General features: G+C 46.8%; 14 protein-coding genes and 1 long non-coding RNA gene across 38 annotated transcripts in view; 8 read left to right on the forward strand and 7 right to left on the reverse strand.

The window, feature by feature from the left end:
• Positions 1–676: 676 nt before the first annotated feature.
• On the reverse strand, positions 677–6,639 carry TUFM (Tu translation elongation factor, mitochondrial). Its single transcript, XM_081169071.1, has 11 exons — positions 6,535–6,639; positions 5,338–5,384; positions 5,024–5,186; positions 4,269–4,435; positions 3,937–4,041; positions 3,610–3,774; positions 3,372–3,504; positions 3,139–3,243; positions 1,980–2,131; positions 1,306–1,425; positions 677–1,134 (listed from the first exon to the last, which is right to left on the reverse strand). Exons 1-11 carry the CDS (start codon positions 6,635–6,637, stop codon positions 961–963), a joined length of 1,434 nt encoding a protein of 477 aa, XP_081025197.1. The 5' UTR covers positions 6,638–6,639; the 3' UTR covers positions 677–960.
• Positions 6,640–9,742: 3,103 nt separating this feature from the next.
• On the reverse strand, positions 9,743–22,626 carry RABEP2 (rabaptin, RAB GTPase binding effector protein 2). Of its 3 annotated transcripts, none has more exons than XM_081169069.1 (14): positions 22,372–22,626; positions 19,740–19,938; positions 19,029–19,296; positions 18,509–18,739; positions 17,343–17,464; positions 17,143–17,262; positions 16,311–16,634; positions 15,538–15,633; positions 13,233–13,331; positions 11,971–12,114; positions 11,665–11,842; positions 11,475–11,486; positions 11,278–11,354; positions 9,743–10,053 (listed from the first exon to the last, which is right to left on the reverse strand). In XM_081169069.1, exons 3-14 carry the CDS (start codon positions 19,033–19,035, stop codon positions 9,988–9,990), a joined length of 1,476 nt encoding a protein of 491 aa, XP_081025195.1. In that variant the 5' UTR covers positions 19,036–19,296; positions 19,740–19,938; positions 22,372–22,626; the 3' UTR covers positions 9,743–9,987. The 3 variants fall into 3 exon arrangements, with proteins under 3 accessions (XP_081025195.1, XP_081025194.1, XP_081025196.1); XM_081169068.1 differs by having other exon boundaries at positions 19,740–19,941; XM_081169070.1 differs by lacking the exon at positions 11,475–11,486 and having other exon boundaries at positions 19,740–19,941.
• Positions 22,627–25,637: 3,011 nt separating this feature from the next.
• On the reverse strand, positions 25,638–33,299 carry LOC308572735 (integrin alpha-M-like). The gene is made up of 7 exons (XM_081169100.1): positions 33,157–33,299; positions 31,749–31,826; positions 31,000–31,127; positions 30,058–30,203; positions 29,684–29,837; positions 27,468–27,618; positions 25,638–25,974 (listed from the first exon to the last, which is right to left on the reverse strand). Exons 1-7 carry the CDS (start codon positions 33,212–33,214, stop codon positions 25,820–25,822), a joined length of 870 nt encoding a protein of 289 aa, XP_081025226.1. The 5' UTR covers positions 33,215–33,299; the 3' UTR covers positions 25,638–25,819.
• Positions 33,300–36,769: 3,470 nt separating this feature from the next.
• On the reverse strand, positions 36,770–52,739 carry LOC308572744 (uncharacterized protein). 5 transcript variants are annotated; one of them, XM_081169118.1, is made up of 5 exons: positions 51,476–52,739; positions 49,783–49,854; positions 38,799–38,862; positions 38,546–38,579; positions 36,770–36,902 (listed from the first exon to the last, which is right to left on the reverse strand). In XM_081169118.1, exons 1-5 carry the CDS (start codon positions 51,524–51,526, stop codon positions 36,890–36,892), a joined length of 234 nt encoding a protein of 77 aa, XP_081025244.1. In that variant the 5' UTR covers positions 51,527–52,739; the 3' UTR covers positions 36,770–36,889. The 5 variants fall into 5 exon arrangements, 1 of the variants encoding a protein (XP_081025244.1); XR_014001852.1 differs by lacking the exons at positions 36,770–36,902; positions 38,546–38,579; positions 38,799–38,862 and adding exons at positions 48,510–49,352; positions 50,728–50,804 and having other exon boundaries at positions 51,476–52,241; XR_014001853.1 differs by lacking the exons at positions 36,770–36,902; positions 38,546–38,579; positions 38,799–38,862 and adding exons at positions 48,510–49,309; positions 50,728–50,804 and having other exon boundaries at positions 51,476–52,238.
• On the forward strand, positions 36,891–48,316 carry ACP4 (acid phosphatase 4). Of its 5 annotated transcripts, none has more exons than XM_081169082.1 (11): positions 36,891–36,993; positions 39,591–39,686; positions 40,057–40,143; positions 40,908–41,045; positions 41,740–41,838; positions 44,987–45,082; positions 45,166–45,298; positions 45,719–45,801; positions 46,194–46,300; positions 47,252–47,421; positions 47,503–48,315. In XM_081169082.1, exons 1-11 carry the CDS (start codon positions 36,928–36,930, stop codon positions 47,586–47,588), a joined length of 1,161 nt encoding a protein of 386 aa, XP_081025208.1. In that variant the 5' UTR covers positions 36,891–36,927; the 3' UTR covers positions 47,589–48,315. The 5 variants fall into 5 exon arrangements, with proteins under 5 accessions (XP_081025208.1, XP_081025207.1, XP_081025206.1 ...); XM_081169081.1 differs by lacking the exon at positions 36,891–36,993 and adding an exon at positions 37,135–37,317; XM_081169083.1 differs by lacking the exon at positions 36,891–36,993 and adding an exon at positions 37,534–37,760.
• A 5,069-nt stretch (positions 52,740–57,808) lies between the features above and the next one.
• LOC308572726 (protein kinase C and casein kinase II substrate protein 3-like) lies at positions 57,809–84,710 on the forward strand. Of its 2 annotated transcripts, none has more exons than XM_081169078.1 (10): positions 57,809–58,135; positions 69,464–69,531; positions 70,294–70,450; positions 70,794–71,029; positions 71,399–71,560; positions 72,973–73,148; positions 73,877–73,997; positions 74,881–74,987; positions 81,952–82,046; positions 83,412–84,710. In XM_081169078.1, exons 1-10 carry the CDS (start codon positions 58,096–58,098, stop codon positions 83,525–83,527), a joined length of 1,278 nt encoding a protein of 425 aa, XP_081025204.1. In that variant the 5' UTR covers positions 57,809–58,095; the 3' UTR covers positions 83,528–84,710. The 2 variants fall into 2 exon arrangements, with proteins under 2 accessions (XP_081025204.1, XP_081025205.1); XM_081169079.1 differs by lacking the exon at positions 57,809–58,135 and adding an exon at positions 59,286–59,443.
• A 2,643-nt stretch (positions 84,711–87,353) lies between these two features.
• LOC308572724 (cathepsin D-like) lies at positions 87,354–111,862 on the forward strand. Its single transcript, XM_081169072.1, has 9 exons — positions 87,354–87,510; positions 95,218–95,368; positions 95,773–95,896; positions 99,446–99,564; positions 102,079–102,278; positions 104,292–104,420; positions 108,259–108,454; positions 109,335–109,433; positions 110,309–111,862. Exons 1-9 carry the CDS (start codon positions 87,449–87,451, stop codon positions 110,561–110,563), a joined length of 1,335 nt encoding a protein of 444 aa, XP_081025198.1. The 5' UTR covers positions 87,354–87,448; the 3' UTR covers positions 110,564–111,862.
• Positions 111,863–115,975: 4,113 nt separating this feature from the next.
• Positions 115,976–166,552, forward strand: LOC308572717 (voltage-gated potassium channel KCNC1-like). 7 transcript variants are annotated; one of them, XR_014001846.1, is made up of 7 exons: positions 115,976–116,340; positions 122,861–123,728; positions 137,864–138,797; positions 147,990–148,184; positions 160,919–160,961; positions 162,523–162,581; positions 166,447–166,492. XR_014001846.1 is itself a non-coding variant. In XM_081169049.1 (6 exons), the coding sequence occupies exons 2-5, from the start codon at positions 123,129–123,131 to the stop codon at positions 162,537–162,539; spliced, it is 1,746 nt and encodes a 581-aa protein (XP_081025175.1). In that variant the 5' UTR covers positions 115,976–116,340; positions 122,861–123,128; the 3' UTR covers positions 162,540–162,581; positions 166,447–166,552. The 7 variants fall into 7 exon arrangements, 4 of the variants coding, with proteins under 4 accessions (XP_081025175.1, XP_081025174.1, XP_081025176.1 ...); XR_014001847.1 differs by lacking the exon at positions 166,447–166,492 and adding an exon at positions 163,741–163,758; XR_014001848.1 differs by lacking the exon at positions 166,447–166,492 and adding an exon at positions 157,252–157,372 and having other exon boundaries at positions 162,523–162,565.
• Positions 166,553–166,579: 27 nt separating this feature from the next.
• LOC308572748 lies at positions 166,580–183,513 on the forward strand. The gene is made up of 2 exons (XR_014001856.1): positions 166,580–177,387; positions 177,419–183,513. It is a non-coding gene; the product is annotated as an uncharacterized lncRNA (long non-coding RNA).
• A 16,011-nt stretch (positions 183,514–199,524) lies between these two features.
• Positions 199,525–216,686, reverse strand: TBC1D17 (TBC1 domain family member 17). Of its 4 annotated transcripts, XM_081169039.1 has the most exons (18): positions 216,590–216,686; positions 216,128–216,372; positions 215,577–215,675; positions 214,940–215,014; positions 213,620–213,731; positions 213,207–213,423; positions 212,580–212,691; positions 210,890–211,054; positions 209,616–209,747; positions 209,302–209,405; positions 209,073–209,167; positions 207,393–207,509; positions 206,414–206,514; positions 206,211–206,310; positions 205,631–205,728; positions 203,111–203,227; positions 202,183–202,269; positions 199,525–200,811 (listed from the first exon to the last, which is right to left on the reverse strand). In XM_081169039.1, exons 1-18 carry the CDS (start codon positions 216,669–216,671, stop codon positions 200,599–200,601), a joined length of 2,271 nt encoding a protein of 756 aa, XP_081025165.1. In that variant the 5' UTR covers positions 216,672–216,686; the 3' UTR covers positions 199,525–200,598. The 4 variants fall into 4 exon arrangements, with proteins under 4 accessions (XP_081025165.1, XP_081025167.1, XP_081025168.1 ...); XM_081169041.1 differs by lacking the exon at positions 216,590–216,686 and having other exon boundaries at positions 216,181–216,299; XM_081169042.1 differs by lacking the exon at positions 216,590–216,686 and having other exon boundaries at positions 213,207–213,420; positions 216,128–216,178.
• Positions 216,687–216,837: 151 nt separating this feature from the next.
• On the forward strand, positions 216,838–226,775 carry AKT1S1 (AKT1 substrate 1). Of its 2 annotated transcripts, none has more exons than XM_081169093.1 (5): positions 216,838–217,426; positions 218,131–218,597; positions 222,288–222,365; positions 224,261–224,409; positions 225,631–226,775. In XM_081169093.1, the coding sequence occupies exons 1-5, from the start codon at positions 217,140–217,142 to the stop codon at positions 225,772–225,774; spliced, it is 1,125 nt and encodes a 374-aa protein (XP_081025219.1). In that variant the 5' UTR covers positions 216,838–217,139; the 3' UTR covers positions 225,775–226,775. The 2 variants fall into 2 exon arrangements, with proteins under 2 accessions (XP_081025219.1, XP_081025220.1); XM_081169094.1 differs by having other exon boundaries at positions 218,131–218,567.
• Positions 226,776–227,124: 349 nt separating this feature from the next.
• LOC308572731 (tetraspanin-4-like) lies at positions 227,125–237,065 on the reverse strand. Of its 2 annotated transcripts, none has more exons than XM_081169095.1 (8): positions 236,906–237,065; positions 234,122–234,201; positions 232,714–232,905; positions 231,941–232,015; positions 230,814–230,915; positions 230,324–230,452; positions 228,401–228,484; positions 227,125–227,628 (listed from the first exon to the last, which is right to left on the reverse strand). In XM_081169095.1, exons 2-8 carry the CDS (start codon positions 234,188–234,190, stop codon positions 227,560–227,562), a joined length of 720 nt encoding a protein of 239 aa, XP_081025221.1. In that variant the 5' UTR covers positions 234,191–234,201; positions 236,906–237,065; the 3' UTR covers positions 227,125–227,559. The 2 variants fall into 2 exon arrangements, with proteins under 2 accessions (XP_081025221.1, XP_081025222.1); XM_081169096.1 differs by lacking the exon at positions 236,906–237,065 and adding an exon at positions 236,272–236,302.
• Positions 237,066–238,634: 1,569 nt separating this feature from the next.
• LOC308572745 (DNA-directed RNA polymerases I, II, and III subunit RPABC5-like) lies at positions 238,635–241,760 on the forward strand. The gene is made up of 3 exons (XM_081169119.1): positions 238,635–238,765; positions 239,558–239,663; positions 241,334–241,760. The coding sequence occupies exons 2-3, from the start codon at positions 239,569–239,571 to the stop codon at positions 241,440–241,442; spliced, it is 204 nt and encodes a 67-aa protein (XP_081025245.1). The 5' UTR covers positions 238,635–238,765; positions 239,558–239,568; the 3' UTR covers positions 241,443–241,760.
• Positions 241,761–245,351: 3,591 nt separating this feature from the next.
• Positions 245,352–263,854, reverse strand: PRMT1 (protein arginine methyltransferase 1). Of its 2 annotated transcripts, XM_081169091.1 has the most exons (11): positions 263,700–263,784; positions 260,203–260,256; positions 255,079–255,180; positions 254,790–254,945; positions 254,147–254,210; positions 253,540–253,682; positions 252,400–252,487; positions 251,631–251,746; positions 249,955–250,105; positions 249,299–249,420; positions 245,352–246,310 (listed from the first exon to the last, which is right to left on the reverse strand). In XM_081169091.1, the coding sequence occupies exons 1-11, from the start codon at positions 263,727–263,729 to the stop codon at positions 246,227–246,229; spliced, it is 1,110 nt and encodes a 369-aa protein (XP_081025217.1). In that variant the 5' UTR covers positions 263,730–263,784; the 3' UTR covers positions 245,352–246,226. The 2 variants fall into 2 exon arrangements, with proteins under 2 accessions (XP_081025217.1, XP_081025218.1); XM_081169092.1 differs by lacking the exon at positions 260,203–260,256 and having other exon boundaries at positions 263,700–263,854.
• A 2,680-nt stretch (positions 263,855–266,534) lies between these two features.
• Positions 266,535–279,933, forward strand: part of GYS1 (glycogen synthase 1) — a 30,019-nt gene continuing 16,620 nt past the window's right edge. Inside the window, exons 1-5 of the mRNA XM_081169043.1 lie at positions 266,535–266,685; positions 267,838–268,012; positions 273,502–273,683; positions 278,366–278,557; positions 278,783–278,968. Of these exons, the coding sequence (XP_081025169.1) occupies positions 267,895–268,012; positions 273,502–273,683; positions 278,366–278,557; positions 278,783–278,968 (678 nt within the window). The 5' untranslated portion in view covers positions 266,535–266,685; positions 267,838–267,894. The remainder of the gene's footprint in view (positions 266,686–267,837; positions 268,013–273,501; positions 273,684–278,365; positions 278,558–278,782; positions 278,969–279,933) is intronic.

Here is a 279,933-nt window from a genome sequence, read left to right on the forward strand (position 1 = left end):
TGGAGTGCAAGATGTACAGAGCCACTTCTGCTTTAGGCTCCATGTGATATTTAAAGGAGTTCACACAAGTAAGGCATCCTATGCCTGACTATTCAGGCTTTGAGGGCACAAGAAACAGGAAGCCTGACTGGATTCAAGCTGTGCAGCCACCTGTGGGTTGCTCAATAGACATTTCTGGGTTTGATACTGTATCCAGGCTCCAAATTCTTAACTATATGAGATCAACTAACAAGTACCGGTGCCCCTGCAAGCAGACACCTGTACCCATCAACTACACATAAGATTTTTTTGTTGTTTAGTTGTGTCCGACTCTTAGTGACCCCATGGACCAGAGCATGCCAGGCACTCCTGTCGAGCACACTGTCCAACCATCTCGTCCTCTTCTTACTGTGCCCTCAAACTTTCCCAACATCAGGGTCCCTTCCAGGGAGTCTTCTCATGAGGTGGCCAAAGTATTGGAGCCTCAGCTTCAGGATCTGTCCTTCCAGTTTGCACTCAGGACTGATTTCCTTAAGAATGGATAGGTTTGATCATCTTGCAGTCCATGGGACTCTCAAAAGTATCCTCCAGCACAATATGATTAGTTTTACCTAATATTAAATTTGTTTTAGTAGTACAACAGTGTCTCTCTCAAAGGATATCATGAAAAAAATTACACTACTTAACAGAATAGCACTCAAGATTAGCTTTCAAGTCTTTTATTTAACCAACTTGCCCTCCCCACCCACCCTTGAAATGAGCAGAACACATTAGGCTTTTCTCGCCTCAGCCAAGGTGATAAGGCTAACCGCTTACTTTAGTTAGGGTATAATTTCAGCAGCAAGGGGCTTTATTCCAAGAAACCGCTTATAGCTTGTGAAGCTTTCAACATATATCCTTCCTCTTTCTGCAATGCGCTTAACTCCTGGTTTCATGTGTTCTACATGTTCAGTGGCCTGAAATGCCTCACAAGGGATATACTTAAGTTTCCCACTTCGCCTTATCTTCTGCAGTTACTGACAGTGTTTTTGTGACAACTCCAGTGCCAATGGTTTTGTGTCCATCCCGTAGTGTGAATCTCTGCCCCTCTTCCAAAACCATGGGCTGCCGCAATGTCAAAATAATGGAGGTGTCTTCACCTGGCATTACCATTTCCTAAGGAAGAGGAAATAAGACCTGTAAGATACACAGTAGTTGTACCTGTTTTCAGTTATAAGCATCAGAAGCAAAGCTGATCAAGAGCTATTCTCTAATGTGGATTCTGTGCTTATAGGAAGCAAAAGGCTGCTGGAAAGAGGGGAGGGGGGCAGGAAGAGTCAGACAAACCTTTGATGCAGGCAGTTCAATACGACAGGCCATGTCCCAGGTCAGAGAAAACATAACAGGTGTGTAGTTAGAAACAAAGGGCTTGTGACGACCACCTTCTTCTTTGCTCAGGATGTAAACCTGGGAAGGAGAAGTGACTTGTTTGCCTTTGTGAGCTCCAAATTAAACCTCCATTATTTTACAGAATATGAAAGTGTCCCATCATAATTACACAAATTTATAGACTGCTTCATAGCTTGAAGCCACTGAAGCAGTGATCATGATAAAAACAGAATCAAACAAGATCTTTAAAAGCAATAACATAAACTCACTAAAAACAAAAACATCCATGCAAACAAAAGAAACCCATTTCCATTAGACAACACTGATCTTCCATAAATGACTGGATTACATCCTAAGGGAAAGCCTTCCTGAACAAAAAATGACTTTCATTAAGCGCCTAAACACCCTGCTAGGTGCCTGCCTGATTTTGGTGGCTAATTGATTCCCAAGTCATGTAGCTGCAAAACTAAAAGCCTAGTTCCTAGAGCAGGTTAAGTGCACCTCTGAGGCATGCAGTACTCTCAGCAGGGCCCCGTATGAGGAGCGCGGTTACCAGGCAGGGATATAGTGGGTGAGGAGGTTCCTTAGAGTAGGTCTTATAAATTATTTGCAAATCTGTCCTGCCTGCTTACCTGAGCCTCGACCTTCTGGTGCGGCTTGATGGAGCCGGGCTTGCACATAACCATCCCCCGCCGTATATCCTCTCTCTTCAGCCCCCGCACCAAAGCGCCCAAATTATCACCAGCCTCTGCCCGTTCCAATTGTTTGTGGAACATCTCAATACCTGAAGTCAAAAGGAGTGCCATTACCATTTGCAAACTTTCGGGGGTGTTCCCTCCACCCAACCATAACTGTCCTTTGACTGCCATTTTCACATAGGGTGCTAACACCCCAGAGGACAGGATCACACTTCAAAACGACGACAGAGAACTGGGCCAAAACAAACAAGATGAACTTTAACAGGGAGAAATGTAAAGTATTGCACTTGGGCAAAAAAAATGAGAGGCACAAATACAAGATGGGTGACACCTGGCTTGAGAGCAGTACATGTGAAAAGGATCTAGGAGTCTTGGTTGACCACAAACTTGACATGAGCCAACAGTGTGACGCGGCAGCTAAAAAAGCCAATGCAATTCTGGGCCTCATCAATAGGAGTATAGCATCTAGATCAAGGGAAGTAATAGTGCCACTGTATTCTGCTCTGGTCAGACCTCACCTGGAGTACTGTGTCCAGTTCTGGGCACCACAGTTCAAGAAGGACACTGCCAAACTGGAATGTGTCCAGAGGAGGGCAACCAAAATGGTCAAAGGCCTGGAAACGATGCCTTATGAGGAACGGCTAAGGGAGCTGGGCATGTTTAGCCTGGAGAAGAGGAGGTTAAGGGGTGATATGATAGCCATGTTCAAATATATAAAAGGATGTCATATAGAGGAGGGAGAAAGGTTGTTTTCTGCTGCTCCAGAGAAAAGGACACGGAGCAATGGATCCAAACTACAAGAAAGAAGATTCCACCTAAACATTAGGAAGAACTTCCTGACAGTAAGAGCTGTTCGACTGGAATTTGCTGCCAAGGAGTGTGGTGGAGTCTCCTTCTTTGGAAGTCATTAAGCTTGACAACCATGTCAGGAGTGCTCTGATGGTGTTTCCTCCTTGGCAGGGGGTTAGACTCGATGGCCCTTGTGGTCTATTCCAACTGTATGATTCTATGTTTTATCCCTGTTCTACCAAACTTGGAAGGCAGGGGGAGACCAAGAAGTTGACGAGTTTTGCAGAAAATCTAAAGGACTTACCGGTTACCACTGAGCGCAAGTCCCGGTTGTGCCCTACAAATTCGCAATCATCTCCTTTCTTGATAATGCCACGCTCAAGGGTACCAGTTACCACAGTGCCTCGGCCTGGAATAAAGCAGTCAAATGAAGCTAGCATAGGCAATGGGGGTACAGGACAGCCAGACAGCCCTACAGGATCCTCCCTAGCTGCAACTCCCTTAAAGCAAATGGGGGCAACCTAGGAAGCTTAGTACCTGGTATGGAGTGAACGTGCTCTATGGGAAGCAGGAAGGGCTTATCAAGCTCCCGCTGTGGCACAGGAATGTGTGTATCCACTGCATCCAGCAGTTTCATGATGGAGTTCAAGCCCAGCTCTGGATTTCGGTGCTGCAAGGAACAGGAATGGAAGGTGGTGATATAAATGATTAAGCAATGGAAGCATTCCTGCTAAGGAATGACACTCAAAATGAAATGTGTGTGTGCACCACTGACCTCCAAGGCGCACAGAGCGGAGCCTGAGATAACAGGCGTTTCTTCCCCATTGTAGCCAAATTCTGTGAGCAGCTCACGTATCTCCAGCTCTACCAGCTCCAACATCTCTGCATCATCGACTGCATCAGCTTTGTTGATGTACACTACAACATGCTTCACTCCTATCTGAGGTGGTAGGGAAGAAAACAAAGGTGACCCACATGTACATTGCTCCCTTCTCAAGACTTCCAGCCCTGCTTGACAGAAGCATCCATCATATTCTCAGAAGTATGTACAAGGTCACCCAAACCATCTCTACCCTATTCCATTCCAAGACCACAAACTCACCTGTTTGGCAAGCAAAAGATGCTCCCTTGTCTGTGGCATCTGTCCATCTGTTGCAGCTACGACAAGGATGCAGCCATCTAGTGGTGCTGTTCCTGTGATCATGTTCTACAGAGAAGACATGGGAAACATGTCCAGGCTGTGGTATCTCTAGGACGTGAACTACTTTGAAAAACCAGGCTTCTATGTTTGATATGGCTTGGAAGTTTTCTAGATCTTGGCAATCCTCCAAGAATTCTTTTTTTTTTTAATGGCATGTGCCATCAACAGGAATTCTGGATGAGGATCATGAGTGTGTTCAGGGCTTTCATGGATTCCCAGTTCCTCACACATACCTTAACATAATCGGCATGCCCAGGGCAGTCTGTGTGGGCATAATGGCGGTTAGCTGTTGAATATTCAACATGGGAGGCATTGATGGTGATCCCACGAGCCTTCTCTTCGGGTGCATTATCAATTTCTTCATATTTCTTGAACTTGGCGCTTCCAGTATCTGCCAAAACTGGAAATAACAGCAGAAGGGGTGAACAAGGTTACTGATTTTCTCCAAAAAAAAGATTGGTCTAGTGTCTTACTCAGTAGCATTTTTTGAAGAAGAAGGGGGGGGGGGGGAGCAATGTTTTCAACTGATCAAATCTGAAAGGCCAGCAAGGACTATCTGTGTCTTAGCTGGTATGGGAACAGGTCAGCAGGCAGAGCTAAAGGGCTCTTGAACTCCCTTCTGTAGTCTGAACAGCAACTGAGGCTTTGGCCCCTTCCTTTGGACACCAAAGGTGCCCATTTTCTCACACCCTGACATGTGCAAGGAGTGAGCATCTGGAATGAGCAACTAAGGCACAGGTCTCGCTGTTCACATTGCCTTTGCCTGCATCTCAGTTCAAGAGAAAGCAGGTGAGGTGTATCACAGTGATGTGCAGTTTGGGGATGGAGTCTATTTTGGAGGCTGGGTGCTCAGCCCTTGCTGGCTTGATTTGGCTCCCTGGCTGTCAGCTGACTTTCCTTCAACTAGCTGTTTTGATTAGGTCTAGGCCTGTTCTCACCCTATCTCATCTTCCATAATAATAACCATTCCCCCACCCCTAACACTCACTTTTGGTGATGGCTGCCGTTAATGTAGTTTTGCCATGGTCCACATGCCCAATTGTTCCAACATTGACATGCGGTTTGTCTCGTACAAATACTTTCTTCGCTTCAACTGCAAAACTTCGAACAAGGAACGGATGCCCATGGAAGGCTGGGCAGGTCAAGGACGGCTGCAGAAGAAGAGTGTCAGAATTTTAGCCCTCTCTGCCTATATCACAGCAATCATCATCATCAACATCCATCTGACTGGCTTGCCCCAGCCACTCTGGGTGGCTTGCAACAAATCAAAACAATTTGCCCACCGCTGCCCAGAATTCTTACCGTAGCTATAAAACCTTGCAGATAATGAGGCAGGCAGCCACGGAGGCCTGCAAAACACAAGCAAAATGGGTGATCACTTTCATAAGACAGCACTTTATAACAAATACATTATCTTTGCACATCCTGATGTCCCTGTCTCCCCCAATTTTCCTCCTTCTGACTATGCCCATAACCTTCAAGAGACAACAGCTGCAAAAAAGTAATTTTATGTGAACTTAAGCACTTTTAAAATAAACATTATGAATAATAGCATCTGATATGCTGACTTGTACGGCAGGGGGCAGGATCTCTATATTCCGTGAAACAACCTTGTTAATTGAATACAAGAATGTGTGTATATGTGAAATTCAGGTTTGTTTGTTTATTGCCCTATTGTGCATCACTTTACACTTACCATATATATTAATTTGCTGCACTGATATACCACCTTCTCTTCTAAGGAGCTAAAAGTGGTGTACCTAGTCCCAATTTTTTCCTCGCAATGATCCTGTAAGGTAGGTTAGGCTGAGAGACAGTGACAGGCCCAAAGTCACCCAGTGAGCTAAGTGGTCCAGTAGGGATTCAAACCCTGGTCTCTCATCAGGCCACAGAACAAATCTCTAACCATTGCACCACACTATTTCTTTTATTGCCCTTTTCCGCTCAGATTGGAGAGGCTCGCCTTCTCTTTTGTTTCAACCACCTTGAACGGTTTGCTACCCGCACGCTTTGCTACATCCCCGCTCATCCCTGACGCTAAACCATTGATTGGCACGTGCTGAGAACCAGAGCTCCCCGCGGGCGAGCAAAGGGGCGGAACCACCTCGCCGGGGGCAGGAGAAACCGCCTCTCTCTTTGCCGCAGGGGAGGAGGAGCAGCAGCATCCGCGGAAAGAAGCCTGAAGGAATGCACCGAGGGGCCGGCCTCACACACTCAGGGGAAAGGAAGGGCCGGGCTCTCCTCCTGCCACACGCCGCCTCCCCCCGCTTCGACGTGATGGACTGCTCCGCCGCTGCCTCAGACCCCAAGACCGGCATTAAGGCAGAGGCCGTAATGAACCGAGTAGCAGCCCGCCAAGCACAAAAGGTCACGGGTCTCTCCTGCACGAGTTCTTTAAGGAGAGGCTTCTTGCCCCTTCGCTCTCCCTCCCCGCCTCCTTTTCCGCCAGCCGACACCCCCCTCCCTTCCCTCGCCCCCCCCTCCGGCCCTTTAACCAACCGATAACACGGCCGCCGAGCCCTCCTCGCGCCACCACCAGCGCGCGGCTCGCCATCTTAGCTCCTCCCGGAAGCAATATCACACCCGGCCGCCCCCCTCCCATCTGCCTAGAGATAGGAAAGGGTAGAGAAGAAGCATGGAGAGGGAGAACTTCCGGTAACTGTGGAGAAACGTCGGCCGCGGGCGACGAATGCTCTATAGAGTTAGTGCAGACTTAACAATTGTATTCTCTCAGTATGGAAGGTTAACTTCCGGGATACTTTTGATTATTATTTTTTAATTTTGTGGGGTGTTTTTTGCCCTCCTTCGCCTGCAAAGCTGAAGAGGCAGCTGCCTAGAGGAAACAACAGAGAAAACCAGGACTTTGCGGAATTCTGCTTCTCCTGAGCCCTCACCCCCCGAAAGACACTAATAACTAACTAACTAACTAACTAACTAACTAACTAACTAAGATATCGATTCCTGTTCTTTTTAACTAAGATCTTATGTCTTGTAAAATGTAAAAGTAATACAGTATGTGAAAACTTAATGATATCCGCAGCCTGGAAATCAGGCAAAAAGACGTTGGGAGATATGGGAGCCTTCCATGTCCATAAACAAACAAAGAGTCTTGTGGCACCTTAAAAACGAATCAATTTATTGTGGCATAAACTTCTTGCCTTTCTTTTGCCCGGAAAAAACCATAACAAAACCACAGTGTTGATCCTGCAAGCCTGATCTATCCTCCCATTGACTAAATCCCTCTTCCATCAGAAACCTGAGGCGTAACCATCAACTGCAGGACAAATGCAGATGTGAGTGGCCGAGTGGGAATTGTGCCCAGCGAGGGCAGGAGGAAATGAAAGGCAAGAAATGCAAACCATTCAGATAGCACTAGAATGTCTGCAAATAAGCAAAGTGGCATTTATGACCAGACTGCGTGTTTTATCACCTGTTGGCTTGATAACTCTCAGTATCCCTGTGCATGGCTCTTTTCACTGAACAGAATGCAAGAGGATAAACAGGTTCTTCCTTGGAAGAACTTGCAGCCTAAAACAAAACTTGGAAGAGCACAGGAGGAGGAGGAAAGGCGCCCAGGAATAAACAGGGTGGAAATTGTGTCAGTTACGTGTACTTGGGCTTAGTTACTAGCCAGGTTGCTACTACTTTGGGTGGTATTCAGCTAAGTTCTACTCAGAGCAAAGCCACTGAAAGCAAAGAACTTAACTTTGCCATGCAGTATTCATTAATGTCAATGGGACTACTCTTGAGTACTACCTTCTTCATCTTTCTTTGGCGATCACTCGTAGCCCAGTAAGATTGTCTTCCATAGACACGGTTTTAACAATGAGTCCCTAAGTGACTGTGGAGGCCAATTCTGGACCCACATTTCCTTCCACAGTGGGGACATTGGTTTATGGGTGGGAGTTGATCATGGTGTGGATTTGCCAAGCGTGCCTTCCTCTTAGCACGTTTCTTCCTTGCATCCTGAGTTCAGGTGTCTTCAAAGCCCATGACACCTCTGGTGTTTCCCAGTTGTCAGTGTTTATACTACATTTTTAAATATTTGCCTTGACACAGTCTTTAAACCTCTTTTGTTGACCACCAGCATTACGCTTTCCATTTTACCTTCAGTCTAATGTTCTCCCAACTGAGCCATTTCGGCCAGTGCTCTTGAGTACAGTGGTGCCCCGCAAGACGAATGCCTCGCAAGATGGAAAACTCGCTAGACGAAAGAGTTTTCCGTTTTGGAGGTGCTTCGCAAAACGAATTTCCTATGGGCTTGCTTTGCAAGACGACAATGTCTTGCGAGTTCCTGCTGGTTTTTTTTCCTCCCCCCCCCTTTTTCTAAGCCGCTAAGCCGCTTACCAGCTGATCCGATCAGCAGATAAGCCACTAAAAGCCGCTAATAGCCGCTATTAGCGCTAATCCTTCAATGGGCTTGCTTTGCAAGACGAAAAACCGCCAGACGAAGAGAATCACAGAACGGATTCTTTTCGTCTTGCGAGGCACCACTGTACTCCCTATAGGAACTCTGGGCTAAGCCTATGGGCTCTGGACTAGTCATGGATTCTCAGTGGTCACAAGACTGGCACCACTCTATATCTTCACCTCTCCATAGTGACAAAGAGCTTATTTTTTGTGGAACTGGTACCCCCCACCCCATTCTGAAAGGGCAAAGCAGGTTCTTTGACTATAGGCCCAGGAGAGCAGAGTGTGTATGACCTTAATTCACCCCAAGGTCAAAATCCCCAAAAGGTAGAGAGATTGTGGTCACAACACCCTCACAGTGACACTTGTGATCTAAAACTAATCCCAATCACCCATGCATTAAATGGTTCTCTCTCTCTCTCTTTCAGTCCTGGCCCAAGAAGCACACAATATGTGTTTTTTTTAAAAAAAGTATTAAAAATGGCACCAGGAAGTCTCTCCTCGCCCACAGGAAAACAACAGAAGTTTCATTCCAAGACTTGGTGGGTGTTTTTTAAGAATTTCCACCTCTTACTTGCAAAGTATATAAGGGGTTTTACCTTAGATATGGGGAAACAGGCACTAGCTCAGTGGCAAGGTTGGGAATGTGTCCCAGTCAGCCAGTGTATTTTATTTATTTAGGGCATTTTTAGCCCACTCTTTATTAAAGATCATTAAATAATAACTCTCACTAGACAGAGGCAAATGTTTGACTCAGTATAAAGGCGGCTTCCTAGGTTCCTAAGAAATGAACTGGCACCCAGAAAGTGTTGTAGAATCACAGAATTGTAGCATTGGAAGGTACACTGAGGGTCATCTAGTCCAACCCCCTGCAATGCAGGGATCTGAACTAGATATAGCACACGGACACCCAACCTCTTCTCAGCCAAGCAATTTTCTTTTTCATATAGAAAACACTACAATGACACAAGGCCTGAACTTATGGCAAAAAGAAAGAAACCTCCCCTACTATACATCATTTCATATCTGCAATACTTATGTTACACAACAGTTTAAAGATGAAAATGAATACAAACTATGTTACACTGGCTAATGGCTCTATACATATTTTTACTACTGCATCGCTCTGGCCCACTTTTAGTCTGTGTCTCTATGCTCAAAGGTGGAAAGCAGAAAATCGATTCCTGCGATCCCTTTTGGAGGCTTCCTCTCAAGCAAAATGAAGATTTGTGCTACTGCTACCACCCACCATTACAGTCCGCTCAGCTACCCAAGGAAAGGAGACACACAGATGGAGGAAGGTACAAAAATTTCCTTTATTGTGTTCTGGAAGCTCCAGTGTCATTCAGTGGGAAGGGGAGTAAGAATGGGAGGTTCCAGCCATCCTCCCTCCAGAGTTCTTGCTCTCCTGCCCATGTAGAGGAGACCTGGAAGAGCTCCGGAGGACAGAGATGACCCCTTTGGTGCCTGGCAGGTTTCCCTGAGGTTCCCATTGTGCCAAGAAGAGGAGGAAGGGCAGAGGTGACCTCCCCTATCCTCCTTCTAAGGCTCTGACCTCCTATCCTGAAGGCCGCTGGCTTCTCCCACAGAGGGAGCATCAGATTGCACCTGCAGAAGAAAAAGAAAAAGAAAAAGAGGATAAGCCCACAGAGGTTTCCTCTCTCTCTCCCAGCCTCCGCCAGTGTCTGTCATCACCAGAAACAGCCTCTCACACATCTGGAAAGAAAAGCAGGTGCCAGCCTCACAACCACAGCATAAGATCCCACCCACTCAAAGCTCACCCCACCTCTTCTCTGAATTAAAAGCATTGCACCTCAGTATTGACCAAAGTGACTATCACAAACATTCATATGCTTCTACCACAACCCAAATATGCGTGCTTAATTGACACTTATTACAGTTGTACCTTGGAAGTTGAATGGAATCCGTTCCGGAAGTTCGTTCGACTTCCAAAGCGCGGTAGTTGCGGAAGCTCCGTCGGATTCCAAAGAACATTGGCAAACCAGAACACTCACTTCCGGGTTTGCGGCGTTCAGGAGCCAAAGCACCCGAGTACAAAGGCGTTTGGGATGCAAGGTACGACTGTACTGTAATTAGAAACATGCGCATCTCCCAGTTGCATGAGGCACACAGGACTTTTGGACTCCTCCTTTGGACTGAGGCAATGCAAGGAAGGACAAAGCGCCATAGAAGATTGGCGCTCAGGGCTCAGTCCTCCTTCCTTGGACTCCAAAGATCTCACCAGACACTGCACAGGTCCTTTCTAGCGTTTCTTTCTTATGCTTAAGGCCTAAACAGGGTTTTTTCTTCCAAAACTGAAAGATGAGATTCTCAGGAGTGCTGAATTCTGCCTGCTCAGTGCCCATGGTAGATTAAACTCAACCCTGACAACAGCTGATAATTGCAGCATACGAAAATGTCACTACGGAAAGGTCAGGAGAGACAAGAGTGTCATGTTAGCAGAGAAAGGAAGCGATAAAGGGAACAGGTGTGGCTGCTCACCAAAAAGAGTTTGCACACTGCATCTCTCCTGTGTAGACAAGTAGACCAAGGGACCTTATCACCCATGGTCACTTACAGGACGGCCTTTGGAGGTACAGAAGAGATCTCATGGATCTCCAAGGAGGATCCTACTCACCTCTTCCTTAACTTAAGTAGGACTTTGCCATTTCCATTCTACCATGATCCTTCCTCCCACCCCCTCAAATCTATATCCTCCATCCAGAGGGTGGGTGGGGGGGATTCGAGGTAACGCGTATGATTTGGGGAAGTGAAATGGTTATTAGCAATTATCTCTGGGCGGCAAGAGAGAAAAGAAGCACAAAAACTCACACATCCCTGGGCTCTTCTAATCTCTTCCTGCCCTTGCTGCATCCTCTCCATCTCAGTCCGGATACTGTTTAGGGAGGCTGAGGATTAAAAAGGAGAAGTCAGTTGGTGACCACCGTGTCGAAGCCTTCAGCTGTGGAAATGTGCACACACAAACACACACTCACATATAATACACACACACACCCCTAAGAACTCACCCTGCAAAAGCTCTGCCAGCCAGAAGCCACAAGGGAAGAGAGGACAAAAATAAAGAGAGAATCATTAATCACATCCATAACACTACAAAGTGATTTCAGATTCCTTGAAAGCCAACAGATGCTAATCCCAGGAGACCCCAATCCCTCACCTAGTTCTTGGCCCACCTTCCTCTGCCCCCCCCCCGCTCACCTCGTTCTTCTTGCTCTCTCTCCAGCGCCCCCTGCAGTCCTGACCGAGATGCCGTCTCCTGGTCCAGCCGCTCCCTCAGGGACACAATCTCAATTCGTAGGCGCTCCGCCTGGTGCTCAGCAGCCCGGAGCTGAGAGGCAGACTCTTGCCTCAGCTGGCGCACCAAGGCCTGCAGCTCCTAGGGAGGCAGGAGGAGGAGGGAGGATGGGGAAACCCGCCATATATAATATATACAATGCTGCCGTTTCTAGCCATCCCACGCCAGTATCCTCAGCCCAATACAAGGAAGAGGCGGGTCAGAATTACCGGGACAGTGCTAGGCAAGCTCCTGCTCTCATCAGATTCCGGTGGGCAGGAATCCTGGGAACTGGCCCCCCGCAGCCCTTCGTTCTCAGCACTGAGGCGCTGCACTTCGTAGCTCAGGCGCTTGTGGGAAGCAGCCAAGTCAGCCTAGCGGAAGGAAGGGGGCAGGAGGAAAAGGAACAACTTCAACTTGGACCTGGGTTTCCAGAGGAACGATTTAAAAGGTGCACACCTCCCCACCGCACATGAGAGGAATGACTCAGAAAAGCCCTTGTAGTACCAGGTACAGTGTGGCTTTATTTCTTCTTGTTGTTGTTTATTTACTTATTTTTCCAAACCACTTAATACTGAAAAATATCTTAGAAATATACAAGCAGACAGCAAAGGACCAATAAAGCAGTATCATATCATCAAATTTTAATTTATATATACATCACAGGCTCAATATGCGGCAGCTTTCTACGTTCTCAGCCAAAACACAGGACGTAAATATTAAAAAAGTGAAGAAATCACAAGCCCTTCATCCTGTGCGTCAGTCCAGCTGCATTTGGACGGCCTTCCTGCCAGCACTGCACACTGCTGGCATGCGGATACTGCAAAGCCAGCGGTCAGCGGCGTTCCAAACCCCACACATTGCCTATAAAAGCCGCGCAATGTGCAGTTTCTTCCCCCCACACCCAAGGCCCGCAGTCACCCATCGTGTGCTGCAGTGCTGGCACAGAGAAGCTGGCTGCATTTGGGGCAGTGTGCTGCATTAAGAGGGTTTTTTCACAATAGCGCTTGCGCTCTGAGACCCCACAGCTAATTCTCCCCTGGCCTCCTCGCTGGCCCAAGTAGGACTAATTCAGCCAGCTAGCCCTGGTGACTAATGCTTATTAGATGGATTTCCCCCAAATTGATTTCTGAACTTTGAATTTTATTGTTATTCATGTTTTTATACTGTATTTTATGCTGCTTCTACAATTAAGTGTTTTAAATTTGTTGTTAGCCTCCCTGAGCCCAGTTTTCTAAACCGGGAAGGGTGGGGTACAAATAAAAAATTATTATTATTATTATTATTCCCTCCCCCCCCCAGTGGCCACAGAGGGGCTGCAACGTTAAGAACCAGCCTTCGGCCAACACTCAGGGCCTTCCTAAACCACCGTCCCATGCATACCCCAAGCTTGCCATTTGAAATCAGAGCCTGCCCTGGCCAGCCTTGCCCCCCCCGCCCCTGCCAGACAGGGGCTCCCCACCAATGCTGTCCCCCAGAAGCCCCCCCTTACCATTTGCTCCTGAGTTTGGCGCTGGGTTTCGCTCACTGTAGCTTGGAGGCCTTGGAGGAGGCGCTCTGAAGTCTGCACCTGAGTCAGGAGAACCTGGACCTGATCAGAAAGAGAGAGAGGAAGGAAGGGGGAATCAATTCGTGGAAGGGGAAGTTGCAGTTTTCTTCTAGAGCTGACGCAGTGTTGTGATTAAGGTGTGAGGCTAGGACTAGGGAGACCCAAGTTCCAACTCCCTACTCAGCCATGAATCACGGGTCAATCCCTATCTCTTCATCTAGCCTACCTCACAGGGTTGTAGGGAGGAATAAATGGGGGGGGGGAGATAATCTTGCACATCGCCCAGAGCTCCTGGTGGAAGCTAAGGGTTCCCAATTGGTGGTTGGCAGACCCCAGTGGGTAAATGGCATCTGGTGGCACCAGTTTGGGGAAAAACTGGTGGGGGGCACAGGCTCAGCCCTTGCCAGGACATGTGGAGGGAGGCCAGAAGCAAGTGAGTGCAGTCCAGGGTGAAGCCCCCTGGCCTGGTGGAGGCCCCGTCACCGTCCTCCTTCACCCGGTGCTTCTGAGTCCCTGGCAGCCGGGCTCTGGGTATTGGAGGTGGTGCTACATGGGTGGCTGAGCTAGGAGCTCCCTGGGGGACGATGGCAGGCCCACCCCACCCGCTGCCGCCTCCTCTCTCCACCCTGACTCCAGCAGGCAGTGGCCAAGTCCCTTCTGTGGTGGAGGGCTCGCAAGACACTGGAGGGGAGAAGGGGAGAGGAAGGAAGGTACCTCAGGAAAGGTGGGTGGGCGATTAAGCACCTTACCTGTGCCCTTACCTGTGCAGAGAAGGAGGCTGAGGTGGTTCCATATGGTCCAATTGGGGTGTGTGTGTCCAAAGGGTCTAGACGCCTTAGAGTTGGTGACTATGGCAGCACCATTCACATAACAAAAACTACCATAGAGATATTGCCATTTTCAGGGGGCCACTAGGGGGCGCATTGGAAGATGGCCGACAATACCATCTCTCCGACCCACACGGGGTAATTAAGAGGCTGTTATGGGGTAAGGCAGCCTCCCTTGTTGCCCCAAGGAAATGGGGAACACTGCCCTTGCCTGCTGTGCCCATAAATCACCCCCTAATTTGAAAGAAGGGGGTGAGGGCCCTAGGCAGAATGCCCCCGTGTGGACCTCGGCTCTCCTGGATGCTGTCTCTGATCGTGCACTAGCTGCAGCAATTTGGAATAATTATTTACAAAAGAAGCAAATGCACATATTTCAAGTGAAGAAGGGGAGTGAAGTCTGCTAATTTAAGTGACCTCTGCGAAAGACGACGATGGGCTGGAGAAACAGGAATATTTTACGATGAAGATACACCAAAGGCTGGGTATGCTGACAACGGGACTGAATGGGGGGGGGGGGCTTTTTTACTTTCCTTCTATGTGATTTACAAGAACCCCTCCTCATTAGAACCGTCGGTTGAACTAACCCAAGCAGGATGATTAAGGTCTGTGTGGAGATAAACTTTAACCAAAAGTATGCTTTATGGAGACCGAGAAGCAATAAGAGCTTTTGGAATGGCGCAGCAATTAATTCAGAGTCGCCATCTTGCCAAAGGATTTATAGCCGGGAGGAAGAACGGACTTGTTTTCAGACTGCATTCCTGGTGAATCTCCTCAGAGGTTTTGAGAAAGGAGGCAGATTGGTGAAGATTAATGACACTAAGACTGCTTTGATGTATGGAAGTGATGTTATATGGAAAACGTCTGGATATGGCTACTGGATAAAAAAAAAAAAAATCCACGCAGGATTACAAAATGTTCTAACCAGCTTGTGGAGACTATCAGAGGTCACAAAGAGAAAGGAAAAATATATGAAAATAACAACAAGAGATGTGGAAAAACAATAAGAAAGGACTGGATAGTACTGTGAACATCATAAGGTTAGATTTGTGGACATTAAAACAGCAGTAAGAAGCAAGAAGTTGATTGGATCCCCTTCGGAACTTGAAATATGGGTACCCCCAACAAAAATTTAAAATTCGGCTGTGTAATTTGGAATTATGTAATTTGGTTTGATTTGATGTGATTGGTCAGTTAATAAAAAATTATTCTCAAAAAAAAGAGATTGCCATTTTCAAAAGTAGGGGGTCTATGGCTTGGCTTTTGAAAAAAAAAGGGGGGTCCCCAGCACTTAGCTAATTGGAAACCTTCTAGGAAGAGCATGACTGAAATCTAACACCAAAGTAGCAGCAGAAAGAAGGGGGGCTCCCAGAGGTGGGTTTGGCTTCAGGCCCCGAGGGCAGGGCTCCCCCCTCCCCACACACCTGCTTACTGCATTCCTCATTGCTGCGCCTCAGCGCCTCCTGCAGGCCGGCCTTTTCCCGTGCCCCCTCTTCCAGGGCTTCGCACTGTTGCCGCACCTGAACGGAAGAAGTCGGGGACAAAATGAGGGCAGGGAGAACTCCGGCACACCTCTTCCTCCTGTCTCCACCATCCCCACATCTCCCTCTAGGATCACAAAACAACAGAGGAGCCCTCTATTTAGTAGAGGCTTGCCATGGGATTCATAAGCCCGATGACAAAAAATTAACTTCCTTTCTGCCTTCGGAAGGCCCACCAAGGCAGCTAAAAATCAACTTTAAAACAAAACCAAAACAAGGAAAGCAGAGCAAAGTCCTCAAAGCCATTAGCGAGGATGGAATCCAGTCACAGGCCCGATGCAGTGGACCTCGCTCTTACTACAGTGGTACCTCGGGTTACATACGCTTCAGGTTACAGATTCCGCTAACCCAGAAATATTACCTTGGGTTAAGAACTTTGCTTCAGGATGAGAACAGAAATCGTGTGGTGGTGGCGCAGCGGCAGTGGGAGGCCCCATTAGCTAAAGTGGTGCTTCAGGTTAAGAACAGTGTCAGGTTAAGAACAGACCTCCGGAACGAATTAAGTACTTAACCCAAGGTACCACTGTACTTGGCAGAAAGACAGCAGGAACAGAGCCAGGAGGGGAATCAGAGAGGGGAATCACAGAAGGCCTTGTTGCACGTCCAAAACTGCTGACCCCTCTGGGGCTGACCACCACTCTGCCCTGCCTACGCACCTGTGTGTGGAGCTGTGTCCACTCTGAGTCTGGCACCAGCTGGTACCCGGCCGGCGGTAAGTAGATGGTCTCGGGCACCAGGGTCCCCGTGGAGGACGCAATGGAGGCCGTCTCCGGGCTAGGGGGACGCCTGCGCCGGACGGCAGGCCCCGGACTCGGTGCCAATGACGAGAAAGAGGCGATGGAAACGCTGTCCAGGCTGTGGGCAAATTTCTCCGCCACTCCTCCTCCTTCCGCCAAAGTGCCAGGGTCGTCTCCAGGGGCATCGGAGGGCACGGCCTCAGAGTCAGCAAGGAGGGATTCAGAGGAGCTGCATAAAGAACGCTGAAGGAAAAGGGAAAGGAATGAGCAAGGAGGCCTTTCCCAGAGACAGGCTGCCCAGTGTGGGTTCTGAAAAGACCATATTCTCACAGCCAGGAAACCTGGAAGCTTAAGGAGGGAACCAATGTTGCCTTAATTGAAGCAGAGGATTTCTAGTTGGCATTTCTAGTTTCCATTCATGACTCACACCTTGACTTTCCCAGACTTGTAGCCAGCCAGGAAGAGCAAGTTTGTCCTGCCATCGCTCAGCTCGTGTGCTAATTTGCACTGGCAGAGGGAAACACCTGCAGATACAGATTACTAGTAATGTAGACTGCCAGGGCCATGTTCATAAAGGTTGTCCGTCAACTTATTCTGGAGCAAGGAATCACCCTCAGGCGAGCACTGCCCTTTCCCCTCTTTACTCAGCTGCTACCCGAACGGCATCCTCACCCTATTCTGAGCTGCTTTGAAGCCCCCTCCCGTTCTGGCTCCTTCCTGGTCCCCTTGCCACTCCCCTCATCCAACTCACCTGCTCACCCTGCAGCTCTTGAACCAGGCCCTCAGCATGCGCCAGCTTCGCTTTCAGCTCGGCAATTTCCTGCTCCATGGGGAGAACGATTGCCCGGAGCCGCAGAGTGTCCTCTTGCGCCTGTGCGGGGAGAGAGAAAGGAAACATTCGGAGCCTTCTTCCTCTACCCTCAGGTTAAGCCCTGTCTGGCCACCACGCACCTTTTCCATCTGCTTCTCCAGCGAGTCCAGGGGGTTGGGCCTTGGCAGCAAGCGGCTCCAGGTATTCTCCCGGCCTTCGCGCTCCAAAGCCGAGAGACGAGCCTCATAGCTGGAGATGGTGTCTGTAGAAAGCGAGCAGGCATCTCAGCTTGCAAGCCAGGAATCCCGGACACTGCCTCCCTCTCCTATATTATACTAGAACTGCCTCCCTCTCGTATATTATACTAGAACTGCTTTGTTTCACTTATCTACTTGATTTTAATCCTGTATTTTATTCTGTTGAACCGCCCTGGGATTTTAGAATGACGGGTGGTATATAGAAAACTAATAAATATTAAAAATAAATAATAATAGAAAGTACTTCTCCACATGGCGCAGAGTTAACCTATGGGCTATACCCGATGCTCATACTCAAAGCAGACCCATCAAAGTTAATGGGCCCAACTAACTTAGATTCATTAGTTTCCATAGGTCTACTCTGAGTAGGGCTAACATTGGCTCCAGCCCTACGGAATTGATTCCCACAAAAGGCAGCGAGGATTCAGCAAATTTGTGGCAATTCATGGCCACTCGCCTCCACTGCTCAAGGCCTTTGAATGCCAGTTGCTGGAGAGCCTAAGTGAGGAGAATGGCTGCAGTACCAGTGTCCTGCTTCTGGTTTTCCCACAGGCAACTGGTTAGCCGCCGTGAGAACAGGGTGCTGGGATACATGGACCACTGACTTGATCCAGTAGGACATTTCATATGTTTGGTTCCTAGGAGGGAGGTTTGAAAACCTGCTGCCTTTTTATTATACAGTGGTACCTCGGGTTACAGATGCTTCAGGTTACAGACGCTTCAGTTTACAGACTCCGCTAACCCAGAAATAGTACCTCAGGTTAAGAACTCTGCTTCAGGATGAGAACAGAAATCGCATGGCGGCAGCGGGAGGCCCCATTAGCTAAAGTGGTGCTTCAGATTAAGAACAGTTTCAGGTTAAGAACGGACCTCCAGAATGAATTAAGTTCTTAACCTGAGGTACCACTGTATACGCATAATATTTCTCATCATTGTACCCTGTCCTGAAATCTGCTGAGATTGAGGGCAGGTTAGAAAAAAACAAATAAGAACAAATGAAGGTCCCTGCTGTTCCTTCCCTGCTGCGCCCAGGCCTTGAGGCCCTTCACCTTTCAAGATGGCCTGCAGGGAAGCCACTTCCTCCTGGCACCGACGCCGGACAGCGTCCACGGCCTCATGTTTCGTGCCTTCGCTCACGGCAGCCACAGCTCGGACGGTCTCCACTTCGGCCAATGCAGCCGACAGCTGGGCTTGTAGTATCTGGATGGTCTTCTGGGGGTCTGGATCTCGGGGGAGGTTCAGGCCTGGAGGGGGACCCACATCCTTCACCTGCTGAGGTTCTTGGGAAGAGCGGAAAAATATATATACGGATACAGAACTGAAGTTAACTTAAACCCAGGACTTGTAAAGTCCCCACTGCCCTGTGAACTCTGACCTGACGCTGCTAACCTTCTAACCCTTGACTCTTAACCCAAGCACCCTAACTCTAACTGTGACCTATGACTCCCCCTCCCCATGTTACGCAACCCAGAGCTCCATTCTAGGGTGAAGCCATGAGGGGCGTGGCTTCCCATCTTCCCACCCTCTCTCCCTGCCTGCCATTCAGAGGGGAGGCGCATTTGTGTGTACCTTCCATCCTGGCTGCTGCTGTTGCTGCTTCGGGTTCGCTGAAGGCTGAGCGGAGCCCAGAAACAGCCGAGTAAAAACACGGGAGTGCTCAAAATCTATTGTATGCTGCTGGACATGGGCGAAAATATCCCAGCGGAGCCAACGGAGATAAATATCTTCACTCTCTGCTGGACATTTCCTGAGGGATTCTGAAGAGACTTGAAGTGAAGAGGGCACAGCGGCTGCCGAAATGGTGCTTTCACTGCTCCTGGCAAGGCCTTAGGTGTGCCTGCAAAACAAAAGGTGGGTGGTCGTGAGCCGGCCTCCAAGCTCCTTGGTTTGATTCAGGAAAGACCTATTTGCGGATTGAGCGCTCGGGTTTCAACACGCACACTTTGCCCATACTCAGAAGTTGTCTTGTCTTTATTATTTACTGCCAGGTAGCCTCTGACTGGAATCTTGCTACAAATCCTAGCTTCAAATGAAGCCTATGAACTGCATTGTGCAGAACTGGGTACAGTAGTGGACAAGCTTGGACTGTGCCTTCCTGCCTCCTGCCCCGAAATACAGTGCTGCTAGTTACTGCTGCAGGAGGACTAGAGAGGCTCTTCTCCATTCAGCTTGCTACCCCCCAACAGAACCCCCCTTCCCCTCCTTTTGTCATTTGTTTCTTGCTGATGATAGTCAAGCTGGGTGGCTTGGAGTTTAGAGGTATGGAAATTCTTCACTTACCGTGAATTCCTCTTCTTCTTGAGTGGTGGAGGCCAGTGGGCTGGCGATTTGCCCAGCTGCAGGCGCCAGCTAGGCAGGGATCAGAGGCTCTTCCATGGAAGGCAGAGCCTCCCCCCCTTGGATCCCTTGTCAGCTCGCCAAAGTGGGAAGACCCACGTTCCGGGAATCCGCAACGTCTGTTCTGTCGTTGGCTGTTTGCCTACTGTGGACAAAATGAGGGGGGAAAGAGAGGTAATGGCCTCCTCCAGGAGAGAAAAACAGAAATTCATGGTAAATCAAGAATCTCAATTTCTCTGATCAAGGAGGAGGAGGCCTGACAACGACAACAATAACAACAACAACGACAACACTATTTATATGCCACCCATCTGACTGTCTTGCTCTACCCACTCTTCCAGCGGCTTCCAGCAAAATATTTAAAACACAGTTAGATATCAAACATTAAGACATCCCTGTATGGGGCTGCCTTCGGATGTCTTCTAAAAGTCGTACTGTGGTTCTCAAAGAGAATCCGTTCTGGAAGTCCGTTTGACTTCTGAAAACGTTCGAAGCCCAAGGCACGGCTTCTGACTGGCTGCAGGAACTTCGGCTTCCAAATAACGTTTGCAAACCAGAACACTTACTTCCAAGTTTGCGGTGTTTGGGAGCCAAAACGTACGTGTACCAAGGCGTTTGAGAACCAAGGTACGACTGTAGTTGTTTATTTCCTTGACATCTGATGGGAGGGCTTTCCACAGGGTGGGTGCCACTACCCCTGCCTGGTTCCCTGAAACTTCACTTCTCTCAATGGAAGAACCGCCAGGAGACTCTCAGCACTGAACCTCAGCGTCTGGGCTGAACGATGGGTGTGGAGACGCTCCTTCAGGTATACTGGGCCGAGGCTGTTTAGGGCTTTAAAGGTCAGCATCAACACTTTGAATTGTGCTCGGAAATGTACTGGGAGCCAATGTCGGCCTGGGATGCTGAAAATCAGTGCATCTCTGGGTGTGTCCCTGTTCTCCAACAACCTGCACTGTGTCTCCCTAGGAGTGCTGAATGCTCTTGCAGGACACATTACCCAAAGGTGCCTTCTGATGCAAAGGTGTTGATCTGGTAGTGATGGACAGAGGAGAAAGCTACCCTACAGATCTCCTCTAGAGGTGCCATCTCCCAGGAAGCTCTGGAGGCTGTGGCCCCCTGCCTCACGGAGTGTGCAACTGAGGCCTCTGGGAAATGGAGATTGGCTGACGTGTAAGCTAGGGAAATGCATCTTCTTAGCCACAGAGCCCTTGGAGAACTTCTTGACAAGTCAGGAGGGTTTGAAGGACCAGAAGAGTGTGGTGCACTGTGAGCCCTGGTCCTGACTGCCCTGAGAGCATCTTATGTGTGCTACCAAAAGGAAGAGCCTGGAACTGGACCTAGTCCTTGCCATAGGAACCTGCAATGGTCCTGCCTGATGGAAGTGTAGAGGTATGGTTCTGTCAGGTTGATAGAGGTGAGGAAGTCAACCTTCCTGAGGCTCGCCAGGATGCTGCGCAAAATCTCCACGTGGAACTTGGGAGATTCAGGATGGACCATGTGTCTCCAGTCTGCTTTGGGACCCTGAAGAAGGCTGGGAAGACCCCGCCCTCTCAGGGACTGGGATGTGTTTGATGGCCTGGATTGTGAGGTGCTGGAGGGCTCCTTGGGAGACTGGAACTGGGAAGAAGCCGCCCCTGGGTGCCTTGTGGAACTCGCTTATCTGCTTTGAACTGTGTCCAGAATCCAGTGGCCTGAGATAAGAGGACGTCCAGGCCCTTGAGAAGCTCGCAAGCCGCCCCCACCCACCCAAGAATGTTGGTAGCCTGAGAGTCCTGTTGGGTGCAGACTTCATGGAAGGCCAACAACTGCTGTTGCCGGGCAGAAGAGTTTTTTCTCTAGAAGGCCCTGCTATTCTGTCATGCTGGTCCATCAGCCAGTCCTTGCCCTCCCAAGAAAGATTAACCTCTGAGGTAAAGCCTGCTTCCCACAGGTGAGTCCAGCTTGGGGGGGGGGTGGCCAAGCCCCTGCTGAAATCACCTTGTGGGTGATACATCCATTCTCAGCAGCAGAGACCTGGGCTTTACAGCTGTCTCCCCTTCTTTTCTGATGAGATCCTTGAGGTAGAGTGGAACTTTGCAGGGGGAGCCCCACTAAATCCTCCCCCTTAGCCGTGTCTGGGACCCCCTGTGCCTCAGAGCACCTTCTAATCTGCACCTTTCCTAGCAGCTTTTTTGGGGGGTGCCGTGGGGTGGCTCTCTCTCTCCCCCCCCCCTAGGCTCCCTGACCCAAGAGATCCTAGCAGGTGCGTCGTATTAGGGAAGCACATCGGGTCTGTGCCTCTCTCTCCTGGCTCTGCTGCTGCGGGTGGTGGAGGGTGAGCGAGCCCTTCTCCCTCCCCTCGGGGTGCTGGGACCTCGGGAATGCAGCGTCGGGGGTGTCGAGATCTGCCCGGGCTGAAGCTTCTGCTGCGCCCCGTTGGCAAGGCGGCCTGGGCACCAAGCGTCCAGGAGGGTGGTGCAGCGGGGTGCTCCCGCCGTCGGACTCCTGCACGGGTGGCTGGGGGTGCCGGAGGGAGGGTGGGACGGAGAGTTGGGGGGATCCTGACCCCTGCGCCCTCTCTTTTTCTACTTACCTTTTGGGGTTCCCTGCTTTTTGGGGGGAAGCTGGACGCGGATCCGGCTTGGCTCCGGAGGATCCCCCTGCCTGAGCGCAGCAGGAGCGTCTGGGTCTCTTGGCGCTTCCTTCTTTCGGAGAAGTCTCCTTTCTCCCAGCGCAGGCAGCAGCCGAGAGACGCTGCCTGCCGAGCGGGGCAGGAAGCAGGAAGGCGGCCGGGCTCCGCCTCCCCCGGAAGAGTCTCGCATCCCTCCCTGCCTATCCGGCCCAGGAGCCGGGCAGAGTCCCAAGCTAGCGCGCTCTCTGGCTGGCCGGCCGGCCGCTCCTGCTCCTCCTCCTTCCCCGCCTGGATCAGACGCTGAGAAGAGGCTCGCTGCGGGAACAACAGGAAAGGGAGAAGCCGGCGCTGGGGGAAAGTGGGTGTAGCTTCCCGCCAAGTCCGCCTGCCCTCTCGGCTTTTGCTTGCTGCCTCCTCCACGCCCCCCCCCCCCGCAGTCATCATTAGGAGGGCGTTTAAAGAAAAGGAAGTTTTAAGGGGCGGGGAAGGAGGAGCAGGAGCGCGCCGGCTTGGGACTCTGCCCGGCTCCTGGGCCGGATAGGCAGGGAGGCTGCCTTCCAACTCTTTATTTTTATTTCTTTTAACTTTAATTGATAAATGCAATACTTACAAACACAAACCAGAACACTAAACAAACATATTATACATAGATACATACACCTCTCAACTTAGATTACAAAAAAAGAAAACATACTGTATAAACTAAACATACATACATAAACATACAAACTAAACACAGAGACATAAATTTTGACTTCCAACTCTTTAACAGTCTATGATACTACGTCTGGCAAAACCAAGCATTATGCATTGTAACTTTCGTGCAGGCAGCAGGGAGAATGGGTGTGCATTGTTTGTTGCATTTATATGACAGCTCTCCAAGAACCTTAAGGTGCGGGTCTCCCCATTTCATCCCCATCTCCCCATTTCATCCTCACGACAACCCAGTGAGCTTCATGGCTGGTGGGGATTCGAACCCTGGTCTCCCAAAGTTCTAGTCCAACCACTGCACCATGCTGGTTTAGGAGTTGTATTTGGGTTCTAAGCCCAGCAGCTTATTCAGAATGCAGCATCAGTGGCATAGGGATCTGTCTTGTCCCAAACCAGACCTCTGGGTCCATCTAGCATGCTGCTGTGGAAGCCGATTGGCAGCTGCTCTTCAGGGTTTAAGAGATGCATCTTTTGCATGTGAAGCATGTGCTGTGGGCTACAGCCTTTCCCTATCTGGATCAAACAGGGATCTAAGTGTATAAAGAAAAAACTGGTGGGAAACCATTCAGCCTCGTTGCGTAAAATGTGGGGTTTCGACCCTGCTTGCAGATTTGGATAGAAAGTGAGGTTGCCTGTCACTGCGAACACATTACTAGCTGAAAACAAAGCTGGATTGCTCTTTTTCTCCATTTGACTCAAAGGTGGTTTGCTGGGGAATGCGTCAAAACAGTATTTCACAAGAAACTACAGGATAGATATGGACTGTGGATAACATGGTGTGTATGCTACTTCCCAAACCAGCAGTGCAAGTGTAGCGGGTGTGTGTGTGCACAGCCTGTGCTTCCTCAATGGGAAAGTGTCACTCTGTCCATGCTCAAAAGCTGTATCGTTATTATTTAGGATTGAATGTACTTGGATTGGAATCTTGCCACTGCCACTTAAAAGAAAAGCTTGGTTGGATCAGACCACAGACCATCTGAGCATCCTGCTCAAGCAGGACATGAAGCCAAGGGCACTCTCCTTCTCATCTTCCACAGTAATCATGGGCATGCTCCTTCTGATACCATTCATCCCATACAAGTTACGTATATACCGCTTGACTGTAAAAAAATAATAATTATCTCAAAGCAGTTGTGGGGAAACCTCAACGTAAACATTGGAGGTAGTATGTAGCCCTCATGAATAGCGACAAGTGACTAATAAATTTAACCACAAACAATTTAATGTCTACTTTTGCCCTGAGTGCCAATAGACATATGGGGCGAAAGATATACCCCAGCTATATAACCTTTCCTCCTATATACACCAACCCAGAAGCAGAGGCATATCTAGGGTTTGAAGTTGAATCCTGACAAGACAGAAGTACTGTTCTTGGGGGACAGGGGGCGGGCTGGTGTGGACTCCCTGGTCCTGAATGGGGTAACTGTGCCCCTGAAGGACCAGGTGCGTAGCCTGGGAGTCATTTTGGACTCACAGCTGTCCATGGAGGCACAGGTTAATTCTGTATCCAGGGCAGCTGTCTACCAACTCCACCTGGTACGCAGGCTGAGACCCTACCTGCCCGTGGACTGTCTCGCCAGAGTGGTGCATGCTCTAGTTATCTCCCGCTTGGACTACTGCAATGCGCTCTACGTGGGGCTACCTTTGAAGGTGACTCGGAAACTACAGCTAATCCAGAATGCGGCAGCTAGACTGGTGACTGGGGGCAACCGCCGAGACCACATAACACCGGTCTTGAAAGACCTACATTGGCTCCCAGTACGTTTCCGAGCACAATTCAAAGTGCTGGTGTTGACCTTTAAAGCCCTAAACGGCCTCGGCCCAGTATACCTGAAGGAGCGTCTCCACCCCCATCGTTCTGCCCGGACGCTGAGGTCCAGCGCCGAGGGCCTTCTGGCGGTTCCCTCATTGCGAGAAGCAAAGCTACAGGGAACCAGGCAGAGGGCCTTTTCAGTAGTGGCACCCGCCCTGTGGAACGCCCTCCCATCAGATGTCAAAACGATAAACAACTACCTGACATTCAGAAGACATCTTAAGGCAGCCCTGTTCAGGGAAGTTTTTAATGTATGATATTTTAGTGTTTTTTTCGTTTCTATGGAAGCCGCCCAGAGTGGCTGGGGAAACCCAGCCAGATGGGCGGGGTACAAATAATAAATTATTATTATTATTATTATTATAGGGTTCTGTACACCCTTGGCAAGGAGATGCATTGGCACTCGCTCCTAGGGGGAAAAAATCACTTTAGTGCAGTAGCCACATCAGGAATCACACTTTACGCAACACAAGTACAGTACTCAAAGTGTCCAGAGGGAGGGAGAAGTGAGGAGGAAGGGCGAAAAGATTCACACACCTTTGTGCCGCGATGTGAGAAAGATATTCTCCCATGTTTGATCTTGCAGGGACAGCAGTGTCACAACATTAGAAACAGGTGATTTTTGTGCACCCCCAAAGAGCTCTAGCAGCCTATTGGGCACTGATGTGGAGTCAATTTAAGTAAGAAACAGCAGGGACCCAGCTGGTGAGCAGGCAGCTTTATTGACTTCTGCACCCTATAAGAAACCAGATTAAAAAGCTATGCGCCTGAGGAAGGACCTCCATGTTCCAGGATCTGACGTTCTGCCCCTTCAATCTTCTTTGTCCTTCTCTCCCCTTCCTTCCTGAACCCTCCATCCACTGCCCATCTCAGGCGTTGAGAACCCTAGCCACATTTTCCCTGCTTGGCAGCCAGCGCATTCAGTTTGGTGTTCACCTGATCGAGGCCACTGAGCACTCGCTCCAATTTCTGCAGCACCTGGGGATCTGAGCAGGTGTTCAAGGGCTGGGGCACCACCGTAGGCCGTGGAGCAGCTGCACCTACAGAGAAACACAGCACCATTTCCCATTACGTAGTTGTTGCCGCATCCTTGGTCGACTGCCATCTTCTAGTGCTTAATACATAAATTCAGAAGCGTTGGCGTTGAAGCCTCTTCTGCCCCACCTCCACTGAATCCAGAAGCCCTGCCTCACAATCCCAGATTCACCCCGTCTTCAGAAGTCAGGGCCGCTGTGTCTTTTAGCAGCGGAGCAATAGCAAAAAATAACCAGCTTTCAAAATCCCAATCCCTGCTTGGGGCAGGAGATGCAATATGGCTGAATTTCTGCCTTTCTCACATGGGAATGCCCTCCCATCAGATGCCAAGGAGATAAATAACCATACAACTTTGACATCTGAAGGCAGTGCTGTATCAGAAAGTTTTTAAAGTTTGATGTTTTAGTATGTTTTTATATGTGCTGGAACCCGCCCAGAGTGGCTGGGGCAACACAGCCAGATGGGCAGGGTATAATTCTAATTATAATTAGCAGCTATGAAAGGCTGCTTAAAAACAAAAAACGACCACTCATAAGTTTGTGCTGTTTGATATATCCCCTTCTCTCCTTTGTATGTGGTTTCATTGCATGGTTAGCATGGTTAGAAATCTTGTGATGATCAGATTATAACACACATATTACAGATTAGGCCAAAGGTCCATTTAGTCCAGCACCTTCTTCCTCTCAGTGGCCAAGCACATGCCTCCAGCAAACTTCCAAGCAGGATGTGAAAGCGATCTCTCTTCTAACAACCCCACACCTCCTCCTGGTGGTGTTTTGCCCATACAACATGGCGATGGATGGTGAGTGGTACCCACTGGAACTGGCAGGATGGAAGGCAGAGAGGCCAATAGTAAGTGGAGTCAGAGCCACTAAGAGGCAGAGCCTGCCTCCTCTTCCTCCTGCCTACTTACAAGGTCCAACACTGAGACTAAGGAGGAGGCAGTGGACTGGGTGGAAGTAAGCAGGCAGGCAACTGGAGGCTGGCTGACGGCAGGCAGAGGTTTGTGGGGCAGTGCCCCATTTGCCCTAATGGACCAGGATCAGCCTCCGCTGATGGAGACTCCGTTTAGCTATCATAATAATTTATTATAATAATAATTCTATTGTTTATATGCCACCCATCTGATTGGGTTGCTCCAGCCACTCTGAGCGGCTGCTGGCAAAATATAAAAACACCATAAAATATCAAAAAATCAACATTTCCCACAGTTGATTGGCACCGATTCATCCTCAATCCTCTTTGCATTTACTCAGTTCCATTTTGAAGGTGTTTAAGTGTGGCCCTCACCCCCATCTTGTGGCAGCAAGTTCCACAGATTTGTTATGTAATGTAGAAACACAAAATTATTTACATGACGTGTACATTTAAAAAATAAATATCAATATCCACAGTTATGCAGAATATACAAGGTCTTTTCCAGACCCCCCCCCCCAAATTCACAGGTTGCTGCTTCCCCCCACCCTTCCCCTTCCCCATAGTCCCCTAATCCCAGTACCGTGGCTGGTGCAAATCTTTTCTTTCAGCTCCGCCTGGGAGTCCTGGAGGCCTGAAAAGTGTCTTACGACAATGACATGCTCTGTGGGCGGGTGGGAGGCCATGGTATGGAGCTCACGTTGGGCAGTTGTACTTGTGAATCCCAGGCCAACCTTCCAGGAGAAACAAAAGTCACCAAGAGGCAGTTTGTGCTGCACTTTGGATGTGGTGTGAGGCAGACACGAAAGAGGAACGGCGGGTTTCACCAAAGCTCAGGCCTTTCCCCCAGTGACACGGCAAAGAGTGGACAGCATGGCCCAGAACGCATCGCCTCCAAGCTTCCACAGATGGAAAGAGGCGGGTGGTTGTAATGCGCCATGTGCATCACTTCCTGTGTCCCTCTCCCTCCTTGGGCCCCTGCAGAAGGCTCTGTCATGCCTGCTGGATGCTGTAGTCATTTAATCCGCCACATTCATTTACTCTGCTGACTTAAAAGCTAAGACGGTGTTTGTGGTTTTGTTTAAAGATGCACTAGAAAACCATAATTGTCTATCCGTATGCTGTCATGTTCAAAATATGACCCTGCACTTCCAAAAGGGTGGGGTGCTCACTGCACGGTGCCCTTTAGGGTTCAGGGATGGCTGCTTACAAGTAAGGCCCCAGAGAATTTGTGTTTCCTGTGGCCTTCTGCCTGGGGAGCTCGTGGGCTCTTTTATACCAAAGAGAGGTCTTAGAAAATGGGGACAGTCTCAAGTAAACAGGGAGAGGAGAGCTGAGGGGAACCGCCACACAGAGGACTCAGGTAATAGGTGTGCTGCCGACCACAAAGCCACCTGGAAAACAACTGTGGTGGCCATTGGGACCTGCCCAGTTTGCAAAAACTACTAGTTGCGTATCAGTCTCTCCCAGACAGAGGCTCTGTGGGTTCGGGGTGAGTTAATGGTGAATCTACACCTGCAACCTGGGCACACCTTGAGAGGTCTGTGCTGGAGGAAGGGAAAGCCCCAACTCCCTCCAAAGGACATGTATGAGCCTTTTCTCATATACAACACAGGGGTGGATAGGTTAGCTTGATCACTCTGAAATCTGGCAAAAATGCTTTATAGTTTTGGGGTATGTTTTCCTCCATTCCTGCTGGCATCTATCTGCCTCGAGAAACAATGGAGTCAAACTGCAGCAATAGCAGCACCAAAGTGACCTCCCTGGGGCGCAAGCCTGCGCAGTGTGTCCGGAGGTCCTGGGCTGCCCAGACAACAAGGCCTCCCTCTCAGCCTCACTGGCGTGGCCAAGGAAAGCAGAACCGTATGTTTGGCACCAGCTTGGCTGCAAGAGTTGATGAAAGGAGGCGTACAAGGCGCAATCCAACCGTCTTGGGGATTCCACTCCGAATTTGTGTAGGGTTAACTCCTTAGCTTTTTCTTCTCCCAAAGATATCTGGCCAGTCAAAGCCTTTTCCCGGGGTGTGGCTGCTGCCTCATGCTGACAGCTTCTAGGAGCCACAGGTGAGTTGAGCGCAGGTCCACAGTTATTCCCATTTTACAGATGAGGTAAAGCAAGAGGTGGGCAACATGCAGCTTTTAGTATTTATGGTTGCTGATCTGCTCTAGTTGCCCATTTAGTCTGCTGCTGGTTTTAGTTTTGTACACCAGCCTGAGGTTTTGTTGCTTTTGTACTGTCACTGTAAGCTGCCTCCCCCCTGAGTTCCAGTTTAGCTGAAGGGTTGGCCCTTGAAACATGCAACTTAAATAAGTAACATAGGCAGCTACCGTATTTTTCGCCCTATAGGACGCACCGGCCCATAGGACGCACCTAGTTTTTTTGGGGGGGGGGGAATAAAGGGGGGGAAATATCCCCCCCCCGCCGTGGATATCTGCCCGAAGCGCGGGGCGCTCTGCTTCCTAAGCCTTAGTGCAGGGATTTCCCGCAGGGCTCCCTAGGCTGCGGATGTCTGCCCAAAGCGCGGGGCGCTCTGCTTCGGCATGCCCCGCGCTCCGGGGAGCAGGCTGCTATCCGCAGCCTAGGGAGCCCTGCGGGAACTCCCACGGGCTCCCCAGGCTTGCTGATAGCTTCCTGAAGCGTGGAGAGCGAGAGGGGTCAGTGCACACCGACCCCTCTTGCTCTCCACGCTTCAGCAAAAGCCTGCATTCACCCCATAGGACGCACACAGTTTTCCCCTTCATTTTTGGAGGGGAAAAAGTGCGTCCTATAGAGCGAAAAATACAGTAAGTTTGTTCTCACCCCAACCGCAATGCGTGTGATTCCAGCTCTGTTGGCCTCTTCAACAATGTCTGCATACTCCAGAGGGTCGCCCGTTTTCTCCCCGTCTGTCACTATCACAAGGAACTTCTTGGCTGTGGGGCGAGCTCCTTTTTGTGTGGTGAATAGTTCTTTCCTAAAAGCGGGAGGTGAGAGAAAGGCTGGCGGTGAGTGTGGCAAGTAACAGCTACGAAGGCCCAAGTTCCCACTTTCCCAGGCTCAACAGGCATTCTGCGTTTCACTATTGCTGCATCTCCATGGTAGGAAAAGCACTGTTTGAATTTCTGCACCAACACGGGGGGGGGGGGAGAGGAGGCAGGGAAGGAGGGGGAGAGAACGGGAGCAAAGATACCCACACCACTTTTCTGATCCCGGAGGCCGTATGGGAGCCGCCTCCCAGCTGTTTGATTCCACTGATCAAGAGGTCAGCATTCCGGTCTCGGCTGAAGCGTCTGAAGTCAAAATGCTCTTCGAAGCGGTTAGAGAACTGCAGGAGGGCAAACTGAGAAAAGAGAGAGATTAATGAGGACACGGCTACTAGCCACAATGGCTATGCTCTACTGTCCACTGTCGGAGGCAGTATGCCTCCTCTGAATGCGAGAAACTCGACGGGCCACTAGCCTGACCAGGCAGGGCTCTTCTTAACCTCTATGATATTTGTATTTAAGCAGGTGAGCCAGACAGGAGGAGCAGCCTGATTCTTAAATCAGCTAACAGCTGCCAGGATCAGTTTGTTTGGGGGCCAGTGGCTACCCAGCTGCCTTCTTCCCATTTTGGATTACATTCATCATTTCTCCCAGTTCAGGTCTGGTTACTGTTCTTGTTAAATAGAGAACAGGCGCTTTGCTGCCTCAGGCTGAAAACCCAAATAGGAACCCCTTATGGTGATACGTGTATAATAATTAACTAAATATTTGACAATTTGCTGCCCTTGAACAGTAACCCCAAAGTATCCAGGAATGCAGCCACGACATCCTTTGTTATTAACTCCTACACCCCCCCGGTGGAGTGAAGTGTGCAAGGTCAGAGCAATGGCTTCCCAAGGGACTTGGAGGCAGTGAGCCCTTGTGCTTCTCAGCCAAACCCCACTCAATTTATCAGGAACAAGGGGTCATGCTGAGGTTCAGTGCAGCCTGCTCTTTCCCCCACAAAATCCTACTCTTTTACCCCAGCGGCATGTGCCCGGCAGCAAGGCACATGAAAATTGCAAGAATCCTAGCGTTTGTCTTGAATCTTCCAACATTTAAACCAACTCTGGGAGCTGACACCATGCCCTCTTGCCCATTTCCCCTACTGACCTGCGCATTATGGGGAATGCTTTTCATTACGAGCTTAATGAACACCTTCAGTTGCATGAATTCTGATGCCCGCATGCTGGATGAACCATCCATCAGGAAGACAATGTCCCGGGCCTCATTCTGACACTCTGGGTAGGGTGAAAGCAAGCCAGAAAGACTCATCCCAAGTCAAAACCATTCCTTTTCATTCCGAATACTCCTCAACTCAGTGACAGTTTAATTTTCTGCATAAAGTTGCCACCTTTCTTTCCCACCCCCACCTCTTACAGATCCCATGCATTTAATCACGGCTACATGATAGTTACACTCCATGTTAGAAGAACCTTGACCTCTTCAATTTCTGCTAGTTCCATAGGGTATAGTATTTATTTATTTTATCTGTTTATTGCAAATTTATAAAAAGTGGGGCGGGGGGAATAGAAATGGGGGGGGGAGGCAAAAATAAAACACCACTGTCAGTTCACACTAACTGTACAATAAGCACCACTACATCCATCTTAATTTACACATACAAATTGATAGATGCTATCCAAATGTTCCCAGTAGGTATCCAATTGAAACTGATGTTTATCAAAAGTAATTTAAAGTGGCCAGGGTGTTAATATCTTGAGTCTATTGAGTAGAAGATGGGGAACTACAGTTTCCAGGTTTATTTGTTGGGGAAGCCCACGGCTGTTAAAGCAGCAAAATCTTCTCTTTCGAGGAAACAACAACAACAACTGACATTCTTCTGCACAGTCTCTACTCACGTCCTAATTGCTGGTTGCTCTGGGGGGTTTCTGGGTCAGCCAAGGCATCTGTGAGATCAAAACTATCACCAGCAGACCCTGTGAGAAAGGGAGAAAGGAGCTGAGCCAATACCAAGACAATCAAGAGAAAATGGAGACCATGTGTGTGAGATAGAGACATGGTGGGGCAGAGAGGTGTGTATGTTGCTGCTGCTGCACATCTGTGAAAATGAAATAATCCCCTTTGATCGAGTTATTGCTGTATTCCCTGTCTGCAAAAGACATGTTTTTTTACTTATTTGACCCTTTGACTATACAATTCACTAGGTGCTGCCAGCCCTGCTCGCTTTGCTTGCCAGCCCTGCTTATCTCTCTGCCAGCTGCCCTTGCCCCACACCTCACTGAACCTCCTCCTTTTACAAAACAATATCAACTTGACAAAATACACTTCCGGAGCTGCAGCATCTGAAATGGCAGGCTGCACTGGGCCTCTAGTGTTTGTGCATGTGAAAATGTGCTAGAGACAAGATGCATCCACCCGTTACTTGGAAATGACTAGAGATCTTGGAAAGAGAGCTGAAGTCTTAAGTCTAGTTAGACTAGTCTAACTGTTAGTTAGACTAGTCTAACTGTTAGACTACTGCAATGTGCTATGTGTAAGGCTACCTTGAAGACCGTTCAGAAACTATAGCTAGTGCAGTAGACATGACAGCTAGTTTCTTAACCATTCAGCCCAGACACTGAGATCCAGCTCCGAGGGCCTTCTAGCAGTTCCCTCACTGCGAGAAGTGAGGTTACAGGGCCTTCTCAGTAGTGACACCCACCCTGTGGAACACCCTCCCATCAGATGTCAAGCAAATAAACAACTATGTGACCTTTAGAAGACATGTGAAGTTTTTAATGTACAGGGAAGTTTTTAATGTTTGATGTTTTACTGTGGTTTCAAATTTGTCGGAAGTCAGCCAGTGTAGCTGGGGCATCGCAGTCAGATGGGCAGGGTACATATAAAACCAAACAACAATAACAACTTTTAGGGTGTCCTGGTTTTTACTTTTTGAAATATGGCAATCCTAAGGAACAGGGATTTATCAGAAACAGCCAACCAAAAAAGAGATTATTGTCAGTAAGGAGTGACCAAGGCCTGAACAAGACTTTTTCTGCCTGGGGCAAAGGACAAGATTTCCCACAACAAAAATACAGCCAAAATGGCGGTTGAGCATTACTTCTGTGCTGGCCATAGGACACTGTCCTCCACCACACCTCATTAACTGAGGACAACCTAGAGCAGGTCGTAGGATGTGGCACGCACAGCTCTGCCCTTCCACACATTGCTGCCATTCCCGGCCCCCAACATTCTGTTGCCTGAGGCGGTCGCCTGGCTCTACCTAATGGTAGAGACAGCCCTAAGTCCTGGATAGCTGGAACTGACCTGCTGCTCCCAGGAAAAGGAGGGTGATGATGATGATGGAGAACCCCAAAGCTCCCATGTCTTGTCTCTGATCTCTGCCCGTCAGTTTTTAGCCTTTTCACTCTCGGAGAGCCGCAACTGGTGCAACAGGGCAAAGGCTTCTCCTGAACGTAGGCTGGAAGTCGGAAGGGCACTGACCAGGAAAGGCCATCTATCGGGGTAGGAGAGGAGAAAGCAGCAACCTCACTTTGCAGGCAGCTGCAGCCTCTTTTTGATGTGCAAATATTTGCAGCCCTTTTGAACTCCTGAGTGGTAGCCAGCTTAGTCGGTTGTAGTGAAAATAACAAGTGTCCCTGTAGCACCATAACGAAAATATATGTTTGATGACTCAAAGGGGAAAGTTATGCTGAAAGACTTGGTAATCTTACAGCCAACCACTACGAAAGCAGCAAAAGGCTGAATTCATTGGAAGTTTGGTATCCAGAAACGTGGTCAGTGGGGAAAAAAATAACACACAAGATGAAGGCATTAAGGAAAACAAAGGGGCCTGACAAATTTAGAGAAATGTGGAATTGCTGTATTTAATAAATAAAAAGAGAAAACAATGTTATCCCAGCTCAAACTCATGGTAACTGATCTTGGATAATGGTATTCTTTCCATGGGGCTGCATTTCTCCTTTGTTCAGTTGCTCTGTTTCCAATGGTGGTTTTGTATTTGGTTTTTGGCCTTGCACCAACTCTGTTGTTAATTGACCTATATTTTGCTATTGCTCCATTATGTATGTTTGTTTATAAAATTAAATGAACACAGATTGAAATATTTTCTGGCATCATCATCATACACTCCAACTGATTTGCCAGGAAGTTTCTTTCTTTCTTTCTTTCTTTCTTTCTTTCTTTCTTTCTTTCTTTCTTTCTTTCTTTTTCTTTCTTTCTTTCTTTCTTGACCTTTCCCTGGTAAATAACTGACCCTATTGCTGTGGGGTTTGTTAGGGTTTGCAGCATTGAGATTTTTCAGGGTTTAGCTTTCTCCTCCTGGCCTACCAAGTTTTTAAAGTGCTGGTGATGCAGGAGGGGTTGGAGCCTAATTACAGTGGTACCTTGGTTTACGAACTTAATCCGTTCCGGAAGTCCGTTCTTAAACCAAAGCATTCTTAAACCAAGGCATGCTTTCCCATAGCAGCGAGGGACTCTATTTACAAATGGAACACACTCAACAGGAAGCAAAACATGTTCTTATTCCAAGGCAAAGTTCACAAACCAAAACACCTACTTCCAGGTTTGCAACGTTCTTAATCCAAGTTGGTCATAAACTAAGCTGTTCTTAAACCAAGGTATCACTGTACTGGAAGCTCTGGAATGCCTCTTCCCCACACCCTTATACAGTATGGCTAGTAGCAGCCTCTCATATACATATGTGTGGAACAGCTACTGAACATGCTTGTGGACTAGTAGCTTTGGTAGTCATTTCCAACATTTGCTTTCAGCACTTGGCATTGAAGCAGCAGCTATGGACACAGAACAACTTATGACTCAGTTTTCCCCAACCAGGATTCCAAACTAGCAATTAAAAAGTCAGAACGCACTTTCCCCCTCCTGCTCTGTTTCACATTCAGCCCCTTCTCTTTCAATTTGTAGCAGCAGCCACCATGCAGGAAGGCTGCCCCATCATTCCCATGGCGAGAGCTTTCGCCATCTGGACTGCAGCTTTTAGAAGCTGTGGGGGAACAATATTTTGATGCGGCCCAGAGCTCCTTCCTTGATGTTCCTTTATAAGATGAAATAAGGAAGCAGAAAGGTCCAGTATTTCAAAGGCTCTTCTGTTAACGACAGTGAATGGCTAGCATCATATGTACCTTACAAAAACAAAGCAACCTTCACCCACCTAATTCCACATTCTGCATTTACAAAAGGCAAATCCTGGGTCCGGTACAAATTATACAAATAATTCATGCCTGGTCCTGCCATTATTGAACTGAAGAACAAGGGGAAATGGCACCTCCTTTGCCACCAAAGGCTTCAAAACATTCTCTCTATTCTGATGTTCAGTGCTGACGCCCACACAGCACTGTCCACAGCCAAGAATGATAGAGGGAGCTATAAGCAGGTTTGGAGGAACACTGAAGTTTGCAGAAGTACAAAAAGGGTTTAGAAAAAGACACTGCATTCAATGACCGCACAGGGTCAAACTCTAGAGTTCACAAGTCAAACCTGCAACAAAATCTTGTAGCACGGGTGCTCCTGTTCACTGCTCCAGTCAGTGTGCAACACCCTCCACAACGACACTCCATTCCATTCCCCTCCAGTCAGCCCACATTCTGGGCTGCGGCCAAGTACAGTGGTGCCCCGCAAGACGAATGCCTCGCAAGACGAAAAACTCGCTAGACGAAAGGGTTTTTCGGTTTTGCGTTGCTTCGCTAGACGAATTTCCCTATGGGCTTGCGCTTTTTTTTTAAAGCCGCTTGAAGAGGCGCAGTTGCGACGGACCGTGCTTCGCAAGACGAAAAACATCGCAAGATGAAAAGACTCGCGGAACGAATTATTTTCGTCTTGCGAGGCACCACTGTAACTTCTAATCAGAGTATACCCATTGAAATTGAGGGACATGACAAATTTAGATCTATAAATGTCCATGATTGTACTCTAATTTGGTTGGATGTAGCCCAGAATGCTGACACACTGTGGTGATGTTGTGATGACTGACTGGAACAGGAGCACTCCCCACTAGAACGTTTTGTCACTGGAGGTTTTACTTGTTTTACTTACAGATTTCTGTCACATAAACCTCCACCTCTGCTGAGGCCATCTCCTGTGAAACGTCAAATTCTGGTGACCAGGTGTAAATCAAGAAGACGCTTCGGCTAGTTGTCTGGCGAGATGGCGTCAAGGTGCAAGCGTATCAAGAGCCTGAACTTGTTTGTTGATCTACCAAGAGGGAGGCCGGCATCAGCCACGCAAAACTGGACCCATTAATGTCTGGGGGTGACTATATGGTCCCACATCCTTCAGGTGGTTGGAGGAGTCTGCAAACTGAATTCTTGTTGTCAGGTAACGACGACCTGACATGATTTGACTCCCGACCCCCTGAGCAAAGCTCCTCAACTTATAATGCTTGCTAACCCAAGAATTACCAACGATAGAAGAATGGCAGATGAAGATGATGGATTTTTCGGAGCTAGCCGACCTAACCGGAAGAGTCCGCGCCCAGAAGGAGGAGGAGTATGAGGAAGATTGGATTAAATTTAATGATTACTTAGTTAAATATGTTAAGTTAAATTAACTGAAAACAGCTTGCAGATACTTAATTGGCTTAGGATTTTATTTAAGTTAAGTGATGAATTAATATGTTTAATTTCATAATGTGAAGATCTAAGGATGTTAATGTTTAAGTTAAATTTTTTAAGAACTGTGATTCGGAAAACCGTTAAAAAGATATGCAATGAAATTCAACCAAGGGGAAGTGAGGAAGTCACTTAACAATGTTAATAAGTGTAATTTTTAACAAGGCTATGATTTATGTTTGTTTGTCTTATGTGTTTGTTTGTTTATAATGTTGTGAAAACCAAAAAAAAAAATTTGGGGGGGAAAACTTACAATGCTTACGGGACAGGCAGAAATCCATCAGGAGAAGCTCCTCTTCAGCACATCTTTGTGTGAGCAAAAGGGTTTACCTGCTGAATTTTTGCCAGACACCCAGCGGCTAAACACACAGGACCCCCGCCAGAAACAAACCCGGCAACTGGTTATCACAGGCTCAGATGTTTTCTCTGCAGGTGGAGAAGGCAAGACGTAATGTCTTGGTTGGGAGTTGTAATCATCAGGGCAAGTGAATTCCCCCCCCCCCCATTTAACAAACAGGTAGTTTTAAGGGGACTGGCAGGTGTAAAATGGGGGGAGGGGGAACCGACACTCTTTTCACACACTAACACACACACATGAGCTCTGTGGTGCCGCCTGTTAGATCTGACCTGTCAGCAAAGGAAAACGAGAGATAATTACAGGGTCTGAGGATGGGGCCTATATAACGGAAGAGTTTGCCCTCCCTCCCTCCCACAGTTCTTTTTCCAGGTGGCAGAGACCATGAGGCTCTCTGTAACTCTGGCACCTTGGATTCTCCTCCTCATCCAGGATATTCTGCCTCTCACGCCGGCCCAAGAGAGGACGCTGCGCTTCGTCACGCTGGTACACAGGAGGGTGGGTGGCAGGAACTAGGGCGCCTGGGTTCTCCAGGAAGGAGCATGGATCTAGCGCTGCACGGCAAGAGGGAAAGGAGCCAGAATACTTTGGGGGCGGTGTGAGGTCTGTGGGGTCAGAGATGGGAAGCAGAGCTTCTGGATTCCTTGAGTCAGGAATGAAGGCGTAGGGTGCATTCTGCTCCAAGCAGAGAGTTGCCTCTCTTTAATTTCATATATTGCTATATTCTATCTTTCAGGATATAAATCCTACTGAGGTGTCTTAGAACTGACATTTAATTACTTACAAACACACACACACTGGTACCTCTGGTTATGAACTTAATTTGTTCCGGAGGTCCATTCTTAACCTAAACCCGTACTTAACCTAAGGTACCACTTTAGCTAATGGGCCTCCTGCCGCCGCCGCGTGATCTCTGTTCTCATCCTGAGGTAAAGTTCTTAACCTGAGGTACCGTAACCCAAAGTGTTTGTAACCCAAGGTACCACTCTCTCTCTCTCTCTCTGTGTGTATGAATGACTTTTATATTTAATTAATTATAAAAGTATGTCAGTATCCTGTATCATAAAATATCAAGGTGGTGTACATTGTTAAAACAGGGGGGAAACCAGTGTTTTTAAACAATAAAAACACAGAAAAACATTAAGGAGACTGGCTATTGAAAAATGCCAAAACTTTGTGTTGTTTCCAGTGTTGGTCAAACGCCACTGAAATTAATGGACCCTAAGTTAGTCGTGCCCATTCATGTCAATGGATCCAGTCCAAGTCTGTCTAACCGTGGTTACAACCCCATCATGGTGGGTGGGACAGTTCTGTACTGGAAGGGCACCAGAGATCTGTGTCTGCGCTGGGCACAGAGACACATCACACACCCAGAGACTTGTAGCACCTTAGAAACTAACACTTACTGTGGCATAAGTCTCCATGCACTTAAGACCACTTTGTCAAATACCTGATGCTGGCACACACACCCTTTTTTTAAACTGATCGGTCTAATAGCTTGTTTAGTCTCAAGAAGGGTAATAACATACTAATTACTTTACCATGACTCACCCAATCCCTGGCCACTTTGAATGAAAATGTATTCCACAGAAGTGCCCGAAAGACTGCAGGCTTGGTATTAGGAATACACCCTTAAGGGGTGGGAGGGGAGCGTTTTAAAGGGATAGTGTGAAAAACAAGTATTAGGCCTATTATGAAATATATATATACTCACACGCATAGGATGGTTCTCTTGTAATGCATCAGATCTGAAGAGGAGTAAATAGAAATTTGAATTTTTAATTTCTTTAAAGGGGTAGTTTTTATAGCACTAGATGCTATAAAACAGAGTTGTTGTTTTATATATGGGATGCATAATTTATAATAATACCCGTATAAGCACATTTTGCAATACACTTGGTGCATGTCACGTAAACTCAAAAGTAAAAATTATAAAGTGGCTGTGGTTGCTTTTCTTTGCCCCTCACCTGTAAATGAATTGGTGCAGGCATCTTGTTTCTGGTTTACAGACTGACCCTCCAGCAGCGCCATCTATTACAGAAGGGGAAAACGCGTGTCTGTTTCTATGCATGTGTGTGAGAGAACTAGATAGCAAAGGGTGTGTGTAGGTGTGTGTAGGTGGAATAATATGGAAGGTAAATCACAGTAGGTCCCATTTTGCAGGCCAGGATCACAGAATCATAGAATCTTAAGAGTTGGAAGGGACCCAAGGGTCATCTAGTCCAACCCCCTGCAATGCAGGGATCTCAGCGAAAGCATCCATGGCCAGTGGCGTAGCGTGGGGGGTGCCGGCCGCACCGGGCGCAACATCTGGGGGTTAGGGGGCACAAATCCACGGGTTAGGGGGCGCAAATCCACGGGTTAGGGGGCGCAAATTACTTGCCTTGCCCCGGGTGCTGACAACCCACGCTACGCCACTGTCCATGGCAGACGCCCATCCAACCTCTGCTTAGAAAGCCTCCCTGGAAGGAGAGTCCACCACTTCTCGTGGGAGTCTGTTCCACTGCCGAACAGCTCTTACTGTCAGAAATTTCCCAAATGTTTACTTGGAATCTCCTTTCCTGTAACTTGAAGCCATTGGTTCGAGTCCTACCCTCAAGAGCAGGAGAGAGAAAAAGCATGCTCCCTCTTCCATGTGACAGCCCTGAAGATATTTTAAAAGTCCAAAGATTCCTGGTCCTGTAGGTTAGAAATTTGTGGGCAAAACTATCACTCGGTTTGCTGCATGTCGCTGTTCTGACCCCCTTCTTCTTTCTTAGGTGTATCGCCATGGTGACCGATCCCCTCTGGGCACCTACCCCACGGATCCCCACAAAGCGGCACCCTGGCCACAAGGCTTCCAGCAACTCACTGAGGTGGGGGCTTGGGGTGTGTGTGTGTAGAGGGGTGGGATGAGCACTGGAGGCAAATGGGGCACTGTCCCTGTCTGGCTGCCTTTTTGCTGTACAACCAATCAGGGGCTGGCTCTCCCTGCCATTGGCTCAAGCTCCACCTGTTTTCTGCCCTGCCGATCCCCATGGTCACCTCCAGCCACAACCTGGGGAAGGGGGAGAAAGGCACTTGCCAGAATTTCCATGACTGGAGTTCTTGTGTGAGTGAAGGCGACTGATCTCAGCCTTCGCTTTGCACTGGAGCAATGGGACAGCCCTGTTTTGGAGGACGCCTCAGATCTTTCTCTCCCCCCCTCCCCCCCCGAACTTGCTTTTTTCCTTTTGTCTGCTGCAGGTAGGTATTTTGCAACAGAAGGCACTGGGACGATTCCTCAGAGAGAGATATGCTGGCTTCCTGAGTGCATCCTACAAACCACAGGAGGTAAATATTTGTTTGCTTATTTAATAAAGGCAATAGATATATTCCACACCAGCATCCAAGAATTCACAAGGCAGCAAATATGAATACAGTAATAAATATATATAAAGCATGCAACAATTTAAGTGTTAGCTGACATGCAAAAATAAGCAGCAGCAGCACCCCTAAAATGTATCCAAACCCATAACACCAGCTCCACCCACCTTTTAAAAAGCTAAAGGGTGGTGGGTGAAGCCAGAGGGAAAAACTGGGTGGCTCTAGAGGCCCAAGTGGACAATGGAGGTTTTTGATTTTTACATCCCACCTTTCCTCCAAGGAACTCAATGAGGCATACACAGCTCTTCCCTTCTCCATGTTATTCTCATAACAACCCTGTAAAGTAGTTTAGACTGAGAGATGGTGACTGGCCCAGGGTCACCCAGTAAGTTTCATGGCTGAGTGGGAATTTGAACCCTGGTCTCCCATTTCCTACTCCAATACACAACACTGGCTTCCCAGGCTATGTTCCGGCCACACAAAAGCCCAAAGCTTCTACGCTCCCACCAACACAACTCTATTGTCCCTTTAGGCAGGCAAGCGACATTAGCATCACAGGTCAAAGACACATTCCAGCCAGGCCAGAGCAGCTTGAGAGGGTGTAGTGGAGGCCAGTGAGATGTCTGGGCTTGGAGAGTCTCAAGGACAGGATAAATAGCCCCACCGGCACTCGGGGACAGCCAGGGCTTTCACCCGCCTTGAGGATGACCAACCATTATGCCCCTTTCTAGATCTATATCCGCAGCACAGATTACGACCGCACCTTAATGAGCGCCCAAGCCAACCTGATGGGGCTCTATCCAAGCTCAGATCCAGAGATCAGCTGGAGACCTGTTCCCATCCACACTGTGCCTACTAAGTATGATAAGGTAATCCTTCGCAACTTGCCCAGATTTTACTGGTTCTCATCAGCTGCTTCTCTGCTTTGTATTGAGTTTACGTGGCATTTTCTTATATTGCTTTTATTGAACACCATCCTACGAGTCTTCCATTGCAAGGTGGTCTATGCATGAAACAAATGTATTTTTGACAGAGAAGCTAAGGGAAGTGTTTCCTGAAAAGGGGAATGCCACTTCACGAAATCCAAATTTATCAAGAATGAATTTCTTTCTGGCTCTTTTATTTTGATGTTTTGCCACATTTCTGTATGAGTCCCATCTAGGCCCTGCATTTTCTTTCTGGTCAAGCTTAAAAATTGGGACAGAGACTCAGTAAGTATATTTACCATTTAGACTGGTGTCGTGAAGTCTAGCATTCAATCCACTACACCAGCCTGGTAATCTGGCGAATATTTTGACCTATAATTCCCATCAACCACCTGTGCTGTCAGAGGCTGATGGGAATGGTCGGCCAAAATATCTGCCTGACTCCAGGTTGCTGAAGACAGCTCTACACGGCAGCCTTTTTTGGGCAAAGCAGGAGTATATGGATGTGAAAGTGAGAATCAATCAGTGTTCCTGCTTCTGAAGTGTAGCCCCATAGTTTACATATGGGAAAGGCAAGAGGGGTCAGCTTTCCCCAAGAATCAGCTTTCTCTGTCTTTTCCTACCCCACACCTCACAGCTGCTGAAGCCGCCAACCCGGAACTGCCTACGATACCAACAGCTGATGGGAGAGACAATTAATTTGCCAAGCTATCAGGCTAAAATGGAGACCTGGAAGGTATCAGGGAAAGGTGGGGTTGGCTAGGAGGGAGGGAGGGAGGAATGGATTCCAAAGTCAGGATTTCTTCTTCATCCAATTTATCAGTCCAACTCTTTGCACCCATTGTAAGTTGAATGCACCATCTGGAGGAGGAGTCTTGTTCTCTGCCTTGATCACTCAGAGGATATATATGTACTACAAACTTAAAGCAGGTTTTATACCACTTTAATTGCCCTGGCTTTTACCCAACATAATCTTGGGAAATGTAGCTCAGAATGGATACTTTAGGGATCCAAAGCATGCACACGCCACCACACCCCAAAAATCATGGTTCCCAGGATTCCCTGCAGAGTGAATTACCATATTTTTTGCTCTATAAGACTCACTTTTTACCTCCTAAAAAGTAAGGGGAAATGTGTGTGCGTCTTATGGAGTGAATACAGGCTGCGCAGCTATCCCAGAAGCCAGAACAGCAAGAGGGATTGCTGCTTTCGTTCCGCAGCGATCCCTCTTGCTGTTCTGGCTTCTGAGATTCAGATATTTTTTTCTTCTTGTTTTCCTCCTCCAAAAACTAGGTGCGTCTTGTGGTCTGGTGCGTCTTATAGAGCGAAAAATATGGTACATTATACCAGTTCACTTGTCTTGTCTTGCATTGCCATCGACAAGAAAACTGATTGCCTTCTTTTGCTTAAGGCAGCCCTTTGTTTACTTTTGGAAATCTCTAATGGCCAGTCTAGCACCCAATCTGAGTGTTTTTATTATTCATTTAAAATATTCATATACCACTTTGTGGGGCAAGAATCCGGGGTGGTTTCCAAAAAATTAAAGCTAAAGCTTTTGATTGTAATAAAAAACATTAGTAACAACAACAGATACAAGATAAAAAAGCAATACTTTTAAAAAGTGCCCAAAAGTGTAATGCAAGCATGTTTATTCAAATATACCGTATTTTTTGCTCTATAAGACTCACTTTTTCCCTCCTAAAAAATAAGGGGAAATGTGTGTGCGTCTTATGGAGCGAATGCAGGCTGCGCAGCTATCCCAGAAGCCAGAACAGCAAGAGGGATTGCTGCTTTCGCTGCGCAGCGATCCCTCTTGTTGTTCCGGCTTCTGAGATTTAGAATAGTTTTTTTCTTGTTTTCCTCCTCCAAAAACTAGGTGCGTCTTATAGAGCGAAAAATACGGTAAATTACTCCTAGGTAAGCACTTGTAGCAGCCTTTGCCAACCCTAGTGCCCTTCAGCTGGTTTGGACTACAACTCCCATCAGCCCCGGATAGCACCTTGTTGGGCCTGAGGGCACATTCAAGCAATCTAAGAAACTATCACGGGAATCACCCATTGCACAGAAGAAAAAACTGATGTTCGGGACCAAAAAACTCTACACAACCCAAAATAAACAAAAAAGAGGCTCACATACATATAGTTTTAAAATATATACAAATTTGAGAAAGGCAGGGGCCCTTAGGCCTAACTTAGTCATGTTTATTAACTCTAATGGGTCTAGTCTTGAGTGAAACAAACACTGAATCCCATCCATAATGGTCTAATTGTGGTGCCAACCCTACATGGAAGTGGGTTTTCGGAAGCCACACCACTTCACTTACAACATTCAGGCCTATGTCAGTTTACGTGAACATATACTGGTGTTAGTAAGACCATGTAGGATAGTGGAACTAGCTTTCTCCAGGCAAAGCACATTGAAGTTCCAGTCCGTTAGCTCAGTGTTTCCCAACCGGTGTTCCGCAGCACACTAGTGTGCCGCAGAACGTTGCCTTGTGTTCCGTGGGAGGGAGGCGGGCGAGTCGGGCGGCGAGAGGCGGGGCGGCAAGCGAGCTCCCTCCCACATCCCATTGCCGCTCGCTTCGGCCGGCCTACTGGAGGAAGGCGCGAAAACCTCGCGCATGCGCAGGCCTTCCGCCTGCGACAGCCCAGTAGGCGGGCCGAAGCGAGCGGCGATGGGATGTGGGAGGGAGCTCGCTCGCCGCCCCGCGTGTGCTCGCCGCCCGACTCGCCCGCCTCCCTCCCACGGCACACCAGCCTACCTCCGTGGGAGGGAGGCGGGTGAGTCGGGCGGCGAGAGGCGGGGCGGCGGCGGCGAGGAGAGGCCGCCCAGCACGGGGCTCTCGCCGTCTGCCTGCCTGGCTGCCTGCGAGCTCGGCGGGCAGCGCTTCCGTCCACAGCGCCCGCCTCGCGGCTCTCATTCCCTGCCCCTGCCAAAGCTCACCCAGCCAAGCCGCGCTCTCCTTCCTGCCTCGCTTTGCTGCTTCCTCCCCCCCCCACCCCCAAAGCTTGGAGGTTCCCCGGCAGGAAGGAGGGAACTTAATCCTCTCCAAGGGCTGCGGAAAACAGACATGCAAATGGGGGCTTGCCAGCTCTTCAAGCGCCGCCGGCTTTCTTCGGGAATTACCGCCCACCGAGCCCGGTAACGCTGACAGGCCGAGCCGCGGGGCTTGGCAGCGCAGCCGGCAGAGTGTGGGAAAGGGCGGCCGCCACGCGCCGGGCAAGGCGAGACTCGACAGGGAGGACACCGGCAGCAGCGCCCCCCCCCCGAAACCCGCTCCGGGCAGGTAATTCACAGAGAGTGGACAGAAGGAAGCCTTAAAGGGCTTCAGCCTCCCAGAGTGGCAGAGTGGCGGGGAATAATAATAATAATAATAATAATAATAATAATTAAAAATAAAATTGACAGGTGGTGTTTTTCTAGGTGAGGGGGTGGGGACTGTAATAACAAAAAAATCAGCTGTATATCAACCGCTGTTTTGCAATGAGGAATTGCAAATAAGGAAGATCAAAAGGAGAATTTTTTTGGGGGGGGACTCTCTTCCTCTTCCTCCTCCTCCTCTCGTTCTTGCTCCTCTTCCTGGCAAAAGGGCTGCTGAGACCCCTTCTCTCTTGGGTGCCGGTGGGTGCTGTGACGTTGACGCTGCTGTGGCAAGTGCCTTTACTTAGCAGAGTGCATTCCCCTTTACACAGGAGGGGAGGGGAAAAAATTGAAACTTGCACTTTCGTGCGTCCCTCCCGGCGCGACGCTGCGCGCTGACGTCACGGGGCTGTAATGGTGGTGTGCCTCGAGATTTTTTTCATCAAACAAGTGTGCCTTTGCCCAAAAAAGGTTGGGAAACACTGCGTTAGCTAATTCTTCTTCCCTCTTCCCTCCCTTCCCAGGGCTTTATGAGAGAGATGGCAAACCACACAGGGCTTAAAGAGGAACAGCTGACCCTGAGGGGCCTTTGGAGGGTCCACGACTCCCTCTTCTGCCAGGTAGGCATACTGCACCGCATAACAGCCTTCCCACAGTTTGCCTCCAACCATACCTTTCTCCAGTGTTTTTTCTTTCCTTGCAGAAAACACACAACCTGACCTTGCCCAGCTGGGCCACGCCACAGGTCCTGGCCACCCTTTCAGAGATGGAAGCATTCAATGTCGAAGCCCATGTGGGAATGCATGCAAGCCAGGAGAAGGCCCGATTCACTGGAGGTAAATTTTAATCAAATTTAGAGAATAAACATTCTAATGCTGCTTTGACAAAACACGGCACTGGAAAAAAAATTGAGGAGGGCCCGTTCACACGGCACCTGAAAATTCACTATTTTCCAGTTCAATGTGTTCCCCATTGTCCTCGCCAGATCCATACATGACCAATTTGTGTGTGGGTTATGACATTTCTGTTTCTTTGTTACTATGGTTTTTCTTCCACTCAACCCTTCAACTGCTGATGGCGCATCCGCCAGTGCTCAGCACATGTGCTTGCATGACTCCCATTTTTGTATGCAACACAGCACCCCCTTGACCCCCAATTATTTGCAGAGCTGCTAGTTTTGTGCCTGTTGGTCAGTTAGTCTTTGACATAGGACCACAGGACACCCCTCAGTCAACAGTCTCTCTCCTTCCTTGCAGGGATATTACTTGGCGCTATCCTGAGCAACTTCTCCAAAGTAGTGTGCCGAGATCTGCCCCTGAAGATGATCATGTATTCTGCTGTAAGTCTTTCCCCACCTTAAGACTTCAGAGGGACCATGTGGGAAGATGGGGTGTGTGGTTTAAGTGTGTATAGCAGTCTGCCTGTTTAGAAGGATCTCGGGGCTCTTTAGTGGCTTCACTGCAAGCAGTCCTTTTTGAAAGTGCTAAAAATAGTCTCACTAAAACTAGAACTATAAAACTAAGCCTGCAAAATATGGAACAAACTTATCACATGAAAGGGAAACAGGAAGTTCTTGAATAGCACCCTCCATGATGATGAGGGGGAAGCAAAGTAATATCTAGTCTGCACACGAAAAAGTGGCATGTTTTAGGGAGGGGGGGCATAGCAATATATTGTAAAATGCAAAACAAAACATGTTGGCTACATTTTTCCTGTTCACCTACTTTTTAGCATGACAGCACCTTAATCGCTCTTCAAGGAGCCCTGGGCGTTTATAATGGTCCCCCTCCACCCTATGCTGCCTGTCATGGGTTCGAGTTCTACCAGGAAAGCAATAAGTAAGTCTGGTTCCATCTGTGGGGCAGGAAGAGTTTCTCTTGTTTTGCTGGGTGTTGAATTTGCTCTCCATCACAGAGAAAGGTTTGGTGTGCATGTAAAAACCGCACAGGTGCTGATGAACTACTGATAATTTATCATCCTGGTGAAATAAAATGCTGGCAGTATTTTAAGAAGCAAAAAAATGTCCAGCCTTCAAGGCTTGTGAGGGTGAGCTTAAAAGGCTTATAGCTTGCAGCAATATCCCAGGGAACAGAATGTGCTCAGGCTTTCAGCTTCCTCTAACTCTGTGCCCAATAGAACAAATTATGTACAATTGCTTTTCCATGAAGAACTGAAATTTTTACTAGTTGAAAAAGCAGCTTATACATGCCCCCCCCCCCCGTTCCTTTTGTGGCTCCGCTATCCTCCCACAACTCAATGGTAGACACATTACTTCACATGCAAAGGATCACGCAGGTTCAATCCTCAGTATTCTCCAGGTAGGGCTGGGGAAAGGCTCCCTGTTTGAAACCATGGCATGTTTTCCCTTGTTTTCTTAAATTAAAAGCCACCTTTTGGAGTACGGTAAGTCTTCTCTGTCCAGTTTTTTTATTTTATTTTTAGTTCTGACTTTGATATAAGGAAACATTATTATTACTACCCTTTCTTAAAAGTTGTCCTCTCCAAACCAAGGAGTACACCATTCGGAGGGACTCTCTCTCTGCCAGCTCCTAGTATCCCTTGCAGTATTAACAGCTGCCTCCCAGCGACTTGTCAGCACATTTGCAGTTGCTGACGCATTGACACAAAGCACAGCATAGTTAAGAGGCTGAGACAGAACCAGAACATTTTGAGAGACACTGCAGGAAGGAAAGCACCAAATATCAGAGCCAACGTTTGGCAGTGCGGGGTTATGGAAGGAGGTTAAGAGTGCAATCTTTACTAAGCTCCTGTGTTTTCCATCTTCCCAGCTCCTTCAGTGTATCCATGTTTTATCGGAACAAAAGCAGCCACCAGCCCCACACATTGGCCCTGCCTGACTGCCCCACACCTTGCCCACTGCCTCTCTTCATTCATCTTACAAAGGCAGTCATCCCGCTGGACTGGGATGCCGAATGCCAAAACCCTCAGGCAGGCACAGGTAAAGCAAGGTCTTTTCCCTCCCCCTGGGCAGAGGGTCGCACTGACTCTCCCACTCACACCTGCTCAATTCCTTTTGCAGGGCGCACCGTAACAGCGCTGGCTGTGGCAGTAGGCCTGCTGAGCACGGCATTAATAGGAGCAGGCATCATGTACTGGAGGAGGTGATGGGAAGATGGGCTCATGGCAACCACCAATCGCCCTCATGGGAAGAGAGAACAGCCTCTAAATGTTGTGAAGTGTGGTCCAGTGGAGCCAAACTCAGACTCCATCCACAGAAGCTGATGGTCCAAGCAGCACAGGCAAGAGGCACATTTACTGTAGGGAATTATTAGGAGACTTAAAAATAAAGCAAGTAGTGCAATGCTTGTGAGTACTACACTGTGTGTACCTTTCTGTCAGACATGGCAAGGGAATTCTTATGCCTCCACATTGTTTAGAGGGCCCCATGCTTTTCATTTTAGTATGTAATTTGCTCTGACAGACATACACCACTAATTTTTAAAATCGGGAGTTGGAAGGGACCTTGAGGATCATCTAGTCCAAACCCTCTGCAATGCAGGAATATGCAGCTGTCCCATAGGGGGTCAAACCTGCGACCTTGGTGTTATCAGCACCACGCTCTAACCACCTAAGCTGTGCTTAATGCCTTGGGTTCCCCACAAAAGACATCTGTGGTAGGATCAACATCTGGATGGCCAGATTTTCTGTACCTTGCCAAAAAGATGCCTGCATGTGAAAAACATTAAGTACAACTATGCAAATAATAAAAGATCAAACCTATCCATTCTGAAGGAAATCAGCCCTGAGTGCTCACTGGAAGGACAGATCCTGAAGCTGAGGCTCCAATCCTTTGGCCACCTCATGAGAAGAGAAGACTCCCTGGAAAAGACCCTGATGTTGGGAAAGATGGAGGGTACAAGGAGAAGGGGGTGACAGAGGACGAGATGGTTGGACAGTGTTCTCGAAGCTACCAGCACAAGTTTGACCAAACTGCGGGAGGCAGTGGAAGACAGGAGTGCCAGGCATGCTCTGGTCCAGGGGGTCACGAAGAGTGGACACAACTACATGACAACAATGCAAAACTACTTATCATTTCTACATTTTATTGAAAAAAGTAAATGCTGCACAGAATAACACTGCCCCTGCCTGGAGGCATACAATTCAAGTATGAAAGGAGTACATGGCAAGGTTGTGCAAAATGCAGCATTCTTGGCAAATATCCCCAAAGATATTCATGCTGCTTCAGAATCCAAGGTGAAACAAACAGCCTTGCTTTGGAGGGTGTGTATGGCTTATGATCAACAATTTATTTAGAGCATTTGTACCCTGCTCTTCAACCAAGGAGGTTACCAGCATGACTTATATGCAATCAATAAAAGCAAGGCAGTTCCTGCCTGCAGGCTTACAATCTTAAAAACACAACACACAAAGGGAGGGAAGAGAAAAGAAATCAAAATCAGGTACCAATCCTTAGTTTTTCTTTTAATGACCAACTGGAAGTTCAGGGGTAGGAGGTGCCTGATACTGCCAATCTTTTGGCAAAGCTGATGGAATAATCCCTGCTTCTGATGGAAGCTCAACTCAACTGCTCTTAATAGAAAGCTGCAGCGAAGAGCCAAGCTACTTGGTTCTGAAATCAAGAAACTTGCTTGAAAGAGTAGGAGGCTGGTGATCAAGCAGAGTTGGGGGAAAGGTGTATGTGCAAAGGCTGTTTAAGATGGAAGGCAGTGGAAAAAAAATCAGTGGATCCAATAATAATAATAATAATAATAATAATAATAATAAATGTTATCAGTGACTTGCTGATAGTCCAGGAGATTCTTTCAAGATTGTGGGAGAAACCCATCCATTTCATTTTTTGCTGCGGGCATCCAGCTTGGCTGAGGCTGGGTGGGAAGAAATATGCCACATGAATTAGCAACGCAGTGCCTAGGGAAAGCCCACAGGATATGACGGTGCTTTTAAAAGGCTGCTGACTGAATCTTGAAGGGCCCTGTATCTCGGTCAGAAATAGTGTAATGTTCTTCTGGAATAATGGGACTATCCCTGTACAAGTTTGTTCAGGAACTTTAGTTATTCCCTCAGCCCAGCCCCAGCAGACTAAGCCTTTTGGCTCCATGGAATACAAATCCAGTAAGAGAGCATTTACTTCCCAATTTAAAGGCTGTTAATTTTTAAAAAGACGCTCCCTGATACATGCCTCAGCGCTACAAAGCACACACAGTGAAGTACCTGCCTCTTAAAATAAATGGGAGGACTGACCCCTGTCAACACAACCTTGGCATAACCCTTAAGGATCAACTACTGTGTTTCTCAATGCCCAGATAATCTTTCCTCTGCCTTTCCTGCCCAGTTCTACCTGTGAGCCGTTAGGGCATGGAACCAGTTGCATCTTCCTGCCTGCAAGAGCAGAGCTCAGGTGTTCCCATATCTGGAGGAAGAAAGCAAACAAACCATGTTGGCAAGACTTTTTTGCACACTATCCACAAGGTGTAGCCTAGTTTCAGTTTCACAGATCATTCACTACACATATTGGATTTCATGCCTGCAAGCACATTTTCCCTTCCTGCCACTCAGTTCTTTTTTTAAAAAGAGAGAATATGTAAAGAAATTAGGTGCATCACAATTTCAGGAGTAGCGAACATGATACTCCACACTATTGCTGGGACTGCAGTTTCCACCCTCCCTGGCCATTTGCTATGCTGGTGAGGGCTAACAGGAGCCCAACATTTGGAGGACACCATGCTGGTGACCCCCAACACAAACTTCAATATCTAAAAAGTTGTGGCAAATCATGGGTATTGCTTCCCCACTCCAAATTCCCAACTCTCTAAGCAGCTTTAAAACGGGGTGGTGGTGGGGCAATCTGGACAGCATGATACACTGGCCCCTTACCATTAAAAATGTTAATTACTCCAGCTTAACAGAAATGCAGTCTCGTACTTCCATAAGCTATAACACATACAAACTTCAGCACTAAACAATAGGAAAAGCTCAACTGCTGCATTGTGTCATTCCTAAGCCATTCATGCTTTACAGGCTGATGGAGCGAGAGCATTAATGCTAGGAGACCATAGTTGTCCCTCTTCAGACACACGAAATGCACAGCCAAGTAGGGACTCTCAGATTCAGAACCCCTCAGTCTTCTGAAGTGTCAAGTCCCCAGAAGGCACCCAAATCATCACAGTGATCAGAGCCCAGTGCTGACATCATTGGGGTATCTCATGTTCCCGACCCACTTCTAGCACTGCACTAACTCTGTTCCAATACCCCTCTTCCAACTTGCCATTAAGTGAATGCTCACCAGCCTTGGCTGCCACTGAAGCAACTAGATTCAACTTGCGAGGCAGATATTCATCTTGGGTACATCATCAGGATCACCTAACAATAAAAGTATCGTAGTTAGGAGCTGGGAATGCATGGGACTATTTCCCTATATTAGATCAATCCATCACCACCCCTACCCAAAGCTTTGCTGTACACCTGGATGAGAAGAGAGCAGAGAAAGATAGCATCCCAAAAGATTTTCACAAAATTCAACTAGTACTGCCGGGAGAGGCTTTCATTCTCCAGTGTTTTGCCATTGTATCCTCTGCAGGAAGCCCCAGCCGCACACACGTGTCTCAAAGTTCAACACACAGACCTAATCCCACCAGAGCCTTCTCCCCACAACCTCAACCTTCTGGGATCAACAGGGATTCTGCTCCTCAGTCCCCCATGATGTCAAAGGCATGGGGGCACTGTCATCGTCATTGCAATCTGCGCCCAGTGCTAACATCATTGGAGGAACCCTGTGGCCACGGCACTCCCACCTACACACAGCAATGCTCTCCTGGCTTACCATGCACCCCAATCTCCAATGGCAGGAAATTTGGCTCATATAAATACAGGACTTGCCAGACCTTGCATGGAACACCCAACAAAGGCACCGGCACTCTATAGAGGGGGAGATAGTGTTTCACTCTTTACTAACTGAAGTGCCCAGAAAACCTTCTACAGTAGCTCAGGATTTCCCAGGGCAACAGTATGAAATTTGGCAGGGCAACACTTACCCAGTACCACAAGTTCATCAGGTCACTAGAGGCCCAAGATGGATGCTCCATTTTAAGCAGGAGATAGACAAAAAGTATCGCTGTAGGAAGGGAAAGCTGGTTAGTAAAATATGCCACTAGAGGCACTCTTCCAGAATCCTGCCTGACAGCACGCTACAGTACATTCCTTATACCAGTCCCTATATACACCCTTGTCTGCCAGTTTCAGTCAAAATCCCTTTTCTACCCCCCACAAATTCCCCCGTTAACTACCATGGGCGTAGCCAGGATTTTTGTTAGGCGGGGGCAGGCCTTTTGTTGGGGAGCAGAACCTCAGCCATGTATTTTTATTGATTTAGGGGAGATAGCTGCCCCTCCCTGCCCCCCTCAGCTACGGCCCTTAATTAAACCTTTTTACAAAGCTATTCTCTCTTATGCTGCTGAGCCTCATCAATCCTCCTTTGACTTTACACACTCAGCACCTTTATACAAGTCTTTAGCCCTCCCGTCTACATTCCAGTTTATTCCCCACGCAAGCCCTACATGCCCTTTCCACTATGGGTCCCTCTCTACCTATCTGCACCCTAACGCCGCCTCTGCAACTCCACCACCCAGCTCTTATTCTAAACCTCTTCCTCTCTCCCCAACAGAGAGCCTAGCAGCAGAAGCGGGCGGGAGTATGGAGAAACCAATAAGGAATAAGCAACCCAGTTATTCGGCCCGTTGCCCGCCCGCTCGCCTTTGTATCGCGCAGCAACTCGGAACTCCTGCACGCCGCCATTTGAAACAGGAAGAAGCTTGGCCGCACGTGGCCCTTTTATACTCCTGCCTCGCCCCGCCCACACCTTCGGAGTCCGAACTCGTCAACTTTCGCGCGCGGCCGCCGTCCTGCGCGTGCGCATAGCTGATGAAATGGAACGCGGGCCTCGCCTCTCCCCTCTCGTAACGGGGCGCGCGTGCGCAAGGGAGGGGAGGCAGAGCAAGGCGGCGTGATGTTCTGCTGGTGGTTTTTGCGAGATAGTTTAGTGGCGGGAGATTCTGCATAGAGAAGCAACTTTGGCTGGTAGGCAAAGGAGTCGAGGGTTCAAATGCCTGTTTGGCCCTGAAGCTCACCGAGCTCCCTTCGGCTATTCAAAGTGTCTCACCTTCCTCACAGGGTTGTTGTGACTATAAAATGGGGAGGAGATCCGCTTTGAGGTTTTATTTTCTTTAATACAACTAAGCGGTCATGGGCGTGGGGCAACTGCCCCACCCACCCCAGATCATGTAAAACAATAGAAATACTTAACTACCGGTAACTGATAAGTCACGTCGATTCTGCTCCCCCCCCTAAAAAAAACACCTGGCTACGCCCATCAAGCGGTATATATACGTTTTAGTAAATGAAAACAGTGCACTCCACCTTGAGCTCCAAAGAATAGGTGGGATAAAAATGCAAAAATAAATAAGTGCTGCTGCTGATGATGATGAAAGAGCAGTGGGTAATCTCAGTAGTTTTAAACCCTGGATTTGATGGTATTAATGTGAACACCCCCACCCTTTTACATGGCCATATGCATTGCGAAGCATGCAATTTTGGGATAGTTCAGTCAGTAGAGTGTGAGACTCTTAATCTCAGGATCCTGGGTTTGAGTCACACCTTGGACAAAAGATTCCTGCATTGCAGGGGGTTGGACTAGATGACCCTTGTGATCCCTCCCAACTCTGATTCTAAGATCTCTTTCGCCACCATTCCATGTTTTGCAAGACTTTTGCATTGCTATGTTACAGCAAAAGACAAAGAGTTTCAAAAAGTGATACTCTGAACATGTGCAATTTCAGACTGTAACTTTTCTTAAAGCATAGAGCTGTCCTGACTACCATAGCCACTTCTGTTGCTACTCTGAATACCAGTTCCTGGAAAGGTAGGAGGGAAGAGCGCTCTTGGGCTCAGGTCTTGCTGGTGGGCTTTCCATACGCATCTCACTGGCCACTCTGAGAACAGGATGCGGGGCTAGATGGACCACTAACCTGACCCAGCAGGCTCTCCGTATGTTCCGATTTATTGAGCCCTGGTGACACGAGGAGCCTGTGGAAGAGTTGAGACTCAAATCAAGACGCAAGTTGAAATCTCCATCCGCAGTACAGTGGTGCCTCGCAAGACGAAATTAATTCATCTTGCGTTTTTTTTCGTCTTGCGAAGCACGGTTTCGGAAAAGTTTTAGAAAAGCTTCAAAAATCACCAAAGTCTTCAAAAACCTCAAAAAAGGCTACCACACTGCGTGCTATGAGTTGCTCCTCGAAGTCAAGTCGCAACTGTATTAACGGTTTTAAGAAAAAGGAAACAAACTTGCAAGACGTTTCCGTCTTGTGAAGCAAGCCCATAGGGAAAATCGTCTTGCGAAGCAACTCAAAAAACCAAAAACCCTTTCGTCTTGCGAGTTTTCCGTCTTGCGAGGCATTCGTCTTGCGAGGTACCACTGTACCAGAATTGGGTCTTCCCTTGCCCTTTTGTCTCAGGTTTTGCTCCCTCTCCTTCCTCCTGAATATAACATTATTTCCTGTAAATTTATGCCATATTCTCTCTCACCATGACTGCATCTTTGATGTCTTCTTAATCTTCTACAATGGAAGTGAAGATGGTTCCTGGTTTCTTACGGTTCCATATTTGCAATTTTGGAAGATGCAGGCAACATTATTGTAAATGGGTGGGAACTGAACATCTATGCACCCCAAAATAAGTCGTTTGGGGCACAACCTGGATCATACATCCATGCTAAGGGGAGAGGGATGTATGATTTGGATCAGCTGTATGACAAGACAAGCAACAACAGAAAGAACTTTTATTTACACCATTCAATTTGCAAATAGAAATTCTCTTCATTATCTATGGAACCACCCTGGGGTGAGATGGGAATTACAGTACTGGAAAGATGATACATAACTGTATTAGTTAAAACTATAGTAACAACAGTGATATATGGAATTTGATGGCACAATATATGGAGATGACTATTCACTTAGTTGGCTTGACGCTGAAAACTAAGCCAGTGCAATATGAACATAGTGTCCAGATCACAAGAAGGAATCCCTCCACTGTGTGGGAAGCAGGAGGCCCTAGGCTTCAGCCTACTTAGACTATACATAAATCCAGCACTGCCTAAGTTCCACTCAGAGTAGATGTAATGAGGTGAGTAAACTTAACTCAAAAAGTTAAAGGACCCCTGACAGTTAAGTCCAGTCGCGAACGACTCCGGGGTTGCGGCACTCATCTCGCTTTACTGGCTGAGGGAACCGATGTTTGTCCGCAGACAGTTTTTCCAGGTCATGTGGCGAGCATGACTAAGTTGCTTCTGGCGAAACCAGAGCAGCGCACAGAAGCGCCGTTTACCTTCCCACCAGATCAGTACCTATTTATCTACTTGCACTTTGACGTGCTTTCGAACTGCTAGCTTGGCAGGAGCTGGGACCAAACAACGGGAGCTCACCCTGTCGCGGGGATTCCAGTCGGCAAGTGGTTTAGACCCAGCACCACCCGCATCCCTAAACTTAACTAAACCATCTTAATTAGCGCCACTGGGTCTACTCTGAGTAGGACTAGTGTTGATTACAACCTAGGGTTGCCATTTTTCAAAAAGTTAAATATATTTTTGAGCCATTTCTGAGGACACGGGCTGCCATACGTCTGGATTTTCCAGGACATTTTTTTGCCAATTTCCCAGATATGTCTGGACATGTGCCAACTCTACTATAACCAAATATTACTAGCATTTAGCACTTCTTGTAGGAATTACTGAGGTGTAATGGTGCTGGTTTCTCTTTCGTTCCAGGGAGGAATGTATGAATTTGCACATCTTTAGCAATGTGTTGGAGGAGGCTTCCCATTGCGGCTGCAAACATTTGGCAGCTGGCTTGAGAGAAACTCTTAGTTTCCATCTTGAATGCCAACCACAGTACCAAGTAGAACGTGCCCAGCCGCAGACTGCCAGCTCATCATAGAGCCATGTACGGGAAAATGATACTGCTTTCCTTTTTTTTTTTAAATGATACTGCTTTCTATAAATCTTGGAGGATAACAACCACAACGTGACCCTTTCACCAGATACATCCAGGTTCCAGAACGTCTAGTGCCATGAGGTCTGTATGACCCCATTTTATCTTAGCTGGAAGCAAAACAAATGTGTTTTACCTGTCACTACCCTCTGACTCCCTTCTCTCTGCTATATCTGGGTCACTGGGAAACTCATGGCCCTTTTAATGTTGCCCACTTCCTGAGAATTCCTGGTATAGCATCCAAAAAAAGAAAGTTCCAGTCATTTTCTTCATAGTCTTTGAACAAGCCCATCCTCTGGGTGGTTCATGCCCTCAAAATCGCAGCTGAAACTAGATATGGCCCCGAAATAGACAGTTTGTTAATTCCTGCCCTCAGAGGCTGAGCCAAGAGATGGGTGTGGGAGTCGGATGGGGGGCGATATTTATAGGATGCATCTAAGAGAAGAAGCAGAACGAAGGCAAAGTGGCATCCTACTCTTCCCCAGTTTTTCTCCGTAAGGACAGTGGGGCTACCCTGTTGCTTCTGTTTGTTTCATTGTAGTGACCTCCAACAGCCAGAGTGGGTTCTTGTGATAGTCACACTGTTTTATCTACAGCGGCCAGGTGACAACAATGCACAGGGAGGCTAGACGTCTGTGAGGCTGTCTTGCCAACACACAGAAAACAACACCTTATACAGCATTTGGAATCTCGGGAAGCTAAGCTTTCATTTGTACAAAAACAGTACAGTGGTGCCCCGCAAGACGAATGCCTCGCAAGACGAAAAACCCGCTAGACGAAAGGGTTTTCCGTTTTTCGATGCGCTTCGCAAGACGAATTTCCCTATGGGCTTGCTTCGCAAGACAAAAATGTCTTGCATGTCTTGCGATTTTTTTCGCTCCCCCCCCTTTTTCTAAGCCGCTAATAGCCTTTTAGCCGCTAAGCCTCTAAGCCTTTAATAGCCGCTAAACCGCTAATAGCCGCTAAACCGCTAATAGCGCTAATCCGCTAATAGGGTTGCTTCGCAAGACGAAAAAACCGCTAGATGAAGAGACTCGCGGAACGGATTAATTTTGTCTTGCGAGGCACCACTGTAAGCGCCTAGTCCTTATGACTGTGGAGAAAAAAAAGGGTAAGTTTTTTATATTAATGACAGCCTGTGGTAAGTTAATGAAACACCCAAAGACATTGGAACTGGCTGCTCCTGTTCCCCCGTTTTTTAATACACCTCTTGCCCTCTGGTCCTAATGTTCCAGATGTCCCCATTTTCCTCCTTCAGTTGCAGTTAGGTAATTTTAGATTCCAGACTTGGCATGGTGTTATGCCGTCCCCCTGCCCTTCCCCCCACTTAAGTTGGTGATGGGTATTACTTCAAAATGAGGTAAGCCAGGTCTGCTAATCGTTCTGCTGGGTGGGGCACTGGACTTCTACCCAAAAGCCCTGAGTGTACCCCCCCCCACACACACAGAGCAAACATTCTGAAGTCCAACACGCACATGCACACACACACACACTCCAGATACTACAACCGGAATTATGTTTGCAAAGAAAATATTTGTTGCTAATTTTGCTTACTGCCTTAATTTATTCCCGTTGCACCAATCAGTGACTTGGATTGTAGGCAGGGATGGGTGAACATGCCCATTTTGGTTTCTCTCAGTTTCTCATTCTTCCAATCTTAAATTCAGTTCTCTACATTTCCACAACTCTCTGTGATTCTTTTCTGGGTGAAAAGTCATATGGAAAGTTCATCAGTATGTTAGTACAAGTTTATCTTAATATACACATGCTTGTATGCAATTTTCCTCTAATATACACACTTTTAAACAGCAGTTTCCCTTCGAATAATGTCCTTTTGCACATTATTTTCACTAATGTGTGTGTTTATATGCATGCTTTACCCAGGTATTTACATTTTTGTGCAAATGACTGGAGAACTACATTGCAAAATTTGGAGAAGTACAGATTTTGAAGGATGGTTTGCATTTTGCGAATTCAGCAAAGCTAAACAAATCCCCCTGCCATTCCTAGTTGTAGAATTTGTAGGTTTATCCTGCCTTACAGTATTTGGGGCCATAGAACTTTTGATTCATTTGCTACCTGAAAATGTAGCAGGTACGAAGATCTTCTGAGATCCTTTGGCAAAGGTCTGTTGATGAGAAACATCCCACCACAACCACCACCTTAGTAAAACATTTAGAATCTGCTGCCCATATGTATGCTATGTCGTCCTCCTGGATTAGAAAAGCCACTCTCCCCTTAGGTTTTGGAAAAGACCCAGGGGTGCAGCTGTGGCAGCTGTCGGGGCGTGGAGTGGCCAGGAATGTGCTGGGACAGCACGTAGGAAACAACTTTCTGCCTGCCCGGGACACTACTGTGCAGGGAAGACTGCTCTATGAGCTTACCTACGGCAGTACCCCCAGCGCTGTGGGACTGTGAGATACGTTTGAGTTAGAAGCGATGGCTTAGCAGCAAAGGGTTAACCTGAACATGTGCCTCAGAAGTTCTCCCCCTCTTCCCCTCTGAAGTTTGACATTCCCCAGCCAGGAATTTTTCCAGGCCTAAATCCATCTTCCACCAGCAACGACCCCCTTTCCAGATCTGGGTTCTTGCGGACTGGAGGCGGCGGCATGAAAGAAAAAGCAGGAGAGAAGGAGAAAGGGGGAAAGGGTGAGTTAATCAAACTGGTGTGTGCGAATGGCAAGGGAGCAGCCTCCGAGGTGGGATGGGTGCAAGAGAAAGAAAGAACTGAGTGTGAAATGGGAAAACGGGGAATTCACTTGATGGAGAGAAGAAAGTGGGAGAAAGGCTGAGGGGAATCTGGAAGGAGTGAATGAGAGTAAAATGATATGTGTGCTATGTGGAGAGAATCGATGCAGGCTGCTAAATAGTGCACTGGGTTCAAATCTTTCCTTGTTACCAAGGCACTAGTTCTCAGTGTCCGTTTTTGTCATTGGGAAAAAGAGGAATAGTCACAAATCAGCCTCATGGCATTTTTTTGTTACGATTAATGAGGTAAAGAAGGCAAGCTTGCTTGGACCTCAAATTCACCATGAGCACAACCATTTGTCCGTGCAGCCATAATATACTATAGGAAAAAGAATAAATTTGGTTTTGAAAAGTACAGCAGCTGTAACTGATACTTAGGAAGATCCCCTGAGTGTTTGAAAGAAATGAATGGCAAACCTTATGCAGGATTAGGATGAAGAATTAATAGGCATTATACAATTGTTTATGATTTAAATCATATTTTCACAAGCTGGGAGAACGTGGCACACGCTAGTTTATCTGGAGCAATTGTGGACGTGTGTCTTTGCTGGATCATGCATACTTTTTTGAGACAAATCCCAGAGCGGTAGCTATGTGAGCACTGCTGCAGCTGAAACAAAAAAGAGCCTCGTGGCACTTTGAAGACTTGACAGATTTATTATTGCGGCATAAGACGCAATTAAATTGGTTAGTCTGTAAGGCACCACAAGGGTATTTTGTTTGTACTTATTTGGTGGTACATTCCCACTGAACTCGGCTGCACTTACTTCTGAGTAAGCGCACACAGAACTGAGGCACGGGGATGATAATGAAATAAGAAAATATGTCTTTGGGCATGGGAGGATGGATAGATCAAAAGGAAGGAAGAAGAATGGAGATTAGGTTAGATATTAGTAGGGAATAAGAGTGGAGATGGATGAATAAACAGTAAGATGAGGTGGCTGAGATGGAGAGTGTTAGCTAGAGGGAGGTGCTATGAATTAGTGAGTGTGGCAGGCACGGATGGAGAACTAGTAAGCAAGGGAATGTGAGAGAGACAGCAACAGAGGGGAGAGTGGCACAGCTAAGTCCTCCCCTGGCACACTCCCCAATTTACTCTCCTCTCCCCTCCACCATCCCACTCCCTGCCGAGCTGCCTGGACACCATCTGTTGCTTTGGGACAGAGAGAGTGGACAGGGAGAGAGGCAGGATGGGGGCCCCTCCCCAGGGTAAGTTCCCTTTATTCCCAATAGGAAGCAGGATTGCTCCGTGGGTGTTTGGGGAGGAAAAATAAAGAGGGGAGGGGACATAAAAATTAAGTTGGCGGGTGCCATAGGGTGAGCAAAACTGCAAGGAAAGGCAGCGGGTGTTCTAGAGAGAAATGGCGTTATGGGAATGCTGTAGGTGAGGGTCCCATGAGAATTCATATACATCCCTAAGATATGTATGCAATGCAATCAGCTCCCTAGGAATTGTTCCCAGTCTGTCAAAAACAGGCCTGTTTTGCAGGAGAGAACCAACTGGGATTTTTTTGGGGGGGGGACGGGGACGGGGACAGTAGACCTCATTTAAAGAGGATATAAAGACTGAGTATCTGCAGCTGCAGACCCAATGGGCAGCTGTAGGATTGTAGCATTTATTACATTGTATTTATTGAACGTTTTATCTCCAGCCCTTTCTTCCAGGGAGCTCAGGTACATGGTTCTCTCCCCTGCCCTTTTCATCCTCACAGCACCCCGTGAGGTAGGTTACGCCGAGAGATAGCCCAGCATAGAAGCTTGTGGCGGATATTGTGCGGGTTGGGTTTGGCGCTTGTGATACTATGAGCTATAGTTCTGGTAGCAGGGTGAGGCTTGTGGATTTCATTAACACACACATAAACCTCAGTCCACTTGCGAAAGTTGACATTTGGGGATATAAGTAGGCCTAGATAATGTGTTGGCTCCATTTGTGGAGGGAGGTCCTGGTGGGGCCAAGAGTGAGGGCGCAATGAGAGATAATCTCTGGGTTTCTCAAGGACCATGTAAGGTACCAAAAAGAAAGAAAGAAAGAAAGAAAGAAAGAAAGAAAGAAAGAAAGAAAGAAAGAACTAAAAAGGTGTCTGGGACTTCTTTGCACAAAATGTGTAGTTTTCAAGAGGACAGCTAAAAAATGTTCGTGGTGGTTTGGAGAAACTCAAATCTGTGGAGTGTTGGTCACTGTTTAATAGTTCTATGCAGTTTGGTTTAGTGGGGGCTTATTTATTTATTTATTTACTTACTTACTTACTATCTATTTATTAAATCTGTATACTGCCCTTTATCCAAAGATCACAGGGCAGTTCACAACACAGAGATTATAACATTGGAGGAGCTGGATGCTTGTTTTTTGGGGGGTGGGGGCGGGGACAGTGGCTGTGGAGAACTTTTGAGATGTAGCAGGTGCCTGGAAGGCAGCTATTTGGAAAGCTGTTAATTTTTTTGGCAGGGGGTTTGCAAGGGGAACAACTGAACATTAGTTATGTGACTCGGGCCCATCAAAACCAATGGAACGAGTTAGCCGTGACTAACTTGAGCTGGACTGGATCAGGCACATGAAAAGCATCCTGGACTGTTCGGTCGTCCCTGTTGGGATGCCAGCTATCCCCCAATTTGATCATTCAGGCGTTCGGAACAATCTGGGGGGAAATGGGTGGGTGGACACTGATTTAGGAAACCTGGCCTGGACTGATATGGCGGCCCCTGCAGACTGCCCGCCCACCCCTACCCTCCTGTGGGGAAGGAGCGAGACAGCCACAATCTGGCAGTTTTGCCCATTTTTCGTCTTTCTTTCCCATTCTTCTCTTTCTTGGATGGAAACACAAGCCGGTGAAGCCAGCGGAGGAGGGCCTGTTTCCTTACAACATACCCCAAGCCGTCCTCCTCAGGCCTGCTCCCGCCAACTCCAGCTGGGCCTTCCTCCTATCCTCCTCTATATTTTTCCTGGGCTTTCTTTCGGCATGTGGAAAAACCAGCTGGAGCCAAGATGAAATGAAATCGCAGAGCTGGATCCCAGTGCTGGGAGGGGAAGAAAAGTTTAGTGTATTAGAGGCCATGGGGAAGGGAGGACGGAGGAAGTGTATCCCCCCCCCACTTGCCCTCCCACCAGCTTGATAAGGGGGCCTGAGGTAGGAATAGGTTCAGCAAGACAAAACTCTGAAGATAAAGGATTCTTCAGAGCTGTTGTGCTTAAAATTGAGAATATCCAGTAGTGTCTAGTACTTACAAATATGCCAATTCCACCCTGCACCTTGAACAGCTGCATTGCAGCATGGTAGCAGTTCAACAGATGCAGACTTTCTTGGCATGGAAATGCATTGATGGAGGAAGACTGCACCTGCTGACAACACTCAATCATTTAGGGTGGTAAAAACAGAAAGGATGTCTCTAAAATGGATGAATGGGAAATTCAGTGGCATGTGCAGTTCAGTAAGTGTAAAGTCATGTGCACTGGGCTGCGGGCTGGGAATCCACATATACACTGCTGGGATCAGAGTTGGAAGTCATGGATCAGGACAAGTTTCTTGGGGTCGTAGAGAATAATTCAATGAAAAAATGTTGGGTGCTTCCAGATTGTTACTGTTTTTTTCCAGTAGGAGTTAGTCCCAAACTGACAAATTCAGGTTGTGTAACAACAACAACAACAACAACTTAGTTGGGGGCCTCGTGCAACAAACCTGCTTCCCAAGAACAACAGACTTTTTGCAATATGGAAAGTGATGAGAAAATTTATTGAGAATGGGGGGGGCACAGTTGCTTGACACCAGCTCCCTCCAAACCAATCAGAACGAATGTTCAATAAATAGCCAAAGTTAGGATGAATGTCCAGTAAACAGATAATCTGGAAACAGCTTGTACCAAGGTGCAGCAGGCAGCTGTGAAAAAGGTATCTTCCATGCTGGGGAATAATTAAAAAGGGATTGAATACTGCCTATATTGTAATGCCTCTATACAAGTCTATAGAACAGCCACACTTTAAATACTGGGTGCTTCCACAACAACCTGTTTGTTGAGAATTCACTCAGATTTGTTTGCAGGGAGGCTAAGACAACGTTGTGTTGAAGCAAGCGTCATCCCACCCTTTGTGTGGGGCCAGGGAAGCAGGTTTCTTGCACAAGGTTTCCCACCAGTCAACTATAATTACGCAATCTGAATTTGCCAGTATGTGATTGAAATCCCACTTGAAAATTGCAGCTGTCCGTAAGTGCCCACTGCATACAGTTCTGATTGCTGCCCATTGAAAAGAATATTGAGCAATTTAGAAAGCGTCACAAAGAGGCCAGCAAAACTCCCCTGTGAGGAGGGGTGACAACGTTTGCTCTTCTTTAGTTTACAAAATAGGCAAGTAAAGAGGAGCATGGTAGATGTTACTGAGTTATAAAATTGCGTATAAGTTTCTCTTTTGTAATACTATAATGCAGGATCATCCCATGGCTGAATGGTGGGAGATTCAGGAGAGACAAAATGAAGGATTTCTTCACACCCAATGCAAAGCTGGATGGAGGGATTTGTTATTACAAGATTTGGCGATGACCACCTTTGGCTTTAAAGCAATTAGAGAAGCTCGTGGAGGATAAGACTATTAATGGCTACTAGACATAATGGCCATAAGAACATTAGAGCCTGTGGGATCAGGCAACTGGCCCATCTAGTCCAGCATCCACAGTGGCCACCCAGATGCCTGTGGGAAAACATCAAACAGGACCCGACCACAAGAGCCCTCTCCCCTCCTCCTGTGGTTTCCAGCAACTGAGATTCAGAAGCATTACTGCCTATGAGCGTGGAGCAGTGGCGTAGCGTGGGGGGTGCAGGGGGTGCCGGCCGCACCGGGCGCAACACCTGGGGGTTAGGGTTAGGGGGCGCAAATCCACGGGTTAGGGGGCGCAAATTACTTTCCTTGCCCCGGGTGCTGACAACCCACGCTACGCCACTGCTGTGGAGGCAGAGCATGTGCCTCTGAATGAATATACAGTGCATCTCTGAATCTCTGAATGCATGCCAGTTGCTGGAGAACAACAACAGGAGAGTGCTGCTGCGCTCCTGGCCTGCTTGTGGGAGTGAGATCTGCCCGTGGTCCAATCCAGCAGGGCTCTTACGCCCTTAGGCACAGTGGAGGGGACTGGGAAGCAGGAGACAAGAGGTTCAGCTGCACTTGGACTGAGAGGGAAGGGGGCAGCCTATGATAGCCTCTCTCCACTTTTGCATACCTCTTTTTTAAAGTCACATTGGGGGCAAAAGAGCCTTCTGGCTGAAACCAATGCCGGAGTTGCCACAGAGCAGTTCTTTAAACCACTCAGCTACAGCAGCACAGGAATCAGACACTTCAACCTCATGATCATAGATACTAGGAGGGCTGCAAGAGGAGCTTTAGCTGGGTGGAGCAACTCACACTTTACAAGCACTGGGTCCCCAGTTTGAACCCAAGGTACAACTGAACAAGTCAAGAAGAGCATAGCACAGACCTATGGCTTGGTTCTTGAATAGGCCTACCAGCTCTTTTGGCCCACCCCTTCTCCCAACAACTCATGTGAACAAACCACCCGCCAACCCACCCTGCTACTGTTAGCCCAACCCTGCTGGGCAGCATCTGAGTTGGACTCCTCATCCTTCCCTCATCACTGGGCCTCCCTTGCTGTCGACTGATGGCCTCATAACCTATCCCACTTGTGCACCCTCAGAGGCCTGCCCCACCACGGCCAAGGAACCCAAGTGAGCCAAGAGTGGAGGGCCAGAAGTCCAGCAAGTTCCCTGTCCAGCTCCTCAGAGCCCCACAGAGAGGTCAGCTGATGTCCCATGTGACAGGTACCTGCTTGGTTTCTAGGCAGGGTGATGCTTGCCATGAGCTTAAGTTCCCATGTGTGTTTTAGAGGGCTGTTTCAGCAAAGTACTCGTTTTCCTCTTCTTCAAAGCAGCTAAAGACAGCAGTGGAGGGCACAAAAAAATTAGCAGAACATTGCTTCAGATCTGCCCTCTGGTATTGTGTGACACACCTAGTTGTGTCTAGTGTCAAAAAATGAGATAGCACCTTGGGTCAGAGAGCAGGTTTCAGTACTCCCATCTGTCTCCTAGAAAATCTCAGCAGCTCCTAAGTTTTGCCAGGTCTTGCACCCCTGATTAGTATTTGTGATAAGCCTCAATATTAAAAGCCAATGTTTGTGATTGGAGGGCAGGCAAGATCACTTTCAAACTTTTGGGGGGAGGGTGCAGTTCCCTAAACATAGCACCTCATGGATTTGCTCCTCTGAGGCCGCCTCTCCCTTACAAATCTATGCCTCAAACAATGTGGCGCCCGGGCTGCCTTCCTCTGCAATCTGCCATTTATTCTCCTGCCTGCGGTCCCAGCTAACTGCAAACACATGTCTGTCCGTTCCCCCCTCAACCATCTGCAGCCTCTCCATCCTACACCCCCCTCCTTTGAAATTGCTTTTCCATTCGCAGTTAAAGACAAAAGTGCCGTCAGCGAATCAGTCCTTCCCCCCCTTCTTCTTCAAGGGATGCATTCCAAAATCCCTTGGCAGGCTATTTGGGAACTGTGTGTGTGTGTGTGTGTGTGTGTGTGTGTGTGTGTGTGTGTGTGTAGAGGGAGGGACACACAACAGGCAGCCAAGCAAAGCCACACACACAAAACCCAACAGTGTCCTTTGGGAACAATAGGGAAATGGGAATTGTAGCAGCAAGGTTAGCTGCTACTCCTCAGCTAGCATTTTGCCTCTCATTTTACAGAGAGAAAATGAAGGCCCTTGGTTTTCCCTTTAAATTGTCCAAAAGGGTGCAGTTAGGGGCTCTTTGTGCTGAGCTCCCCTCGCACTCAATCCGTAGATCTGCTGCCCCTTCCCACTTTGTTGCTTACCAGGCAGCTGTACACGCAGCAAAGCACAAGGCCGTTGGCCACCCACCAGCGAATCTGCCCTTTTACATTAGCATGTGCAAATGTGATGCAAATTTGAGTCAGGCGCCTGTGCACACTGCCACTGTGTTCAAACAGATCAAGAGAGCCCAAAGGAGCTTTCTGTGCAAACAGCTTCCTCCCCTCTACCAATAAGTCAAGAAGGTCTGTTTCCTCCTCCCCGCCCCACCCCGGAATAGATGGCACTTAAAAGACTTGGCACAGGCTAATTACACAAATTTGCATCAGATTTGAACATGCTCTATATGTATAAGTGCATATTTATGTATGTATAAGTGCAGATTTGCCCATTAAGGCTGCATACACAGTAACCCATCTGAAGCAAGAAAACGTCTTAAAAAAAACCCATAAAACTATCTTGAATCATGCATGCTCATCCTCAACATGCTGCTTTCGGTTTAGATTGATTCTAGAACTTGTTGTCTACAAGGGTGAGTCTGCTTGCTTGACCCACATTTGAAATTCCTTTTCTTGATTAGGTTACCCATGCCTTTTCCTCCCTGCACTTCCCCCGGGCGAATGGCAAAGGATGTGGTGGATGCAATCTCTGTATAATTCCACCCACAACATCATTGGGTTTCATTGCCAGGACCACTTACATCTGTTTTCATATGGACACACTGCAGGGCAATGCAGAATCAAGCTGCAGTGAGCGTTTGTTTTTAGAATGAAGCCGGTTCCTCAAGAAGTGCTACTTTTCAGGACCGAAACAAAAAAACCCCACAATAGATCTTGACTGTGCATTTACTGTGTAGAAAAGAACAGGTACTTGTTTCCCACTGATTCTAGAATAAAATATTGTGATTCTTGAATAACATATTGTGTGTGCACAACCTAAAGATGGAGGTCAGCCGACAGTCCTGTGCTTTGCTGTAGGCTCATCTACCCTGTGAGCAACAAAGTGGGAAGAGGGCAGTGCTGGCCATGACTTAAGCTCACTGCATTGTTAATTTCCTATTTGATACATGCTAATTCAGCAACTCAATACTGCTCAGAAAGGCAGAAACTGGAGGTGCTCTGCTATGCCTATACACAAATACTGGGATTAGGATGCTAATATATTTAACGGGCAAAGTATTGCAGAGGGATGATGCTGAAAAGGGGTTACAGAACACTGAGGAGTTGTTGTTTTTTGTTGTGGCCATGTATGCGATTTTCATTGCTTGGATTAGAACTAGTTTAGTTTTGGAAGAAACCAAATCAGCCGTGCTTATTTAAGCCAAGGCTTTAGCCACCCTTCCCCGCTAGGTGGGGCTGCCACATTTCTTGGAAGGGGCCTCAAAGACATGAATGGAAAATCAATCAGTAATTCCTTCCTAAGCAACTTCTACAATCCCTGTGCCAAGCTGTAGAATCTGCCTGCTTCTTAACATTGTCAAATTCTTAGCATCAGCTAAGCTGCAAAAAAAGAAGGGGGAGGGTAATGTTTACGTCCCAAAGCCTTCATGATGAACGCTGTGCTTTCCTTAATAGTAATTTCCTTAAGGGATCCCATATCCCCTGCCATGAGCACAGTCATAATAGCTAAAGGGAATCTCCACCCCCCCAATGGCAAAAGCTTGGAAATGATGGTTGTGATCTTCTGGAATAACACATCCTGAGTCAGGACAGGGAATCATAGGTGGGCAGGTCATGTGGGTGGAATTTGGACTATTACCACTGGCAGGGTGGAGGTGGCGGCACCATCTGCTGCTGACTTAATTGTGTTTTTTAACACATCACATGAAGCTGCCTTATACTGAGTCAGGCCACTGGCTGCCCAGGATCACAGATAGTGGCCTTTTCCTGCCACCTGTTCTTTTTACCTGGAGATTGAACCTGGGACCTGCTGCACGCGGCGCTTATGCTATGCTCTTCTATTACAGATACTAATACTGCACAGCTTGAAGCAATAGGGTGAATAAAAACTGACTTCTCTTGGAATAAAAATTGTCCAGACCCATAAATATGATTCACAGAACCCTCTTCAAGTGAGGTACTGCACCCCACTGGCCACACCCTGGCTACAAGTCCTAAGGTGTATCATTGCCCGAGGTAAAGAGTGGGGAACCTGTGGCCCCAGCAGATGTTTCTGGGACTACAACTCCCATCATCCCTGATCATTGGCCACGTGGGCTGGAGTTGATGGAAGTTGGGAGTCCAAAACCATTGTGGGGTCACAGGTTAACCACGCCTGCCCTTGGCAAAAATGGGTGTAGCTGTCCTCAGGGAAAGGATTATGTTCCATTCGCAATAGTTTTCCTTATTGCTGGTCCTTCCACCTTGCTTTATACCTGAATGAAGTGAAGGAAGCAGGGTGCAGTTCATAAATTCCCAACCTAGCCTCAGGGCAGCAGATGCAAACTCCATTTTATTCCTGTAGTTATGATGCTGCTGTGATTTAAAATGTGAAACTGCACATGCACAGAGTAAAAAAAACCAAGGTGGGCAAACTGCTTCTTGCCCCAGCATATCAGTACAGTGGTGCCTCGCAAGACGAAATTAATTCGTTCCGCAAGTCTCTTCGTCTTGCGGTTTTTTCGTCTTGCGATGCACGGTTTCCCATAGGAATGCATTGAAAATCAATTAATGCGTTCCTAGGGAAACCGCCTTCAGACCAGGTCCGGGGACAGTCTGTCCCCGGACCTCTTCTGAAGGCTGGGGGGGGGGACAAGGGCTTTTCTTCCCACCCCCAGCATTTTAAAAAACCCTGGGACAGCGGAGGACTTCTCCGCTGTCCTGGGCGATCTTAAAATGCTGGCGGGCGGCATTTTTAAATCGCCCCGGCCAGCGGAGGACTTCTCCGCTGTCCGGGGCGATTTAAAAGCCCCTGGGAAGGCAGGCAGGGGGGACAAAGACTTTCGCCCCCTGCCCGCCTTCAGAAGGTGTTCCCGCCCCCCGCCCCACTTCGGAACAGCTTTCCGAAGTGGGGCGGCTGGGGCAGGTGTCCCCGCCCCCCCGCCCCACTTCGGAACAGCTTTCCGAAGTGGGGCGGATGGGGCAGCTGTTCCCGCCCCCCCGCCCCCCTTCGGAACAGCGTTCCGAAGTGGGGCGGGTGGGGCAGCTGTTCCCGCCCCCCCCTCCCCACTTCGGAACAGCGTTCCGAAGTGGGGCGGGTGGGGCAGCTGTTCCCGCCCCCCCTCCCCCCTTCGGAACAGCGTTCCGAAGTGGGGCGGATGGGGCAGCTGTTCCCGCCCCCCTTCGGAACAGCGTTCCGAAGTGGGGCGGATGGGGCAGCTGTTCCCGCCCCCCCTTCCCCCTTCGGAACAGCGTTTTAAAATGCTGGGGGTCGGCAGCGAACGCTCCCGACCCCCAGCATTTTAAAATCTCCCCGGGACAGGGGGAGATTTTAAAATGCTGGGGGTCGGCAGCTAACGCTTCGCTCCCGACCCCCAGCATTTTAAAATCTCCCCGGGACAGAGACTTCTCTGCTGTCCCTTGGAGATTTCAAAATGCTGGGGGTCGGCAGCGAACGCTTCGCTCCCGCCCGCCAGCATTTTAAGATCGCCCGGGGCAGGCGGGGGGGAAGGCAGGCGGGGGGGAGCAAAGACTTTTGCCCCCCGCCAGCCTTCAGAAGAGGTCCTCTTCTGAAGGCCGGCTGTGGGCGAAAGTCTTTGCTCCCGACCGCCAGCATTTCCCTATGGGCTTTCGTCTTGCGATGCAAGCCCATAGGGAAATTCGTCTTGCGAAGCGCCTCCAAAACAGAAAACCCTTTCGTCTTGCGGGTTTTCCGTCTTGCGAGGCATTCGTCTTGTGGGGTACCACTGTAATACATAAACAGTTATAAAGCATGGGATGGTGGTGTTAACTGAGTGCTTTGCAAATGAAGTAATGCAGATGGCTGTCTAAAGCAGGGTATTAAGTCCAGGGTCTAATATTTCCCAGCTGCCTCAGTGCTTCAGTCCTCAGAATCGCCAGTGGAAAGGATCATATTTCAGTCAGTGGGATCCACGGTCTAAGGATGTCCCCCAACTATGGCTGCATATGCACCATACATTTAAAACACACCCACCCCAAGAATCCTGGGAACTGTAGTTTACCCCTCACAGTGCTACAGTTCTCAGCACCCTTAACCAATTACAGTTCCCAGGATTCTTGGGGGAATGTGCTTTAAATGTATGGTATGTACAGTATGTACACAGCCTATGTCTTACCTGCAGCCTGTTCCATAAAATTCCCTGACGGATACTGAGAACTGAGCATGTCCCACCCTGATTGCTGTTCTTGGTCACACGGAAATGTGACAAAGAGACAGAAGCCAGGAAGTGGGGTTTCATCCATATGATGTTATTTATTTGATGCTTTTGGCTGTGCACCTTGACCTATGACACCTTTTTCCTCTACAGGTGACACCATGTCTGTGATATACAGTGAGGTGGCTGCAGATGAGCCTACAACTAGCAGCTTCTGGATGGTGAGTGGATGAAAACAGGGGCAGGGTCAAATAGTTGGGAGAGGAAGGAGATCTCATGGGCATGATGGAGGCAGATTTCTCAAAGACGTTCATTTGGACTAAGTCAACGGAGTCAAGATTGTATGGGTGTTCAGTCATTGGTTTCATTTATATATATTTGCCTGGCCCAAGGATTTTCTGTTACCTGAAACCAGCTCTACCTTAGACTGGGTTGGCCACTGTCTCTCTATTCCTAGTCTAGTGGTCTAGAGCAGAATTAAGGCTCACTTTTTTTAAGGAAAAGAGATAAGGTTTGGTTAGCTAAATTAGGAAAGTGAGAAGCTGCCTTATACAGTGCCAAGCCTTTGGTCCATCTGGGGATTATTGGGTTGTCTCTGTTTTTATGTTAGTATGTATTTTTTGTTTTTTAGATTGTAATTTTATGTTGCGAACTGCCCTGAGATCTACAGTTATAGGGCAGTATACAAATTTAATAAACAACAGCAATTCAGTGTTGTCTACACTGATACATTGACTGACAGCAGTTCTTTAGGAGTTCAGGCAAGAGCTTTTCCCAGTCCTACACGCTGCTGGGATTGAACATGGGATTTTTGGCATGGAAAGTGGATGCTCTTGACACTGAATCATGGCCCTTCCCCAAGTCCTTAGGTACAGAAGTCCTTGTGACTCTGATAAATGTGTAGGTTTGAGGATGCACCATACCCTGTTCATGCTGTGATTGCTCCCTCCCTATCAGTCTCTCTCCCTTCTGCTCTCCTGCAGCCCAATCACTATCACAGCACAGTCAAGCGCTTGGATGATGGCTATCGCGTCTGCGACCAGATTGTGGCCTGTTTCCAGGATCGGGCAAAGATTGAGCGCAGCTATGCCTTGCAGATGGAGGAGTGGACTCGCAAGTGGCGCCCCCTTGTGGATGCAAGTGAGTTGTTAGGCATCACACATTATTTAAGAGGAGAACCGTGTTGCAAAATTCAAAGCAGTGCAACTTTCAAAGGACAGCTGTGTTTTTCTTTGTGTATTGTTTTGGGAAACAAGAATTAATGCAAACCATACCAAATTTTTAGTTGAGGTTCCTGCACCATATGACCCTCAGAATCCCTTCCAATTCTACAGTTCTATGGTTCTACTTGCACTCCCAAAAGAAACAGGACAGTTGCATGATTTTTAGATGCTCAGGATTGAGGGGGATCTGCTGGTTTTGTGGGCTAGCTATCCTCAGGGGCAAACTATGAAATCTGGGCATCACCTCTCCCTCCCTGCAGGTCCAGTGTACGGCTCCTTGCTCCGGGCCTGGCAAGCCTTCCTGGGGGCTTCGGAGCGACTGAGCCGCTTGCACATGGATATGCAAAGGGCTCTGGTCTCCGAGGATGCCGGGCGCATCCGGGGTTGGCAACACGACTCCTATCACCGCAAGCTTTTTGGGGGCTTCAAGGAGGCCTGTGAGCTGGAAAGCGGCTTCCAGCGGGCACAGAAACCCTGGACCAAGAAGCTCAAGAAGGTAGGGGAGACTTGGCCCCCTGGATGTCATGGACTGGTTGGGCGCAGAGGAACGGTGGGAGGAACCAGTTGGGGAACCACCGAGAGAAGAAGGCTCAGAGCCCAGGGAGTGGTGGTGAGATGATGATGAGTGCTCTGAGGGGGAAGAGGAGGTGTTGGAAGCTGAAGAGGCAACAGGACTTAGTGAGCTGGGAGAGTCTGTGGCAGGAGAAGTCCAGAATCAGAGGTGGAAGCTGAAGTTGGCGAGTAGGAGGAGGGTGACCAAAAGGCAGAGATGAGTGAAGGCTGGTATATCTCGACACACTTTGACAGACCACTCACTATTATTTTCCTTCCCTCTCTCCTGCCTACCCTTGACTGGCCCATCCAGGTCGAGAAGACCAAGTCTTTATACCACAAGGCCTGTCGCAAAGAACACATTGCAGCCCTACGGGAAAATGCAGTCAAGGCCGCACCGGGTTCTGAGCTGCCCCAAGAACGACAGCGGGCCTTGAGGGAGGAACACCAGCGTTGCAGCCAAGAAGCCAACAAGGTGGGATTCTTCCCTACTTTCTTTATGGGCCCAAAGGCTAATAAATATGGGTCAGTGGAACTGCCAGGCACACTAGACACACTTGCTGATACGTTGCCTGGGGCTTGGTTATAAGCAGAGTCCTCAGTCTTTCTGACGTTTGGAGTGTTTGTGGGCATCAGTCACAAAATGGCTGCCGTGGCATAGCACAAAATGGCTGCCATATCTAAAAGAACAGAAAGAGAAACGGGACCACATAATGATACAGGCCTGCCTTCTCTTTGCCCCTCTCCTCTGTTCAGAACAGAAAGGCTGATGAGTGTCCAGTCCTGACATCTAATGAAATGGGGGCATCTTTATGTGTTCAACGTAGGATTGGTCAGTGCAAACAGGAACTGAGCAGGAAGAGCAAAGGTTCTGTCATGCATTGTGAATTTTTGAGGGGCTATTTACTGAGACCTGTTTGTGGGTGCCATAAGAGGTGCTGGCTGGCACACTGGCACCCATGGTTGCTGCATTCCCCCCCCCCCCCCCGTGTTGTATCTACCTGTTAGTCCTAGCAGCTCCTGGCTCTCTGGGTCTAGCCATCTTATTATCTCATAGAATTGCCATTTGACCAGAAAAAATAATAATCAGCCTACCCTGTTCTTGTGCCTTCGATAGAAGAAATCATAACTCTGCATAAACCATTAGGTGAAAGTTTTCAGTGCACAGAGATGATCATGATCGCATGCTAATATCTGCAGAACAAGCTGCTGTAAGACACATAGAAGCTGGTAAAAAAAGGAAGAAGTTGGCAACCTTATTTCCTTATGATACTACTGTGTACGTGCATTTTTCAAAAAGAAAAAAGGAAAGCACATAGAAGCCAGTGTGTCAACACCCACAGGAATGTGATGCTTTGTGTTGTGTTTTTCTTAGATGATGCTTTTTATTGACATGAGTAGTGCCTTTGAAAAACGTGTCACCTAGCACGGGACTGCCATCAGCCACAGAGGGATTATTTGGGAAGGGATGCGAAGAGCCAGTCCACTAGGCTATATCAGAGGGAGAGATGGGGCTGCCAGGCCCCTCCATTAGCTCTGATGAAAGTCCACCAACTTTTTGCCTCACTGTTTTCCTTGAGCATGGTGATGATCTATGTCTGTGTACTACTAACCACAAAAGCTATACTCTACTTTCACTGTTGGAGCCAGTGTGGGACTCTGATTGCTGGTATGCCCAAGTGGGGAGTGTGTTACACCCATCATCCTATACTGGCTTCTCTGAGAAGCAATGTTGCATTAGATGGGCATTTGTCTTTGAAGGACAGGCCTTTAGATTGTATTTTCTGCCTCCATGCTTCTTGGAAGTGGGGGGGGGGGCAGCTCATATCCCAGGGGGGAGGACTGTTAGGCACATGCCTCTTTTTGACCCTTGACCCCTTACAACAGGTGCGCGAGCGCTATGAGAAGGCCCTGCAAGAGCTCGACCGCTGCAGCCCACGCTACATGGAGGAAATGGAGTCCGTTTTTGAGCAGGGGCAGGCGCAGGAGCAGAGACGCATCGCCTTCCTCAAGGGGGCCTTCCTCGCCCTACATCGACGCCTCGATGTCACTGCTGACCCCAGGTGTGGGAGAGGGCAGAGGCACCAGGTTGCCCCCAAGGTTGAGGCCCGGCGTGCAGCACATGTGTGGCAATGGAGGCTGAGCACTCGAGAGGAGCCAACTTTCGGACCTGCAATGTGTGATGTGCATTGCATGAAGGGCCGCCTCAAGATCAGGGCCCTCTGGCCCCCTTAAAACAAATATTGAGGGGGCCGAGGTGCCTTTAGCCCCCTAGAGTTGGCACGCCTGGGGGAGGGTTAACTGAGGCCTAAGTGACACTTTTCAAAGCAGCACAGAACGGTCACCTGAGAGTCATTTCTGATGGGATCCATTGAAACAAGTTTCTGGGCTTCGTGGACCCGTGGCCTGATGCAGCAGAGCTTTTAAAATGTTCATGCTCCTAATATCACCAGAAGCAGCTTTTCCCAGTTGGGGAGGGGGCAGAGATTGCAGAGGCACCTTTGACCATTAGAGGGAGTCTCAGAGCTTCCTCTGTGTGCCTGAGTGGTATCCAGAGGTATATTTCCAATTCAGAGTGCTCATTTCCAAGGAAATCTTGCATTTCAGACTAGAGCTTATGGTGGATTGTGTTCCCCAAATCAGAAGACTTCTCCCAGTGCCATGCATCACACTAAGTGTGAAGGCAGAGTGAAGAAAGCGGTGTAGATTGGATGTTGTGCGTGTGTGTTTTGGGGGGAGAGTTCTATGCCACCTGACACTCCTTCCTGATGATTTCCCTCCTTTCCTTTAGCATCCAAGCTGTTTATACTGATTTGCACCAAGCCATTGAGGACATAAATGACCAGGATGACCTGAAATGGTGGCGTAATCGACACGGACCGGGGATGCCTATGAACTGGCCACAGTTCGAGGTGGGGACCTCTCCCTTCCTTAATGGTGAGATAAGGGTGCTCTGCATATTCTCAGAGGCACTTCCATCTCTAGGCAGCATTTAGGCACAGGGAGAAACTGCCCCAGATTATATCTGATGCAAGTTCAAGCCCATAACAGTCTCTAGAAAAACTTGTTCTGCTTCTTGCCTGATTCTAAATTTAGCCTTCTTCAGTTCTCTGGGTGCTCCTTTCCGCACAGAACAAAAAGCTCTTTTTTGTCCTCAGGCCCCTTGGGCTGACAGTTTACTTGTGAGCAGTTAGAATGTCTTTGAACATTCAACATGACATTACAACAATTCAGCCAGTGGCCAGGGAGGCATCTCAGACTTATTAGCAGCAACCACCAACCTGTATTTCGCTTCAGGTTTTGTCCCTCTTTTGACAGATTAACAAAACTCTTTGAGTTGGGAGGGGAAGGTGGGCTATGTGATTGTTTATATTTAACATCCCATTCTTCTTATGACTACAGGGTCTGTACCATAAAGCAATGTCCACACTGGGATTAGGGGGGAAGCGGGAAACTGAGGAAGAATTAAAAACAGCTTAGATTTAAGGCTCAGATTGTAAGTCCTTACCTCAGAATCTAGCTTTAAAAAGAAAATATGACTTCTATGATTCACCTCTGTTTCAAGGTTAACTACGAGCTTTTTTTTATAACACACATCATATGACCTCCTGAGCATTAGTTTCACATGGTGAGCAATGCAAACACTGCCTTTGGTCCGGCAAAATGTCCCCCCCCCCATCTCTCTGCAGGTTTTTGTACAGCTTAGCTAATGGTCTCTACCACTTGAGTTCAGCTCTCAGCAAATGAAGCTTCCTAACGCTTTTCTCTTCCCTCCCCTCATCCCCTGCCATTCAGGCGTGGAGCCCTGACCAGGAGCGGCCACAGGTGAAAGTCCAGAAAGTCCAGAAAGCCAAAGAACCAGAGAAAGCCACACTCCGCAGCATCACCCCCTCCCAGAGCAGGTGAGTCATCCCCGCTCCCAATCACAAGAGGTATGGGAGGAAGCAGCTGGAAACTGAGGCTGAGTATACACCGTACATTCAAAGCACATTCCCCTGCCATAAAGCATCCTGGGATCTATAGTTCATCAAGGGCGGTAGGAATTGCTGTGAGGGGTCAGCAGCAGTTCCCAGGATTCTTTGCAGTGGTGGGAATGTGCCCAAAATGTGCTTTAAATATATGGTGTGTGTCCATCCATGCAATTCACCCAGTGTGTCCATCCATGCAATTTGGGGGCATTTTGTATGTGCGCTTTAGTACCCCTAGTTTAATACAGCTTTACTAAAGCATGGCTTTACAGACTGTAGGGATAGCAGCAAGAAACAACCAGACACAGCAGCTCCACCTTAATGTTGTTTGGCTCCAACTCCCATCAACCGCAGCTAGCACAGCCCACAGTCAGGGATGGTGGGAGCTCTAGTCCAGCAAAATCTGAGGGGCCGCCTGGTCTCCATCCACGACTTGGTGAGTCATAGGGAGGGATATTAATCCATAAAGAGGGATATTATGCACAGTGGTATAACACTGTAATGGGCACTGGAAACAAGTCCTGGGACTGAATGAGTCCTAGTACAGACTTAGTCTTTCTTTGGCTGCGTATGTGCACATTACCAGCTTAAAATGCAGCTAGGCTGTTCTTTTTCTCCATTCTGATCAAAGTTGGTTTGGAGGGGAAGACCTCAAAGCACAGCATTTCATTAGAAATGGCAGCACAAATATGGGTTGTGGCTAATGTCATCATGTGTACGCTACTTTCCAAACTGCTGGATGCAGAGTAAACAGGAGTGTGCACACTGCCTCAAAGTTAGTGGCTGTTGACAAAGGGTTTCTTGGAAGACCAGGATTCCTTTGGCCGCAGGGCACACTTGTCTGCCTGGCCCTGAAAGATGCTTGGATGACTGGTCCTTTAGAGCATCTCATAATCTGTCCATGCAGAAGGCATTTTTATTTATTTTTTGAGTGCACAAAGCTTAAATTGATCTGATACGAGAATGTAAACAGAGGTCAGATGGGAGGCATTTGCTTTTTAAAAAACAACAACAACACAGCTCTCTTCCATGTGCTGTTCCATGTTAACATCACTCTCCTGTTGGCACAAATAACCAGGAGATCAAAGCAGAAGAGGGCTGCCAAAATGATCACATTCCTTCCATGAGGAAAGCTTACAGCATCCAGGGCTCTTTAGTTCAGACAAAAAGAGAGCAAGCGAGGGAAACATGACAGAGATGTATAAAACGATTCAAGGTGTGGAGAAAGTAGACCGGGGGGGGGGGAATTCTTCCTCACAGTTCTAGCACCAGGAATCATCCAATGTGTGCTTTTATTTAAAATGCCTCTCTGGGTTATTTGTAGGGCACAGGAATTTGTTCATATTTCCCCCCCAAAATATAGTCTGGCCCACCACATGGTCTGAGGGATGGTGGACCAGCCCACGGCTGAAAAAGGCTGCTGACCCCTGCTTTAAAGCATTGTGTATAGAAGCTACCAGCAACTGTTATATAGCTTCCCGTACCCTGGACCATCACTAGAGGGAGAAGTGATGCTTGGCGTTGATAATGTATTATAAAATTGTAGCATTGATTTTAGGGATGGAGGATAAATTATTATTATTATTACTATTATGCTGTCTGACGTTTTACTGTGGCTTTATAATTTGTTGGAAGCCGCCCAGAGTGGCTGGGGCAACCCAGTCAGACGGGCAGCATATACCGTATTTTTCGCTCTATAACACGCACCTGACCATAACACGCACGTAGTTTTTAGAGGAGGAAAATCCGCAGGCATGCCACCCGTAGGCATTCCCTCCATAACACGCACAGACATTTCCCCTTACTTTTTAGGACTTAATTTCTCTCTCCCAAACTTATATGTTGATCAGATCACAATTATCAAGTGTCTTCAGTTCTTCTCCAAATTTTGAGAAGAAATAGGCTGATCTGTCCTTCTCTAGTTGCTATTAAACATTTCTACTATTTCACTTGCCCCGCTTTTCCAAACAGTGAGAAGTTCCAGGGCCACATCACTCACCCAGATTTTGCTTCCTTAGTAGTTTTTGGGGGCTTATAGCAATTTGCAATATTTGCATTCAGTTACAAATGCACAGGTGGAGAAATGCATAAAGTGTTTTTTTTATAAAAAAAAATTCAAGACTCCTTGAGTTCTGCTCTACTCCTACTTTCATCCTGCCCTGGGCGGCCCTGCCCTCTGCCTGCCCCTCAGAGCCATCGCGTCACACAGGGCTGGGCCTTGGTGGTGGAAGCTCCTCCTTCTTGCCTCCTCTCCACCAGCTGCTACGAGCTACCCAAAGAAGGAGGCCAGCAGCAGCAAAAGTCATAGAGAGGCAACAGGATGTTCCCTCGCTGCCACCGTCACTTGGGACAAGCTCCCGATCATCCTCCTTCCCAAGCTCGGTGGTGGCAGCACTGGCAGGGGAAATAGGGACATTCTGGGATCAAATCAGAAGCCAGGACAGCTTCTGTAATTCCTGGGGACTGTCCCTGGAAAATCGGGACACTTGGAGGGTATGGTATTTCCCCAAATACCAGGGCAGCAATCTCAGCCTAGTGAAAGGCAGGAAAGGCCATAGCTTGCCATAGAGATACAAGATGACTGGAAGGTTTCTTTAATCTTCCCTGGAGATATGCCTTGAAGCAGCAAGAGGAATCACCCCCGATCCAGAGCTTCAGGAAACCCCAGGAGAAACAGCCAGGCAGGCAAATGCATCCTTTGAGAGGGCAGCTTATCTGTTTGTGGCTGTTTATTGCCTCTTGGGAACTGTTTACTGATTTGCGGGGAAATTGTTCTGTTGACTTTCTTCAGTCAGGGTTTTGGATGTTTAAGGTACACTAGAAATGCAACTCCGCAAGGGATCGTGTAACTCAGGGGTGCCCAAACTTTTTTCAAGGAGGGCCAGATTTGATGAAGTGAAGGGCCGTGAGGGCCAACCAAAGTTGTTGCGCTTTTTTTAGGATTGAAATTGTTGAGCTTTTTTTTTTTAGGGTTGAAGTTGTTGAGGGGTTTTGTGAGGATTTTACCCCATAAACTGCCGAAGGGGCTGGATTAGACCCCCGAAATGGACTTTGGACATGTCTGTGGTAGAGCCTTTAGCCAACAAGGTGTGCTAAAGGTGGGAAAGGAGATTGCAGAGGAGCTGAACGGATTATTTGCATCTGTCTTCAGAGCAGAAGACTTGCGAGTAACATAAAAGTAATAAGGTGAAACAGGAGAGATGCGAGCCGGGAAGGGCGACAGAAGGGCCCGGCCGGGCGGCGACTCACCTCGCAGGCGGTGCGCCATCCCTTTGGCCCAGGCGAGGCGGCGGCGGCTGCTCTGCAACCTCCTTGCCCGTCTCCTCGTGAGGGAAACGCGGCGTCAGCGTCGGGGCGCCTCCGGCGGAGCAAGGCTGCTGGCCTGCCTTCCCCTCCGCCTTCCTCCTTTTCGCCGCACCGCCTGCACCTCCGCTGTCTCCCGCTCTCGGCGGGCCCTCCCGGGCGTCGGGCTCCGAGGGCGAAGGCACCCCTCCTCGGCCCCACTCCACCATGCCCATCTGCAGCACGGCCCCCGCCGCCACGCTCCCGCCAGCCGCCCTGGCCGCTTCGCCCGCCTCCTCCTCGGAGGAGAAGGAGAAGAAGTGACGGCGACGACTCCGCCGCCCCAGCTCCAGATGCTCCAGGCCACCGGGAGGGCAAAGTCCCGCTATGGCCCCCCGACCCTGGACGAAGGCCGCCGCCGCCTCAGAAATTTTCTCTCAGGCCGGCCGTGTAACGGCGCGGGAAGGGAGCGCCTTCGCTTTCTCCACCATCCGCCTTCCAGCCCCCCAGCCCCGCCCACAGCACGCCGCCTCGCAGGGGGAAGCGGGCTGGCAGCTACACGGGCCACATGACAAGGTCTGGCGGGCCGGATTTGGCCCGCGGGCCTTGTGTTTGACACCCGTGGTGTAACTGTTGACAATTGTGTGGGTGGGTGTTATGGAGACAGTGAGGAAGAAGGGTTGGTGACGATGCTGAAGTGAATGTCAAGTGAATAGCTCCCTGTAATGATGTCGCAAATCAGAACTCAAATCTCTTCATTTAACCCTGCCAGTGGTGCTGCCAAGATACAGGGACTGGTAAGAGAAGAAGAATCTATCTTCAAAACTGTTTTCCTTCTCAGAACCCACTCAGACTTCAATTTCAACGCAATGTTAGCACCACACTTCCTTGAGAATTCATCTACTTTCTCGTTATTTATCTATCCATTGCTAAATTTATTCCCACAGCTCAAGGTACCATACACCGATCTTCCTCTCCACATTTTATTCTTACAACAGCCTTGTGAGGTAGGTTAGCCTGAGAGACAATGATTGGCCCAAGCTCACTCAGTGACCTGCATGACTGAGTGGGGATTTGAACCCTGTATTTAAACATGGCATTTATCTCCCACCCTTTGTTAGCCAAAAAAACCCTGTCCCAGAATGGCAAAAAAACAAACAAACAAACCCAGTGTCAAAACAGTCCCTGCCCTCAGGCTTACAATCTAATCAGACATCAAACACATGGAAAATGATATTGTAGAGTTGGGAAAAGGTTCAGAAGAGGGCAAGCAAAATGGCTATGGGAGTGGAGCAACTCCTCCAGGAGGAAAGGTTACAGCATTCGGGACTTTTTTTTAGTTTCGAGAGATGGTGACACAAGAACTCCTAGGCATCCAATGGAGCGGAATGTTGGAAGATTCAAGTAAATAAGCAAATAAAAGAAAGTGCTTCTTCACACAGCACATAGACAAACTACGGAACTCACTCCCACAGGGGCCAGTGGCAGCCACCAACCTGGATGGCTTTAAAAGCGGATTGGACAAATTCATGAAGGCTGTCTCTGTGCTCTCCCTCCACAGTCAGAGACCGTCATGCTTCTGAGCACCAGTTTCTGGAAACCGCAGAAGAGGCGAGCGTCCTTGTGCTCAGCTCCTACTTGTGGGTTTCCTACTGCTGTCTTCTTGGCCGCTGTGAAAACAGGATGCTGGACTAGATAGGCCCTTGGCCTGATCCAACGGCACTCTTCTTTTTTCCTTAAAACAGAATATGAGAGAGGAAAGAAAGCAAACTCAAGCACAAGTGCTTAACGTTACAGTTCTTATAATGCCGTTAAGAGGAGCATCTCCTTGCTGATGTCAGTGGTGTTTCTGAGTGTCTCTTGCTCATGATAAAGCGTGGGCCTTCCACAGAAGCAATTCTTCCCCTCAGATCAGATCCAGGAATACAGTCTTCAGTCCTTATAGCCAGTGCTTTCTTCCCCAAGAAAAATAGGTGCCGGTGCTCTCCATGAAGTTGTTACAGTAAGTGCCACACCTTTTAACAACCAAAAAAAAAGCGGGTGCCTGTACCCTTGAGTACCCCCCGAAGAAAAGAAAAAAAGCACTGCTTATAGCAGTTAGAATCCTTCATTGCTGGTGTCAATGGTGGTGGCTCAGTCCTGATCCTAGTCCAGCACTCCAGGCCCTATGCAGACAAAGATGCTTTCTCAATCCAAACTGTTTACCTTGGGAATTTGTCTTGGCAAATTCCAAAGGTGATGAGTATCACTGGTTAAGCAAACAGATTGGAGTTCTGACTAAGAGTTGCATTAGAGAAAGAGATATATTCACTTAAGACATTCACCATCAGTCATCAAACATTCTTTCTTGCCTTCCCCTAAATATACACCCACAGAATCTGAACAGTTTCAATCACTTGCAAAGTTACTTTTCTAGCAAACCTTAGATATCCAGAACTCCTGCTGCACAGAGACGTTGGAAGAAGATTGGAAGAAAGTTTTTTTAAAAAAATATTTAGGATTGTTTTGTAAAATTAATGAGTATTAGAAAAATGTTGGAACGAAATTATTTGGCTTTAGCAGAAATGTTAAAAAGAACTATGCAAGAATATGTTATGGTTATGAGAAATTGGTATAAATAAGATTTAAGTTTTAAGTTTTAGGGTTTTTTATAGTAAGATAAGGTTAAAATAGATTAAGGTAATTTAATGACAGAATATTATGAAAAATGGGAAGGATTTGCTGTGATAATTAATAACTAGAATACAAAAAAGGGAGGTGTGAGGAGGTCGATGAAATAAGGTAATGACAGTTAAGGATTTGAGAATATTGGATCTGTTTTTAAATTTTTGTGGTTTATTTTTGTTTTTTGATTTTGATGTGTTATGTGTCTTGGTTTTGCTTTTTGCTTTTGATTTTTATCGATTTGTATTGTTTGACTGCTGTTTGTTTTTCCCTTGTTTTTTTTCTTCTTTGTCTTTTTGTTTTTTCCGTAATTTTAAAATGCTTAATAAATATCATTTTAAAAAAACAGAACTCCTGCTGCACAAATGTCATCAGAACAATCACCCCCCAAATCAGCACCCCCCCAAAAAAAAACAGTTAACAGTTCTAAGGCACAGGATCACCAAATCATGCATTTTTCTCTCTCCTGCGATTTTTTGAAGTTACAAATCTAGGGTGATTTCTGCTGCTGCACAGATTCAGGGGATGTCTCCAGGAAGATCAAACAAAATGTCAAGATTGACCGATTGATTGTACTTCGAGACAGCCCTTAAAAACAACACAATTAAAATAAGCACAATGTGCAAATTAAAAACAGCAACACAAAAACAGCCAAAGTCAGTATAACAAAACACCAGTGCAGCGGCAACACAGGAGGAGGGCAGACATCAACTCAGCCTTAAGTATGGGAAAAGAGATGTGTCTGCTTGTCCAGTCCTTGAAAAGCATGTAGTGATGGCATAAGACACACCTCAGAGGTAAGGCCATTCCACAACCTAGGGGCCACCACAGAGAAGATGCCAAAGAGCCCCATGTCCTGTCCTCTTCTTCGAGGATATAAATGTAGCAGTAGATCATAAGCAAAATAGGGGCTTGCCTATAGTTCCACTCACACTCTCACCCCTTCCCACAGTGCAAAGCCAGCACCCCCACCAGTGTCGGGACAGCGGGTTCGTGCAGTGTACGACTATACCGGCCAAGAGGCAGATGAGCTGAGCTTCAAGGCAGGTGAGTGTCGTCTTCTCCCAACTTCTCTGCCTCATTTCATCCTTCAAAGGCAGCTTTACAGGAACATAGGGAGCTGCCTTATATTGAGTCAAACCATTGTTCCATCTAGCTCAATATTGTCTACAATGGCTGGAAGCTGCTTTTCCAGAGTTTCACAGAGGGAGTCTTTCCCAGTCCTACGAGATGCTGGGGATTGAACCTAGGACATGCAAAGGAGCAGCTCAGCCTTTGAGCTATGGCTTAGGACAAAGAGGAAATGGGTATAATCCTGTCCTGACTTTTGATGGTGGTCTGGACCCAAGGGCCAATTTTGCAGAGTCTGGGTGTCTCCCTCTACCTGTCCTCCTCATCAGTATCTGTACCTGCTCCTCACTTTCCCAAACAGTGAGAAGTTCCAGGGGTTGCACTCAGCTGGGTTTGGCTTTCTTTGAGGAACGTGAGCCCTGGAGATTGATAGTGCTTTTGTAATATTTGCTTTATTTGCAGATATACAATTTGAGCATAAGTGAAGGCAAGAAGCATACACATTCCTGCCACCAAAGCAGATCTCTTACCCTGCATCAGATTTCTAGAGAGAGAGGGAACGGGGCACCCTTGCACTCCTAGATGCTTCTTGGTAGCCTGGGACAAGCTCTCAGCCTTGGGTGCCTCCAGACCATCACTATTTATGTGGGAGGGATTCAAGTGCATGCCAGAATGTTAGCCTTGTGCATTTAAAGCATTGTCTCCCTGAAGAAATGAATCCACTTTCCGCTTCCTGTTAGGAAAGTGATGGGGAAACATACTGAAAAAATGTGTAATAAACAAATGAGTCATGAGATAGCATGTAAATACCCCTCAGGCAAATCAGGATAATGTTTATTGTCATATAGCTGCCTCGTAAACAAATTTGAGACGAAGTGTTCAGTGAAGACCGGAAGCAGTCTTAACCTCTGTGTAATCTTTGTGCAGACAAATCAGAATGAATGCTTACTAAATAGGTCATCTGGAGGAGCCCTCTCTGTCCCAAAGCTGCCTGTTTTGCTCCTTCAGAAACGCACATGCATAAGCGCGCACATACACCTTGCTTCAGAGCCTCCCGGAGTGGGAGCATCCCCTTCACTCGAGAGATCTCTGGATATTTCTTACCCATTAGCTCCCATTGAGAAAATACCAGCCAGCCACCCTTGGCCATTAACAAGCCATGACCAACCAGAAGCCATAGCACCATGTCCCAAAACATTGCCTGCCACCCATGGTGGTTGCTGCTGACAGCTCAGCCTTGGACCTCGCTTGTCAACTTTGCCCATTATTGTGGCCCCTCTCCTTTTCCAGTATCCCTAATAATTTCTGAGGTTTCCTCTGTCTTTTTCTTTCCTGTTTCAGGAGAGCTGCTTACCAAGCTGGAAGATGAGGACGAACAGGGCTGGTGCAAGGGGGTGACCGACAGCGGACGTGTGGGGCTCTACCCCGCCAACTACGTGGAGCCCATACAGGGCTAACTCGATGGGTTAGGGGGTGGGGGGAGGGAATCATGCACCCATACACCAATATTAGGGCTATGTTTATTCTGCACTTCCGAGATCGCACCATGTTGCCAGCCCAAAGTGGTGCAAAATTCAGCTTCCTTAGAGACTGCTTTATTTTTAATAATCATACAACTTTCAGTCCACATGGATGCAAAACTTTCAGTCCATACAGATGCCCTGAAAAGACATGTGAGTGATGCTGGTGAAATCTCAGAAGCCGGGTGGGCTGGTAGGTGGGGCTGCATGGAACTTTGAGTAGGGTGGGGCTTCTGAGGTCTACACAGCTTCCTGCCCCTCCCTCTAGCTAGTTATATTATTATGCAAAATAAGCCCATTGATGCTCCATCTGAATAATCAATTCAGGGGAGAACAGCATTTGACTTTGGGTGGGTGGGGTAGCTCTGCCAATAGGTAAGGATAATGGAAGCCACCTGGGATAAAACGTGGGGAACAAATTCCTTAAAACAAACGCAAAGCACACACCCATAACCAGACACACACGTCCGGTCTGAATGGCACACCATGCACAACTCGTGCACAACACCTACACAAGCTGCAGATACCACCACTCCCTCTCCTTGCGTCAGTGACACACACATGCCAAAGAAATCAAGGTGCCTCTGAGTTCTCCTTGGGATGGTGGAGCCAGAGAGCACTTTGCCCCCAAGGGCTTGACAACACCTCTGGAAATCCCGGGATGGACTGAAAATCAGAATAAGAAAGGCGTCTTAGAGTCTCTTGAGGAAATGTTTTTTGGGGATCTTGAGATGATTATCAAACAAAACAGCCACATAATGAGTCACGAAGGGCAGAGGGAGAGGACCACGTAACATAGGGTTGCTGATTTAAAAAAATCCCACGTGGACTCTGGAGAAGTGGCTTCAGCCATACAGTATATTATACTGAGCGTTACTACACTGGCCTTGCCTTCACCTGCCTAGATTCCTGTTTGTTTGTTTGTTTGTTTGTTTGTTTGTTTAGGGGGGGGCAAGAAAGAAGCAACCAGACTAGAAGCCGTTATCTCTGACTCCACCCAAAGAAGCATAACAAAGAGGGGGGATAGAAATATGATGAGCTTATGAGAGTGAATGTTTTAAAAATACGTTTTAGCTCATCTGGAGGTTTTGGAAAATAAAAGAAATAAGCATGGTGGCAATCTCTGTGCCTTTTCATTCGTAATATTGTTTAAAGTAACTTGAAGGCCCCTTCTTCAAATGGAGGCATGAGATGGGGGCTCTGGAGGGTGACTCTACTTTGCTAGGAGCTGATCAATTCAGGTGGGCAAGAGCAGCCATGACCTGGAGGGACAATTGGTGGCAGCCGTGTTGCAGGAGCCAGCCACAGCCACAGGGGAGGCTGGGGGCCTGACAGGCAGATTATGAGAGGCGCATTATTTGCTGTCTCTCCCAATCCACCACCTGAGCCATGGCTCATGGTAGGGGTGGCTTTGGTGGGCAGTGCCTGATGAAATCGCGGAAACCAGTTTGTGTGTTCACCCTCCACCACCTAATTTCCCTGCTGTCATCTATGTGCATGCTGTTATTTTGATTTATAATAACCCGGCTTTCTGAGCGGTTGGAATCCGGTGCCAAAATCCAAGCCAACTTCCAGAATGTGTGGTTGGCAGATCAGAAGCTGTGCTGTATCCCATATTCAGCTGCCATCTCGGCTCTGCCCACATCAAGTAAAACTTAAGCAAATGACTGCCTTATGCATTTTGGTATAAATAGCTATCGGAAAGTGTAGTTTTCTGGTGCAGGGGTTTATAACAGGAAGGTTATCCATTTTAGGAAGAATTCCACTCATAAAATACAAGTCAGAGAAACACAATCCGAATGTTCCTTCCTCAAACATGCACAACCTGCTTGACTTTTCGGGAGAATGACGCTGCTTGGTGAAATCCATCCTCAAATGAGCCGCAGAACTGCTGTCTCTTGTGGCTAAAAGACAACACTATCTTCATTATCGATTTGGTTTTATTGCCAGGCTTATTTCAATGCTTCAAGGGGAGATAACCAGGGCTTAATGTGATGCCAGAGCTAATAAAGCCTACCTCAAAGTTCCACAGGGCTCATGGGAGCAGGCTTTCATTACTATTGATAAAAATGTTACATAGCAAATGTCTTTCTGCACATGCTTAGAGGCACTGTTATTTCCATGAACCAACATGAAAACACACCTTTGGGACTCAGTGATGGTGAGCTTTGGTGCAAAATAAAACCTGAGGGAAAACATTTCCTAACTCATGAACACAGTTGTGTGTGTGTGTGTGTGTGTGTGTGTGTGTGTGTGTGAGAGAGAGAGAGAGAGAGAGAGAGAGAGAGAGAGAGAGCTATTATTCCCATTTTACATACAAGGGAAATGAAAGCTGAGAGACAATAAGTTGCTTGGGCAGAGATGGCATGACCCGATTTGGCATCTGAGGTAGAAAATTCCAAAGGTAAAAACAGTGATAAACTAAATAATTGACAGTGTGTTGCTCTTTAATGGCACCCTAAGCTCTGCCACCAGAAGATCTGCTGCTGTCACACCCCGAGCATGACTCAGTAAATTCATGGATGGACTTTGTTGTCTGAGGCTACAGTGCTGAGTTTTATAAATGGTTCAGAGCAGAGCTTTCCAAATTGTGTGTCGTGACACATTAGTGTGTCGTCTGTAGTGTGTAGGTGTGTCGTGCGAACACCCTGCGCTTCTCCCAGGGCTGGAAAGGAATTAGTTTACCCTCTGGTTTGCTAGTAAAGCTGAATTACTGTGTCACAAAATGATGCATGTCTAAAAAGTGTGTCACCAACATGAAAAGTTTGGAAAGCTCTGGTTTAGAGGGAGAAAACATGGGGAAGGGCGAGGGTGGCCATTCAGGTGAGGTTTCAGAGACATTGGCAGAGGAAAGTTGCCATGTGGCTAGAACCTCTTCTGGCCTGTGGAGATTTTTTTAAAAAAAGATTCAGACAGCTGCCTGTTCATCCAATGAAAAAGCCATTACTTCTGAGGCAGTCCTGGTTCTGGCCTACTTAGCAAAGCAGTGCTATGGCAGCAAGTGCAGCTGTCACAGCGCTGCTCCATTAAGTTGGCAGGTAAGGTCTGCACTGCAATCCTTTCATTCCAACCTGATCAATTCTGCTTTTTCAGGACTGCTCTTATGAATCACACCATAATTTCTGGTTTGTCTTTAAGGGCAGGTCGTGACACTTCAAACTGAGCTCAGGTGCTTTCCCCTGAACACCCTTGGACACCTTTTGGCTGCTTCTCCTCAGTCTGAGGCAAATCAGAGGGGAATGTTGGGGCTGATGTGTGTTCTTTAAAAAGGTTTTCCAAATCCATGACCAAGGGGGAAAAGGGGAATTTCCAAGCTCTGCCTCCCTGAGACCAAATGATGGGGTATGTAATTAATGAGAACCACAAGGAAGATGCCCACAACTGCCCTGCCTGTTTGATGACTTTGGGGGCTGTTTTGTTGCTCTACCTTATGAACAGCTGAACCACTGGGGATGCCAGCCAATCATCAACAGAAGCCCACAAACTACCCAGGAGGTGACTTCTCCCACACAGCGAATCAGATTCTGAACCCTAGAAATCCAACATTCCTCCTCCTTCAGGTGAAACCCTCATCCCAGGTGCTCTTAGCCAATCAGAACAATTTGTCTCCATGAGTGCATGGAATAATTGCAGGATGAACCTATTGGAACCACGAACCCCAATAATTGCAGGAAATAACTGCCTTCTTAACCAATCAGGATCTACAGCTAGCATTCCTGAGACCAATGGGCGAGGCACTCACCGTGCTGCTACCCAGCCGGTCCAGATATACATCTAGTCCACCCCTGAGACAAGTAAACCGGGTGCCTCCAAGACAGAAGGAAACACTGCTGGAGGTTGCAAAAGGACCAGCTGAAGATGGGAGGCCGGTTCTGTGTCATGCTGCTGCTGCTGGCGGTTGGGGCTCAAGGGCTGATGAGGTGAGAGAAAGCAAGATGTTAAGCTCCATGGTGGGAGAGGTTAGTGGGGTATTCCAGTAGCTAGGATTCCTATGTGGAGTGACAGTTTTGAGTGGGTCAGGGATGCTAGACCTCCAGGAGATGACGGGACAACACAGCTTAATTTGAAGCATCAGCTGGTGGAATGGGTAGCTTGAGTTTCCTGAAAGAGGCGTACAGTCTAGTGGAAGGCAAAGAGACAGCTCAGTTTTAGTAGAACATAGGGTCCTGTGGTATACGGACTTATTCTTTTCTCACTGCTTCCCCCCAGGGGAATCTTTAGGGTGCAATCGGAGCAAATGGCAATTTGGGTTTCCTCCGGATTGCTATTTGTTCTGATCTATCACTAAAGAGTGGGCTCCAAATCCATGACCAAGGGGGAAAAGGGGAATTTCCAAGCTCTGCCCCCCTGAGACCAAATGATGGGGTATGTAATTAATGAGAACCACAAGGAAGATGCCCACAACTGCCCTGCCTGTTTGATGACTTTGGGGGCTCAGTATTGTGTTCACTGCCTGGCAGCCCCTCTCCGGAATATCAGAGCACCTCTCCCAGGATGGCCTGGAGATGCCAGGAATTGAACCTGGGACCTTCTGCATGCAAAGCAGGTGCTGTACCACAGAGCTACAGCTCTTCTTCTTCTTGCATGGGGATGTTCCAGGTTCAATTCCTGGCACCTCCAGTTAGGTCTGGGAATGTCCTCAGCATAGGCACCAACTCCTGGAGGCTTAGGTCCCTTCAGCCCCCACAATAAAATATTTGATACCAGAGTTGATGGGCATTGCTACCTTTCCTTCTTTTCCATGTTTGGACTTTGAAGCCCTGTAAACAAACTTATAAAAAGTTCAATGGCAAGAGAGCTGGGATTGGGCAAAACCTCTGACATTGTTCCTTGCGATTGGAGTGGAGAGAGAGAGAGAGTGCCAACTGGGCAGGTTTATGGAGTTCTGTTACAACAAGTGAGGAAGCAGTTCCCAGTTGCTTATCATTTTTTAAAATTAAACTAGGAACACCTAATTCAGATGACTTGGAGGGTAAAGCTCCACACCCAATGTTGTTGCTGTTGTTGAATAAATGAATGAATGAATGTTGATTATCACAGCTAAACAGCCAGCATAGGCTGCTGCTGTTGTTAATTTGCCCTTTACCCCAAGGTCCCAGGGCAGGTTACAACAATCAAAACAATATTTAAAAGCAATTTAAGACAAATTACTGTTGCAGAAATAAGGTGGGTCCTAAAAAAATATGCCCAAGCAGGCAAATGCACAATTTTGCAGCCAATCCTCGCTGATTTTAGGCAGGAGGGAGGGGGAGGAGGCAACAAGGTGCATAGAAATTTGGGGTTTTGGAAGAGTTGGGTTCAAGTCCCCTTTTGGCTTTAATAATTCAGAGTAGCCAAGGACCAATCAACAGTCACCTGCACAGAGCTGTTTGGGGGATCAAAAGTGGGGTAGGGGAATAAACCTTCACCAGCACTAGGTACCTCTGTTGCTAGGATTGGAGGCAGGGTTTATCTGGCACACACATCCCAAATATTTTATTCAAGTTGGCATCCCTAGTCCCCAGCCTAGAGAGCCTCTGCCAGTCAGTATCCAGCTAGATGGACCAATGGCCTGGCTTAATATCAGTCAGAATCATATGTTCTTGTGTAAGAGAAGAGCGACTCACTATGGTTTTCCACTACAGACTGGGAAGGGAGAAGGGACTAGTGGTTAGAATGGAAGATCAGAAATCTCTTGGGATTGCAAACCAGCGGGTTGAAGCAGAGGCCGATGGGCCCCTGAGAGGTGATGAGGGAGAAAGAAGGCAGGTTGTTTTGTGAAAGAAGGAAGACCTTGTGAAATGCAGCAGCAACATTAAGAGCCAGGCTTAGAACTCCAGGATTCTCAGGAATAAAGGTTTGGATTAAATGATAGCGGCAGGCAAAGTTATGCTGAAAACAAGGTTCCCACACCCTTTCCCCCCTCCTGAAGACTGCTGTGCTGAATTACAGGCAAAAGTTCAACAGGAGAAGCTTTCCACATGCTCCAGCTCTATCCCTGGGAAAACTCTGCCTTTTGAAATTGTGTCTGTCGGACAGCTGCTTTAAAAATATAGATGCTGCGCCAAGAAAATGGGTCACTCTCCTAGCAAGACCTCAGGGATAGTGGAGGGTCCAGTCCAGGAGAGGACTGGATTAGTGCAGGACTTCCCATGATGTTGGTTTTCTAAGGGTGCCTCTAGACTGCCGGTATTTTGCTGGAGGGATTCAGGCACATAAGAAGTAGATTAAAGGCTCTGCAGAATGAATGCTGATTGCCATATAACCGCCCTGTAAACAAATTAGAATGAATGCTCAATAAAAACAGGAGGCAGTCTTAAACCCCCTCATAAGCATTGTGCAAACAAACCAGGGAGCATGCCAAATAAATAGGTCACTGGAGGATTCCCTAGCATTGCCAGTCTGAGTGAGGTTGCCAAGTGACATGCTCCTCTGCCTTTAACAGTAGGTTGATGTGTGGAAACCAGCCACTGAAGCTTTTACTGGGTACAGAGGTAAATGTTATTGCTTGCTAGAGTCTGCCTGTCAAACTGAAATTTTAAACCCCACCTTTCCTTCAAGGAGCTCAAGGTGACATGCATCATTCTGCTCTGCCCCACCCATTTTGTCCTCACAACAACCTTGCAAGGTGGGTTAGGCTGACCAAGACTAAGGTGACCCAGGGAGCTTCATGGCTGACTGGGAATAAGAACCCTGGTCATGCAGGTGGTCCTAAGTCCAGCACTCTAACCACTGCACCACGCTGTCAAAGGCGCAGGAGCAACAGAGGCGGGTTATACTACAAACAGAAAAGTTGGCACCCCTCTTACCAAAACCGAGGCACAAGCACATTGTTTTCTGAGTGGGGAGTTTCAGGTTATCAGTTTGACAGTGGGAGTCACATAATGCAGTGTTTCCCAACCGGTGTTCCGCGGAACACTAGTGTGCCGCGAGAGGTTGCCTGGTGTGCCGTGGGAGGGAGGCGGGCGAGGCGGGCGGCGAGAGGCGGGGCGGCGGCGAGGAGAGGCCGCCCAGCGCGGGGCTCTCGCCGTCTGCCTGCCTGGCTGCCTGCGTGGCGCTGACGTCACGGGGCTGTAACGTGCCCCACATAGGCACACGCGGGGCGGCGAGCGAGCTCCCTCCCACATCCCATCGCCGCTCGCTTCGGCCGGCCTACTGGGCTGTCGCAGGCGGAAGGCCTGCGCATGCGCGAGGTTTTCGCGCCTTCGGGATTCCCTTCACGCCTTCCTCCTCCCGGGTCCTTGAGAGCGCGGGAAGCGGCAGCGCGAGACCGGCGTTGAGCCTGGTAGGTATTGCGCTTGCCAAGGCAGTCATTTGGGAAATGAAAACTTGCAAATCAAGCAACCAGTTCAATCTGAAGTACGTGTATGCTTAATATCCTGTATCTGAAACCTGTTCTGCCCCCTCCCCCACACTTGGTGCCATTTTCATCTACACATGCAGCAGAGTAAGTTGACCCAGAATAGTACCAATTCAGATGGCAGATGGGAGAATGACAGTGCTGAATGCTTTCCCATGTAGAACAGTCCCTGCAAATAAAAACCTAGCATATTTGGAAGAGGGATGCTAGCCTAACCATTACCTTCTATGCTGTTACTATTTTTTTATTTTTTTTTACATAAGTAAAAAGTGACCTTTCCCCATCTGGCATGGTGGTGTGCCTCGAGATTTTTTTCATGAAACAAGTGTGCCTTTGCCCAAAAAAGGTTGGGAAACACTGACATAATGTCACACCAAACCTTTACCTAACACGCACTTCCTGTCTGCGCAAGGTGCTCGGCGTCAGTGCTCAGCACTCCATTCTGCTGAGCCAACATCCTTCCGCCTCCCAGCCCATGAAGGAATACATTAGCCAAAGAGCAAAACAAAACACCTGAGAGCAGCCCTCGTTAAGAAGGCCCCTGTAATTATGACACCGATACTTGGCCATCACCCAGCTGTAGGTAGGAGGGATGGGCAAGGGAGATAATTACAGATATGCTGCCCTGCTCATCAACAGGCAGGGCAGGACATGTGCGCTGGGGTGGTGAGGCCAGCCCTTCACCTGGGGTTGGAATTGAAGCTGGCAGGAGGCAGCCCCTGGAGAAGATGTGCTTCCCTGCCTCTTCCATAACCACAGGGGAGGGATCAGCTCCCTCTTTTGCATAGGGCTCAGATGACTGCCTGGAACCCAGTGGGTGGGGAGTTTTCCTTGGCAAGAAAATGGGATTATCCCGGAAGAACTTGGTGGGCGTTATGCTCTGCATGACTCTTACCTGCCCTGTCCTGAATGCAGAGATCTGGCACCTCTTTATTTGTCTTCTGGTTTTTTTGAAGACAGACATATATACAGTGTGTGTGTGTGTAAAATAGAACTTTATTGAGGTTGATAATAAGCCAGCAAAATTTTCGCCAACTTCTGCCAGTCACAGAAATAGGATTCTACAGTACTACATTTTGCTCTGCGTGCTTTTGGAAGAACAGGGGTTTATTATTATTATTATTATTATTATTATTTTATTTTATTTTTATTTTTATTTGCACTAGTGTGGCTAGGGAAAAAAGGGGGCCATTTTACGTGCCCTACCAGTTTCTGGCTCAGTACTGCTGTCACCCCATAGACACCCTCTCCCTTCTAAAATAACCCAGGGCCATTCTTAAATGCAGGAATGCAGAACTTGTGACCCTCCCAGTGTTGCTGGACCAGGCCATATGCCACATCGTTCACTTAAAGCATTCTTACGCCACTTGAACAGTCATGGCCCCCCCTCCCCCCAAAGGTGTTGGGAGTCGTAGCTCTGCGAGGGGGTCTCCTAACCACTCTCTACACCCTTAACAAACTACACTTCCCAGAATTATTTGGAGGAAGCTGTAAAATAGTGTAAGAGTGCTTGAGATGTGTGGTATGGGCAGCCCTCCTTGCCCATGCTGGCTGGGGCTGATGGTAGCTGGAGTCCAACAGGGCTCTTGTATGCTCTTAAAGGACTTAGAGCACAGACCCATGACACAAGTTTGCACAAAAATTGCGAACACCCCCCTCCTTTCCCAAATAATTAATTCCATTCCTTTCCCAAATAACCCAGGCATCCTAGACCTGGGCCCCATAGCTAGTGTCTGAAGTCTGTTTTTGTCATAGCTGTCAACGTTTCCCTTTTTAAAGAGAAATTCCCTTATTCCAAATAGGATTCCTTGCAAGAAAAGGGAAAAGTTGACAGCTATGGTTTTTGTTTGTTTGGCCAATTACCTTCACCACCAACTACCTACCACAGGAAATGGGGGGCGGGGAGGACAGATGGACCTGTGTGGCTCTCCAAATGTTGCTGGACTAAAATTCCCATCAGCCTCAGCTCCTCCCAGTGACCTTTACATTCAGCATTTATATTCAGCATTCATCCAGATTTGCCAGCACAAAGCTTACATGGTGGTTAGACATAGGGCATTTCCAGGCCACCTGTTTATTGAGCATTCATCCTGATTTGCTTGCAGATGACATTGGCTGATTAATGATGATTCATTACCATTTGTTTATGGTGAGGTTAGATGACATTGCATCAAAGCAATTGTTGTCCCACACTTTTCCTGTGGGGGCGGGGCGAGGGGGGAATAGTTATAGATCACCAGTGTAGGGTAATTCATGAAATACTTGGCCAGATCCCCAGAGCCAAAGCTCAGGGCTAAACATACTCTCCAGCAAGAGAAAGCCCCCGGCAGTGTTTAAAAAGGCACAAAAGCAAGCAACACTGTAGCTTGGGGATTTACAGTGTTAAACCTTTTAGTATCCCGTTAAGTCCACTAGCAGAGCTTCCACATTTCTACCCCACTTAGAATTGATCAGACCACACACCTTAGTAAGTTTTAAAATGCTTTACCTACAACATTCCAAAGGTCAGGTTCATGCATCTATCCATGCAGCAGCAAGTGAACACAGGCAGGAATCTTGGGGTACAAAATATAGTGAAATAGCTCTAAGCATGCGGTCTGAGCTTGTAGCAAGCAAGCTCAGGCATGTCATATCTCAGAGAGTTCACATTGTTTGCTCTTTTACCATGTGAGGGGGATGACCTAGCAGCTGAATCTGGCAATTCTGTGGTCTTAACCCCTTCATGCATTAACTAGCCCTATGACTGCTAGTTATATTTGACTGTAATTTCCCACATTTCCCTATCACTTTCATTATGGCAAAAAGTTTGATATTTTGGGGGAGCGAGTTTGTTGTGCAAGACCTCCCAATCAACTATAACTGGGCATTCAGAATTTGCCAGTATGTAACTGAATCCCACCAGAACATAGCAACAATCTGGAAGCATCCCATGTCAAAACTTGCTTGAGTAGTTCTGATTTCACCAGGCAATTATACAACATTGAATATTCATCCTGCATTCGTCTTGATTTACTAGCAGGGTTTTTATAGTAGTTCTGATTTCACCAGGCAATTATACAACATTGAATATTCATCCTGCATTCGTCTTGATTTACTAGCAGGGTTTTTATATGTCTTCCCATTATTCATTTGTCCTTTCCACATGTTTCAATACATGTTCACATCACTTTCCTAAACCAAAACCAAAATGGATTTGTTGCACTAGGGCAATAGAGTGCTTTAATCCACTTTACTTGTGCAAATCTCAGATGCCTCCAGGTGGTTGGTATTTTGCAAAAGTGATTCAAGTGCATACTGGAACATTATGCAGGAAAATGGTTCCATAATTAAATCTATAAGCCTCCCTCCTCAACTAACTCCTTCAGATTTTAGCCCCCATAGTCATCTAAAAACAATAATTAGGGTCTGAGACGAAACAGTAAGGGAGGAAAGGTCCCTCTCCCCCTGTAATTTGAGCACTTAGCTCCTGTACTTCACTGCAACGAAGCCTTCAGTTTGTGTAACTGAGGTCACATCCACACCATCCATTTAATCCACTCTTACATCATGGAGTCATGGAGAACCTTGGGAACTGTAGTTTGTTAAGGGTACTGGGCATTCTAGGTCTGGGAGGGTCAACACCGTTGACAGTTTCCAGGATTCTTCTCTGGAAGCCATAACAGTGCTTGAAATGTAGGGTTACTCTGGCACCTGAAAATCCGACAAGCACGAATCTGAGGCCCCTGGAAGTACCAATACAATATTTAAATAATAGTAGTAAACAAAACACTTGATTTCCCTTTCATGGCACCTAAAACCTGCTGCCTGAGGCAGCCACTTCACTGCCTAACACAGGGGTCAGCAACCTTTTTCAGCTGTGGGCTGGTCCACCATGCCTCAGACCATGTGGTGGGCTGGACTATATTTTGGGGTGGAAATGAACATTCCCTCAGACCTTGTGGTGGGCCGGACTATTTTTGGGGGGGCGGGGGGGGGAAATGAACGAATTCCTATGCCCCACAAATAACCCAGAGATGCATTTTAAATAAAAGCACACATTCTACTCATGTAAAAACACCAGGCAGGCCCCACAAATAACCCAGAGATGCATTTAAAATAAAAGGACACCTTCTACTCCTGTAAAAACTCGTTGGTTCCTGGACTGTCCGCGGGCCAGATTGAGAAGGCGATTAGGCCGCATCCGGCCCACGGGCCTTAGGTTGCCTACCCCTGGTCTAACGAAAGGGCTGGTCCTCATAATGCATTCCTCCCAACAACTCTCCTCTGCTTATTTTCCTCTCCTTGGCAGGATCCCATTGCAGAAGTTCCCTTCAGTCCGAAGCCGGTTTGGCCGCTCAGGCCTCCCCATTGCTGACTTGTTAAGACGAGGAAGAGTCAGGTCTGAGTCACCCTCGGAAGAAGGTTCTGTCGCCCGCCAACGCCTGCACAACTACATGGATGTAAGTGCCCACAAGTGGCAGATGGTGCCCATTGGGACAGGAAGGGCAGAAGGCAGGGAGCCCAACAGGAGGCAGAGGCAAAGCCCCTGACAGGCACCAATTAATTCTAGTTTTATCCCCATTCTCCTCTCTGCTGATTTCTGAGGGGGAGGAAGCTGATGGGCCGTGCCCCCTGACCCCCCAAATGGTGGGGGTAGGCTGAGCTTGTGGGGGGGAGCAATGTCCCATTTGCTCTAGTGGAACAATCCCCAGTAGTGCCTACTCACCTTCCCTAGGGTATGGACAGAAACTAGGATTGATGGCACCTTATACAGGCCCCCTGTCAAACCTGGCACCAGCCCTGGGAAATGAGAGGCCATTTGGGGAATTCTGTGCTGACCCCTTCCTTCCCCATTCTACTCTAGGCACAATACTATGGACAGGTCTGCATTGGAACCCCAGAACAGTGCTTCAATGTTGTCTTCGATACTGGTTCGTCCAATTTGTGGGTGCCCTCCTCCAAATGTTGCCTATTTCACCTGGCATGCTGTAAGTTTATTTTTTATTCTTATTGGCTTTCCTCACAAAAGTGACCCCAAGCAAACCCACAAGAGCAACAAAACACTAAAACCAAGTATAACAAACAGCTGATAAAAACCTGAAAACACAACTATACAACATTCTTGTTGCTTTGTAGCTCAGTCGGTAGAGCATGAGACTCTTAAATCTCAGGCTCATGGCTTCAAGCCCCACGTTGGGCAAAAATTCCTGCATTGCATAGAGGGGCTAGGTGACCCTCCTGGTCCCTTCCAACTCTATGATTCCATATAAAAATCGGGTCTTACAGATCCCACCCCACTGTAAAGGCCACAATTGTCTGAAACCCTTCAAACTAAGAGCTAAAACCCTGGTTCCAAATGAATTGGCACCTAAAAATAGGTAAAGATGGCACCAGGCAGGCCTCCCTGGGGAGAGAGTTCCACAAGTGCTGATCTACCACTGAAAAGGCCCATTCTTGGGGAATGAGGTGGTAGCAGTGTATCTAAGCACTACAGTGGAAGCTTGGTACTGGAACTTAATTCATTCCAGAAGTCTGTTTGACTCCCGAAACCATTTGAAAACCGAGGTGTAGCTTCCGATTGGCTGCAGGAGCTTCCTGCACTCAAGCGGAAGCTGTGTCAGATGTTTGGCTTCTGAAAAACGTTCGAAAACCAGAACACTTACTTCTGGGTTTTCGGCGTTCGGGAGCTGATTTGTCCATCAACTAAGCCGTTCAAGAACCAAGGTACCATTGTACTCTAGTTGTTTCTATGGATTACTATTACTAGTTTTTTATTTTATGAGAATCAGTGCAATGAACCATACAGCCCCTTGTGCTGCAGTTCCCAAGCACCAACCATAATTAATTATTCCTAACCATAGTTCATGATTTCCTATGAATGCAGAGATGGCTCCTGTTTTGCTCCTCCTGTAACACGAGCAACAGTGGCAAACCATTGATGCTTGGCTTTGTTTTCTGTTCAAACTAGGATTTATGGTTTGTTTTGCTATCCCTTCTGATAGCAAAGGAGCAAAGAGGGAGCATCTTTGCAATCAAGGGTCACCGTGATGTGTGGATGCAGCTACAATGCTATTTTTATCAAAAGAAAACATGTTGTCGTCTTGCCAAGATGTCTCCCCCCTGCCAATTACCCACTTCCAATCCGTTTCATAAAAATATCAACTATTGGGAAAATATTGCTCAAACAGAAGAGTTTTACAGTGCTGTAACACTATAACGCTAATTTTAAAACAATGAAAAGCTGTCATTACACACATTTTCCTTCTAATTAAACACTTCCCATATGCACTTCAGATCAAAAACAAACTTTTAAAAATATATCTATTTCTTGGGTAGCAATGCACAATCACACTTACATAAATGAGCTTTCAGCGCTAAATTAATCATTGATATAAGTACCTATTTATATAGTTTGAAACCACTCAGGCGATCTGAATCTTCTCTTTATTCATGCACAGCTGCTCTGTCACAATGCCCACTAGTGGTGGGGATGTAGCATAGCAGCATAAACAGACAGAAAACGATACTGTACCCGTGGTAGTGTGGAAAGTCAGTTACAATTCTCCTTGTCGCTTCCAGGAAAAGAGTAATGGCTTATTCATGTTCAGTGCATCAGTCTGGAAGAGGGATGGGGGAGAAATCTGATTCAGTTCGCATTTAAAGCTAAATTGGTCAAATCTGCCCTTTCTGAAACAATATGAGAACTGAAACAGAGCCATCCTTTCCATTTCTCCAAATGTTGTGATGCAAATCTCCCACCAAACAGTGTTTACAAAAAAACATATGATGGGGGAAATGTGTGTGTATACACACACACAACATATTCAGGTGCGTTATATTTGGAAAAATGCTTACAGAAATGTGCACATGAATCAACACCACGTACAAATAGGTGGTTATTTAGGAGACCTTTGCACTAAAATGCTGAATTATTTTCATGTGGATGTTTTGTTTTTCTAAACATTTCAAATGGCTGCAGAAATGTATAGAACCGAATTTAAGACTGGAACAATGGGAAATTGAAAGAAGTGCTCTGGAAGCAGCCCGGAATCAACACTGTCCTGAGTGTCTTGCACCAAATGACGGTTCCCTAAATAAACAAACAGAAAAATACTAGGGTCAGGGATAGTAATGAGGTTCCGGGGCCAAATCTAGCCTCCTAAGAGATGCCAACCAGCCCCCTGTTGTGGATGACTTGAGAAGCTGGTTCCACCTGAGACAAGAGAACTTGCTGGCAGGCCATCGTAAGGGTTATGGGTGAAGTGGGTGCTAGACCACGCTTCACCCTCTCCTCAAAGTGTTGCCGTTACCAGTGTTCTAGAGCAGGAGTGAGGAAGTGGATGTGGCCACTGGCCCACCCTCCACTGGCAATTTTTGGCCAGAGGGCTGGGCCGGCCAGCTGCCAGTCACCTGACATCATACCATGTCAAGTGATTCTGCTTCGAAGAAAGAATCAAGAGTGCATTAATCTTCCTTGGCACTCCTGGGTTGAATTCAAACTTCTGCTGCACTGGCTCGCCCTTTGTAAGCCCCAGCTCAAATTCAAGCCAAAGATTCCTGCCAAAAGCAGGGCTTGCATTTGGGCTTTCAGCAGGAACCTTGGCAGCTACAGGTTGAATTCGGCTCCTGGGTGGAAGTGATTCCGGTGAGGCTTGGCATTTGGTGCCCACTTTAAAAGGTGCCCAACCCCACTTGCAGATGAACCACCAGAGCAGCATAACTCTAAGGCTCCCTGTCGTTCCTTTGCAACCCTGGCTTTGCTTACCTCACACCTGACACCAGATGATGTCAGGTGGGGGCTTGGGGAATAAGACTGACAGGCCACACCAGTTACAGATAGATAGCCGTGTTGGTCTGCCATAGTCAAAATAAAAAAATTCCTTCCAGTAGCACCTTAAAGACCAACTAAGTTAGTTCTTGGTATGAGCTTTTGTGTGCATGCACACTTCTTCAGATACACTGAAACAGAAGTTGCCAGATCCTTCTATATAGTGAGAAGGTGGGGAGGGGTATTACTCAGAAGGGTGGAGGGAATGGGAGATTGGCAGATAGCTGATCTCATCTCAGGCTCATCTCAGCTATCTGCCAATCTCCCATTCCCACCACCCTTCTGAGTAATACCCCTCCCCACCTTCTCACTATATAGAAGGATCTGGCAACTTCTGTTTCAGTGTATCTGAAGAAGTGTGCATGCACACAAAAGCTCATACCAAGGCCACACCAGTATCGCTAGCTGGCCTCACTTGACCTGAGATTCCCCATCCTTGCTGTGCAGCCTTAGGGAGGAAGGCCTTTATACTCTTCTTGATCTCAAGAAAAGATCGAGCAATTGTTGAATGGTAACAGGACAGTGTCACCTGTAAGGTAGCTGCTGCTAAGGAAACCATAAGCTTTGATGATGATGATGAGGAGGAGGAGGAGGAGGATGTTAATAACAACAATATTTTTAATAAAATGTTCCTGGGAGCTAGAAGCGCTAGAGTTGAAACCAACCCCTATCCTGCCACCACACAGACAGCTGCTTTCTCTCTCCTCAGGGGTACACAGTCACTACCGAGGCTTTTTCTCCTTGACTCACAAGGCCAACAAAGCCAAATTTGCCATTCACTATGGAAGCGGGAGTCTCAAAGGATTCTTGAGCGAGGATGTTCTGAGGGTGAGTACAGGGGGCTCAGATGCCTGGGTTCTTCTCCAAGAGGCAGGATAAGCTTAATCAATGGGGGAGGGAAGATTTCTGTACGATTTACCTTCAGAACGTGACTTCAGTGCCAGGTCAGCCCTGGAAGTTATCATGGGGAGGGGATGGAGGATGGGGGAAAGCACCCAAGCATGCAGGGTGTCTTTTCCTTCACACCAAATCACCAGTATCGGCCCACAAATTCACACACCTCTGTGATAGCTTCTAAGAGAGAGAGGGAGTTGTGCCTGGGAAATTTGCACTCCTTTTTATTAAATGGTGGAGACCATGGCCCTTGGTTGTGAAAGTGATGAAGAGACTAATGTTTTAAAATGTTATATACATATATGAAGGTTCCAGCTGTTGTGTTGTTGTTGTTGTTGTTTGCCAGGGACAGTGTCTGTATTCTGGTCCCTGATCCCAGTAAATCACTGCATCTATTTTTGCCTTTTGAGTATTGTGAATGACATTTAAAAAACCACAAAAACCCACACAGCCTTTATCCTTTAACCCTGAATAACTGTGAGGCTGACACAACCAACCAGGTTTTCATAGTGTTCTTGAAAAGCTCACCATGACTTAGACCTCTGTGTACCTTCTGTGTGGCGAGTGCATTTTTGTGTGCCAGCAATGCCTCTCGAGTACCACGGGCTTAACTGGGCTTCCGCCAAATCCTGTAGCCCTTCAGCTTTCCATAACTCTGGTACAGGGATTGCACCCTAAATCTCTGAGTGAGGCTGAAGGCATTTTGACTTTGCTGCGCATACATGTAAACAAAGGCTTAAGAACTGGTTGTCTGTGGCCTACCCGGTGGAGTGGCCAGCTGCCAGGCCCCTTCACTACCTACTAAACATGCATCACTGTAAATGCAAGGGAACTTGGGAAGCTGCCTTATGCTGAGTCAGACCCAGAGGCACAACCTTGCGCCCAAGGTTGAGGGCGCCCAACACGTGTTGCACATATGGGACGTCATGTGTGTGTGATGCACTCTGCACGCATGACGTCACATCATCAGGGGGAGACGAAGTGTGGAGCCAAGCGCAGCCTGGCTTCAGTGGCCAGTGGCTCCTCCTCTCTCGTGCTCAGGAGAAGCCTGTGCTGCGCTCAGCACTGAACTCGGCTTCCTCCACCCCCTCAACACTGAGGGGGCCTGGCCCCTTGCCAACAGATACTGAGGAAGACAAAGACTCCCTGGCCCTAAAGAGTTGGCACGCCTGGTCACACCACTGGCCCACCTAGCTCATTATTATCTATGCTGACTGATAGTGGCTCTCTAGGGCTAATCTCAGATAATCTCAGGCCTACCTGGAGATGCCAGGGATCAAAGCTGCATGCAATGCAGATGCTGTACCACCGAGCCATGGCTTTCTGAAGGCAGCCCTGTTTAGGGAAGTTTTTAATGTTTGAAGTTTTGTTCTGTTTTTAATGTTCTGTTGAAAGCCGCCCAGAGTGGCTGGGGAAACCCAGCCAGATAGGCAGGGTAGAAATAAATTATTATTATTATTATTATTATTATTATTATTATTATTATTATTATTATTATTACTATTACTATGCCCAGGACATCTTGGGCATCCAAGCCGGCCCCGCTGAGGGCTGCTCATGACCAATGGGCTTTAGCTGATTCATTACTGAGGATGAGTCTGAAGTGTTTGTGTTTACCTTTGGAAGGCATGAGAAAAGCGAGATAGGCTTTCCTTCCAGTGTAACCTCTAACAGCTTCTGTTTGTTAAACTGTAAATTGTCTAAGGCTTACTACTCCAACATCCTCCAGAAGGCACTTTGAGAGATGTTTTCAAAATAGGCAAACTTATTTAAATTATATTGATGGATTACAAAGCTACATGATTAATCAACTAAAAATCTTGCAGTGGCTATGAGCCTTAATTAAAATTATTCAGACATTCATCATGGCAATTTATATATATATATACGGCATCATTACATGAATGTAGCACTTTGCGATATTGCCTAAGCAAATCCTAAGAGCAGAGCATATTTCAAGATAGTTTCTTCTGCATTTGGAGAGAGGAACTGTGGTTTGCTTAAACTATGTTTCGGAACATGCCAATATCTGAAACTGCAGTTTGATCCTGGCTTACCTTCACTATAGTTTACCAGATTATAATTTCTGATCTCTTCCTCTGGTTCATGAAAGAGAAGGAGGGGGAGCACACAACCCAATGGCTTGCCATGATTCATTCACATAGTGGGGAACTACTGTCTTCTGTTACATCTCAACCCAGCTACAGCCGAATCCCAGTTTCTCTTCTACTAGAAAGTAAGCACTGGATCTGAAGGAAGAAAGACAGGTGACACCACACAGGGATTCAGGGACAGAGCTCCAGGCTTAAAGATGCAGCAAGAGGATGCTAAAGCCTTGGTCCTTCAAAACTGAGCGTTGTAGTGGGTATCAGGTTTTTCTAATTCAGAGATATGTGAGTATCTGGTCGATGGAGCAGAAGACATGATGCTTACCTTCTCTCTCCTCAGATTGGCAACTTGAGCATTCAGAACCAGACATTTGCCGAGGCTACAGATCTGCCAGGTTTGGTTTTTGTAGCTGCAAAGTTTGATGGCATCATGGGGCTGGGGTATCCCAGCATCTCAGTCAACAATATCACCCCACCCTTTGATAACATGATGAAGAATAAGCTGCTTAAGAAGAACGTATTCTCCTTCCACCTCTGCAAGTAGGAATCCTTCATGTTACCTCCTCCTTTCTCTCATCTCAGTCTTACCCTTCCCAAGTCCCAATGCATCCCTTTAGAGATGCATCCAATGTTAGCCACAATCAGAGTAGACTCGTTGGAATTAATTGGCATGACTAATGTAGCTGTTAACGAAGCTCTGGCATAATAGGATCATACCATCGAGTCCCAATTAATCTTGCTGCCCTATTCTGGACCAACTGAAGTTTCCAAACCATCTGCAAGGGCAAAAATTTACAATGCATGAGAACCTATTTGCTTTTCCTTCTCAGCCGCTGTTTGCATTGACTCAATCTTTCCTACACTGAACATGCCCTCAAAAATATGCTCACATGTCATTGGATGTTAGGATTAGGCACACTCCATTCTCAATAGAAGAGAAGAACAAAGAGCTTCTCTTAGCAAGCACAGTGGTGTCCAATGTTGGTGCCTTTTCCACATTGATGGGGGGTGGAGAACATGCCTGCTCCTTTTTGCTCTTCTAAATGTGGCCACCATTTTGTCTTACTTGACACACCCCATGGCACCCATTTTGTGACTGGCACTGAATTATCAGATTTCCAAATGCATCCACTGGCCCAAAAAGGTTGGCAACCTCTGGCCTAAGTAAGCTATTAAGAGGTACTTTGAGCCGATGAGTCATCTTGTTGCAGCAGGGTAGCTCTGGGTGACATCTTTTTATGCAGGAATCTGGGCTGTCAGTTTTCCAGTTGGCATAACATTCTTCTTTTCAGTGACTCACAAAGACTGGTTTAGGATTTTGAAATGCCTCTGTGTATACAATACAATTAAAGAGAATGTTGATTGCCAGGTGGAGTTCAGTACGTCCTGCCATGTATATATTCTGGGTGGATACTGTCACACATTATAGGTACATGTGTGGGATGATGCGGATATTTTCTGTGCATTCTTGGTTGTTCCTCGTCTAATGGCAGGTGGTTCCATCACTCTGGTGTTTCATGTAACATGACATCTTTACTGGGTCTGCTTCTTTTTAGTGACAGAGTACTGGAAAATAACATTGTTTTGGTAGTGTCCTTGCTGTTGAACAATTGTAGAGCTCAAAAGGTCCCAAGTTCAATTGCTAGCATTTCCAGGCAGAGCTCTTGTCTGAAACTTTGGGTAGCTGCTCCCGGTTACTAGAGACAATACTGAGCATGTTTAGCCATTGCTCTGACTCAGTATGACAGCTTCCTATGTACTGTATTTACAGCTATACAGGTTCAGTAGGTGATGAACAATCACGCCACTCTACCCGGAGGCCATGGTCAATCATTCCTAGCCCCAAAGCAGTGTCTGCCCATACCCTCAAGATCAAGATCTTAAACAGCTATTTCGCCAGCCAAGAGCCTCTCAGAAATCTTTCTCAGTCAGCACTAAAGCTCAAGCCACAGTTTGTTCAGATTCAAACTGTCCCTTGGAGCCCCCACCTGGTGATGGATGTGACATGTTAGAGGAGCATGGAGCAGCCATTGCTCATCAGAGTCCATTATCCATGAGGCAGGGTTGCCAACTGACCAGGGGCTGGGATGGCCTGAGCTGCTCCTGTACCCTTTAACAGAAATTCAACATGCAGAAATTGGCAGGTGAAGCTTATCAAAGGAACAAGATTAAAAGAATGTCATGGATTTGAGTGACCGTTTGCAATTCCAAGAGTTCCCTTTGAACTGTAGCTGCAGGAAGGGAACAGGGGTCTCCTAACAATCCTCAGCTCCCAGAATTCCTTGGGGGAAGCCATGACTGTTTCAGGTGGTATCATAGTGCTTTAAAGGTATGTATGTGGACTTAAGTTGCCCAGAGGCAATCTATATATTTATGCCAATGTTTATTCAACTACTTAGAGGTGTGAGAGTCCCCCCCCCCCGCCCCGTTAGGTGGCTCACAAGTTTTGTTAAGTAAATAAAATATCCTTTCCTCTTGCTGCCTGCTCCACACACATACCCATTGTTGCTCCTCAGAAGAAACGCTTTTTGACCCTTCTGATTCTTCTCCTAGCACTGACAGTGGCTATGAAAAAAACGGTGGCGAAGTGGTTTTCGGAGATATCAACCACGATGCCTATGAAGGGAAGCTCCACTACATCCCAGTGTCACGCAAGGCTTACTGGCAGATCAAGATGGACAAGTGAGTGCCGCCATTTATTTCCTGATCTGTTTCTGGGATAGATTTATGTACAGTACCACTTAGTCATTCACATTTCCAAGATGGCGCACATAAAAACAAAACAATTAAAAGCCGCCATAGAACTGAACACTACCTCAGAACACTTGCTGGAATGAGAAAGTCTTTTGTTGCATGGCAAGACTGAGACTAAGAAGGAAGAAGCAGACAGGCAATGCTGCCACCCCCTGCACTGGCAAGTGAAGGCTGGGTGAGGGCAGACTGAGGTTGCTGGGTAAAGTGCCACTCTTGCCCCAATGGACCAGCCTCTGCTGTGCATTATTGAACTGTCCAATTTTATGATTGGGTTTCCCCGCAAGGTCAATTTAGCATGCGAAAGTGGGTCAATTTTATTTTTATTAGACATTATATTCCATTTCTTTCTTACCAAATTAATTATTTCAAGGGTCTCCCGCATTTTCAAATATTTTGATCCTAATATTGTCCAACCCACCAAAGATGCTGTATACATATTCTAAAGTTGCCCAGGTTAGATAGTTAACACCAGATATAGGTTTCCAGTCTTTGGCACATGGCAATTAATAAGCACGATGGTATACCAAATCCGAATTTGGAGTTATTTATTTTTGGCAGAGATATTCTTGGAGTTGCTGAACTGCAAAGACATTTCCTAAACAAACAAAATATTTTTTGAAAATATATTCCAGATATATAAACTAGAAGTCCTCTCAGAATATAAATTCTTGCACGAAGGCAAGAGTTGAGGGGGTTTTTCTACCCACTTTTGATTGTAGCCACACAAACACACTGCCCCCCTCAAGCCATGCCTGCCGCCGCCAATATGGATTCCAGAAGACAAATAAACCAGAAATCAACTCCTGCTTTATTTAAAACAACCAGTGTTTAAAAATTCAAACAACAAACCATTAATTTTTAAAAAATATTGACATCCTGAATATGCAGTGAACAAAACACTTTTGCTGATGGTACTTGGGTGTAGACCTAGAGAATAGCACTTCAAGTCATCAGTGAATAATAGTTATAATTGTCAAACATATTTCAACCTTACAGCCTTCCTCGGTGGCATCAGTGTCTAAAATGGCAGATTTAGCTGCTTGGGAGTTTGATAAGATAATTCAGGCTTGCATCCATCCAAATTAATGTCCTAACAGTAAATATATAATTGCATTTCCATTACTCAGCATGATTGCAGTACCCCCCACCTGAAAAAGATGTTCTCAGCAAGGCCACATATCTCTATTTGCCATCTATGAGAAATGTTTGTGTTTAAAGAATAAATGTGAAGCCTAATGCAGGAAACACTCTACCCTCTGGACTCTTGGGTACAGCAGTCCTTTCCTCTCAGTGATGCCAAGTTGCAGTTATCCTGGTGGAGTTTTCCGCCAGACCATCTGGGGAGTTCTGCTGGTGTGGCTTCATCTCTGCCAGTGGAGATACACAGCCTTTGCCAACCTGGTGCCTGGCAGATGTTCTGGACTACAACTCCCATCAGCCAGTGCTGGCTGGAGCTGATGGGAGTTGTAGTCCTAAACTTTTTGCAGGGACCAATTGGGGAAGGCTGCCTTAAGGATGCTGGGCTGGTGTAATTCAGATATAGGATCTCGCCCTTAAACCTGAATCGCATTCTGGCTTTTCCAGACAACCACTTTACAGAGCCATCTTGTTGATTAAGGATATGTTCACATTAGGGACTTGCGATGCGATGAGGGCATTTCCCCGCCCACTGCATTTCAAGTTGCATTAGCATGGTGTTGTTCACATCAGAGAGCGGGTGGGGATGTCTTCACCGGATGTACATGACCTTTTTGGTTTCCCCTGACAAGGTCAAAGCCACCATGGTGCAGCCATTAGAATGTCAGGCTAAGATCTCAGTGACCAGGGTTCGAATCCCCACTTTAGTCATGAAGCTCACTGGATGACTTTGGACCAGCCAGTCACTATCTCACAGCCTAGTCTGCCTTGCAGAGTTGCTGCAGTGGTAACATGTGTGTGTGAAGGGGAATCATCCGTACTGCCTGAGCTACCTGGAGGGAAGGTGGACTAGAAATCTAGCAATATAAAGATTTGGTATTCTCACCATAGCAGAGTATGAGTATCTAGCAAAAGAGTTCACCCCACATCTCTCTCTCTCTCTCTCTCTCTCTCTCTCTCTCTCTCTCTCTCTGTGTGTGTGTGTGTGTGTGTGTGTGTGTGTAATTTGCAAGCCACTGTTCTGATTTACATCCTCCCAAGGCAGCAAAAAAAAAAAGCATAGTATTACAATAAAATATAAAATTAAATTTCAAAAATGCAAGAAATCAGCTATGCATTATTGAAATCTAACAACCAGTATAAAACCATTTCCAGAGCCTCAGTTATAAACCATGAGTTTTGAGTACTTGTGTAACACGGGACTGGCGTTCCATATGCTACCAACATTGCTGATGGTCCCGGTTTTTTTTTTAAGATATTCAATAGGTTGTTTGTTTTGCAAGAACAGCACTAACCACAAGAGGGCAGTGCTGCTGCATGTTCAACCAACTTTCCGATATATATATATAGTACTTTACTTGCTGCTCCTGTTTCCTGAGGTTTCTGCTATTTTTGTACTTTGCGTGTTCTCTTGGATATTATTTCTGTTATTGTTGTGGAGGGTTTTTTTATTGTAAGTTGCCCTGGAGGCAAAAAAGCTGAAAGATGGGAAATTAAATGTTTTCAATGAATAAATAAAAATATAGATGTGCTGAGTGGAAGCAGAAAATTCCAATCAATCCACGCATCACCTTCAGGGAAAAGTCAACCGCTGGAAACCTGACATCAAGGACACTGCTAGGTCCAAAACAGACTCGGGACACAGGCCCATGACCCAGATTTTGCCGATGGGCAAATTAAAACAGTGGGTGGTTGAGGTCTTAGGTCACATCCATATCCTACATTTAAAGCACTCTTAGACCACTTTTAACAGTCATGAAGAACCTTGGGAACTGTAGTTTGTTAAGAGTGCTGGGCACTATAGCTATGTGAGATCAGCTACAGTAGCTCCTAGGATTTTCCAGGCCTGTTAAAAGGTCTTTGGGACGCGGGTGGCGCTGTGGGTTAAACCACAGAGCCTAGGACTTGCCGATCAGAAGGTCAGTGGTTCGAATCCCTGCGACGGGGTGAGCTCCCGTTGCTCGGTCCCTGCTCCTGCCAACCTAGCAGTTCGAAAGCACATCAAAGTGCAAGTAGATAAATAGGTACTGCTCCGGCAGGAAGGTAAACGGCATTTCTTTGTGCTGCTCTGGTTCGCCAGAAGCAGCTTATTCATGCTGGCCACATGATCCGGAAGCTGTACGCCGGCTCCCTCGGCCAATAAAGCGAGATGAGCGCTGCAAGCCCAGAGTCGGCCACGACGGGACTTAATGGTCAGGGGTCCCTTTACCTTTACCTAAAAGGTCTTTAAATGTAACAGTATAGAGAGAAACAGCACATGAAATTTTTATGCAGGGGGCTCAGTGCAACAAAACAAAACCAAACCCAAGGGCTCATGTCCCTAACAACACTCCCTGCCTGATATGCTAGTTTTCTTGGTGCGGAGGTTTATTTATTCAATTTGTGTGTAAAGAAGAAAGAGGAACAGCCCAGACACAGGTTCATCCACACCTTCTGCTGTTGGTGAGTACTAGATTTTAAACTGCCAATCCCAAGCTCTTTCAGCGGTGTGTATGAGTTTGGTGGTCAGAGTCCTCCTGCTCACTAGCTTCTGGTTGTCTGGCCACAGGTGTGTCCTCTCAACTCTCATTAGGCCTCCAAAACACGGTGAATAAAGGTTGCCAACCACTTTCATTTCCCCTCTGTGTAGGATAACTGTGGAGAAGCAATCCAAGAGTGAAAAATGTTGGCCGTGGAGGCTGTTTGACAAGGACAATTCAACGAAGTTGTGCAAGGACAGTTGCCAAGGCATTGTGGACACTGGCACTTCTCTTATCACAGGGCCTAGTGATGAAATCAAAGAGTTGCAGAAGGCCATTGGGGCTGAACATATCATGGGAGGACAGGTAAGGAAGAGGCAACATGTCTTGGATCTTTTAATGACCCATCCGAAACAACAACAACAACAAAACCTCCATGCAGAGCCTTCCAAATTAACAAATCCACTGCTTGGTTCTGGTTTCATTGGCTTATTCTCTCTGCTGTTGATCTGTCGGTGTGATATCCCATCATACTCTAATGTGACCAAGAAGCAGAACTCAGGCTAGGGTTGTGCACCTGAAGGAGTGAGTTTATGCAGGACCATTTTCAGTGACCAGAGTCAGCAGAGGCGGGAAGCAGACTTTGTTCCTATTCCAATGGTATACCCAACATTCTTTTGCTTTCTTCCATATGAATTGGAAATCTTATTACAGTATTTGCACCTTAAAGTCCTGCACTTAAGAGGCCAGCTTTGCAGTGAGGCCAAAACCTGCCTTCCTTCCCCGACCCTGGGGCTCTTCCTGACCACCTGTTTTTTTGATCATTCATCCTGATTTGCTTGCGCAAAGCTTAGCATGGAGGTCAGGTTATGCCTGGTGTTTGTTGAGTGTTCTTTCTTGTTTGTTTGCGGGGAGGTGATTTGACAAGGAACAGCATCAAACTGTGGGGTTCCCTCCTTTGCTCCACATCACTGACTGCCATTGGCAGGGAAGGTCGCCCTGTGATGATGCAACACACTGCATTTGGCTAAGGAGAGAAGATGCAATCCCAAGGATGCCATTTTCAGTGACAGCTCCTCATCTGCCATGGAGTCTAGTACCTTCAACCTCTGGCAAAACGTGGTGGTGGGAGTGAGTGGAGTTTGGGGTAAATACCCTAGCATAGAAGAGGTGTGTTGAGAGAAGAATGGCTGTCCAATCTCTTCCCCTTCCCTTCCTCATGGCACTCTCCCTTTCCCCACCACAGTATGCAATAGATTGCAGTAAACTTCCTGAGCTACCAAACGTGACTTTTCATCTTGGTGGAAAGCCCTTCGCTCTGACACCAAAGGACTACGTTCTCCAGGTAAGAGAGACCAACACAAGACCTTTGAGGAAATGGTGGTGGCTTTAGCAGAGGGCTGGTTAAGATGATCCTTAGGATCCAATCAAACATTACAATTCTATGATTCTATGACTGTAAAGTGTTATGATGGTGCATTAAGTGTATAATGCAGATGGGGCCTTAGACCCTAGACAGTGACAGTCAGTCCGACTGGACAATACTGGCCAAGTGAACCCATGGGACAGGCTCAGTATAAGGCAGCTTCCTATGTTCCTCAGAACTCCTGAGTGAGAGTGAGCCCACACCTTGTTCAGGAGTATAGGTGGGGGAGGAATTTGGTTAGCATTTTAATACACAACTCCCTATTTTGCACTTCTTGAAACAATATGTAGACCAAACACAGCTGCCTTTCGAAATCCGCAATTCTCCATCCAAATACTACATACAGAAATGTCCACATGTGGGGAAAGTGAGCATAAAAATGCACGTTCATGAAAATAACATTCAAAAAAATGTGTTACAATAAGCTAAATTGCTTGCAAAAATGTGTGTGTTGGGGAAATTTCCATGCAAAAATGAGAATAGCTGCACATTGCAGGGCATTGGACTAGATGATCCTCAGGGTCCCTTCCAACTCTACTATTCTACGATTCTATGAATATAGGGAGAAATTTCCACTAAATACTAATGAATTTTCATAAGGATCTTTCTTTAAATAATGCAGAGGTGTGGGGAATTGAATTTAAGATGGAAAAATGGGGGAAAGGGGAAATATTCAAACTGACAATTACTCAGCAGAAAGGACTATAGTGGCATTGCCTAAAGTCTCTAGAAGCCTGTAAGCCTCCCGCGACGGCCTCCCATTGAGCTGTGCTATTTCCCTCCCATCTTCACAGATAACCCAAGGAGGAGTGACTGTCTGCCTCAGCGGCTTCATGAGTCTTGACATTCCTAAGCCCACCGGACCACTCTGGATCCTGGGTGATGTTTTCCTCCGGCGCTTTTACTCAGTCTTTGACCGAGATAATGACCAAGTTGGCTTAGCTGTCTCCAAACAAACCATATGCGGTGCAACTACAGCTGCAGTAGCAGCTCCACAGGCTCCACAGGCCACAACTCCAGCTGCAGCCACCACGACCTCCGGATGTTAGCTGTCCAGTGTTCCAAGTGCTGAACTCAGGAACGCAGCAGGGTTGAGAAGTGGGGGGGGGGGTGTATTTGCATAGCAGCAGGGGTGGGGTTCCACAGCATGGGATTTGCAGTCACCCTATTTCTCAGAACAGCTCCTTTAAAAAAAAAATTACAAGTTTCTAATCCTCACAGTGGCAGAGGAAAAGATGATGCACCTTGGAAAGTCCCCTTGGGACTTCAAATACATTGCTGTGTATATCAAGTGTGCAGGGCTTCTCCCACCGAGTTCTCCTCTTCCATCCTCCTCCCCAGCTTGCTGATCCTATGCATGTCTACTCAGAAGTAATTCCGGTGAGGTCAGAGGGACTTTCTTCCAAGGAAGTATGGCTGGGATTGCAGCTTTTAGAGTCCTGTTTGCTACAGCAAATGCAGGGCAGCCACAGACAATGGGATCAACAAGCTGGTGGGGGATAATGCTTTCTTCATGTGACTTGATAGCTCACGGCTTGATGAGTCACCCTTGGATATTTAAGGTGATGTAACATTCTGAGCCCATAGCACAGGCTTTGTGCTTTGTGCTCAGGAGGTCCCAGATTCAGTCTCCGGCATGCCTAGCGAAAAAGAGATCTCAGTTATCAGGACTGTGTTACCAGATATGCGAGTGCCTCTGTATGCATGCATGTGCAAACACGTATCCTACATGTGTATTCACAGAAAATCTAATTTTGTGCAATTAGCAATGCTACCCTTGGGAACTGTACTGGAGACGATTGTGTGTGTGTGTGTGCGCGCGCGCGCATGCGCATGTGCACGCACACACAAAATTGCTTTGCTTTCTTTAGCACTGATTTAGTGGTGACCAATAAGGATTCAGTATTAGTCTACTTGCTCCTGAAATATTGTAATATAAGTAGTGCAAATATTGCAATGCTGCAACTGTAATATTTATTCATAAAAGAATAAAGTCTGGAAGGAAATAACACACCAATATAAAAATGATTTTAGAAGCCACCATCATTTCAGAAGCTTGAAATGCCGCTACAGAGACTTACAGGACAGAAAGGGTTAATAATGCTGGCAGTGGCTGATGGGAGATGTAGCCCAAAACATCTGGATGGCATCACCTTGGGGAAGGCTGCTCTTGTGGGTAATGCCTTCCTTTCTCCTTCATGAGATTGGTTCATAAGCCCTTGTGCATTTTGAAATGAATATGAAATGCTTGTGCTTAGGATCAAAGCTCACCTAACATGGGAAGGTGCTTGGATTTGTTTTGCCAGGAGCAGCACTAGGGACTGATGAGGGGAGGGAGAGAGGCTTTCACTCTCTCACTGAGTACTGCAGCACTCCTCCCAGGCCCCCACTTGCTGTGGCATGCCACCCTATCCTGGCTGCAACATCCATCAGTATTTGCCCCCTGAATCCCATGCCTCGCTTCCACAGCTGCTGGGAATGCGTGGACCAGGCCCGTAAGTGGCTCATAGCACGATGGAGAGGATGATCCATGTGGAGTTGGTGGCAAGTACTTCTGGACATTACAGAAGGACAAGCAGGGTGGCTTGTTTCTCCATTACGTCAATGTGCACTTCCCAAGGGGAACTGATAACGTTATTAAGAATTCTTGCAACTTTTAAGACTCTTGCCCTGACATAGCATCTCACGTCCCAAGCAAAGTCAGAGTTCTTCTAGCTAAGTTAGCCTACTAAGCTTTTGTGTTTGTTTCCTAATGTTTCTAGTTGTGTTCTTGTTCTGTTTCCCAGCCCCGCAAATAAACACCCTTTGTTTAAGAAGTCCTGTTTTGCCTTGGATTACTGAAAGGTTCTGGCTGGCAACTGTGTGTGTCTGTGTCTAATCTACATGATGCTATACTATACTCAGACATATGCTCTTACAAGGGTGAATTGATGTGCTCAGGACCAGCCAAACTGCACAACCTTCACAGTAGCTTGGTGGAGGGGAGGGAGGTAACTGTTTTCCAGGACACCGATGAAGGGGGTGCAGCCATTCAGGAGGACAATAGTACAATATTTAGGGCCAGCCCCTTGATCACGTGGCAGTTGCAGGAAGAAACATCATCTGGGTCGCCTTTTGCAAAGTGGCAGTGGCTGCCTGTTATTCCTTGCGCAAAGAAAAGCAGCTGAAAAGCCCCCTAAGGCACAGTGAGAGATGATGAGGTAAAGAGAGAGATTTTTAAAACCCTGTCAGTTGGACGCACGCGCATACCAGCATGTTAAACAGCCTCGTTTGTTCTGCGAGACCCTGTTTGATCACCGGAAAGCATCTCTTCGCTGCTGTCTTGTAATACCAGGTGGGTCCCTGCAGTGCCTGACAGCCGTACAAGACAGCTCTCCCCAGCGCTCCCGACAATTCACTCTGTGCACCAGACGCAGGGGCTCCCAAGTTTAATTAGAATAATTGACACTTGTTTTGGAAATTGGCTAAATAATAACTGCACAGCATGCCAAGCTTGTGAGCAGGAAGACTGACATCAGTGATGGGGGCAGGGACTGTCCTTGGTATCACACAATTTTGTTTTTTGTTTTTGGTGGGGGGGAAGGGTGATGGGAGTGGCAAAAGGGGATTGGGGAGCAAAATATACTCTGAAAGTTCGAGCAAAGAATGTGAATTTAAAGGGTGCAGATGTTGTATAGCTGACAGCCAAAAGCCAGAGTGCTGGACTAGGAGCTGGGAGACCAGGGTTTATATCCCTGCTCAGCCATGAAGTCCACTGAGTGATATTGGGCCAGTCATTGTCTTTCTGCCTAACCTTCTAGAGAGGGTTGTTGTGAGAATAAAAGGGAGAGTGAGGAAAGTGTTTGCGCCGCCTTGAGCTCCTTGCAGAAAAAGGTGGGCTATAAATACAGTGATAAAATAAAATGTTTTCTGATTTCTAAAGAAGGGGAAGCTTAACAGAGTGGGGTTAGTTTTAATAATGAGGACAGGAGGTGGATATTGGAGCACATTCTAAATAGTGGAGCAGTTCCTTCCACTATACTCACAGCTGGCTCCTGTGGTCCCAAAACAAAATATTTAGATCTCTGAATACCCCGGTAAGGGGTATAACTATACTACATTATCTTTTATTTTGGTTTTATGCCACAGCTTCCTCCCCCCCAAAACCATGGGAACTGTGGCTTGGTGAGTGTACCAAGAATTTTCCATTAGAGATCCCTGCTCTGCACCACCAACACCACAGAACTACATTTCCCATGATTCCTGGCAGAGAGGGAATTGCTACTTAAAACTAATTTAAACCAGTATCATAGATATTGCAAATTTTTAAGGGAGTTTGCGACCACAAGGCATGGTGCTGACCTCTGGCTTAGAAGCCCTAATAGCAGGAGGATTGCCTGCATGAAGTATAGATAAAGGTGTGTCTGAGTGTGTGAATAAACTAGCCTGCTGTACAAAGGCAGACCCTTGCTCTGCCCAGTTTTGCCTCTTGCCCCGCCATGGCTGGCATGTGGCCCTTGGGAGGTTGCTCAGAAAGGAACTCAATGTGGAAAAGGCTCCCCACCCTGAGGCTAAGAGATGCTGACTGGCCCAACCTCAGCCAATGGCTTCCTCATGACGGAGAAGCGATTAGAACCTATGTATCTCTGCCTCAAGTCTACACTGGCTTTCACCACCTCCAAACACTATTTTAGAGTGCAGGGGCATATATATTAATAATTCTTTATTCAGGATGCTGTGTGAAATCAGGAACCAACTTCAGCACCATGTAGCACCATTTCCCTGTACAGTGCTGGTAAACTCTACAGCTCCCAGGTCTACAACCCCTGACACACTGGGTAAGATTCCCATTACTGTCTCTTCTGCATGCTCAGCAACAGAGGCGGAGCTATTGTTATTTCAATAGCAGTAGGAACACAGGAAGTTGCCATATGCTGAAACAAGTCCATTGGCCCATCCAGTTCAGTGCTAACTACACAGATTGGCAGAACCTCTCCAGGGTTCCAGGCAGAATACTTTTTTCCTGCCCTTACTGAAGATGCCAGGAATTAGAATTGGGACCTTCTGAATGCAGGGCATGTTCTCTGCCAGAGAGCTGCAGTCATTTCCTGTAGTCTGTAGCTGTGGTCACAGAACATGACTAGTGGCCAGATATCTATGGCTCTTTAAAGACCCACAGATTACCACCCATCTGTCTCAGAGGCTTGGGGCAGATTGCAGTCATCTTTATCTCATTTTTATCCTCACAAAAGTGCCTGGATTATTGTTGTGGGATGGGGATGACAGCTGATCACAAACGGCAAGCCAATTTAGACTGCACATACCCTTGCGGTTCACTAATAAGGCAAAGCCACCCTATCAAATTATGCACCTGGCGTGCAGGAGAAGGTGCGCCATCTTGGCTAGAGTGTTGGACAAGGACAGCAGAGGCCCAGGTTCAACTCCTGACTCTGCCACATATTTATTTATTACATTTATATATCACCTTTTCCTCCAAGGAGCTCAAGGTTCTCCTTGGTTCTCCGCTCTCCATCCATTTTATCCTCACAACAACCCTGTGAGGTAGGTCAGGCCAAGAGACAGTGAGTGAAGAGACAGCCTGGAAGCTTGCTGGGTGGCCTTGGGCCAGTGACTCTCTCTCTCTCTCAGCTTAAGCTACCAGGCAAGGTTGTTGTGAGTGAGAGCAAAATTGGGAGGGGGCCGCTAAGCATCACCTCAAGCTCCTTAGAGGAGAGGAGGGGTATAAACTTAATAAACAACTTAATAAACAAGTGAAACAACATTTCACCCTGAGATCTAAGACACAAGGGTGGTTCCTCTTTGGAGGCTCCACCTTCCCCAGCCATAGCTCAGGGGGTGCCATGTCCTCTAAATATAGACTTATTTCGTGCCTCCCACACACTTGAGATTTCGCACATTCCAGGCTAAATTCAACTCTTCCCCACTGCAGCTAAATCCCATCACATCCCCTTCAGCTGACTCAGGAATACCCCTCCCAAACTCACCTCAGCCTCTCAGCCCCACTTTTCTTTAAGGTGGCTGTATTTATCTTTACCTGTCCTTCCCCCCCCCCCCTCCACCAGCCTTGGAATTTCATACTGAGTTTTCAAGTGAGGGGTGGCGCATCTTTAAAAACACCCCTCTCTGCTCCCTGGGTCTCCACAGAGTCCGGGGTGGCTCGCTTTGTTTATGTGTGTTAGGGAAACACGCATATGGCCCCAAACGCACGACCCCGCTGCTCCGTCGCCACTTGTTTACCTCCAATGCCGCGCACAGAGGTGGATGGGAAGCTGTCTCTTAGCAAACAATGGAGCTGTGGCTGCTCTAATCCTGGACTACCTTTCTTTGCGTATATTACTCCCCCCCCCCCAAAAAAAAAGGAAGGAAGGAAGAGCAACTGTTCCATGAGATGCCCCAAAATTCCACCTTAAGAGGCAGTGATGTCATCACGGGGTCCGCAGTACCAGAAGGCGCAGCCTGCATCCGGAGACCAGGGGTGGGGGGCGGGAGGCAGAGACGCACAAGGTGTGTGGGGGGGACAGACGGACAGACTGACTCCTATTCGTCGACATCCTGCATCTTCCTTCCCCCCCCCACCAAAAAAAGCAAAAAGCTCCCCATCATCCTCTCCATTCTCCCTCTGCTCTCTGCTTCAAGGGGTTTTCTCTGTCCCCTCAAGGTGCTGGGGGAGCTTCTTATAGCCTCTGTCTTCGCCTCACTGGTTGATTTTTATTTTTTTTTAAGAATTTTGGTTGGGGGGAGGTTGGGGGTGAAGATTCCCCCCTCCATCTCTGCTCCTTCATCTCTCTCAAAAATATTATTAAGCCACAAGGGGTTGGTTTGGCAGGTAAGTATGGGCCTTCAGTGGCTACATTGTGTGTGTGTGTTTGTGTGTTTGTGTGTTTGTGTGTTTGTTTGTTTGTTTGTTTGTTTGTGTATGTGTGTGTACATCTATAGTGTGTGTTTGTGTGGTGTTTTGTTTTCCCCTGGGGCGGCAGTGGGGGGAGGAGGTGAGGGGGGGATCTTTGAGTGTCCCCTTTTACCTAACACTGAGATCATAGGACAGAAGGAGGGGGGGAGTTTCAGCACCTGTGAGGTGACCGGCTGCATGTTAACATTGGTGTGCTTGTATTTTGCTCATTAGTGCCAGCCTAGCTGAGAGAGAGAGAAAGAGACAGACAGACAGACTTGCTTCTGTTGGCTATTTGTCTGTCTGGGTGTATGTGTGTGTGTAAGAGAGAAAGATGACTGTCAGTTTGTGGATATTTGTGTGCTGCCCACTGCAGTGTGTGAATGAGTGATGGATAGCTTTAAGTGTATATGAGGAAAGAAGGAAGGAAGGAAGGAAGGAAGGAAGGAAGGAAGGACAGTCTGCATGTCTGGCGGACATATGAAGGTGTCCACTAAGGTGTGTGAAAGAACGATTCGAGTGTATGGGCAGTTTGTGTGTGCATGTGTATATATGTCTGGGACTGATAGATTATGACTCAGGCGGTGTGCGGCTTGTGTGGTATGTGAGCTTGTACGATTTCAACTGGTGCATGAAAGAAATTAGCGCGCCTAAAGTATGCCGACAAGTACCAGTTATTAGGATGTGCTTGTTCTAAGGGTCTGAGCGCATCTGTGTCCATGGATACAGGAGAAACAGGTGAGGATTTGTGTGCCGTTGCGTCTTTGTGTGGTGACTGTAAGTGTCTGTGGTGTCCCTTGGGCTTTTCTGTTGTGTGATGTCTGTGTTGTTGTGGTGCGCCAGTGAACTGGAGGGGGAGGGGTTTAGGAAGACAGAAACATAACTCCCATGAGAAAACAAACACAAACACACTGACACACTGACACACAACACTGAAGTAAAGCTCACAGAGAACATCATCTCACTTAGCCCTATGTACATACAGAGAGATCATAACAGAGACAACCAGAAAAAGCAGACACCGTGCATGCCCCCCCGCCCTTATACACTCTCACGCATTGATCATTGTCATACACATGTGCTCACACTTGCATAATAGCTCACCCACATTCACACAAGCCGGCACTCCAGGCGCCCTTGCCTTCTTACCCTCATATAGCAAAGGGCAAAGTGAAACATCTGAAACAAATTTTGAGGTAGGAAGGAACCAAAAATCTTATATAGTTTGAATGCATGTGTAGAAAATAGACAGTGGAAGTTTTTTTTTAACAAACAAAACCAAACCCAAACCCAAACCACCTCTTATATCAAAACTCATACTGACATTAATTATATTATATTATACTATATTTCCAAACAACCTTTCAATCATAATGGCTCCCATAATGGTTTCAGATGAGCACAAACTTTAATGATTAACAATTCAAATAATTTTACAGTACCGTCCAAAGCATGCTTACTTAGAAATAAGCACATGTGAGTTCAGCTGGAACTTATGCTGAAGGAAGTTTGGATAGGGTTACAGTCTTTAATAATAAAACCGGACTGCAGTTCTCTGTCCACTTTCTGGGGAATAATCCCCCACTTAAACCAATGGAGCTTATTGTTTAGTAGACCTGTATAGCAGACCTGCTGTTAATTATCTGCAGATGAAGGCACTTTGAGTGGCTGCGTATGATGCTGTGCATCTGACCTAGACCTCTAAATGTTCTGGCTGCTGCCTTAGCCCCTTCCTATCCCACCCTCCGCATTTGTACATTCTGATTTATAAATTTGAAATCTGGGGGGTGAATAATTCTAAGCTAAATGTGTAAACATGTTCAAAGCTGGGTGGCAACACTTCAAACACATGCACAGCACTCAATAAGTGGTTTTGAGACTAGACATGCTTCACTGATTTTTAGCTCTGCCAGTCATCCTATCATGCAAATAAGTCTTATTCCAGAATCCGATCATGCAGGTGTGACTTACTCCAGAATATGGCCATATGCAGGCATTTTGCTTTCTGTAAGGTTGCTCTCACATGTAGAGGTCTACGCTTGAACAAAATGTAAACAGATACAAAATTGTCACACTTTTACTCTTAAGTTACCAGTAACATCTTCTGAAGCACACATAAAACATTGCCTCAAAACGCACCATGCTGCCTGTAAACATGCCTGCCCTCATATTCAAACACACCACTTCATTCACACATGCACAAATACCTAAGTGCACAATCAAATCTGTGTCACTGTACAGTCACCTCCACTCACAAAGAAACATACACAAGGGAATAGTGGGTATCGCAGTCCTCTCTTGTGCATTCACACACATCCTTAATTTGAACAACAACAAAAAAGATCACACCAGCATAAATATCACATACACACACTTGATTGCATATTCATTATTTTCATATAAGGCTGATTCACACATGCACACGCCACTTGATGAGAGACAGGCAGCTGAATGTGTGAATGCTCCATTGAAAAATATTGCATTTGAGGTGGAGTCACCAAGTGATCAGTTGTGCATGAAGGAACCAGCTCTGAGATACCAACTGTCCGTCTTTTAGGTGCCTTTTAGAATGCACAGCCAGAGCCAAGTAGACACACCATCAACACAGCTATGGCTGTGGTCCTTTGCATTCATCTGGGAGAAAGAGGTACAAAACAGGGTGCAGTTTATTTCTGAGTAAACTGAGCACAGGATCACGTTGCCGGGCTTACAGAATAGTGTTCTCCACACAAAAAATACAAAATCATTTCGGAACACTCATGCTGTGACACACACACACACACACACACACACACACACACACACACACACTATGCATACCATGTCATCCCAACACAGAGATCCCTGCACACACTCACAACACATGGCTCTATCCTCAATTACAGATTTCTTCATATACAAATTCTGCTCGCACCTATAGTTACTTACTACACCCTTACACACAATACATACATTTAAACCCACATACTCATTTCTGCACCCAAACTCATCACATGCATGTATCACTGCAAACAGACACAGGCCATTTCCCTTACACACAAACCCACCATATAAACCCATTTTAAGATAGGCAGAAATGCATTGCCCCGTATGTCACTTCCTATCTTAGCCAGCGTAATCCTACCTAAAGAGACCCATTACTCTCTGCACATGCATCTCCATCTAAACATTTTTCAACGAAGAAAGAACCCAAACACCAACTTTTTAATTACAACAAAAGCCCCTGAATCCAACTTTTCAAAACTTCCATTCTAACATTGATTTATTTGTTTGAGGGATAGCTATAAAGAACTAAACATTAAGGTTCTGTAGATGCATTTTTAATGCAATAACATGTTCATTTGCTGAATTTAGTATGCATTACATATTAATTTTCAAAAAGCTCTAAATTCAAAAGTATCCATAACAGTATTTAGTTATTGTATTGATTTCCTGCCTTCCCTTCTTCCGAAGATTCCTGCACTGCAGGCAGTTGGACTAAATAACCCTCATGGTCCCTTCCAACTACAATTCTACGATTCTATGATGAAACCTAAGGTGGTATACACACACAGGCTCCCACCCTGGCCCTGGCCCAAATGGAGATCAGTCTTCATTTCACCTGGGCAGGCTGCATTATGTGTCTAGGAATAATAATAATAATAATAATAATAATAATAATAATAATAGGTGGGTGTTTGTTTCTAAAAAGAATAATATGAATTTAGAGGGCAAGGGAAATGCAAGCAAAATTAGGTCAGGAGAAATTGTTTGAGAATCTATTTTTTCCTCCACATGTATTTTAAGTCTCTATTATGCACTCATGCAAACCCTCCCACATTCTTTCTCTCTCACTAGTTTTTCCTTCCCACTCCACTCCACTTTCCCTACTTCTTCATCTCACAGCCCAGGAAATTGGATGGCGCGGGAACAGTGCTGGAGGAGAGAGATTTGCCTCCTCACCTGCCTAAAGCCAAGCCAATTCTCTCTTTTGTACCGAGAAACATTGCACAGCCACACAGACACACACAGTCCCCTCTGCAACGACACAAGAGTATAGGAGAGGTAGGTGTTGGGACTGGGTGAGCTACAGGCCAAGGAGGTTCCTTGGAGATGGCCAAGGGTTGTAGCCAATGCTGGTTCTTCTCAGTGCAGACCATTGGAAACCAATAGGCATGATTAACTTAGGCCCACAAATTCTAGTAGGTCTGCTCTGAGTACAGCTAGCACTGGACATAATCCCCAGTGTAAAACTTCAGGTGCGGGAAAGGGGAGAAGGAAGAACTGGAGGGGAGGATGGATAGGTCAGTGGGGCCTATAGAGAGGCAAGCAGAGGCCATAAGGAGGAGGAAGTAGCCATGGGGGGAGGGCAAGCAGTGGGGCACTGAAATTTCAAGGGATAGCATGGGATAGAGGGTGAACTGGGGAGTATAGGAGAGCAACCACAGCTAGGAGGGAGAGGAGATTTCAGGGGGGACCCCACAAGAAAAGTGGAGGTGCACTGGGGTCAAAAGTCATGTGGGAGAAAGTGGGGGCAAGGAGAAGACTGAAGGGGTCCTAAAGGTGGAGAAGAGCATAGAGGCTACCCAGCCCCTCAGCTTCAGGAAGATCATCATCAGGGTCCGTAGAGAAGTCAGCAAGGGAAGCCGGGTCCACTGCAGGAGGCAGGATCTGGCCGAAGATAGGAGGAGGAGCTGAGAGAGAACCAGAGTCAAGTGGGGCAAGAGTGGGGAGTCATGGGGCAGATAGGTTGCTACCTGGAAGAGAAAAAGGAATTGGTTTGTTAGTGTAAACGGGGGGGGGGGGGGTAGAGTCGGAGCCCAGCAGGTGCAGCAGTATGGGGAGAGGGCTGGGAGTCGGAAGTGGGGAAAGTGGGAACTGGAGAAGATGGCAAGGAGGGAGGGAGGAGGGGGTCGGTGGAGAAGGAAAACTGGCTGGTGGCCAAGAAAGGGAGAGATGAATTGGGAAGCGGTCAATGGCAGTGGAAGGGCAGTGCAGAAGCAGTAGATTGAGTCTCCGTTCGAGAGGAAGGGGACGTTGAAGAAAGGGGGCTAAGTGAAGGAGAAGCAAAAAGGGGGGGGGGTCTGGGAAGATAGGGCAGGAGGCAAGCGAGAGAAGGAAGAGAGAGGGGGAAGGAAGGGTGGTAGAGGGGTGGAACGAGTCATATAAAAGTGAACAGGGTGCTAAGATTGGGTGGGTAGTTCTCGTGGTGAAAGAGATGGGGAGAGGGGACAGAAGAGGCCCCTGAATGAGAAGAAGTGGCATTTCTCCTACACGTGAAGCTCAGGCGAGCATCTATTTTGCCACCGTTACACTTTGAGTGTGGAGATTGCAGAGCTGCTTCCAAACTTAATGTGGTAAAGGGGCAAACTAGGCACTGCCTGATTTCTGTGCAATGAGGGAGAAGGAGGCAAGTCTCCGTGCAAGAAAAGTGTGTGTGAAGTGACCCTAGGCTAAGCAGAGGATGGAGGGGCGAAAGGCAGAAGTTCCCAGGGAAAGAAGGACAGCGATAAGAGAGTAGAGAAGGGAGATGTGGCAACACATGGAAGCAGGGAAGGAGAGGAGACCATGAAGAAGGAAGAAAGGAGAAGAGGAAGAGGGTTGATGAGGAAGACAAAGTCAGCAGAAGAATGGAAGGGGGGGGGGAGGATGTGAGGCTGTGACAGAGAAGAAATGAATGAAGGGTGAGAATGAATGGAGGACAGAAAAGAGGGGAGGGTGGCCAGAGATGAATGGGTATCCTAGGACTTGGAGATAATGATGGCAGATCTGCATGGACAGGCACTTGGAGAGGATAATGGAGCGCCAGGGGTGATGGCATGAAGCCTGCAGTGAAGGACTGCCGTGATGGTCCACAGGGGTCGAAAAACGATGGTGGCAGAGGGCTATGGAGGGAACTGAAAAAGAGAAGGGGATGCAGAGGGCAGGAGGGAGAGGGAGAGGGAGAGAGAGAGAGAGAGAGAGAGAGAGAGAGAGAGGGAGGGAGAGAGAGAGAGAGAGGGAGAGAGAGAGAGAGAGAGATGGGGGGGTAGAAGGAGGGAAGCCTGTGTGTAAGGATGGAAGAGATGGAGTGGGAGTGACAGAAAGAGAGGAGAGAGTGATAATGGCAGAGGGATGCAGTGGCAATGCCGGTCATTACGAGAGGGATGGGAGGAAGGAGAGGAGTGTGGAGAAGCGTACATGGTGGGATGGGGAGGGCGAAGGCGTAACGCAGCAGGGAGCGCGAGTGGCCAAGAAGCGCCATGGAGGGAGCGAGAGGAAGAAGGGGCAAGGATGGCAGGGGCCACGGACAATGGAAAGGACGGCGGTTCGAGCGGAGTGTCGGCGTGCGGATGGATAGATGGATGGTGGGGACGGGAGCGATGGAGGGCAGCGAGCGGAGGAGAGCGGCCGAGGCTGCGGAGGACTGTGGCGGAGCAGCCGTCCGCACTCACCTTCCCTGTCCCTTTCTCTCTCTCTCTGTCCCTCTCTTTCGCAGACCCCGGCGCTGCGCCGCGGGCTCTTTCTCTGCCAACTCCTGCCTCCTCCTCCTGCCGCTGCTACTGCGCCCGCCCCGTCTAGAAAGAGCCTCGCCCCCCTCCCCTCTTGGCCGCGCTCCCTCCTGCCTTCTCCTTTCCCCGCGGCAGGAGGGGTGGGGGGAGAGGGGGTGGGCCGAGGAGGAGGAGGGGCCAGGATGACGCCTCGCGCCCTGATTTGACACCTGCGCACCGTCGGGGGGCGGCCCCCCGCCTCGGCCCGCGCCGCCGATGCTGAGCTCAGTGTGCGTCTCCTCTTTCCGCGGGCGCAAGTCTGGGAACAAGCCGCCGTCCAAGTCATGTTTGAAAGGGGAGATGGGCCGGAACGAAGACAACGACAAGATAGTCATCAACGTGGGCGGCATCCGGCATGAGACGTACCGCAGCACCCTCAAGACCCTGCCGGGCACGCGGCTGTCGTGGCTCACCGAGCCCGACGCGTGCAGCAACTTCGACTACGACCCCAAGGCCGACGAGTTCTTCTTCGACCGGCACCCGCAGGTCTTCGCCTACGTGCTCAACTACTACCGCACGGGGAAGCTGCACTGCCCGGCCGACGTGTGCGGGCCCCTCTTCGAGGAGGAGCTGGCCTTCTGGGGCATCGACGAGACCGACGTGGAAGCCTGCTGCTGGATGAACTACCGGCAGCACCGCGACGCCGAGGAGGCCCTCGACAGCTTCGAGACGCCCGAGAGCCAGGACGATGAGGAGAGCGGAGACCTCAAGCGCCACTGCCTGCAGGAGGACGGGCGCAAGCTGGGCCGGTGGGCCGCCATGCAGCCCAAGGTGTGGGCGCTCTTCGAGGACCCCTACTCCTCCAGGATGGCCAGGGTGAGTAGCGCTGGGCTGGGGGCTCGGGGCACCCACCCGCTCACCTGGTGTGGGCAGCATGCAGGATAGAGATACCTATGGCTGCTGCTGCTGTTATTGCTCTTAGCATCGTGACTACTAGCATTGACGCTCTTGTCCCCACTAGTGGCACAGAGGAAGGCAAGCAGGGGAGCGGGGAGGCAGGGTCTCTGCCCCCAGGAACTTACAGATCTAAATGTTGACAAGAGGAGTCAGGGGAGAGTAGCAGAATAGGGGCAAGCATAGTTAAGGCTGGCAGAAGTTAATCCCACTCTGTTCATTGGGGCCAAGGAAGTGCAGAAAGGTTTGAGGGCAGCCTTGGTTTGTGTAGGGGAGAGGAGAGGCGAGCACCCTTGCTTTTCTCTCCCTCCCTTACACTGAGTCAGGTCCCAGGTTTTTTTAGCCCAGAATGACTACTCCGACAGGAGATGGCTTTGCAAGGTCTCAGGCAGGGTCTTCCTCAGTCCTGCTACTTTTTACTTGGCGAGGCAAAAATTAAAGCTGGGACTGTCTGAGTCCAAAGCATGAGCTCTGCCTCCCTGAACTGAGTTCGTTCTCCCAGTCTCTGGTTATGGCTGGAGGTGGGACAGAGTAAGCAGGAGAAATTTCTCTTTAAATGTTCTTTTGCTTGTTTCGCAAATGTCCCTTGGCTCTGTGCAACAGCAGGCCTTCTAGCCTTCTTCTTTGCTGTAAACCCTGACAACTTCCCAAAGAAACCTCCCCCCGCTCCGAAATTGTACTTTTAAGAAAAAGGGGTGCAAGGGGCAGGCAGAAAAGGTGAGATGTAAATGGTCAAGAGTGGAGGTGCAGGCTAATGTTGGAGGTGCAGTTGAGATGTGCAAGACTTGTCCCAAGCGAAATGGGCAATGGCACAGTGCGCAGACTAGCGCAGAGGGACTGGTGTGCAAGGGTCCATGTGCAATGCTTGGTAAGCATGGATGGATGTGCAAAAGGGGGGAGAGAAGGATGTGTGAGTGGCACTGGGTGCTGGAGGTGAAGGCAGATTATGCAGTAGAAAAGATGAGGTTGCCAGTCTGAGTGTGCAAACAAAACAGACTGAGAAATGGAGATGTTCTGCAGGCAGGGATGTTTTTCAGGAGCTGATGGCACCAGTCACATCTTAGGCACACACAAGCGATGTGCACCGTGCACTGAAGTGCCCTGTAGAGAGAACATATGATAGTCAGATGCTGCAAACAGACATCTAGAGGAAGGAATGGTTGGCTGGGAGAATACAGAATGTAGAACGGAGAATGGTGCAGGTTTCAGAGGTGTGCAAGGGCACTGGAAGAGGTGCACTCAGCCATGTTGAGGCATGCAAAATGTTGCAGAAAATAGGAGAGGTTAATGTGCAGCCTAAGAGGGGGTGACTGAACGAGCCTGACAGAGAGGGGCAGTGATTCCGATTCAGCGAAAGCATGCAAGAGACCAAAGTGTGAGAAATGGAACTCTAAGAAGGAGAAAGGAGCGTGAGAAAAGGAAGGGGGATCATGCAAGGAATGCTGCTGGTGGCAGTGAAAAGGGGGTGCAAGGAAAAAAGTTGAGCTCAAGAGTTGAGCACCACGGGACATGAGCGTGCGAATGAGTGTAGTAGTGTGTAGCAGCAGGAGGATCCTGACACGCATGCGCTGGGCTTATGACTTGCTTATCGGTGTCAGGGTGAATGCCTTGATCTCCAGCAGGAGGTGCTGCTAAAACAGCTCCGAGTCCTTTCTTCACTGTCCCCCAAAATAAGGTCCCCTGTCCTCCTCCTCTCTGGTCTCCCCCCCTCCACACACAGTTTATCTCAGGTCTCACTTGCGCCCTTCCTGAATTTTGGAATCCTCTGGTCTCACTGCAGTTTTGCGTAGTCCCCCCGCCCCCACTGCATGCCCCACTGCCAAATATAGGGATCTTTCCTTTTCTCTCCATTCAGCCCAAATCTATCCAGGGAGAAACTCCAGATCTCCTCCCCCAATCTTCAGCAATGCAGTTCTGAATTGGCTCCCCCCCCTCCCAGTGTGCTTGAATAATGCTGCTCAAAACTGCCCCCTTCCCAGACACTGCAGTTTAGAATCCCCCATCCTGCACTGCACCCCCAAATAGCGCTCCCCTTACTGCATTCCACCCCGTTCTTGTCCCCTTTTCTTTTTTTAGCCTATGCAGCTAAAGCCTTTCTTTAGGTAAAGCACTGTATAACTTCTTTTTGCAGAGCAGCTGAAGGGGGGGGTAATGAAAGGCTGCTGCTTGTTCTCTCTCTCCTTCCCCCCCACCCCCGGCAACCCCTCCAGCATTACCTCTAGGACAATATTAGTGCTTTGCTATCTCTAGAACTGCAGAGCCAGCGGGTTGAGAAGGGGGGGAGGGGGCACCGCAGTGCAGTGTGGAAGCCCCAGAGTTTGCAGTGCAAAGCCGGCATTCTGCAATCCATTCCCCCTCCCCTCGCCCCAGGCAGCTGTTCTCAAGGGTGCAAGGCCTGTCCGGTCCCTTTATTCAGCCCCCCCATCCTCCCCCATGCAGTTGGGAATGCAGCCAGAAAAAGTTACAGCAGGGAGGAAGAGAGGGCAGGAGTGTTGGGGAGCAGGGAAGGGAGGGGGTTTGCTGGCAGTGGGAGCCAAGAAACCAACGGGACTATGAGGCAATGCTGCATTCAGGTGGACATCACGTCAGGGATTCCATAAACAGAGGAGCTGGTTGAGAACTGAAGCCAGCATCTCCCCACTACCAGCCGATATAACGGTAGCTCCCCACTTAATGCATTTACAGAAATGGCATATGTGTGCTATAACTACAGTAGCACCCCCCCCCCGCAACCTTCTCTCTTTAGGCATTTGTGTATGAATAAGAGAAAGACGCAAATCAGTACTGAAGTTTGCAAAGTTGGGGGGGGGGGAGTTGAGGTTCATGCCCCAAGCACAGTGTTTGAATTACCTGCTTATGAAAAAGGATGCAAAGAGATTGGCCCCCATCCACCACTATCCTTGCCAGACAGGCAGTCAGAAGGAAGGAACATGGACTGGGGAAGAGGAGATAGAAAACCATATCGGTGGACAGCATAGTGAATAGATTGATGGGCCAAAATGCACTTCTGAATAATGCTTCTCCAATACGCAAAGACACATTTGCTTCGTTTTCGTTCACTCTGCACACACCAGCATGCATATTTTATAGTGATGCATAGGCAGGCCGGGGCTACAAAATCTGTACCAGAGCATATTTGATAGCTGCATCTAAGTCCCTGCATATCAGAGAGGGGTAAAGTGTGTCCGTTGAGAGAACACATAGACAATGAATGAATAAAGACACACACGGAGATCCTCTTCTTCCTCTCCTTCCCAGATCTTTTCACATCACAATCGTTCTTTTTAAGTTTGGCTTTTCTCTGTCAGTTGCACTTTCTTTTAAACTGGACTGTGTCCCAACTTTGATCCTGGAAGCACTTCAAGTCCCTTCATGGTATATAGACAAGGAAAAAGTTCCAGAGGGGCAGCTGCATTAATGTGGTGCACCAAATATAAACCAAGAGGCAACCTTAAAACTTTTGTCACGGGCTCAATGGCAGTTCCTTGAGTAATTATGTATAATCATGTATATATTCCCATTTGTGTGGGTAGAGAAACATATTATATAACATAATTTGATTAAACCCAATGTAATTCCAAGCATTTTGGCTTGGAAGTTCAGTGAGACTTTGCAGCTAGCAAATGTGCTCAGGGATGCAGTCTCAAATTGTCATTTGTAGTGTACAAATGGCGCTTACTCATAAATTAAAGACAAAGTGCATGTATGTGTACATATGCCTATATGCAAATGGAAAGCATAAATATATGTACTCAGGACTGTTATTTCCCTTTACATTTCTCCCAACACTACTATTTTGTACTTTAACCACGTTTGAAGTATGGCATGAGAATTTATTTCTTCATTAGCTGTGTGGAAAGCAACCTCATACGTATACTCACAGCTACATAACAATTAGGGAAAATATCACAGGCAAAGCAGCTTCATCTTTGTAATAAGGTTCCTGTATATTATATTATATTATATTATATTATATTATATTATATTATATTATATTATATTATATTAATGTATATATTTTTAGGTATACATGCACAAGGGAACAAAGTATGGCCACGTAACTCAGACAAGCCTGTTTTCAGTACGCAAAGGGTTATATGGAATAAATGGGGAATGTGTTCTTTCAGGGAGTATGTTTAAAATGATGAAAATCAGATAAGTATCATTTACCACTGCATGCATTTTTCACGCCCAGATCCTTGTTCAGGGCAAATCTGCACTTTTTAATCAAATCGGGAACTAGGAACCCCGACTTCAGCATCATATAAAATGGATGATTTTTTTCTTTTCCTGCCAGCCTTGCAAGGGAAGTTCTGAGTTAAAATCCAATATACCCCTTCTCTGTAATCAGCTATAAAGTTGAACCTTGGACCAAAAAAGGTTGATGCATCCAAATTATTTGTGTCTGTCCAGCAGACTGAGAGCCAGTACCAGCTTCTGTGCTAAGGGAATTTATTTTTAACCAAGTTCACCTCTGCCTCTCCATCCCATCCTCACCTGTGATGTGCAAACATTGCTTTTATTCTTGACGCTGAAAGAGAAGGCAAAGTCTTTTTGTCCTATAGGAGGCACTAGAGAGACAGTGCCAACACTGCAACAGAGCTGAGTCTTTCTTTTATCCTTTTAGCAAACTCTGCACAAATTTACGTGTCCCTTTGCTGGAGATCCTTGCTGTGCCCCCTTCCCTTTCATATTAATTCTCTGGCTTTCGTCTTCCCTGCATGATTAGCAAGCCAGTGCAGAAATTCTGGTTCAGCTTCTTAGGGAATTCAAAGGAAAGTAGATATGTGGGGGAAGGGGGGGGAGAGAGGTTTTTTTTTTTTAAAAAAAAGGCTTTTAATGACTCTTGTGAATAATGACTGCAGAAAGGGAACAGATTCCAGATGCTGGCAAGAGCCAGCTACAAAGGGTGGCTTCTCTTATTTATTACAATGTGGGGCTCAAGCATCCCAATTCTCTAGTCTCCCCTTGTGCTAGTTTAAACACCTCCTCAGAGAGTTTTGGCATTCAGCAGCCCAATTCAAATTTGCCAGCCTCCATTCTTGTCCCAAAGGCTACAGAAGTTCTGGTCCTGAACACCATCTTAACTCGCAAGCCCATCTCCTTCTCCAATGAATCTAGGAGACCTAGTTGCCAGCTCCCACTGTTTTAACCTCCTAGACTCAACACTCCTCTAATTCAACTACCCCTATCCCAGTATATCCACTCCCTTGATTTAAAAAACCAGCAGTTCTTGAGCGGTTCTCATATTTTCCCCTGCAAATCCAACACCTTTCGTGGCAATTGGGGAACTGTCATTGCCATTGTCCCTTCTCATTTCACGCTCCAGGAGCCTTATCTGCTATCTACTCGGTGACCCAGTAAATCTCCCCTTGTATTCCCTAGAGTCACTCTTTGTCCCCCAAATCAAGAGTCCTGCCATGTAATTCTGCCTCTGCTCTTAAACCACTAAACTCAGTGGGTCAAAATTTCAGATATCCAGTTAATTGAATACGGATTCATAGTGCAGGTTAGAGCAGTAGGTACTCTTAAAGCATTCTGTCCACTCAATTTCCTTCCAAGACCAAGATGATCCTGGCTTTGCACGTACATACATACATACATACATGCTCACGCACGCACACATCCCGACTCAGTAATTCCAGTCTTTCCACACAGAAGCTCTTGCATATTCTTTCAAACATGCATTCTCACACTCTATCACTCTTGGTCCTGTGTGACCTCAGTGGTGCCATCTGTGCCCCACTCAGAATGAAAGGAAGCCCTCCTCCTGCCCCGCAAATACAGCAGGACTGGCTTACTGCATTTCAGAGTAAGTGAAGATATATACATTGCCATCTAGACAGGGACCCCTTGTAGGACCGCACTGTCCACAATCTTAACTTACCTAACTGCACCGCCGTGTGGCTTTGCTCAATAACTCAGCAATCTGAGCATCCCATTCCTTCCCTACTTTCTGTCAATCTGTATACTCACCCCCTGCTTTCAGTTCACAGAGCCCAAACATTTTTACTGTCCGTTTAGTCCTCTCTCCTCACTAACTGACCCCTCTACATACCCTTCACAGAAACCCCTGTAGTTTCAGAAAGCCCTCTTGCCAAATCGCACTTGACTCTTTTCCATCAACTTTTCCTCTGAAAATCATGGGTGCCTGGGGGTCCCCAAGCAATCCTTTACCCACAGCTCTCCACAGGAAGCAAATCCCACCCCCACTTCCCCTCCAGTATTGTGGAAAGATGCCCACTTTTACCCCAGGCGCTGAAGGACTATTGCAGTTTAATCCATTCCCTCCCCTTCGTTCCTTGCCGCTCTCCATGGTACTGAACTGCAGTGTTACGTCCAGTAATAGCGGCAGCAAAGGGAGAGAATTCATACACACACACACACACACACACAGAGAGAGAGAGCTTTCTCCCTGCCTGTAAGCATTGTTGATAGAGGTTATTCTATGATGCTATGTATAGAGAGAGGAAGAAAATGATAGAACTGGAGAGAAAATTAATGAATTAGTACACAGTGTCAGGTGGGGGGGCAGTGTTGACATGCATAATGTCCAGTTCAGCCATTAATACTCTGAAGAAAGGGCCAAAGCACTGCAGCCTTGGGTGCCCTTTTTTTATTAAAAAAAAAGGCTGGCATTGAGGTGTGTGCATTTGAGAGCAAGGTCGTTTGAGCATCTTTACTTTGTTGCATAATAGTTTAATGTGACACAGATTTCACATGAGAGGGGCGAAGAGGGGGTGAGGGAGCTGAAAGATGGGGTCAGGAAGGATGACAGCCAAGGCCTTGCTTTCTGAGCTCCTGGGCCCCTTATTGTGCCCAGGCAGAAGGATGTATGTGTGGTAGACTTTGGAAAGAGCAGCAAGACCGTAATATGGGAATAGTGGGAAGACTGGAGAAGGGAAAGGCTGTCTTAGCCTTCTCCACAAAAATAAGGCTGACTTCAGTTCAATAAAAAACAGAACTTCCTTGCTTCTATGTTCAACTCCAGGACCCCAGGCTTGAAACTGGTCTGCTAAATTCCCTCGTCCTCCGCTGCATCTCCAGTGGCATTTACCCCCTTCCCCATTTTTCTCCCCTTCCAGAAGGGAGCTAAATCAGAGCTTGTTTTCTACCTCTGGCCTGAAATCAACCTTAAGTCTTTCCCCTCTCAATACTCCTTGCTCAGTTTTTTCTCCATCCTTCAGCCTCTGACCCCTGCCCATAAACCCACGCCTTCCCCCCTCTCCCTTTTGCTGATAATGTATCTGCTAACCTTCACCTCACAGTTTTTTCTCAGCACCTTTTTCTTCACCTCACAGTTCTTTCTTGACCTCCATTCCCCAGTTTTCTTCTTATCATGCTCCCTGCGTTAAGCCGAACTTTGTTCCAAAACGCCTTCTCCAAACCATTCTGCTGTGTTCTCACTGCCAGCCCGTTCTGCTGCTCCCCACTTGTGAGACACTTGCAGCAGTCATCACCTTACTCTAGAGCTTCCTCGATGAGGGGGGAAAGAATGAAAGGCATAACTCCGATGAAGTGGACTCTCTAGTCCAGAAAACCTTACGCCATGAAAAAAAAAGAAGTGTTGATCTTTCAGGGGCCACACAATGCAGCAACAGACTGACATGGCCAGCCCCGTGAAACATGAAAACAAGAAGCACTCCAAAATAATTTCAAAATCCACATTAGGGCAATACCTTTATTAGGTCAACCAAAATATTAGAAACCGCATGCAAGCTTTCTCCAGAACCTTTCCTTTTCATGTGTCTCCAAAGTAAGTGATTTGATGAGGGTTGCAGCATAAGGTCCCTTCTGCACCCTTCATATGCATGCCGTTGTTTGAAGTTCAACTTCTCTCTAAAGCTACCCATCTCTGCTATATCGGCTTATTGTGCCTACCTCCACTTTCAAATATCTTTGCTGGAAACAGATCTGACACCAGTTATCCTCAGGACGTCATTGCAGCCTGAATCACAGTCCTCTGCAATGACCTAACTCGTTACAATGCCCCTTTATATAACTTCCATCCATACAATATTAAGTTAATACTATTAACCAATCCCTCTGTGTGTGTGTGTGTGTGTGTGTGTGTGCGCGCGTGTGTGTGTGTGCATGTGTTCAAGAGGCAGGGAGGGGTTACTTGCTCTTCTTTGACATCTTTCGTCATACCGTATTTGCCCATCTCAAAGGTCTAAAATAAGCTTCCTGCCACTTCCCTCCACAAATCTCACTCTGTGCCACCGAGTACCCAGGAGTCTTGTGCTTCCAAAGCCCACCCTGTTCTAAACCTCAACCAACACTTCTATTGCTATTCCCAGAGGTCCCAGACATCCCGTCTGCTCCAGACCTTGACAGACTCGCCTCCTCCTCCAGGAACCCAGTTGTTCTAGATCTAGATGGTGTGATTTGGACCACAGCTCCCAACAGCCCCAGCCAGCATGGCCAATGATCAGGGATGATGCTTGTTGTAGTAAAAAAAAACACACCACATGGAGCGCATCACATTGGTTACCCTGCTTTAACTCAATAAACCCCATGCTTCTCCCCAAATAGCTAGCATTCTCCCTGAATAAGTAGCTCTTCCCTTCCCTGCCCACCTCTGGCAATCCTTTCCCCTTCTGAATGCAGAAGTCCTGCACCAAAGGACACCTCTCTTCCAAGTTCCACATTCATAGGTAACTTTGGCTTTGCAAGGAGTAGAAAGACCAGTGAAAGCTGACCTTCTCTTCTGCTGCTCAGAAGAAGAGGTGGGTTGCTGATGTGGTGCAGTAAAGTAACTTTGGACTTAGGGGGAGAGTCCTCTTAAGGTGGCAATGTGTATGACTTCACCTACTTCCAAATTTAGTCAGCCGGCTGTGCTGTGTTTGAGTCCCTGCTACTCGTTCTGCTGAGTGGGCCCCTGGACTTCTGCCCCAAAGTCCAGCCACTGAAGGTGCCTTGCATAATGTCCAGGGAACACCTCGTAACGTTTGCTGGATTTGTGATAATAATTTGCCCCCATTAGCTGTCCAGTTTGTAGAGTAGAAGCTTTGAACAGCCAAGGGGGAGAGCCAAAGTCATCTCAGGGTAACAGTGGCGGCCAAACCATGACTCTTCCAGGGACCAGAATAACATGTCTTTCTTTTTCCTGACTTTGTGCCCACCACCAAGCGCGCGCGCGCACACACACACACACACACACACACACACTTTTCCTTTATTTCTCACCCCTACTGGATTCCCCATCTGCTACTTCAGTATGCTCCCTCATTCATTTCAGGCAAAGAGGGCTATTTCTGTGCTGACGGAAGGACAGCTGGATCCCAACCCAGAGGGGTGGAGGCAGGATTGGGTTTGACAGGGTGGTGGTAAGAGGACAAAACCTCTATCTTTTCAAACAGGGTCCTAATAGGTTGGATGAAGAACTGGAGACTTAGGATTTGGGGGCTATTTGGAAGAAGAGAAGCTCAGAAGGTGGAAAGAAGGTGCTAGCAAGGTCTTCTCTTCCTGGCGTTTCCATTAATTCTCTGTGTCTGACCTTGCATCAGTCCGTCCCGCACCGAAAAATTAAATTAAAAAACGGTCCAGAATCAGATATATGAATATTTCTTCTCTCTCCCATGTATTCTGCCCTGAACTCCATTTGCTGACACACACCATCTTTCCCAAGAGGCATAATTCATTATTTCTACCAAAATGAATTGGGACTCCCAGAGCTGCTAAAAGGGGGACCCATATAGCTGTCTTCCTCATTAGTTTGTGTGTGTGTGTGTTTTGGAGATAATGGCTGTAAAATGGTGCATGTGTGGGGAGGAGGAGGGTGTACAGAAAAGAAGGCATCACCAACCCAATATATCTAGCAGCTGGGAATATTATATGAGAGAACAACTCAAGACTCTGGAAGTGAGTCACCAATGCTAGATGGTCCCCAGGAACGCCTTCCTTTGGGATCTCAAAAGGCCTCCCTCCCTTCCCTCCCCACCTTGGAGAAAAATGATAGACCTAAAACACACACACAAAAATCAAGATCAGAGCATCAGTTCCATCTATCCTCTATACTTTCTGTTTATTCATCTATCCAATCACTGCTTTCTCTTTCTCTTCTCCTCCCTCCTCCCATGCCTTGTCCTGTGCTTCCTGGATCCCTTGGCTTGCCCATTCTTCTCCTCCTCCTTTCTCTCTCTCTCTCTCTCTCTCTCTCCCCCCCCCCCACTTCCTGGGCACCGCACTGCGCTTCAAAAGAGATTCTAGGGTTTGTGTGCAGAAACTGCTGACGGGACGGGAATTCTGTGCAGTGCAGAGATCCAGCGAGTGGAAGAGAAAGCAGAGAGATTACTTTGCAGAAGGAGATGGGGATGGTGTGTGTGTGTGTGTGTGTGTGTGTGTGTGTGTGTGTGTGTGTGCATGCACACACACTCACACACATCCATAGTTAAATGTGTTAGTGTGGAGTGTGTGTACACATATGTGTGAGCAAGAAAGTGTTCCTGCATTGCACAAGACTATATGATTTCTATGTTGGGACATGCATGCTAAGTGTGTGCATAAAGATACATGGGGCTATCTGTATCTGTGTACAGCATGCCCAACTGCATGTACATGCATGGAAGTATGTGGGTATGTATGGGTGCAATAAGTGTTGCCTGGGAAAGTCATGTTCCATGCAAGTGTAGAAGCATGTTTGGATGTGCTCAAATTGAACAGTCATTTGCTACGTGCATAATAACAAAATATTGTGTGTGTGTGTGTGTGTGTGTGTGTGTGTGTGTGTGTGCAGATCAGGGCTACCTCTATAAAGATCTACATATTTATGAAAAGTATATATAACATGATCTATAGAATATATGCCTATGTAAATCTGCACACAATGTATACTGAATGTCTTGTGTGCCTATTTGTGCGTATTTATGTTTGAATGTGCACACATGCTGAGTTTTGGTTGCAGATTAGTCTGCAACTAAACCAGCTTAAATCTAATTGAAATCAGTAGATATGGCATAAGCTCATTAAGCAATGAGCTTGTTTAGGTGGACTTGCATGGTGGTATGTGTACAACCGCAGAGATGCATGTGCATCCCTGATTGTGTGTTCAGGAAGGGATAGGAGTGCAGTGAAAGGAATGCATGAGTGTGTGTTACCTTGGGTGCAAACGCACATTAGGGTCTGTGTATCTACAGGCCTGCAAAAGAACATAGCACTGAGTGTGCTCAGGTGGACTGCCTGTGGTTGGGAGAAAACAGATGGAAGTTGTGTGTGTGTACATATGTGCAAGGCATGTATATGTGTGCAGGGTGAACACGCAAATGAATGCCAGATGCAAAAGGGCAGATAGCTTCGTGTATACACGTGAGGAACAGCTCTTTGCTGTGTGCATTGACACAAGGTCTATGGGAGAGCATGTGTAGGCATGTGTAGGTGCACAGATGTTGCCCAGTTGGGGATGAATGGCTGAGCAAATGGAGGGGCAGACATGCATGCCCTTATGTAAGGAATCTGTCTCTGAGGACAGCAGTTGGGTTGTGCTTCCAGTGACAAAGCATTTTGTGATAATGTGGCAACAGTGTGTGTGTGTACCCAATGGGAAATGTGAATGAATTACAGAATTTTCTGTGGTAAGTCTATGTGCAGGAAAGCACATGACTGCTTGCATCATTGCTTCCCTTCACGGGTTTTAGCAAGGCACTGGAGTGGGGGAACGGTGTAACAGAAGGTGTCTGGGTGCTGAGCATCCGGCACAATCCTGAAGCCTCAGCAGAAACCTCCTAGCGCTCTTTATTCATTAATCAGAATGCAGATGTTAAGACTGTTTAAAAGCTCACTGGTGGGAATATTGCATGAAATAAGTAAAAAAAAAAAAAAAAAAAAAGGGAGGAGGAAGAAGGGGAAAGGGTTTTCCCTCCCCTTCTCGCATCAAAGTTTTGCTGTGAAAACTGGAAAGAGAATGGCAGTCAAGCCCCCCACTCAGTCCCAAAGTTTCAGAGACATTTACAGACAGGGTTATTTTTTTTTCGTTTTCTTTTTCTCATCTATAATTTCTCATCTGTAAAAAACCAATGATGATCTGCCCTAATAGGGCTGTGAGAGGCTCAAGGGTAACACCAGGGAAGCGGAACCTGGTGCCCTCCACATTTCGTTAATTCCATCTTCCATCAGTCCCAGCCAGAATAGATGGGGATCAGGAATGGTGGGAGTCGGAGTCCGAAAAGCATGTGGGAAGGCCACACAGTTCCCATCCCTGCCTTATCTTCACCAAAGGCAACTCAAATCTTACCCTGAGGAAAAACAGTTTTTGCAGCCTACGTACTTCATGCAAATCAGGGAATAACTGCAGTCATAAGGTCCACAGAGTTGCTTTCTTAAAATTCAGGATGAGAATCTTAGGGTATTGAATGAACACTATGCCAGTTTTCAAATCCTGTGCTTCCAAGGTACAACTGCAGACATATGGAATATTTATTTGATTGCAATAATATGTTATTTTTTTATTCCAAGGAGCACAGGGAAGCATGCATGTACCTCACCACCACAAACTATTTAGGTTCTCGCAGGGAACCTATGAAATAGATTAGGCTGAGAGGTAGCAATGGACCCAAAGTCACCCAGTGGGTTTCATGGCTGAGGAGGGATTTGAATCCAGGTCTCCCTTTATTTCAAGTCCAAACTTTGGCCTTATGCCACATTGAGAATGTATATGTGCCACACTGTGATGTATACTTGCATACAGACCCAATTGATAGTTAATAGCAGTAGCAATTTGATATATAGAATCTCATTGGCCGAGAGAGCCTGTGTGGAACAGTGGACTGTGTGATTAGGGAGACCTGGGTTCAAATTCCTGCTCAACCATGAATTTCAGTAGGCCAAGTCACTATCTTGCTACCTAATCTACCATGCAGGGTTGTTGTGGATAAAGCACGAAGGAAGAGAAAGAGATGTGTCGCCCTAAGCCCTTTGGAAGAAGGACAGGATAAAATGTAATAAGCAGCTGCTCCTGAAGAACAGAAATAGATGTGGCGGTTGCTGGAATTTTGTATGGCTTTAAGACAGCGTCAGCTCTCAAGATGTTTCTGGACTTCAGCTTCCGTCATCCCTGATTATTGGCCAATGGTGGATGGAGCTGATGGTTGCCGGAAGTCACAGCAAAATCTGGAGTGCCAGGTTTCCCCACTCCTGATTTAAAAGGTGGTTAGACAAATTCATGGAGGATAAGGCTAGCAATGCCTATAAGTAATGATAGGCCAATGGAACTTCCATTGAGTATGCCACTGAACATCAGGTGCTGGGGAGCCCACGGTGTTGTGTTCATAAAGGACAGCCCATACTTCAGTGGTGGAGCTATGGCAAAAGTCCCAGGTTCAATCAAATTGACAAATGTCTCAGCTGGCAGGTGCTGGGAAAGAGTTTCTGCCTGAGACCTTGGAGGGCCACGGACAGTAAGGGCAGTCAGTAATGGACTAAAGATCAATAGCCCTGACGGACCTGGTGTAAGTTACCTTTATAGGCTGCAGAAATGCAAGTCGATAATTGTTTATCGTTTATGATTTGTCACTTTCCCTACTCTACTCATACAGTACAATGAGGTGCCAGAAAGGACTGCAAGGGGTGTGGGGGATGGAATACTATTTTTAAATGCTCCAGTTTCGCCCCCCCCCCTTAAAAAAACCAAAACAGTCTTGCAAGCAGGCAACTAGATCATCAGAAGCTGGACTACTTTTCTACTTGCAAGGATTAGAAAAATAAACTCAAGTGGAACATTCAAAAATGTGACCGTAATCTCTCACACTAGTGAAATCCAGTCCAGCCTACAACCCCCAAGTCTTAGCTTTGCCTGCATGCCTTTCCACTTGTTGGCATAGAGAATGAGAAAAGGAAAGGAAAGGGGATATCTGCCTTCTGCCAGGAGCATACTCTGTTTTTGTTTGCCATGTGGGTGGGTGGGTAGGGATGGATGCTTAAGCACAAATGTGTTCCTTTGGGAGGGGATGCTGTTCCTTCTCTGTCTAGTCTTTTCCAAGAATGTGTGAGCACTAATGGCTTTCTTCCCCGTCCTCCCCTGTTACACACCCTCTTTCCCCACACCCTGCCTCTCTCTCCAGTATGTGGCCTTTGCCTCGCTCTTCTTCATCCTCATCTCCATCACCACCTTCTGCCTGGAGACCCACGAGGCTTTCAACCACATCACAAACAAGACAGAGGTCATACAGTCAGAGAACGGCACCACCGTAAAGGTGGACTTTGAGATGGAGACGGAGCCATTCCTCACCTACGTGGAAGGGATGTGTGTCATCTGGTTTACCTTTGAGTTCCTCATGCGTGTCATCTTTTGCCCAGACAAGCTGGAATTCATCAAGAGCACCCTCAACATCATCGACTTTGTGGCCATTCTGCCCTTCTACCTGGAAGTGGGCCTCAGTGGCCTCTCGTCCAAAGCGGCCAAGGACGTGCTGGGCTTCCTGAGGGTGGTAAGATTTGTCCGGATCCTAAGGATCTTCAAGCTGACAAGGCATTTCGTAGGGCTGAGAGTCCTAGGCCACACACTGAGAGCCAGTACCAATGAGTTCTTGCTCCTCATCATCTTCCTGGCCCTGGGGGTCTTGATCTTTGCCACCATGATCTACTACGCCGAAAGGATCGGGGCTGACCCAGACGACATCACAGGCAGCAAGCACACCACCTTCAAGAACATCCCCATTGGGTTCTGGTGGGCGGTGGTCACCATGACGACTTTGGGCTACGGTGACATGTACCCTGAGACCTGGTCAGGCATGTTGGTGGGAGCACTGTGCGCCTTGGCTGGCGTGCTGACCATTGCCATGCCCGTGCCCGTCATCGTCAACAACTTTGGCATGTATTATTCGCTGGCCATGGCCAAGCAGAAACTACCAAAGAAAAAGAACAAGCACATCCCACGAGCCCCCCAGCCTGGGTCGCCCAACTACTGCAAACCGGACATGCAGTCCCCACATCGCAGCAACCAGGGCGACTCATGCCCCCTTGCTCAAGAGGAGATCATCGAGATCAACAGGGCAGGTAAGGTGGGGGTGGGAATCACCCTGAGGGCTGAAATGGCTAAAATGCAAACTATTTGCAGAAACAGTCTCCTAATCTGGCAGCTTTGACATTTTCTTCCGTCTGGGTTCCTCTTTCCACACTGAGTTACATGCTGAGGAACTGCTGTTAGGAGGTTGCCCCAGAGCCTATGCACACTGAAGAGGATTCTTGGGCATCTTAGAGAGTGCGCTCTCATTGTTCCCATCCATATGAAACTGAGAGTTACCCTTAGAATGCATCCTGTACACCTCTTTGCACTGCAGAGGAAGGTTGGTAGTCACGGGCAAGCTGTCCTTCAGGAAAGCTTGTCCACAGCTCATTTGCTTAATTATTTTTTTTAAAAAAATAAGCTGTTCTGCTGTAAGCCACTTGTGTAAAAAAGGACAAACAAATTTAAGTAATAAATAAAATAATAATAAAATGAATAAAATACTTCCAGGCCTCCTTTCCAGGTCTTGCTGAACCTCAATTTCCTTGCCCTATGCATCCCACGGCTGTCTCCATATGGTAGGTTAGGATTCCAGCACCCTCCCTGAGATCAGAAGATCATAGAATCATAGAGTTGGAAGGGACTGTGTGAGTCATCTCCACCCCCCTGCAATGCAGGAATCTTTTGCCCAATGTGGGGCTTGAACCTCAATCCTGAGTCTCATGCTCTACTGACTGAGTCATGTTCATAGAATCATAGAGTTGGAATAGACCACAAGGGCCATCGAGTCCAACCCCCTGCCAAGCAGGAAACACCACCAGAGCACTCCTGACATATGGTTGTCAAGCCTTTGCTTAAAGACCTCCAAAGGAGGAGACTCCACCACACTCCTTGGCAGCAAATTCCACTGTCAAACAGCTCTTACTGTCAGGAAGTTCTTCCTAATGTTTAGGTGGAATCTTCTTTCTTGTAGTTTGGATCCATTGCTCCGTGTCCGCTTCTCTGGAGCAGCAGAAAACAACCTTTCTCCCTCCTCTATATGACATCCTTTTATATATTTGAACATGGCTATCATATCACCCCTTAACCTCCTCTTCTCCAGACTAAACATGCCCAGCTCCCTTAGCCGTTCCTCATAAGGCATCGTTTCCAGGCCTTTGACCATTTTGGTTGCCCTCCTCTGGACACGTTCCAGTTTGTCAGTGTCCTTCTTGAACTGTGGTGCCCAGAACTGGACACAGTACTCCAGGTGAGGTCTGACCAGAGCAGAATACAGTGGCACTATTACTTCCCTTGATCTAGATGCTATATTATGTTAAAACTCTATGTTAGTAGAGTTTTGTCAGTGCCGTCAGTATACTCTCTTTGAGGTTAAAACCTGATGAACCCCAGACATGTAAGAAGAGCCCTGCTGGATCAAACCAAAATCCATCTAGTACAGAATCCTGTTTCCCAGAGTGGTCAGCCAGATGGCTTCAGGAGGCTATAACCAGGATATGCAGGCAAGAGACTTCCCCCAGTTTAACCTCTTCCACAACACAGTGTGTGGTATCCAATGGGATACTGCATCTGAACACAGCACTTTTAAAGTCTTCTGTCATTGCCAATAGGCCATTGATAGAAACATCCTCCTCCATGAATTTGTTCTATCATCTTTCAAAGCCAGAGGCCATCAGCACATCTTGTGGCAGCATATTTCATAAAGTGATCTTACATTTTGTAAATAAACAGTTTGCTTTCTTTGTCCCTGAAACAACTGCTAATCGATTTCAGGTCTCGGTCTCTCTCTCTTATACACACACACACACACACACACACACACACACACACACACTACTCAAGTTCTAGTAATATGGGAGAAGGAGAAAAGAAATCTCTGTAGATAATTTCACCACATTATTCTGTGGAACATAGTTTGAAAACTGCTATTCTAATCCAACCTGAACCTTGGAATAATTCTTCAACCAACTCATCCCTGCTGCTTCTGACAGCAGCTAATGCAATCAGTAGCATGGGAAACAGCAATTTTAAATTCAAATAATAGTCTCCTAGAAACGTGGAGGATATTATTGTGTCACATTCTTTTCCTTGTCTGATGCCTTGCTGCATCGGGTGCTTCTCCCTCCATGCCTTACAGTCTCTATAGCACAGTTTCTGCCCTTGTGAGAGATGTAATATAAGAGAAAGGTTAGAGGAAAGTGAAGCACGTTCCCTCCAAACAAACTGTTTGACTGTTACCTGGTATAGTTTCAGTGGAGTCAGTTTATACATTGCTCTGCCAGCCATTCCAGTGTACAACAATCAAGAGCAGACAGCTTGTGCCATATACACATGTGTGTGAACCAGCACTGTGATTCCAGTTTATGACGTGCACTGCTCAAGTGCCACACATACACAGAAACCTAAACTCAGTGAGGAATTCAGCATCCAGGGAATCTCTGCTTTATTTCTCTAAGCAAGTTTCTAGCCCTTAACAATTACAGAGAGATGCGAAGAAAACACTTTGGAATTTTAGAAGTCTTTCCAGCATCCCAAAGAGGGGTCCTGTGCTCCCTTTCTTGCTCTTTGCCCTTCCCAATAAGCAGAAAAGGAAGCAGAGTAAATTTCATTAAATAAAATAGATAAGGAAAGATCTATAGCTCGTACTTTGTTGATGTTATGAAAAAATAGTACAGACTAAACACAGCTCTACTGTTACTTATTCATAAATAATATTAAACCCAACTTATCTAATGAACTCAGTAGTGCTGCTTCTGACTGATACAGATCTTGCAGTTAAAATCATAAGCTGCAGTATTCCCCCCCCCCCTTTATGATGAACCTTTAGGGTAGGAGTTTCTTTTCCCCATTTTACACATAGCTGAGCCTAAGCCGTAGCAGCTTGCCCAAGGCCACACAAATCTGTGAGCAGGACAGAATCACAGGGCTCCTAGAATCAAAACCAGTTATTGATTCACTGGCTCAAAAGCCAGCTGCCAGTGTCTTAAAATTGTATCTCATCCCCCCTCCCATTGATTGGCCAAAGTTCACTGGTGTGACTGTGGATGAGCAGACTCCCTTGGCCATTAGATATGGGGGGAAAGCCAGATTGATATAATGGATCTTGGACAGGAGATAGGTTATATTAAGAGGCAGAGTTTTACTAAGGCAAAGGCTGTAATGTTGGCAAATGAAACTCTTTCTCCTAACTGTTTTCCTCTCTTTGCTTTGTATACAGCCCTGCACTTTACCTTTTGATATAAGGGAGGCAGTAAGCTAACAATATCACAGAGGCAAGGAATGCTCCATGGGTATTTTTAGGAGACCTGGGCTCAAATCTTTGCTCAGCGTCGAAGTCACCAAGGGGATGGGGCCAAGTCATTAAGTTTTTGTCTCAGTTCTTCTGTCAAATGAGAATACCAATTGAAATGAGGATTTTAAGTGCTATGTTGCGATTATCTGGATAGTGCGGTGGTTTTCAAACTCTCTTCACAGAAACATGGGCATTCCTCAGAAGCTTATTGGTAAGAAGCTTTGGAAACTTGTCCAGCATTAGCAGTCCTCCTCTGCAGTGTGCGGCTGAAGGAGAGTTTGTGTGTGTTTTGACTGGTTCTCCAGGCATTGATGAGGTCAGGCATTTCACGGAGACTTCAGGGCTCATTTCCTTTATTTATTTCATTTACTGTATATCCCACCTTTTTCCATTATGAAACCCAAGGCAGCATCCATGGTGTGCCCAGGTGGCTTTCTCAGCAGACCTAGATCTATTGAGACCCAGAGCTGGTTTAAACAATCATTTCCTCTCCTCATTTGCTCTGTGAGGGCAATAGGGGCCTCTTAACAACTCTTAGTACGCTTAACAAATTACAGCCCCCAGGATTCTTTGGAGGAAACCATGACTGTTTAAAATGGTTACGATACTTCTTCAAATGTATACTGCAGATGAGGCCTCAGTTGACGCTCTCATGTAACAGCATTTTGCTGTATAACAAAAACCTTTTTGGTTTTTTATATTGGTATTTTTATTTTTTGCTTTCCAATGCTTTTGTTTTATCAGCTACACTTGTCTTATTTTATTATCTCTGGTTGTATATATTTGACTGTATCCAGTGCTCAGAGTGCACCCACTGCAATTAATGACCATTTCTTACATAGGTCCATCCATTTCAATAGGTCTGCTTTGAGTAGAGCTAGCATTGGATACAACCTACTGTATTTCCTAGAACATTAATATTTTATAGTGGATTTCAATTGTTGTTAGCTGTCCTAAGTAGTATGTAAGTGCTAGAAGGGCAAGATCTAAATGTTCAAGGCAAATCACAACCCTTGTAGCATTCTGAAAAGCTAAGGGTGCCATCCCAAAAGCAAAGGAGAGAAGCCCCCTCCTTCTGTAATCTAAGCACTACAGGACCCAAATACTAGCAAAGGTACCACTTCGCTTTTCTTGGAGCACCCAAGAAGACCAGAGACTACACAATAAAATTCTCAAATCACCTCTTCCAGATTAAGGGGAACCAACTAAGGGTGCCTTGTGCAAACTCCCCCCAGAATCCTGGAGCTGGAATGCCAAATCCCTGCAAGGGTAACCAGCATCCTTCACAAACCATGCATGCCCCCTAGAATGCATCCCAGAATCCTTTGCAATGCAGAGGGGTTTGGCAGCAGACCAACGGATGCTGCTGCCAGGGTTCTCTGGGGTCAGCAAGTTTCAAAGCCAGTGGCCTTAATCTCTCTTTCTTCATCCCAGTTTCCTCCCTTGGGTTTTTAGCTGCTGATTCTTTGTTGTGGTGCAAAAGCTGCTTCTCCCTCTGCAAGAAAAGACCTGATCTAGCTGTTTTTCAGGGTAAGGTTGTCTAGGGTAGCCCATCTCTGGCTGTGGATTAACTTTGTCCTTCCAAAATGACTCATATGCTAACATCGAAGGGCCTGTTTTGGCAACTTGAGCCACATTTGATCAAGAATTATTATATTTTTCTTCTACGGAGGGATGGGGGTGGAGAGGAGGAGGAGGAGGCAAGCTTGGCAGCTATGCTAGGATTTAGATGATTTAGAAGTACTGGAACATTTCATTTTGATTTACATATAAAATTGATCCACTAGCTGTTTGTCGGAAAAGGCACTGAGAATCAGGACTGAAGGGCATTTGCCAATACATACGTTGCCCTCCTATTTCCTCTCCTCTTTGAGCGGAGTAGAGCATCTGTGAAGATTCCCTGGCATTGCTTGCTCTGTCAGAGTTAAGGAGGTGACTCTTGCCTGCATTTCTGCATGTGGAAAGAGCATCCCAAATACCCAAGATACACTGGGGCTCAAGTAGCAGATGGGTCCTCCTATGAGCTGGCAAGGACAATCAAGTTGTTGGCAGGGAATCCCACAAGGGAGACAGTCATGCACATCCCCAGCAAAGGCTGAGAGCCAGGATGACTGGGTTCCCTAGGAATCAGTGGGTCCATCTATGAAGGTTTCTGGGCTCTTTCAGAGAGCAGTTGGGGGGGATGAAGAATGTAGGAGGAAGACCTCTTGAGATCTTTTAGAATGACAGAGACAAGGAAAGTACTTGTGGCAGGAAAAGATAGGGAAGGCTAATACCTTTGAGCAGAGAAGGCTTAAAAAGGCAGGATGCCTAGTTGACCAGGGATAGTCAAAATTTATAAGGGGTGCAGCTGAGGAATGTGAATGCAGACAGGCGAGAATTGGACTACAGTCTGAAAAGTATATCACAGTGAAAGCAGCTGACCACTACCCCTTTCTGCGCATGCATAGACACACACATACGAGTTCTCCTGCTCTTTGGTGGCCGTTCACCCAGCAAATCTTCAAAGACAGGCAACAAGGCGGAGGTGGGGGAAGGTTGCATGCTGTAGGGCCCCCAGGGCTCGCGGCCAGTTCCTGGCATCCTCTCCCAAGCGCTCCAGTTGCCCTGGGCCAGAAAGGCCATTTGCAGCAAGTGCAGTGGAGGAGCAAGGATTCACTTAATTGGACAGGATCTTGGCTATGCATCGAACATGGCAGAGGGAGAAAAGGGGGAGGCCCAGGGGGATGTGGTTGCTAGAACATCTCCTAATGCTACCAGGGAGACACATCAGCCTCTGTCTCACTGCATCCCGCCCCCCATCACCCGGTGCACCGTTTTATATCTCCGCTCCTTGGTAGGAACTTCACATTTCCCACCTCAGTTCCTCACATCCAAGTGTAAGTGCCTTTCTGTCCCCATGGCAACAACTTCCCCGCAACTTCATTAACTAGGTTTATGCCCTCACTTCCGTACACCGCGCTGGTAAGGGTCTTCCCTCCTGCTGTTCCACCAGTCATATTTCCACAACACTGCCCTTCCCAGGGCTGGTCAAATACATTTTTCTACCTGAGGCAAAAGGCAAGATGGTGTCCCACCCAAATTGCATATTTGGAAGCTGAGTGGGCCGGCAGCTGAAACTTGCTTCAACACTGATGAGGGCAGCCTAGTGGGTGCATGACAGGTAATATGGCACACACATACCTATTTTAGAGTAGAGGAGAACAACCAAAGGGTTCAGGAAGAACAGATGGGCTGGTTCCACAGCATCTGCTGGGGTGATTTTGATCTCTGGGCTAGGAAAAGCTTCTTAGGTATTTTCTGTATATAAACAATAGCCCTAGCATGAGGCAGTGGTGGACCTTAAGAAGGGTAGTGTGTCTTGATAGAGGGTATGCTATTCAGGTGCCAAATTGTCCAACCAGCCCCAGTTCTGTTTGTCAGGCTGCTTTCAAAGGCACAGGAGGAGAGCCAATAAAAAAAAATCTGGCAATCCTTTGGATAGGTTTTCTGCGAAGTAAGCAATCCATTTGATTTATTTTAAGGCAAAGAAGAGAAGTATACTTCAGTTTGGAAAAGGGAGTTCATAAATCTTTTATAAAAAAAGATGGGAAGGTTCAGGAAGTGGCTGAGCCATGTGGAGAGGTCTGCTAATTTTGTTCATTGCACTGGCCACTTTTTATTTTTATTATATTATTTCAGCATTTATACCCCACTGTCTATGACAGTCATACCCAAAGCGGCTTACAAAAGAAAATGTAACGCTACTTATTTCATTTGGGCCTAGTTAGACCACATTTAGAGTACTTAGTTTAGCTCTGGGCACAAGAGTTTAATAAAGAAGGATGTTGAAAACAGATTCTGAGGAGAGCTAGAAAGACGCGAAAGGGTCGAGAAGACAAATCATGCCAGGAAAGGCTAAAGGAACTGAGTATGTTTAGCCTAGAGCTGTGGTTTTCAAACTGTTCCTAGAAATCTTTTGCGACATGCGGGGATTCCACGGAGATGTGCAACGTTTACTCAGCCAACAAATCAGTGCGGAAAAAGTCCCTGAGGGCAGCAATATGAAATTCACTAACCTAGGGGGAAAGATCGGGGGGAGAAGAGTATATGCAACAATTGCCAAGTATTAAAAAATGGCAGAAAGAGCAGGAGCAGTTGTTCATCCTATTTGCTAGAAAAGAGGCTAAGAAGCAATGGGATTAAATTCAGGAGTTTATCAGATGACTGGGTTTGGGGTGGATGACCGTGTTCAATACACATGCAGGTGTTGATTATTAGTTACACAGGATTCTTCCAGAAATCTTTTTTAAAAACAAACAAACATTATTTGTTTCAGCACATGATTTTGCCAGCACTCAAACACCATTATTGTGATATTGGGAACATGTGATTTTTCCGTCTGTAGTGTGTGAAATTTGATTGTGCAGTGTAATAGGAACCTGGTGGATAAGTTTGCCTGTGACATCACTAGCATGAAAGACACATCACCTTCAATAGTTTCCCATGACCTTTCTGAAATTTTGTTTTTAATGTCATTTTTTTTGAAATTAAAGGCTGCACCATGCCAGCAAGGGAGTGTTTCAGTCCTTTATTTTGTATGCACTAAAGCTCCCTCCTGTCTGCAATATTGTTCCACAATTTCATGAAGCCTTTCTCTCTCAGAAAAACTGTTCTCTGCAGGGGCGACCCTGTCCCCCTTTCTAGAATAATTGCCTCACAAGATAAGATATAATTATCTATGTTAACCTACAATAACGTCACCAATTCTACTGATCAAATGATAGGCGTCGTTATCAGAGGGGGAGAACTCCCCTTCTCAAAGCTGTTTGATCAAAACTGAGAGGCTTGATATGGAGCATTATCTTAAATGAGGACCACAAAGATGCTTTTATTAAGGGATAGCAGCTCTTGATATTCACATATCAAAAGGCCATCACAAAATGGATATTATTTCAGGCTATTTTAACTCTAGGAATGAAAACCTAAAAAAACCCCTCCAAACCCAAATGTTCTTTATCTGTACATTTTTACTTGGTAGCCACAACAAGTGTATGAGCTACTTACTATGTTTTCAGTTTGATTAATGAACTGTGCTAAAAATAATTAATGCCATTTTGTAGCTGCTTTCTTTCAGAACACTTCTGCACTACGCATTTATTTAATCTATGATTTTCTTCACAGAACCTGAGAAATGTTTTGTAAGAGGTTCCTAGTTCTTCCACATAATACAACTCCCAAGTTTCCCTTAAGGAGGGAATCACTATTCCTATCACAAGCGACACTCCACATATTACAAGAATCCTCATAATCACATGTTAACAGAGACAACAGTTTATTCTTTTTACCCATTTGCTTGAGCAAATCTTAATGTGAGTACAAAAGGGTAGCGAAATAGGTAATCAATTTACATCAACTGAACTTGAATGTGGCCCAAATATAATAATAACAAGTGGAGGAAAGTCCAAAGTTCATTTTCTCAGAAAGGTTTAGCTGACCCGAAGTTTTCAAAACAGTTTAAATCTAGCAAGATTTTTTGAAATTTTATTTCTACACTTTGGACATTGATCATCATTTATATATTTTAAGGCAATTATGCAAAGCATCAACTTGCTCAATTCAGTAATGTACATCTGATTTGCAGAGTACGTACTTTAAAAACTTACAGCAGCATTCATTACGATTAAATGGTGTAAAGTATTTCTGCTAGAAGAATATTGATTTGATTATAGACAAGCAAATTTGTGTTTGCCTAAGAATTTGCTCCATCCACACTCCCAAAAAGTATTTGTTGTATCTCAGGATGAGAAAGGTAGCTAGGTGATTGTTTTGTTTTTTGTCTGTTTTTTGAGCTGGGAATTCTGGGGAAGGTGCAAAGGTACTATTAAAAAGCCAGGAGTCTGAGGTTTCTTCTTACTTCTGCGTCACTTCTCTTTTTTTCAATCTCACCCTTTCCCTTATCCGTTCACAGATTCCAAGCAGAATGGTGATGCAGCAAATGCAGCATTGGCTAATGAGGACTGCCCCACCATAGACCAGGCCCTGTCACCTGAGGAGAAGTCACCTGTCACACCTGGCGGTCGGGAACGCTACAACCGTGACCGAGCCTGCTTTCTCCTCTCCACAGGTGACTTTGGTCAGTCACCTGATGGGAACATCCGAAAAGGTACATCCATGTGCATAATTTTTGCCCTGCCTCTTTCGCAAGAGCATCTAAACAAGTAGTCCAAGTATGACATCTCCCTTCCCCACATCACCACCACCTCCATAACCCTTGTCACAGCAAAACCTCAAATTGCCACATTTCTGAGGTAAAAAAAGGCAACTGCTAATGTGTACTTTGTTTAAATATAACCCTGTCATGAGGGTTAAAAGGTCATGACAAATTAAAATGAGGCAGATGATGCCCTAGCAACTGGAAGGCCTCAACTTGCCCATCTTTGCTACCATAGCAACAGCATCCATCGTTCCAAGAACAGCGCCCTCTAGTGCTTCTTTTCAATTGGCAACCCGCCAGCACAATTGATCTTGAGCAATTTGGGTTCAAATTGGGGAGGGAGAAGTAGGTCCTCCCCTTCCAGCGTTCCCAGTTGCTTCCTGTGATTTTCATGACCTCCGAGATTACCAGCTCAGCCCTGTGTTATGTTCCCTGCACACACACCCAGCTCCATTATCACATCCACTCAACAAATAGATGCTTTTTTGGTCAGCCCTTGCTTTGTGTCAGTCCCCCATCTCCTTCCATGTTTTCTCCCTTACTTGTATCATTCTGTCCCACAATGACTGTAGGTGCTCTTCACATTCCTGAAGCTACCATTTTGAAGGAAACAACAGCAGCAAAGACTAGACTACCTTATTTTCAGTGACTAGTTGTGATGAAAATCCTACCAATATTCTCCCTCCTACCCACCCTTGCCCTGCTGTTGTTGTCCTTTGAATAGGAAAAAAAACAGACTTTAACCCAACTGACCTGGTTTTAAATCCTTACTTAAACATGGACCCCATAAACACCACTCCCCATCTATAAAATGGGAATAGTAATAATAAGCTACCTTTCAGGAGCGCAGTCAAGAAAGATTATGTTTGCTGTGAGCCTTAGGTAGGATGTAAACCTAAGTGAATAATGAGTCAAAAATAAATAAGCTGGGGTGTGTTTTCCATTCATTCATTTTGGGGCCATTTCTTGTTTTAAAGCTACCTATGCAAACTCTTGAAGTTCAAAATGTGGTTTGACAATTCTGGGCAATAGTAGTTTCATGAGAAATTGTCATGAATGCAATTAGTGCTTCCACCACTACTCCTCAATTTCTCTTAAAGTGTTCTCAAATCCCCAAACTATTTCAGGACTCAGGTGAAGCTAAAGAGAGGTTTGTTGGGGGACAAGCTTCAGAATATGAAAGTATGCATTTAGAGCTCGATGGAAAATGTTTATGTCCCTATAGAACCCAACCTAGAATTTTAGTCTCTCTGCTGAAAATAACACAAATTATGTACTTTAAATAGGTTCATTTATAATTTTTAATATTGTGAAAGTTGGCTATAATTGGATAAGGAAGCCAATGCAAGGGGGAGTCAGTACAGGATACAGGGATGAGGAACATGGATAGGATGTGGATAGGATTTCTTCTCTTGTCTGTTGAAAGTCTCTGGACCTGCCCCCATTAGGCTTTGAGAGTTTGTCCTTCTGCACTTTTTTTTCCAGAAAGAGGCTTAGGAACTTGTATTTTATTTTTACAAAAAGGAGGCTGAAAGGAGGTCAATTTCAGATTTCTGAAAAGTGGTTCTACCAATGTATTTGTTACAAATTAATCAGTTTAATAGGTTCTCATAGTCATTTATACATATTAGGATTCCCTTTTTAAAAAAACACCTTTAAAACCACATTTCAGCCATCTGCATAGACAGAAAAGCTAGTTAGGGCAGGGCAGTTAGCTATTACATTGGAAGGCATCATTACAATTTAGAATTTACAATTTAAACACTGGACTGCTGTCACTGATCAATCTGATTTCAGTACTGCTGGAAAACCTACCAATAGTTCTTATGAGACCTCTTCCATTTGCAGTCCTCCATCCTAAATTAGGCGAGAGCCGATCTTAGTTTTGCCCATCTCACTGTGGAAAGGTATGGGAGGACATTGCCCCTCTGGAGAGGAATCAGCAGCAACGTGTGTTGAGTGTTTTATAACTGCTGGTCTAGCATCTGTCAGAAGCTGATCTTAGCAGCAGGCAGCCTCTTGAACAGGGACAAGGTTGTGCCTGTCACAGCAGGGGAACAGGAGGAGGCAGCAAATGAAAGCTGACGAGGTATTTACTTCCACCGAGGGAGAGAACACGACAGATGTTCGAGGTGTTACACAGCAGGGAGAATCGGCAAGAAGCGAGCAAGGAGCAACTACAGAGAGCTCAAGGGAGCAGTGACTTGTCGGCTTGCCACTTGTCATTAGGTCCAAATCTTGACAATTATCTTTCTGGTCCACAGCTTTTGAGACATAAAATAGGTTTTGGTATAGGTATGATATTTTACTGGGAAGACTTCATTTGGCATAACAGCATGCAGACCTTTGAATTGCACAGAATTCTTCATCAAGCAGAATTAAGGTTATCACTTGGTTGAAGAAATTGTAGTCTATCAACCAAGTGAGTTTTAATCAGTCAGTTTGGTATGATGACTAAAACAATAGCTTTGAAGAAAGGAAGTGTACTTCCTTTGGGTTTTGGTGGTGCATGTATATGTTACAGCAGGCACTGGCGAATGGCTTTTCTCAGATGGTGTTGGTTGTGCACCATTTCAAATTATTATTATTTTAAGAAAAGAGGCGTCTTACCAACTGGCAGTGTCTTTTTAGTCAACTAAAAAGGTTTTTAATTACTTAACCAGTTAATCAATTTGCGGTTTCAGTCTTGGGCAGTCAGTGTCAGGAAAAGGAAGCAAAGGGACCACGGGTGCACAATAAAGTTCTTCTTGTCTTACAAGTCACATGGCTCATATAAGTTGATGCAGCAGTCAGTTTCCAGCAAAGGGCAGAGTCTCCCAGCTTTCCTGACTAGCAAAAGAAGCCTAAGGGCTGATCCACACTTACTTTTTGCCCTGTGCCTTCTTGGGCATGGATCTGCACTTTCCCTGTCTAAGAGCTTTTTATTTTCCCCCTACCACTTTCCTCAGGAAAACCTGCTCCTTAATGCTGAATCAGAACAAACAGCAATTCAGGTTTTCCACAGGATTGTTTTCAGTGGTAAAGAGTGGGTTTTTGCAGGGAAAGTGCTGGGACCAAAAAAAAGCACTCAGACATGGAGATTTAAAGCACAGACCTGTGCCTAGAAACGTGACACAAAAGGAAGTCTGGATGAACTCTGAGTTTCACCTGGTCCCCCAAGGTTTATTGGTGAAAATACCAGGACTGTCACCAGGATTAAAGGAAACTCTGATGATGAACTATATGAGTTTTAGCCAATTAATAAATTTAGATTTGCACAAATTTGAATATAGGTAAAGCAGTACCTCTGAAGGGGATTTTTTATATACATCAGATACGTTTGTATCACAGCAGGTATTTTAGAAGAGAGATTTTCACATGCATACTATGTGTATATGTGCAATAAAAGTGGAAATGCCTCTTTCAAGTGTGTTTGCAATATGCAGTTGTTAAGGATGCCTGCATTAAAACTAATACCTTTTTGGGACGATGGAATCTGCTGTCTGATTAATCAAAGCACCTTTTTAAACCAAGCAGATATTTTTATTAAACAATTAATGTAATTGTTTATTGATTAAACATTGTAGTGCTTAGGAAGAAATTCATTGCTAATGTGACTGATCTGTCTACAGTTCCCTTCATTTATCTGAAATGGGTAGCAGGGCCTATTTTGAATCCATCCCTGATATCCTTGCAATTCAATGCATATCTACCTAGAAGCAAATCTCACTTAGTTAAGTGGAGGCTGGTTAGTGTTGTCCGTTTTTCAGCCAAACCTGCATAGGTGCCCCTTTAACTGCTGCTTGTTCTGCAACCATTAGCAATTGATCATGCATAGCTGTTTGCCAAAAAAGCTTAACCTGCTCTTTTCTGTTAATGGGCCAGAGGGGTCCTTCTACGCCCACCTCACCTCCGCTGATACTCAATTCTAGCTACTAATGTAAGATTACTGAGGAATAGGGTCATGAGAAACTGAGAGAAAGTTATTCCTGAAGTTCAGGAGTAGCCTACTCAAAAATACTTTCAAGGAGTCTTGTGACACCTTAAAGACTAACAAATGTCACTGAGCTCGAGTCCATGAAAGCTTATGCCATAATAAATTTGTTGGAATTTAAAGGACTACAAGACTCTTAAATTGTTTTTGCTGCAAGAGATAATATAGCTACCCCTCTGGAATTTATAACAAAATACTTTGGCACTTCAAACACAATCCATCAGTGAAGGTTATGTTTACTGTACTCACAATTACAATGCAAGAACCCAAGTGCACTGTTCAGCTAAATGTATTTTGTGTTTAACAAGGTAGCAAATTGTAATTCCCAACCTCTATTTAGTCTTTTGTCCTCTCATAGTCAGTGTTAGGCTTCAATCAGCTAAACAAACAAACGTACCCCAAAACTTTGTTCTTCTGATTTTTTTCAGGTCTTAATTAGAGCCTCAAGCTTTACTCAGTTAATCAACTAAATGTTTTGTTGATTAATGTAGGGACTAGTATTAATTGGTGGAGCTGACAGTGAAGTGTACAATCATATTTTGATCCCGACTGGCTACTGTAATAGTGAGTAAAAAAGAAAACAATCCTTTTGTTCTACCAATATGTGTAACAGAGGGAGTTTTAACAGAATTAGCTGTTTGTATTCTTGCAAGGGAAACTGTCCCTGGTGAATTTTTTTTTTAATATCTGCCATCTGATTAAAATAAATCTTTGTTATTATTCATAGGAGTTTTAGTTCATTAATCCATCAATCAAATATTTACATGTAGGAAAACCAACAGAGGCAAACTTGTGACAGAAGGTATCACCTTGGAAAAGGCATTTCCTCTTTCTCATAAAGGAGGGAATGCAAATGCTAAAATGTTGCTTACTTTTGGCAGTCTCTCTCTAGATTTACATTAAAGCTAGTTTCTAAAAAATTAAAATCTGATGCTGAATAGAACAGTGCTTTTGATCAACAAATATTTGCACCTGATTACCATAGGTGGAGTTCAGGGTGTCATAGTGGACAATTTTTGCTTTAATTGGGTAAAGGTCTACCTAGCCTTGTGTGTGCACTAAAGAAAATATCTACCTCTGTTCACTGCATTTGACCCCATTTTCCTTTCTTGGTCCTCCAAGCAAACATGGAGAAGCAGACAAAGTTGGCCCCTCCCCACACTTGGCACACTTAAGCCAGTCTCAGTGGTCCCAGATATGCCAGAGTGCATTCTGGGATATCACCTAGGAGCACATGTGTGGGCGGAAATGTCCTTGGCAAAGAGCCACAGCAATCTTACCACCAGATTAAAAAGATGTCTGGACAAGCATGAATAAAGCGGTGGTGTTATTGAAATACCACTTGGTAATTTATCACATCACAGCCTCAGGATAAACATGATGCATGAAAAGCAGACTTAAGGCCGCAATCCATTAACCAGGCACTGTGGAGAGAGATCACCTGTTCACTTATATGAGGTTCCTTTTTGGAGTTAAATGGGTTTTGGATTGCTGGATAAGAGAGAGAAGCAAAGGGCCGGAGGGGAGAAAGCCTGTTGTTCATAAGCAATTGCTAATTAATCCCAGTGTATGTAAATTAAAAAAGGAAGGGAAACCATTGCTCTGATGTTCTTGCTTACTAGCTGAAGTATAAAGAGTGCTATGGTACCCTAGAGCCTAACAGCACAATCCTAACCACATCCACTCAGAATTAAGTCCTGTTGAGGACTTGGGCTTACTTCCAAGAAAGTGGAGTTAGAATTGGAGCACAACTAGTTTACTGTGGTGACAGCCTTTTTCATCAGCAGGCTGGTAGTTTTCCGATGTCTTGCCCTGAAGTAGCCCTTTCCATGTCACCTGTTTCCCCCTAGAAGTTCCTGTGCATTGGCCACAGAACCTCTCTGTGTCGCAGATGGTTCTGGGGGATATCCAAGAACTCCGTATGCTCCAACTGTTTCTGTTTATGACGGACAGCCCCTATTTTGGGTTAACTGGCCTTGGTAAATCAGTGTCCCTATTTTTGCCTTGTGTGCTGTGCACAACCTACCATATCACTCACTGCAGGTGCTGAGGTATACTTTGGGTTGTGATCCATTACTAGACAGTTTTGTGGTTTCAAATATATCTTTAATCAAAATAACAACCACCTTGTGAAGGTCAGGCTATTGCAGACTAAAGAAATAAAGCATGCAATGGACAGAGTAGAGTCTTCATTAACATGCCGTGGAGGGCTCTTTTGAATGAGGAGTATGACAAGCATGTTCCTGTTTTCATCTGTGAAATGCTTGGCACCCAATCAGTTCAAACTGGACATCAGCTGGGGCTGTTAAGGCAATCTGTTGCCCCCATGCAAATAGAGAGTACCCTTCTAGAGTGCTTACAACATCTTTCGTATGTTTGCAGTTAAGAGATTAGACCAGCTGTTCATCTGGGATTTTAATCTACAAACACGTTTTTAAAAATACTCAATTTACTGTTCATTTGCATACACTTATTAAGCCCTAAGTATGTGAATATTCACTGACGTATGCTTTTAAATCAAATATAATACTCAGGGCAAGACCACTGCTGATTTACTTATAGAGATTAATAAATCTCAATGTGTGCAAACTGTAACAAAATGTTGGAGGTGAGGTTTGAGTCAAGGCACACAGCTACAGAATCTGATTTCAGTAGCAGGGCTCATTCCCGGAATACATTACAGTAAAATAAATAGAATGTCTGAGCATGTGCAGAGCATCAGTTCCACTGAATAGCTGCAAAGTGTTATGCCAGATTTAATATTGAGGAGCAGAATTTTTAGGACAGGTAGTAGGGGGTGATTTGTGCCCTCGTACCTCTTGGAGATTAAATGCTCTTTACATCCTAATCCAAATGTATGCAAATTAACATGGGAAATAGGCCACTGCTTTGTGCATCATTGTTAATCCAGATGTCTGCAAATGGAAATTTTCTTATTGCATAGCACCAAGGCTGAGCACACGTGCACACACAATAAAATAAAATTAAAACTTGATATGAAGAGGGAGAGAGATCAAGCCGAGGACTGCTGGGTTAAACATTATGCTAAGTAAACGAGGGAGTGGGTCTTCTGTTCAGCATAGTCATGTTTCCAATGGGGTGGTGTAGTCCATCCTGTGCCTTGCACTAGTCGCCTATCATATTCCCTGTAGCTCAGAATATAATGGATGTTCCTTCATGGGAGGGTAGGGGGAGAGAGAGAGCTGTGTTCCCAGCTGGTGGAAAATTTAGGACATTGGTAGCCTGGCCAGCATGAGGAGACTGCTGAATACCATCTGCACCACAGAAAAATTCTTAGGCAAGACAGGATGGGGCTGATGGGAGTGAGTCACAGAATCATAGGGTTTTATTTTGTTTTAAGCTCGTGTGCTGCTGTTTCCTCAGTGCTGCACACCATTATTTTCTGGGTCAGTGCAGCGGTGGAGCATATGCCCATGCTGCCCAGGGCGGGCGAGCTCCTGAGGGGTATGTGGCGTGGAGGGTGCCCTCCCAGGTGCGGGATAGCCACTCGAGTGCCCATGGCAGACATTCAGCATGCTGCCCGCCCGCGACTCCCAAGCCTCCCCCAAGCTGTCAAAATGAAAGGGAAAGGGGGGAATGGCACCGGCAAAGTGGTGCAGCTCCCCCCCTTACCCCGACAGCTTGGGGTAGGCCTGGGAGTCGTGGGCGGCATGCCGAATGTTACCCCCCTCAGTGAGGGCACCCAGGGCGGTCTGCCCCCACTGCCCCCCCTTCCTATACCCCATGGTCTTGATGTGTCACAAGGGAGGCCTGTTTGATTCCTGACCAATGCTTTGGCCATTTTAGGGAAGGTGCTACAGCTAAGCTGTAGAGCTCACAGTTTGCACACATAGCCCCAGGTTCAGTTGCTAGGATTTCCTGTTAAAAGCACAGCTTTTCTCTTCTTATTTAACCATTATTTCTAGATTGCCTCCAAACAAAAACATCTACAAGATGCTGTATGTTACTGGCTTTCATTATATGCCACCTTTCCTCTAAGGTGGTCAAGGCAGCAGACAAGCCACCCTCATTTTCTTCATCACCACCATCATCATCACAAAGTAGGGCTGTGCTGACTAATGGTCACTGGCCCAAGATGAACTCATTCTTGAACTGGGATTTGAGGCTTCCCCCATGCCAAGTCCCAACAATAGTACCTTACTGAGGACATTGTTAAATAATTTTGCAGCTCGTTCAGATAGACTGGGAATCAAGCAAGCCAGCAAGCAGCAGTGAAAATGACGTGACCGCTGGAGTCTACTGTCCCAAATCAGGATAAGCATAGCAGGAGATCACCTGCCTGTTTTAACAAGAAATTAATTTCAAGCCAAGTAATAATAAATAAAATATGCAAGCAGCCTTGTTAGTTAATAATAATAATAATAATAATGCCACATTTATTAAACAAAAGCACTATCCAGTCATAATTAAGTAATAATAAAGCAATGAAAATTATAGCTGTAGTTTAAAAACAGCTTAGAATGATTGAGGCAGAAGCCTGCTCTGTCATTAAACGTGACATACTAATGGCCCTCCACTTCCTCTCTGAAGCCTGCACAGAGAATTATTCCCCACTACTTTTATCCTCATAAACCGCACAGTGAGTTAGGTTAGGCACAGAGATAGTGCCGCCTAGTGAATTCCGTGGTTAAGTGGGGATTTGAACCCAGGTCTCTCTCATCTACGGCAAGCGTCCTAACCATGACATCATGCAGATTTACCTCTTAGTGGTAGTGCGTTAGAAGCTAAAAGCTAAAAAAAGCAGGACTCCTGAGGAAGGGAAACCCAATGTATCAGGACAGGTGAGTCTGGGCACCAGGAGTCCTGAGCTCAGGTTGGGAGATGGGCAAGAGAGGGGTGAGGGGTGGGAGAGGGGTGTTTCACAGCTGTGCCTTCCTCTACTTCATCACATGCCCATCTTCAGTGCCTCCTCCTCACACATCCTCTGTCTGTTTCTCCTACCCCCTTTTCATTTCCATCCATTGCTCCTACCCCCTATCCTTCTCCCTCTACCCCACTGCCCACCAAACCCGGGCCCCATAGGCGCCCGCCGCCTGCCGCAGCCAGCATCAGACTCCTCTGCCACCTCCTGGTACCTGCATGACTACAATGCCAACGCGGCCCCCTGGAAGCATGAGTAGGATGCCTGGAATGCAGGGAATTGGTGAGTAGGCTCCCCACATCACCCCACTCCCCACCCCATTACTCACTCTTGCAATTTAGTCCTCCTTGTCGCTTGCCTTCCCTGCAAAACTCGCCACCATTGACCACTTTGCAGCTCCCCTCCTCCAGCACCTAGAGTTACCAGCTGCATTTCTGGTAGGGCTCAGGTGAAGAATAAACCAGTTGAAGTGAGGAACCAAAATGCTCCACCCATAGTTGCATGGAGAGGAAAGCAAATACGAAAAAATGCCAAGAAAGAAACAGAAGCAGCCATTTTGGGGCTCGTTGGAGAATGCAAGAGAATGAGGTCATACAGGACCTGCTGGATCACTACTAACCTGCGTAGCATCTAGCTGGATCTTCAGGATTTCCCTGGAGGAAGAGAACTGGGCTTTATTGGTTCTCCCTGGTGTGGTGGGCATAGTAATGTCAAAATAAGGCCCCTAAAATAGATAGATAGATAGATAGATAGATAGATAGATAGATAGATAGATAGATAGATTTGCACATTTATATAGGTTGCAGGTTTCAACACACTCCCCCCCCCCCATTAGTGTTGCTGCATTGAAGTTATCTTGGCACAGAATGCTGCTCTCCATTTTTACTGCAGACTACACATAACGCTGAGACTCTGAGGCAATTCCACCAATGCTACCTGTAGGGTTTAGGGTTTAAGGGGAGCCCTGTTAGATCTTCCCAAATATGGTTTTCCTTCTCCTTCTTTTTCTTCTGCTGCTGTTGCCATTCAACTCTTCTTTCTGAAGGAGTTCCAGTTGGTCATTCAACACCATCAAAAACGGATCAGAATTCTAGTCAACAGTTTCTAAGCTGCTGATCCTCTTTTGTCTGTCCTGATCCTGAATCAACAGCCAATTTCACTGAACAATTTCCAAACTCCATTATTAGGAGAGAAACTTCTCACATGGCCTGACTTTGGTACCTGGCATAGGGGGGAGGCAACTGGCTGGTTCTGCCCTCAGCACCCCCTTCACTTTGGCTCCTGGCAGTGGCACTAGCCTCGTATACCATGCTCACTTGCTGATTGGCATATCTGACGGAAGGAGTGCTGTTGGGGAAGTGAGTGAGGGCATACGAGGGGGATGCCCCTTTAGCTTTTGTTGCCTTATAAGTGAACAAGCTGGTGAACACCATGAAGAAAAAGTGGACCATCCACCAGCCTCTCTCTGGCACTTGCTTGCAGGGGTGTTACACTCTTGGGCAGGCATTCCCATCATCCCTAGCTAACAGGACCAGTGATCAGGGATTATGGGAACTGTAGTCCCAAACATCTGGAGGGCCGGAGTTTGCCTATGCCTGCTCTTGGGCTTACCTTTTGGTGACATAACGAGCCACTGTCATCAGGCAAACCTGTTCACATGTATGCACAAATCACAGAATCATAGAACTGTAGAGTTGGAAGGGACCCTGAGGGTCATCTGGTCCAGCCCCCTGGAATGCAGGACTCTCAAGTGAGGGTAGGCACTAGAGGGCGTTAAGAAGAGCCTGCTCAGGCAGCCCCTAAAACCTGGATCCAGCCCCACTTCTCTTGAACCACTTTCTCCACCTCATACATCAATTTATAAACCTGTATTACTTCAAATTTCCATGGAAGGAGGGAGGGCTCTGCTTGTGTGATTTGTGCAAAGCTGTTTAGCCCTGCCTTTCTCAAAATCCAAAATGACATGGTGATTGGAATGAACTGAAACCTGTCCTTGAACAGACACTGCACACAGTTCCCCAGAGGCCCTGCATATGTGTGAAATGCATTTAGCATACAGTTGCACAAAAAACACCCCCTTCACTGAGCTGTGAGAAATTCTGGAGGCAGCACCAGTGGGCTTAATTTCCTTTGGATAGGAAAACACTGGTAGAGATTCACTAAGAGTGCCTTGGCAATATATTTGTTTGACTAATATACCAGCAGAATATAAGTGGAAGTGAGCAGGCACTGCTACAGGGAGAGAGCATCTTGGGCAACCCCCAGGCTCCATCACTCATTTCAACGAACTCCACATAGAAACCCTTTGCTCTGAGCCTTCTGGACTGCTACTTTGCAGTCACTTGCTCTTTTTACACACACACACACACACACACACACACACACACACACACACACACGCCAGTCCCACTGTTCACCAGAAAAAGCATTACTTTCTCCAAGTTCTGATAGGTATCTCAGGGTGCTTCCAGACTGTCACTATTTTAGGGTAGGATTCAGTCACATACTGGCAAATTCAGGCTGTGCAATTATAGTTGATTGGGAAGTCCTGTACAACAAACCTGCTGCCCCACCCCGCCCACCCCCAAAAACAGAAGGTGACAGAAACTGGAAACTTAGGGATAACACTTGCTTGACACAGCACTATCTATTCTCCCCACAAACAAATCAGGGGGAATGTGCTGTCTAATCTCTCAAAAAACAAATCAGAATAAACACTCATTAAACAGGTAGTGTAGAAGTGACCTTGTTCAAAGGACCAGAGAGATTCCTCTCCTATCTAGTGGCCTTCTCCTGACTAGTAGCGTCTTTTGATCAGCCAGCCATTGACCAGTCATCCTAGACTATTAATAAGCAGTAAATTACAATGAAATGCTGATAGGTTGGTAGACCATGTCATAGTATCGCAGAGTTGGAAGGGACTCCATGAGTCATCTAGACCCCTAGATCCTTTTCACATGTACTACTGGCAAGCCAGGTCTATTATTTTTAAAATCACAACTCAAGCTTAACAAAGTAAAACAAAAAAACAAAGAGCCCCTACCCCAAGGAGCTTACAATCTCAATTTTGACAGTGAGAGGGACAAAGGGGAGAGGCAAGGCAAGAAAATATGAATGCGAGTATATGCAGTTATGTGTTCTTAGTCCCACCACTCAATGGGAGCATTCTGTATAAGTGTGTACAGGACTGCAGCTTAAGTTTCTGGTAGGGATGATGTCCCTAAACTAGGCCCATCATGAAACAGCTCTGAATTCTGTTTGCTTTGAGAGGGGAGCTCTATATTTCTACCCTTTTCCCCACCTTTCATAACTATAGGCACTCAGATGTCTTTACAACCCACCCACCCACCCCGGTATCCCATGTGCTTGTGGCTTATTTCATATTATCTGTTTTCATTTTCAGGGCAAATATTGCGCCTGTCCACAGAAGGGAACACGATTGGGGGGCCCCATAGCTCTGGATTTGAGGATGCCCATAGAGAGACACAACAGGGTGGGGATGAGTGCAGGAGCTGTACTCCACAACACACACTCACAGAGTAAAGAATCATGCTCAGAAGATGAAACTGAGAAATGGGTGTTGCTGGAGGAGTCAGCAGGGATGGTGAGGAAGAGGGATGGGGGAATGAAGTGCACTTGGGAGTGTGGGCTTGATTTGGTGTAAGGCTAGAAGCATAAAAGGAAATAGGGATAGGTTAGCACAAAGGATAAGTATATTTGAACTGCACAAGGACCAATTAAGATGCTGGGCTCCCCTCGTGTTCTCCCCAAAGATGGGCTGCACCAATATTTGATTCCAATTAATGCCCCATTTCATACGTCTTGTAGGGTCCACCCTGTATTCTCGTAACGCCCCGACCGCGTGAGCCAGGTACGTAACTCACTCCACACACCTTAGCCTGCTTGTTTTTTGCACCCAGGGGGAATATTTTCCGTTTTCCACAGGGAGCCGTTTGGATGAGGCTGACACCTCTTGCAGCCTCACCCCAGCGTCCAATGCATGGGGGTGGGGTGGGAAAGTGGAGGAGAGCATCAGAAAGAATGCCTTCTTACACCAGACTTGTGAAAAAGACCGTTCTAGGGTCTCCATAGGTCTGGAATTTCCCAGACATATCCGGAAAGCTGCAGTTGGAAGCAGTGTCCGGGCATAATCTGCTTTTTAAAAAAAATGTCCGGGAAAATCCGGACATATGGCAACCTATGTTGGCACAATGTTGTTTTTTGGTGATTTTCCTTAAAAAATAGCTTAAAAACATCCTTTCTTTTGCGAATTTGCCAAAAGAAAATTATTCAAAAATAAAAATAAACAAATAAAGCACAACAACCGGATTTCACTGATTGAAATATGGCAACCCTAGTTGTTTGCCTGTCTAATCTCCTTTTCTTATCCATCTGTGGTGTTAAAGAAACAAAGGCATCAATTTAGATGAAGGTTGTATGCATGGTTGCTTGGATGCAGTTCTTAACTCACCCCAGATGAGAAGGTGAATGACTAATTCTGCTTGCCCTTGAGGTTTCCTAGGATTAGCTACACACTCTCCCATCCCCAGCACCTTGGCCCTTCCTAAACTGCTGTCCAACGGGTCTGGTGCCAGAAAGCCACTATTGCAAATCCTGTGGCTGCACTCCTCTCCCCATCTGTAGACAATCTCCACTATCCTGTTTCCTGGTGCAGATTGCCATGCATATGGAATTGAGACCTATGTGCAAAATCCTATTTAAAAGTGTGAAGGAGATAAAGGTGCACCTTTGTTGTGGTTGTAAAATCAAATTTTGTGTGTGTGTGTGTGTGTGTGTGTGTGTGTGTGTAAGTAAAGAAGAGGTAAGTGTGAAACTGGGCACCTGGTGAACATGTTCAAAAAATGCTGCATGCCAGGGAAGCTCTGCTCTCCATCTGCACATGCAAAACCTGGATAAGCAAATGAAAGGAAATGTGACAAACACAATCAAAGTGTTTGCACATCTGCATTTGTACCTGTTTGCAGGTGAAGCTTTTTCTGCTCTTGCAAAATGGGGTAAATGTGCAACTTACTGCTGGGTTGCACATGGTTATGAAAACTTGCATGTGCAAATAGAAGAGATAAGCTCCGTGTGTCTGAAGTTTTGTTTCACAGAAGTGACTTGTACACAGGAAACATCTGTGAAGCAATCCTCAGAATGTGCAAATTTGACTCTCATGCAAGTGCTGCCTGTGCCATTGAAAAGTGCACCTGGCAGCATGAGGAATGTGCACTTTTGCACGTGCCGTTTTTCTCCCCCTCCTCATTCCCGTTGTGTGCATCAGTAAGCGTGCATCAGTTCCTTGCAAAATTAACCCCCTTTCTCATGCACACAAAGGAAGTGAACATTGCTCTTTGCCGCTTGCACAACCTGTCCTGCTTAGCATTTTCAGCGCGGTGTGATCAGGTCTCCGTGTCTTTCTCTGTCTCCAGCTCTGATTACCGCCTGAGACTGGCTGGGCATGTGAACTCCAGCGCCCCCCCGGAGGCAGGTCAGCCCTGCTCAATGCTTTCAATCCAATCTCAGCGTGTTGTCGCTTCTGCTCCTGGGGTGGGCTGCCTGGCAGAGGGGAATCCTCAGGGCATCACACTCTGTGCAATAAGGTCCTTTTTCTCCACCCTGATCAGAGCTGAGTTGGGAGCACTTGTTCATGCAGGGATCCTTTGTGTAGTGGTGTTGAGATGCAGCTGTCTCCATGGTGGAGCAGCTCTTCCACATGCAGGTAAGCCTCACTGTAAGGCTTTCATGGGCAGAGAAACTGGGCCTTGCTTTGCAGTAGGTTTAGTGTGATACCCTGAAGAAAAGGCTGACATCTCTGTATTGCATACTTTAAACATCCAGTAACATGCTAGTCTGGTAAACAGAGCATGCTGTATAGACACTGCTTATCTGCATGCATGCATAACATAACACATTACATGGCATGTAGTATGCCACAGGCATATGTGGTGGCATGTTTTCCATGTGCATGTTATGCAGCATAGTTTCTAAGACATCCTACTCCAACATACAGTGTGCTGCAGAAGTGCACAGCACATATATTGACATGCCACAGACACACAGGGTCACAGGTAGTGTGCTGTAAACGTGGTACATGAAGTTTCACCGTATTCATAAATATGCATACACACTGTTTATAACCGTGCTACGTATTGGTCCAGCACAGCACATGCTTGCAGTTGTGGTTCATGTGTTAACACACTAGCAACACATACTACGTGCATTCTGATAAGCAGGTCCACACACCCTACGGCAGCCTTCCACAGCCCAGTGCATTCTAGATGCTGTTGGACTACATTTCCCATCATGCTTCACCACTGGCCATGCTGGCTGAGCTATTGGGAGTTGTAGGCCAGCAGCATCTGGAAGCCACCAGATTGGGGAAGGCTGCATTGTGATACATGCTTGGCCACGGGCAGAATATGCAACCCCCGTTGATGTAATTTTTGAATACTGCTCCATCAGACATTCTGATTAAATGCATACTATTAATATCCGTACACATATCTGCTCTAGTTCACAGTCTGCATCGTACCCAGTACCATATTGTTCCAACACATACATTTTATACATAGTTCATGCTACCAACATAACGCAGTCTGTTGTGACCTCCAAACCCATGCAGACATATGTGATTACATGTTATTCAGCTCCGAGGTGTCCTTTATTATGTACTCCGATGGCAGATCAGTGACATGTAAGTATCTATTTATATCTTTATTTGTTTTTGTGTATATAAGCTTTTCTTAGAGAGGCTCCAACTGTGTGTTGTCTGCACTGTAAACTGCAGTCCCTTCCCTTGGAAGCTGCTGTGAATGAACACACCACATGTAGTGATCACCTTCTGCCCCTAGGTGCCACGTAGGATGCCATGAGGGCACTTACCTGCCCCCCTTCCACACATAATATGCTAAGCAACTATGTTACAGTTCAAAACAGGCTCAATTCCCATGCATCTCGTCCCCCTGGCCTGTTTTAAGAGGAATGCGAGCACGATGTACATGTTTTTGCTTGTGTTGCATGCCTAGCTTTGTGGGGAACCTATCTGTGAGCATGTAATGGGGGGCAGTGAGGATTTCTGCTTCCTAGGGAAACAGAGGAGAGATGTAGGAAATGATATAGGGTGGAGCAGCAGGAAGCCAGACTAGGATTCTCCAGAGAATGAAAAGCATATAGTCAGTTCCCCACAGCATAAGATCAGCTTATATGAAAGACTATTTGCTACTTTTTTTCTAATTATGTTTACAAAAAACCCACCACAATCTTTAAATGGCAATCATGTAAGCCAAGCCAGTATTATTATTGGCAATGCTAATTTCAGGAGGGTTTTTTTTTGGGGGGGGAGCAGTCCCTTGGGCAAGACATTCTCAGTGTTCCCATCAGCCAAACCGGCCCACTTTGTTCTGCTTGCCACTGTTCCCACTGCCCATTTCCTGGCCTCTCCCTCTGTGCCCAATTCACAGCACTTTCTAGAGGGAAAGGGCAAAACATGCAGAGGTTACTGCAGAGGCATGTAGAGGTTCTCCTCACCCATATAAGGTAGATGAACAGGCTGCATCAAGAGCAGAGTGGAGGAGCAGTCAGGCTAGGAGGCTCTGAGGGTCAACAGTGGCAACCCTTGACAGCAGCCCTAATTATTACGGCTGCAACATTTAATTGATTAATCAGGTAGGTTAACCAACTAAAGACAAGTATGGCTTTTTCGTCTAAATTATGATTTGGGTCGAACACAAATTCATTCAGATTTAATCAACTAAGACTATTCTATGAATAGTATCATAGAATCACAGAGTTGGAAGGGTTATCTAGTCTAACCCACTGCAGTGCAGGAATATTTTGCTCAATGTCAGGCTCAAATCCATGACTCTGAGATTAAGAGTCTCATGGTCTACTGACTGTGCTTTCCCAGCTGAGCTGTAGTCCTAATTATTATTATTATTATCATCCCTTTATTATAGGATGAGAGGAAACAATGGCTTGCCAAGGCTGATTCTTAACGGCCAAAATAGCCGTGATACTTAATGTGTCTTTTTGGGTTTCAAAAATGCAAAACAGCCACTACTGGGGGCAGGGGCTAATAATTATCAATATCATTACCAAGCAGGGAGGGAAAGTTTAACCTTTTCCTCCTTTGCTGTGGTCTTGACAAAAAGTGTTCCTTTGAAGCTGATCTTTGCAGGAAGAAGAAACTGGGGCAAATGGGAGATTTCTTCACAGTGCGGTACAGTACCAGTTTCAGATGCAGGATTCCCCCTCCCTCCACAGCTGCTGTGGTTCTAAACATGATCAGCTCCCTCCAGCTGATGCGAAGAGTTTTGCTTTGTTTTTTAAGGCTGAATGTTAAATGCAAAGAGGCATCCATTTAAGGTCACGTCTAGTTTGGCCCTCAGCAAGTTCAGTTTCAGCTAACAGCTCATGCTCTTCAAGACTGAGGCCACAGAGCTTCCAGTTAAGGAATGCTTTGGCTTAGAACTATGATTGTGGGATAATGTTTCCAAGTTCAACATGGAAGATCGAGCCTGAGACTGGTTGTAGAAGGTAATATTGATTTGGGAGATGGTCAAGAATGGTGGTATGAGAAGCAGGCAGGCACAGGCTGACTGACAGCCCAAGGAACCCAAACCAGGGTTGGCGGCTTTGCACAGCTTTCTGGGACATTTTGTCCGCATGTGGCATCTGAAGCTTGCTGAGCTGATAGCTACAACCCTGCCCTCCAGCAATCTAGAGCAGCAGCACTGGGGAAGGGTTATAGTTCAGCGGCAGAGCACAAGCACTGTGTGCAGAACATCCCAGATTCAATTCCTTTAATTTTCAAGTGGCAAGTCTGAGAAAGACCTCGGCTTGAAACCTTGGAGAACTGCTGGCAATTAGAGTAAGACAGTGGATATGTTTGAACATCAGCCAGCGGCTTCATAAACCTTCATAAATTTGGCTTAATGTCATTTAACAAGCTGGGATTTGCTCAGCCAGAATTATCTTGGTTTGTTAATCAGCGTCAAGACAGAGTTCCTTGCTTCAGACCTAATAGGGAACTTTTGGTAAAAGCAAAATCTTTGCCAAATCCCAGGGCATGAAGGAAAGGTTGAAAGAGAAGCACCAGGCCACAGTGCGCAGGTACAGCTTCACTGAATGTATGAAGCCATCAACAAATCTCCAGATGTGGCCAGTGCTGAGCTAAGAGGACCAAGAATCTAGTATATCAGGCATATGAAGTGTAGCAGAGGGCAGCTCCCTCCTCTAGCATACTGCTATGGTTGCTAGTGCCAGAGTCCCTACTGTGAGAGAGTCAGGGCCTTAACTTGACCTGTGTTCCTCTTCCCCTGTTCACCCCTTTCACTTCTCTCCTTTCCCCACAGCGCTTCCAACAGGCTATGAGAAGTCCCACAGCCTGAACAGCATTGCTGGACTGCGCCTGTCTCCGGCGCCCACTCCTTTCGGCTCGCCTGGTTCTGTCCGACGTCCCTGCTCGCCCATCCCTTCCATCCTATAGAGACGCACCAGGGATGCTTGGGGTTAGCTTGTATGTTCGTTTATTTTTTAAAAAATATATAGAGAAGAAAAAGAAAAAAAATAAGGTAATGCCAAAAAAAAGGAAAAAGAAAACAAAGGCGGTCAAATGCATTGGAACAAGTATAACACAGGAGGCATCTCACAGGTGGTGTTGCACTAAAGTTTGCACTTTCTGGAGTGTCCATGAGAATCCCGAGGCCTGAAGCCTTCTGTTCCCGTGGCTATGGATCAAGAGTGGGGCTTAAATAATTTACCGGCGGGAGGGTGAATGCGGGGGGCTGGCTTGCTCAGAAAATCCAAATACTCCAAAGAGGAGGAGGTCACCGAGAGATGGACACTGCAGGAAAGGGGCTCTGGCCCTCCTCTCTGGGTTGCCTGCATTTCTCCCCCTCTTCAACCTCACTAGAGTGCACGATTTTTCTCTGGCCCTGGCTTTGCGCTTTATTTCTCTCCCTTTAGTGCTCTTCCCCTTTTCATCATCTTACTCAGGACTGCAATGAGCCATAGAGCTTAGTGACAAACTTCCTTGGACTTCTCTCTCTCTCTCTCTCTCTCTCTCTCTCTCTAACTAACACTGTAATCAGTTTTCAGTCTACCCATCTCCATAAAACATCTTTCCAAGTGTCAAAACTATCCACACATTAGATATCCATCCAGTCTCTCTCTCTCTCTCTGTCTCTTTCTCTCTCCCTCCTTACTTACTGAGCAATTCTGGTTCTTTGAACACATGGACACTCCACCGTCTCCCTGGAGAAGGCCACCCCACCCATCTGCCTTTGGCCTTCTATTATCTTTCCTTGGAATTGTTCTCTTTTGTGCATGGATCTTCCATCAATCACAAGCAATAAGGTCAAGTGCTCCCTTCTGCCTGATGCATGATAATGACTTTCCTATGATGTAGATATTCCAAGAACACTCAAGTTCCTACAGATGAAGGAGCTGAGGGCAGGCATGGAAACCAGAATGTGGTTGGGGAGCAGGAAATTCCAGGATTTGACTGGGTCTGAAGGAGAAAGCTTAAGAGACCCAGCCTTCTTCCTTCACGTCTCCCCGCCCCACTTCTCTTCTGTTCCTTTTTTCGTTTTCCGCACACAGAAAAAAAACGATAATGGAGCACTCCTTGTTAAGATGAGTGCTTTCACTGTGATTTTTTCCCTGATTCCATCCGAAGCTGGGATGGAGTGGCGCTTTGATCTGATTGCAAAAAAAAAGGAGCGGGGAGAAAAAAAGAGACTCAACAACAACAAAAATGAAATGCAGGAAAACAAAAATAAACCTATTTTTCAGCAGATATATATATATATAGAACAAGAGGATCAGAACATTTGTTGGCGACCATGAGTGGGGAAATATTTCACCTGTAAGCTTCTCCTGGAGCAACAGAATATGGGGACACATTATTTAGCAGCAGAGTACGGGACATATTATTTTTCAAAGCAATGCTGCTGAGACAGACAAAATAAAAGCTTAAGGAATAGTGTCGCCGAGCTAAACTATTTAGAATCTGCATTTTCCAAGCCAGCATGTATTTGCATGTGATACTGTAAGCGACAATATTTAATGTTATATGCAAAAACAAAAGAAAAAACAACAACACAAAAAAAGAACAACTACAACAAGAGAGAGAGGTATACTTTCCTTCTGGACTTGCAATGCCCTGCAACAATAACAATCACCAAATTTAGCCAGTGCCCACTCCCCTGACCTGTTCCCATCCTGCAAGGGGGTTGGAGGCACCACACATTGTAGGAGCCTGGTGTATCCTAAAGGGCTTTTTCCTTCCCTGGGTGTGGGATTATTGATGGCTGTAAGATGCCGGCAAGGAGAGTTCTCTGTCACAGAGCAGAATTCAAAAGCCTCATGTTTGTAAGAAAATGTTTATAAATCTGAAACAATGCAAAGGGGAGAATGTTGTGCACACTGTCAACTCATATAAGTAAGCCCCAGAGGAAAAGACAGGACGCAGCAAGGCTGGCGTTTTATTATGTGAGTGTTCAGAGAGTTGGCCCAGCAGGACTGCAAAAAGCAGTGGTTTTGAAGGGTGGCCAAGCTGAAAACAGGAAGTGGGAGATGCTCTGATGTGTTGCAAACTCCATACATAGAGGCATTCTCTGTAGCTGATGTATTTTGGTGAAAGAATTCTATTTTGTCAGTGGGGTATAATACAGAGTGGCATGTTCCCTTTGTAGATGTTCTGGAAGATGGGAATCTTCAGTGCCTCAGCTACCATTAAAAACCGGTTCCCCAAGCAATTAGCAGTTGTAAAAGAGAAAAACAAACAAACAGCAAAGCACCACTGCTTGTTTGAAAAGTATAGGACCAATCTGACTGAATATTTTTTTAGGTGTGTTAAGATTTGCAAATTTGCACAGCTCCAGTTTTTCCAATTAATGCACTTTTGAAAAATGTAAAACTATGTTTTGTAAGAGGCTTAGGAAACGAAGAGTGAACTGTTGGAAGATGTCTCCTTACAGTTTTTAAAGAGAATTCCTCAACTTGGAAGTAGTTCTGGAGCTTGACTGAGCCAGTGATGGAGGCAGGATGACCCCTGTGGCAGCCAAAATATTTTATGTGTGGTCTGAAAGTGAGCTTAATAGGGGAGGATTCTGTCCTCAACCTTGTTGCTTGTTCCATAAGCAGTCTTAAAAGTCGCTCTCTAGGAACGAATATTATGCGTAGCTGAAGTGATTGGTATCCCATAGTTCAATGCTGTTCCTCTTGCTTCTTGTTGGCAGGCCTTGCATTCACAGGGTAAAGACATTCATATCCTTGATGGCTGATGTGTGATAGCCAGAGTTGCACAAAAACAAGCTATCTTGTGGTTATGAAATGGCAGCTGGTAGGCACTGGCCAAACTGATTTATACGTTAACCATTATTTACTCCATGTAAAGCCTGTGCTAAATGCATCACATCTTCATCAGCATCTGATTAGCCTTATGGAGTACAGAGCTGGTCTATTAAATGTTGACCTTAAAGGTCATAGATACCTTGTTGTCATTAAACTTATCAACATATCATTGCATATCATTGTGGTGGCCAAGTGATCAGCTCTCAGAGAGCTTAGAAACCTTTCCCCTTCCACCACTACACATTTGATAAAACATGTTTATTTGTTTATTTAAAATATTTCTGTCCCAACTTTCTATCTATCCCAACAGGATGCCATGGCAGCTAACAAAAGTTACAGTACCATTGTAAAAATTCAAGAGCAAGATATGTTAAAAGAACATGTAGTTCATTTCTCTTATGCTAACCAGACAGGAGCAAACTCATTTAGTTCAGACAGTGGGTGCTTAACCCATAGTCTGTGTCAAGCTATCCATAGTAAACAGTTACCAGTTCTTGACCAGTTGAAGAAGCTACCTACCATTCACATTTAAGAGATAAAATGACAAATACTCTTCTCTTATGCCTTCTATACTTTGGTTCTCGTAACTAGTAGAAGTTCAAAATCTCCTCTTACTCTTCATTGTAGCAGTATAAGTAGCCTGCTTTTTGTAGTTTAAGTTTATTACTCAAAGCATTTGGTCTGCTGTTGCCAAAGCTACATTTGTACCCATAAAGACTTTAGAAACCTTTGTGTTAAATGAGGAGCAATAAGACAAGCTAAAAGCAAACAGAAGAAGGTAACAGCATGTCTATTGAGAGAAGGACAGTGGAGACAAGACTTCATTCAGACAATCATATCTCAGCCAGATAAATCAAAATATGAATGAGGCTTGTGTCAGCACATGCAACCCCTTCCTCCATTCTCAGAGTATTGTAGTTGAACTTGGAAGCCTTCAATTATTAACTGTATTTTTCCATTTCATTTGAACCAAGACACTATCATTATCATGTTCAGGACAGGACAGGACCTTAAGTCGCCTTCAAACCATGGTTTAAGATCCTGGCTTGTTCCAAGCCTAGTGACCATAGTTTCCCAGTTTAGATGAAGTAGGAAATTGTGGTTGATTCACAATTTCATGGCTTATTGTGGCACACCAACAGTGCAAGAACAGAGGCAAAATGCTTGTGTAGATCTTGGCTTATTTAGCAGAGATATGATTGTTCAAAGTCAGCACTGGCTATTTTATTAGACTTTTGTCTGCATTGTACCCAGTTGTAACATTTTTTCACAGTCCAAATTGATCAAAGGAGTAATCTCATGTGAAAGTAACTTCTTTTTAATGCCCATAAAATAGCTCTCTTATAGATATAACCAAGGGGCTTCTGGGACTGATTTGAGGGTGTGGGAAGTCAGCCAACCTGAGAATCAATGACAGTCATGTGAATGAACCAGTTCCCCATTATTCTTAACTTGGAAAATCAGGTTTGTTCTTGTTTGTTAGTTAAAAAAAACCAGGACCAAACTATGCTTTAAAATCCTGGTTTATTAACTACCTGTTAGTTAGGCAAAATCACAGATTCCCAAATTTGGAAATAATGGGGAACTGTAACTAGTTCAAAAGTGGAAGTTTTTATCTTCTTTTTGTGCATGCAGAAAATGAAGAGAGGGGAGGACTGGGTGTGCTAGCTTGAGCTTTGTGCAGGCTTGCTCTCATAACAACAAGCCATTGTTTGCTATCATACCTAAATCGGACATGGGAATGCATTTATGACAAATTATATCAGTTTATACCAATTAAACTCTCATAGCTCACAGGCACAAAAACTCTTTCCTGGGAATTGCAGTTGATTGTAAGGTTATTGGAAATTCTGTGTTAAGAGATCCTTATAAATCTCCCTCCATCTCTCAGTGCTATTGTCCCTAGGTTTCTTGGGGATTATGAATGAATATTAAACCAGTTCAGGTCTGTGGGGTGAATGCTTAGTTTGTTTTGTTTTGTTTTAACATTTCAGCCTTGATAATCCAGCTAAAGATAATCTGAATTTAGGCTAATATAGTCGAAACATCAGTAAATAAAATATAAGAAAACAATAATATGAAATATAACCCCAACAACAGCAGATTAAACACTTCAGTATAAAAACCGAAAGCCTGTTGAACTAAAACTGTCTTCACTGCCCATCTGGAGGCTAATAAAGATGGAGCTGAGCTGTCTTTCCTTGGGAAGAGTGCACTCCAGAGTCCTTGTATTACAGCAGAGAAGACCTTGCTCATTGTGTCCACCTGCTGCACATCTAACAGTATGCCCCATAATTCAGAATGGCCATTGGGCACCTGCTATTTCTTATATGTGTGTGTGTTTGATTTCCAGACCCCCTTTAGGGCCCTCTACTAAGGCAGCTACTAATTTATAAAACTCAATATATCACTGAAGTCAGAAACATATCAAAATTCCATAAAGCAGTAGAGTCTGTTTAAACAGCCTTGCATAATAACCTTTAAAATATTTAAAAACATTTCTAGCCAAGATAAATCCAATTTAAAATATCAGTACTCAATATCTGTCAAAAGGAAACAACCTAAAGCAAATTGGTCTTTGGAACCCATTTGAAGGCATCCCACAAACATTGGGGCCACAACAAAAGAGGCACTAACCCTCATGCCACCAACCTAATCAATCTCACTGACCAGGAGGGCCTCTGTAAATTACGGTAATCTCAGAGTTTGTATAGGTGAAAGTGCTAATTCACATAACTGGGCCCCAAACCATTACAGCTTTAATGGTCAGTATCAAGTCTGAATGAATTTAACCAGCCCAAAGTCAATTCAAAGAGCCTTCCCAGTTGAAGGATGGATAAAAGCATTGTTAGATGCAACCAAAACTTTGCCACACATTGTTTACATGTTTCTAACACGCACCCTGAAATACATACTCTTAGTTTGTTTCTTATAATCTATTATGTTTGCAAAAGGATTTCAGGGCAAATGACAAAACACAGCATAACATCCATTAGTCGGCTGATTTTAATGGTATTCACAGAGATTCTAGTTGTCCTTAATATTAGGGTCTTGTTGTGTCGAATACGTTCATTATGTGCTAGCCTAGGGATTATTTACTTCCTCATAGGTAATTTAGGTTACAATTGTTCCTTTGGTCTAGTTAAGAGTGGAAGTTCTGTTGAAATCAGTGGGGCTATATTCCTACTAAATGTATTTCAGGATTAGAGCCGTGTTTTGTAGTTTGCGTAAACATCTCCTGATCTTGCTAACTATGCTCTCTCATCTTCATCAGCATGTGATTGGCTTCTCAGCATCACATGCTACTGAAATCATTCCATCGGTAGAATGCTGCCATGATACTAGCAAATGCCGGCAGTGACATATAAGGCCTAGTTTACATCAAGGTGGTCAATCTGTATCTGCGCTGTACCAGTTAAGATTGCAAATTGGGGCTTCCTTGAATTAATGCCACATACAACAAAATAAATAAATCCAATAGCATAGAAAATTAGATGTCAAGGAAATGGGTTCTTCTAGCCATATAGGTCCTTGATGCTAGTTACATATCTGTGTGCAGCATTATTATTATTTTAGAGACGACCATTCAATTATGTGTCCCATTCCCTGCAGTCCAGAATGCTACAACCATGTGAGAACTACCCACCAGATGTTCATAGAGGCAGTAATTCAAAGGACCATTTTTCTCAATGATCTTTCAAATCTCATAATTCTACTACCCTGGTTAGCAACTAGGTAGGACTACTTTAGGAAGGGAATAAGGAGTGTTGGGCCAATGCTTATATTCCTTAAAAGTGGTCTGTGAGCATGTTCTGTTACACCAATGCCACTTTCTTTACACATTTTATGACTTTAGGTTGTCTCTGTTCATCCTTCAGAGGGCTGGACTTAACCCAGAAATGTCCAGTTACTGACCCCTGTTCTTTGTTTTCATCTAATTCTTATTGAGAAAGGAGCCTTGAGTCCAATAACAGGACCTTGGTTAGCTGAACCCTAGGGTTGCCATATTTCAAAAAGTGAAAACCTGGACACAAAAGTTGAGCTATTTTTAAGGAAATTTGCCAAAATCTACATTTCTGACAAGGGTTGCCATACATCTGGATTTTCCCTGACATTTGAGCAATTTCTGCCCAGACACTGTTTCCGATGGCCGAATATCGACTATGTCCAAGGAATTCCAGAGGTATGGCAGCCCTACTGAATCCTAACCTCTGAACTTGAGGACTTTGTGGCCTGTATTCTTTAATGCAGTCTGTTCTTTAATGCAGAATAGTAAAACCCAGTGTTATTGGCCTGTAGGGTTGTGTGTGATTAACTATTTCACTCTGATTATTCCCCCCCCCCCCCATTTTCTTAAGAGCTACCACTCCCTATTTGGAAACCTATCCATCTCACATACTATGCAAACATTTCCCCTGCTTCTGCGGAGGCACATACATCCCACTCCTCCCCAAGAATCCTATCTAACCTCAACCTGTAACCCCCCCTCCCCAGATAGTGGAAGCTCTTTATGCAACGATTCCTATGCAAAAATAAATAATAAATAAATAGCTGGCTAGATTCAGGAGAGTGATTAGGAGCCCCTCTCCTCTGGCAAATTTGGGAGAGGGGTTAATTAATGCAAGCTCCTGTCTAAAATAAAATCCCCTTTGCGGTGCATTTTGCTCCTGCCCACTTCCGGGCTGGGAAAATGGGGGGCAGTTCGTTAAGTTGGTCATATTGACCAAGATTTCCCTTTAAAGGACACACAGAGTCCCATATAAGTTGATTTAATAAATGTCCAGGTGTGTAACTGAGATAATGGGGTGGGGAGGCATTTGAGGGAAGGGGTGTGTTGACTAAGGCCGCAATCCTGTGGATTCTTACTAGGGAGTAGGGCCCATTAAACACAATGAGATTTCTAAGTAAACATACTTCAGACCCTACTATACAAGTCTGCTCCCCTATGATTTGGTGCCCTGCGCCACTCTACAATATTGATACCCTAAAACATAACTAAGCAAACAACAAGCCAGTGTGCTTTCTAACCTGCAGGTGCTCCTGCAGCGGACGGCCTTCTTTTACGGTACATCATGATAACTATAGATTCTCTAGAAATGACTCCCCACCACCACTTTAAAAGTTATATATGTAGGAGAGGAACGGGACTGGTTAGCCTTGGGACTTCTGTGTGTGTTGCATTTCTGCACTTTAAATCCTGCTTCCCACTCACCTATCAGGGTTAATGGGCAATTTCCTTTCACAACATTTTCATTTGTATGGTATGGTTTGGTTTGGCTGGTTTGTTGGAGCTGATCTTCATGTTCATGAAGTACAGCTCTCCTGGACTATACCACTTCAGAATACAGTGGGGGGTTTTCAGGGGGGCGGGTCACAGTTTGCATAGGCTCATAAACAGCCACTGATTCATCTGGGATGAGTACAATTGTCTCCAGGTGAGCAGTGGGGGGGGGGGAATTTCTGCAAACTGGATTGAAATAGGTTCTTTGCTTTTTCAGTCTGTAGATGGCTTACATGACTATGCATGAACATGACTGCTAATATTTATTTGTTGATATTAAACATTGTGGAGTTGGTTTGCCAGTTTGAATGCTCCCCCATTTAAAAAATTTTGTATCTGTAGAAAACTAACATGTCAAGGAGAAGACGAGCCTAGAATCAGCAACATGCTAGCTTTCTGTGGATAATTTTTATTTTGTTTTATTTATACCAGTCAAGCATTCTGAAGTAGTACAAGCCATCCTGCATCCTGAAATGGTGGAGTCCCATTAGAGCTGTACCACACGTGTTTTGCAAATTGGTTCTGAATGCAGAGACTGAGATAATGTTGTAACAGCATCTCTACCCAAAAGTACCACAGACCCCACCTAGTAATATTGTCACTTTATTTGTATGTTCTCCTTTTGCTCTAGTTTTGGGGTATTTTCTTCCCTGCCCAGATGAAGAAACATAATTTTTCTATGAAAAAAATTGTAACAGCAACATCAATGTTGCTCTCACATTCAGTATGTTAATTTTAGTAGAATCGTCTTCTCTTTTTTAGTATTTCTTTAGAAAGCATTTGACACTTACATGGCAATAGAAATATGTTTTTTGCAGCTTCAAGATATCTTGATTTCTTTTCAATTTAAATAATTTTGGTTTCTAAATTTATTTTGTGCAATACAGGGCTCATCCAGACTTCTGTTTGCCCCACTGCTTTCCCCTGGGGAAACCCAGGCCTAGTACTTGATCTTTAGCACTCAGTTTGAGCATCTTTCTGGGCGGCAGAAGACAAGCAGAAGTGTGGATGAGCCCATAGTTGAGTTGCCAAAAAAACAACCCCTGCATTTTTAGGGAAAAAATGATTCATGCATTTGAGTTGCCAAAAAAATGAAGCAAAGAATGTGGTTTTTTAATATAAAATATATATTCCAGGACAGGGGGGAAATTAATAAAAAATAAAATGTGACCCCTTTTTGTAAGAAACATGGGGAAATGCTAGTTGTCATTGATATTTTCCACATGCAGAATGCTACCAGCTCTCATTTTTGCTTCAAAAACCAAAACATGTATGCAGTTTTTCATTTTTTTGACATTTCTGACCCCCCCCCCACTTCTCCAAAGCAGAACAAAACAGTTAAATTCAAGCAAGTTTAAAGTGTTTACACCTCCCCTGAGATTTTCGGGGGGGGGATAAGTTATGATTTAAGAAATAATTTTTTAACTTGAGACATGTTGTGTTTTATTTTCAGTGTGCAAGAAGAGATGAAGAATGTTGTTTTATAAACTTGCACATAAAATATTCATAAATATGGAGGGTTGGAAATTTTAAAATTTGAAGAGTGTCATGGGTTTTGAACAAGCTTCTACTATTAAAAAAAAAATCTGATTTGTTTTGGTTTTCATCCAAGCCAGACTGAGATGTTATATAGAAGAGTATTGATGAAGAGCAACCTAGTGGGGGCCGAGTTGTGAAGGAACCATCTGGCATCTGCTTAGGGTAGCATGCAGCCCATAACTGAAAATGTCCAGCTCAACAAAGACTATGGAGTTAATGGTGTCTTACATCAGTATTTCACCTGCATACCCTGGTGTTTAACTGGGTACAGAAAGTGCACTTGTGGTAGTTGTTTGCTGAGTGTTCTTTGTGTATGGTTGCCCCCAGGACTTCTTTTGGCCAGAGCTCAGAAACTTTCCAGAGCACAGCTTTGGAACACAAAAATCAGTAACCCTTCTGAGGATGCACGGAGTGCCTTTCCTTCACTACCAACTGCAATCCATCTCCAATAATCTGGGAGCTTCTGAGTCAGAGGGTGAGGCTTCTGAGAAGGCTTGTGCCCTGGCACATCTTTTTTTAGGAGCTTATTTTAGAAAGCTTGCATGACAAATCTGTAGGTTGGTACAATGTGTATCAAGGTGAGAGTGCTTGTAGGGAGAGGGTGTCCTTCATGAAATCTATGATCCCCACTCACTGACTCAACTTTAGCCAAAACATGACCCACAGTTATTGTAAAAGATAAGGAGCCAGGTCCCCAACCTCCCTGTAATTCAAGCTCTGTGTAGCCAAACAAACAGGAGAGACACAGTCTAAAGGCCTAAGGAAGACTTCATACATTAACAGAGAAGTGAAGTGCGAAAACTCTCTGAGAATCATCCTCTGCTCTCCACATGTTTTATTCCAAAGTCCTAGTCAGAAGTATGGGAGCTTTGGATGATGAATTGGCAAGGGAAAGGCACCCTGCACATGTTCAGAGGAATTATTTGCTTCAACCAGTACCTGCAGTAGAAAAAACCCCGCACATTTCCAGCTAGGGCATTATAGGAGAGGAGTGAATCCCAAGGCCAGATCTCCAGCTCAAGGTGAACAGGCTCAAGCACTAATGTGAATGTGAGTAAATGTCCCCAGGGAGTGCATGCGGTGGTTGTGAGTCAGTCTGAGGTGGTTCTAGGTTTGTGTGTTGTTGGCCCAAAGATGGATGCTAACAGCTGCCCACTAAGAGTGTGCAAGAATAAGTATGATGTATTTCCATTGTATGGTCATAAGGTAGAAACAGCCCAGGACTTGGGTGTCTGAAGCAGAAAATCCAAATGGTTCCTTCACCCAATGATTGTGAAAATAGTAAAATAAATAATTGACAACATATTGGTATTTATCTATGTGCCAGAATGTGTTGACTGCCTTGTCCTACGGGTGGTAAGTTAGAAGCAGGCCTTGTAGCGATGAAGCATAAAACTGACCATGAATGATGACTGAAGTTTCTCATGCAAATCTCTGCATTTGATTGAATATGGGCATTAGTGGAATAGTCCATTTGATCTTTTAGCCATTAGTGTAGGAGTAGTTTGTATTTATTTCACTCTTTAGAAGGAAAGTAGTCTTTCAAGTCTTCAATGGCTTGAATAGACCACATCTATCCAATTTGATGGATTAAGTTCACCCAGTAGCTGGAAACAGTTCTGATCAAAGGTGGGCTGTTTTTATTCAACATCCTTTAGCTCTGCCAAACTATGCCCTGCGTCTGTGTGCCTGTGCAACTGTCTGGGTGTGTCTGCTACAAGACAATCTCTCCTTACCTTTGCTAAGCTGGATACATGCATCTAGGTGCATCCCCAAGGTGGGTGGTGGGAGGGGGGGGGAATATACATGGATAAAACCCTGATTCATTCTGGAGGTACAGGGGACAGAGTGCCCTATTCTCTTGCAAATGGTAGGGGTGTTTGAGGCCTTGGAAGGAGAGGGGAGAGTAGACAGCTGGTGCTTGAAGGGGGCTCCTACCTTTCAGCACTGCTTTTCCCCAATGCTGGATTAAATTGGGAGCAAGGGTGAGACATGGAGGAAAGACGGGTGATTTCAGACTCAGGTTGGGTGTGGGCGGGGGGAGTGGAAGTGTGGTTTTGCCCCATGTTGGTGGGGGTGTGGCTTATGGGGGGGAAGGTTGATTATGTTTGGCAGAGGATGGTGCCAAAAGAGGGGAAGGAGGGGTGGGCTCAGGGATGGTGGGGGAGGGACACAGAGCTATTTTTTCAAGCAGATGTAATATAATAATTATAATAATAAAATTTAGAAAGTGATGCTATTTTTTCACAAATCCCTCTTTTTCCCTCTTCCAGTTGCCACAGCAACATTTTTAAAAGTCCTGTACTGGAGGCATAAGGATTTCCCACGGGGCCAATCGAGGGAGAGAGGACCACTGAAAATGTAGGGGGTGAAGGAAGAGTATTATTTTGCCAAAAATAATAATATGTAAGAGAAAGATTTCTTTGTGGTTTTCAAAGCGTTCTTCTCCCAAATGTGAGTGATATTTCTTCTGCTCACACTGAGCAAAAATATTAAATCATGTCAATTGCTCAAGAGGAACAAAACAAACAAACTTTTATAAAAAAAATTTATCCACCCAAAACTTTTCACTCTCTGAAAATGTGCAATTTGACTTAAAAAAAACAAAAAACTTTATCTATGCTCAATCCCAAAACTGAAACTTTAATATGGAATGCTATATTTTAATGCCTTGAAACTTGAAATTATTTTTTACTACTTTGTCATTATAGGTGACCAAAAAAAATAAACTAGACCAAAAAAAAATAATTAAAATCCTAAACATTAAGTTTTCAGGAATTTCAGTGTTTAAAAAAAACAACCAACAACATTTCTTTGATCATTCCAAAAAGAAATTTGACAGGAAAATTTCAAACAGTTCAAGAGAGAATTGTAAAATGTGGGGGAGATGAACTTTTCTCTGACACACACAACAGAAATGCCAGGGTCTTTATTCTACCCGACACCCCGTGGTATTTCCTTCCTTCACATGCAATTCATGTGCCAAAATGTTTTGAATTCTCAAATGAATGTTGAACTGTTAAGTGTTGGGAGGCATTTGGTGGGGCTGGAGGGTCAATGGGGACAACATACACACTTGTATTAATGTACCGAACCCCTTATCCCTTCTGTCTTTGTTTCATTCTTTATTTCTTCATGCTTCTCCACCTCCCGCACAGCCTCATTCTTCCTTCATTCTAGAGGAGCTGCCCTATTAGACTGTTGCAGCAAAACCAGACCAACCAAGAGTCTTGTTGTGGCACCTTAAAAACTCAATATAAGTTCGCTATAAATTCATGTCTTTAGTTTCAGTAATCCCAATTAACTGTCATGGGCTTCCCCCAAAAGAATCCCAAGAAATTTTAGCTTGGTGAGACTATTCCACCCGACTCTTGTACTTTCATTACTACAATTTCCCAAGACAGAGGGGAAGATTATTAAACTAGTTTCTGTCTTTGGTGTAGATAAGAGCTAACAAATTTATTGTGATGGATGCTTTCTAATTAAACAGGGCGGTCACCTGTACAAGTTCCTGCTGCAATAAAAAGTTGTCTTTAAGGTGTCACAAGAATAAGATTCTTTGTTATTGTTTTGCTAGGTCACACGGCCTCCTTATTGTCCTCTTGACAGGAAATTATTTCTAAGAATTTAAATTTTGCTCATTCATTCCATTCACATCCAAACCATTCTCGGTTCCAACGAAATAAGCAAACTATGTTCTCTTTCCACTCCCTCCCCGCACTCCAGTTTGCCTTTCAAAGGACTTGAAGATGAAAATACGAGACAAGAACACAGGCTTAAAAAAAAAAACACCACAAGTGCGGAACTGGTGACTCTTGCCTCTGTCCAGCTCTGGGCACTGGTATATGTGGAAGGAAACAGACTGTTCCACATATAAGTATTCCTAGCTAGATGGGCACCTGCATGTGCAACTAAGTGTTCCACGTGCAGTTCTGTCCTCGGATCTGGTAGGAGAACCTCTTTTAAAAAGCTAACATCCCAATGATTGGCTGCTTTGGAGGGGCAGAATGGATTCACTTACCCTTCCATGCCAAATAGCAAATTGGTAGGGTTTCTTGATCTGTTTTTAAGAGCTGAATGTGCACAGCCCCATCTCTGCACATGCTCCAGGGGATCCCACAAAACAACTTCTGGCAAAATGCATCAAGAGTTTGCAATCCTGTGTGTGCACAGAAATTGTGTCTGTGTATATACATATGCACACAGACGTACACAAGCATAGGGCAAAGTTTCTGCACACGCATACATAATAAAATAATAAATAGTAATAATAAAAAGTACAGTTGCAGTTTGCATGGATAATCTCTCTCTCTCTCTCTCTCTCTCTCTCTCTCTCTCTCTCTCTCTCTCTCTCACACACACACACACACACACCAAAAAAAACAGTACTAGAGACCCATGTGAGAAAGCATCCCCTGTTTTTCAGAAAGGCAACAATCACATTGGCAGTGAGCACATAAGCATAGGTAATAACTTCCACACAACCATTTCTCCAAATACACATACATTCCAAAAGATGTGCACACCATCAGAAAACAAAAGTGGTTTGCATACACATCGTGACTCACCAAAGCTATCAGCATATGGGACCCCTCCAGAAATTCTTTTTATTGCTCATTCATGACAATTTGTGACCCTGATGCTATTAAGGCAGTCACACGTGATCCCGCTTCCAATATTGTTTGTCCCGACAAAGATTTTGTGTGCAGTCACGCTGCTTCATTTCCAAGCAGTGCATAGCTTATAACTTCCTCCTGAAATCCCATAGCTTTCTATACCCCAAGCGTTCTGGGGTATAGAAACAAAAGCTGAGTTTTGTCCCAGCTTTGTTGCATGATTGCCCTTTTAGCCAGCAATAATGTGGTAACATTGGGGAAGCATTGCAGAGCAAACTAAAGCAGAATAAACCTACCACTAATGCATTATTGTGTCAAGAACATGTTGCAGAACATACCCACAATAAGAAACAACCATCTGGAGGGTCCCTATATGTCATATATAGCAGCCCAAACCAATTTAACTGCTATTATAGCTGCTCCCAAAATTCCTGGGTTGATACTTTTTGATGTGTTGAATGTTCACAGTTTGACCTTCTCAATAGGGTTTCCAGCTTTTTCAGCTACACTCTCTAGCTGTGCCCTAAACAATAGCTTGATCAGCAACTGGCAGGCAGCAGGGTGGCCACATGTCAGACTTTACAGAAAACATTCCTCTATTTGGAGGGATGTCTAGTCCTAGTTCAAAGCTTTAAAAAAATCCGAATAAGGAAAGCAGCAGGGGCCTTGAAGTGGCTGGTCAATTTTTAACACCTGGACAGAAAACTCAGCAGGCACGTGGGTCATGGTCTTCCTAATTTTGGTGAGATATGTTGTATTTAGATTTAAGTTATAGTAAGTATTTCTAAATTTGCATCTATATGTCTAAAGTAGCAGTTTTAAATTTAAGCAAACCTATGCCCCTTTTGTCCTCTGTTTTGGACAACGTATAAGGGCCCACCCTAGCAAGCAATAACATTTATGTCCATAATTACCAGTGCCAACTGAAAATTTGGAAACCCTACTTACTTAGCTGCTGTTAAAAAATCACTTGTTGAAGGAAAGGGGTTTTTTAAAAAGAAACAACTAATTTGCATTTGCAGTGTAATAAATGTATTGTCTAGAGATGACCTGCATAAACTGGTTTCTCTGCCATGGCTTCCCACACTGTCAGCTGAGTAGAGTAAGAAGAGGCCAAAGCTCTCTTAACAGAAATAAAAAATTAGTAGCCTCTGCAAAGTACAGTTCTCTGAGGTCCATGGAAGAAGCCATGGTCATTAAACTGATTTATTACTGGTTTAGGTTGTAATACAGATGTGTCCCCTAGGGATATACTTGAAGAAACATTCATGACTGGGTAATCCACACTCAGTATTCACACACTGGGCAACACACAGAAGTGTGTAGCCCATGCATTTACGCACAAACCAGCACATCTATGCAAAGCATGGGCTGATGGCGCTCACACTTGCCCACCTAATTCTGACTCACATTCTCAGGGCATATCCACTCTATAATTTTTTTAGATCAGTTATAACAAAGATTCAGATGTCATGGAAACCCCAAACGAATTCTGGGAACCGTAGTTTGGTGAGGGTGCCGAGACTTCTTTGTTAGAGATCCCTAGCTCCCCACGTAAAATTCCAGTTCTCAGGGTCCCCTGGGGAGAGGCAGGTGTTGATAATGCCCACGCTCAACACAGATATAAAGAAAGCATATATATACATGTACACCCACAGTCAGAGAGTAGCAGGACCCCACAATATGCAAACCATCTAGCCGGACATGTGCACCACATCACCACAACCTCATCAGTCCCACACTTTGCAGCTGTTTCTTGTGGGCCAGTGAGTTCTCCCATTGCTGGGCTGCGCTACGGGGACAGAAAGGCAGCCATTTTGGACTGCAATACAAGGAGGCAACGTTGCTCCTCTTTCAGAGACTTTTATGCTGCTCCCTCCATCGCACACATGCTCTCCCTTGTGGAAGAGCTACCGCCAGGTCAATCTCATACAGAAAGCAATAAACCAGCCCCCATTGCCAGCCTGTCCCAATAAGGGAGAGGCTCTCTGTACACAGCAATGCACTCTCACACTCTGCCTTGTGGCGACAGGACAGCACGGGGCATCAATTGCATCACATCACCCTCTCTCCAAAGCCAGCCAGTTTGACAAAGCCCCTTTCATCCTTCTCACCTATGCCCTTTTCTCCTTCCATTGTGGCTTAGACTCAACTATCCCTTATCATTCTAGCTATTCCTTCTCAGTCACAGCCAGCAAGCCCCTATTTTCTCTTTCCACTCATCCAGTCCAACACATACCCTTCCATCAGTTTACCCAGCCAATTGTCCATGGCCCACATATTTTCCCATCCACCTTTCTAGTTTCCTTCACATTTCTCCCCCCAAGTCAATCCAGCTCAAACATCACATTAAATCAGAATGTATTTCATCAGTAATTTCACCAAAATATGTAGGAAAGCCAGAGACCTAAGTTGCTGGCAATCTCCCATATTTTATCCATCCATGCCGCATGGGTTCTTAAAGTGACTCACCAATTCTTCTGTCTTTATGAAGTCGTGCACATCATATTATCCAAGGCTGATCCATCCTCGTAACAGATTTGTACATGATCTTGGTGATACTGGCTCCAGTTTGCACCATGGCTACGGTTTGCATCCACTCCGTCATAATCTATTCATGGTTTCTGTTGGTGAACATCATTGGTCCATCGTCATTAAGCATTTGTCCATTTTCCCTTCCACCCATTTTTCACCTCTCTAGTCCTCCTTCATTAACTTCTTCACATGCACCCTGATGCCTCATTTGTCTTGTACTGCAATTTGCCCAAGAGAGGGAGGGATTAACCAGCGAAATAGAAGGAGCAACTGGGCCAGACTGGTTTTGGTTGCTCACTACCACCCACCCTTGCATCCTTCCATTAACATTCAACTCTGGTGCTACAAGGGACTCCTGGATGAGGGTTTGGGCCTGTGTTCCCCTGAAAACTCTGTTAAGACCTGGCCCTGCCTCCCATCCCTTTGCATCTCCCCTTGATGGCGATAGAGAGGGAGGTGCATCTCACCTTTTTCCCATTCACAGTGATCTTTTTATTTCTTCTCATTTTACATTTCATCCACTCTGCTTCCCCACCAACACTCCATCCTCCACCCCAACCCTTATCGTCCCCTGGTCTTTGGTCTCTGGGACATTATACTGTCTGCATGAGCTGACATGCCGAGGTTACAGCATGTAATAAAATTATTTCCTTTTCATTTAAAACTTTCAAAAAAAAAACAAAAAACCAACAACCTGCATCCAGACTATTATTCACAGGTGGAAAGAGGGTTGGAGGGAGGGACACGGAAGAAGGAAAGCCGGCTTGATGGTGAAACCTGTACTATTTCCTCTTTGTTCCTCTGTTGGGCAGAGAAGACAAGATGGCAGCACCATAGGTAAACATCACCCTAGAATACCAGCACCATCCAGGGGATTCTTCCCTAATCAGCAGAGGAAGAAGATTAACACACATAGTACCTGCAACAGATGGCAGCTGGTTGTGGTGTCTGACCTGGAAGAGGATCACAGGCTACAGGAAGTGTCCCCTTGCCTGCCCTTTGCTTTGAAGTCTGAGGGTCTTTCCAGATCAGAGGCTGGGGTGGGAGTGGGAAGCACCTGCTATTAAGTGCTAAATAAAACAATAGACCCAGCACCTATGGCACTACATCAGTCCCCACACCTCGTTGCTGTGGAAGATAGGCATTCCATTGCAGGGGATCAAGAGTGTGTGACCTCTTAAAAAGGGGGTGGGACTGGTTAGACTGGGAAATAATGACTGGCCAAAAAACACCCTTCATGGTTGTTTGGGGCATCATCATTGGGGATTTGAACCTAGGACTCTGGGCCAACACTTCACAGGTTCCTATTACTGCTGCAGCTGTGGCAGGGGGCTGCATCTTCCCTTCAACACAGCCTTGCAGACTGAGTGCAGAGAAAATGTGATTTTTCACATTTCACATTCACATAGTAATGCACTGGTTGAGGTTATTTCTAATGTGAAGAAGTCGGAGGGTCATGGATAACTGTTCCACAATTCCTCTGCAAAATCACCACCACCAAGGAATACCCTTATCACCCAACAAATAAATGATTCACACATACAACCAAACAAACCACAGCTTGGCTCTACATGAACAAGCCTAGCAGCACTCAAGTTTATGTGCTCCCTCCTTCCCTCTCACACATACCAGCTCCTTTCTTGATCTGTCCAAACCATTAAACACTGGTTTCTGATCCTGTTTCACAGGGAAAATACAAACCATATTTTGCCAGTTCAGGCAAACCAGCCAACAATGGTTTGCCATAAACCAATGAAGAAGTAGGTGGCGATGCCACCTCTTAAAGGTATATTTGCCTTTTTCTGTGATTGGTTTTGACTGCATTGCAATTTTCCAAAGCAATCTTACTGCTTTTGAGGAGTTGGGCTCTGTTTCCTGGATCAAAGAAAAACTCTGGGTGACAGACTTCTGGGGGGAACTCTCAGCTAATTTGCAAGTGAGTAATAACAAAGCTGAGCTGCAATGGAGGGCCTGTGAACATCTATCACCCACATCTGTTAGGCTCAATGAAGATCACACAGGGCAGTCCAAAGCAACTCAAGTCTCAACCTTTGCTTCCATATGGATGTTGCCACCCCACAGGATCCAACATCTGCAGTAGGGGTGACTTTTAGAAAAACCAGTGTTTAATCTCTACAAATGAGGTGCTGTAGTCCAAGCACCCCTGGGAACTATCGACTGGGAATGCCTATGCATTACTCAGAAAATGGCCAAGTGGTTGCAATAACTTAGATATGCTATACCATTTAACATGGAACCAGCAAACCAAACGGAGCCTGTCAGCCACCTAACTCACTTGTCACCAGGAGCTCATTGACCTGCTGATTTTTTAGAATTACATAAAGTGGAGAGACATTGACAGACAAACAGCAGGCCACACGATACACGGCTGCTGAGAATGATTAGCTGGTAAGTTATGAGCTGCACAGGCCTGCATTTAGGCATAACCCAGATCTAAAGTCAGGCAAGTAGCATCTCTGCACAATTTCTAGCCTACCCGTTTAGATTGCTCGTTGCATCTGCGAGGATTGGGCAATCATCACGTTGACTTTTTACCTTACCCAAGTCAGTTCCAACACCTTTTCCTGCCCTGACATTGATGCTTAACAAAAATGTTTATATATCAAAGTGCCACTGAACAGACCACACCAAGGGATCCCCCATTGTCAAAGATGTCCTTGTTTTGAATCTTATTATTCAAGCCCTTGTAAAGTTTCTCATCTCACTTGGCTTTCTTTATCCTACAACTGCATCAAACAGCTACTGGGAGGCTGCCCGACAGACTGAACCGCATCTACAAAACACATGATAATCTGTCTTGAAACTGGTTTAATTCTGGCTCCCCAGCCTGACCAACGGATTGTGGGAATGCTTTGCTAAACTGCTCTTAAGTTCTGCATAAAATGTGAGCTCTGAAGGTTAGTTTGGTTCAGAGCCATGGCAAACAGGTTTTGAAAACACTTTTTTTAAGTTTGTACCATAGACAAGGGATAGTATTTAGTGAAGTCAGGCTCACCACACACACTGATATTAATCAAGCTGAGTTAGCAATATCTGTTCATTTCAGTGGGTCTTCTCTGAGTAGTACTAGTGTTGGATACCACCTATGGTATGTTTGCTCAGCTGCTTATGCTGCTTCATAACATCTTCTACCGCAGTGCTATCAACCCAACTTAGAACAGTCGCCTTTTAAAAAGCGGCAGCATCAGCATCATCAACAAAGATTAGTCCACAGCAGGGATGGCTGCTGCCCACGGGGACTGGGAAAGCAGAATGCAGAGAGTCCAATAGTAGGCAGAGCTGGAGCCAATGAGAAGCAGAGCCAGCTAACTCTAGCTTTGAGTCTTTCAGACTAAGGAGGAGGAAGCTAACAGCCAGTGGCACCTCCTGGAGGCTGGAGGTGCAGTATCCCATTTGTCCTAATGGACCAGCCTCCACTCCTACACAGGCCTATTTAATTCTTTATAACATCGGTCACTACGCAGAAGCAGCAAAACGATCAAATCTATAAGTACTTCTGAGGAAACTGGGGTAGGGGTGGGGGATGGGGGGGAGAGCTATGCCACCTATGTAAATGACTCTCCTCTGCCTACCCTAAATGGCACCCTTGAATGGGATCCCAAGCTTTACGGGAGACAAATTCGTCATCTCTGCCCTTGTTTTTGAGCCAGCTGTTTTTATTCTTTAATGAATCGGCTCCCCCATTAAATGGATTCCGCGTCCTTCCAAAGGGCCCCGGTGGAATTGGGATGCTTCTGCGGTTAGCAAAGAGGCTTCTGGGCCTCCCAGCCACCGACGGTAAATGGCTTTTGGCTGGCAGCACAGGAGGACTGGCCACTTGCCAATTCCCTTGATCTATGCCAGGAACTCCTTGAGCCCAGCCACGGACAAGGATATTGGCAGAGAAAAACGCAGACAGATTGTAGGGGGAACAGGAGCGGTGAGGACAAGGGGCTGTCAGAATTGGTGCCCTCCAGATATGGAAAAGACTGCACACACACCTCCCTCGGAAGGGCACGTGTAAACCAGACATTATGAACTAGTTTAAGGATGCAATGCCATACACAATTAAACACATTTAAGCCTCATTGAACTCAGCAAGATTTAACTTCTGAGGGGACTTACACAGAATGGTGTTGAAATGCTAAGCTTGGCTGTCATGTCCGCGGCAGCTAAGGAACTTTAGGAAACTTTAGTTTTTTGAAGAAGCCAGTAGCGTTTCCAACCACAAAATTATTTCAGCTACATACTCAATACTTTTGCATCCAGGTTCATTATCTGGTACTTGGTTGAATGTCAAGTATTTAAAGTCTGGTGGTTTTTGCTGTTAATAAATATACAATGATGCTCCTTGGATCACAAGCACACATACACACCCCTTACCTTTTTGGATAGGCCATCTAAACACTATTTTTATAAGGCTATGAATCAGGCCATGGAACTGAAGCATTTCATTAAGAAACATTCTTATCTTTCCCCTCATAATTTGAACACAAGTTATATGTGCATGCCAATCCTGGTCAGAGCCTCTTAGAAGCAAACTTAAAACATATTGCACTCCACTAGGCCCCAAATGCTGGCTCACCAGGAGGAGATCCCTCTAATCTTCCACCTCCAGACCAGTCTGAATCCAACCTGCTACCAATGCTGACCAGTCATTAAAAATAATAATAATCAACAAATACAAGTTAGAAGTGGCCAAGGATCACGAACACACAATTCTCATCACTATCATACAAAAAGGAGAAATTCTGGAGCAACCTATGTCAACTGAGCTTCAAAACTGTTAGGAAATGCCTCAGCCATACACAGTATATCCAAAGAGAGCTGAAGGTGGCATGGTTGAAACGTCATTTCCTCAGTGTAGGTGCTCAATTACAGTGGTACCTCGGGTTACAGATGCTTCAGGTTACAGACGCTTCAGGTTACAGACTCCGCTAACCCAGAAATAGTACCTCGGGTTAAGAACTTTACCTCAGGATGAGAACAGAAATTGCACGGCGGCAGCAGGAGGCCCCATTAGCTGAAGTGTTACCTCAGGTTAAGAACAGTTTCAGGTTAAGAATGGACCTCCAGAACGAATTAAGTTCTTAACCTGAGGTACTATTTCTGGGTTAGTGGAGGTGCAAAACCTGTGAATACAATAATGCTCACCAGGCAATTTTGTATCTATGATACAACTTTCAACTCACCTGACAAAAATCTTCTTGACTCCTGTTTTACGTGTGCTCTTAATCCAACTTCAAATACGTTCCAGGCTATTTTAGGAGTCTTGAGGCCTAGTTCTGCAGGCCAAAGCAGACATGAGGGTGCAGCCATCCAGACTGCCTGTCCTGACTGAAGCTGAAGTGGGGAAATGGGGGGGGGGAGGTGTGGAGAAATTTTATTCTTGCTGTTCTCTGTAGCTTTAAGGCTAAGCAATTTCCCCTCACAGTCCCGCTTCAGTATGGGAAGTAAGCCAGGCTTAGAGAATATTGCTTAAAGCAACAAGAGTGTGGAAAGGGAAGGCTGGAATGGGAGACATGCTCCCCTAATAAATATGGATCTTTTCATGTAAAAAACAGGCACCCACCAACACAGCCCTGTTTTATATGTGAATGAAGCCAGACAAACTAATAAACCATACGCAGCTATTACAACTGGTACAGTCCTCACAGAGGCAGTAACTCTGTGCCTGGGTGGTACCACTTCAGGTGGTAGTTCGCATAACTCCGTACAAAAGGTTTTTTTAAAAATCTAAAGAAAACATGCATAGCAGCAAAGAAGAGTAGGATAGATCCCTAGTCTTGCTGACACTGTCAGGTTTCTACGTGTAGGTCTGTTTTTGAGAGAGGAAGAACATTCATTCATGGTACCTTCTCACCCACACCTGTAGACTGGAATGGTACAGTCCAGACACAGACTAACCATGGTTGGTGGGGGATGGGGTGGAACAAGGCCTATGAACTGTAGCGTCTCGCTAAGGTATTCGGGGAGGATATACTGGACGCCACAGGAATCATAATTCCCAGTTGCATTGACACATTCCTCTCCCTCCCAGGAGGAAACGGAGGGGACAACCCCTTTACAGCTTCCTAGCTTCCTTGTTTTTGCTCCTTCGTTTGTGTTCCTTCATAGCTAATTAAATGTCTTAGCCCAGAGGGGCTGAGTTAATGAGAACTGAGTGCGCTGGCTCCCCAGAGGGATTCTGGTCAGATTTCTCTCTGTGTTTTACACACACACACACAACCAGCTCTGCCAATGCAATTAAATTCTATATCACACAACAAAGGTAAAGATATGTTACAACCTGCTATTATTAGATACGGACATTTCTGAACTAAGGCAGGAGACTTAACAGGCAGTTACACACGTACTCCTCACTTAGGTCAGTCCAGTTTTTTATTTGATGAGGATAGTCAAACAAAAAAATAAAGATTTTGAGCTTTGACCAGCCCTCTGTGAACAAAGGGCCCATTTATGAGCAGCATCTGCGGTGGCAGCCATCTCTACAGCCTGTGTGGAGCCATGCCTTGACCTGAGAGCCCAGCCCCTGTCTTTTGGACCTCAGGTTTAAAAATGGAGGAGGGGGAGGCTACACTACAACATTAAACAGGTGAAAATAGAGACCCATTTGTAACATGCTCTAAAGAACCACTGTCCATCGAGCAGCCCACCACAACACATACCGCCAAAGGACCTCCACCTCCTATAAAGTTATACGCTGAATTGATTTCCTGTGTAGTTGCCTGGGGGAAAATATATATGTATAATTGGCCCACAATTGGTTCTGAACAGTTAACATTTTACCTCAGAAGCAGCTGCAGAGGGTGAAATTGCAGGCTCTGTGCTGAACGGGTGTTGGACACTGGAGATGATGCACCGTCTCTTAGCTCAGTTTCTTGGGAGACAAGCCATATTCACACCACACATTCAAAGCACGACAATGCCACTCTCGGCAATAATTCTGGGAGCTGTTGTTTGTTAAGAGTGCTAAGAGATGTTAGGATACCCCAATTACCGTTTCCAGAGTGGTTTGACAGTCTATCCCTCTTCCCAGATAGCTATGGGAATTGTCCCACTGTGAGGGGAACAGGTGTATCCTAATAATAAAATCAAGAAGAAACGTAATAATATGGCCAGTTTGAATCAATGTCGCAAGCAAGCAGGGTCGCTGTTGCTTTAAGTGGACACAAAATGTGCAGTTGAGAAATCTGCGCAGTTGGGAAGCTGATAATGTGCAGTTAGGTAAAATAGGAACGATATATTCTAGGCATATAAGTGTGTTTAGCACTTAAATAATAGGAAATATCAGGGGCAGCATGCACACAAATCACACAGGGTAGTAAAGTGCAGCTAGTTTCCATACTTAAAGAAAACTGCTCAACCCATATTAAAACACTTTCTTCTTTTGGGCCAGGACCTCCTCTTCTTTGCCTTCAACTTTGGGCAGTTAACTTTATTGAACTAAAGCAGATTTGTAAATGAATCACTGCTGTAGAGTAGAGAATAACGACTGACTCCCATGGGGAAACTGCCATTGATACAAGGAGCAAAACACACACAGTGCTTGACAGGGAATTAGTGCAGTTGGAAAGCCTGCTTTAAATAAAACCCTGTAAGCAAGGGTAAAGTGATGCACATTGGAGCAAAAATATTCCTAACTTTGCAATTATGCTTATGTGGCTGACCAAATAACTCAATTACAATGCCAACCCAGTATATGGCAGTTGTGGAAAAGGCTGATTTCTTTGTTAGGAATCATTAGGAAAGAGATGGAAAAGAAACCTGTCAACATCATAACACCTTGACACAAATCAGTAATATGACTGCATGGAAAATTACAACATTTGGGGTTTTGGTTTTGGTTTGGTTGGTTGGTTGGTGTTTTTGTTTTGTTTTTTGGGAAAAGAGGCAAGTAATAAGGGGGACATGATAGAGGGCTATATAATTATGCAGAATGTGGAGAAAGTGGAAAGGGAAAGGTTTTCACCCTCTTGTGTAATACTACAACCCAGCCTGGATGATTCAGGGCAGAAAAAAGGAAGTGTTTATTCACACAGTGCATATTAATTAGGCAATTCACAAGCAGCAGGTGTAGTGATGGTCACCAACTCATACAGCTTTAAAAGCTTTAAAAGATCTAATTAGGCTTGTGGGATGGAGGTTTAACCACTGCTAGTTTAAACCAGAGTTTCCCAAACTGTTTTTGGACTACAATTCCCATCATCCCTGACCATTAGTCCTGCTAGCTAGAGATGATGGGAGTTGTAGTCCAACAACAACTGGAGACCCAAGTTTGGGAAACCCTGGTTTAAACCAACTCATGGGGGATAATAAGGTTAAAAAGGTAAAGGTACCCCTGCCCGAACGGGCCAGTCTTGACAGACTCTGGGGTTTGTGCGCCCATCTCACATCTATTGGCCGGGGGCCAGCGCTGTCCGGAGACACTTCCGGGTCACGTGGCCAGCGTGACAAAGCTGCATCTGGCGAGCCAGCGCAGCACACGGAACGCCGTTTACCTTCCCGCTGGTAAGCGGTACCTATTTATCTACTTGCACCCGGGGGTGCTTTCGAACTGCTAGGTTGGCAGGCGCTGGGACCGAGCAGCGGGAGCGCACCCCGCCGCGGGGATTCGAACCGCCGACCTTTCGATCGGCAAGCCCTAGGCGCTGAGGCTTTAGCCCACAGCGCCACCCGCGTCCCAGTGATAATAAGGTTATCTCAGGCTAATAGCCATGATAGCGATGTACTATCTCCAGTATCGGGGGAGGTAGTACATGTCTCTGAATGCCAGTTCCTGGGAGAGCGCTGTTGCACCCAGGTCTTGCTTGCAGACTTCCCGTAGGCATCTGACTGGCCCCTGCGACAACAGAAAGCTGGACTAGATAGGCAACTGGCTGGACTCAGCAGGGCTCTTCTGATATCAAGATGCCATACAATTTAAAAGAACCAGTGCCATGCTGTGTAGCATTTAGGGGGCTGGATTGGGACCAGGGAGATCCAAGGCCTCTATTTGGGCCAGCCATCCTCTTTCAACCTAAACCACCTCACAAGCTTGTTATTCTGAATATAAAATATGTGGCAGGGGAGGGGGAAGAGGAACTTAGTGTGCTAAAAATATAGCAAATATCAGAGCAGCTGAAAGCCTTGAGGGAATTTCATTTCTAAACCTTTTCCCCATAGCTAATTTGTTTTCCTTTCATAGTTTACTAAGGTTGGGGGTTTTTTTTAATAAAAAATAATAATCTAAATATATATTTTATCCAGTCTTCCAGTCCTGTTTAGGAAAGGAGGAGAAAGGGTTGCTTAAGAGCAACTACTCTAATGCTTCTGAGCATGTGCAGAATGCCTACCAAAGGTATCCTATTTCAGAGGGAGAAGAGTTGTTTTTTTTAAAAAAGGCAAAATGCATCTTACGTAGTATAATGAATATCAGCAAAAAATCCAAATACTGGACACACTCCCCCCCCCCACGACTTTGCAAACTCCTGTTTTGACAGCTTTTCAAATGTGCAAAGTTCTGGCTGCTTGTCGACCCTAGTGGGGATCTGCGGATCAAGACCAACACAAGGCTGGATTCTGGCCCTGTGGGATGGAAGGTAGATCAGGAATATGGGTAGACCTGGCATAGCCACCTAGGTCAGCCCTGGGATTAAATAGGCAGCATCTAATTTCTGGACAAGGATAAAGGACCATTAACAGCTGGATGAAGTTGAGCACAGACAAAACATAGACAGGAGGTTGGTGGAGGGTGGCCGACTCAGCTCCCTGGCCTGGGGTACATATGGCACTACTGAAGTGGGGTCTGATTTTGGATGTCACAGCATGCATGCTCCCAGCCTGGATAAAAATAGGTTTGCTCCCCGGGGACACAGGCAGTTGCATAACGGGGGCTGCAGTTCCAGAAATAAACCCCCTCTATTGGGGCAGTGATGGAAGAGGAGGTGTGGATATGCGTGTTGCAGCTTTGCTGGGGTGACCTAGATTTCCCGTAGCTTAAGCCGAGAAGGACGTTAATGCAATTTTTTTGTTGCCGCTAAAATCTTTTGCTGCCAGCCACAATCCTTAGCCGTGCCGGGTCGAGAAGGTGCCCCTGGCACCCAGGAGCCCTTCCGTCGCTTGCACCGGACTCACGGCTTTTTGTTTGTCAGAATTTTAATAGCACCCTCAGCGCAGAAGGCACTTTACACAGTCAGTCCTCATTCTCCGTCTCACAAGAGCCCCGTGAAAGTACGCCAACTGGTGTAGCCACATTTTACAGAGGGGGGAACTGAGGCCATTAACGATTTACCCAAGGCCAGGGCTGGGCAAGGGTTTTAAACAGGGCAACCACTTCTGCAGCCACGTTCCAAGGCATGTTTACTCTGAAGTAAACTAGTTCTAATTTTGCTCTCCTGCTGCTGCTGCTGCTGAGTTCCACAAAGGGCAACCTTGGGACACAGCAGAGAGGAGAAGCCAACAGCCAGAGCTAGTCTCCTGGACTGGTTGTAAGGATGGATGCAGAGGCAGGTGAAGAATGACTTAGAGCAGAGTCTGGTGACCTCTTCACCCCAATGGGCTAACCATTAGAAGACGCGCAATAAGTTTAGAAGATTATGTGCGGCATAGAGAAAGTGGCAAGAGCACAGTTGTTAGGTGTTATAGGAATTCTAAGGTCTTATATATTTTTAATAAATGTTCATAAATGTACAAGGCAAACACATACATAAGTATATAAACCACGTGTCTGAAATAGTACAGGATAACAATCCTGAGGCCATTTTGACTCTCCCAAATTGACCTCAAATATTTATCTGAAAGGAGGAAGCAAATGGGAAAAGCTTTCCAGTTGTCTTTGGACTATAGGGGCTTACACCTCCTTGTAAATACAGTTTGGCAAGTATAAGTTAAGCTGATCTCAATCTCAAAGGAATGGCCAGGCTACCCAGAAAAGGCAATCAGATAAGGCATTATCAGGTATCCTGGCAGACAGGAGAGAAGCAACACACTCAAATTTCTGCTGGGGACCACTTCTTTCTGTGATGTATGTATGATGTTTTGGGGGGTGGTCTTGAGCTACAGGGTAGGTGGTGCTTGCACATCAATGTTCTGGGTTCCTCCTCCCTCCTGCGTGGGGGGGGGGTGAGCACCCTGTTGCAACAGTTTAATAAAGATAAGGCTTACGAGCTGCTTTGCTTCTCAATATTCTCTGGTTGGCCTCTGTTATTTTCTCCTATGGAAAGAAAACCTACATAAGGACTCTATACAAGCTCTTGGGTACCCCATAAGGGAAAAGGAGCAGTTTATTTTCTCTGGTTCGCCAGAGCAGCTTACTCATGCTGGCCACATGACCCGGAAGCTGTACGTCGGCTCCCTCAGCCAATAAAGCGAGATGAGCGCCGCAACCCCAGAGTCGGCCAGGATTGGACCAAATGGTCAGGGGTCCTACTTTCTTATAACATAGGTAAGGTAAAGGACCCCTGGACTTTCAAGTCCAGTCAAAGGAGACTATGGGGTTGCGGTGCTCATCTCGCTTTCATGCCGAGGAAGCCGGTGTTTGTCCACAGACAGCTTTTCTGGGTCATGTGGCCAGCATGACTAAACTGCTTCTGGCACAACGGAACACCATGACGGAAGCCAGAGCACACAGAAATGCCATTTACCGCCGGAGTGGTACCTATTTATCTACTTGCACTGGCGTGTTTTTGAACTGCTAGGTTGGCACGAGCTGGGACAGAGAAATGGGAGCTCACTCCGTCACAGGGATTCGAACCACTGACCTTCCGATAGGCAAGCCCAAGAGGCTCAGTGGTTTAGACCACAGCGCCACCTGCGTCCCTAGAAAAGTTGTTACCCTTCTCTCATAACACAAGAACTCATGGACAACCAATGAAGCTGAAAGTGGGAAGATGCAGGACAGCGAAGAGAAAGTACTACTTCACACAGCACATAGTTAAACTGTGGAACTCACTGCCACAGGAGGCAGCGATGGTCACCAACTTTTGATGGCTTTAAAAGAAGGTTGGGCAAGCTCGCAGAGGACAAGACTATCAATGGCTACTAGCTTAGATGGCTAGGCTGTGCCTCCAGAGTTAGAGGCACTAGTGCTTCTGAATACTAGCTTGCTCCCAAGCATCTTTAACTCTAGCTAGCCCCATAAATGTGATGCCCTGGTTGAATGAGGCTTATGCTTATATTGTGTACAGTCGGCAGCATCAAGAAAAAAAATTGTGTGGAGGAAAGCTGGTTTCAGCAACATACATTTTATGTGACTAATGTTGTGTGTTGCAGAAGTAAACAAACGGGAGCAGTAAGACCTGAAACCCACAAACCTCCTACCCTTGCATTTTCTTTTGAGATCCCACTAGGAAGTTCTCCAATATGCAGCAAAAAACAAACAAAAAACACACAAAAAATAAGAACTCCTAAGATATGTGCAGAGACATTCTGAAGATACACGACTTTTTTTCTTTTCTTTTTTACAATTACCAAAGTTAATTTGTAATGGTTCAAAACACATGCTAAAGCCAGCCCTGCAATTGATGGGAGGTAAAATTGTCAACCTAAGGCCCCATCTCTGCACTATGCCTTTAAAGCAGCATCTTATCACTTTTAAAAAGTCGTAGCTTTCCCTAAAGAATTGTGGGAGTTGTAGTTTGCAAAGGGTGCTGAGAGTTCTCAGGAAACCCTGTTCTCTTCAGATCTCCAGATCTCAAGAGTGGTTTAACTGCCAATCCGTCTTCCCAGGGAACTCCCGACAACTGTAGCTCTGTGAGGGGAACAACTTGTCAAGGGTTTTTAACAAACTACAATTCCCAGGGTTATTTGGTTTGAAGTGGTATGGTACCGCTTTAAATGTGTTGTGCAGGAAAGGCCTAAAACTGGGAAGAAAAACTCACTCAACTCACTGACCTGTAGCCAGTTCCAGACAAACACAAACACACACAGCCTAACCTGCTTCATGGGGTTGTTGTGAGAATAAAAGCAGAAGAGAACTACAGACATTGACCCTGCGCTCTCTGAAGAAATTGCATTTTTTAAAAAAAGTTATCTTATGCACCAATATTGGTTGTTGGTCTTTTTTTGGATCGGTTTGCAGGATGTGGGTACCATTTTAAGATGCTCGGCCTTTGCCAAAAGCTGTATATCAGGAAAACAAGCAACTGGTATACAAAGTAGAACTGCGGCAGCCGGATCTCTAGTCTGGTTGCTTTCTGCTTGCAAGTAGGCAACCCAAGAGCCTTGGAGAGCATTAGAGGTAACATCCCTCCTGCACCTGTCATATGAAACGGCACAGCCTCTCTGCTGCGTGTATAGCTCCAGCCTAAGGATGAATGCATCTGACACACGTCAAAGTCTGTAAAATGCTATATAAAGGCCAGGGTATTGCAGATATTAACAGGAAGGAGGCAGAGCAAGCCAGACCCTTGAGCTGAAATGGAGGTGCATCTCTCCCTGGCTCTCATCTCTGCGGGGAGGGGGGCAAAGTAGTCTGGGACACCCATTTGGTAGCAGGGAGCAGTAGCTTGAGGGCAAGTTCAGGTGGGAAATGGGTTTGCAGCTGCCTGCAAGAAGGGAAGGGGGGGTGCACAAAACAGCAGGCAGCCAGGGACCTGGCTGTTATTCCCCCTTTTGCAGATGCCCCCAGTATCTAGGACTGCTGCTGTGGGAGATGCAGTCCTCTCCTCTTTTTCTTCTTCACCCGCTCTGACCTTCTCCGACTCTGCAGCTGAATTCTTCCTCTCCCCCCTCCCCCCCTTTATGAATGAAACCAGGTTGCTGCAAGTGGCAGTTTTATGAATGCAGCTAGAGGCACTGGGGACACGAGAAGAGGACAGAAGCCCCAAGATCCAGCTCCCCCTGCAGTGCTGTGCGGAGGGCTCCTTCTCTCTCCTTCCCACCCACCCCCTTCCTCATCCCAAAACCCACCGGTGGATGTCTAAGCAAGCAAGAGAGAAAAGGAGGGCACAGGAGCGCAAGGAAAGCCAGGCAAATAGCCAAGATTTGTGATACTGTGTGAATAGCCAGTTAGTACTGCATCACCACTTCCCTGCATTACTCTCCTGCAGCGCTGAGCGGGGGGGGGGGGAGGAGAGGAGAGAAGAGAGGAAAGCAATGCTGCTGCATTCACTGCAGTGGTCTCTTTTGCTCTGCTGCAGAGACTGTAAAAAAAAAAAGGCAAATTCTCAGGCCTGTTCTCTTTTTAAACCCACTGTGAGGTGAAGAAGTAGATGATTACTTTTCTATTCTTTTTTTTTTTTTGCAGAGGCTGAAGCTTGCCCTCTTTCTGCAACACGGACACGTGCAACTAGGCCACTCTCGGACAGCAGCTTGAACACACAGGGGTTAGCAACTGGATGGCCGTGGGGCCAAATCAGTCTCCTGAGAATGTACCATCTGCTCTCCCCTGCCCCTCCTCCCAGTTGCCAAACCAAGATAGCTATGGAGAGGCCACCTCTCCCAACAGCTATCCTCCCTCTCCTGGGTCCCACAGCCTCCTTTCCAAGCCCCCTGTGGCCTTTCCGTCTTCTAGGATCCCAGTCACACTAGCTCTTGTACACCCACATCCCATCCAGAGAATATCCCAATATCCAAGGTCTCTTTGGGTGCCAATCTTCTGGAATGATGAGCAGCAAAACATATACAGTACACTCTTTTTCAAACAAACCAACCCACATGGCCTTTTTGATGGAAACCTACCATGCTTGCAAATCTTGGGTGGTCCCTTGCCTGCTTTTCTTTTCAAGCATCTTAGTGGCACTAGAAATCAGGCCCATGCAGAGTAGGGGGGCGGGCAGCCAGATACACTTGCTCTGGGCCTCGGACAACTAAGCTGACCAGGGCCCCCCTGCTTTTTGGCTCGAGTTTATAATTTTATTCTAACAAGGCTCTGGCCCGAGGCCTCAGACACAGAAGGCTAGGAATTAGAAGCTTTAGGGCTCAAGTTTTATCTCATTATACACTACGTAATTTAAATCCCTTCTCTGGAGTATTTGACCTATTTTGACCTCCCAGCGCAACCATACAGGCCAAAGGTAACAGCTCTAATTTCCAAGTCCTTTCTTATCAGAAACCCCACCTTCCTTCGAGATTGCCTTTTCCCCCCCTTCCCTGAACCCAGGACTCTTAGCTAGGTCTTCCATTCTCCCCCATAAGAGTCCAATAACAGATAGGCTTTATTAAGCGGTAAGACTCCAGAGTTATCTGTGACTGGACCTAATGGTCAGGGGTCCCTTTACCTTTTAAGACAAAAACATTTGGTACTGCAGGGGTTAAAATCCATGAGTTCCGTGGAAGCTGGGGAGGGGTTATAGCTCAGTAGCAGAGCATGTGCTATGTATGCAAAAGGACTGAGTTCAGTTCCTGGCATCTCCATTCAGGACAGAGAAGCACCTTCCTGAAGCCTGGAGGGCCACTGCCAGGCAGTATATTGGAAGAGTTTCCTATGTTCCAATTGATAACCAACAGCTGAGACCACTGAATCTACACTGAAAACACAGTGGAAGGGTAATATGATCTCACTCACCACTTGGGAGGTTAGGCTGGCTCTTGCACTGTTTGGAGGTGTTGAGGCACCCACACTGGGGGGCAGAAATGAGTGAAAAATCACCTCATCTACCATACTTTACGGCAGGGTTTCGCAAACCTGGGTCTCCAGCTGTTGCTGGACTACAACTCCCATCATCCTTAGCCACCAGGGCCAGTGGGTAAGGGATGATGGGAATTGTAGTCCAACAACAACTGGCGACCCAAGTTTGGTAAACACTGCCTAAGGCAAAATGACATGTCGTGGTCTCACACAGACTCTGTGGTTTTCTACCTGCAAGTAGGCAAAACTATTGTGGGCTTCTGTTTTGGGTAGCCTGGGAATTCCAATTCTGGAAGGAGCAGCACTTTGATGATTGAGGGATCTTTGGGAGAACCAAGGGATCAAACTAGTTTTAAATAAGCAACACAGGCGAAGGTAAGAGGAGTGCATATGCACTGTGGGAGACAGAGGTCCGTGCACCATAGCATTTTAGGAAGAAAGGGGAAACGGATGTCAAACACTCCCGCCCCTTCGTTCCCTCACACCTCTCAGCTCAGCCCATCCAACATGAGCAGCTCGGAGCAGTTTTCCATCCAAGATACAGAAACACTAATGAGTGACACTACATTTTTAATGTTATGTTATAAAGGAAATGAAGGAGCCAAGGTAAGGGCTGAGAAGGATGCAGTTCGATAATCAGAAGTGGGGCATATGCAGACAAAGCATCGAACCCACATGCCCGCTAGGCTGGAGAGGCACAGAAGAACAAAATCAGAGATCCTTTCCCTTCGTATCCAACTGTTGTCAGTTCATAAGCAACCCACTAAAAAAAGGAATGCGGCAAATAGGGAGGGAGACAATCTTCCAGCCAAGGGAGGGAAGCACAAGGAGCTACGTCAACAGGAACTCCCTGGCAAAGGACGAAGGAACTAAGAGCTCTGCCTTGCAGCCTCTGCTGCCGTAACCACCGACTCCATGTTCTTCTCAGCGAGAACCAAGCTTCCCTCCACCAACTAGCCTCTTGCTAAGGATTCCTCATTTCCAGTTGCTCTGATCTGCTGCCCCTCATTTCCCTTTGTCAAAGAACTTGTGTTTCCTAGCTTCTGTGGGCTGAGGCACAGGTTTCATTAGCAACCGGAAACAGTAACAAAAATAATAATAAAGATGTCGCCATCAGATTGATGCTTAGTAGACAAGCCTCAAATGCCACAGAGGGAGGTGCGCATGACATAGAAGCAAAACAGGTACGTCATGAAAAAAGGCAGCGGGAATGGAAGGGAGAATTTAGGAGACTCAGCTGAAACACTTCAGAACCCAAAGTGGAAGAGAAAGGCATGGATGCCTTCAACTTGCTCCTTTCTGTCTCTGAGCATCCCGGGAAGGAAGTTGACCTCAAAAGCGAGCCCTTCCGCATTCTAAGAGAGATGGCCATGCCCCAGTGCATTGTGGGAAAGGCACACTGAGCACTGGGGAACTCTGGAAGAACACAGCCGTTCCCAAGCCCTACTTGCCTTTAGAGGTGATGTTTGTTTGACTAATTAAACCCCAGGGAGGAAAAAAACACACATCCCAAAGCCTCTACTCTGCCTCCCTTCCCAGCCCTCACCCTTATCTGGTTAAAGTGCTTGTGTTAAGAAGATGGTGTGGTGGCAGCAACAGCAGCAGCAGCAGCAACAACAACAGGTTTTCAAGGAGAGAGAGACTGCGAGGTGGAGGCTTCCTCAGTAGGCAGGATTTCGATGCTACTGTCTGGCTGGCTTGGGGAAACACTGTCCGTCAGCTCCATCTCCTGGGCCTGGCTGGGTGACAGCGGCTGCGGGGAGCTGGCTGTGTCAGTGCTGGGGGTTGGAGATTTGCCCACAGAGAGCCCCAGCAATTCCTGGACATTACGGGGTAAATCCTGGGAGAAAGGGAAAACAGAGATTTTATTTGTTAGGAAAAGTTATCCCCTCTGGCTCACACCCGATTCAAAAGCACACTGCCACAGTGGTGTGGCTCGGTTTCACAGTGGTTCAGTGGCATATGAAGGCTGGGACCACATGCAGGCAGAAAACCCCCAAGTTCAATGACTGCCATCTCCAGCTGAAAGGATCAAATACGTAGCAAGAGAAAAGACCTCTGTCTGAGACCTTGGAGAACCACCAGCAAATGTGCCCTTAGAGCCAAATTCATTATTTTAGCTTCCTTTAATAAGACGTACAAAAAAGCAACAACAAAAACCAAACCCTTGAAGTGTGGCACATAAGAAGAGTCCTGCGGGATCAGACCAAATGTCAATCTAATCCTGGGTTCTTTATCGCCCAATGGCCAACCAGATGTTTCTGGCAACCCTCAAGCAGGGCCTGGAGGCAGCAGCCCTCTCCCCTGCAGGGTCCCCCAGCAACTGGTTTTCACGCTCCCTCTGAATGTGGAGGCTTCCCTTAGTCATCATAGCTCCTGGCCATGGTTGATAGAACCACTCTACACCAGCCAGTGTGTAGGGTATCATCACCTCATCCTAGGGGCAGTGAATTCTGTAGATTACGTATGGTATGAAATGGCAAACTGCGTGTGTTCCCTGAGCAGTGTCTTCAGCACCCCAGCTTAAACTTCCAGCATGCAGATAACAGTGGGGAAAGTTAACAGGGGTCCAGTTCCCAGAGTCGATGTTCCAGTGGCAAACAACATTCTTTGTGTCTCCTCCCAAAACAGGGAAAACCCTCAAAAAACAACATCATAAGGACTGAGAATGCTCATCGGACATAGAATACTGACTTACTACTGGAGGGGGAGGGGAGGGATACCAGGGTGTGTGGCAATGGAGTACCCTGGGAAAGGGTATGGCTGGCTGGCTCCCTGGTCAGCAACACTCCAGGCAGCAAGCATTTTTGTTTGTAAGAAAAGATGACATGCATAGCATGGCGGGCCTACTGTGCTGAGTTTTGGGGCCTCCCGGTTGGCAACCCTTATCTTTAAATCTGCTCTCGGTAGTGCTATATTTTGAAGCCACAAGGGGAACCAGCTGCATTTCCATTTTGCTTAATGTGTCTCCCTGAGCAAGCGAGATGCTTGCTACCTTGTTCACTCACAGAAGCTTGCTAGCTAGATCATGATTATTTGATGTATCCGTTTTGCTATGAGGTAGCCAAGGGTAAGGATAGAGGACTGTTGGCTTGCCCAAGGTGTGCAGAATTAAGGAATGCTTAGAGGCTCCACGCCTCCTCAGAGGATACCAAGCTACAGAGGTCTTCATTCATGCTGGACTGGGGGGCAGGGGGAGCGCAAGACTCACTGGAGTAGCTGCCAGCTGCCTGTAGATCGCCTCGGCCCGGCATAAGATGTCTTCCACACTCATCTTCATGGTAAGCTCATTGATGTGCTGTGAAAATGCAGACACAGAAATCAAGAAACTCAGAAGGCTAACTAGGAACAACAAAGAGGAGGGGGAAACACACAAAGAAATGCACTTTTTGAGAGAGAGAGAGAGAGAGAGAGAGAGAGAGAGAGAGAGAGAGAGAAGGGCAGGTTGTGGCAAAGGGTTGAAAATAGCTTCCAGTTATAATGCTACAACTGGAAAAATACAAGCGGCATAAGTCAGGAATGTGCTCTGAAAGTGGACTGGGAAAGCCTTACAGAGGAAAGCCAGGTATACAGAAAGGCAAAGGGCCAAGCTCAAGATGCTTCTGGGGAAGACTGAGATCTGTGGGGGGAAAGATAAGCATTGCTCCTTAACCAAACAGATGGATCGTCTGCTATCTAAGCGTTCAGCAGGAACTTTGCAGTGTGGTGCAAAGGCAGAATGGAGCTGGCAGAATGGAGCCGGGCCCAAGAAAAAGAAGAGCCACAAGGAGGGGAGGAAGTGAGGGAGAATGAATGGGGCCCTTGTTTGTTTTGGCTTTTGAGCCTTCAGAGCAATCCTGACCATACTTTTCAGAAGCAGGTGTAGCACATAAATCACCTTTTGCTTCTTTAAAGAAAAAACAACCACCTACGAATATTGCATGGCTTAATGTACTAGAGCAGGTATGGGGAACCTGCAGTCATCCAGATGTTGCTGAACCACAGCTCCCACTGCCCCTGACCATTGGTCATGCTGGTTGGTGCTGATGGGAGTGGGAGTCCAGCAGCTACTGGAGGGCCACAGCATCCCCATCTCTGTCCTAAGCCCACACAAGCCCACGTATGGCAAGAGTTAGGCCCCCAAGCTCCACAGTGCTCACCTTCAGGATCTCATTGAAGCCAAAGCCAGAGTTCATGAGTGCCTGCCTCTCTGCATCCAGAATGCCACAAGCCACCAGCAGGTGGAAATTGGGGCAAGGCAGTCCCGTCCACAGCACCTGGGATCAGGGGGACAGACACACGGCATGGATTGAGGAAGCGCACCATAACCCATTGTCAGGAGTGTTCTGTACCATCCTGCCAGGTGTAATCCTCTGCTAATGTCTGGCTCTGCATTAGCCAGAGTGAATCTATTTCTAATGGGACGTGCTGCTTGTAGCTGCTGGTGGGCGACGTCTCCCAGAAGCTGGAAGTCATCCCTGATATGTATTGGCTGGCTAGAAGCCTGGGCTTCCCAGGTCATGTTGTGCCCTCGGACTAAGCCCCAGACAAGAACACAGCTCAGGTTAGAGTAAACCAGCTTTAGCAAGATGCTCACGCAGCACTCCTCCGTCAAAGAGAAAGAGGGACAATGAGATTTCTACGTCTGCTCCCTGATACGGCTCTCCTGCAACCAAGTAAGCTGCAGCACCTGCCTGCTTCATCTAGGGCAGGAATTAACTAAGAAACAACATTTTGCTTTCCTTTTTTTGTTTCCTGAACACAGCCTTGCATACTTAGTGACTTTTTTTTTAAGCCTAAGTACATGGTTCAGATAACTAGGCTTGTTCTGATCAGGGGCGAAAGGGGAGGCATGGAACCTTTTTCAGAACTAGGTGGTTAGAAACTGAAAGCTGGAGGAGCTATAAATAACCCGGACCTCTAAACCAAAGCAACTATTCCTCATGGCTGTAGCAAGGCTCTGCAGCTAAAGACATCTGATTTGTTTTAGGCTGTATTTACTAGTTCCAGCGGTAAAACTAGTTACTGGATAACCATCTGATCCAGTTTACCAGGTGATCTCTGGGGTTTGAGGGGAAGGAAGAGGGCAAAGGTTTTCCCAAGGAACCCATGGATGACACAGCTGGGCTCTACCATCTGGACTGTCCAGGCACACACAAACAACTCGCAGGCACTCCCAAATATTCCTTCCAGGTTCTCAATATCCTGTTGGCCTGAAACTGCACCTATAGTGCCCACCCCTAGCAAGTGGCTGCAGCGCACAGTCCAGGTGGTCCTCCTAGAGATCCTAGGTGACATTTTGGGTGTGCCAAGGAGTACCTCTCAGCTTGCGCCCCACGAGCACTTCACCCCATGCTCAAAGTGCAGATACAGGATGTGCCAGGCAGTTCTATTCAGCTAACCATAGACTGAGGAGACCAAGGGGCTCATGGAAAGATAACATGCCCACAGAAGTAAACCTACCCAGCGATAACTAAGGGTTGCCTCTTATAGACAGGATCACAAGAAGCTGCCTTACACTGAGACAGACCATTTGTCCATCTACCTCAGTACTGTCTACACTGACTGGCAGAAGCTCTTTCAGGCAGGATTCTCTCCTAGTCTGACCTGGAGATTGAAGCTGGGACGTCCTGTATGCAGAGCAGATGTTCTACCACTGAGCTATGGCCTTTCCCTGTATATATAGCCCAATGGCTAGGGGATTGTGGTCAAGAGAAGTAAGAAGGATGCTGGCATCCCTGTGGAGCACTATGAGGATGCAGCCCTCAAGTGGCTGGTGGAAACATTTGGCTGGAAGGCTTAGAATGCTTTGCTAAAGCTTAATACATCCAGGCCTGGCCAGAACTTAGATGAAGACCACCTAGGAACTGTATATGACTGGGAAGGGGGAACCTGTGGCCCTCCAGATGTTGATAGACTACAGAAGAGGTTTTCAACCTTTCTAAGCCCATGACTCCTTTGACCAACTACATTCTTTCTGCGGCACCCCTGTGGGGCTCAGGTGCCATTATGTCACCCACTGCCTGAGGAGCTGACAGCCTTTCACCTTTTTTCAAACACCCTCCCTTGTGGAGTGCTGCCTCAGCCTCCTCTCCTTAGGAGTCCTATGGGCAGCCGCAGCTGCTGTCCCTGGTCTCTGAGCTGCCCCCACCCCAAAGAGAGGTGCCTCCTCACTGCCCCACAGGAACCTGGGAAGCACCCCCTGGCCAACCCCAGAAGCACCATTTACCTGGGGAGCTTGTAGCCAGGGCTACTGCAACAAACAGCTGTGCAAGCCTTTGGGAGGTAGAGACACAAGAGGGCATCAGAGGAGGAAGGGAAGGAAAAAGGGACAGAGGCCAGTGTTGCCTGCAGCTCCCCTGACCGTCATTCACAGCACCCCAAGGTGCCGCGGCACACTGGTTGAAAACCACTGGACAACAGCTATCATCTCTTGCCATTAGCCAAACTGGCTGAGGCTGTGTTCTTCAGAAAACATCCCTCCCTGCTGCCTTCTCTACTTTCAAACCCCAACACTGCAAACCAGAAGTCTGTTTATTCTCTCTCCTGTTCCCATTTTTCCTGCCTTTCCAATGCTGAAATCCCATCACGACAATGTAACTTATGTTTTCCCCAGCCAGAGATCCTCTCCCCACACAAAACCAACAAAAACAAACCCATTTCTCTTAATTCAGTCTCACCTCCCATAGCTGAAGAATTTCAGAGAAGGCAAATTCCCTCTTGAACCAGATCAAGATCCATCGGAAGCAGAAGCAAAAGGTGCCAGATTCCTTAGAGTCTGAAAGAAGTAGCCAAGAAGGGCAGGAGGAGTCAGTAACAGATTGTTTTATCCAATCAAGACTTCCAAAGATTAAGAAATGCCTTACTTGCTTCAGCCTTTGTTTCCTTTAAGCTTTTGAAGGAATTAGCCAGAGACTAAATAAAAGAGCCCCAAAATAATTAATTGAACCCCTACACCCTTTTATTGAAACCAGTCAAAATGACACACAACTGTGGCAAGCTTTTGAATTATCCAGAACTCTTCATCAGGGAAGATGTTATACAAAGCTGGGGAAGTGAAGAAAAATAAAAAGCAAAGAAAGTGGTGATTTTGTAGCCAAGAGCTCAGTTTGTGGACCTGAATAATTAGGAGCCCCAAATTCACCTACTATATTTCATTATTAAAAACAAGCACCCACAAATAGGAGACCTGTCCTTTCCAGACAACGTATGTTTAAACCACCCAGCTTTCAGCAGTCCCAGAACTAGGTGCACAAGTACCTAGGAAGTCACAGAGTGGGGGGTCCAGCACCCTGAGGAGCAAATTGAGCTGAGACAGCTGTCGCTTCATGGACTCCTGGCTTTCTTCAAAATTGCGGTGCTGTGGGCAGAAAGTGAGAGTACGTGCACAAGTTTATGGAAAGAAGGTGACATTTGGAACAGCTGCAAGGCCCTTTCTGAGCTCTCCCAGGCCATGTACTCACCACCAGCTCCATAAAACCACAGAAACACCAGAAGGCATCCACTTCGTTCTGGGTGACGTAGAGAATGGGGGACAGGAGGTCACTCATGCCTTGGACATAGCCTGTGCAAGGAAGCAAAAGACATGAAGCCACTGGGTTTTACAACTGAAGCTGCAGGCCCACCAAGTTATTTTCTCTTTCGACTAGGGTGTTGCAGAATGACGGGATGAGAGATACAATTACAGGACTGGTGAGGGTTCAGAGCGTTAAGAGGACCCATAAAAGGCTAGCCGGAGAAGTCTGCAGGGCTGTCTGCATTGTGCATACTTCTCAGCATGGAATTCAGTATCCCAAGTCTTTCAGTTTTCATTTTCATGGGGGGAAATGAATACTAGAGTCAAGTTTCTAGTCCACGTGGCTGTGTGAAGCTTGAAAACAGGTGATGGGTTTATTTTAGAGCAGAATACACACAGCAGTGCTTGGGCCCAAGATCATCAAGAACAGGCAACTGCTGGGGTAGCCTATACCATTAAGGGAATCATCCACAAAAGGCTCTCTTACTGCAGACTAGCCGCCCCCAATCTGGTGAGCTACAGATGCTATGGACTACAACTTCCATCAGCATAACATGGCAGCGCCAGCTGGGACTGATGGGAGTCGTGGTCCAAAATCTCTGGATTTGACTAGTGAGGGGTAGAAGGGAGCGTAACAGCATCTGAAACAGTACAAGCCCCTTGGGACACCATGGGAGATTCTGGAATGCATTCTGCTGCCACTTAGCATGACCAGATCAGAGATGGTACAGACCACCTCCAACCTAGCAAAAGGCTGCAACAGTCTTCCCTGTGCTAGTGCCCTCCAGAGATTTTGGATTCCAACTCTCCCCCTCCTCCACGGTAGTTAAGGGGCCCTCCTAGGCCAAGCTAGCCAAAGACTCCCGAACCTAAGCTGGTTCTACAATGGCACACTGCTGGCGTCCCCTCCCCACCTCCAGACTCACCCAGGTCAAAGTTGTACATGCAGTACGTCATCAGCACGTCATTTAGGAGCACTAGGCCAGGGTTCTCGCTGCCTTCATAGAATTTGTTGTTCCTATCCGTGCGGCTCACGTCTCTTTCTGCAAAGGCAGACAGACCCCCCCCCCCGAATTATCCATAAAACTCGTTTATTGCCTTTCTGCCAAAGGCCACTCAAAGTGATGACGAATACAGGACAGTAACGAGGCAAATGAGCGAGAGAAAGTAGCAACACACAGCTGAGAGAAGGTGAAGAAGCACAACCCCAGGAAAAGCTCCAGGGGCCCCCAGCTCAGTGGCAGAGCAAAGGCTTTTTATGCAGAAAGCTCCAAGCTAAAGTCATGGTACTTCCCCTTAAAGGGGGGGGGGGTTTCACACTTATCCCATGTTTTGAAAGTAAGACAGCTTGGCTGTCCTAACACCTTTATGGAAGTCTATGGAATGGTCACATTTGGAAAACTATGTGCAATTCTGCTAGGCCTGCCCTCCCCCCAATGTGGTGGCTGATGCCTCATGGGGCAGAAGGCGGGAAGACCAACAGCAGGTGGAATCAGAGCCAATGAGAGCCAACTAATTTTGGGAACACAGGAAGGTGCTTTATGCAGGGTCAGTCCACGGGTGCAGCTACCTACAGTGACTAGCAGCAGCCCTCCGTGGCTTCAGACCAAATTCTCTTCCGGCCCCATCTGGAGACACTGGGGATTGAACCTGGGACCTTCTGCATGCAAAACAGAGGCTCTGACTATTGTGCTACGACCTTTGCCCATTCTAGTTTTGTCCCCATCCAGGGTGCTAGCTAAGGGCAGAATGAGTTTGGCAGGGCAGTGCTCCATTTGCCCTAAAGGACCAGCCTCCATTGCTAGTCCCGTCCTTTCAAAAGATCTATTTTAGAGAAGGAAAAGGTGGAAAAAGCCAAGCTGCCAAAAAATAAAGGAGCTGAAGTACCTCCTCTAAGAGATGAGGCAAAAGTGTTTGGATCGTTTAGTTTAGAAAAAGATGATTGGGGCAAAACAGAAGTTTATAGCGTTATGAATTTGGGGGGGGGGGAGAGAGAACGAGCGAGATTCTCCCCCTCCTCCCACAATCCTGGAATGCGAATGTCACTTAAATTGATTGGCAATCGATGCAGGATGGATAAAAGAAAATGGCTCTTCACACAATGCATAATTCATCCATGAATTTTACTGCCACAAGATGTGGTGCTGGCTGCTGGCTTAGATGGCACTGAAAGGAAGATAGATTCATAGAGCACGGGTTTTAATGTTCTCATTTATCAGCTAATAGCCACAGCTGCTAAAGAGAACATTCATCCTCAGAAGCAGTATATACCCCTCTTGAATTCCTGTTGCTAGAGAGAACTCTTGCCTTCGCTTCCTGCTTGTGGGCTCTCTTAACGCATCTATCTGGCCAGCCACTGCTGGAAACAGGGTGACAAAAAACTAGGTAGTCCTTTGGACTGATCCAGCAGGTCTCTTGCATATGGCCCACTTGTTACCACAGAGTGTTTTTATGGTCGCCAACCTCTTGCTGTGTGCGCACAAGGCTGTGCTGTCAGGCAGGGGAAAGAGGACGAAAAACAAAAAGGAAGCAAGAATATCTCTTGTGACAAAGAGGGGTGTTGAACTCCTAACAAATGAGGAACAAGAGCCAGAACTTATACTGACCAATCAGGCTGCGGTAGCCACGCAGCAAGGAGTTCCGCTGTTCCTGTTCCTCGCTGACCGACTTCCACTGTAGTTTCATGCGGAAGTACTCATCCCTGTGGACACACGTGGGAAGGAAGTTGTTAAGAGAGTTCAGAAGCTTAAATGCTGACCCACAGACTGATCACCTCCTTCCAAACACCAGTTCCAGTACTCCTTTGGCTTCCCCATAACCCTGACCCAGACTTACGTTTTCCGCCTCACTTGTGCCTTGTTCTCTTCACTGGTGTTGTCCCATGAGTAATAGCCCAAAAGGCATTTCCAGGCTTCTTTGCGTGATGACATGTTGAGACCCTGGAAGAGGAGCACCGGGGGGGGGGGGGGGGGAGAAGGTGAATTAGGCCAAGTGTCAAAGAACGACACAAAGATGTTGGGAAGGAAACCAACACGGCCCCACGCTGCATATATCCCTGGCCTGACAGGCAGCCACTCACGCTTCTGCACAGACCCCCAATTCCCCCTGCAACCAAGGGCCTCTCGCCCTCTCCTCCCCACAGGCCTCACCCCAGCGAAGATCCTTCTGCGCAAGGCAACGGGGTCCCTCACACGCCCATCTGGGTCCAAGTGCTGCTCCCATTCCTGCTCCGAGACGGGAGCCTCCCGCTGGACAGACGGACGCTCTCCTAGCCGTGCCTGCTGCCGGGGCAGAAAAGAGGAAGGAACTTAAAAAGAAGTGTCAAGGAAAGATACCTCCCAAGGGGTATGGAGACAATAAAGGGGTGAGAAGCGAGGAGGAGGGGACCTCTCTTTTATGTTGACACATGCCTGCTGAAAAATCCCTGTACCGTTGGAAGGATTGGAAGAAACTTTCTAGGGTGCCTGTCTATGTTTGGATCTAGACCAGTGGTTCCTAAATGGTGGGATCCATGGAACCCAGGAAGTCTGCAAAACCTACCCAGGGGGTCCATGGCACATAATAAAACAACTACTGTAACACAACAAAAACTACCGCAGAGAGATCAGAATTTTCAAAAGTGGGGGTCCATGGCTTGGCTTTTGAAAAGCAGGGTGTCCACAGCACTTAGCTAATTGGGAAGAACTGGTCTAGAAGACAAGCAGAAAGCATTTCAGATTGGTGCATGCTGTGGAGGAAGATCAGTAACAGTGGAAAGTTTACTTTTACAAGTTTGCCCACTCTTACTGATCCTCTTGCCTTAGATTCCCCAGTAAGTTTCTGCAGAACATGAGGGTTCCAAGAACACACGGGTTGTTATCAGAGCATTTTTGAAGCCACAGTCATGGTTCTCTAGCCCTCAGGAATTACCTTGTCAGTCACATGTATATTCATGGAAGCTCAAGGCCCTGGATTCTGCTCCAAGGAAGAATGAGGTCAACAGAGGCCTCGCCCCATTCACAAACCCAGCACAAACCATTTAGACGAGGCTAACTGCTTCAACCACCATGCCTGCCTTGTAATGTTGTGGTGTGATGGTGGTGGGTTTGGGGTGAGCATGACGCAAATCTCCTTAGGCCTCTGTGTGAATGGATTGCTTGGTCCTCGCTCGATGGAAAGGGTTTTCTTGCAAAGGGGCTCATGTCCACCCCTCCATCTCTCTGGCATTCACCCCCATTTCCTTGCTCACATTCTCCCACAACCGCTCCCAAATAGTCACCTCTGATGCAATCATAAGCCAGTAGGTGTGAGCGGGTGGCTGGGAGTAAGGAAAGATGGCCAAAGATCTCTTGGCCTACAGAGAAGCACACACAAACATACACTGGGTGCCATTCCTCTCCCCCCTCCACTGCCCCACAGTGGAGCTACCTGTTCCAACACTCACACAGGTAATAACTTCAAAGCCTGTCTCATCCTCAACGTTGGCAGCAGCTGGGTCGCCATGGGAATGCTGGATGACGCCGTCCTCATGGTGCAGAGCCCCACGGAAGAAGTTGGTGACTTTGGAGAAGCCACCGAACGTGGCAGCATAAGGATCTTGCAGGAACCGCTAGGGAAAGAGAAGGTGGCTTAAAAAAGAAGAAGCCACATGTCACCTTTGGCTTGCTGCCCAATTCTAGCCCTGCTGAATTAAGATTCAATTTGGGTTTCTCAGCTCTGCATCAATAATCAATATTCCAGATACAAAACACACACCAACTTTTTACCATCACTGCCTTTTTGTTCGAATATATATATGTGTGTGTGTGTGTGTGTGTGTGTGTGTGTGTGTGTGTATGTATATATTGGTAATATATATATTACCAAACTTAAAACCATGGAGAGACCTGGTCTGAATAGAGACATTGGATTCTTATCTCATTATACATGATAAAGCCATTTTTAGCCATCTCACCACTTGCTTTTTCCTGTAAGACCAATTGCAGTTGGTAACAGGTTTACCACACCTATCAACCAATCACACATTCCCACCACTCTTCTGAGTAATACCCCTCCCCCCCCCACTATATACAGTGGTGCCTCGCAAGACGAAATTAATCCGTTCCGCGAGTCTCTTCGTCTAGCGGTTTTTTCGTCTTGCGAAGCAACCCTATTAGCGGATTAGCGCTATTAGCAGTTTAGCGGCTATTAAAGGCTTAGCGGCTATCAAAGGCTTAGCGGATTAGCGGCTAAAAGGCTATTAGCGGCTTAGCGGCTTAGAAAAAGGGGGGAAAGCGGGGGGAAAACGGAACACTCGCAAGACGTTTTCGTCTTGCAAAGCAAGCCCATAGGGAAAATCGTCTTGCAAAGCAGCTCAAAAACGGAAAACCCTTTCGTCTACCAGGTTTTTCGTCTTGCGAGGCATTCGTCTTGCGGGGCACCACTGTATAAGGGTCTGGTGACTTCTGTTTCAGTGTATCTGAAGAAGTGTGCATGCACATGAAAGCTCATACCAATAACTAACTTAGTTGGTCTCTAATGTGCTACTGGAAGGAATTTTTTTATTTTGTTTCAACTATGGCAGACCAACACGGCTACCTACCTGTAACTTGTTCTAATATAATTCATTCAAGGAAACCCAGGAGCCCGTGTTCCCATAACTCCCTGCTCTAACCAGCGTCAGCACCTACAACAGAGAAGCCTCCCTGTTTATAGCTTTTGTCCCTTCCCACATAATCCTACTGCCACAAGTCTTTAGATTTCTCCCACAGAGCAAGGCCACACATGCACACCCTCTCTGCATTCTAATCCTCTAGAATAGTGGTTCCCAATTAGTGGTCTGTGGACCCCTGACCAGGAGGTCCATGGCACATATCCATCCTGTTTTGGGGAGTCGTGCTCTCATGCGGGTCACATGACTCATGCAGGAGCATGGCCTGGAAGACATGCATCTCCGTTTTTGCACTGGGACATGTTGGAGGGTATGGTGGCGCCATTCACATAACAAAACTACCAGAGACATATCAACATTTTCAGAAGTAGGTGGTTCCATGACTTGGCTTTTCAAAAACAGGATCCGCAGTACTTTGCTAATTGGTAACCACTAAACTAGAACTTAAGTCGCAGTTGCAGGGCATTTTGGAGAAGAGCCTCACCGACACAAGGTTGGAAGAGCTGTCATCGAAGAGTTGAAGCTCATCGAAGGAGTGGGAGAGGGCGTACGAATCATGTGTGTAAACCAAGTAGAGGCGGGAATCTTTGGGGGAGCTGCAAGGCGAGAAGAGAAACCAGAGTGAGTTTATTGCCTTCCAGCAAGTGTTAGGTTATCTGAAGGACCACTGGCAACTGGACAAGCTGCAAAATTAGCGAAATCAGAGGCCCTCCTTTCAGGTCCATGAGTGAATGAGCACCATGGGCAGGGCCTTTTCAGTGATGGCTCTACACCTATCACATCCCCTCCCTAAGGATGGCCTCATCATTGTTGCTTTTAAAAAGCAATTGTGAAAACATTTTATGCCAGTCTGAGTCCAACTAATTTACTGTGATGGTGTTTTCAGTTCAGAACTGAATACTGTATATATTATTTTTCTTCATTAATTTGCAGTGCTGGGGAAAGTGTTCCCTGCCTCCAAGTTCATGCAAACTGACTGCCTCAATCCTGAGTAATATAGCCCAGAAGTCGAAGGCTAGTCGGGCAGCGCCTTCCACATCTGACTTAAGAGCTTTCTCTTTACTTCTTTATCTTTTGAACAAATAAGGTACCCGGCACCACCCTCACTCACGTGGCTAAGATAACGTATTTGCAGAGGGCCTTGAGCAGGGCTTTGGTGCCTCCACGGTGGAAGTGCAGGGCTTGAATGGAGATGCCGTCTTTGGTGATGAAGATGAGGTATGACCAGCCCAAACCTGGCTTGCTCTTGCGGATGGATTTCAGCTCCGACAAGCTGAGGGAGAAGGCCCACTGACCACGTGGGACTGGAGATTTGGGCCCGGAAGCTGCTGGAGAGGGGAAAGCCAAGCACAAATATAAAAGGGATGATGTCAAGAGAACCAGAAAAGAATATCCCACATTTGCCGGCTACCTCTTCTCCCCTACCTCCATCCTGTATCCCTTTTTGCATCTTTACCAGCAATCCGTGTATTATGCCACTTAAGTATACCAGGGGGCAAACATCCCTGTTCTCTTTTTGATTACCATTTGTTTCCTCTTGAGCCCGAGTCCGGGTCCCCACTGTACTGATCACAGCCCAGTCCGGTTCATACCCTGGATCAAATATTTCTTCTTCCGTCTGGCAGCCCACTGGGTCCTGGAAAATGGAAAGAGAGATCAGGGCTTTCAGAAGCTACCCAATTCCTTATATTTCATAATGATCTTCAAGGAGGTGCTCACACAAATTATGAATTCAATGGAATACACTTTGAACTCTTGGTCTCACTGAGAGGAATTTGAGCGTGGAAGGTGTGGAAGGACAGACTCCTCTTTAAACAGAAGTACAACGCTGTCTTTATGAACATTAACAGACCTGAAATTGCCCTGCTCCCTTTCTGCATCACAATGGAGGGGCTACTTCCTAGGATGAGAAATAAAGGAGAACTCACAGGATTTGCTAAACACAGTCCTCCTTGTTAGGAAAAATAATAATGCACTGTTATATGTAAAGAGAATGGGAAACAGTATAGAAGATCATTCCCCATCCTGAACAAAACCATAAATGAGCATCTAAAGATATAAACACTTCCTTAGGGTGTTCCTGTCTTAAAACATAAGAATCAGTAATACTTTGCCTATAGAAAGTCTCAGTCCCTGGCATTTCCAATTAAAGAGATCTAGTGCAGGAGGACTGAGAAAGATCTCCGTCTGATGCTTTGGAGAGCCACCGCCAATTGTAGTGGGCAGCCCTGAGCCAGTTGTTTGACTCAATATAAAGCAGTTTCAAATGTCCAACATTTCTGCTGGTTTAACTTTATCACAGGATACTTCTTCTGTTCTACCATTTCCAGGCTCTGATCAACAGGAGGAAAAGATGGCATCCTTTCTAGAAAATAGAACAGCAGAGAACTGGCATATCCTCATCACTTCATTCTCCATGATCCTCCTAGAGAGGGGGTGGGGTGGAGAAAGCAGGGAATAGACCTCTGGGTGCAAATCATAAAGCAGTAAAGGCACATTCCTGAATAACATTTGCAGCTTTGTGTCCTGGTTAATGGGAATGAAGCCCAGAACAACTATCTAACTACACCAACTCAAATGGTGGGGAAGTCTCAGCAGCTGCTCCACAGTCCTACAGCTCTTTCCCCCAGAAACCAATTTAAAAATCTGTTATGGCAATGGGATATGAAAAGAACAAGGAAACTAAAACACCAGTTCCCAATACAGGCAAAAAAATTTAATGAATCACTAGCCTAAATAATGTTTTATTTAGACAATGTTTTATTACTTAAGTTATTAGAACACAATGTGATGAAGATTTAATATATCAGTAGAAGTTTATACCAGCAAGAAAGAGGGCCTCACCTTCTTGGTATATGTGATCTGAGCAGCATCTGATGACTCTTCTATGGGTGTCCATTGTAGCAAAGTATCCGAGCCCTGAATAAATGGAGAAAGACAGTCTCATGAGAGAGTCATAAAAAAGATATCCATAACTGTGTACGCACACTTTACTAAAACAATCCAGATGCTGTAACAAAGTAATCTGAATTTGGTCACCTAGATGATATAAGTTTAAGGAAAGTCAAATAGCATTGCTGGTTCTCCAAGCCTCAGGGAAGAATAAGAAACTATGTTGAGCACTAAGGAATGCCACCTCTGTATACCTCTTCCTTCTCCTACGAAAGTGACTCATCCCCAATTAGTGGAAAATCTGTTCAAGCCTACACCCACTCTATATTCCAAGATGTCACCAGGTACTGCCTACACCTTTTCACATTGTCACCAGGCACAGCTTACAGTTTTTCAAGCCTACTTCTGAAATCACAAGTGCTAGGAACACTCTTTAAAATCAAAGCCTGAGGTACTCAGAATGCTGAAATCTATACCAACCAAATTCTACCACCCCACACCACATGCACTGACCTTTTTCCTATCTTGGGTGCAAAAACCCTTCCCTCATCCCTTTTCCAACCCCAACCTGTATCCCACCTCAACCAACCTTCTCGATTATGCGGATAACCCCCGGAATCAGGGAGTCCTGGTCAGGATGACGCTTTGCGCTGGTGTGTAAATAGACACCATCCTTCTCAAATGCAACCTGAAGGAGGACAGGGAAAAAGCAGGAGGTCAGTACAAGAAGCAGGTTCACTGGAATCCCCCGCCCACCTCTGTAGAATGCAGATGGGGAAGGGATGGCCTGCCTCAAACTAAGGCAGCTGGAACATACTTTATGGCCCCCACAGTAACACTAAATTAAGAGGAAGGGCGACTTTATAAAGACAACTCAGAGCAAGGGCCTTTTAGGAACTTCCACCCAGGAAGGGGGTCAAGATTCCGCTTCTCCCCACTAATTAGCCAGCTGAGGGGACGAGAGAGCCACTCTACCAACCTCCCACTGCGTTCAAGAGGAGGAAAGAGACCCTCCCGCTCCGCTCCTGGGGGACAAATGTGAGCTCTCCGAGAGAGGGGAAACCCAACCCTCCCCCCAAGCCTCCCCTTCTCCGAGGAGCCTGGCCAGCCCTGCCCCACTGCGGGGAAGGCCTCCCTCACCCTGCAGCCCCCTAACTCCATTCTCCCAGACAGCCACTTCCGGAAAAACAAACCGTCATTTCCTGCTCCATTTGCTCCACCCTCTTCGTTAGGCCGCTTCCCACCCACCGCGGCCGCCATCCTTGTTTCTGGCACAAAGCGCCTCAGCAAGGAACGCTTACGGGCGCCACGTCCGCGGACGCTTCTACCGCCATCTTGGTAGAGGGCAAGGTCGCCGAGAGCCGCGGCTTTGCGATCTTTCCCGTCTGTGGGCAAAGTGCACCAATCAGATTATACCGCAAACACTGACGGGAAGGAAAGCTCATGCGTTCAGGCAGGCCAAAAAGAAATGTGCTTTTATGCTTAAATACGGGGTGTGAACACTTTATAACCGAACCGCAATCAGAAAATAACAATTAACGCCACAGCGTATCAATGACAAGGAGGGAGGGAAGGGAGAGGAAAGTTGGAAGGGAGACGCACCCGCCATCTTTATATAGGGCAAAGGACTACAGCGGGAGGGGCAACCGCTCCCTACCGTCGCCTTTATCGAGGCGAACGCCATTTACGCGTAGAGATAGGAAAAGGATAGAGCGACGCACACTGTTCGCAATGGTTCACCCACTTCCGGGCTAAACCGGAAGTGCTCCGCGTACGGAATCTCCCCGAGCGAAGTGTAGCTTCTGTCCCGAAGGCACCAAGCTGAAAAGCGCCCAAGAAAAAAAGGATGGGCGGCTTTCCCGTTATTAATGGCCGTTCAGGCCTGAGTGAAGTTAAATGGCAGCGCCGTTTTCGCAAGGGGGCAGCACCGAGCCTCCTCTTCCTCCTCCATCCTTGCACGGAGCGCCTCGAAGCCCCCGGTCCACTTTTAGGAAGGGCGCTCTCGGCTGCGGCCTTGCCCTGCGCGCGCTTACCTGAGAGCAACCCCCTCCCCCCCCCCGAGCGCGGCAGGGACTGCCTGAGGAGAAGGCGCCTTCCGTAGCCCCGGGCGGGGCCAGCCCCTCGCTCTCCGGCCTCCATCTTTGAATCGGGCATGAAAAACCCCCTCAGGCCCTTAAAAGGGAGGGAGGGGGCGCTGCGCTCTTTTAGCTCTGCCATCTTCGTAACGGGAAACGTGCGGGCGCCTCTCTCATGCCTTGTGAGGGCAGAGAGAGTGGGCGGGGCCTCCGGGGGGAGGAGGAGGCGGTTGTTGTTTGGAGGAGGAGGGGGGCCCATAAGTGTCTTGGGGAGGGTCAAAGGTGAGAGGTCAGGGTTCCGAGTGGTGGCCCCCGAGGGGGGTGGGGAGGCTTCGGCGGAGGAAGAACTGAGAGGCGCTGGCAGGTAATGCAACCCTTTCCCCCCCTCCCTCTGGAGCCCTTCTTGGAAGGGGAGGGGGAAGGTGTTTGTTTCTGCCCCCCTTCTTCCTCCTCCCCCCGTTTAGCGTTGTTTGTCTGGAGATATTGTGATCTGCCGCCCCCGCCCTCAAAGGGATGAACGTGCGTTTTGCCGTATTGCTGGAGCAGAACCCAGGAGTCCGGGCTCCCTGTTTCCATCCCTCACTGCGACCCGTTAGAAAGGACCCCACTGTCTACTACCCCCCCCCCAAAAAAAGAGAACCCCCGGGGTCTGGGTAGGGGTAGCCTTTCCTACCTGCCCTTTTCTGGGGACCCTGGAGACGTTGCTTCTTGACCCTTCCTGCTTTAAATGTGCTAGTTTGCCTTCCTTCCCAATGGCAAAAGTTTGCCCCTGATAGATTAGGCAGCAGTGCTCTTTAATAAGAATGATTATAGTTTCGATACAGACGCTTACAAAAATAGTGGGTAGCAGGTTCTGCTTTAGAAGATGAATTGCATGCAAATCTCTTCAAATACGGTCCATGCGTGTGGTCAAAAGGGAAGGTTGTTGGGTTGCCTCTCAAGTACTGTTTCATCCATATTACTTCAGCCAGTTTAATATTTCAGTCAACTAAAGCCCTTAACGTTTGCCCAGCTGCTATTTCCATAACATTAATGCGTGTACCCCTTCTCTTTTTTGTTTGCCTGTAGGATGACGAACATGGCGGATAACCACAAGGAGAGCTGGGCGGCCCTGGTTGCTGCAGCAGAACAGTACCGGCGTCAGACAGGCAATGAGATAGTGCTGCTCACCGCCTTCAGGGCCCCACCCCCTGGTGGCTTCAGCTACGCACAGCACGGAAGTGGGGCTCTAGCTGATGCCGTTCAACGCTACCTCGAAGATATCGCGGTGGTTCACAAGACCACCGCCTTTACCTATGCTGCCCGTCCTCCTTCTGCCCCCCGCCCAGGTCCCACCAATGGGTCTTACTCCAGGAGCTGCCCCTCTACCAATGCCTCAGATGAGCCTGCCCCACACAGGACACCTACCCCCCAGGGGCCCTTGCCCCAGGCTTCTGGAGGCCAGGAGCCTGAAGAGGAAGACGATGAAGGAGACAGGAATACATTGACAGAATTGGAGCAGCCAGGTGGGAGAGAGCATCCCAGTGACACCACTGGTACGTCTATGTGCAGTCGGTGGTTTGTTTGTGGAAAAAATATATTTAGCTCGGCTTTCCTTAACATGCTTACAGTGGCTGTTAGTAGCATCATTGAAATGCTGTATAATCACTAAAAATGGTGAGTGATAGGCAACATCTTAACAAATAAAGCAAAAAGTCATAGCAGCCAGAAGTAAATTCATTAAAGCAACATTCACACCATACATTTAAATCACAGTGATACCATTGAAACAGTTGTGGCTTTCCCCAAAGAATTCTGGGAGCTGTAGTTTGTTAAGGGTGATGAAAGTTGTTGTGAGATCCTACTCCTGCCCCAGAGTTTAAAAATCTTCGTGATTTAAAAATCAATCCCTCTTCTCAGGGAACTCTGAATTGTAGGTCTGTGAGAAGAGGAGGGGTTTCTTAACAACTCTCAGTTGTTACCTTTAAGCTCCCTTTAGTATCGATGTTATGTGTGAATGTGTCCTATATTATTCCTGCCTCCCAGGAGCTGCTGCTAGGACTGTCCCTTCTCAAGTAGCCTGGAGCATTCTCTGCTGTGGCTGAGAGGAAACCACCAGACCTCTTTCAATTCAGGAAGGCAGGCTTTGCAGCACTAATGCTCAGCTGAATCAGTCTGCATAGGATAATGCTTGGTTTAAAGTTATTATTATTATTATTATTATTTCACCCTTAACAAGGGTTTGTTCCATGCCTGAGGTTTGTCCGTAGCAATATCAAGATTTCCTTTTGTGGAAAACGGCTGAAAGTGTGCCTTTAACTCCTAGAAACTTGGTGTTTATTTCTTCACTGCAAAATCCTGTGTATTTTGCCTGTTCTGGTCAGGATGAACTAGTCTTGTTCAGAGCACACATAATAAACCGATACCTTAAAGACCAACTAAGTTAGTTCTTGGTATGAGCTTTCGTGTGCATGCACATGAAAGCTCATACCAAGAACTAACTTAGTTGGTCTTTAAGGTGCTGGTATCTGAAGAAGTGTGCATGCACACGAAAGCTCATACCAAGAACTAACTTAGTTGGTCTTTAAGGTGCTACTGGAAGGAATTTTTTTATAATAAACCGAGATAATGAGCTGAAATTTTGGTGTGGCTTTCTCATTGAATCTGCTTCTTCCAAAGTAATGCTTTCTTCACTCCTGTTGGATGTTTCCTGACACCTAGCACGCAGTAGTTGGGTCTCAAGCTCTACAAGTATTTGTAGGGTGCTGCTTTTGCCAGCTGAATAGGAGATGCCCCTTTCTCAGAAACTCAACTTTGGATAATGCTTTTTTTCCAGATCAGAATCCATATCCAGGCACACAGCACATCACCACCCTTGCCTTCCCAAAGGGGAGAGGAGCTCTTCACCATTTTAGCAATACTTGAAAGTATAATTTTCAACTCTTTAAATCTGTCCCCTAAGGAGTTTCAATATAGCCCCAAGCTCACAACCTAGAAACAAAAGTGTTTCAAAGTGGTGTTTATGGTGATAGAACTTGCGGAATTGACCACTTTAGTGGGAGTGGTGGTTTGAAAACAGAAAAAGACCCTGTGTGAGAGACAGGGAAGGGAAGATCTCCCAGGGTGGGAGCCTGGGAGACGAATGGGATGCTCCCAGGTGAAAGCTGGGAGGGTCCACCCGCTTTTGTGTGAGACAAGGGTTAAGATCTACCCCTGATAGAGGGCTTTGTATTCCCACCCCACCCCACCCCACTCCCCTTCACTTTTTCTTTTTTACTATTTAGAATAGTTTGTTTTTTATTGTATTGTATGCTGAAAAGTTTCAATAAAAAAATTAAAAACCAAAAACACACCACCTGCCAATACCCATTGATAGCTTTACCCTCCATGAATTTGTCTAAGCCCCTTTTAAAGATGTTAAAGTTTGGTGCCACTATTAACACCCTGTAATAGTAAATCCCATCGTTTTAACTATGTGCTGGTCCAGTTGCTGTCCCAGAAAACTGGGCTGCTGACTTACATTGCGATCAGATGTTATCACAGAAAAATACGATTTTCGTGTAACATTGCTTCTGTGCCCCTTAAGGAACTGTAGCAAAACTGGGTGTCAGGTTTCCAGGCTCTGTCCCAGCTCCCGTTTTAGCTTATATTTTGATGTGGAAATAATGAGAAATGCGGTATTTTTCAGAGACTGAACACAAATGCTTTGTCCTTTAATCTGTACCTCTTGGCACTGAAAAAAGCAACCCCTCTCCCACCCTTTCCCTCTGGTACGTTCTTAAATCAGAAATACTTTTGAAAAATAAAAAATCACCACCTCATCTGGTGAGGGGTTCCACGCAGGTATATGTTGTTAAAATTGGCTACCGACCCAGGTGGCTTTAAAATAGACAGACTAGCAAAAATGAATAGATCGATTAGTAATAAATGTTGAAGATGCAATAAGATGAAGGGCACTCTATACCATATGTGGTGGACATGTTCAGAGATCAAAAAATTCTGGGAAATGATCCATGAAGAAATTAAAAAATTAGTAAAGGTTTCATATAACAAAAGGGCAGAAGCATACTTATTAGGAATTTTGAGTAAGGATATCCCCAAAGATAAAATTAACATATTCCTATACGCATCAACAGCAGCGAGAACGCTGGTGGCCAGTTACTGTAAAGGAAATAACATCCCAACAAAAAGGGAACGGTTACGTAAACTATGTGAGTATCTGGAATTAGCAAAATTGATGGATATAATAAGGCATAAATCTAAAACTATGGTACAGAAACAATGGGAATGCTTAAATGAATATTTACACAAACAGGGATCAAACATGAAAGTTTGGTTGTGCTTAGACTAACCTTGTGAAGAATACTGAGAATACAAAGATTAGATGGACTACGAAAGAATTTATAAGGAAAGGAAGTGACTGAAGAACAGATGTAAAGGTGAATTAGATAACCAAGAGATGTGTGGTGAATGCGGTGGAAATCTTTTATAATATTTTAACTAGGATTTAAATATTGTGATGTTTGAAGTATGAATTTGGAATAATTGATTATGAAAAATATTTTTTCTCTTCATTCTTTTTCTTGTTTCTTTCTTTTATCTTTTGTCTTCTAGTCTGCATTCTGGAAAATTGTGTAGACAAAATGTTTTTGTGTATGGTTATGTATTGTTTCTATTTCTTTTTTTCTATTCATTTTTTTGGTAACATTTAATAAAAAAAGGAAAAACATAAAAGAGGATTGTACAAATTCCTGGAGGAGAGGGCTCTCAATGGCTATGATCCATGCTGTCTATTCTCTGCCTCCACAGCTGGAGATAATAATGCTTCTGAAAACCAGTTGCTGGAAACCACCATGTGGGAGTCTTCTCCTGTGCTTGTCGGTTTCCCACAAGGCATCTGCTTGGCCACTCTTGGGAGCAGAATGCTGGGTTAGAGGAGCCACTGACCTGATCAGATGCGTTCTTCTTAGTTTTTAAAGTTGCCACAGGAAGGGGAAGACGCTTTGCTTACAGTTGCCACTTGCATCTCTCAGTTGAGAGATGGAACTTGAAGCAAAATATAGCTGTACCTAACTAGTGAGTGAGGGATCCCAGTATAATTGGGGGGGGGGGGTTTCTCCGGATGTGACTGTGTTGATCGCTTGATAAGCAGTCCCAGAACAGCTACTTCTCATGTTCAAATAGGGGATCCCTGTGCATACAACTCAGCGAGATCTAATTCTGATTTGTTTTTAATTCACTTCCAGGTTTGTTTGTGATGGACGAGGATTCTCCAAGCCAGGAATATGAGCCTTTCTTCGACTCTGATCTGGAGAGCACTGACGGTGAGCGGCAGCTGAATCTCCCACTTTTTTTCTTTAGTCTCTTCACTCCCTCTGCCAGCTTCCCACAATGCACATACTATGTTGACTGCAAATGTGGAAGAAGCCAATATACTGCTGATTGCATTAGGTAAAGGTAAAGGGACCCTGACCATTAGGACCAGTCGTGGCCGACTCTGGGGTTGCGGCGCTCATCTCGCTTTATTGGCCGAGGGAGCCGGCGTACAGCTTCCGGGTCATGTGGCCAGCATGACTAAGCCACTTCTGGCGAACAAGAGCAGCGCACAGAAATGCCGTTTACCTTCCCGCTGGAGCGGTACCTATTTATCTACTTGCACTTGGACGTGCTTTCGTACTGCTAGGTTGGCAGGAGCTGGGACCAAGCAACGGGAGCTCACCCCGTCACGGGGATTCAAACCACTGACCTTCTGATCAGCAAGTCCTAGGCTTTGTGGTTTAACCCACAGCGCCACCCACGTCCCTGCTGATTGCATTAGGCCTGGAGTCATTCAAGACTTTATAGGTATATTGAGGGAGCAGCTTTTCCCACATCCCCTCTCTGTTTGTCAGGATCTTCCTTGTGGGAGAGGATCAGCAGTCAGAGGAGCAAAGTGGTGAGAGTGTACCAGAGAAACTTGGGTTTTAATCCCTGCTTGGCCCTGAAGCTCACTGGGTGACCTTGGGCCAGGCTAGCCTACCTTACAAGGTGGTCTATGAGGATAAAAGAGGTGACCCCCCCAATCTCCACCCTTGCTGCTTTGAGCTGCTCAGAGGAAGGATACAATAAATGTGAACAATGGGTACAAGGAATAGGGCTCTGTTGCTTCATACATTCATTAACTTTTTTTATTCTACCAGGGTTTTGAAGGGAGGTGGCAGCAGAGGTTATGTGCATCCTAATGACAAGTGAATTGCCTTTCCCAGCCAAATGTCCCCATAGTCCTTTTGTTCTACCTCCAGCAAAGTCAAAGCGGATGTCTTGGGAAAGCTTGCAAGTGGGCAGACCACCTCCTGATAACTTGGCTCCAAATATCACATACCTCTTAAGATGTAGCACCCGGCAACAGACTTGGAGATACTGCCTTGGAACATGGAAGCTCCATGTTCATCTTACAAAGTGTAAGGCAAGCCGGGAAGAGTCTGTCTAAAAAACCTTGCAAAACGGCTTCTAGAGATGCATCTAATTTTGCTGTCCAGGTGAGGTAGGGAAAAGAGATCAGCAAATATGTTGGGCTGTTCTGACAAGAGCCTCAGGCCATTGGGAACTACTTGATCTAGTAATTGCAAGAACTGGTGGGCAAAGGAAAGGAGTAACGTTTAGGAGATTTTATCTTGGTTCAACACTTCCGGAAGGGAGCCTGACACTCTTTTGTTACTGCTAAATTTACAAAAGATAAGGGAGGCATGTCAGGGACTTTATACAGTAGGAAGGAGACATTTGCTTGAAATGTCTGGCTTCCTGTAGCGGAGTCTCTCTTCAGGCCTCTCCCAGCCAAAACTGAACCTTCCTTCTCAGATGCATGCTATGTCAGCAAAAGCTGGAGGTTTCATGGGGTGCTGCAAAACAACATCACTCATCTGTAAAAAACATACAACCTTTTCATTGCAGTGTTGGGTCTTTAGCTGTTGTTGGACTACAACTCCCATCATCCCCAGCTAGCAGGACCAGTGGTCAGGGATTATGGGAGTTGTAGTCCCAACAACAGCTGAGGATACAAGTTTGTGAAAGACTGCTTTAGTTTTAGTAATTCGAACTAAATGGTAGCATAGTTCCTGCGAGAGTGATGTTATCCCTTCCCTCCTGTAGCTAGGGAGGAGGATACTTTCTGATGGTTCATTTCTTTTTATTTCCTTCCGTCCTTCTGACCCATTTTTCTCCCCCCATTTCTCTCTCCCAGATGGGAGTCTAAGTGAGGAGGCTCCTGGCCAGACAGCCCCTCCACCCCTCAGCCATCAGTATGCCAAGTCCTTGCCTGTCTCAGTGCCTATCTGGGGCTTCAAGGAGCAACGGCAAGAGATGCGATCCTCTGATGAAGAGAACAGCAAGGTGGGTAGGAACTGAGAATGTGTGTATTGGAAAGGCAGATATATATTTTTTGGGGGGGGGGATACACTCCAGAGCTCTCCCCCTTCCTTTTTAAGACAGGTGTGTAGGGTTCGGCTGGTGGGTAAGCTCCAGAAAAAACACATCTTCCAGCAGGGTGGTAGGGTCGCTGCTGGAAAGATGCTGGGGCCACATTTGCAAAACATTCAACCCCCCCAGTTCCTACAGGTGTCATTGTAGCTTTTGTAAGTGGCTGGAGCTGTGCATATCCTGTGGCTGCAGCTTGAATGCACAGAAATGAATGTCGTTTGCGTTAATTCACCAGGGGAGTCTCAGCTTTGCTTTGCTTTCTTTAAAAATCAAGTTCTTACGATTGCAAAGATAGGCTTTGAATGTGTGTGGCCAACGGGAGAGAAGTCGGAAGTGAGCGAGGTGAGGCCTGTAAGTCCTCCACAGCCCTTTCACCCTCCTCATGGTTTTGGCAGACAATTGTGTGATGTGTACTTTATGCGAAAATCAGCAATGGTGTTTTTTTTTAATGGTGCTTGAGCAAAGGATAACGCCTGAGACCGGTTTGGTGGAGAAGAGGGAGACTTAGGGGGCAACCTGGGTGCTGGAGCTGCTTGCAACTAGGGAGAGCCAGAAATCAAAGTAGGTGAAGGATCTCAAGGAAGGGGTTGTATCTTGGATTACAAAAAAGGCCAAATGGCTTCCACTAGGAGTTGGCCATTTAGTGTCACCAGTCCCATGCTATGGAACACACTTCCAGCAGAGATTTGGGAGATTCCCCCCTCCCCCCCCAAAAAAAACCATTAACTTTCAGGTGTTTCTGGAATACCTTCTTATACCACCAGGCCTATATGGTGGCTTAAAGCATCCTTGATTGACCTGTTATTTTTTCAATGGTGCTTAATTTTGTCGCGCACTGCCCTGATGTCTTTATATTGTTCTGTGTTATTAGCATTGACAACAGAGAAGAAAAGAAATACACTGAGTCTCAATTTGGAGTCGTATGTTTTAGAGTAGAATGCATAGACTTATGGAAGTTGGGTGGCAGACCCTCCAGACTTCCAGTGGGAGCTTCTGTCGAAAAGCTCTTCTAGGTAGAGATCTGAATTTAGATGTAGGATGGGAGCGGTCTAGTTTTGCTGACTTGCGTAATTATTTAAGAGAAATAACGAAGACTTCTCCACCTGGCTTCCCCTCCCTTGCTCCTCAATACAGCATTCGTCCCCCGACCTGGAGAAAATTGCCGCCAGCATGCGAGCTCTGGTGCTGAGGGTGTCAGATGGCACAGAGATGTTTGGGGACCTGCCTCGGCCGCGCCTCAACACGAGCGACTTCCAGAAACTACAGCGGAAATACTAATGGATCTGGTGGCCCTCTGTCCCGCCCCTTCCTCTGTTTGTGCCCTTTTATTTCTCCTCCCCCCCCCCCACCCAAATCGGTGGACAGGGTTGGAAGCGCCCCTCAAGCCATACAGCTCGAATTCCCTCCCCTCTCTTTTCCCACCCTATCCTTCCTGAGCTCCCACAAGCTTTAAATTAAATTGATGACCTCAATCTCTACACTACAGCTGGTGTGGAGGGTCCAATTGTCTCCCGTTCTCTCCACGCCAGAAATTCTGTCCCACTTTCCCCTTCTGTCCTATCTAATTGAGGAGGTACAGTTGTTTTTTTTTCTGAGAGGGGTCCCTGACACATAGAGGAGGGAAATGGAACACTACGGACGGATAATGACAACAAATACACCCCCATATCTGTTCTTGCCACCACCATCAACCCTTCCAATCTACCCCAGCATCTGGCTGCGGTGGGTTCCCTTCGTCAGTTCCCCAAGCCCCCCCCCCTCTTTTTTTGCTTTCTTCCTCCCAAAATAAGTGTCTTAAAATATCCTTTGCACATAAGCTGGGTTTGTCTATACACTTGACCTAACTGACCCTTTGTAGAGCAGGGCAGCAGTGGTGGGGGAAGGAATCCTGTCGTTTTGTGCTTGCCCCACCTCCCCCTCCCCCACTTCCCCCCATGCATAGCTCTCTCCCAATTTCCAGGAGCGGTACTTCAGGGTCCTTTTTTCCCTCTTGGGGGGAGGGGTGGTGCAAAGGTGAGGCTGCTCTCATGGCAGGCGGGATGTAAAAGCGGCTCTAGGAGTCACCTACAACCCCTCCGTTTATCTTCCACCCACCCCCTCGCTGCCCCAGCATAATACTTTTGTATCAGATTTTTCAAGGGCGCTTTGTGGCCCTGGCCCTCTATTTTTGTCCAAAGATGATTGGTGAATTGGAAGGGAGAGGATGTATTTTTTTTTCTCCTTCCTGCAAACCTACAAGCCAATAATAATAATAATTAAAAAAAGCTGTCTTTTACCAACTCTTTTGCTGTATTGTCTGATTGACAGGAAGTGAGTTAGAAGGGGGGGAGTTACATCTCCAGAAAGGTGGTGGGATGGCAGGCCTTTGTGGAAGACCTCTTTCTGTACCACCAGCTACCTTCATCCAGACCTGTGAGCGGAGCAAAACTGGAGGGGGAGAAACATGCCCCATTATATATTTTCCCTCTTCTGTTTATATCCCCCCTCCCTCAAAGAGGAGATCGCTTCGTTCGTAAAATCACTTGCCACTTGGGCTGATGGAGAGTTAGCATGAAGAACTCTGAGCAGCTGTCACTCTTCACCCCTAACCCAAAATACAAATGTGCATCAGGAAATAAATAGAGTGACTGAAAGGGATTAATTGCTTTATTGGTGCTTGGTATAGTTCTGTTATATACAAAAGCAACAAGATTGAAGGGCAAAGGGTGGGTAGGTGTCAGGATCACAATGTAAAATATAGGGTTGGGATGGGGGATTATGTAGGCTAAGGTGAAAGGAAATATAATCCCACTCTAGGCCTGAAAAGAGGTACGCACAATAAAAGATTTAGCAAAAAACGAGGTCCTTCAGAAGGAAGGGGGGTATCTTCCTCTCCCAGCAGATATGGCAAGAGCCTAAGGGCAGGAATGGTCTTTAGCAAAAGGCCTGTGGCTCTCAAATAAGGAAGAAAGTGAAAGGGAGAGGAAGCAAGGGAAAGTGGGTGTCCTAAAGGAGTTAGGAATCCCCTTGGTGCTGCTTCTGAGCCACAAAGACGGAGGCATGAGGAATGTACTCAGATGGGGCTCAGTCGTAGTATTTCTCCGCCCGCCGCACCTGGCAGTACATCAGCATGGAGAAAACGATGCCCAAGACCTGGAGAGACATAAAGGAGGTCAGACAGACAACAAAAAAAGTGGGGGCGGAAGAGTCCCAGCCCAGCATGTCACTTCCTTACAATATTGGAATTAAGATGCTGCCTCCTGAACTCCCCTCCTTGCCGCTGCCTCTAAAATGTAGGGAGGCTGAGCATAAGGTCTCGGGTCCAACCACCCAGGATCTCCAAGCAGGGCTGTCTAAAAGGCAGGAGAGCTTCTGCCTGTCAGTGTAGACCAGGTGTAGCCAATGGGTTGCCCTCTAGATATCTTGGATTACAACTCGCATCACCTGTGACCTCTGGCCATGCTGCCTGTGGCTGATGGGAGTGGTAGTCCACAACTTCTAAAAGGCCCCATATTGGCTAACTGTGTAGACTCTACAAATGAGCCAATTCCCTGGCTTCCCAGTCCCCTGCTTCTTGGCCCATTTTGTACAAACTGGAGGTGGCAGGGGCAGCTTCTATGTGGTCTTTTCCCAGTCAGGAAACCATCCTCCTGGACAGTCTTCTCTCCTAAAGGGGGATGCCTTTTGACAGCACATATTGGACCAGTTTACGTGTTGCTTCTAATTTATTTATTTACTCCCTGTGGAACCATGGCCAGTGTTGGAAAGAATAGCTTCATCCTATTCTGTGGTCCCCTGCAGACAACCCCACCTTCCGTTCTTGTGCTGATGGTAATGGGTGGCACGTGTGTTGTTGCACCAGAGCGGCCCCAGCAGTTGCTCAGGTCAGGCGTGTCCCCTCCCATGGCTGTTCCTTCCTGCTCACCTGGACAACAATGATGCAGGCGGCAAAGATGCCCATGGCTGAGATGTTCTCTCCTAGCCAGCGTTTCACCTTCTCGTAACAGGGCTTTAGGGGAATAGAGCACAAAACAAACATGGTCACCACAGCGCACTGGCAAGAAGAGGCAGTGCCTCCGATCTGGGTTGATCACACTCCTGTGCACCCAAAAAATGTCATCTTCCATTTAATCTAACGTTTATTTAACATGCAAGCTGTTTCTAGTAGGAACTCTGGGTCATTTGTTCCATTGTGGAACTGCGCTTGCCATCAATCAGTTGAATATTTGGGTTGAGTATTAAACTGAATATTCAGCCCAAATCAGCTCCTATAACTTAAAGTGTCCCCCCTTCTTATCCACTGGGCTGAAGTGAACAAGCCTTTCTTCTGCAACAGGAACCTTTGCCAGCAGGAGGGCTGCATTTTCTTCTTGGCAACTATCTGGGAGCTTCAGGCTAGGATGGGTGAAGGAGTGAAAGTAAATTTTACCACTGTACAGTAACTAGACTGGTTTCTGCACAGTCACCCCTCTGTCCTCCATCCAGACAAGCAACAGGCATTAGGAGAGTTCAAGGACGTACTACAGTCAGGCAAAACCACTCTAGATACAAAGCAGCACCAGTGAGGGATGAGGCTGAGGGAAATTCCAACAGACAGATAGGCCTGGCAGGCTGCATTTGACCCTGAAGTTCCCTGCCTCTGCTTTATGTGACAGCACTTATCCTCAAAGAGGGCTATTACACACACACCCCTCTCAGTCTGTCAACATACCCCATTCCTTCAACCTTTCTTCCCAGGTTTATTTTCCATGCAGCGGGTCATCTTCAGTGCTCTTTTCTGAACCTGTCTAATTTGCCTATATCGTTAAAACTGCAGCAACCCAGGCTGGTAACTGGTCACGCTAATAGGCTGACCGCCACTCTCCTTTTATGTAAGTCTTTTGAGAGTAAAATATATTGGGGAGGGGAGGGAGATAACTAAATAAAATAGGATGTATCCACACTACAGCCTGGACTAGGTGTTGTTGTCCGTCCCCCGTCCCCCATATATTTATAGCCTGCTTCTCATTAGCGACTTTTAAGTGTAAACAACCTTAAATCATAAAGCAGATATGCCATCCCGCTCAAAAAAAGAGCAAGAAAATCTCACAGTTAAAAAGATGAGTTAAATTAACACGACAGCTTTGAGCAGCAGCATTAATGAAGCAAATCAAAGATTTCGCTGCAGCAGTCACCAAAACTCAGTTGGGTTGAAACATCAGAAGAGGACTGGGTTAGGCCGCTTTCCTCAGGAAAAGCAATCCACAAAGTCCCTCTGTCTTACTGCATATTGCTACCGGCAAGAAGACACACAGAGTAGCTAGTCTTGAAATTTTGGGGGGCTTCATAAAAGTCATGTGCTGGTTCATAGGCCACCAAAGACTAGGAACCCCTTCCCCCTCTGGCTTCATCATTCCCTCCTTCCTGGGACATCTCAACATTTAATGCACAAAATGTTAAAAGCAGAGAGTCTCAGACCTCTGAGACCTCTGTCTCAGCACCTCCTTGAGTGACAATTCTCAGGATTCACTGGGATAAGCCATGAAGTTAGAACAGCACAAAAGTAATTTTGAGTGTGTTGTATGGTCAGAGAGGGAGATGAGAATCTACAGTCAAAAGCCAGAAGCTGATACTTTTGTCGCAGGACAGAGTGTCAAAGGCCCTCTCAACCTCAACAGCTCCGAGAGAGAGGTCTGCTGGAGGGTTTTAGTGCAGGCCAGCCCTGGTAATTGGACCCTGCATTTAGCCATTTGCCACTTGCTCAGGACACAAGCATTCCTGGAGGGGGCTTCAGCGGACAACCCAATTTGGAACCCACAGCCGTAGGGGATTCTCTCTTCCTTGAGGGCAACTCCTGCTGCTGTCTCACCTCCTTCCACCAGCTGGTGCTGTCCACTTGGCAGATGTCACTTTGCTGCAAGCAGCAGGACTCGGGAACCCACGTTCTGTTGCGGACCTCAAACCAGTCTGTGTAGTTCTGCACCCCACAGCAGCGAAACTGGGAAGCAAGGGGAGAAATCAGTCTCACACGGGGGGGTGCTCTTCCAAAATGGGATGAGGATGCTTAAAGTGGGGGAAATCTCCCTGGCTGTTTCTTAGCTCTCTAAATTCGCTTCCAGATGACCTGTTTGTGGGCAGATTAGATGGCAATGCATGATGCAAGCGCAATCCCACACTTCCTACCGCCTTTCCCCCACCTCTTTCTTGCAATAAAATCCCAATCTATTAGGGAAGTGGGTTTGTTGCGTGAGAACTCAAAATCAGCTTTAGTTGAGCAACCTGAATTTGCTAGGATGTGACTGATGACCAGTTGGAAGTACTGTAAACTGTGTGTGTGTGTGTGTGTGTGTAACACTCACCTCATTCTGCACAACGTCCCATGCTCTGGTTAAACCCACATTTCCCTCTGTCTCATACAGCTGAAGTCCTTCCTTCAGATTGGACTGGGCATATCTATCAAACTAGAGAAAGGACAAAATAAGCACACCCAATGGACCAGCAGCACCTGTGTGTGTGATGGTAAGAGTGATGCAGAGACTAGATTGTGACTTTGGCTTGGTGGGGCGAACACAACCCTCATGGTGCTTATTCAAAGTTGGATGGAAGAAACCCTGCCCTGCCATTTTTCTTCTAAACTTCTCCAAATCGGAGGAGTATTGGGAAGCCCTCCGATGTTCAAGTTAGGGGTGGAGACTAGTAGCCAAGTAGTTCACTCCAACAGTTTGAAGTCCAGCCCCCACTCTTCTTTGAACTTCCCTTCTCTTTTCCCTCACTTCCTAATTCCGTGGGTTCCAGACCTCTTTCTGGAAGATAACCACCCTAAATGAAATGGTGCAATATTCCAAATTCCAAGATGAATTAAAACCTGCTATCTTAAGAAAGCATGTAACTCAAATAACTTTATCCACACTGCAACTGTTCCGTATACATGATACAAGCAAACTCAATGTCTGAGTGTAGATCCTAATGTAGCCAAAAATGGCACCATCCATTAACAAGTGGGAAAGGATCAGCAGGCTTGGCAGACCCCAAAGTTTGAAGAAGTATATAGGGTGGGGCGGGGAGGTGCAGGATGATGATTCATGAGGTCTATACAATGGACTCTTTCCTCATTCCACAAGAATCGGGACAGGCTCATGGTTTGAATCAGTTTCCTCTCTGCACACACATCTGTTAAGAGCACAGATGCCACAGGGAGCTGACAGTATTATAAGTAAACTTTCTTGTACCAGTGTGCATTACAAAGCCCTGGTGACCTGGGAGCAGCACAGTGGTAGCTTGAGAACTGTCCCCTTAGATCTCTTGCTAAAATGCAAAGCCTCCTTTTCAGGGGAAAGGAACACAGGGCTGCACTCCGCAGTGGCAAGGGACGTGGGCTGCACTGCAGGCCTGTGATGGCCGCACGTGGCCTGCAGACTGCAGGTTGCCCAAATGAGCTGGATCTCACCATTCCTCATTCTACATATGGGGTGAGGAAGGTCCTTACCTTGTCCCTGCAGGTGACAAAAACCAGCAACCCAACCAGCTCCAGGAGGAAGAGGGTGGAGAGGACCAGGAAGAACTAGGAAAGAGAGATACCCAGATCAGCTATCCCAGGGAGAAGGAGAAAGCCTCATACAACACGGTTTTGTGTTTACAGATGTGTGCATCTCTGATCAAAGTGTGCCCCCACTTCCTACCACACCCCCCCTCTCTCTGCTCCATACTTGATTGCAGTCACAGGATCATATACATGCCATCAGGCCCTATGGTTCAACTAACCCTGGAAGCCCTTCTTCTTCCCAGCCACCCACAGTTGAATGAGTAGCACAAGTCGCCACTGCAAGCAGAGATCATTGGCATGGCTGAAAGATACATGCAGAACCCACAGCTCTGCATCGCTCAAGCCAGGCAGCCAAGTCACAATCAGGAAGAAAAGTTGAAAACAACAACATATCTAAAGCAAGATGGCCCACAAGCGAAGTTATGTTACTGCTCTCAATGGTTTTATGCACAGAAAAATGCACCTCTTGGACCCCATCTTGTCCACAGCATCTCAGAAATGCACTTTTCTGCTTCCTACTGATGCCTGCACTCTGCCTATGCTCCAAAGCAGGGCTGAGCATTCTTGCATTGAATTAAGTCAGTTGCCCATTTCTCTGCCTGGCACCTTCCCCTACCAAAGATCTCATTAGACACCTCTGCACAAATTTCATCCGAGTCTCTCACACTCACACCCCACCCCCCCAGTGTAACACCCAGTAGAGAGATACCTCTTACCGTCAGTAGGAGGCAACGGTGCTCTGTGGCTGCCCCCAAGCATCCGAGGAAGCCCACAACCATGATGATGGCTCCAGTTGCCATGAAAAGCCCCGCTGCCGACAGAGACGGGAACGAGAACGACAAGGTGGCAAAGCGGCCCTGGGTCACAGCCAGCCATACGCCCACGCCGAGCACCCCACAGCCGCCGAGCTATGGGGAGAGAAGGCAAGCTCACACCAAGAAGAGCTATTATCACTGTTCGGGGACACATGCCAAGCATGTAGAATCACTAGAGGAGGGTGAAGATCAAGGCTAGTGAGGGGTGTGGCTTGGGCAGAGTCCTGAGGGTCAAGTAGAGAGGTTTGGAGAGATGTGCATGACCTGAGGTTCCCCACCTCTGATGGTACCCCCTCCCCCCTTCGTCCAGGATGCTGTTGTGGAAGAGATCATTGGCTGAGTCTCCACTCACCAGCCGAAAAAGCTCTCAGTTCAGCCCCTTCCTACAAACAAGACCTAGTTCCTCCTGACTCCCAATCCTGTGCCAAGTTTTTATTGGAACAAATAAAGCAACTGTCAACATTCTGTTGCTGACACCCCCCCCCCTTGCCCATTACAATGCCGATGAAACTTCTGTGACATCACAAGTGGTTCAGCCAATAGTGGAGAGCGGGGTCTCTCAGGCAGTCTACAGGCAGATTTTTGGTTTGCTATAAAATGACAGCGTTTTAACACACAAATGCACTTTCCATCTTGTTCGTCCTTACAAACCTGTAAGATAACTTGTTGTGTTACTTATTTATTAAAAGAGAAATGTCCTGCCATCAATAACAGGCCCATAAGCCCTTCCCACTAATCCTGGGAGTCCCCGGTCAGATGTAGATGGAACATAGGCGCCGACTCCATGGGGCTTGAGGGGGCTCGAGCCCCCTCAAAAAAATTTTTGGGGGGGCTCAGCCCCCCCAATAATCTCGGGTGGGCGCCCTTCCAGCAGAGCGCCGCCGCCGTCCCCCGCCTCCTCCCCACCTGCTCCTTCGCCAGCCAGCCAGCCAGCCGCGCGCCCTAATCGGAGAGCCCCGGCCGTCCCCCGCGAGATTAGGGAATCCCCGGGGGCGGGGGCTCCTGCCTCGCTGCTTCGTAGCACCACCGCCACTGCCAAGGCACTGCCGGAAATCCCGCGAGAACAGGGGAATCCCGACTGGCCACACCTCCCAGCCAGCCAATCGGCTGGCTGGGGGGCGTGGCTTGCCCTATTTAGGGCCGGAGCCACTTTATTTGCATATTCATGAGCTTATTTATTATTCATGAGCTTTCCCGGGCCCCCCCAATATTTTTTCTAAGTCCGCGTCCCTGAGATGGAAAGGCTATCCAATGAAGAATTGGACACAACCTTGTCTGAGGGGAGGTGCACAGAACCGCTGCAACTCACCCAGAAGATGAGGTTGAAGACGAACATCTTCACTTTAACGCACAGCAAGCAGCCGCGGCTGACCCCCATGGTGGATGTGTCTGGAAAGGGGGGGGGGCAAAAGAAAGCAACATGCTGTGATTCTGGAACATTCATACATGAGCATTTACAATGCAGTTGGCAGAAATTCATAGGCAATCCTGGTCCCCTATGAAAACAACGAAGTGATGTATCCAAAGCTGTCCATTCAACAGGATTCTACCCTCCTCTCGTCTCCCCCGCAGCTTCCTCCCCTTCCCCTAATTTGCTCTGTGGGGCTTGGGACTGCGAGGGAGCTAGAGAGAGGAGGAGAGGGAAGGTGAAAAAGTCTGCTTGGATCCCACAAGCAATTTATTGGGGGTTTTCATACTTTATTCCCTTTAAATTCAAATAATAATAAAAATTAAGAGGGAGAACTATGTATGCCACCTTGATCCCCTTGGAGGAGTGATAGGATACAACTGTTATAATTAAGAAATACTAGCCTGGCGTTACTCAGTGTCACTCACACAATATGAAATAAAATGAAGTCTCTCTCACTGAAAAAATTCAGGGAAACGTCCCCCACCCCGTGCCACTTCAGTCAAACTGTGATTAGGCTAATCTATATGAAAGGAAGCCTTTCCTCAGACAAAAACGAGCACTTCAGAGTTGGGAGACCCCAAACGAACAGGCCGAGGTAAAATTCCTAGGCCTAACTGGGAGGATGGGCAGGTCAAGGCCTGGTTAGCATTAGAAATGGTATTGTGGATTCTACATAAAGTTTAAAGACCGTCTTTTGGACATACTGAAAATTTTAAATGCTCACCACCCTCTTTAATCAAAGCAAACAAGTTGGTGGCTATGGCCTTCAGGCCTGGCACACTGGTTTGTACAATTTTTTGTTTATGTTATTCAAAAAGCAAAGGGTGGCTAAAGGACTCTCACCAATTGCATCCTGGCAACCCCCCTGTGAAGTAGGCTGGGCTAAGTTCTGGCCAAAAGTTCATGGCTGAGGTGGGATTTGAACTCAGGCCTCTCCCTGAAGTCTAACCACTACACAGCCCTGTCTCACTATGGCTTCTAAAGTGTGCAGAATCAGTAGGCTGGTCAGAAATAAAGATGCTTCTGGACAATGATTAGACATACCGGTAGTTTTGAATTTTTGCGGGGCAGGGCGTAGGAGCAATGTCCTTTCTATATCATGCCAGTAGCAAGGGAACTGTGTATTCAGGCAGAACTGAGGGGAGTTTGAATCCGAGCAGCTCCCTAACAGCCAAAAAACGTTGAGAGGCCTATCAAGAGAATGGCAAAATCTTCCCCACAAACACAAACAACCTTCAATCGTAACCTCTGGACATCAAAATGGAGGGAGTTATTTTTGGTTCCCAATGTTCATATACTCTGCTTTTTAAAAAGAACAATGCCGTATTTATTTTAACTTTTAACTTTAAAGGTTTGCCTGTTTCCCACCTCATCTTGAAAATTACTGCAATAAAAATTACGAATGCGGTCAAGCTTGGGAACTGTTTTATTTTATTTTGTTGTCCCATTTAAATGGAGAGCGCACCATGTTTTAAGTATCAAAACAACTAAGAGTATAACACTGTTTAATTTTATTTTTTAGGAAAATAACTGGAAATACATAAAACGTTGATATATCCCCTTCAGACAAAGTGGCTAAGGAAGTGGTGGGAAAGCAGGTACCGTATTTTTTGCACCATAACACTCACTTTTTTCCTCCTAGAAAGTAAGGAGAAATGTCTGTGCGTGTTATGGAGGAAATGCCTACGGGTGGCATGCCTATGGATTTTCCTCCTCTAAAAACTACGTGCGTGTTAAGGTCGGGTGCGTGTTATAGAGCAAAAAATACGGTAAATTATCTGATTTAGGGAAAGCTAAATAAATAAACAACAAACGAACAGGGGGTGGGAAAGTCCCCTTGTCCAGGCCCAGATTACAGATTTCCTGTAGGGCAACGCATCCCCTCTATCATGTGTGCTGAAGGCGAAGGTACATGAAGGCGAGAAAGAAGACGGGCAATGTTTATCCCCAGACCACATAAAAAGAAATTGCCAAGTTTTCCTTAGTCAAACGCTCCCCACCCTGTAGGTCTTTCCTGCTAAAGCTACCCCACCCCACCCCACCCTTACCCGCATTCCTTGCCATTTTGCCGCTCACGACAGAGTTCCTTTTCCATTTTTTCAGCAAAGCCCATTCTGTAGAAAAAAATCATAACCCACATTCCAGACCCACCTTCCCAATTCAAGATCCAACACCCCCCCCCCCCGCTCTTCTGGATTTAACAAGAATGTTAAATTCCCGGATCTGAACTGGTGGTCGAAAATATATTCCTTACAGTAAATAACCCATAAAATTGTGATGGGCTTTATAAAACGCACACCCATTCCCGCTCTCCCTTAAATTATTTCCCTAAAGTGGGGGGGACGGACCAAATGGGAGAAAAGCAAAATAAGATGAAAGGAGCCTTTGGATCTCTTTCTTTCGTCTTTCTTTCAACAAAGTACCAATACCTCTGGAGGGAAGGAACTAACTACAGCTGCCAAATCTCTCCCTGCCCCCCCCCCCCCGATCTTGCAGTAAGAGACTTTGGGGTGGGCAGAATCAGTTCTATGGGACCCAGAAAAATATTGCAATACAGCAGAAATCATCCCCTCCCCCCAAGAGAGAGTCTCCTCCTGCTTTTTATACCCTTCAAAATATCCCTGGTTCGACACATCCCTCCCCTCCCCCCCCATTATAAATACATTTCCGTGCGCCCCTCACCTTGATCTCGGGGCAGGAGACTTTGGGGCGGGAGTGCGGATTTGGGGCGGGAGCCCCCCTCCCAGACACCTAGACCTCTTCCAAGTTGCTTGTCCTCTGATGGGATGCAGGATGGAAAGGGAGGGGGAGCAAATTCCAGCACGGGACAGGGGGAAGGAAATGGGAGGGGAGAAAGGGGGGCAGTAATGTGGGGCGTGTTTGAGACTGTGGGGAGGAGCCCAGGGGGCTCTGGGAGGGAAACGGGTTTCTTTTCGAGACAAAGACGTCCAGTCGGATTTGAACCCCTGTTCTTGTTTAAACATTCCCCCTCCCCCGCAAAAAAGGACAATGAAAAGCGACTCAGTTGTACCGCATTAACTTCAGAAACGTGTGGCTCAGGATTCTGTTCCATTCCTGTCTTAGTACGGCAAGTCCTATTGGACTCAATGAGACTTACTTCGGAGTAGACTTGTATGACATTGGTGAATTCTCTTTCTGCTTTCGAGACGTTTCCAAATTATGCCCCCGCGGAAGGGAGGGTGTTAAAACATGCTTGCAGAGACTGGATTTCAGGGTGTTGTGGGTTCCATCCCCACGTTGGGCAAAAAGATTCCTGCATTGCAAGGGGGTTGAGCTAGATGACCCTCCGTGTCCCTCCCAAGTTTACAATTCTAAGTAAACGCCAACACAGGCTGCACGTGACAGATAGCCTCAGATTTCCAACTGCTCAAAGCACTTCCGAGAGCACCTCCTGTTGTGTTACTCTGGGAGCAACTTCGGGAGTAAAGTACTTCGCTTCTGTACCTTCCACATTGCCAGCTTCCAAGTGGGTGTTTATTGTGGGTTTTGTGCTCCCCATGCACACGTCAAAATTCCAGCGCACCTTCATTCAATCCTGATTCACCCTTTCACATCACATGCGTTTAAAGAACATTCTCTCCTTCAGAAGAATTTTGGGAGCCGTAGTTTGTTACGGGTGCTGGGAATTGTAGCGAAGAGAAAGGTAAACTACAGTTCCCAGGATTGTTTGGAGGAAGCCGTGCGCTTTGCAATATGAAGACCCCCGTGTGGTAGACAGAAAGTTTGTCAAATAGCAGTTGCGGGAAGCGGGGGCACAGCAAAGTAACGGGGCAGCGCTCAGGATTTCACAAGCGAGGACCGTTACCTCGGAATAAACCCCTGTTTGAGATGGTGGCTGTTATCAACCCCCTATATATATAAATATGCCACAATCTTTACAACAGCCCTGTAAGGAAGGCCAGGTATCATTATTTCGGGGAGAGAGAATGCGCATCACTCTCAAAATTTAAACCGCATGCGCAAAAATTCCAAATTTTGGGGGGCAAATGCCTATATTTGCGCCAAGCAAAATGTATGAAATTACCAAGCAAACTTCCGAGTTCTCCAGAATTCTTCCTCAGGCGGGATGAGAGAGAGAGAGAGAGAGAGAGAGAGAGAGAGAGAGAGAGAGAGAGAGAGAGAGAGAGAGAGAGAGAAAGAAAGAAAGAAAGAAAGAAAGATCTGCGGGGCGGAGAAAAAGGGGAAAAAAACTTGGATAAACGCGTAAATCCAAAGAAAGATAGAGGGGCAGAGAGAAAGAAAAAAAACTTGGATAAACGCGAAGATCCCGAGGATGTAAGCAACAACAAGATGACCCTCTGGCAGATCGATTGCCGCTTATAAGGGGAAGAAATTTGGGCTCCGCTAGGAAGGGGCGGCGTCGCCGTCGGGGCTCCTCCTCTGCTGCTGCGGCGGCGGCGGCGGCGGAGCTTGTGTCTCCCTCTTGCGGGCAGCGGAAGAAGCCAGGCCTCGGCCTCGCTGCTGCGCCAGAACCACGAGGGACCCCCGGGAGAGAGGAAGGCGGCCGAGGCCGAGAGGAAGGTGGGGAGCGGCGGGGAGAAGGGTCGGCCAGGGAGGAGGGCGAGGGGGAAAGATGGCAAGTAGGAGGGAGGGAGGTCTGGGGAGCGCCGAGCTGGCGGGAGAAAGTGGATGTGTGGGGCCGGGGAGTGAGAGATCCGGGAGGGCGAGGGCCGCCCCCACTTCCCGAAGGAGGAAGCAGGAATGGGGGAAGCGCTTAGGGGAGCGAAAGGCTGTTCGGGACAGCTCCAAGGGCACGAGAGGCAGAGATTCACCCGGTGAAGCTTGTAGAGAGAGTGGGGAAGACGCAGTAACAGAGGGAAGCAGCACCTGTTGAATTTCAGCCTTCCCTGAAGCTGTTTACAAGCGTAAAAGCCGGGGGTGAGGGCGTGGCCTTAACCTAAGATGTGTGGGCTTTTTACCTCCCGATCACCTTTGCAGCAAGAGCAGTTAACCCGTGGCTGGACGATGGTGATGGGGTGGGGGTCCTACGGCTTCCATCACCTTTGGCCATTGGCCAGGCCAGCGGGGGTTGGTGGGAGCTGGAGCCCCTCACAATAAAATATTTGAGGGGCCTGGCGCCCCCAAACTGATCCCATCCTGTGATCAGTTATGTGGGGGCAGGACTTACCTGGACCCTCACAATATTTTATTCAAGTTGGGGGCCCCTGCTGTAAACGAATGTTAACGGAGAAATTCCTGCAACACTAAGAATAGCTAGGTAGCCCAGGAAGGTTTGGTGGGAAGAGAGGGAAGAAACCTGGGTGACTAGCGCCTCTTCCTGTTTCTCCCTCCCCAAAATACATTCCTTTTTAGGCCACCTCACAATGATCATCCCAGTTCGGTGCTTCACCTGCGGGAAAGTCGTGGGCAACAAGTGGGAAGCCTACCTGGGCCTCTTGCAGGCGGAATACACAGAAGGGTGAGTCCACAGGTTTGCCTCTTTGCTGTATCTTCTAGGATTTCTACCTTGTCTTTCTCTCTAGCCCCCCATCCTGTTATCACAGATAATAATAATAATTTTTATGACATGACTTTTTTGGATGAAACCTTTTAGTATACAGTGGTACCTCGGGTTACATACGCTTCAGGTTACAGACGCTTCAGGTTACAGACTCTGCTAACCCAGAAATAGTACCTCGGGTTAAGAACTTTGCTTCAGGATGAGAATGGAAATCGTGCTCCAGCGGCAGCAGGAGGCCCCATTAGCTAAAGTGGTGCTTCAAGTTAAGAGCAGTTTCAGGTTAAGAACGGACCTCCGGAACGAATTAAGTACTTAACCTGAGGTACCACTGTACCTGTAACGTTTTAATGGTCTGCTTTCCCCCATCTCTATAAATGGCTTCTGGACTCCTTCCAGTTGTTGTTGTTGTTGTTGTTGTTGTTATTGTTGTTTTATTTGTATCCTGCCCATCTGACTTGAGTTGCCACAGCCAGTCTGAGCGACTTCCAGCATATACAAAAACATAATACAGTGGTACCTCGCAAGACGAACGCTTCGCAAGACGGAAAACCCGCTAGATGAAAGGGTTTTCCGTTTTGGAGGCGCTTCGCAAGACGAATTTCCCTATGGGCTTGCTTCGCAAGACGACAGCCCATAGGGAAATATCCGGGACAGCGGGGAAGCGCAGCGCGTCTTCCCCACTGTCCTCGGACCTCCTCCGAAGCCGGGCGGTGGGGCGGGAACGCCTCCTCCCGCCGCCGCCGGGCTTCGGAACGATGCTCCGAAGCCGGGCGGCGGGGCGGGAACACCTGCCCCCGCCGCCCGGCTTCGGAGCATCGTTCCGAAGCCGGGCGGCGGGGAGGGAACACCTTCTGAAGGCGGGCGGGGGGCGAAAGTCTTTGCTCCCCCCTGCCTGCCTGTCCCGGAGGGCTTTTGAAGGCAGGCGGGGGGGAGCAAAGACTTTCGCCCCCCGCCCGCCTTCAGAAGAGGTCCAGGACCTCTTCTGAAGGCTGGTGGGGGGCAAAAGTCTTTGTCCCCCCTGCCTGCCTTCCCAGGGGCTTTTAAATCGCCCCGGACAGCGGAGAAGTCCTCCGCTGTCCCGGGGCGATTTTAAAATGCCGCCCGCCAGCATTTTAAGATCGCCCGGACAGCGGAGAAGTCCTCCGCTGTCCCGGGGTTTTTTAAAATGCTGGGGGTGGGAAGAAAAGCCCTTGTCCCCCCCCCCCCAGCCTTCAGAAGAGGTCCGGGGACAGACTGTCCCCGGACCTGGTCTGAAGGCGGTTTCCCTAGGAACACATTAATTGATTTTCAATGCATTCCTATGGGAAACCGTGCATCGCAAGACGAAAAAACCGCAAGACGAAGAGACTTGCGGAACGAATTAATTTCGTCTTGCGAGGCACCACTGTAAAACATTACACATTTCCCTATACAGGGCTGCTGCCCTCTGATTGCGGCATAAATTGGATAAAACTGGCTAACTCAGTACACAGGACATGGATGTTTATCTGTGTCTCCAGTCCAGAGCAGGCCGCTGATGAAAGGCACAGGAGCAGAGGGCCACAGAAAGGTTGGCAATCCGAGTCAAGAGAAAGGGAGAGAGAGAAAATCTTGAGACCACCCACTCATTTTTCCGTTCCCTCTCTCAGGGATGCGTTGGACGCCCTTGGCCTGAAGCGCTACTGCTGTCGGAGGATGCTCCTGTCACACGTGGATTTGATTGAAAAGTTGCTGAACTATGCGCCCCTGGAGAAGTAGTAGTGTTGGCACCCTGGAACAGAGCCACAATGAGGCTGGAAGACACCGCCCCCCGGTGGATAGATGATAGATAGATAGATAGATGATAGATGATAGATAGATAGATAGATAGATAGATAGATAGATAGATAGATAGATAGATGATAGACAGATAGGTAGACAGATAGCCTGTCTTCAGATTGTATCCAAACCAGGCACCTCCCACTGGAGGGTGCTGTTGTGCAATGGAAGGATTCTGTCTCATTCAGTGATGTGCAATAAAGAGCTAGGTGCATAGGAGCACATGCACTGTGTTCCCAAAAGAATGATACACACAAATTTACTCTTGTGTTGTTTTCGGTGGGGTTTTTGGGGTGGGGTGGGGTTGAGCAAAATGATCTTTGGTATTTTGTGGAATATGCTTGTAGAGTAGATTTTACTGTTGCTTTTGATTTTGTCTTCAATGCTGCCTTCCTCAGGGTTTTTATTCTGAATGAAAGGAGAAACATACTTCATTGTGTTTGGAGCGGTTTATGCAGCCTTGTTTCCCTGCATATAGGCTAGCCCAGGTTTTTAGAACAATCTTGTGAGATTTGATCAGAACTAGTGTTAAATCAGAACAGACAGTACTCTGAACAGTGAATTATTGAAGCAGGCTTTCCAACAGAACAGAGAGAGAATGATTTCAGGAGACATGCCCTTCCAAGAGCCATGGGTCCCAGAGTTCCTCAGTTCCTGCAAAAGCAAACAGGGTATGGCAGCAAGATGGGGAAGAGAGCAGCACCATTTTCCTTAAAAACAAGAAGGCCCCAGAGATTACAGGAGCCAAGATTTACAGGCCCCAGGAACATATTACACACAACCCCTTCTTCTTGTGCTGTTCAAGGGGTTACAGATGCTTTACCCAGGGTCTGTGTTCCTTTTTCGGAGAGGCACAGCAGTCTGTGGTGTCTTTAGGATATATAGTTTATTTAAACATATATGCAAACTGTGGCTACTGTGAACCCATGTTGATTTCACAGAATTATGGATGTATGGCACATAACTGATTTCATTGGCCTTCACACATGCTAACTAAAGGATTAGCAGGGACCCAGCTACCACCTCCAAGGAAATTGGCTTTAACGCCACCAAATCTCAAACAAATTTTGGTCTCTTGAATGTATGGACCGCACTTTAGGGCAGGCGGTAGCTCAGAACTTGCCGGTGTGACAGCCAAGGCTGCCAGTGTGCCTGCGAGTACCTGTTACAACACCTGCAAAAGGGGTCAGTGACACAAGAAGCTGTTTGCCTGCCTGCCTGATGGCCTCAAAAACCAACACAAGAAGCTGTTTGCTGTTCCTGCTCAGTTTGTGTTTGCACCGACATGGCCTTTCCTCTGCCCGCGTTTCGTTGGCTGCAAGAACTGGGCACCGGCCCTCGCCTCCATTTTGTTCCCGTCTCTTAAATGTGGCAGCCATTTTGTGTTCTCCCCATAACCATTTTGTGACTGCTGCCCACTGGTCCACAATGGTTGGCAACCACCAGACTAGCTGAAGCCTAGTTAGATAAGTGATGCCTATTGAACAGGAATTAGTATTGGAAGTAGGCACAGGTAAAACGTCCATTTATATAAATTAGCATGGCCACACATAAACCTTCCAGAGCTTTCAGAATCCGCTTATAGTGGTGCAGAAGTTAAGCTCAAGACCAGGGGTCAGCAACCTTTTTCAGCAGGGGGTCAGTCCATTGTCCCTCAGACCTTGTGGGGGGCCGGACTATATTTTGAAGGGAAAAAGAAAATGAACGAATTCCTATGCCCTATAAATAACCCAGAGATGCATTTTAAATAAAAGCACACATTCTAGTCATGTAAAAACACACTGATTCCTGGACCGTCTGCGGGCCGGATTGAGAAGGCGATTGGGCCACATCCGGCCCCCAGGCCATAGTTTGCCTATCCATGCTCAAGACCACCAAAGCCAATTCAGTGTTTAGGTTAGAATCTCTAGGAGCAAGGGCTTCATGTGTCATTCAGGTTTCCAGATTCAATGGTGCACAAAAGCAAAATACCACTGAAACTGCTGATGCCGCCAGAGTTCTGAGGCTTGTTCTCGGCCTGGGCGATATATTAATATATCATCCAGGAGCAGTATGAGGAGCAGACTGCGATGTTTCGTTCACCAGGCTGGTGAAACAGCCGCTTCGGAGTCCCTTTACTAGCGACTTCCTCCAGCGAGTGTTTGTGAAACCATCATCCCATTCTGCCCTCATAGTGCACAGAGGGAGAAAAAATCTGCATCAGCGCTGATACAGCTTGTTCCTCCCTCTGCATCTTTTGCTCAGCTGAGTGTGCAGTTGCTGCTCCCCTCTGAGCAGTTAAAGGATCCCCCAGCCTGGCGCTGGCTTCCACACAAGTGGGGGGAGCACCAAGGATGGCGGCTCTGCCGGTGATGGGCTGAAAGTTGCAGCAATTTCACCTGTCGCCTTGCAGACTGAGGCCAATGCAGCTTGTTTCTGAACTTGCCTAGGCACCAGAGTTGAGGATAGGCACAGTCTACCAGCCTGCCTTTACTAGACTCAAAAACAGGAAGCTAGATTAGGCTAGACTTTGTTACAGGCAGAGGTCTTTCTCCATTGCCTGCTTAGCTAATCATTTTACCTTGAAATGCCAGAGAATGAATGTGGTACCTCTTGCATACAAATTAGGAATGCAAGAAGTTCCCTTATACTAAGTCAAACCATTGGTAATATCTAATGCTGTACTGTCCATGCGGACTGGCTGTGGTTCTGAGTCCTTCCCAGCCCTGTACTTGGGGATGCCAGGTACCTCCTGGAAGAAGCACTCTAGCACTAAGATATGGTGAAGGCACCTCCCAGTTCACAATTCCCTCCAGGTCCAAATTACTGCCTTCTTTGCAGCTGGAACTGCCTTCCTCAAAGAGGGGAACACAGCATGGTTCAGCATCACCTCAGCTTCATAAACCTCTGTTCTCAGTGATGTTTCATGTAGAGAAGCACATCTCTGTAAAGCACCCCTTAACAGCTTTGATCAAAATTATACCCTAGGGAAGTCTCCATGGCCCCTTCTGTTCAGCCTCCTTCACACCCCTCCCAAAGCAAAGACCAGTGTGAGACCCATAGAACAAACAACCATGTGCCTACATTGGTCATAAGAAAATCTGGTTTTGTCAATACCTTCCTCACACCAACCGTTCCCACCAGCGTGCATACTATTTTGTGATATTTTGATGGGCCTAATAAAGGTACTGTCCTTTTGTGAATTTGAGGTGAGGGAGACATTCCTGTGTCCAGCTCTTCTGGCACTTTAAACTGGAGTTTTGGTCCCTGCATCCAAGGTGCAGTGTCGGCTCCCAACCACAGGATCAGCATTCGTCCCCCGATCCAAATTCTCCCCCTCCATCTTAAAATCAAGGAATAGCTGGGCATGCCGTTAACCTTCTTGATAATCTAGGCTCCCCACTTAAAACAGGATTTGTAACAAGAATCTGAAGACACTGCTGGTGCAATTGGGTCTGAGAACAATCCACTTGCCGGTCCCATTGGCTTCGGTACCTGGCAGTGGGAACAAGGGGCCTTGTTCTCCATCTCCAGTAACACATCTTGGGATGGCTCTGTAGAGAACACTGTATCTGTAACTAGTCCAAAGCCACAGTGTTACGGAACAAAAGCATGCCTTCCTCAATAACCTCATTTTTGTGTTTATAGCTGTAAGTTCTGCCTTGTGAGGTTCGACAGCTGGTTTGAGAGTCCTACACCTTACATTGTACTTCTGTTCTTCTGTCCATACGTTTGTTGGGGGTTTTTTTTGGGGGGGGGGGACAAGCAGTGAGGCTGGCCCCAAGGAACGGGCCCCTCTCTAAATGCAACCCTAAGGCCATCAGGCAGGCAGGCAGGCAAGCAAGCGATATGTTTGAGTAAAAGAAGAGGTGGTTTCAACTTCTTTATTATTATTTTTTCCCTCATGAATGTAACCATATAAAAACCATAAGTTATGAAACAGTCACACGATGTCAGCTTTCGAAGGGGCAAGGGATTTAAAAAAGAAAGAAAAACCCCACACAACTCCCTCCCACAGATCCGAACAGGGAATTGTTAAGGGGGGGGGGGGGAGTACAAAACCGTCAGTGGGGGAAAAAAAACTTAACACTCACAAAATGGAGATGCCTTTTCCACCCACACCCCTCCACGTGCCCTCTTGATAAAAACCTGTTGGGAACCCTCTCCCCCATTTGGGCACTGGATAGAAGTGTGTACCCTTCAAAAAAACTGAGCAGCGTTTACACTGGAGCAGAGGGTATTGTCAGGAGCAGTTACTCCAGAAAACAGGGCAAGAGGAGGGACGAGGATCCTGGGCAACACAGTTTGGCAGGTGATACCAACAATGATTTAACTAACCAAAAAAAAAAAATTATTATTATTTTTAAAAAAGAAATTCATGATGGAAGTCTGCTGTCGGCACTCGGGCCTCAGAACAAACGGACGGATGGACAAACCACCTGTGTCTTCAGTTGTGCTAACAGCCTTGGCTCCTGGCCTGGAGGAGGGGAGGTTGGTTGCGGGTGGGGAAGGAGATTTGAAAATGAGGGGCAACAGGGTTGAGGGGGTGTCTTGGCTATTTCCCCCTAGCCTCTAATACTGACCCTCCCCTTGCTGGCCCAGAGTCACAGCAACAAGGAACTACACAATGAAATGAATTAGTGAGACACCAACTTAAACAGGACGACAGGGAGGGTTAGCTCTGGGTTGCAAGGTCAGTTGGAGGAGGAGGAGGAGAAAAAAAAATCTGGCAAGGGGTGGCTGGGCTAACGCATCCGGTAATCCGTTGAGCAAGACAGCTCACACAACTGGCCCTTGAAGTCCAGGTCGATGGTGAAGTCCAGGTCTCGCTGCACATGGGAGGAGAGAAAGGAAAGGGGTGCGGTTGTCACAAAGTGTTTTTTCCGAGATACACTCCCTTGGAACAAACCTCACATAACCTCCGTGCCCCCAGGGCATGGCTTGCCCTCTATACCTCCCAAGTACCGTGATGGAAATGTAGCTAACTCCTTTCAACATCTCAACACCTGAGGGTGCTCCCCGGCCACAACAGATGCGTTTACCAGGTCACACAAATGGAGCACTCACAACCACACTGAAAGCATGTGTGCCCAAGCTTTGGAACCTCTCGACAACCCTGTGTGCCACTTCCTTGCCCCATGTCCCCCCCCCCCCAATACTGCACCCGTCTCTTGATGCCACTGGATGGTAGGGCCGGGTGATGTATCGTCCAAAACCAGTTTTAAGTCCATATTGTAATACCGCTTTCATAATTTTTGGCCTGGCAATATACTGCGAACTGTGTGTGTGTGTGTGTGTGTGTGTGTGTGTGTGTGTGTGCGCATGCGCTATGCAAAAATCACAATACGGGTAAAACTGAAGCCAGCAAATGCCTCTACTAAGCTCCATCCTTATTTCAGATATTGTGATACATCAGTATATCATGATGTTTAGCTGGCGATATATCATAATGTTGAAAACCAGATGTCGCCCAGCCCTACTGGATGGCTTCCTGCACCAAATGCCTCAAAAAGGAAAGGTTAGCTGAATGCCGAGTTGGCTGGGAAGAATGTGACTTTCTGAAGTCAATGAGCAACTATGGCCTAGACTGGGTGAGCTGGCCAGAGTGGCCCAGGCATGGAAGAACTGCATTACTGCCAATGTGCCAAATTTAAAGGCCTCTTTCATTATTCAGAGCCCTAAGCAACTTAAAGGGACACAGGGGGCACTGTGGGTTAAACCACAGAGCCTAGGACTTGCCAATCAGAAGGCCGGCGGTTCAAATCCCGCGATGGGGTGAGCTCCTGTTGCTCGGTCCCTGCTCCTGCTAACCTAGCAGTTCGAAAGCACGTCAAAGTGCAAGTAGATAAATAGGTACCGCTCCAGCAGGAAGGTAAACGGCATTTCTGTGCGCTGCTCTGGTTTGCCAGAGGCAGCTTAGTCCCATAACCCGGAAGCTGTACGCCGGCTCCCTCGGCCAATAAAGCGAGATGAGCGCCGCAACCCCAGAGTTGGCCAAGACTAGACCTAATGGTCAGGGGTCCCTTTACCTTTACCTAAGCAACTTAGGGCAAGCTTACTCCGTGTGTCTCGCTGACCAACCAGAGAAGCATTTTGAATGATGATTCATGGTGCCCACTAGGAGCAGGGCATTTAGCAATATTAAGCGAGCATCATCAATGCTTCATTTTGGATGAGGGGTGGGAACCTATAACCTTCCAGATGTCACTGGACCTCAACTCCCATAATCCCTGACCATTTGCCATGCTAACTGGGACCGATGGGAGTTGGAGTCGAACAACATCTCTAAGGGCACAGGCACCTCGCCTGTTTAAAAAAGGCCTTCACTCAGGTTTCCCATGATGGGCGACTCAGCCACGTGCTCTGTGTGTTTCTGATGTGTTTTCAGTTTCTTCCCTATGACTGAGAATCTATTGTTATTCATTGAGTAGTAGTATAAACACAAAATACTAACGCCTCCTCAAAATTGTAAACGCTAGTTTGTCAAAAGTTCTAAAACGTTCACTTGTGTTTACCTTATTCAAGCTTTGTGCAACTGAAGGAATTTAAAACTGAGTTGAGAAGGAAGAGACAGGGCTGGGGAGAGGGAGCTAGACTGTTTAAGCAGCATGGGCAGACACATAAATGAAGGAGGGAGAAAGTCCGCTGGCAGAGGCTCCCATGGAGAGATTTATTGAGATCAACTTCCAGCCCGGATTATGCCGGGAAGCAACAGAATTCCTAGGCTTGGCAGCCACCCAGTCCTCGTGAGTCATAAAAATGCTGGGGTAATAAAGGGCTGGCCCAGATTAAGGACATATTGTCTCCCATCAAATATAGTCAATTCACCAGTTACTTCAGTTTAATGCACTTTTAAAGTCCTTGAAATCCCCCCCCCTCTCTCTCTCTCTCTCTCACACACACACGGAAGGGAAGGGGGGGGGGAGAGAGAGAGAGAGAGAGAGAGAGAGAGTATACCTATAAATACAGGGACTTAAGAGGAAGATACAGAAGTGTCTGTTTGCAACTTGAGCCTTCCCTTTACTACCTCTGCATCACTGAATACATTTCTGTTCTTTAACAGTGTGCAATTACAGGAAGCGGCCATTTCCTGCAAGTTCAACTGTTGCACAACTGCCAACACGTGGGTCATTTTGGACCTGGAAGAGGGCAAAATGGGGCGGGATGGACTTAGGTACGCTTCGCCGACACACATGGGGGCCAGCGATGGAACCCCTGCACAAATGGGTCACTGCCTGTGGTACAAAGGGTATTGTCTCAACACAGTGGCTGTTACCAAATGAACAAGACAAAACAACTCTTGACAAGTTATGTGGTGCATTTCCCTGTGTGTGCATGCATGTATATACGTGGATGCGCACATGTACACACACACACAGCTGGGGTTGATTTTTAACTGAATATGTGGAACCGGCCTCAAAATATTGCCATGAATCCTCACCCGCCTAAATGGAGTGGCTCCTTTTCCTATCCAGGCTCAAGCCATGCTCCTCCTCCAGCCAACCATTCCACTTCCCACCCTCAGGTTTTTTGTTACTCCTTTTCCAACTGACCTTCCCCACTCCATCGCTAACTCAGCCTGCACTGGACTGGTTTCTGGAGTTTCCTCCCTCCCCAACCCTCCCTAATAATTTTTTGCTTCGTTTCCTTAAAGTATTTTGCAAACCGACACACAGTTACTTCTCCCCCTTATTTCTCAGTGGCCCCCATTTGGGCTTTGTTTTCCGCTCACCACCCTTGTTTGCCATTAGAGGAAGTGATGCTGCCAGTGTTTCCAGGGGCATATATAGGGTTAAGAACCAAAGTCCTCGACTCACATTGTTCTTGGCGTTCGGCTTCATGCCAATGGTGCCAAATATCTCCTCTCCCGTCTTCACTGTTAGGTAGTCCTCCATGTAAAAGACTGTCTGCTTCCAATGGGTGTAGGGAGATTCGGGACCTGGGGAGCAACAGCCATGTGAGGTCAGTGTGCCGGAGGGTGCAGGGTGGGGAGATAGAACAGACATAGGGAAAGAGACATAGGCCCTACACATACTGTCCCCTATAGTTTGCTTGGGTTTAGTATACTTTTAGCTGTACTCTTAGCTCAGGTACTTCTTTTCCAAAAGAACTGAACCTTCCTCCTTGACTTCAAGCTTCCCCCCAACTGTGCTTTATAAGCTCCCACTTGGCAAAAGCTACAAGAATTTCTAGGCTGGGAGGAAAGCCCAGCCTCATAAACTACTAGCTCCTGGCTTCAACTGAGCTCCTTGCTTGCCAGCAACAGCACATTCTTCCCAGAAGTACAGGCTAAAAGTAGTCGGTTAACCAGCTAGTTCTTAAAAGCAGATTTTTAGACAGCCAAAAGTTCTACTGCCCATTAAGATGCAGCCACCAAGTCCCACCCTGCTTCAAGTATACTCGGAAGGCAGAACCAGACCACCAGCCCGCCCGCTCCCCTGCTAACTCCTCAAGCCAAGGTCGTGCCCCTTACTGGTGGAGAATCCAGTGCGCTTGTGGCAACGAGTGAATTCTATGTTGAAATAGGCGACCAGGGCATGGATGTAGTCATTGCGCTTCACTTGGAGGCAGAAGGGTGATGTGAAGGTGAGATCTTCCACCTTCACCGTGTAGATATCCACCTCCTGCCAACCGTGGGTGACGAGAAGAGAAAGAAAGAAAATAAAGAGAAGGCATGAGAAGCAGTAAGAAATGGGGTCAAGAACATACTAAATAATCCTCACCTTTTACTAACCCAACACTACAAATTAAAAGCTAATCATTCCGTTTAAGAAGCAAACTTCTGTGCCCCTGTGCCAATCAAATTAGGGCCACCTATAAACAAAGCGGAAAGTCCATCATATTGGGGAATTTTGAAGCAAGCGGAAATACAGACATTAAAAAACAGAGTTAAGGGAGGACTGCGCTTTACTCATTGTTTATTTGTGTTTGGTCAGCTCTGGCCTTTGAGCTGGCTGTGAGAGGCTTGACAGATTCTCTCCCACTCCTCTGAGGAGAGACCTTTCTCACTGGCCTCCAACAGCCTTACAAGACAGGCTCTGCAACATTTTGCTGTCAATTCCTTTTGTGGCGCTGTTTCTCCATCCATCCATTTCCTCCCACCAGAACAACAAGGCTGCAACCTCTTGCCTGCAGACTCCATTAGTGGGCCATCTGCTCCACGTCCGTAACAATAAACTAGCAGTTGTGTTACAATGAGGGTGAGTGCAGGTGCTCTGCCAAAAAAAGGAGCAAGCAGGAAAGCTGAACTACCAACAGCAACGGCAAGCAAAAACAGCCTGCAGCGCCACACACCGCAGCTAAACACTCACACCTGCCCTCCCACTTATCCAGATGTGGACTGCAAACCCCATGGACTGGCACCATGTTTCCCCTCAAGTTTTGCATATCACCATTGCTCCGTGCTTATCCATCTGAAGTTATGAAAGCCAGAGTTTCATTCCACCTAGTGAGCCATGAAGAGTTTTGAAGAGGCAGCAGCAACACAGGCAATAAGGGGAGGAAGTAAAGCACCCAAAACCTTCAGGTTCCTTTTGTTGTGCATTATGCCCTCTAGAAAAGCACACTGGCCTGGAAACAAGAGCACAACCAGTGGACAAACTGCCTTTCGCAGGAGACATGGTTCTCAGCAGCAGCTGCCATGGAGGTCCCTGGGCAGAAGGGCAACATGTCTCATTGTGTGGTACCAGAGGCGAACTGCTCCGGAAGCTGTACTTACGCCATCTTGGCACTCAAAATGAACCTTCAAGGAGCTCATGTATGTTTATATATGCCTGCTTTGATCCACTAATTGGCTTAACTTTCATGGTGCCCTTATCTGGATGAACTGGGATGCTGGGCTCAAAAGCCCAGAAGAGGAACTTTGTATTGTCTTGGGTATCTGCTACCTGCAGCCCTGGTCAGGTGGCTGACGTCATCTGCCACAGTGTATAAAGAATGTATGCATTTGGGGCTGGGTGAGGACAGTCTCCCAGCGGGCAAGCCCTCTCCTTGTTGTGGAGCCTACTTGCTGTAGCGTCTGTCCCATGTCTGTAAGGGCAAGGGGACCTGACAGACTGCTCACTCTGGCATTTGGCACTCTTCCTGGGAACTCCTGCATCTCACAAACTCCCAGCAGCCTAGCCCTAGCTCGGGGCTGTGACACTGTACCTTGATGAGGCAAGCATTGGTGACCAATTGCTTCGGGTCAACAACATCCACCAGGGGCTCCTTGATCGCCACGTCTTTGATGCAGGACATGTCAAAGCCATAGACATTCTCCCACCCTGCGGCAAGAGACACAGGTTGGAGGTGAAGTCAGATCCTGGAAGGCCGTAACAATCGACCACACAGAGGGGCACAGCATTGAGAAACAGACCAAACTCCCCACCCATGGCTAGTCTAAGTGTTTTAAAACTGTGAACCTTCAGGCAGCTATTTTGTAAGACATATCTCTAGCACCCCCCACCCTGCTTCTCACCGCAGAACCCCTGGACATTGCAGAAGGTTCTAGGACAAGTTTGTGAGTGCGCAGACAAACTGCTGACTGGGGCCCAATAGGCCTGGTGGCACCCCTGGATAACCAAGGGTTGACCCAAGAACATACTCCACTCCCCTATGCTGCTGTGGAATGTACCCCAGGGCACAGGAAGCCATAGCTTTGAACTTGCTGCCTTTTGGGCAAGCTTGTTTCCCATTATTTATCTTCTCTTGGAGAACCTACCAATCCCCGGAGGACTGTTTGAAAGCCACTGGGCTGGGCCACCTTACAAGCGGAGAGAAATACTTGCTCCAAACCAAGCTAGAAGGTACAGCTTGCCTTCAGTTATAGCACCCAGCCACCGACACCTGCACTTGTCACCCTTGTCTTCTTTGTTAGGGGAGCTCTTGAGCCCGGCCTTGTTCCCTGCAAACCACTGTGGTGCCGCCTGCTACTTACAGTGGATCTTGTAATCTTTGTACTGCCGGTCTTCAATAGCTGTGATGTACAGTGTAGCACGGTCTGGAAATATGAGTCCATCGGGGGTCTGGGACAAAAAAGAAATAAGTGAAGGAAGTTGTTACTACTCACTTCAGCCCTATAGTGCCCATAATTTTTCCCTGCCGAGAGAAACTGATTCCTTGTGCTTAACTACTAGATGAATGTGTGTGAGCTTCAATCCAAACACCATCCTGATTTGAATTATGGCAAAGTGGCCTGGATTCAATTTACATACTGCAGAGCTTTAGACTTCAAGCAGCTGTTAGAGAAATGCAACTATAATTAAAAGTCATGCTTTGCTGCTAAGCTTCAAGTCACACATTCACACTCCAAGTTATTACAGTATAGAACTTAAAGTTTAACTTTTCCTATGGCCTTCCTGAGGGCTGATCCTAGACTGGGGCAGTACCATGGACTATTCACACATACAAAACTTGCTTCTAGAGCTACCATAGAAGAATGCGTCCCAAATGTGTTTCCACACCTCAGACCATCCCAACAGGAAGTGGCTCTAAATCCCCACTGGGGCCATTTTGCCCCTTGATGTGGTTTCGTTTCCTCTCATTCTTAAAAGCTGTTTGAGCATACTGCCCTTCTAACTAGGGAACATAGTCTAATTCAGTACCTGGTTGCTCTTATGACTGAGGGCCAGTGACAAAACCTGCCCTCTGTGAAGCAGAGTCCCCACAAGGAACAGCTCTTGGCTCCAAAACAGAGGACCTGGGAAGCTGCACAAGGCATGACAGTCCCATTGTCAAAGGAGATGACACCATATTGAAAGTCTGGTTACTGGTGTTTGTCCAGCTAATCAGATTTGTGAACCTGGGATATTAATAAACAGCCGTCCCAAATTTGCACCCTCCACATGTTTTGGATCACAACCTCCAAAATATTTGGTGGGCAACAGCTTGGAGGAGCTGACTATCTCAACTGCTCTTTCAGCCAAGAGAGCAACAGAAACCGTTCTGCCCCTACGTGTCTAAGGTTGTAGGGGGAAAGATGCTGGTGCACTCAGTTATCAGCACATCAGGAGATTTGAAAGTGTGAGTATGGGCCCAGGAATTGCAGACACAGCAACAGGGCAGGACAGAGACTCACCAGCCACTTGTCCCGGGCGTAGATGACAGTGTTGAGCATGGACTCGTAGAAGAGGCAGTAGCCCATCCACTCACTGATGATGATGTCCACCTTCTCCACGGGCAGCTCCACCTCTTCCACTTTGCCCTTGATGATGGACACCACTTCACCAGAGAAACAAAACAAGAATGTAAGGGCTGCACTGGAAGGAGGTGCAAGCCAGCTGCAGCAATGGGATTTCCTCATATTAACAGATGTTGGTCAATAGATGTTAAACGGGGGCTCTTGCAAGAATATGATGCTCCCCAAGCAAAGAATTAACAAACAAAGTGCCTGGGAGAGTTACAACAGCAACGGATCTCTGCCCGATGGGAGCTTACAGCCTAGCATTCAGCACAGATGAAGAAGGTAGAAGCAAAGTAAGGCAGGGGGAAAGGGTGTGCGTTAAAATTCAGTTCCTTGTATTCATGCTTAGTTTTAGTCGGGGAGAAGGACTAAAAGATGATGGAGGTTTCAACAATTGATTTGAAGGAAGGAAAAGACAGGCAGCAGCTAACAGGTTGATATAGGTGCATGATATTGCAGATGTTTAAAGGGCAAGGGAGAATGTAAAACAAAATTAACTCACCATGATCGAGTTTGTTGGCTTTGACAATTTTGACAGCATAGTCAGAGATACTGGAGCATTCAATCTGTTAAGAGTGTAGTACCAAAAGGAGAGAAGGGATATTCACATATGTTCGTACAGCACACAAAAAGTAAAATTAGTTCTCCCTTCTTGCCTCGCTCACCCAGGAAAGAATCTTATTCATGGCCTCTACCCTCCACTAAATGTTGCTTCAATTCAGTACATCACGACCTCAACACTCTTTGGGGCCAGGTTTTACTGAAAACTAAAGAGGTAAATAATGTTTCTAGTCCTCATGGCTGTGCAGCAAGACCTAGCAAACAAAAGGGCAGGAATGTCCAGTCTCTCTTCCAACATCAGCTTTCTCCTGAGGTCCTGCTACCTTGTCCCACATTCCCAAATTCTGAAACAGAGTCAGGCTGGCAACACAAACACACTCTTAATAGGCATGACTGGTTCCCACAACATAATTTGGTTTTGTGGCTGGAGAATATAGTTCCTTCCCTACAAAATTCCAGACCCGTATGCTCACTCCACATAGCACCACAACAGATTTTATAGGACCTACCAGTGCTTGTGTTTTTATGTTTACCACCCCTCACGAAAGCAAAGGGACCAACCAGCCATTGGCCGCTTCACTCACCCCAATGACCCGCTTGGCACCAGCCTTGGCTGCGAACATGCAGAGGATTCCGGTCCCGCTGCCAACATCTAGGACCACTTTGTCTTTGAAGAGGTGCCGGTTGTGAAACATGGAGTTTCTGTAGGTCAGCGTGCGCACCTCATCTTTCAGCATTTCCTGGGGGCAGGAAGGCACATCAGTCAACTTTCACAAAATCCATCTACACAAACGCACCCCTTGGACAGGCAAGAATGGGTCCCTGCGCCAAGGAGGTGCTTTGTAACCCATGCCCCAGCCAACTCTCTGTCACCTCGTGGATCCCGAAGTGGGCGTAAGAATCAAAATAGTAATCCTTGGAGGTCATCTCCTCCGCCGCTGGCTTGCCGCTGCTTTCTGGCTGGGTGCACGAGACCTGGTGAAAGACAAGAGGCAGTTAAGGCGAAACAGGCCCATGCAGGCAGGTTCTCTCAATATAACAAGTCCCCGTCCCCCCACCCCAACCTCTTCATCATTCCCATCAGCTTTCATTCTTTTCGTCTTAAGATTCTTCAGCTGGCAGCAGGGCTGCAATGTTTATAGTTAATTAACAGGTTGGATAAATTCAAAACATTTTACAATAAAGGTGGCCCTGATTGATTTGGGCAGGGTTACAATGTTTATGGTCAATTAACTGGCTGGATCAATTAACTGGTTGGATAATTTCAAAACATTTTACTGTAAAGATGACACTGACTGAATTGGGCAGTTTTTTCTTTTTTAAAAAAGTCAGTACAACTACTTATAAAAATTCAGACTGGCAAGTGCTGTCTTAACAGGCATTACAGCCTATATGTAGGAGGAGGAATGTAGTCAGCATCTTCTCAGAAGAGGCAACAAACATGCATGAATGAGCTGAAAAGAAATAGGCCTTTTTTTTCTTTGAGACTATTCCTTTAATTCATTTGCACACCTATGCCAATTTAACCAATCACTCAATTAAAATTTCTTCAGTTGGGTGACTGCCTTTGGTAGCAGTATTGATAAACCAACTGCTTTATAGTGTCAATTGTTTCTAATCATCACATCTGCAAAAGTAATCCTGTTTCTGAAGGATGAATACATTGGGAGGGTTTTTCCAAGGGACCAACAGAGCCTTTTGGAAATATCTGCGACTGGTGTTCCTCTCTTCCCCATAAACTATATATTCCAATTATGCGACAGTTATTTTATTCTAAGAGCCAGGTGATATAGTCTTCAGAAGTAACATCTCACCCCAAACCCATATGAGTACCAGCCCACATGTGCTAATCATTTGTATATTAAAAAGCAAAGGGGGGAGGGAGAGACTAGCACTTAACAGCTTACTTGCAGACACATTTACTACAACTGACTTTTATAAGCCTGAATTTGCAAGCTGTAGGGTCAACAACTGGCAACCCCCGGGACCAATCTGACCCTGCCAAGAAGGCTATTGGGGACACTGTAGTTGAAACAGCCTAGCTGGAGATTAGTAACAGCAGGGAATTGATTTCTTTATTCAATTGCTCAATTAGGGTGCATATCCTATGCTACGCCAATGACGGGGAGTCAACTTCATATCTGTGCAGGGTCTAAATCCTGATACAGTATTTTACTGAAATGAGCCACAAATGCCCAACAAATATGTAAGACAGGGCTCTAATGTAGAGGACATCAGCTCCTTAGGCAGTCTCAGGCCCATCCACCAACCACCAGAAATTCTGACACAATTCAGAGACTGAACCTCAAACCTTAAATACAAAATGCATGTGCCCCACAAAGGACCTATGGTCCATGCCACTCTGATCCCTTAACCTTTTGCTCTTCTGTTATCACCCCAATTACTAGGATGTAGATAAGCTCCTTCAGGAAGGGATCAAGGGTGCTTTAGGTATCTCGGTTTTGCTTAGAAAAATATGGAAAACCTATTATGTACACTGATGGCACTGCAATACTCCTATTGGGATAGTAGCCCCATGTAAAACTAAATGCCAATAGCGGCTCTCTGTCAAAGTGAAGTTCTGACTTACAGCCCATCATTCTGCCTGCAGTGGAAATTACATGGCTCTCCTTTCCAGCTCCACCTCAACATTAAGTCATTAGGGTAATGAAAGCTTAATTATCTTATTTCCATATGTAGCACACCCTCACACTTCCATGTGTCTTGGGTTCTCAGTGTTGCTGACAGGCTTTAGAATGGGGCCAAATATCAACCCTAAAGCATACCAGAATTATTTGAATTTGGGGGCCAATTACCAAAACTACTTCCCGGCCTGTATCAAGATCACACAGGTCTATTTTGCGTGTGTGCTCACAGTGGATTAGCCCTGTCTTGAGAGATTACCAAAGCCTATTCTTGGATAAAGAGCTCATTTAGCTCAGATTACGCTGGGACTGGTTAACTTTGATTGCATTCATATTTTTTAAAAAAGAAGCACTGATGCACTTTCTGTGGTTTTGGCTTTTAATTGACAACCTCTGAGGAAAAACTTAAAATATTTCACAATCCTTTTAAGTAGACTGCTTCATTTAAAAACAGAATCCATTATAAGCTATTAATAGGACAAAGGGATGTTTATGTTCCCGCTGTGTCAACTAGAATTCTAGCCTTTTAAAAAACCACATTTGCATCCCCTGCCCCCATTAGGCAATGTGAGGTGAGAAAGCAGGGGACCACTTTTGCACCGCTGCTGCAACCACCAGATTTCAAGGTACCAGTCCCAACTTTCACTTCTCTAGGCTCCACATGGTTGAGGTCTCCTGCTCAAAACTGGACTGCACGAGGTCTGGCCTCAAATCATTCACAAGTTGCATTTCCAAGCATGTCACTCAGCGGGAGGTGGGGGTGTTTGAACGTGCCCCAAAACAGTCTTCGGAAGTAAATGCTGGAAGCCCCCATTGGATTCATACCTCCAAAGTCCCAAAGCTAGACTGCTGTGACACGCTAGGAAGTTTCCCCCATGGAGCAAAGAACAGAGGCTTGGTTGCAGGGCGGGTGGAGAACATAGGAACCTGCCTTCTACAGTCAGGCCATTGGTCCATCTTTCTCAATTATCATCTGCAGTGACTGCCAACAGCTCTCCAAGGTTTTCAAACAAGAAGTCTCTCCCAGTCTTGCCTGCTGATGCTGTGGACCGGTGTTCGAAATTCCCCAGACAATCTGCTGCAAGCCGCCTTGAGGATTACTGGGATTGAAAGGTGGGATATAAACCTCCTGAACAGATAAAATATAGGGCAGGTGGAAGTTTCTCTCCTTCCTGCCTGAATGAGGACAAGCTGCAGTTCTGTGGTCCAGCACATGCTTTACACAAATAAGGTTCAATCCCCAGCATCTGGGCTGGGGTGGAAAAAAGACATCGCTGCGAAACCCTGGAGAGTCGTCATTTGTTAGCTTTGAGAGTTCTTAGCTAGAAGGACTAATGGCCTGATTTGGAATAAGGAAGCTTCCTGTTGCAAGTCTGCCACCATGGCCTCTTTTATACCCGGGTCACTCTTTCTCCTTGACTCCCCCCCCCCCAAAAAAATATTCCTTTAAAAATTAAGTCAAAATAAAATTGGTGTAAGCCACCTTAAATTTAGCAACCCACTGGCAGCTCCTATTCCATCTGCTAAAACACGGGTGGGAAAACTCTGGCCCTTTGGATGAATGCGGACTCCCAGCCCCCCAAGCTCTCAACTACTGGCCCTATGGGGTAGAGCTGATGGGAGACCAACAATATCTGGAGGGCAGCAAACGTTATTGTGGCACGCAATCCTGTGGACTAGAGGCCACGTCAAGTGCACCAAAAGTGGGCGGCAGTTCACAAAAGCTTCTGCCCGCAATACACCTGTTGTTGTTTTACGGTGCCCCAATATCCTGTTCCTTGGATTTTTAGGAGTCAGCTCTGTGCAGGGATGGAAAGCACTTAAGTGTCAGGTTTGTGTGTGTCTCAGTGACAAACCATTGGGTTCTCCCCCCTTTGGGTCAACCACAGCACACCAATTCCACTTTTGTGACTGGAAAAAGTCTGGGAGAAATCCAGCAAGACTCTCTACTTCAGTCTACTTAGCTCTGCAATACCTATGGACCCAGATTCCACTCCCCCTTCCACTCTGGGGCCAATATTTTCACCCCAACCCAGGGGAAGGCTGGCAGGCTACCCCAGTGTAGGCCTACCTCCTGAGCTGCTCTACCCCCCACCTGCCCCCAGGAGTGAGGAGCTGCAATGAAAGTTAAGGAAACAGTGAGTCAAGACTCCCAAATGCAACCAGCTCCTTCACCCATGCCCCAGAGGTCCATATGCAGCCCTGCCCCACGTATCTCCATGCTCAACATACATTGCATGCCTGTTGGAAATGAACCAGCCTCTTTACACTTTGGATTTAAAAAAAAAGGAAAAAGAAAGAATGGAGGGTGGGTGGGGAATTTGTAGTATGAACTCCTTCCCATAATCCACCCCCAGTTCCAACCCAAAAATAAGCTGCAGAATTTATTTGACCTGATTTTGGGATGGCATTGTATTACAATTGGGAAAGTGTGGATCGGGAAGAAAGGCTCGGAAAACACTAGAGGGACAATGGGTGTTTAGCGCATTGGAAGTAGGAGCCACAGGCAAAGACAAGCAGCCAGGCTGAGCACAGCTGTTCCATCTCTCTGACCAGCAATGAAATCCTCTTTTTTCTCACTCCCCCTCCCCCCAAAGAGGTTCCTGAACCTTCAACCTGAACGCCCCCTCACAATCTCCATTTTCGTTCTCTCTCTGAAAAGCAGAAACCCGGGTATTTGTATACCAAACTACCCGTTTTCTTTCATTTGCAGCCATATATAATTATTTGGATCAAAAGTGGAGCAGGCTCCAGACTACGCGGGATCGCATTATCAGCAGATTTAACCGTCTGAAATAGAACAACTGTGACCTGGCTCCATAGCCTCAGTGTGGATTAGTAACACCCATTCCACAAAACATGTATGGTCAAGGGCCCCCACTCTTTTCTCTCCTGTGCCACTTAGCTTTCTGGACTGAGTGGGTACAGTAAAACAAGTCAAAATCACCAGCGAATATTAATGATGTGGTCCAAATGATGTACACAAGCAAGCCAGAATGGTAGGGATTAAAAACCAATTCTGCAGAAGGGGGGGAGGGTGGCAAGTGGGCAGGAGAGAGGGGGGAGGCAGAATGTGGCTACATCTACAACTCATGGGAAATGAGATGGGTTATTCCTAGCAGCTCTGAAGAAGGGCAATACTTCTATGCCTCTTAAAAGCATGGGAGCAACTACAGAGGCATTTTTCTAGCAGAGGACAAGTGCAAGGTAGAGAAGGGGGTGACTGGGTGATGCACCGCCAAGCTGGCGACATAGCAAGGAAAATAGATTTTCTTTTGCCAGGGCTAGCGTGCCTCACCCACACCCAGGGCTGGGCACTAGTCTAGCCCTCGTGAACTCAAAGGATATTTACATCTTCTAGCGGTGTCTGCAGGCTCATCCCATTAGCCAGCGTGGTTACAAAATTCTAGGAGAGAGAGAGTAACAAGGGAAATAAGGTCAATTCAAAGCTCAACGGGAACTGAGCCGGAGACTGGGTCTAATTGACGATGGGGGTGGGGAGGGGGGTTCAGAAGACGTGGCAAAAAGGTGGTTGAGGACACAAAAACCAGACTGTGAGGGTGGCAGGGGTGTGTGTCAAAGGAATCTCCTGCTAAGTTTGCCACAGGTGGCTAAGAAGACTGGGTCTCCTTCCGGAGCCAGGTACTGGGTCTCAGGATCGCCATGGCAACAGAGGCAGATAGATGCAAGGAAGGGGAAGGTTGTCCTCAGTAGGGTTTCTCTTATGGTGTGAAGAGTGACAGGCACCCCACCTTCCAAATAATGCATGCACTCTATTATCAGCCACTATTATAACCGCAGCACATGGAACAAGTTCGCCACTGCTCCAAAAAAGCCCTCTTACAGGATTACCACAATCTCATGCCGTAAATAGAAAACAAAACCCATCTGAAATACCAATGAGGTTGCTATGCCAAGCTATTAAGGGCCCTGCCAAGCTGCTCTGTTAACACGCCCGTCCCAGAAAATTCAACAATAGCCCCCCCCCGCCTCCTACTCTCCCTGCTCCGCTCCCCTTGATGAAGGGCCAGGTATGAGATCCAGATGTTTTTGGACAACATCTCCACAAGGGACTAATAGGCAAAGATGCATAGATATGGCTAGAAATGGCCATGTACGGAGATGAAAAAGGAATGGCATACTGTTTGCATGGGCTCTTTTAAGATGTTGAGGTGGGGGGAATATTCATGACCGCCACTTGTCATTCAGCACTCCTATTCAGGACCATTCCACTTAACACCCCCGCCATCCAGTTTCACTACTCTCAATAGTCATTGCAGATATGTCCATTCTTTTCAAAGCCCACAAACGCATAGGAACTACACTGCAAGCTGCCAACCCAATCCAAGGGAATCATTTGCAGGAGCCTCTGCTCTAGTCTGGTGCTAGTTGCCCTGTGCCAGACTATATTGCTTCTCACTGGCTCAGAGGCACAGGCACCAGTGGAAAGGGCTGTAGCTCACTGAGAGCATCTGCCTTGTATGCAGAACACCCAAGGTTCAATCCCCAGCATCTCCAAGGACTAGGAAAGAGTCCCAGCCTGAAACCCTGAAGAACTGCTGCTAGCCAGTGTAGACAATATTGACCTAGATGGACTGGTGGTCTGACTCAGGAAGCTTCGTTATGTTCAGCGAAAAACTTTGAATGAATGTGGCAACTGTTTTGGGATGTGGTTGAGGGGCCGCTTTTAAGGGCACCCGAACTATGCAAATCAAAAGGCAAACTGCCTCCTTGTCTCTTAGTGAGGGAGGCGAGCTCTCTTTCCTTCTCCAAACTACGTAAGGCCTTGATCCCTTTTCAATAAGGACACATGGCAGGGAGCTGTGTGGGGAGTTCCCCACTGTCCCAACACTGAGTGCTCCTTTGTTCAAATGATCACCGCATGGTGAAATAGGCGGGAGACACACTAATTTCCTGTCTGAGGAAACCCCTCTCTGCTAAGGCAGGCACATATTCTCCGCTTCCAGTCCCATACAGCTTCCTCTTACAACATTGCACAACCCCACATTTCAGTCTACCTTTCACTTCCAATCTGACTTTCATTCTTTCCCTCATCACAGCACCATCCTTCCAAACTTAACCCCATCCTCTCAAGCCTATGGGTTGTTGTCCAAACTTCCCCTGTTATTTTCCTCCCCAATGAAGCTCCACATGCAAGGCCCCCAGGCTCACCCTAGCCCTATCTAAGTTCCGAGAGCTTTCCCTGACCACCTTTTTCAACCCATAAGAAGCCCCCCAACGCACCCCTGGATTTCCCAGTATTACCAAACTCCCTTCAACTCTTCTTTTATTTGCACCTCCTTGAACAAAGCAAAGCACAATAAGCGCTCTCTTCCTAAAATCAAATTTCACTGAAGATGCTTACAGCTTCACAGACCCACGCGTAACCCATATATGACAGGGGTGTCCTCCCAGGACACAGACAAACCCTCCATCAACAACACCCCCTGAATTGCCAGGGAACGAGCCACTTGGGAGTTTGGATCCAGCGCTTAAGTGAAAACTAGGAAAGATTGGGGGGGGGTTGGAATCAGGAAGCAACAGACAGGCTGAGCATGCCGCTACCCCAGATAGGTTGGAGGCTGGGGGTAATGCTTGGGAAGAGGTTTGGGAAGGAAGACCGTTTAGCAAATTTATTCGGGTGTGTTTTTGGGGGGAAGGAGAGTGCTTTTTCCTTCTGGAACAACTGGATTTGATTAAGTAGCAGTGGCCTGCTCAGTTGGGAAAAAGGGACCATTGTTAGATGAGTCAATGTGGGGGTTCCTTTTTGGTCCACGGTGGGGTTTAACACGAGCTCGCAGACCCCAGCGGTCCACGATGCGGGGATATTACATTACAAGAGCAAGTCAATCGCCTGCGGGGCTAAGAATCCCTAGGGGGCTGGAAGTTCAATGGGCCGGATTCTCCTTGGACAAAGAGCTCGGTTACAGCAACGAATGGCCGGGGAGCGGGGCGGAGAGAAGTGTTACGGGGGGGGAGTGCGGTGATCGGGGAGGTGGGAAAAACTGGAAAGAGCGACCCAAGAGGGCCAAGGAGGGAGGGAGGCAGCCCGCCGGCGGGACCGAGCTTTTTTTTTTAATTGGCTGTGCTGGGGGGGGGGTGTTGCAAAGAGGACTTTCCAAGGGACGAGGCTTCTTCTACATACATCGCGGGAGGCTGGCGGGGGGCGGAGCTCCACGGGCCTCCCCCCCCCCGGGCCAAAGGAGGCGGGGTCCTATGGGGCAAGGCGTGCCATGCGGCTACCATGAGGAGCGCAGGCATGTTCAACGGGGAGGGAAGCGGGGGGGGGACCCATAACTTTATGATGTGGGAAGTGGGATGGAAGAAGACGGATGCAGAGCGAAAAGGAAGGGAAAATCAAACGGGAGATCCTGTTCAATATTATTAATATTTCGGGGGGGGGGCACACAACTGAATCTTTATTACGACCCCACCTTCAGACTGATACTCACTAACGCGGGTGTGAGTGGTGAATAAAACCATGGAGAGCCCCCCCAAATGAGCACAGGAGGAGGAAAGGGGGGCGATGGGCTTCTTCTCTAGGGCACCAAAAGGCTCCCAAAGGTGAGGAAGGGTAGGATTCAACGAGCAGAGGCAGAAGGGAAGGGGGAGACGTGGGGCTGAGGCGCTTGGGGGCCGGGTCAGAGAGGTACCGCGGGGCCTTTCAAGAGAATGGGGGGGCTCAATGGCAGGGGGTTGAAAGGGGTCTCAGGTGAGCAACTCCACCCGCCCCCAGGGAGCAAGGGGGGTATGGGGTACTAGAGGGGGGCTGGGGCTGCCACTAGGTCTTTCCCCCCCGGCCGCCGCCTTTCTTTCTCCCGTCCACCCGCCCTCCCACACTCCCCTCACCTCCATGATGCAGTTTGCAGCCTCCGCCATCTTGTGAATGAGACACAGAAAGAGAGAAGCACTAGCTTGGCTCCCCCAGCCTTGCTGAGCGGAGGGGAGGGGACTGGGCAGCCCATTGGGCGGAGTCGTTGTCATTCAAGGCGCATGGGCGGGAAAGGAAGTAAAGCCCGCCTCTGGATTTTCATAGGCTGACTGGGTCTCGGACGGTCAGAAGGAGGAAGAGCTGTCTATCAACCGACGCTCAATCCCCATTGGACCAACTCAGAGAGGCAGAGCGGCTTCTTGATCGGGCGTTTGCGCGCGCGCGCGCTGAGCGCTCCTAGAGGCTAAAGATCCAAAGGAGCGGGAGGGGAAGTTGTCCGTCAGCGCTGGGGGCGTTGCTTCCACTCCATGAGCTTTAAATTCCATTAGATGAGGTGGGGAAATGGCCGTCAATCGTAGCAGGGAGGCGGTTTTTACCAGCGATAGACGAATAACTATCCGTGTACCTAAGCGTCATTCAAAGATAAAGGCCTCCGTCTTCTCCATAGCTATTGGGTTTTCTCTTCGTCCCACCTTTTCAAACGTGGAAGCTATTGGTTCATTTAAGTGGCAATCAAATAAGAGCGTTCGCTTTCAAATCCAGTCGCTTCAGATAATTTGACACGAGGGAAACATGACAAAGGAAGAGCGGGATCCCGAAAAGGAATCCACATTCTGAATGAGAAACTCCAGCAGCACAGAGTGAAAGCCGGATGGCTTAAGGAATTAGGAGACAGCCGTCCTGAAAAACCGAATATAGGATCGATTGGCTGAGATGAGGAAGAGACCGCCTATAAAGTGACTCTCTAATGGCCATTGGCCGCCTTGGCAGTCACTCACACATTTAAATCCCCACATAGCGCCCTTCATTCACTTACTGGCGGATCTCTATGACAATTATTGGCGGGAACGATTATAAAAGGATTTAAAAGTTGTAACGCTTCACGGCTAAGGTCAAATTCTATTTAAGAAGGGCAAGATATCACTTAGGGATTAGCAACAGCCCTTTCTCTTCAACAGAAGCGCTTATTGGGCGAGTTCGTTGTCAATTTAACAACTATCATGTTTGATTGGGTACTTTTGTTATCGTTCATAAAGCGCGAACTGTCTGTACCCAACAAATACAGGCCTCCTTGATTAGTGTCAGGCCTATATGGGCCGCGCCATTACCAGTCTGGGAATTCTTTCGTGAAAGCTCATTGGTCGAAGCCCTAATGAGATCCTATTGGTCAAGAAGGGTGCCATTGACAATGTGAGGTTATGCACGTGTCCCTGTAGCTCCGTCCGTCCCTTTTTCTACGTATCGCAGTGAGGAATAATTCAGCACGCTACATGGTAACAGTAAATTGTTCAAATCTCTGACAAGCTCTCTTCCGGAATCTGAACAGTGAATTTAGAGAACACATAACAGATACTAACGAATCTGACACCAAGAGACTCAGGCCAATTCAGAGGAAAATGTTTTATGTGTGTTTGAGTTTAACAGTGGTTGGACCTCCAACACTTTCCCCCTGTGTCTTTTTAATCACAAGTCACTTAAGTTTTTCTAGGCACACATCAGGCAGTCACTATCCCTTATCCTAATTTACCTCAGAAGGTTGTTGTGGTCATAAAATGGGATGGGTAAGCACCCATGAGCTCCTTAATGGAAGGAAAGGAAAGATAATACTGTAGAAAATTAATATCCTATCTACAATGTAAATCCTGCTGAGCTTAATGAGGCTTACTCCAAAAAACAGTGTTGCTACCTTAAGGGTCCCTTGAATTGAGCCAGATTGCCAACAGAACTGTTTTGGGTGCCTCTCTTCATCCAAAATCCCCTGTTCACAGAGTCCGGCCAACACCCAAGATGGAGCAACTTCCGAAGTGTTGCAAGACCCATCTGTCTCGCTTTGGGAAGTTAAACTAGCACATGGGTTAATATATTTCAACAAAATGATGCAATCTATTTTTATCCATTTGTAATATTTCGTTTTATGCCTTTTAGTTGCTTCCCACTGATAACCTGTTTTTGCAATCTCAGGCAGGTAGCAAAGTTTACTGTACCTCAGTGGGCTGTCATACACAGCTGGTAAACAGGATTCAGCCTAGTTGATCAAAAGTTGTGCAGCCCTAATTACTTTCCCCCTCTCATTTCTTTGAAGCATTTGCACACTTCAGGCTCTCTGAGCTCCTTACAAAGATCAATAATAAGATGCATGATACAAAAGGAATTGGGAGGAAGGAGGAAGATGTTAATTAGTCCATAATCTGATTTCACCCTGATTATCCATCATTATCCCAACATCTATTCCATAATCTCCTTTTACCTGATTCTGTCATTAGCCTCATATTTTATACCACAATCTCACTTTAACCCTCAAACCACCCTACTGTGCTTTTACTCAAATTCTCCATTGTTATATCCCACAATCTCCTTCTCTATCATTAGTCCACACTCACCATCAACCAGACTTTCTCCTTTTGCCCCAGTGTGTCCTTAAGCTCTCTTTTTCTCTATAATTATTCTGCATAATTGCCTCCTATATTTTTCCTGGAACCCCCTTTCGCCCCTGATTCTCCCTGTACCCATATTCTATGCACCCCCCCACCTTTCCCATTCGGCTTTCTCCTTCCATCGCCAATGCAACCCCTCCTCCCTTTCACCGCCGACACTTCCCCTTTAAGACCTTGCAACAACCTCTCTTCCTTTCCGACGCGTTCGAGACGCTGCCGAGCCTGCTGGGAGGCTTCCCCCTCAGCCAATCAAGAAAGCCGGAGAGGCAAAGGAACGTGAGTCAGGGTGGGCAGAAGCAGGAAAAGAACCCCGGAGGCATGAGAAGGCTGCCCCTGTCGAGGGGGGCGAGTCCGCCTTGGGCCGTGGCCCCGCCCACTGAGGGGTGTGGCCTCTGAGCAGGAGGGTCTGGAGGGGAGGGGGAGGAGGTGCGGGGGAGCGAGCAAGTAGTTTGTCCTCAGCTGCAGAGAGGTAAGCACAGCCGGATTCCCCCGGGCGCTCCCAAGGATCTCCAGATCCCCCTTTCCTTTAATCGCCAGTGACCCAGCTTTATTCATAACTATATGACTCTTTTCATTTCATGCTGTATCTAGCTCTTCTTGCTCCCCCCGATTCCCAATGGGAACCGGACTGCATGCTTTACACACACACACACACACACACACACACACACACACACACACACAATTCCTGCGACAGTTACTTCTCCCTTTCTTCCTTCTCTCTCGCCCTCCCTATCCTTGCACAGCCGTCGTCCAATACCTCTGAGGAACAAATCTTGTACCTCTGCTCCCACAGGCCTGCGATCCCAAATCTAATAGGCTCTCCTTTCCCCCACCCTGTTCCTAGCAAGATTCTTAAAGGATCGCTACGTTCCTTCTTATATTCTAGTCTTTTCCGCGCTTCCCGGAAGAATCCCAAGCCTGCTGTCCAGAGTCTCTTGCAGAGTAAGCGAGGCCTGCACTCCGCCTTCTCTTCGCCTAGGTTTCCTTCTAGCTATTGCTTAGGAGGAAAAACCGGGACTCCTGTTCCTTCCTACTTAGATACAGAAGATTTCTATGCCCTCTTCCTTTCAAGCTTCTCTAAAATGCACCCATCCGCCCTGCCAGCTCTTAAATGTTGCAGTCGGAAAGCTCTCGGCAGACCTCCCATCTTACCCTTTCCCCTCCTTCAGCTGTTGCTGTTACTCAAGACTAAATGCAAGCCTTCGAAAAGATCAAGGGGTGATGGTAGTGGAGAGGAGGCAGAAACTTGGACTCCTGGGTTCTTTAGAAGCAAAACGGGGGTGGGGGGCAAACACAGAGACAGAAACTTGGTTTATAATGGTTTAGAGAAGGTGGGCTGGGAGCCAGGACTCCCAAGTAGTCTGAGGAGGAAAAAAGGAGGGTTGAAAAGGATTCCTGCATTGGAGGGGCTTGGACTAGATTGCCCCAACTCTACAATTCTAGGATCTGAGGAGGAAGGGGTTTTATTTAAGCACATTGAGAGAACTGGATGCTTAGAATTCAGGGAACCCTGAAATTCTCACCAGTTACGGAGACCCTTCCAGGCATGATAGAATAGTAGAACAATAGATATAATAATAGATAATAGAACATGACCTTCTTTTTCTGATTCCTCCAGGCTAGACCTAGACCTCCCCCAAAACCCCTTGTCCTTACTTTCAACCCCTGGGGCACCATGCCACTCGCCCGCAGCCTCTCAGTGACCTCCCTGACAGGATTGGAGGACTGGGATGATGAACTCGACCTAGAAAATGCCATCCTTTTTGAGGTGGCTTGGGAAGTGGCCAATAAAGGTAAGATGTAATCTCTTTTCAGGCTGCTTCTTTTTTTAAGGAAAATGGTGATGTTTGATGGGCTCAAGCAGATTGGCAAGTGGAAACCGGAATGCCTGAGGTTCTTTTCCTTGGTGGGGGTGTTGCAGAATTGGGACTAGTGGGTGAGCATAAGGAGGGACTGGGAACACGCCTTGCTGAGATATTTGTAAGCAAAGTAATGTTGAGTCCTGAAAGCCAGTAGCCTACACCAGTTGGACTACAACTCTCATCACCCCTAGCTAGTAGGACCAGTGGTCAGGGATGATGGGAACTGTAGTCTCAAAACAGCTGGAGACCCACGTTTGGGAAAGCCTGGCCTAGACGTTAAAGCAGAAGTGGCAGGCTTGCAGTCCTCTAGACGTTGTTGGACTACATTTCCCACCATCCCTGGCAATTAGCCATGCTGGCCAGGGATAATGGGAGTTGCAGTCCAGCAATATCATTCTAGAGGGCCATTGGTTCCCCATCCCTGCTGGAAAGGGTAAAGGTATCCTTCCCACAGCCTGATGTCCTCTAGATGTTGTCGGATCTGAGTTCCCATCACCCCAGACCATTTACTTTGTTGATGGGAGCTGGAGCCAAAACATCTGGAGGGCACGTGTCGGAGGAAAGGAAGCTGAAAGTCAGGGATCCTCTTTTCTCTGGGGTTCCCCTTCCTCCTATAATGGACCTCTGTGGTCTCTTCCTTGCAATCAACAGGTCTGGGAAGTAGCTTAGGCCTTATTCCTCCTATGACTGTGCATGGCACCTCCTAGCTATAAAGCCTCCCCTTTTATGTTAATGCAACTTGGGTTGATGGGCAGCTGTAGGGCCCCATTATTCTGAGTGCTCCCAGTGCAGTCAGCTGTCAGAATGTAGAATGATCACCCAGTGTGCCCTCTGGCTGAATCAGTTGCCATGTGTCTTGCTTCAGAAGTCCTGGTGCTCTTTTGTCAGGCTATAAAGTGATTAACATGGGGTGCAATGATGTTGAAAGGATGCAGCTGTGGAGCTGCTTGGACAAGGGGCAGTGGGCTTCGATGGAGACTCCTTTCGATCCTGGACACTTGCCAGCGCCGTCACTATCTCGGAGGACCTGTTCCCATGTGCGCTGTTAAGGACATGACCCTTTGGGAGGTTAAAGTTCTCCTGGCTTCTTCCCCAGAGTTTGAGCACGTGCCTTGCATGCCCCAGCTATATTACCAACACAGAAAGGTTACACTCAACCTCCCCACGTTCACGCGCACACATACACAGGTTAGACTCAACATACACACACACAACCCCACACACCGTTCTGTTGCATAAGGAACCTCTTGAAATGTCACACAGTCCTTGAAGTTGCTGCGTCCTTGTATAAATAGGCAACTGTTTAGAAGCAGGAGGGTGGCTGCTTCTGAATGTCAGGTTGGCAGAACCTTCCCTATCCAGTGTCATGATTCAGCCACCTCACCTGGAATCATGCTGCCTAGGAAAAAAAACCTGCCTTCAGTTTGAAGCAAAATCAAGCTGTTAGTCCTCATGGGATTAGCAACATGTAAAGGTAACTATTAAGAGCCTGTTGCAACTTCTGTTCGTTAGGGAATTGAACTTCTGCATCATGTACTTCCTTTCTCTGCCTGCCCCTGTCACATTAACATAGCCTATTCTCTCTTTCCTGTGTGTCTTTGGTTTTAATGGTTAAATATCAGGAAACGGCAGTAATGTTGCTTTAATATGTGTGTTGCTACTGAAGGTACACTATTCATTTCTTCCCTTCTGTAGTCTCAGTTCCTTTCCCATTTAAAAAAACCTCAGCATCTCAGGTCTTGTACCTGAAGATGGTATATTCAAGAAGGGGGTGTTTTAGATGGCTTTCTGGGAAACTTCCATTGGATATAGAATTTGGAGGCCCATCTTCTGATGGTGGGTGGGTTGCCAAGAAAATGTTACGGTTGTGCTCTAGCATCAGTCCCGGCTCCACATTGTCTTTTGGACACCATTCAAGATGCTAGTTTTAACTTGCAAAGCCTGCTGTTTTTCTTAGGACATTCAGTGGAAGATGCTCTCCATTGTGACTATTAGATCAAGCATGAGCCATGTCACCAATGCAGCAGAGCCAGACGGCAAAGGCACGTGGTGGCTAATGATGGATCCTGAGCAATTCTGGAATTTGTTTAAGACAGGTTTTGACACACTGGGCTAAGCAGGCTGAAGCAGTTTTAATGGCTTTTTATCTACCGTTTTACATAACTGCATTTTGCCTTAACTGTTTTGTTGGTGTGTTGTTGTTTTTAAACAGTTGCTTCCACCAAGATCCTTGGGGATCTGAGAGGAGGCAGGTCTTAGAAACTGCAATCTGCCAAAGACTGCAGTCCTATGCATGTGTAACCTGAGCATAAGTGGGACTTGCTTTCAGGCCTAGTGTTGCACTGTGATTTTGTAAAACATAGTTGGAATTTGTATCTGAATGTATCCTTTGAAATTCTTTGTGTGCATGTGTCTCTTCCTATATGCATAAAATGGTAATGCTGTTGTCATGTAGGCAGCCTTGACAACTCCTGTCTGGTGAATAGCAGGCAGCCAAGCAAGCAAGTGTGGGGGTGATAGTGGGTGGGGGGGGGGAGGGACCATCAGAGGCACAATGAAGTTTGCTAAATCTCTGTGTGAAGCACCTCCCCCTCCCCATTAAGCACACTTTCACATAGCTGTTTAGCAAGCTGCTCTATGAGGTGGGGTAGGAGGGGAGGGGGAAGCTGAGGGGCAGGATAAGTGAGGGACAGGGGTGAGATATAAAGGGAAGGGGTTGTTGTTCTGGGTGTAGGGGAATGGTATTGGGAAGTGGAATGAGCAGGGGTGGCAGACCCTAGTTAATATATACATATTTATGTCCTAGTACACTCTGAAATACAGCAATTGTACCGCATAAGATCACAACTTGGAGTTACTAGGAAGCAGTGTGCCAGAAGAATATCGGAGCAAATCAGCTCCTGAAAGTCTGGAAGGTGTATCAATATTAAGTACTTCTTCCATTATCTCAAAGTAGGGCTTGCATATATTTGTGGAGTGATGAATACAGAACACAGTGCCTTGGCGTCATGGTCGTGGGGATGAATGAAACTGGGGTTGTTCAAGGCACATAAGCATCAGAGCTATCAATGTCTAGTAGCTGGGATGGAGGCAATGCTCTTTCTCTTCTAAATACCAGTTTCTGGAACCCACAAGAGGGGAGATTGTTTTTGTGATCAGGCTCTGCTTGCAAGATTACCACAACCAACTGGTTGAGCCACTGAACAGAATGCAGGACTCTTCTTATGTTTAGGGCACCTCGGTTGCCCAGGTAGTGTACAGGATGACATTGTTCAGCATTGTCCTTCAGGGCCCTCAGTTTGCAGCCATCCAGCTGAGGTCTTGCCTGAGGCCAAATTGAGCAGCAGTGCACCCATAAAGTCCATGTGAGATGCCTGCATTTATCCAGCCCCAAAATGGCACCTGCTTCTTATAGAAGTGATGCCCCAGGCCCTTGTATCCTGCAGGGCTGATTTCCTGGCCAAGCCTTTTCACCTACATTATTCATGTAGGTGGTTTTCCTCCCTTCTTTTTGATTTACTAGCTTGGAAAGGGATGCAGCGAGCCAAGATGAGATGCACATTTGACAGAGGCAGCCAGGACCATAGGTAAGCGAAGTGGCTTGCAAGTGATGGCAGAGTTTGTGCTCTTTCCAGGAAGAGAACTGGTGCCTAACTGGTTATAAGAGAACAATTAGTGCCGGGAATCTTGGAGCAAGTGTATGGCCTCCTTAATTCTCTCGGATCTGCTGAGTCAGAGTGAAGTACTTTGGGGCAACTCCAAACTGAAAGACCTAAAGGTTTGATCTGCGCATCTCCTGGGCTGCTGGGGTGGAGCTTGCATCATTCCAGTTTTCCTTGGCAAATCCCAGAACCCCAAAAGCCTTGGTGAGCAGACGCAAGGGTATCTCAAAGCTTCCTTTTTGTATGTGTTCTTCAGTTATAATGTTGAAACGGGAACCCATTCAGAAGAGGTGTGCATCGTGTAGCTGCTTGTTCACCACCCCTGAATGAATTCTGCCTCAGACATTGCTATGGAAGTGTAGCAATACCCTACTGCAGGAATGGGGAACCTGTGCCCTTGAGATGCTGTTGGACTCCTGTTCCCATCAGCCCCAGCCAGCATGGCCACAGATTGGGGATTATGGAAGATGTAGTCCAGCAACATCTGAATAGCCATAGGATTCCCATCCCTACCCTAATATCTGTACCTAAACCTAAGTAGATGTAACTGAAACAGTTGTGTACTCCTAACCTACTTACTTCTGCTTATGGCACTGTTTAAGTAAGTGCATCTCTATGGCATCCACAAATTCATGTTCCTCACCATGATTTATCCTTTCTCAATGATGATTTGGAGCCAAACGTGAGCTGCCCCTACTGAGAACCATTCTGCTCGACCTGCAGTTCACATGTGGAAATTGTTGTGCTGTGCCACAGACATCCATTGGGAGCATGCACGAGCCAACCTCCCCTTAATGTTTCTGACTTAATGTTGGAATGCTTCCATTTCTGATTAAGGATCTAGCGAAAGTAGGCTGTTGCATTGCACAAGGGCTTTTCCTATCGAAGGGAAATAGTGTTAGTAGGTTACTGTAAAGCACTGAAATAGGTTCACTGAGGAACATCCAAGCAGTACAACCACAGGAGTACAGGAAGAATTCTGCTGGATCAGATCTAAAGACCTGCCTGGTCCAGCATCCTAGTTCCTGCAGTAGCCAGGCAGGTGTTTCTGGGAATCTTACGCAAGAGCCTGAAAAAATGCCCCTCCCTTCTTGTTGTCCTCCATTGTGGAATGAATGTTCAAACTGGATATACCCATTGTGACTAATTGCCACGAACAGACCTATCCTCCATGAACTGCTTAGCCTGAAGAAGAGATGATTAAGAAGCGATACGATAGCCATTTTCAAATATTTGAAGTGCTGTTACATAGATGATGGAGCAAATCTGTTGCTTGGGTGGGTGCAACCGAAACTAACATTCGAATTACAAGAAAGGGGATTTCAAATAAAAGCTGCTTCTGGAGAACTCTCCTTCACTAGGAGTTTTTAAAGCAGAGGTTGAAGCTAAGGAGGGATGCTGAAGCAGTGGATTTTCTGCATTGGCAGGGGGTTAAACTAGGTGACCTTTGAGATCCTACTCAACTCTGAATCTATGAACTTCTCTATCCATGTTTGAAAGCCACCAGCCATCCCTATATCATGTCTTAGTGAATCCCGTAACTTTACATCGTGTGAAGAAGTGCTTCCTTTCAGCCTCTCCTCAATCTACCACTGATAATTTTCACATTCAGCATCCTATGGTCACAAGCCAACCCAATGCCAAGACCCCTGAAAGTGGACGAAACTCCCTCTTTGTGCTTGACCGCATTGATGTCTGGGAGCAGGTGGGTACCAGCCTATAGGGGGTCAACTAATGCCACATCTTCTCTCCCTTCAGTTGGTGGGATCTACACGGTTATCCAGACCAAAGCCAAGATTACACTGGATGAGTGGGGAGAGAATTACTTCCTGATTGGGCCTTACCTGGAGCTGAATGTCCGCACACAGGTAGAGCTCATAGAGCCACCCAACCCTGCCATCCGCCGCACCATTGACTCCATGAACGCAAAAGGATGCAAGGTAAGAAACGGGGGGGGGGAGGCCAAATTGGGGTCCACAGAGGCCAAATTCTTGCAGCAGCACCTCACCTTCCTTTGAGGCAGAGACTGCAGCACATAGTAGAGCACATGCTGTGTATGCAGATGGTGCCAGGTTAATCTCTAATTAAAAGAATCAGGCAGCAGGTGTCAGGACAGACGTCTTCCTGAGACCCTGAAGAGCTGGTCAGAGTAGCACATATTGGGCTAGATGAACAAGAGGTTTGACCTGATATAAAGCATCTTCCTTTCTTCCTAACAGAGGGAGTGTCATGTGACTGTGACTGTCATGTGACTTTCAGTACTGTGCCTTTTCAGACCACAGATGGGAGCCGACAAGACAGAATTGCTCCCCCACGGAAAAAAATAGCATTCCTACATATAGGAAGCTGGCATGCCTAGGATACAGCCAATTTAATTTTGCAGGACTTAAAAAAAATAATAATCCGATGAAGCACTTGTGAAGTTCTTGTGAGCCCCTTTCTGCAGTCTGAAGTGGCACAGTCTAGAACCTGCTTTGCCACCATTGTTTGTGGTTAACGTTTCTCTACATGAGGTTCCCTGGTCTAAAATAAGGGCCTTTTCATTTCCTCTAATCGCATCCTTATTCCTCTTTTTCTTTATTTGGAGTATATTGCTTGTCGCACCCCCACCCCCCCATTCCAGTGGCAGAGTGGGCCATTTCACACCCCTAAGTGCAAGACACTTATTTTAAAATACAGTGATACCTATAGTTGCGGACTTAATCCATTTCGGGGTGCTGTTTGCACCCCGAAGAGTCCACAACTAGAGCACCTCTTCCGCACATGTGTGCGGCACGGTCAAGCGCTTCTGCACATGCACATGTGGTAAACCCGGAAGTTTGCCACATTCGTAAGCTGAAAGTTTGTAACAAGAGTGGAACTCAACTAGACGTACCACTGTAAATAAAAGCAGAACCCATCAGGATGCTGAATTTTGCACCCAGTACTAAGCTCTTTATTTTATCTACACTTGGGCAGAATTGTGGAATCCAAGCAGTCCAAATAGCTATCAGTTGGGGTCTCGTTTGCCTCTTTGGGTCGTGCCTGAATCTAACATTATAATGCAGAAATCTCTAGCCCAAGTTTTAAGTGATTTTATCCCTAAAATTACAGGTACAGTTTTTATCGTACCAGGGGTCAACAGCTGGGGCATAACACAGAGAAAGATACTCTTTGTGTGTTCATCCCCCAAACATTGTGGTTTCATTGCACATTCCTTGTGGCAGCTGCTGCTGGCATTGACGGCTGTCCACAAAGCTGGGAGGACCCCCATAGTAAGCAGTGCAATTTATAGGGGATTCAGGACAGACAAAAGAGAAGTCCTCCTTCAATTAGCACGCGATTAACCAGTGGAATTATCTGCTGCAAGATGCGATGGAATATCCTGGCTTGGATAGTTTTAGGTAAATCTAAGGAGGAGGAGAGACCACTAAGCCACAACAACTAAATGAGACCTGTCTTTTTAGAGACCCAGATCTTACAGGGCAGAAAGGTCTGTTGCCGCCTTGCATGTGAGCCTACTTGAAGCATCTGAATGGTCACTCGCTGCTGATAACGGGATGCCTTGGTCTGATCTGTTTACATTACAACTCTTAGCTTTGGAGGTGCTGTCACATAGACACCATTCTTGGCAACTTCCATACGGTGGATGTAACATGCCTGCTTCTGGGGAGGGCAGTGCAGGTATTTAAAATGTTTTGTTAAGCCAAAGTCCAGAAGTGAAAGAAATAATTAAGCTGCTTTCAAGGTTTGTGGGTTTCTTTTAGCCCACAGCTGGCAGTCCTGTTCACTACTGCCCACTCTTACCTCAGCTCCCACTTAAGAAGTGCCCAGCCTTTGCCTGCAGGAGTTGTCTACTAGCTGGGCAACTCCCTTTCCTTCTCCCCCTCTCTCCCCTTGCCTGGTTTGAACTGTTTTGGTGGCATGCTGGGCCCTTCCTCACTCTCTGGCGACTCTGATCTTGGATGCTGTCTCTCAGTCTACAGGAGACAGGCACAAGTCACTTTTCACATCTTGAGGGCCCTTTAAGCATACTGTGTCCATAGGATTTCTAATTCTTGTAGCCTTGGGGCCAGGGGCAGAAAGTGGCCTCCAGGCCGCCTCTTCCTTCGCACACCTTATGAGCTTCGCACCCTCCTGGAATGCCTGGAATGCATCTTTGAGCTCTTGCTTCCCTCCATCTTGCTTCCCTGGATGGAGGAGAGAGAGAGGGGTTTCTGAGTGTGTGTGGAAAGTGTAGCCTAGTGTACAAAGATGGAACTTGATTGCTCCTCTCACTTTTGCTTCAGGCCCAGCCCACTGCTGGCATGTGCCCGCCCCCCCCCCCGAAGGAAATGTGGCCCTTGGGCTGACAAAGATTCCCCACCCCGTCATAGGACTTGATTTCTAGGCCTGTCCTTCTCCCCATAGTTATGCTACTTTTTAAAAAAATCTGGTAGGATAGGAGCTTGATTCTCAAACTGCTTACCTGACTGGTGATATCACCACCCTCTTTTAGGTATTTGTGATTAACTGGAAAATTGGAATTCTAAAGACGTCTCATTTTTTTTTTTAAAGCAGGAATACTAAACTGTAGTCATGGTGGCTGGGGATGCTCTGAACTGTGGTTTGGCCAGACCTGGAATGAAGTTTGTATTTATATATATATGACGCCTGTTTGACTGGCTTGCCCCAGCCATTCTGGGCAGCTCCCAACAAAATATTAAAAGCACAATACAACATCAACCATTAAAAACTGTCCTGAACAAGACCACCTTCAGATGTCTTCTAAAAGTCTATAAGTATAGTGGTACCTCGGTTTTCAAACTTAATCTGTTCCGGAAGTTGGTTCTTCAACCAAATCCATTTTTAAACCGAGGCCAGCTTTCCCTAATGAGGCCTCCTGCCACTGGTATCCTTATGTTCAGTTTCCATTTGTAGATCGAGGTAAAGTTTGCAAATGCTACTTCCGGTTTTGCGGAGTTCATAAACCGAATCGTTCGTAAACAGGACTGTTCTTAAACCGAGGTACCACTGTAGTTGTTTATTTCCTTGACATCTGATGGAAGGGCGTTCCACCAGGTGGGTGCCACTACCGAAAAGGCCCTCTGCTGGCTCCCTGTGCTTCATGTCTTGCAGTGAGGGAACTGCCAGAAGGCCCTCGGAGCTGGATCTCAATGTCCAGGCTGGACGATGGGAGTGGAAATGCTCCTTCAGGTATACTGGGCTGAGACTGTTTAGGGCTTTAAAGGTCAGCACCAACACTTTGAATTGTGCTCGGAAACTTACTGGGCCAAGAGAGAGTAAAGATGTGGTCAGGGCAGAGTGTGTGGCAAAATGAGGAGAGAAGTGAGTTGAGTTCTGGCTCTTTCAGGACTTTCAAGTTTCTAAGCTCCTATCTGCTGAAAACCTTGCTGTGATCAGAACAATCAGTGTTTAATTCTTCCCCATAAGATCCTATTCAGCACCATCTGCTTTTCTCCCAACACAGCTGGATTCATGCAAATGGTTTCAGAAATTATAAGAAAGCAACTAATAGAAGTAATTATTATTCTTTGTTGCTAACCACCCCACCCCATCCCTGACCACGAAGGCAGCTGGGCATTTCTGTCCAGGCAGTTATTTTGGGCAACTCTGAGAAGAACAACACCAGGCAGGCGAGACCTTTCACAAAATGGAGGTGGGGGGGCGTAATATGAACCGCAGGCTAAAATTAGAGATGCACATACACAACACACTCTGCCTCGTGAAGCTGGTTGAGAGCGACCAATGACACTTAGGCCCACTGAGTTCAAGAAGAGGGAAGATGCCGGGATGGAGGGGCAGAGGGAAGGGACTGGTGGGAAGAGCAATCTGGGTTAAAAATGGAAGCCTGAGCTCCTTGGGTTCTTCCACAAAGGAAGGCAAGAGCTTGGAGGCTGCTCACCAGAGTTGAAAGGCTGTAAGGCCTGTGTTGCAAAGCGGCTTGGCAGAACAGACAGGAGGTGTATAAGTTCTTTCAATAGATACATAGTTTGGCCATAGAAGATGATGTTTACTCTTGTGCAGAGGGCTGATGGGAGTTGTAGTCCAAGACTGCCTCTTGTGCAATTCTGTGAAGAATTTGATGGCCTAGTATAGAGTTTGGGCCTCCAAGCATTTTAACTTCCTCATAAAAATCTGAAGCAAGTTCCTAGGCCTCTTGACAAGGAAAGGAAAGGTTTTAACATGTTACAGGCATCATCTGCTGAAGCTCAGAAATATAAGGTGGAGTTTTGAGTGCGATCTGCCTGCCCAGTGCAAATCATTTTCTTTCTGCGTAATTCTAATTCCCTGCCCACTTCTCTCTTTCCTTCTCTCCTCAGCCCTTTTAAAATAGGTTGTTCCATCCCAAAATCTGCGTGCACGCACAAATATTCAGGATTTTGCTCCAAACAATACTATGCTTAGGCTCTAAAAATCTATTCATTAGCCTGAAGCCCAGCGTTTTGAATTGGAGCTTTTGACTGGGAACAAAGCTGAAATATTTCAAGTTTGCATGTTGAAATTCAAAACCCATGCTGCAATGGTTGCATTTTACTGAGCGGAACTTGACTAGATAATGGGGAGGAGTCGCATTTTACTGTGTGCAAGTCTGCACCTACCTGCAATCGGCTAACCTGCTGCTCATATAACACCTGTCCAGGTTTATTTTGGCCGCTGGCTGATTGAGGGAGGTCCGTATGTTATCCTCATTGATATCGGGGCAACTGCCTGGAGCTTGGACCGCTGGAAGACAGAGCTCTGGGAAAGCTGCTCCATCGGGATTCCCTGGTACGACCGAGAGGCCAACGACGCCGTGCTCTTTGGCTTCCTCACAGCCTGGTTTATGGGGGAGGTAAGAAAATGTGCTTCTTCCACATCATATCGGCTCCCTCCCTTTCCCTTCTCCTCTTTTCTCTGGAGATGGAGGACTTACTGCCCTGCCAGATGTTGCTGGACTCCAACTCCCATTAGCTGCAGCTCACACGGCCAGTGGCCAGGGGTGACGGGGAGATATGGTCCCAACAACATCCTCAGTGCACACACGGGCCTTACTCTCTGTCCGTGCCTTTTTCTACAGTTTGCTGCACAATGTGAGGAGAAGCCTTTCATCATCGGCCATTTCCACGAATGGTTGTCTGGAGTCGGTCTCTTCCTCTGCCGAGTCCGGAAGCTTCCGGTGGCTACCATCTTCACCACGCACGCCACCTTGCTTGGCCGATACCTGTGTGCGGGCAGCGTGGACTTCTACAACAACCTGCAGAAAGTGAGTCTTGTGGAGGCCAGGAGGGAAAGGCGATTGAGGCAGGGAGCTGTGGGGTTCGGAGGGGGCGGTGCTGAAACCTTTGGTTTTCTTCTTCTGCAAACCCCAGGTTGTCATCGTAAGGCTCCTTTTTTTTTTTTATAAAATTTTTTATTGGTTTTACAAAGTTTTAAACAACAAACAAACACTTAAAAGAACAAACATACATGTATAGTTTCGTCACCTATTTTCATAAACCTCTTTTCTCGGACTTCCCCATACCCCCCCTTTCTGCATCCCAGTGTCCATAATTTTATAGCAACTCCCTATTGTTACTCTCCGCCTCTGTCATCGTAGTCCTCTCTATATTCTGACCTTGTATCACTGTATCCCTTTGTTTCTGAAAACCAGAACACTTTAACATTCATTAAGTTTATAGTAGTCCTTAAGATAGCTTTTAAATTTTCTCCATTCTTCTTCCACCGTCTCTTTTCCTTGGTCACGGATTCTGCCTGTCATCTCGGCCAATGTCATATAGTCCATCACTTTCATCTGCCATTCTTCCAGAGTGGGTAGATCTTGTGTCTTCCAATACTTCGCGATAAGTATTCTTGCTGCTGTTGTAGCGTACATAAAGAAAGTTCTATCCCTCTTTGACACCAATTGGCCGACGATGCCCAGGAGAAAGGCCTCTGGTTTTTTAGGAAAAGTACATTTAAGTACCTTTTTCATTTCATTATAGATCATTTCCCAGAAAGCCTTAATCTTCGGGCATGTCCACCAAAGGTGGTAGAAGGTACCTTCAGTCTCTTTACATTTCCAACATTTGTTATCGGGCAAATGATAAATTTTTGCCAGCTTGACTGGGGTCATGTACCACCTGTATACCATTTTCATAATATTTTCCTTTAAGGCATTACATGCCGTAAATTTGATACCGGTGTTCCATAACCATTCCCAGTCAGCTGACATAATGTTATGACCAACAT

This window comes from Podarcis bocagei, assembly GCF_964188305.1.
Source record: "Podarcis bocagei genome assembly, chromosome: 13".
Taxonomy (NCBI): domain Eukaryota; kingdom Metazoa; phylum Chordata; class Lepidosauria; order Squamata; family Lacertidae; genus Podarcis; species Podarcis bocagei.

Excerpts from the sequence above, each read along its gene's own strand:
- LOC308572744 (XM_081169118.1), bottom strand. The coding sequence starts at position 51,526 with ATGGAGCATCCATCTTGGGCCTCTAGTGACCTGATGAACTTGTGGTAC. Across the intron at positions 49,855-51,475 it reads TGATGAACTTGTGGTACTGG|ATATGGGAACACCTGAGCTC; the intron begins GTAAGTGTTGCC and ends TTCTTCCTCCAG. Across the intron at positions 38,863-49,782 it reads CATGCCCTAACGGCTCACAG|ATGGCGCTGCTGGAGGGTCA; the intron begins GTAGAACTGGGC and ends CTTCTGTAATAG.
- LOC308572745 (XM_081169119.1), top strand. The coding sequence starts at position 239,569 with ATGATCATCCCAGTTCGGTGCTTCACCTGCGGGAAAGTCGTGGGCAAC. Across the intron at positions 239,664-241,333 it reads CAGGCGGAATACACAGAAGG|GGATGCGTTGGACGCCCTTG; the intron begins GTGAGTCCACAG and ends TCCCTCTCTCAG.
- LOC308572717 (XM_081169047.1), top strand. The coding sequence starts at position 123,129 with ATGCTGAGCTCAGTGTGCGTCTCCTCTTTCCGCGGGCGCAAGTCTGGG. Across the intron at positions 138,798-147,989 it reads CATCGAGATCAACAGGGCAG|ATTCCAAGCAGAATGGTGAT; the intron begins GTAAGGTGGGGG and ends ATCCGTTCACAG. Across the intron at positions 148,185-157,251 it reads TGATGGGAACATCCGAAAAG|GCGCCCGCCGCCTGCCGCAG; the intron begins GTACATCCATGT and ends CGGGCCCCATAG.
- AKT1S1 (XM_081169093.1), top strand. The coding sequence starts at position 217,140 with ATGAAAAACCCCCTCAGGCCCTTAAAAGGGAGGGAGGGGGCGCTGCGC. Across the intron at positions 218,598-222,287 it reads GCATCCCAGTGACACCACTG|GTTTGTTTGTGATGGACGAG; the intron begins GTACGTCTATGT and ends ATTCACTTCCAG. Across the intron at positions 224,410-225,630 it reads CTGATGAAGAGAACAGCAAG|CATTCGTCCCCCGACCTGGA; the intron begins GTGGGTAGGAAC and ends TCCTCAATACAG.
- RABEP2 (XM_081169069.1), bottom strand. Across the intron at positions 13,332-15,537 it reads ATGAGGAATGCAGTAAGCAG|GTCCAGGTTCTCCTGACTCA; the intron begins GTGTGTGGGGAG and ends CTTTCTGATCAG. Across the intron at positions 12,115-13,232 it reads GCCAAACTCAGGAGCAAATG|GCTGACTTGGCTGCTTCCCA; the intron begins GTAAGGGGGGGC and ends TCCTTCCGCTAG.
- PRMT1 (XM_081169092.1), bottom strand. The coding sequence starts at position 263,834 with ATGACAACGACTCCGCCCAATGGGCTGCCCAGTCCCCTCCCCTCCGCT. Across the intron at positions 253,683-254,146 it reads AGCCAACAAACTCGATCATG|TGGTGTCCATCATCAAGGGC; the intron begins GTGAGTTAATTT and ends TCTCTGGTGAAG. Across the intron at positions 252,488-253,539 it reads ACGCCCGGGACAAGTGGCTG|ACCCCCGATGGACTCATATT; the intron begins GTGAGTCTCTGT and ends TTTTTGTCCCAG.
- LOC308572726 (XM_081169078.1), top strand. The coding sequence starts at position 58,096 with ATGAAAGAAAAAGCAGGAGAGAAGGAGAAAGGGGGAAAGG. Across the intron at positions 71,030-71,398 it reads GGACCAAGAAGCTCAAGAAG|GTCGAGAAGACCAAGTCTTT; the intron begins GTAGGGGAGACT and ends TGGCCCATCCAG. Across the intron at positions 74,988-81,951 it reads ATCACCCCCTCCCAGAGCAG|TGCAAAGCCAGCACCCCCAC; the intron begins GTGAGTCATCCC and ends CCCTTCCCACAG.
- ACP4 (XM_081169080.1), top strand. The coding sequence starts at position 37,216 with ATGAGGCTCTCTGTAACTCTGGCACCTTGGATTCTCCTCCTCATCCAG. Across the intron at positions 37,318-39,590 it reads CGCTGCGCTTCGTCACGCTG|GTGTATCGCCATGGTGACCG; the intron begins GTACACAGGAGG and ends CTTCTTTCTTAG. Across the intron at positions 39,687-40,056 it reads GCTTCCAGCAACTCACTGAG|GTAGGTATTTTGCAACAGAA; the intron begins GTGGGGGCTTGG and ends TGTCTGCTGCAG.
- TBC1D17 (XM_081169039.1), bottom strand. The coding sequence starts at position 216,671 with ATGGCGTTCGCCTCGATAAAGGCGACGGTAGGGAGCGGTTGCCCCTCC. Across the intron at positions 215,676-216,127 it reads TGGAGTTAGGGGGCTGCAGG|GTTGCATTTGAGAAGGATGG; the intron begins GTGAGGGAGGCC and ends GTCCTCCTTCAG. Across the intron at positions 209,748-210,889 it reads GCTTTGAAGTTATTACCTGT|CAGGCACGGCTAGGAGAGCG; the intron begins GTGAGTGTTGGA and ends CTGCCCCGGCAG.
- LOC308572731 (XM_081169096.1), bottom strand. Across the intron at positions 232,906-234,121 it reads TCTTCAACCTCATCTTCTGG|CTCGGCGGCTGTGGGGTGCT; the intron begins GTGAGTTGCAGC and ends CTCTCCCCATAG. Across the intron at positions 230,453-230,813 it reads GGGACGTTGTGCAGAATGAG|TTTCGCTGCTGTGGGGTGCA; the intron begins GTGAGTGTTACA and ends CTTGCTTCCCAG.
- LOC308572724 (XM_081169072.1), top strand. The coding sequence starts at position 87,449 with ATGGGAGGCCGGTTCTGTGTCATGCTGCTGCTGCTGGCGGTTGGGGCT. Across the intron at positions 95,369-95,772 it reads GCCTGCACAACTACATGGAT|GCACAATACTATGGACAGGT; the intron begins GTAAGTGCCCAC and ends ATTCTACTCTAG. Across the intron at positions 104,421-108,258 it reads TGGCAGATCAAGATGGACAA|GATAACTGTGGAGAAGCAAT; the intron begins GTGAGTGCCGCC and ends CCCTCTGTGTAG.
- LOC308572735 (XM_081169100.1), bottom strand. The coding sequence starts at position 33,214 with ATGGGAGCTTTGGGGTTCTCCATCATCATCATCACCCTCCTTTTCCTG. Across the intron at positions 31,827-33,156 it reads CCTTTTCCTGGGAGCAGCAG|GGTCTGCTGGTGATAGTTTT; the intron begins GTCAGTTCCAGC and ends CCTTTCTCACAG. Across the intron at positions 30,204-30,999 it reads GCATTCCCCATAATGCGCAG|TTTGCCCTCCTGCAGTTCTC; the intron begins GTCAGTAGGGGA and ends CTCTTTTCTCAG.
- TUFM (XM_081169071.1), bottom strand. The coding sequence starts at position 6,637 with ATGGGAGGGGGGCGGCCGGGTGTGATATTGCTTCCGGGAGGAGCTAAG. Across the intron at positions 3,244-3,371 it reads GCACGTTCACTCCATACCAG|GCCGAGGCACTGTGGTAACT; the intron begins GTACTAAGCTTC and ends GCTTTATTCCAG. Across the intron at positions 1,426-1,979 it reads ACCAGAAGGTCGAGGCTCAG|GTTTACATCCTGAGCAAAGA; the intron begins GTAAGCAGGCAG and ends TCTCCTTCCCAG.